At 51.3% G+C, this 229,481-nt stretch overlaps 5 protein-coding genes across 21 annotated transcripts; 3 read left to right on the top strand and 2 right to left on the bottom strand.

The window, feature by feature from the left end:
* Window positions 1–1,186: 1,186 nt before the first annotated feature.
* On the top strand, window positions 1,187–81,478 carry KIAA0232 (KIAA0232 ortholog). 12 transcript variants are annotated; one of them, XM_087864289.1, is made up of 10 exons: window positions 1,188–1,361; window positions 31,990–32,489; window positions 47,915–48,052; window positions 59,572–59,638; window positions 60,711–60,792; window positions 62,835–66,129; window positions 67,516–67,587; window positions 72,096–72,204; window positions 76,783–76,880; window positions 78,988–81,478. In XM_087864289.1, exons 2-10 carry the CDS (start codon window positions 32,259–32,261, stop codon window positions 79,165–79,167), a joined length of 4,272 nt encoding a protein of 1,423 aa, XP_087720415.1. In that variant the 5' UTR covers window positions 1,188–1,361; window positions 31,990–32,258; the 3' UTR covers window positions 79,168–81,478. The 12 variants fall into 12 exon arrangements, with proteins under 12 accessions (XP_087720419.1, XP_087720415.1, XP_087720420.1 ...); XM_087864290.1 differs by lacking the exon at window positions 1,188–1,361 and adding an exon at window positions 1,921–2,219; XM_087864291.1 differs by lacking the exon at window positions 1,188–1,361 and adding an exon at window positions 19,394–22,678.
* A 13,400-nt stretch (window positions 81,479–94,878) lies between these two features.
* On the top strand, window positions 94,879–194,150 carry TBC1D14 (TBC1 domain family member 14). 6 transcript variants are annotated; one of them, XM_045789515.2, is made up of 14 exons: window positions 94,879–94,917; window positions 104,588–105,326; window positions 138,008–138,128; window positions 163,463–163,581; window positions 165,541–165,623; window positions 166,827–166,944; window positions 168,904–169,010; window positions 172,293–172,373; window positions 173,231–173,325; window positions 176,100–176,171; window positions 176,823–176,951; window positions 180,021–180,130; window positions 187,835–188,093; window positions 191,458–194,149. In XM_045789515.2, exons 2-14 carry the CDS (start codon window positions 104,605–104,607, stop codon window positions 191,521–191,523), a joined length of 2,082 nt encoding a protein of 693 aa, XP_045645471.1. In that variant the 5' UTR covers window positions 94,879–94,917; window positions 104,588–104,604; the 3' UTR covers window positions 191,524–194,149. The 6 variants fall into 6 exon arrangements, with proteins under 6 accessions (XP_045645471.1, XP_045645475.1, XP_087720427.1 ...); XM_045789519.2 differs by lacking the exon at window positions 94,879–94,917 and adding an exon at window positions 95,300–95,433; XM_045789518.2 differs by lacking the exon at window positions 94,879–94,917 and adding an exon at window positions 102,601–102,689.
* Window positions 194,151–198,664: 4,514 nt separating this feature from the next.
* CFAP184 (cilia and flagella associated protein 184) lies at window positions 198,665–201,299 on the bottom strand. Its single transcript, XM_087864304.1, has 2 exons — window positions 200,914–201,299; window positions 198,665–200,850 (listed from the first exon to the last, which is right to left on the bottom strand). The coding sequence occupies exons 1-2, from the start codon at window positions 201,277–201,279 to the stop codon at window positions 199,543–199,545; spliced, it is 1,674 nt and encodes a 557-aa protein (XP_087720430.1). The 5' UTR covers window positions 201,280–201,299; the 3' UTR covers window positions 198,665–199,542.
* A 498-nt stretch (window positions 201,300–201,797) lies between these two features.
* Window positions 201,798–216,202, top strand: TADA2B (transcriptional adaptor 2B). The gene is made up of 2 exons (XM_045789522.2): window positions 201,798–202,134; window positions 213,731–216,202. The coding sequence occupies exons 1-2, from the start codon at window positions 201,865–201,867 to the stop codon at window positions 214,721–214,723; spliced, it is 1,263 nt and encodes a 420-aa protein (XP_045645478.1). The 5' UTR covers window positions 201,798–201,864; the 3' UTR covers window positions 214,724–216,202.
* Window positions 216,203–218,043: 1,841 nt separating this feature from the next.
* Window positions 218,044–226,008, bottom strand: GRPEL1 (GrpE like 1, mitochondrial). The gene is made up of 4 exons (XM_045789524.2): window positions 225,899–226,008; window positions 223,158–223,320; window positions 221,881–221,962; window positions 218,044–219,249 (listed from the first exon to the last, which is right to left on the bottom strand). Exons 1-4 carry the CDS (start codon window positions 225,997–225,999, stop codon window positions 218,903–218,905), a joined length of 693 nt encoding a protein of 230 aa, XP_045645480.2. The 5' UTR covers window positions 226,000–226,008; the 3' UTR covers window positions 218,044–218,902.
* Between the last annotated feature and the right edge of the window lie 3,473 nt (window positions 226,009–229,481).

Genomic DNA, 229,481 nt, shown 5'->3' on the forward strand with positions numbered 1-229,481 from the left:
CCAGACTTCAGAGCAGAGCCTGGATATCAAATCCTGCCTCCTCCAAGAGGCAGTGTGTTTCCGGAGAGTCAGAAGCCGCCCCCCCCCCCCCCACCCGCTAGCAGCAAGGCTTAGGAATAATCACTTTCTCTGAGCCTCAGCTCCCTGACCTGTGAAATGGGGATGATAATATCCAGGATTCTTCTGAAGAGCAAAAGAAATGTTTGCAGAAAACCACTTTGTAGGTAGTATGTAAATGATGTTCTCCATGGTCCTCGTCCCTCCAGCACCCGGCACAGTGCCCAGTTGGCCCCTTCCCGGTCTGTACTTCCGCTTCTGCTTGAGCCCGTGAGCCGGTTGCGTTGCAAGTTCTGAACAGAAAAGCTCAGTGCCTGGCACCTAGTGGGTGCCCAATAGATACATCAACGGAGCAACGCCCCCAGGCAGCCCACTCCCCTCTGAACGGGTTTCCTCTTCGTAAGTAGGTAATCTCCCGGGCTTCATCCCCTCTGGTGCCTGTCATACTTAATTATTTGCTTTTTAAGGACAGGACTGGGAATCACATTTAAGGAAGGTGGGTGTGAAGAGAGACGTTGATTAAAAGGTTAGTGCACATTTTTGGTTCCCACTTTCGAATGTTCCAGAATTTATTTTTGCCTACTTAATAAAAAGAGCCATGTCACATTTCTTTAGCTTGTCTTCTGGGTTTCTTTAAAAAAAAAAAAAAATTAAAGTCTTTATTTTAAACCGCCCACTCCAGCCATCCCAGGACGCGGTTAGGAGGGGGCGCAGACAGGTGGAGCTTGCACCCGGAAAGGCGGGGGCTGCACCGGGCGGCGGGTAGGGCGGCTCAGGGCGAGGCGCGCGGCCCCAGAGGCGTCTAGGGTCCGGGGAGGGCCAGCCGCGGAGTTCAGGGGCTCTCGCCCAGAGCCGCCCCGCGTGCCCCTCCGCAGGGGGGCGTCTCCCCTCCGACGGCCCGCACGGGGGGTGGGCTCCTACCCACAGCCCTCCACCTCTCGCCCGCAGCCAGCGCCCACGCCCGGCCGCAGGGCTCTGCCAGGCCCGGTGCCCTCGGCCCGCCCACGGGGCTGGCCGGCCGGAGGGGCGGGGCCGGGCGGGGCGGGCCGGCGCTGATGTAATCCGGCGACTGGGCGGAAGGATATGGAGCGCGCCCGGTTGGCGGGGCGCTGAGGCCAGTTGCCGGGTAACGGAGCGGAGCGGCCGCGGCGCGCCGCCTCCCGCCCTCCGCCGAGTGGCGCCGGAGCCGCCGCCGCTTTACGTAAGGCGCAGGCCAGGGCCGCCGGCGCTCGGCAGCCGCTCGGAGCCCTCGCCGCGAGAGGAGGCGCCCCCGCCGGCCGCCGCGCCGCCCGGCCGCTCGGCAGGTACCGCGGGCCGGGGTCGGGGCGGGTGGGCGCGGGCCGCGCCGGCCGCTGCGGCAGAGGAGCCCGGGGCCGGCCTGAGGGAGGCCGGGCTGCCCCGGCGGGCCCGTGGGCTCCACGGGCACCCCGGCCGGGCCCGGGACGTGCGGCGGGCCGCGGGCCCGGAGACCCCCCGCCCCGGCCCCCGCGGCCGCGCGCCGGGCGCCGGGCGCGCTGGGGCCGGACGATGAGTCCGCACAATGGGCCGGTGCCGCCGCGCTGGGAGCGGCTCGCGGCAGGGAGGCGAGGCGGGGCGCGGACGCGGGGCCCGGGGCGCAGAGCCCGGGGGCGGGCGGGCTGGCGGCGGGGCTCCCCTGCGGCCGGCGGGTGGGCGCTCGCCGCGCTGCCCTCGGCCCGCGCGTGCCTCCGCCCCTCCCCTCCAGCATTGTCCTTTGGGGGCCCGGGCGGGGAGACCGCCGGCGGGGGAGGGGCCGCGCGGGGCGGGGCGGGCGCTGACTGACGGGCGCGCGGGCCTGTGGCGCGGGGCGGGCGGGGCGCGGGGTCCGGCGAAGGTTAGGGCCGCCCGCGGGAGCTGCGGGCCCCCGGAGTCGCCCGCTCCGGCGGGATGCGGGGCTCGCGCAGCCGCGGCGGCCTTGCGGAGCTCCCCGCGCCTCCGGGCTCGGGACTCGGGGTTGTCGCGTGAGAAATGCCGCCTGCCTCCCGAGGGTGTAGCGTGCCGCGGGCAGTGCGCAGGTGACAGGGCCTGCCGAGCTTCGGGAGCAGACCCCCAGTCGTGGCGGAACCCAGTTTTGATTTCTCTTTTCGCCTCCTTTCAGTTTGGGGCCTCTGTGGGCGAGGTGTAGAGACTTAACCTAGTAGAAGGTATGGGAGATTAAGCGGGGAGGGGACGTGCGGTTCCTTGGAATGATTTAATTGTGATTCTTGCTAGTAATTACCTGGGTTGGATACTTGGGTTCATTGTCCCAAGTTTCTAAGAATGGGTTTTACATCTTTGGGCCTTTGCTTGTTTAAAAAAAGAAAAGAAAAAACCGAAAAAAAAAAACCCGGTGGTAGAAGATGGGTGAGGGGGTGAAGGGGTGGGGGCAGGCAGTTTTGATAATAGGAGGTGATGTTGTGGGTAAAACTGTACAGTCAGAGCCCCAAGCTAGATTTCTCATGTGCAGTGTGAGACCCATGCCAGAACTCCTTGACCATTTCGTAGACTGCATTTAAAGCGGGGGAAATCTACCGGTCTACATCCTGAAGGTCAAATATTCTGTCATGGGTTGTTTTGGATTGATCCATTCTTAAATGGATCTCAGTATTTCTTTGTGACAAAAGCCATTTCCAAAACTGCCTTTGCATACCTTTAGGTAAGCTCTTTGCAATCATGACTTATTGTATATACTAAATTGAATTGCTGTACTTGCTAAACAGTGACTTTTTAATTATTTTGAAAGTAGTTTACTGCCTGTTTGGGCACATTTATCGGTTTTCATGTTTGCCAGTTTGGCTGCTGGGACATTGAATGGAGGGGAGAATACTACTCTTAAGTATTTAAATCCATAGGAAGTGGAATTAGAGGGGTTTTTGTTTTTTAAAGATAAGTACAGGTCTTTACCATGGCATAAACATAAAGCAAATATGTAATTATTTTAACAGTAATTAGCTTATTTGTTACACAAGTTGCCAACATTTCGGAAAATTACATAGATTTTTAGCATTTCTTTAGTGGTATTATATTTAGCATTGCTCTAGTGGTATACCTTTACAGTAGCACCCTTCAAAAGCAGTAGGACTGTTTTATATTTTGCATAGCATGCCTGCCTTTTCTCCCTGTTTTAGCAGCCTTTGACTTGGAGCAGTTAATGGTCTCTGAGTCAGTTTTCTGGTCTATAGAATGGAAGGAATGACGATACCTGTCCCACAGGGTGGTTGGGGTAATCAGGTGAGGGGAAATGAGAAATAATTCTGTCAACAGCCCTCTCCTTTTATTTTATTTATTTATTTATTTTTAAAGATTTTATTTATTTATTTGACGGGGGGGGGGGGGAGAGAGAGAGAGAGAACAAGCAGGGGGAATGGCAAGCAGAGGGAGAGGGAGAAGCAGCCTCCTGTGGAGCAAAGAGCCCAATGCGGGGCTTGATCCCAGGACTCTGATCTGGACTGAAGGCAGCCAACTAACCTGAGCCACCCAGACAACCCCAGCCCTCTCCTTTAAAAAATATTAGATTAGAGCTAGTTTGCGAAGTGGCAGATTCCTCTCTTGGCTGATGCTCTCTCTTTAGACTCCTCCCCACCCCTTCCTGTGCACACTTTGCCTGGCTGCCAGAGTCCTGTGTCCTAAACACAGATCACGTCTTGCCAGTCTCTGGCTCCGAAATCTAAGACTGCCTGTTGTTTGGAGCCTAGATTCCAGACCCATCAGCATCACATTCAAGGCCCCTCATTCTGGCCCGAGTCCTCTCCGAACTTTACCTGTCCTCTCTGTTACCTTTCCACACTGTCCCACTGAATGGGACTATGCTCGGTTCTCTAAATGGGCCCAGCTACTTCCTTCTTTGCTTATGTCCTTTTCTCTGATTGCAATGCTCTCACGCCTGCCCTCTCCGGTTTTTAAAAGTCCACACCCGATTTTACGTCCTCTGGAGCCCTTTCGAAACTCTGTCAATGTGAATTATTCATTCCTGCAGTCATAACCCTATATTTTGCTTTCATCATTGCCTATATCACCTTGCATTGTGTATGTGAAACTCTGGCTGTGGTGGCCATACCATTATTTTACCCCCAACACCTTGCTCAGGTGCTTAAACATTAGTGTTCAAATGTTTGCTAAATTAAAGTCAAAGTCTGTCATTCACCTTATGTGGTATATTATTATTATTAAGTATTTTAATAACAAACATAAGAGTACCAACCACAATATTCGAAATGCAGTTTTACTACATTAAAGATATTTAATACTTAGAATATTTCTTTTCCATTATATTTGATGTCTCACGTAATACCAGGTGGGATTTTTATACAAAGTAGAAACAACCACCTCTCTCATCTGTGTCTAAACTTCCAGGGTCCTTGAGCCTGCACTGACTGAGAAGTCCTCTCTTGGGTTGAGGGAACCAGAGCACAAGTTTTAAAATATTTTTAAAAAATATTTTATTTATTTATTTGAGAGAGAGCAGGAGTGGGGAGAGAGAAGCAGACTCCTGGCTTAGCAGGGAGCCTGACTTGGGGCTCGATCCTAGGACCTTGAGATCATGAGTTGAGCCAAAGGGAGACGCTTAACTGTCTGAACTACCCAGGCGCCCCCAAATATTTCTTACCTTTGAAATAAAATTGCACTCCCAGCAAGTTAGAGCTTTTTTTTTTTTTTTTTTAAGAGTTTTTGTTTAAAGCTTTTTTTTTTGGACATTTGTTAGACATATAAAAAGTAACTTGCTTTTTGGGAGGCTTATTTAAAGCACATAAAGTCTGGCTGTGCAAGACTTGGGTTGTTGGTGTCTTGGCTCACCGGTGTCACCCTGGGCAAGTCGGTTAAATCTCTCTTGGACCTCGGTGTCTTGATTCTGTGCAATGAGAACAATCTTCTCTGTGCTATTTTTGCTTTGCGGCGTCACCTAAAGTGGCTACACTTCGTGTGCGGCACGGCCTTGTTCAGATAGAAGCTAATAGGATGTTTTCGCCGCACAGTTGTCCTTTTGGTTACCGGTCCCTAGGCTGGAGGTCCCTAGACTTGTGAGTCTTCCCTGGCCTGACCAGGTTTTTACCAGGTCTGCCCCCCACGTCTCTTTTCCATCAGCCTTTTTCTCAGCGGTTTCCCTAGCCAGCCCTTCCAGTCCTCTTGTAGATTGTTTCTATAGGTCTGCTGATGGCCTCCCTTTCTCTGGTCTCGCTGGTCCTTCTATGTTCTGTTACCAGAATTGCTCAGTGGGTAAAGCAAATCCCATCATCTCTGCCCCCAGTATGCACTGAGGAGGTTCTTGGCATTCCCTGCCCATGCCACCACACCTGAGGGATATGGCCTAGTTCTGTTGGTAGGCTTACTCCTACAAAGATTTTCACCTGGGAGACACTACCACCAGTTGGGACTTAGTGATAAAGATACCACTCTAAGACCAATGTCACCTGGCCTCGTAGAACTCTTAGCCGCATCTCTACTGGGCCTCTCTCGCCACCTCGTATTTCAGCACTAGGCCTCTGGCCACTTTTGTGCTTGTTTGTCCAGTTCCTTTACTCTGGAATGTGTTTTATGCCTTTCTCTTCCTATCAAAATCCTTAATACTGGGAGCTTGGCTTAAATGCTTCTGCTTCTATGAAAGAAACTTCTCCCCTGATTTTCAGAATTAACTTTTCATCATTCTTCTCCCACACAGTGCTTGACTGATGCCTCCACTCAGTTATTTTTCCTTATGACTTTTTAGTGTAGTTTTTATGTGGGGGCCTTTCCTGGATTATAAACTTCCCGAGGGAAGAGCAGAAACCTTATCCATTGCTGATGACTTCTAGTGTGCAGTGTGGTCTTTTTATGTGGTACTTACTCATTAAATGGTTGACTGAATTAAGTCAGTCGCCCTGCAGTCTCTTGATTTTAGCGGAGGGGGAGTAGGTTTGGAATGGTTCTCTGTGAGAGCTTCATGCATACATGTGACACAGAACAGGACCCAGCACATAATAAGTGTTCAGTAAGCAGCAGCTGTTAGCCATTATTTTAAGCCGGTGTAGAAAACACCAGTGGTTGGGTAAGTTGATTGTATATGCTGGTTTACTGTAGCAGTGTTGACGGATTATTTCTGGGGTGTCCTTCTAAGTGTGTGTGTAAAGAAAAATCCTCTGGGTTTTCCACCTGCAACCCTGTTCTTTCATTAGTTTGATAATAAGCAGAAAAGTGAGTACTTGGTTGGAGAGGGCTCTTGCACAAGCAGATTAGTGACAGTGGTCCTAAATTATTCTGAAGACACACAGACCTATCTGTAGGTGAGCCAGGTTTTTTGCACATGGCTTAAGAAAGTCAGTGGAAAATGGGAATTGTCAAATTTCACACTGTATGTTATTTTTCAGTAAAGCAGATGTTTTCATTTTAATCTTCTGTGTCTTGTAATTATTAAATGATAGACTCTATTTAGAATTTGGAGTGACTGTTGAAATTCTGGTTTTGGTATTATCGCCAAAGCATTCTGGGTCACTAGGCTTTTCCATAGCTCTGTGTCTCTTCCTCTGTCTGGTCATCACTGTTAACGCCTGGCTGGAAAGGGAGAAACTAGGTGAGGAAAACCGGGTATGATTTTGAAACTTTTTTTTTTCTTAAAGATTTTTAAATTTATTTTTGAGAGAGGGAGAGAGAGAACAAGCCTGGGGAAGGGGCAGAGAGGAAGAAGCAGACTCACCGCTGGGCTGGGAGCCTGATGTGGGGCTCCAACCCAGGACCCTGGGATCATGGCCTGAGCTGAAGACAAATGCTTAATCGATGTCCTGGAAATCTATATATTCCTGATAAATCTCTCTTAAAACCTGCCGCAAAGAACTGTGGATCATAGGGCTGTCCCAGGGGATGGACTAGTATCTGTCTTAGAAATAATGGCGATAGGACAGTTATTTTAATATTACAATATGCTTGAGAATGTGCTACTTTTGTTTCTAGCTAGAGTGGTAAAGAAATGGGAGTTCTGTGAATACAGACACTGTGTGCGTGCGTGTGTGTGTGCGCGTGTGTGTGTGCGCGCGTGCATTTGCTCCTCTCGTGACTGGAAGCGAGCCGGGCTCTGTCTGCAGTCTTCATGGTGCCCGGCTCAGGGGAGTGGTTGCTCAGTACGTAGTGAAATGAGTCCATCACCTGTGGAGATAAATAAGTGTAAGGAAATGTGCCTTGGTGCGTTTTCAAATTTATTTTTCAAATTAATTTTTTGGTGATGTGGTTGTTACCTTAGTTAATTCGGGGAGGTGAAAAATGAGGAGGGACTTATTTTCCTTTTCAGCCAGGAGTTAGTTTCTAGCTCAATTACATTTTCCAGAGTACCTTTGGAACCTTAATAGCCAGCACATAACTATTTCAAAATTGTTTGCCCAGTTTGGGGATTTATTCAAGCCCTTAATTTACTTTTATTTATTTATTTATTCAGTTACTAGCTTTTTCTTAGGTGTCTGATTAACATTTTGCTTCTTAGCGTCTTCTGTGAAGATTTTAACAGAGAGAAAGCAAAATGGAAGAGACGCTTTTTAAATTCTTTTTTTGGTGGTGATTTGCTGCTGCTTCCTTTGGTTACCAGCAGAAATAATTGAGTACTGATTGCATTGTTTTTTCTTTTTTTGCTATTACCAGCAAAGGGGTTTCTTGCTTTTATAAATTTAAAAGCTTTATTTAAAACTGTTTGTTAGGGGCACCTGGGTAGCGCAGTCATTAAGCGTCTGCCTTCGGCTCAGGGCATGATCCCAGAGTCCTGGGATCAAGCCCCACATCAGGCTCTTCTGCCGGAAGCCTGCTTCTCCCTCTCCCACTCCCCCTGCTTGTGTTCCCTCTCTCGCTGGCTGTCTCTCTCTGTCAAATGAATAAATAAAATCTTTAAAAAAATAAAAAATAAAACTGTTAAAGTAGGGGCGCCTGGCGGGCTCAGTCAGAAGAGCAGGCGGCTCTGATCACGTGGATGTGAGTTCAAGCCCCATGCTGGGGTAGAGATTACTTCAGTAAATAAATATTTTTTAAAAAATTAAAAAACTGTTAACATATATTTTGTATGATTCATCAAAACATTGTTCTAAATCATAATAACTGTTCTAAAACCTGTTTATTTTTTTAAAATTACATGTTAAATCTAAGAAAGCAGATTATAAGATGAAAAGTAAGTCTCCTCTTGCTCCCCTTCCTGTACGGAAAAAAACACTGATAAATTTCTTGGATGTCCTAGGCAAAAAATATGCCAGTGCTTCTGAAAAATGGAGTCACTGTCAAGAGTGTTCTATGTTTAAGCAAACCCTGACCTTGCATCTTGGAGTGCTTTCCCTATCAGCATGTACAGATCTTTATGTACAGATCGACTTCACTGTGGTTTTTTACGTGCCTAGTATTCCATCGTATGAATGTGCCAGAATTTATTGAGCTAGTTGATGGGACAGGCTTCCGTGTTTCTGTGAACACTTTTTTTTTTTTAAAGATTTTATCTATTTATTTGTCAGAGACAGAGAGCACATGTGCACGCACAAGCGTGGGGGCGGGGAGGGCAGAGGGAGAAGCAGGCTCCCCGCTGAGTGGAAAGCCTGATGTGGGACTTGATCCCAGGACGCTGGGATCATGACCTGAGCTGAAGGCAGATGCTTAACCAACTGAGCCACCCAGGTGTCCCTGTACATCTTTTTTTTTAAGGAGATTTTTTTTTTTAAGACTTTATTTGTCAGAGAGCACAAGCAGGGGGAGCTGCCTTGATACTCTTAATAATTTTGATCAAGGGGCCTACATTTTCACTTTGCACTGGACCCTACCAGTTATGTCAGTCCTGTAAAGGCTTTTTTTTTTTTTAAATGGAGGGTGTGTGTGGAGGGGGAGCAGAGGGAGAGGGAGAGAGAATCGTAAGCAGACTCCATACCCAGTGTGGAGCCTGATGTGGGGCTTGATCTCACAACCCTGAGATCATGACCTGAGCTGAAATCAAGAGTCAAATGCTTGACCGACTGAGCCACTCCAGCGCCCCTGTCCCCTAAACACTTTATAAAAGAAGCATCCCTCATCCTCATGCCTCCTAATCCTGCTCCCTGTGAGTGACCACCACTAACAATTTAGTTTTTCAACTTGGAGACTTCTGGAACGCTTATATAAGTGCACATACATCATTCTTGAGTCTTCTTAGAAACTACTAATTAAGTCTGTGCAAAGTCCGTGTGTATTTTCTTGAGAAACCGCTAATGATCTAGAACACTACAAACTTAAAAACCTTTAAAGGAGCTGTAAAAACAGCAGTAGGAGGTGGGTACTGAACTGCAGTTTTAGATTTTGTATTGGTGTGTTTTTTTAAAGCGTGCTTTCCTTGAAACTTTAGGGAAACAGTTTAAGTTTCAGACTGTTAAGATACCTATCTCTGGGATTTCATTTTCTCAAACCTAGTAAAATGAATCCTAAGCCCACCACAGGCAAGTCAGGAATGAAAAATAAAGTTTAACCATCAGTTAGGCTCAATTGAACAGGGGATCACTGGTGGGTATATAGGATTATTGGGGGCTTTATTTAGTTAAAAGTGGTCAGAATTCTTGGTGGAAGGGCAGGAGTCTTAGAAATGGCTACGGAGAGTGGGTGAGGAGGAGAAGGGGTAAGGAGGAGAGGGGGCCCACACTTGTTCTGCAGCTCCTAGCTAGCAGGCCTGGCATCAGGGACCTCAGTTAATTCCTGTATCCTCCTGACAACCCTGGAGACACGTGCTGTTATCTCCATTTTATAAAGGGTCCAGCTGTGGTTTAGAGGCCTCAAGAAGCTTCCATGAGGTTACAAATAATAATAATCTTTTTACTCGATTATGTTTGGAGTGATGATATTTCGGATCTATTGAGTTAAATACAGTATATTACTAAAATTAATTTTACCCATTTCCTTTTGAATCTGGCTATTGGAAAATTTGAAATTGCATACTGGTGACTTGCATCTTGCTATTGGATGGTGCTAATGGAGGAAGCAGGTGTTGGTGGAGAAGTCTGAGGACGGCCTGGAGAGCCGGCAGAGGAGGGGAGCTGGAGAACAGAGAGGGGTGATAATAGTTGTGGCCTATGGGCAAGTGAGCCACACTAAAATTTCTCTAGAACTTGTGGAAAAGAATCAGAGAGCAGCTAGGTCTGGCCACTGTGCAGTAGATGGGCTTGGCTCTTTAGACAGGAATGGATCTTGGAGACCGTCTGGAGGATCAGGATCTTTCCCTATAATTTCTTTTGTTTTTGGTTTTATTTTAAAGTGAGTTTCAGGGGCACCTGGGTGGCTCAGTCGTGTTAAGCGTCTGCCTTCGGCTCAGGGTGTGATCCCACGGTCCTGAGATCGAGCCCCGCATCGGGCTCCCTGCTCTGCTGGGAGCCTGCTTCTTCCTCTCCCACTCCCCCTGCTTGTGTTCCCTCTCTCGCTGGCTGTCTCTCTCTCTGTGAAATAAATAAATAAAATCTTTAAAAAAAATAGAGTTTCATCAGGACGCGATGCAGCCTGCTGAGTGAGAGCTTTGATGTAACGTGGCCTTTGCAGAAGAACGGCAGTTGGAGAAAGAGCACACATAGGAGCTTTGACGCAATTAATGCAGGCAGCTAACTCTAGTGACCGCAAAACCTTGGTCTCAGGCTCTTTCCCGCCTTGCAACCTTTGCTTGATGCAACTTCCATAAGAACGTCTTACCTTCCTTCTAATTCTGAGCTCCGCAGAGGACTTCTTAACACTCCCTTAGGCCCCGGGAGTGGACTCAGCCACCCTGAGGGAGGGCTTTGTTGCCATCGGTCTTGTCATTCAGTTCCCTTAGCCCTCAGGACCTTGTGCCCAGGTTGCCCCTGCCCTGAGCGTCTCCCAGAGACCTGGAGCTGGGCCCGGGTGTAGGCCCTCCGCTGACCCCAGCTGGTCCGAGGACCTTGCAGGCGCCGCTGGCGGGCTGCTGCTTCCTGCACTGTGGCCATATTGCTCCAGTATCAGGCAAAGATTTCTTCCCTTACACGGAATACTTTTTTCCCCTGCATTTCATTCTCCCATTTCCAAACACACACATGCACATTTAGGAACAGTGTCTATAACCATTTTTCCCCTAGTCGTGGGGTAGAGACTGTCACGGAAATTGCAGCTCCTCGAGTAGACTTACCCGGGTGTTGCCAGGGCAGGCAAAGGAGTACCTTGAAAAGGATCGGGTAGCACCCTGCAGTCCGCTGTTGGCTAAAGTGGGGTCGGAGCTGCTCTCACTTTCCCTCTGGCTCAGGGTTCAGGTGTGTCAGCTTCTCAAAGTGTCTCTAGGTCTCTGCAGATGGTGAACAGTCATGGCCAAACCAAAAGCTTTGATGAAGAAGGATATGCTGAATGCAAAGTAAAAGGCTTTGCTTTGATCTTCAAAATTGGATGACAGCAAGGCTGCAAGTTGGATGAGGGGCGGACGGTGTGGTGGAAGCAGCCGCAGCTTCGCAGCTGGACCGCGGTGGCCCTGGTCTGCTCCTGCCGCAGGACCCTGGCGACGTTAAGTGTCTTAATCCGTAAAATGCAGAGGTTTGCTTTAGCTCGTGTTTTCCATGCTGCGAAAGCCGCGTCGAACACAGAGCAGGTGCTCAAAGGGTTATTGACTGACAAATGAGTGAAAGGGTTCAGGCATGAGGCCGGGTGGGTGGGGAGATGGGAGTTGGGCAGTTCCCACGCTCCTCACCTGTGCCACCGTAACCTGTTTCAGGCGTAGTATTGGGGTTTGCCTCTGAGAAATGTTGAAACAGCCCTAGATTAGGCCATGTGTCTGAGTATAAAATCAGCACGCTCCTGACGCTGACACCTGCCCGTTCCTTTCTCCTCACGGTCACGTACCATATGCTTCTCAGGAGGTGGAAGCCGCAGAAGCGGAGGGGTGCCTTGGGCCGGGTGTGAGGTTGGAAGAGCTGCAGGAGCTTCCCAGGGCTGCTGTAAGGAAGTGCCTCGGCCTGGGCGGAGGGCAGATTTATCCTTACAGGTCTGGAGGCTGCAAGTCTGAAAGGCAGGTGTCAGGAGGCTGGGTTCCATTTGGAGCTTCTGTCGAAGGACCTGTTCTGTGCCTCTCTCTCAGCTTCTGGGGTTCCTCAGCTTGTGTACACCTCACTCCCATCTCTGCCTCTGTCTGCGTGTGGCCTCCTCTGTGGGTCTCTGTCCCTGTTTCCCTCATCTTGTAAGGGCATCAGTCATTGGGCTAGGGGCTGAACAGAGCTGGATTGACCAGTGGTTATGAGAGGGTGGAAAGGACCTACTAATTGGAAGTGACTGTGGTTCCTAGGACTTTGATTAGCGTATACATGTTCCTAAACCTGGAACATAGTGTTTCTACGGCGGGGAAATGTGACTTCTGGTTTATCTGCAGAGCAAATGGATGGCGTGGGCCATTGAGGATGATTTTTTCGAGCATGCGTTGAAATCACATTCTCCTAGCTTTAAAATTACTAGAGAACATGCCACCATTGCCCCCCAGATTAAGCTGCTTTGTCACCCCCACTGTGTCTTGTATATTCACCAAATGGTGGTGGTTTCTGATATTTAAATACAATTAAGGGTCACTTGAATCTGATGGGGCAGTCAGTTCCTCAGTGAGTGTCACAAGTTGGGGTCTTTGGGAAGTGGTTTCTCTGGAAAGCAGCTGAAGACAGTTCAGCATGCCGATGTTGATTAAGAAGTACCCATGGGGGCGGTGCCTGGGTGGTGCTGTCGGTAAGTGTCTGACTCTTGGTTTTGGCTGGGGTTGTGAGACTGAGCTCCATGTCGGGCTCTGTGCTTAAGACTCTCTCTCCTTCTGCCCCCCCCATATTGTCTCTCTCTCTCTCAAAAAAGGTCCCTGGAACAATAGCTTGGTCTTAAAATTTTGGGACCTATTTCATGTGAATTTAAAATTCTTGGTTCATTTAATCTTACCTTCTTTCCCCCTCTGTTTGAATTTGTCCTGCTTTGATGATTTGAAGGATCCTAAGGGGGATCCGTGGTCAAATGGGACTACCTGAGCAGAATGTAACTCCTGGACAGCTGGAGTTAGGTACAGACATTGCTGCTCAAGTCCCCCCCTTTCGGGCCAGAAGGACCCTTTGGGTAGGGGCAAGTTGTTACCAGACAGTCTGTAGCGGTGAGGAGCTTCACTCTGGAGTTAGCTTAGCCTGCTTTCAGATCCCCACTCTTCTCTTTTTTTGCTGTTTGGAGAAATGAAGTTTCTGTTCTGAGTCTCTGTGTCATCATCTGTACAAGGAATAATAATGGTGTCGGCCTCACGGGGTGTTGGAATGCAGTGAGCACGCATGTACAACCACTTTGGTGGTAAATTCCATCAACACAAGCTGCTTCTGCTGTCGCTGGAGGACAACCACATTTACGTTATAAGAAAGGAAGTACCTTCGTTCACTAGCTCTAGACATAGGTGACTGAGCCCCTATAGCTATGATCTTAGCAAACTGCAAGTAGAAGGAAATGTTTGTAGCCAGTAAAGGATGTCTACAGAAAACCTACAGAGAACATCAGTTTTAGTGAGGAAGTGTGGAAACATTTCCTGTATAGTCGGGTACAGGACAAAGGACCCCCTGCTGATGCCACTTCTCTTCATTGTCCTGCCAAAGGCCGCACACCCAGAGAACAGCATTGACCTGCTGAAGGATTGCAGTGCTAGAAACAGAAAATTGTCATCTGCAGATGATGATTCTGTATAAAACCTGGGAGAGTCTGTGACCTAGTATCTAGGAATAAATGTGTGTGCTGAGCATGAAAACTTATTTGAAAGATCTAGCCGGAGACCTAAATAAATGGAGAAATGGTCCTTGTTCATAAATGGGAAGACTCTATGGTGTAAAGTAGACTGTTTTCCTCAAATTGATCAATATATTTAATGCATCTCCCATTAAAATCCCAGCAGGGTTTCACACAGATGTGGTGGCTGATCCTAAAATTGTGAGAACGAACAAAAGGCCAAGCACAGGGAAGACCCTCCTGAGGAAAAAATCTCGATACTTCGTGTGAAAGTCTGGTAGTTCAGCCAGCGTGGTGTTGGCGTGGGGATGAGTATGTTGAGCATGGAAAAGAGCCCCAGACAGACGTGTGGTTATGTGGAGCTTGGGTCCGGGAGAGAAGTGCAGTTACAGGTGGGGATAGAGGGCTGATCCATTCATGACACTGGCACAGCTAGTTTTCCGTGTAGAAAAACATGCAGTTAGGTGCCTGCTTCACTAATTCTAGATAGAGGTAACTCGTAAATGGATTAAGAACTTGAATGTTTTATTAGATTTTACAGGGTTGCACTGTAGTGACCAAACCCCTGAGTCTCAGTGGCTTAAGCACCAAACAGTTCTTCGTGGCTCACATCAATACATTGGCGGCCACGAGTTTGTTGCTATGGTGCCCTTCCAGATGTCTTCTCATCCTGAGACCCATGCTGAGGAAGCGGTCCCATCTGGAACACGTTCTTCCTGTGATAGCAGAAGAGGTCTAATCACATGATCACTTTTAAAGCTGGTTGGACATGCGTAGGTCATGTCCACTGCGGTTCAGTGGCCACACCAGTCACAGGGGGCAGTGCAGGGACATGTCCTCAGCCTACAGGGAGGCACTGCCAGTCCGTCCCATGGTGACGACGGTGGGGACTTGCTGTGTAACGGGTTGTTTGAGGGGAAATGAAGGCCTGGATGGAAACTAATTCAGTTTGCTACAGTATGAGAAGAAAAACTTGAATACTTTTAGAAGAACAGACAAGCCTCTTTCTGACCTTAAGATAGGGAAAGAGGTCTAAGGACTGTGTTCTCAAACTTTAAAGTACATTTGGGGGCACCTGCCTGTCTCAGTCTGTACAGCATGTGACTCTTGTCATCAGGGTGGTGAGTTCAAGCCCCGCTTTGGGCCTAGAGTTACTTAAAAAGGAAAAAAAAGTACGTTTGTCACCTGCGGAACTTGGTAAAATGGAGATTCTGCTTCAGTGGGTCTGAGTAAGCTCTGACATAAAAGCTGCCACCACAGCGACCATCTTCCCTCTTAAGCCCTCTCCTCACTTGCTCTTGTAGTAAAGGTCTCAGAGCCGGGGGTGGGGGGTGGGGTGGGGGCGGAGAATTGGTTTGTAGGTAGTGACTTCTGCATAAATTACACAGGTCTTCGACCTTGTTTGTGAGGGGTTGAAACATGAATGTTCAGGGATCTATAACACAACTCGGGGCCCAAATCACTCCTGTAGTTCTGGTTACTGGCCGTTAGGTAACCCCTGAAAGATGCATCTGGATAAGATTACCCTTATTTATCAAAGATTTCTAGGGATTATTATCTTTTTTTCCAGAGTTGTCTGATTTCATATTCATGGGAGTAGAATACTTATTACTAACCCCCAAATTAAATATTTCATGTGATGGAGAACTTGACCAGAATCTATAAGAAAAGCATAATCAACTTTATATTTAACAGGAGTCATTTAAAAGCTGGCTTTTATGTTCAGTGTTTGGGTACTTAACTGATTTGTTAATATCCTTTTCCCAGTTATGTATGTATATTTTTGTTGTGTATGTGAGTGCCTATGTCTGCTACTTTTTACGTTTACCTTTGTAATATTTATCATTTGAGCATAGAAGTGAAATTTTAAAGAGTTTTGACCTCTATAGAGCTCTACAGATGGTCATGCCAGTCTATTTTTTGAGGAGAAGGTTTTTGTTTTTGTTTTTAAGATTTTAAAATTTTGGGGCGCCTGGGTGGCTCAGTTGGTTGAGGGTCTGCCTTCAGCTTGGGTCATAGTCCCAGGTCCTGGGATTGAACCCTGCTTCGGGCTTCCTGCTCAGTGAAGAGCCTGCTTCTCCCTCTCCCTCTGCTGCTCCCCCTGCTTGCGCTTTCTCTCGCTCCCTGTCAAATAAATGAATACAATCTAAAAAAAAAGATTTTAAAATTTTATTTATTTGGGGGAGGTTTGTGGAGAGAGACCAGCAGACTCCTCACTGAGCATGGAGCCCAGCATGGGGCTCAGTCTCATGACCCTGAGATCATGACTTGAGCTGAAACCTTGAGTTGGATGCTTAACCGAATGAGCCACCCAGGTGCCCTCAGAAGAGTTTTTTTTTTTTTTTAAAGATTTATTTATTTCATCTGTGAGAAGGAGCGAGTGAACATGAGCCAGCACGAGTGGGAGGGGCAGAGGGAGAGGAGAGAATCCCAAGCGCACTCCCCACCGAGCGTGGAGCCTGAGGCTGGGCTTGATTCCACACCCCTGAGATCATCACCTGAGCTGAAAGCAAGAGTCAGACTTAACCGACTGCGCCACCCAGGCGCCCTGAGAAGGCTTTTATTTATTTATTTAATTTTTTATAAAGATTTTATTTATTTGAAAGAAAGAGAACACAAGCAGGCGGAGGGGCAGAGGGAGAGGGAGAAGCAGACTCACCGCTGAGCAAGGAACCTGACTCGGGACTCAATCCCAGGACCCTGGGATCATGACCTGAGCCACCCAGGTGCCCTTGAGAAGGATTTTAATTAGTGTAAAATTCCAATCCAAAATCTTTCACCTTTGTGTCATACTTTGCTGGGTATTTTATTTCATTTTTTGAAACTGTTTATTTTATTGTTAAGGAATCCATTTATATGACTGTCCTGAAGCCCAGACTGTGTTAACAGTCATGAGTCCTGGAGGTAACTACACCCGACTCTGAACTTTCTGGTTGTAAGCACTGTCTTCTCTAATTCATCTGAAACCCAGACTCATGAGGCCTCAATCCCTGCCTCCCTGTTCCTGGAAGATGCTAAAGCCAACTGTGTAGGAGTCTTTTTCGGAGAAGACAAACCCTCTCCTTGACTTTATGAGGCAGATAACAACCCCAAACCACGGGCAGGTTGGGACCTGTGCAGGCCGCTGGGTATTTTAAAGATTTTATTTGTTTATTTTTAGAGAGCTCGAGAGTGTGTGGGCATGGGGGAGGTGGGGAGGGACAGAGGGAGAGAGGGTCCCAAGCAGACTCTGCGCTGAGTCTGGGGTTCGATTTCACGGCCTCAAGATCATGACCTGAGTAGAAATCGAGATGTGGATACCTCACCAACTGTGCCCCCTGGGTATCCCGGCCTCTGGCTATTTTAAATACATTTTTGATAATATTGCTTTGTTAATATTGCATTGTCTTTAAAGTATTTATATTTCGGGTCTTGAGAGATACCACTGAGGTAGGGAGAATTCCATAGATAAACAGTCCTATTAATGCCACTCTACTTGGCCTCTAAGAGTAGTGGGGCTTCTCAGCATGTTTCCCAGATTCAGGGAAGCCTCAAAGTACACTTAAAATTGGCAGCATTTCTAAATCTTTTAGCAGCTGTACTTGACCCCAGCAAATGTTTATGAACTGCAGGCACTTGTCAGTTAGCTTGCCCTTCCAGCAGCCCCTGGATCATGCCCTCTGAGCGCCATACTTGGCCTTCCAGTGTTGTAGAGCTACTGGCCAGTTGAGTTCCCTCCTTGTGGCTCTGCCATTAGCATCCTATTAGATCTTTGTTTTTGGAGCCACTAAAAAACAGCTTGGTGGTATTGTGCAGTGAACATAAACCCAGGATCGCTTCAATGGCTGTAAGCACCTGCGTTGCTGCTGTGCCTGTAATGTGAGCTGGCAGGTAAGTGGTGCACGTTGAACGCAGGCACAGCTCCTGAAGTGTATGTGTTCCAAGATCATAAATGAGGCCTGAAGCATGCCTAGGGGAAAGGGGGAGATCTGGGAGTTTCTGACCCCATGTCAAAAGGAGTTGTGATTGATTTACTGTATAGCACCATATGATTTATGCAGATTTTTCAAAGGAAAATAAAGGAGATGGTATCATCAGTTTAACCTTTCAACCCTTGGAAATTGAGGATATAAGGACCCTAGATGATCTAGGTCTTCGTTATAACTTGGCCCGTAGGGAAAATGTTAAGTCTTTCTTAAAAGGTTATATTTCGCAAAGTATGTTCTCAGGAACTTAAAAAGAGGTCTATAATTAAATAAGTATGGAAAATGCTATCTACTTTGTTTCCTTCCTGGAGGTTCCAGATGCACATTACCATATTAAAAGTTTTAAGATGTCCTAAAATAAATAAGCCTACTTTTGTTTCAGCTCTGGTATTTCCCTAATTTATGCAAGAGGAAGAATTTCTACAGCAAAAATAATAATTTTTTTTTTTTTAAAGATTTTATTTATCGACAGAGAGAGAGAGACAGCCAGAGAGAGAGGGAACACAAGCAGGGGGAGTGGGAGAGGAAGAAGCAGGCTCGTAGCGGAAGAGCCTGATGTGGGGCTGGATCCCACAACGCCGGGATCACACCCTGAGCCGAAGGCAGACGCTCAACTGTTGTGCCACCCAGGCGCCCCAAAAAATAATAAATTTTTATATCACCTGGAATAAATACACTTTAGGGGAACTGTAACAGGTTATACTTTAAATGATGATACTATTCATTTAAATAGCTTCCTAGGGACTCTTAACTACGTAGTTATCCTAAGAGTCACAGCTAAAGACTTGATTTGATCTTTGAAGCATATAATTAATGGATGAAAAATACACATACTTTGAACCTATTCTGAGTTCTCAAATGTTTATCTTTTTGCAAAGTCAAAAAGAGAATTTTATTCTGATCCTTTAAAGTTTCTAACTAGTAGGATATGTATCAGATAATCATATAAAATTTTTATATTGAATTAGGTATCTCTTATTGAGAGATACCAAATCTTATCAAAATCTCGCTCACTACCCAGTTTCATTTTGGAGAACTGTAATACGTAGCTTATGGCTTTATATTAGTGTTTTTAAAAATGGCACTGTTTTACCAGTGAGCCTCAGAATTTCAGGCCATTTTTCCCCCACCTAGTGTAACTCAGAGGACAGATCACTTGGTAATTTTAAGGTCAGTAGTTGAAAGCTGTAGAATTTTTAAGAAATTTTTTTAGAGGGGCGCCTGGGTGGCTCGGCCGTTAAGCATCTGCCTTCAGCTCAGGTCATGATCCCAGCGTTCCGGGCCTATATCGGGCTCCCTGCTCGGCGGGAAGCCTGCTTCTCCCTCTCCCGCTCCACTCCCTCTGCTTGTGTTCCCTCTCTCACTCCCTCCCTCTCTGTCAAATAAATAAATAAAATCTTTAAAAAAAAAATTTTTTTTTAGAGAGGGAGTGAGGAACCCGATGACACAGGGCTTGATCTCATGACTCTTGACATCAAGACTTGAAAGCTTAATTGACTGAGCCACCCAGGCACCCCGGAAGCTGTAGAACTTTTATGCGCAGACATTGGACAAGCGACAGTATCACTTTGAAAAACTATTTTTATACACCATGATCTAGTATCTTATTTGATAAATGCTTTATCCATGATTAAATGGGTTTCATCATGTTAGAGGCTTTGCATTTTGAAAATTCTAAACATCTTCTTGTTTAAATTTTTTTTTTCTAAATAAACTTGGTTAGTGTTTTTGAAAAATTTTCTTAGAGTTGAAGGTCCGTTTTGTTTCTCCTGGTAGAAGTTTTTAAATTTCTGAAATCTAGTTTCATCACTTTACAACAATTTTTCTAAAAGCTTTTAGGATTTCATAATAATAAACTTTGTTTTAATGTTTGGATTTTGTTTGGTAGCTGTTTCATTGTTTGCAGGAGGACTCTCTCAGATGTCAGTGTATACATTTAATGCCTTCCCTCTGACCCAGAGGGCTTTCCACATGGTTTTTCATCCTGTAAACGGCCTGACATGTGGTTTGCCCCTTCCAGGGAGAAAGGACATTTTTGTAAGTCTCCAATAAGGACTTTTTTGAAGGCATAAAAACTGACATTTTGTAGCCCTGCTAATGAATTCTGATGTCTAATAGCTCTAGGTGAATGATAAACACTGATTATTGTAATGTGATAACCTGCAAAGAGATTTCAGTCTGGGAAAATCAGCCTGGCTTTTTAAATCAGAAATATTAACAGATGAGAATGAATCATCAAATAACTGGCAATGGAGTAAAAGTTAGAAATACAACAATGTTACTTCGCATAAGCAGTTTATCTCCCTCTGGTTAGGCCCGTTACAGCTCTGAGAACTTAGAGGCTGACCTAGACTTTCGGTTCTGTAAGCACTCGCCCCCAGCACCCAGCAGGGGAGAATTTATCCAGGCCGGACTGAAAGCTCTTCCCTTTTGTTTAGTCTCATTACACACTTGATCTCGTTCCCATTTGTTTTTGCTCTAGGGGAGGTCTCTCCTGTACTTCTGATTCTCCGTAGAACCAGGTCCTTTCACCTGTCATCATGGTCTAGTTGGTTCTTCCTTTTCCTTGTCTTTTCAACTTAGGGATTAACCGGGTCTGTTAATGTGTCTTCAGTTTAGTAAGACCTTAGCTAGTTCCTGTTACTGTCAAGTAATAACTCTTAAATCTATAAGAACGACCCTACACTCATGAAAAGAATTCATTTTAAGTGTTACTGGAGAATATACAGTAATCAGTTCATACAGTAAAAATGGAATTTAATCCTTAACGCAGTTCTTCTATTTTGGTGGAAGGCAGTCATGTCCATGCTAGTCTTACTGATTATATTGTCTTAAACAGAAGCCTTATTCATTTCCTAGGACTTCTCACGTTTCTAGATGGGGAAGCGACTGTAGGTCTGACTCTCCGTATCTAGATGGTTTTTCAGATACAGAGGTTAAACGGGTTTATGGGACCAGCTTTTAGCCTGCCATTTCTTGAGTGATAAGAGTTCTCGTTTAGGCTGTAGATTCTCTATGGATTTTCTCTCCTGGCCTTAGATTCGCCCCGAAGGCATGCTGCCTACCACAGAACATGAGCCATCCCTTACGTTCCAAATGCACTGAGATGATGTGTATGTGTGTAACTAGCTCGTTGGAAATGTGCACTCTCGGATTTGCCAGGCAGATATTTAGGATCTTTGTGAAAAGTAGTAGAATCTAAAAGCTAGAGTCTTAGTAGGTCAAACATTACCTTCTTTATTGTTTTTTTTTTCTATTTATATTTTGTATATCCTTTACCCTTCCCCTTCAAAGGCTTTTGTGTGTGTGTGAAAATTGTATTGATACTGAAATTGAGGAATTATGAAAAGACAGTTTCAGGTAATTCAGGCCTTGAATATTGAGGACTTGGTCATATTTATTGTGAAATTTGTAGTGAGGAAGACCAGGTAAAAATATGTAGTCATTGTGAAGGCATAAATTGCAAAAGTACCACACTAGAACAAAGGGAAGGTGAAAGCCAATGGGTTTGAGTAGGAAGAAGAAGTTGATTACCTAAGGGTGAAGCCCAAAGCCCATTAACGTAGGATGGTAAATACAGAAGGAACAAACCTGAAGGTCATTGAGTTTATATCGCTAACAGCATGCCCGGTGCCTGGCACACAGGAAGCCTCCAGCACGTGTGTGGGTGGTGGAAGAATGAGCTGGGGCTCCTAGGCTAGAGTTGTTCCCCACCTGGCGGCTGAGAACTTGACCGGGGCTCAGTGTTTTCCCACACACGCTAGTGTTATGAATATTGTATTTCCCAAGGCTGATTTTCAGAATTTCTTCCCCCATTTAGATTTGGAAAGTGTTAATTTGACACAGTTTTGCTCACCTGCCAAAGCCTAAGCATGGGGCTAATTAGCATGTGGAATATGTCACAGTTTGGCCTTGGAGAACTTTCAGCCTTGCTTGTGAAGGAGCCCACATGCAGGGGGCAGTTGGGAGAATAGTATGGATGCATATCATTGAAAGCAGAGAGCAGGGAGGACAGTGAGTGCCCTCAGTGGTACAGGAAGAGAGCAGTGTGGCTGTAGGTAGTTAGGGATGGCTTCTTAGAGGAGCTGGAGGCATTGGCTCGTTGCTATTCAGGTGTTAATGTTTCAGCAGTGAAGCCTTCCTCAGCAAGTTACTTTAGTCTCTTTTTGTGGGTTTTTTGTTTTGTTTTGTGTTTGCAGTGTTTTAATTCATCTGCCTCGAATAGTCCACTCTAGTTGACCAGAATGCTGGTTTCAATAGTGTTAGACGTTAAGAGTTGTTTCCTATCAAGAGTCCCACATTTTGCCCCTTAGAGTAGTCGTTAGGGCTCTTGACACCTGTTCCTGCTCCTCCGTCTTCCTGGCATGGGAGAGGAGTGTTCCCCCCACCCCTACTTGGAGTGAGGCCATGAAACTTGCTTTGACTGGGGAGATGTGGGGCCACTTCCAGGAGGAAGTTTCTGAAGCGCTGGTGCATGCCTTGATGCAGATTTTCTTTGCCCCTGGTTCCTGGGCTAGTAGGGTTTAAGGTTGGCGACCATGCTGTCATGCTGTGTGCTGAGTCCCAGAGCGGTTGTGTGTGACTATGCTGAGCACTTCTGCCAGTCCGGGAGGGACATGGCTACTGGGATTTGGGGATTGTTGGTTTTTAAGCATAATCCACCCTATTTTGACTTAATAACTTTTCGTCCTGAATTTTGAACCTTGAAATTTGGCCCCGGTCCTGGTTATTCTGTTTTCTTTTTTGCTTTGTCAGTGAGCTTCAGGGTTCTCGCTGTTCTGTATACAGTTTGACGTTGTCACCGAACCTTCCATGATTACTTTCTACTGTAATGACATTTGACCTGATGAAATTTGAGACCTATCAAACACAAAGGCAGATGTTTTCCACTTCCCTCAGACCGGTCCTCTGGCACATTGTGCTGTCTCAGAATGGCTGTGCTTAGCATCCCATCTTCGGGTATGAGGAGGATTGTCTCGTATAGTCCACAGGTACGTGGAGGAGGGTACATGGATTCTATTGAGCCAGGGACTCTTTGTTTGGTCTAACATAGGAGAGAATCAAAGCTGGTATTGTTCAGTAGAACTTCTGCAGTGACAGAAATGTCCTATATTTGTACAATAGCCACTAGCTGTATGTGGCTTTGAGCTCTTGAAATGTGGCTGGTGTGGCAGATTTTTAATTAAAATGTAAATAGCCACATTTGACTGGTGGCTGCCATATTGGACCCTAGCACAGCACTGGGAAGATATAATGTTAGGTGAAAAACAGAGAATACAAAAGTATGTATTATTTAACCTGTTGAAATAAAACATTTTAAGTTCTATACAAAAGGGAAAAAACACTGAAAATGACCACATAGAAATACTGTGAATTATATTAGGGTGGAGAAATTGTGTGTGGGTGTCCTTCTGTTTTCATATTTAGAAAAATACGTTAACAAGCTTTTGTAATGCAAGTAGATGTGGTCCAGTTGAGCAGAAAAGCAGAAGTGCTTGGAGAATAAAAGAGTGGGTCTATGGCTTGAGCAGATTTCCCTCCACAAGATCCGCACTTTGCATTTTGCCCAGAGAAGTGCGCTTTGGAACTGTTGACCGTGCTCTTCATGATCAGTTGGGCTGTCGCACAAGACATCGAGAACATTCCACACATGAGAGCTATCTGTGCACCATGTCAGAAAGAGATGATGATTTTGAAATAATTTTTAGGTGTTTTCAGCAAATCTAAACATATATGCACTATATTAAGAAGAAGGGAAACACTTGAACATTTAAATTCAGCTGGTCACTTGTCTGCTCTGCTTGAGCTCTAAAGAAACTGGACTGCAGAATGTCTGTTTCTTAGAGCTTACAGGAATCAGTGCTGCGTGCACCCTAGATGACTCTCTAGACACACAGACGGGGCCGTAATCGGACTGACTTCTAGGAATGTGTGTGGTGTTACAAAGAGTACAGAAAGACAGCATTATATTTCTTGGAACATTGTTACACAAGGGGAGAAATTTTGGAAGATCAGTGAACCTCCTTCAAAGTGCCCCTTTATCCCACCGCAGAAAGAGTCTTCATTATTAAATTACTCATTTGAAACTTGTGGCCTTACCATTTCTCAATTACTTGTTGAAAAAGTACTCTTGTAATAACTTAAGTACTAGATCTGTTTTCTTTTTTCTTAGTGGACAGATCATTCGGGACTACTTATATGACTCTGAAAACATATAGACTAGATAAATAATTAAATGCTTTTATTTTTGTTTTATTTTTAAATTAATATATAATGTATTATTTGTTTCAGGGGTACAAGTCTGTGATTCATCAGTCTTACACAACACCCAGTGCTCACCACAGCACATACTCTCCCAATGTCCATCACCCAGTCACCTATTCCCCCACCTTCTCCCCTCAATGCTTTTATTTTTATAATTTATTTTAAAATTTAAAATTTGTTATCCTAGTCCCACGTCTAATCCTAAACGTCCCAGGCCCCAGGGCCCTGACTCCTGGAGACCCAGGGTGGTATGAGACCTGGGGGTATCTTGAGAGTGAGCAGGGCATTATGGGTATTCCCCCCAGCACTTTCACTTCCAGGCTTAGATTAATATTAGACCCTGGAGGCTTTGATCGATCCCCAGGCCTACACAGAGTTGCCCCAATCTTGGGGGAAGATTTTCATTTACCACCAGGGCTATTTTTAATCCTTGATTAGAAATAGAAATTTCTAGAAATTGTACCCGGGCCGCAGAAAAAGCCCAGGGTGTGCTGAGCTCCTCTGGGTGTGTGCTGTTTGGGGATAGTGTGGCTTCTCTGTGCAGAGACCACTCTGCAGGTGTGTACATTTCAAAACAAATAGAATACTGGGCAGCAAAGGGGACCATTGTATTTTTGTGTTCATCCTCTGCACCTTAACCATTTTGAGTTCTTTGCAGTGTCACATTTGAATTTGTAGCAGAGAACGAACATGTTAACAAGAGGAAAGGCTTTGATGTGACTAGAAACTAGGTTCTTATAAATGAAGGAAATTTCATAGCTTTTGGTTTTAAGGACAGTAAGGAAATAGAGTATTTTTTGTTCTGAAGGAGCAGTATATTTTACACAAATACTACTCTTCACATTATCTGAATCAGTGAAGGCACGTGTGAGATGAAGCCGGTATAAACAATTTGAGGGGGTAATTTGTAACAGTACCTTCCATTGTGTGACAGTTTATGAAATGCAAAGGCCACAGAAACACAGATATACTTCTCCTTTGTTCATTGCAATAACCTTGTGAGAGATTGAGGTGTAGAGAGAGCGTGTATTTATTATTCTGTTTTACAGATGAGAAAACAAAGACCCCAAGCAGTTATGGGCACAAAACCAGCTATTAAGTAGCAGAGGTGATATTGAGTACAAAAACCTAGATGTTATGACTGCTAGGCTCATGTACTTTCCACTCTTCTGTGCTACCTTCAAGAATTAAAGAAGACATAAGTGGTACAGAAACTTCCATGGGCATTTAATTATAGCTATGTGTATTTTTTGCATCCATAAGGAAACCATTTAAAGTTTGATGTAAAAAAGACAAAAAGTCTAAAATAAGTATATTATTGTGGGACCTTTTTTTTTTCCCCCAAGATTTTGTTAGAGAGTGAGTGCGTGAGTTGGGGGTGGCGGGCAGAGGAACAGGGAGAAACCACCCCCACTGAGCAGGGAGCCTAACGTGGGCCTGGGTCCCACGACTCTGGGATCATGACCTAAGCCGAAGGCAGATGCTTAACCAACGGAGCCATCCAGGCACCCCTATTGTGGGACCTTTAAATGATCATTTATGCAGCCCAGTCTTTAGTAGCATGATTTGGGTTAGTTCTGCTTTGGAGAAAGATACTCAAGATGATCTGAAGGTCCTCTTTTCTCTGTAAACCTCTGGAGAATCAGATGTTGAAAAAATGAAGTGAAGCAAAACAAAAAGCCTTTGAGTTTATGCAGTGGTGCTTTGTCTTTAAAACGCTTTTGGAGGCATACCTGGGTGACCCAGTGAGTTAAGCATCTGACTTGGACTCAGGTCATGATCTCAGGGTGCTGAGATCGAGCCCCTCATCAGGCTCCCTGCCCACTGGGGAGCCTGCTTCTCCCTCTGCCCCTCTTCCCGCTTGTTGTCGTGTCTCTCTCTCTCTCAAATAAAAATTTAAAAATCTTAAACTTTTGGAGAACCTGGGTTTTTGGGGCGCCTGGGTGGCTCAGTCAGTTAAACATCTGCCTTAAGTGTCTGCTTTCAGCTCAGGTCTTGATCCCAGAGTCCTGGGATCGAGCCCCACGTTGGGCTCCCCGCTTAGCAGGGAGCCTGCTTCTCCCTCTCCCCTCGCTGGCGCGTGCTGTCTCTCTCTTAAATAAAATAAATAAAACCTTTAAAAAAAAAACTTTTGGAGAATTTAGTTAAACTGAAATGAAATCTAACTTGATACTGACGAAATTTCACATTTGGAATGAGCATAACAGTTTGAAATTCGGGGTGCTTGCCAGCTGTGTCCTTGAACTTGTCAGGTAGACATTAAATGGCTTTTGCCTAGGTTTGTCAGACCCTTCCACTGTTCTGACCATGTGATAGATCGTACCCAAAATAAGTTTTAATTTGAACCAGCATACCTAAGAGACTCCTTTCGGTTCAGAACTGTAAATAGAGTCTCTCACCCGGTCAAATGTTCACCCCTCTATCGAAGTCTTGCTGCTTAGGGAGAAGCAGCTTAGTTATGGCCCAGTACTCCGTACCTGGGTCATCTGCTAACAGTTTGACATTCAAAATATGGAGACTGGACACTGGCTCCGAGAACATTTAGACCTGCCGTTACGGTACAGGAAGAGCCATCTTGTACTGTTCCTGTCTCAGACCCTGTTACTAGGATCCACTCAGTTACCGCACGGACAACTGCCAAGTAGTCTGAGGGTACCAGACTTCCCAGCCTCTGCTCTTTTCTGTGGTCCTCTGCAGTCTGAACTATAGAGTAAAAAAAAAGATCGTAACCGCTAGTGACTTCAGGGATATGGCCCGTTGTTTAAAAATGATAGCTCTTAAACAAGTTCGAGGAAGAGTTCTATTAGGGGTAAAAATGCAAGGGCTGGTTTTAACCGCTTTGATGAGATCTTGGGAGTTCACTATACTTTTGCTTTCTGGCTTTGTATGCTGATTTTTTTTCTCACCCACTTCTTGAATCCTCACACTTGGCTGAAGAAATGTGAATTCTCTTAATGACAACAGAGAATCCTATGGTTGGGTTGAAACTTTTTTTTTTTTTTTTTTTTTTTAAGAGAGAGAGAGATGGGGAGATGCAAGGGACAGAGGGAGAGAGAGAATCTCAAGCATGTTCCATGCCTATCATGGAGCCTGACACGGGGCTCGATCTCACAACCCTGAGATCATGACCTGAACCGAAATCAAGAGTTGGACGCTCAACTGACTGAGCCACTCAAGCGCCCCTGATTAGTTTATAATTTAGTTCCATGTGGTCAGAGAATATATTTTGTATGATTTGAATCCTTTTAAGTTTGTTGCAAACTTCTTTATAGCCCAGAATACAGTCTTCTGTCCGATTGATGATAATGTTGCTCTGGTTTTTAAATCCTTATTGATTTTCCGTTTACATCTTTCAGTGATTGAGAGAGAAATTTTGAAATCTAGTACAATCATGGATTTGTTTATTTCTCCTTGAAATTCTATCAGTTTCCACGTATTTGGAATCTCTGCTACCAGGTGTATGATAAATAGGACTGTCACATCCTCTTGGTAATGGACCCCTTTTTCATTATGAAATGACTTTTATCTCTGTTAACACCTTGTTCTGAAATCTGTCATATATTAATGTAGACATTCCACCTTGTACTTTAAAAATTTTATTTATTTTAGAGAGAGGGATTGAGAGAGGGCGAGCAAGAGGAGGGGAGAGGGAGAGAGAATCCTCAAGCAGACACCCTCCTGAGTGTGTAGCCCATCACGGAGCCCAATCCCAGGACCCCAAGATCACAACCTGAGCCAAAATCAAGAGTCAGCTGCCCAACCGACTGAGCCACCCGGGGCCCCTCCATCTTGCTTTATGTTGGTGTTGGCATGGTGTATTGTTTCCCATTTTTTTGCTTTGAATCTATCTGTGCCTTTATATTTAATGTGGGTATTTTTCAGTGGAATATTATTCAGCCATCAGAACGATTACCCAACATTTGCAGCAACATGGATGGGACTGGAGGAGATTATGCTAAGTGAAATAAGTCAAGCAGAGAAAGACAACTATCATATGGTTTCACTCATTTGTGGAACATAAGAAATAGCAGGGAGATCGGTAGGAGAAGGAAGGGAAGAATGAACCGGGGGGGTAAACAGAAGGGGGAATTAACCACGAGAGACTAGGGACTATGGACAAACTGAGGGTTTCAGAGGGGAGGAGAGTGGGGGATTGGGCTAGGCTGGTGATGGGTATTAAGGAGGGCACGTATTGCATGGAGCACTTTGTGTTATAGGCAAACAATGAATCATGGAACACTACATCAAAAACTAATGATGTACTGTATGGTGACTAACATAATAAAAAATTAAAAAAAAATAATGTGGGTATTTTTATAAGCAGCATGTATCTGGGTCTTACAGTTTTAAAATCCAGTCTGACCATCTCTATTTTTTAATTGGTTGGTTTGATTGTTTACATTTATTATGATTATTAACAGCTGTCATATCACAGTCTGTGTCCAAATGGCATTCTACCATTGCAGGTAATATGGAAGGAGCACGTAGTAGTATTATATTTTCCCCCTCTGGCCTTCACTTTTTGTTGCCCTCCATTTTGCTTCTACGGATGTTGCCAACCTCACAATAAATTGTTACTGTTTTTGTTTCAGTAGTGGAATTATCTTTGAAAGATACTGAAATAATAAGAAAAATGTGGTTATACTGTTTCTGGTGCTCTTTGTTCCTTTGAGTGGATGGACCTTTTATTCTGGTGTCATTTTCCTTCTGCCTGGAAGAATTTGCTGTAATGTTTCTGACCGCCGTCTTCTGCTGGTGCTGGAATCTTCCAGCTTTTGCATTTCTGAAAAAGTCTTTGTTTCACTTTTGTTTTGAAAGAGTTTGTGATGAGTATAGAATTCTGCATTGATGGGTTTTTCTTCCAGTCCTTAAATGTTTTTGCCTGGTTATCTTATCCTTTGCATGTTTCGGACAAGAAACTTGGTGTTCTTATTCATCCTTTTCTCTGTTCTGCCTAATGTTCCTTTTCTCCCTGGTGGCTTTGAGCTTCCTCTCTTTGGATGGTTTTGTTGCAGGAAACCTAGGTGTCAATTTCTTCCTATTTCTTGTGTTTAGAGTTCAGTGAACTTCTTGGATCTGTGTGTTTAGCTCTCATCAATTTTGGGAAAATGTTGGTCATTATTTCTTTGTCCCTTTCTCTTTCTCCTCCAACTAAACATATGTTAGATTTCTTAAAATTGTCACACGGCTTGCTGAAGCTGTGTCAATGTATTCCTTTCTCTCTGTGTTTCATTTTGTATGGTTTCTTTTGCAGTTTAAGACTCTGGAATCTTGGGGCACCTGGGTAGCGCAGTCGTTAAAGCGTCTGCCTTCGGCTCAGGGCGTGATCCCGGTGTTCCGGGATCGAGTCCCACATCGGGCTCCTCCACTGGGAGCCTGCTTCTTCCTCTCTCACTCGCCTGCTGTGTTCCCTCTCTCGCTGGCTGTCTCTCTGTCACATAAATAAATAAAATCTTTAAAAAAAAAAAAAAAGACTCTGGAATCTTTCCTTCTGAGGTGGCTGACCTGCCATTATCCCATGCTGCCAGCTTTTCCTCTCTGACGTAGTTTTCATCTGTAGATGTTTGACTTTCAATCTTTATATTTTCTGTTCTCTACTCACCACATACATGGCCTTTCGTCATAATAACTGCTTCAGAGTCCTTTCTGCTAAATCTCACTTTTATATCAATTCTGAGTTGGTTTCGGTGAATTTATTTTTCTCTTAATTTTCTACTTCCTTTTTGCCTGCTTCTTTGCATGTTTGCTAATTTCTTATTAGGTGCCAACCATTGTAAATTTTACTTTTTTTAAAAAAAGATTTTGTTTATTTGAGAGAGAGAGCACGAGCAGGGAAAGGAGTAGAGGGGGAAGGAGAAGGAGGGGGAAAAAATCTCCGGTAGACTCCACGCTGAGCATGGAGCCCGATGTGGGGCTTGATCCCATAACCCTGATATCAGGACCTAAGCCAAAACCAAGAGGAGGATGCTCAACTGACTGAGCCATCCAGGCGCCCCTAAATTTTACTTTGTTAGGTGCTAGGTATTTTTTGTGTTCCTGTACATTTCTTGAGGTTTGTTCTGGGACCACAGTGAAATTAGAAATAGTTTGGTCCTTTCCTGTCTTCCTTTTAGGATGTGTTCTGTCTAGGGCTCGTTGCTTCCCCATACTAAGTCAGGAGCCTTCTCAGTACCCAGTGTCCCTGAATTAGGAAGTTTTCAGGTCTGGCTGGTGGGAAACAGCCCTGTTCCTGGCCCTGCTGAGCATCAGGTCCTGTTTCCTCCTGGTCTTCATGATGGTCCTTCCTGCACTCCGGAGTTCCTCACATGCATGCCTGTTAATACTCTGCTGAATTCTTGAGGGCTACGTCTGCCCGTCTCTGATGCTGTTTGTTCTGAGCTCAGGCTGCCTTAGATCTTTTACCCAGCTCCTTCAGCTGTTGCTTTATCTGCTCTCTGTCTTGGTTGGTCTTCGTGGAATGAGCACCAGCTTGTCACCTTGCTTTAGCGGATATCCCCAGAATTCAGTGTATTGTTTAATTGCTGATCTGTCTGGCATTCTAAGATCCAAACATACTAAAGAATTAATGAAAAATGTTTTAATTTTGAGAGTTAGCCGGAAAGTTTCATCAGGTTAAAATTATAGAAAAATGTTTGCTTTATCTGTTTTCCATGACTCAAACTTTTTTTTTTTCCCCAAGGTTTTATTTATTTATAGGACAGAGCAAGCACAAGCAGGGGGAGTGACAGGCAAGGGAGAGGGAGAAACAGATTCCCCACTAAGCAAGGAGCCTGATGCAGGACATGATCCCAGGACCCTGTGATCATGACCTGAGCCAAAGGCAGACGCTTAATCGGCTGAGCCACCCAAGGTGTCTCCAAAATCACTTTTCAAAAAAAAGATTATTTATTTTTTTAGAGAGTGCATGAGCAGGGTGAGCAGCAGAGGGAAAGGGTAGGGATCTCAAGCAGACTCCCTGCTGAGCGGGGACCTGACATGGGGCTGTATCTCATGACCTTGAGACCATGACCTGAGCCCAAATCAGGAGTTGGATGCTTAACCGACTGAGCCACCCAGGCACCCCTAAAGTCACTTTTGGTAACCCTCTTATTGTCTGCTAAAATTCATTCAAAAGCTGAGCCGATACGATTTACCTGTTAATGTGGTAGATTTCATCTTCTGGTGGCATGAGTGATTTAATAAGGCCGTTAGATTAGTTTGACATATTGAAAGTAGGTTAACTTAAGGGAAAAAGCTATGAAGAGCATGGCATCTTTGACCCAAATAAGCAAACTGTCAACTGAGATGTAGGAGAATAAACCACGTCTAACCCTCAGCCTGGCATAGCTATGAACCAAATCCATGTTTTACCTTAACTTTATGAAATAAGTATCGAGCGGCCATGCAAATCTTTTAGCCATACGAGATGATTGATTACCTTTATGAAACCTTCAATTTAAAGGACTGATTTTTTTTTTTTTAAGATTGTATTTATTTGACAGAGAGAGACAGCCAGCGAGAGAGGGAACAAAAGCAGGGGGAGTGGGAGAGGAGGAAGCAGGCTCCCCGCAGAGGAGCCTGATGGGAGACTCGATCCCAGAACACTGGGATCACGCCCTGAGCCGAAGGCAGATGCTTAACGACCGAGCCACCCAGGCGCCCCCTAAAGGACTGATTTTTAACCATTGTTTAATTGAAATTACTATTCAGCTGCTTCTGTTACACTCAAAAATGAACTAGTGATTTGTTACCACACAAATTCTTTCAGCGTTATGGATGGACAGAATTTTATTAGTCCAGTCTCTTGAGATAGCAAAATAAACATTGCTATGATTGAACACAAGCACAACAATGTAAATTTTGGAGTTTTCCTTTCTTTTAAATGATATTAAACTTAAAATTTTGAAATGTCACTTGTTTTAAAATGTCAAACATTACAGCAAAAAATCTGTGTTCTAAGACACCAAAGTTCAATAAACAGTTCATTTGGATTTTTTTTTTTTTCAAAAGATCAGTAATTTATATAATGCGTACCTTTTTCTCTCTCTCATTTTTGTAGGTTCTGCCGGAGACTTCCATTTGGCCTCAATGTGAAAGTAAAGTAGAAAAATCACATCTACTTGTGTGTTGCTATCAGGATGTTGATTCATTGGTCCTGCCTGAAGAGGGAAATTCTGTTCTAATGGCTGACTGCCAGCGAAAATAGATGCTTATCCTAGATGTCAAGCATCTCTCCTTTTTACTGGAGTGAAAATCCCCTCCAGATACCAACAGAACATCAAGTGCAGAAAATGCTTCGCATTTTAAGGATGTCAGCGACCTGAATTCATGCGCCCTGTCTGTACAGTTGCTGTGGGTGGTTTACCATCTGAAAGCTCCTCAGGCTCTTCTCCAGGCCCCATATCTGTTTCTGAAATGTCTCTGCTTCATGCTCTGGGCCCAGTGCAGACCTGGCTGGGGCAGGAGCTGGAGAAATGTGGCATCGATGCCATGATTTATACCCGCTACGTCCTCAGTCTTCTGCTGCACGACAGCTACGACTACGACCTGCAGGAACAGGTACCTCCCTCTTGTCATGTTTTGTGACAATTCCTGGTCGTGTCTGCGTGTTTGCATTTCTCTTCCTAGAGCGCCTTCTTGCTCCAGGATGGGCTTGTCGGTGCACCGGCCACACACTCCTAACCTGCCAGGCGGGGGTGGGTGAGGGAGCCGTCCCAGCACGGCGATTATTTCCGCTGCTTTCTCCATGCGGAGACTTTCTCCATGTGGACCGCACCCTGGCTCAGATCTGGGTGCTGTCGGGGAGGGTCTGGTGACTGCCGCCCTGAAGGAGCACTGCTTTCTGCCGTTGGGAGCCTCACATGTGACCGCCGGGCCTTATAATCATCGTGTCTGTGATGCTTCTTAACATCCCAGGGTTGAGTGTTTCATTTTCATGTTAAATTGCTGGTTAACCATAGTGTGTGTTGTTGTGCAAACCAGTGGGCTTAGAAACTGAGTAAAGCATGTAACGTTGCTATAAGTCATTGAAGGTCACCCCGTGTAAACTGGCCGTTACACGTTTTTTTTGTTTTGGTGCTGAGTTGGAAGTGAGAAAGTAAGCAAATCTAGGTTCTTGAGGGAAAAGCCCCAGTTCTAGTCCCACCCTCCAAGAGGTGCTCCTGGAAGTGAGGCCTGCCAGAAGGGCAGCGCGGTCGCCACCAGGGACCACAGGGCTCTGGGGGACTTGTGTGCAGAGTTCACTTGAAACCGAGTGTTTGCGGCTGTTGTTGTTTTAAACCTTTGTCACTAACACGAAAGCAGGAATAAGGTTTCACTGACAGAACAAAGTGGCTTCACCCTTCTAAGCCACAGAAAAGCCTCCAAGTACTATAAATACCGCATTTCCCCACTGTGTTTAACGTTGGTCGCTCATCAGCTGTAGAGCGTGTGTTTTCTTACTGCTGGTGTTCCTTATCCTTTCTAGCCGGACACAGCTGTATTTTCCTTGCTTCCAGGTTGCTGACTGCCTTGGCTTCTGAGAATTAGGTTAGCATTTTCAGGGGGTTGAGTTAGAACCTAATAGTCAGAAAATGTGTCATGTTTAATCACTATTTTGTATCATTTCCTTACTAAGGCTCTGTTATTTTCTGTCATCTTCCCAGCAAATGTAAAATACATGTTTTTAGGGGCAAATAAAATGTTAAATCTACAAACATGGAAGAATTTTTATTTCCAGGAATGAGGAAGATACTTCTCTTAACTCAAAAATCGTGTACTCTTAGGATTGTGTGTTAACAGTGTCCACCCCGAATATTTTATCAACACCGGTAAGTTTATTAGCACCAGGCATTTATGTCCTGCGTGCTGTAGGGCACTGAGGAGGGAACAAAACACAGGCCTCCTCTCTGGATTGGAGTTGACACCTGTCTCATGAGACATGTCTGTGATTCTTCTGGTTCCTTTCTTAGGAGGGCCTAGGGGTCAGGGGCAAGGCAGCTCTCCGTGCCCAACTGCCCAGCTGGGTCCTCCTTCCAGAGTGCCACTTCATCTTTAGGAAGCAGCACAGAGAAAGGTTAGCGAAAGCAGAACATGTCTGGAGTTGCGAGGAGAATCCAAAGGGAAATAAAGGCTCCTAAAATACCCTTCCCCTCAGCCCAGTGCCAAGTCCCATGCTGATGGGGAAGGTCAAATCGAAAATAATACTTGTTTTAGTAAGAGGTGGCCTAGGAGGTCAGTTAGCCCCAGTGTTACTTTCCCATGACTCCGGGGGAGGATGCGCTCACTGTATCCCTGGAATGAGAGTTTGGGCGCAGAGCCGAGGGCAGTCTCCCTAGCAGGAGGAAGGGGAGTGAGGGCCCTTGCCCACCTTCTGTGATTCAGACGCTGGCTCACGGTCCTGCTTGCGGGTCAGTTGTAGTTCTTGATCCATGGGTCAGATTGTGGTGGCCTAGCTCCTCAGCTGGAGGCCAGATGACTCCACTTTTGGGGGTCTGTTTCCTTGAGTCTTTGCGCACCCTCCGTCTGTGAATAAGTCTGATCTTGAATTGAACATCGCCAGGTTTAAGGCTATTGCTGCAGCTACGAGCCTTATCTGCCTCGTTTAATCCCTCATTTTTCCTAATCTTGGTCAAAATAAACCCACCAAGAGCTCCTGAGTTCTAAAAAACAGATTCTGCACAGGACTTTCATCTCGGCTGCCCAGGATGATTGGGTAGGAAGAAAGGCTGACCCGCCGCGGCCCCGTGAGGCGGAATAACCAGCAGAGTTGAGCGCAGGCCTCTGCTTTGAGCAGGGTTATAAATGCAGCGGTGGCACTGCTGGGTTCCTGAGCGGCCCTGGAGAGCAGCAGCTCTGACGCATGGACGCTGGGGATGCCCCACAGTCACTGTGTCCACGAATTCTTCTTTCTCTTTTGCCTTCCTCATGATTACCATGCTCAGGTAAGGACACTCTCAGCTACTCAGGAGCTCGCTACCTGTCACTCTCAGATGTTGGTGAACACCCTGGTTCTAACCTGCCCTGCAGAGCCCTGGTGGCTCCACCCTGCGAGTCCTCCTCAGTCGCCCCCCATGGACCCGCAGTGTCTGCTTACAAACTAGATGTTTCTGCTGGAGAGCTTTTCTTCACCATTATCGGAAGATATTATCCTTCCCAGTAGATGATAAGGTCTTTGAGCACAGAAATCAGATTTTCACCTTTTTTTTTTTTTTTTTCAAGATTCTATTTATTTGAGATAGAGAGCGGGGGAGGAGGGAGAGGGGCCTAGGGAGAGGGAGAAGCAGACTCCCTGCTGAGCAGAGAGCCTGGTGCGTGCAGGGCTGGATCCCAGGACCCTGAGATCATGATCTGAGCCGAAGCCAGGCGCTTCACCGACTGAGCCCCCCAGGTGCCCCCAGATACTCATCATCTTAAACATTTTTGACTTCTTGTGAAATAATTCCAAACATCAGAATGACAAGAACAGGATGAGGAACTCTTGTGTACTCTTTACTCAGTTACCTGTTGTTCGTATTTTCCTGCTTTTGCTTTATTTCTCTCCTCTTGTTTTGATCCTTACCCTAAGTAAATCGGCATGCTTCTTAAGATTGGACTTTCTCTTAGATAGCCGTGATAGTTATAAAATTCAGGAAAATTAACACTAGCGCATTAGTATGTAACATACATCAGTGTTCCTGTTTTGTCCACTGTCCCAGTAATATCCTGCATCACAGCTTTCCCTTTGTCCAGCATCCTGGTGGAGACCACGCACGGACTTCACTGGTTGCTCCTCTTGACTCCTTTAGTCTGGAATAGTTCCGTGCCTTTCCTTTGTGGCTCATGACGTTGACATTTTTGAAGATTACAGGCCAGCTGTTTTGCGGCATATCCTTTGACTTCCGGTTCTTCTGATGTTTGCTCCATTTAGAGTCAGCTTATGTGTGGATGGCAGTGACGTTCCCTTCTTTCCCCTGCACCACAGCAGACACCCACGACGTCAGTCTGCTTCATGGTGGCAGTGCTGGCTTTGGTGATGTCTGCCGGGTTCCTCCGGTGCAAAGCTGAGCACTCGTCTCTGTGTAATCATCAGGTGACCCATGCGGAGAGATTGGCACTTCTGCTGTGCCTAGATGATTCTGCCAGAATCACCTGTAACTCTGCTGGCTGCAAAGTGGGGATTTTTCTAGCTCCATTGTCCTTTCTGCATGTAGGAGTTGGCATTCTACTGTAATGCCTTTATCTTTTTTAGAATCAGTAGCCCAGTCATGTAGAGAGCACCACAGCACGCCCAGGGCCGCGCCAGGCCTGTGCGGTAGGGACTGAGTCAGCCTTCATACCGTACCTTGAAGGGGAGTATTGTTCTGTTTCCACTCATGTGGAAATGGACTTTCAGAGGTTTGGTGATCTGTGGAAGGCCACACAGTAACGAGTCAGGACGGAAACGGGTGTCTGTCAGACCCAAATCATGTGACCATTTTTATATTAGAGAGTTTTGTTGTTTCTGTTTGTTTTCATACATAACAAACTATAATTGAATGAAAACACTTTATTGTAAAGGCAAGCTTTAGAAACTGGGTGGAATTGGTTTAATGTTTTTTAATGTACTCGTGGTTTGTAGAGGTAGGGAAAAATTCATTTGTTTTAGTTCACATTTGAATTATGAGTTGAGTCCCTGCAAAATCAGAGTGAGTGCCGTGGCAGCAGGCATTGCCAGGAAACTCAGAGCATCAAGTCTCTAACTGTTAAAATAGATTTGAGTTAAGTTGTTTCCAATAAATAAATAAATAAATAAATAAATAAATAAATATAAAAAAATAAAATAAAAAAAAGTAGGCTCTACGCCCAGTGCGGAGCCCAATGCGAGCTTGAAGCCGTGACCCTTAGTTGAGGACCTGAGCTGAAACCCAGAGTTGCACGTCTAGCTGACTGAGCCATGCAGTTGGCCCTCAAAAATATTTTATAGTCTTACTTAAAATTGGCTAAAAGGGAAGCTTACAGTAAAACTGTAATTTAAATGTGGGAGTTTACTTTTCTTGCCATGAGGTTGTGCTAGGTTGATGGTCAACAGCAAGTTCCCCATAATCTTTCATGAATAGGAAGAGTTATTTTAGGAAGATAGGACTCCCTTTCACTACCCCATTCTTAGAACCCCACATGTTCTTAATTTTCTTCTATAAATTAGTAAATTCAAACTACCATGCAAGAGTTTATTAAAACATTTTTAATGTCTTTATATGTTAATGTTCTCAGCATCATGAAATCTGTATCAGGAGCGTGTGATGGTGGCGGAAAGCCCAGCTTGGTCTCGCTTACGCGAAGTGGTGGTAAAGTCAAGCACGCACACACCACGCAGAGGGGGCCAGCCGCAGGTGCGCACTCACGCTCCCGGCCCCGCGCCTCGCCGGCAGCCTCGTGCTCCCCACCGCGTGGGTGAGGTTCACACACACACGGTGGCGAAGGTGCTTGCTTGGGATTGCACAGCCAGTTTGGGAGCCTTTATTGATTTAAAAGCTTGAAATGTCCCGGGGCGCCCAGCCGGCTCAGTCAGTGGAGCCTGCGACCCTTGATCTCAGGGTTGTAGGTTTGAGTCCCATGGTGGCTGTAGAGATTACTTAAAAAAACAAACAAACAAACAAAAAAAAAAACCCCACAAAAACCTTGAAATATCCAGAGGCTAGGGGTGGCCTCAGTGGCAGCTTAACCCAGGGCCTTCCATAGAATCTTTGCCCCCCCCCACCCAAGCTTGCCTTATCTATTGCCTTTACTCTCAAGCACATCCCTGCCCCCCCTAGCCCCGGACTCCACTCTCATTTGTACCAGTCCAGCAGTGAGAGCAGGGGCTCCTGGTTAGGGCAGCTTGGTCATGGCACGATTCCGACCCAACTCCTAGGATGAGGGGACTTTGGCTGCGCTACAAGCACCTGGAGCCATAGGGACTAAGAATTGGAGAAGATGGCGCCCACAGGTAGTCTGGGGTGATTAGGGTGCTGAGCTGTCAAAAAGCAGTCCTCCGGGTGCCTGGGTGGCACAGTCAGTTAAGTGTCCAGTTCTTGATTTCAGCTCAGGTCTTGATCTCAGGATTGTGAGTGCCAAGCAGTACCTTTGTTAGCAAACCTGCACTGATACATAATCACCTGAAGTCCATAGCTTATGTTAGGATTCACTCTCTGTGTTGAGCATTCTCTGGATTTGGGCAGATGCAGGGGAATGACATGTATCCATCATCACGTTATCCTACAGAGTAGTTTCCCTACCCCAGACATCCTCCGTGCTCCACCTGTTCATCCCTCTCTCCTCCAAGCCCTGGCAGCCATTGATCTCGTTACTGCCTCCATAGCTTCGCCTTTTCCAGACTGTTACAGAATTGGGATCACACAGTATGTGGCTTTCTCAGACTGGCTTTTTTCACCTACTAATCTGCATTTAAGTTTCCTTCAGGTCTTTTTGTGGCTGGGTAGCTCATTGCTTTGTGACACTGAGTAATACTCCATCATCTGGATAAGTCACGGTTTGTGTACTGAAAGACATCGTTCATGTCGTAGCCTACGTCAGAATTTCCTCCCTTTGAAAGGCTGTATAATATTCCATTGTAGGAAAATGCCGCACATTTTGTGTATCCACCTGTCAGTGGACGCTTGGGTTTTTTCCATGTTGTAGCTATTGTGAATGACACTGCCATGAATATGAAACAGTATTTCTTTGAGACCCTGCTTTCAATTTTGGGGTGGGAGGGTGGTATGTACTCAGAAGTGGAATTGCTGGGTCATATGGTAACTGTGTAAACAACATTTTTTTTAAAGATTTAATTTATTTGAGAGAGAGAGAGAGCATGAGAGGGGGTAGGGGCAGAGGGAAAGGATGAAGTGCACTCCTGCTGAGCAGGGAGCCTGACATGAGATCGTGACCTGAGCTGAAGGCAGACGCTTAACTGACTAAGCCACCCAAGTGCCCTCCTTTTTTAAATTTTTGGAGGAACCTCCAGCAGCTACACCATTTTACATTCCCACCAACCGTGCACAGGGGTCCAATTTCTCTGTAGAATCACTCACACTTTTGTTATTTTCTGGTTTTTGATAGTAGCTATCCTGATGGGTGTGAGGTGGTATCTCATTGTGGTTTGATTCACATTTTCCCTGACTGATGATCAGTGATGTTGAACATCTTTTCTTGTGCTCACTGGCCATCAGGGGGTCTTCTCTGGAAGACCGTCTGTTCTTGTCCTTTGCCCTTTTTTTTTTTTTTAAAGATTTTATTTATTTATTCGACAGAGATAGAGACAGCCAGCAAGAGAGGGAACACAAGCAGGGGGAGTGGGAGAGGAAAAAGCAGGCTCATAGCGGAGGAGCCTGATGTGGAGCTCGATCCCATAACGCCGGGATCACGCCCTGAGCCGAAGGCAGACGCTTAACCGCTGTGCCACCCAGGCGCTCCGTCCTTTGCCCATTTTTGAATCAGGCTATTTCTTGGTGCTATTGAATGTTGGGAGTTCTCCATATGTTTTAGTGTTAACCCCCCATCAGAGACATGGTTGGAAATATTTTCTCCCATCCTGTGGGCTCTCTTTTTACTCTGTAGAGAGTGTCTTTGATGTACAAAATTTGAAAATTTTCATTAAGTCCAATTTGTCCATTTTTCTTCTGTTGCCTGTGCCTTTGGTGTCCTGTCCAAGATATCACTGCCAAAACTAATGTTGTGAAGCTTTACCCTATGTTTCTTCCCAGAGTTTTACATATCAGCCTTTGATCCACTTCCGGTTAAATTTTGTATATGGTGTGAGGTATGGATCTAATGTCATTCTTTTGCAGGTGGATATCCAGTCTTCCCAGCACCATTTGTTGAAAAGACTGTCCTTTTCCCGTGAGTGGTCGTGGCACCCTTGTTGAAAATCATTGGACCACATGCGCGAGGGTCTATTTCTGGTCTCTCTGTTGTATTCATTTGGACTAGTGTCTGTCTTTCTGCGAGTAGTGCACTGTTTTGATTAGTGTAGCTTTTGTTGCAGTTTCTTTAAATCTCGTAATTGAGTTGTATTTTCTAGCTCAGAGTCCATCATTCTAGAAGTGTAGTTGCATTATTGTATTATTTGTATTGCTGGAGGCTATGTAAGAATAATCCCAGTGCTGATTGCTGAGTGGGTCTGATGACTTCTGCACTGGGCACAGCTCATTTACTCCTGGAACTACTTGGTAACATGCTCTTGCAGTCTGTCACCATTTTTGAGTGTATCTCTACCTGGGGAAGCTGGCATCTGCAGGGTTCGCCTGTAAGATCATTGTCCTCTTTAACAATAACTACCACAAAATCTGACCTGTCCTGGGTTCCTCAGGTGTCTCACTGCATTTGCTGTATTTCAACATACATTTACTCAGTAGACCCTGATTAAGTAAACCTTACACATGGGGAATATGACAATACAGTCAGAGAAGGAGTTAGCACTGTGGATGGGCACACAAATTCATGTCCATAGACTCCCTAAGATACCATAATAAAAATGTGGGTTTTTTGGGAGGGGATAGAATCTTTAAATAGGATAGAGAAAAGGTTTTTAATCTAAATAATTGCATTTTTTAAAATAATTGCATTTTTCAAATGCTCATGTCTGCTTTTTTACTCACTACGTGGATGCCTATGACATGCCAGATGCTGTGACAGGCACCAGGAATACAGGTCCTCAAGAGACAGCCGCTAGTTTCAGGGTCTGTGAAACACTCCCACTGTAGAGCTGGGGACACTGTGAATGGGGGACAGTGGCAGTGGGAATGACAGAGGAGAGACCAGTTGAGCAGTTGGAGGAGGAAGGGAGAGTGCATGCGAGGTCACAGAGACAGGAAGGCCCTGTGTTGTGAGGCAGAGAAGAGCAGGGCAGGGGGTGGGAGTGGGGGGTGAGGCTGGGAGGGTGAGCAGACCGATTCTGACCCTGATGAACCTGGTGTGCTGTGTTGGGGGTTGCGCTTCAGCCCCGGGGACAGACCCGCTGCACTGCAGGATGGCATCTGTGCTGCTAGGTAGACGCAGTGGGCAGCTGAGGGCAGGGAGGCCCGTGAGGAATTGTCACTGTTGACTAACAGCCTAGCTGGAATTCACCTGAAACTGTGCTTGAGTTTTAGAGGCAAGACGCCATTCTTTTGAGCAATGAGAAGTGGATTTATTACTTAGGCCCTTCCTCAAATTGTGGCTATATCTTTTATTCACAGGCAACCAAAAATTTAGCCTAAATTGGCTTACGGGGGAAAAAGTCTCCCATAACTGAATTCCCAGAAGTAGGGCTGCCCCGAACCTGGTTCACTTCAGAGCTTTCCTGGTGTCATTAGAGTTTCTGCCCTGCCTCTCTGCCTGCCTCGCTTTGGCAGCTTGGTTTTGTAGCCAGCTCTCAGGGACATGGAGGGCCAATAAAAATGTGCACGGTTCTGGCAGCCAGAGGATGTGTCCCCCCCCCCCCTTTCTTTTTTTGCTCATTTTCAAGTGCCCATGTCTGATTGGTCCCATGCCTGTGTGAGCCAATCTTTGTGACCGAAAGGGTAAAACACACTGATTTGTATTCAGCTAGTTAGGGTCTAAAGATGGGGTGGCACTAGTTCCATTCAGACACTTGATGGCTTTGGTTTTTCAGGGCGCTGTTAACAGGAAGGTGTGGGAGGCAGGGGTGGGTGCCGAGCAGCTAACAGCAGACGTCATTATCCCAGCTGTATTTCAGAATGGCGTGTTCTTCTTCTTCCTCCAGTTCCTAGCGTTTCCTTTTTGACAGAAGGCAGCAAGAGAAAGTCAATCAAAACTCTAGCCTTATGTCACCTCACAGTAGTGTCTGGAAAAGTACTTGGTAATAGATTTTTATGCTGAGAATGTTCTTTCGCCATATCTTCTTTTGGTACTTGGTAATTTTTTCTGTATTTAAGATTACGACTCTGAGAAATCATCCTTGATTTTACTGAGTTTATGGAGTAGATACTTGGCACATGGCCAGTATTTTTTGTTTGTGCCTAAGTGGACTTGTACTGAGTATAGCATAGGGGACTAAAAACATTATAAAAGAGAAGTCTCTTGAACCGTCTTTTTGTGCTGTGTTCTTTTAAAAGCTGATTATTAGCTCAGTGCTATTGTTTAAATAAGTCCTAATACATTCACACACTACATGAAACCAGACGAAAAAAAAGGGACCTCTCAAATACAGTAAGTGGAGAAACCAGAATGCACAGAAATGTATCTGCTATGGTTTGTTCATGTAGCTTTTGCTACACACTTGATAACGTTGCTGAATGAAGTCAGCCTAAAATTACAAGGCAAAACAGCACGTATCTGCAAAATTTATAAAGTCACCCTAACAGCTAACATTGTTTGACTGACAAATAATGGCAGGCTGCTTTGTACATTCTCATTCTGTCAGAAGTGAAAACAAGGGGCACTCTCCCTGCTCCGGCCCAGCTTGGTGGTGGGATGTTGTCCAGGGTCCCACTGTGGTGCCAGCTGTGGTTTCCCACTTGACACAGTGCAGAGCGATCGTCTGTATCTTCACATCTGTGTAACTGTTCAACTGAGAAGCTTCTACGTAACTTTCACTTGGGGGTGACTACTCTGCACAATAATGACATGTGAAAAGGCACACACTGAGAGAAGAATCTAACAGTTTTATAAATGTCCTCTAGACAAATAGCATGTTTAATTAAACTCATGCCTGTGGGTTAATACCAGTATTCGGCAGATCTGTTTGTGTGAAAAGACATTTTCAAAGACGAAATACACCAAGTCTTGCTATAGATCAGCAATAACAGGCAGCTAGGTAAGGAAAAGAAAAGCCCTTCAACTTGGAAAGGAAGAACTACAGTATCTCTGGTTCGCAGATGACACAGTCTTGTATATAGAAAATCTTAGGAATGAAATTAAGGAAATTCCATTTACAACAGTATCAAAAAGGATAAAATGCTTCGGAATAAATTTAATAATAAAAGAAGCGCAGGACTTGCACACTGAAAACGTCACCGAGAGAAATGAATGTAGACCTCATAAATGGAACGGCCTCCTATGTTCATGATCAGAAGACTCTGTGTCAGTAAGACAGCAGTGCCCTGCCCACTGATGTGCACACAGCGCGGCCCTGTCAGAGGCCCCACTGCCCGCGTTGGCAAGAAATTGGCAAGCTGATCCTAAAATCCATAGAGACCTTTAAAGGGGCTCAGAATAGCCGGAAAAAAAAAAAAAAAGAAAGAAAGAAAAAGAAAAAAAATCTTGAAAGAAGAACAAAGTTGGAGGACTCACACTTCTCAATTTTGGGACTTACTACAAGGCTCCGGTAATCAAGACTGCTTGATACTGGCATACATATGCTATAGGAAATGAAACTGAGCGTTCAGAAATGAACCTGTATATTTATGGTGAGGACCCTGCTTCTCCCTCTGCCTGCTGCTCCCCCCAACTAGTGCTCTCTCTCTTTCTCTCTCTCTGACAACAAATATTTTAAAAATATAAATAGATAACAAAACAAAATAAAATAAAACCTATTCATCACTCCCATTCAAGGGGGAGACCATTCAAGGGGGAAAGAATAGTCTTTTCAACAAAAGGTGCAGAGACAACAGAGTAGCCACCTGTAAAGGAAGTTGGACTCCTACTTCATGGCACAGGCAAATGTTAACTCCAGCTGGTTTCTAGACCTAAATGAAAGGAGCTAAACTATAAAGCTCTTGGAAGAAAATGTAGGAGTGAATCTTCATAGCTTGGAGGAGGCAGTGATTTCTTAGGACACCAAAAACAAGCAGCCAAAGACCTCAATAGATGAGACTTTATCACAATGAAAAACTTCGTCTCAGAGGACATCAGGAAAGTGAAAAAAACCTATAGAATTGGAGAAAATGTTTGCGAATCCTGTATTTAATGAGAGACGTGTGTTCAGAATAAATCATTTTAAAATGGGCCAAGTGTTCGAATAGGCCGTTCGTGTATCTTCTCTAGACAAACGACAGTGAGCACACGAAAGGATGCTACCCTTCGTTAGTCGTTAGGGAGATGAAGGGCATGATGAGACTGCTCCTTGCGCTGGGATGGCTAAGATAAAACCCCGGCGAGGACGAGTGTCAGTGAGGACGTGGAGCCCTGCGACGTCGCTGGTGTGCTGGTGAGATACAGCTGCCCTGCGACGTCGCTGGTGTGCTGGTGAGATACAGCTGCCCTGAAAGTAGCCTGTCAGCTCTTCAGAAGGTCGAACACGGAGATGCCGTGTGACCCAGCAGTTCTAATTCTAGGTGTATAATCGGGAGAACAGAAGATACACGACCATACCAAAGCTTGTATGTGAGTGTTCGTGACAGCCAACAGGTAAAACAGTCCAAATGCCCACTAACGCGTTCACAGAGGAAATGCGGTGGGATATTATTCAGTCAGAAAAGGGAGTGGAGCATGAAGACGGGCCATAACCTGTATGAAGGATGAGCCTTCAAAACCTCGCACTGAGGGTAAGAAGCCAGACACAAAAGGAAGTCTGTCATATCATTCCAGTTATATGAAGTTTCCAGAATAGGCAGATCCATAGAGACAGCAAGTCAGTGGTTTCCAGTGGCTTAGGAGAGAGCAAAGTAGTAATGGGAAGGGACTGCTAACGGTACAAGGTTTCATTTGGGAGTGATGAATAGGTTTTATTTTATTTTGTTTTGTTTTTGTATCTATTTATATTTTTAAAATATTTGTTGTCAGAGAGAGAGAGCACTAGTTGGGGGGAGCAGCAGGCAGAGGGGGAAGCAGGGTCCTCACTGAGCAGGGAGCACAATGCAGGACTCAATCCCAGGACCCTGAGATCATGACCTAAACCGAAGGCAGATGCCCAACTAACCGAGCCACCCAGGCACCCCTCTTCACTCTTTAAGACTCCACTTCAGTGACCCTTCCTTCTGTAGGAAGCCTTTGCTTACCAGCCAGGCCAAGAAAAGAATGTGCACCCTTTTAGGCTTCCTCAGTGCTTTCTATAGACCTTTCTAGTAGCAACAACCGTTCCCAGTTGTCTGCCTTCGTGCCTGTGTTTTGCATCACACTGTGCGCCTCTGGCAGGCGGGCCTCTGCTGCGCTCATTCTTAGTGCCCCGGAGAGGACACTCAGTCATTGCTGGAGGAATGGGTGAGTCTGCATTCACAGGTAAACCTAGGATGCCAAGTAGGAGGCGAGAAACCCCTGCCAGATACCTGTCCTGCGTGAAGAGCAGCAGGAGCTCTTTCGAGTTTCTCCGCTCTTGACAATTTTCCATCAAAAAACCGTAACAACAGCAACTTTTTTTTTTTAAGATTTTATTTATTTGAGAGAGCAAGAGTGAGCGAGAGAGCACAAGCAGTGGGGTGGCAGAGGGAGAGGGAAGAGCAGACTGCCCACTGAGCAGGGAGCCTGATGCAGAGCCCAGTCCCAGGTTACTGGGATCATGTCCTGAGCCGAAGGCAGACGCTTCACCCACTGAGCCACCCAGGCGTCCCAGCAACTTTTGACTATTAAAGAATATGACCTGATTATAAGAAAAATCAGAAAATAAACTTAGTGTCCTTCTCCTGCTCACCAAGAGATAAGCTCCTCAGTGACCTCTTAGTTCATTTCTATGAGACCTTTTAGTGCATATTAATGTGTGTATGTGTGCGTGTGCACACGTGTTCACACAAAATGAGATTGTTCTGTTGGATAGACTGTTTCTCTTACGAATACTGTGGATGGCTTTCTTTGTCAATAAATATGCTTCATAATCTCCTCAATGGCTACAGTATCTCATGGCCTGGATGAAGTATACCTTATTTAGCCAAGTCTTCCTTACGTGGCGTTTAAGTTGTTCCTGCACGTTTGCCTTGGTTGACAGCACTGTGATCAACATCACAGTAGCGAAGTCTGTGCACACAGTGGTGATTATTTTGTTAGGATAAATTCTCAGAAATAGAATTATTAAATGGAAAGTATATGTCCATGGGGTGCCTGGGTGGCTCCGTCGTTAAGTGTCTGCCTTCAGCTCAGGGCGTGATCCCAGAGTTCTGGGATCGAGCCCCGCATCAGGCTCCTCCGCTGGGAGCCTGCTTCTTCCTCTCCCACTCCCCCTGCTTGTGTTCCCTCTCTCGCTGGCTGTCTCTCTGTCAAATAAATAAATAAAATCTTAAAAAAAAAAGAAAGTATATGCCCATGCTACTAGAAAGGTCTATAGAAAGCACTGAGGAAGCCTAAAAAGGTGCACATTCTTTTCTTGGCCTGGCTGGTAAGCAAAGGCTTCCTACAGAAGGAAGGGTCACTGAAGTGGAGTCTTAAAGAGTGAAGAGGGGTGCCTGGGTGGCTCGGTTGATATGTATTGTCACACTGCCTCCAGAAAGAGCACCTGTCCATGTGAACTGAGTTTTGAAAGTCCCTTCTGTCTGTATAGTAAAACTTCATTAGGACCTTTGAATGCGTGTTACCTCTGGTGAGCTATAATGTAGCTTCGGTGGAGAAACATGTTTCTAATCTCTGATGGGAGGGAGAGCCAGTCTCAGCAGCTCAAACAAAAAAGAGTCTTGTGTTCCATCATTACACAAATAACCTTTCTACTTCCTTTTATATACTATGAACAATAGAATTACAGCATTTCTTTCTGCCTTTGGAAGCTTCGGGTCTATGTTGTTATGGTTCTGTCCGCTGCTCCTGTTAGAGGACAAACCCTATCTCCAGAAGATATCACTGATAAGGAATGTCAGGTTTCAGGTGTAGTCCAGCCAAAACCGTCAGATAAGTGGAAATATACTGATAGTACTTACTTGGCCATTAAGTACATTTTCCCTTGGAAAATTGGAATTGGTACCATGTAGCCAGAAAATATGTTTTTCAGGTTCATGAGATCTGCAAACATGCCCAAGAAATTAAGAAAAAGTATCCTAATTATGATGGGTGTAGAGGGAGGGACTGTTCTCCCACTCTTGTCTGGTAGCGTAAAAGTAATTTTTATGTATTGGATCAAAGTAAAAATTGGGTTAGACAGTTGATGGTGTATGATTTGATCTTTTAAAATCTTTTGAGTTTCTTATTATGCTTTTCCTTCTTTATCTCTTCTTATTCATATATTCTTAACCATGTCCTGAGGGCCTGCCGTAGGCCACATCATCTTCTAGGTCATTTTTAAAATTTTGCCATTGTCTGTCTTTCTGATCTTTTTTTTTCTTATTGTCTGTCCACTGGTTTTAGTCATAATTTGTCAAATGGAAGACTTTTTATTTATTTTTAAGTGGTGGGCTTTTTAAAAGGAAAACAAAGTAGCAAAGTGATTAAAAATATTAAAGTCCAAGTTTAGGGAAATAGTATAAACTTACATCTTAGAATATTCTATAACCAAAGAATTTATGGTAATGTCGAGGTGATGCTTACAATTTAGTAAGTTAAGTCAAATACAGTATTCTATAACTAGCATGAATTCAAATCTGTGAGTTTTAAAGCATACAGAAAAGACCACATGAAGCAGAACAAATTATTCTAGTTTTCACTGGGTGGTAGGATCATGGATGATTTTGCTTTCTTCCCACTTTTCACATTTTCTTCAGATTTTTATTATGGGCCCATGTAACCAAGGGGAAAAATAAACTTATAATGCCAACATAAAATATTTTATATCTGTTGTTTTTTAGATTACAAGGTAAAGAAATAGGGATTGAACCATTTAACTGTTAAATGTTAAAATCTGATAGTAATATAAACACTCATTATCCAAGAGTGAGAAGCACAGAAGACATTTGATTGTGTATGTAGTTTAGAATTTGCTTATTTATGAAGTTTTTGCATTTACATACAAATGTCTGAGTTTATTAGCATTTACTGAATGTCAGTGGATCATATTCCTTAAGGTCATAAATAAATCATAAATAATATAATGAGAATCTGGGTAATAGATACCTAACGAATGACTATTCCAAAGTGCTCAGGGTGACCATGTTCTGTGGTCTCTGAACTTATAGCGATGAATGTACTTGGGAATGTGTGTGAGCGTGTGGGAAGTAACAGTGTTGAAAACTTGCTGTTTAGTCTTGTTCACCGAACTCTGTCTAATCTTATTTTAGGAGAATGACATCTTCCTGGGCTGGGAAAAAGGAGCTTACAAGAAATGGGGAAAGAGTAAGAAAAAGTGCTCAGATCTGACTCTAGAAGAAATGAAAAAACAGGCTGCTGTCCAGTGTCTTCGCTCTGCTTCTGATGAAGTAGGTTCACATTTGATTTCTAATACTTAAGAGACGAAGAAAGAGGTGGGTTTTTTTTAAAAGTACACAAATAGAGCATCTTGACTGAAGAAACTTAGAAAAATAGCACTGTAATGTGAACAGTATCACTTTTTCCTCTAGGGCATCTTAATGCATAAATGAAGTTGTATTAAAATATATTCCTTTAAAGTACTATTACAATTAGAGTACACACCAAATTATATATCCTTTCTTCCCCGTTAAACATGTTCCATCTTTTTATTACGTTATCTGTTCTTTGTAGCAGCTAAGTTCTGTTTCATCAGATAATATTCCAACAGCAATATAACACACTCTTTATTGCTGGATATTTACTTAGCTTTTTTTTTTTTTTTTTAAATAGTAATGTCTGTGCTCAGACTCATGACTCCTGAGATCCAGAGTCACGTGCTCTACTGACTGAGCCGGCCAGGCCCCCCGTTCAGCTGGCTCTTTATTGTCTGTTACCCTCTCCAGTATGTTTGCATGTGTGGCTTTTCCATATTCTAGATTATTTCTTTTGGATCCATTCCTAGAAGTGGGATGATAGCGGTTTAGTATTTTAAGGCCACTACATTTGCTTATGATTCATAATTTTTTGTTTGTTTTTAGAATATAAGATATTTTTTTTAAAGTAAGTTCTTCACCCAACATGGGGCTTGAACTCATGACCCTGAAATCAAGAGTTGCATGCTGTACGGACTGAGCCAGCCAGGCACCCTGTATAAGATTATTTTATTATATTAATGTTTTAATACTTCATAAAAAAAGTATTTGTCATGTCCTTTAGTATCCTGAAAGAACAAAATGGTTTTAGAATATAATCATCCATTTAAATTAACACTATGCAATTCTTTTTTCTTTAAAGATTTTATTTATTTATTTGACAGCGAGAGAGCACAAGCATGGGGTAGTGGCAGAGGCAGAGGGAGAAGCAGGCTCTCTGCTGAGCAGGGAGCCTGATGTGGGGATGGGATCGTGACCTGAGCTGAAGGCAGATGCTTAACCGCCTGAGCCACCCAGGTGCCCCAATACTATGCAGTTCTTATTACTTACTGTAAGATATATGCTTGGAGATCCTGCTACTTAGAAAAAAAAATTTTTTTTTGCTTTCACCAGTTATTTGAGATGATATGGTTTAAGTACCTTTTATAAAGCAGAGTTGAATTGAAAGAGTTCTGTCCTCCAGAAACTTCTTAATTTAAATGGGTGATTATATTCTAAAACCATTTTCTTTCAGAATGCTAAGGGACATGACAAATATTTTATGTGAGTATGAGAAGATGAATAAACCAATCCTAGGAGTGTCTACTGGCTGATGTTGGGATAACCAGGTTTGCCACACTGGGTAATCTGTAGAGGTGTCTTCTTCATGACTCTCGCCGAGCACACCCGCCTCCTGAGGCTTGTGCAGTGCGTCCCGCTCAGCTCGGTCTTGTTCTGCTCGTGCATGCCTCACATCCTCCATTGCAGTTGTTCGTTTCTGTCTTCCCTCCGTGCCTGTGCTCCTTGGGGACCAAGACTGGGAGCTCCCTGTGTGCTCGTCTCCTGGTGCCTGACAGCATGAGTGCTGTCTTGGGGGAGGCGCCGACTTTCTCTTGAATGGAATTGTGCACTCAGGTGTCCAGGAGTCTTCCCTTGTCGCCCCGACCCTTCCTGTTCTCCCCCACTGGGTTCCTCTCCCCATCCCTTTGATTTTTGACTTTTGATCTCACAAAATTGCTGCATCCTAGACTGTGGGATAGGGATTTGGAAGTTAACGTTCATGTGGCTGTCTTCAGAACTGTTTCATTGCGAGTGGGAACATCAGGAACCTAGTTTAAGAAACAGTGGGAATAGACGTAGGGCTATCTCACTGGAACCAGGTCTGGACATGCAGGGCGTGAAGAGCGGCCTCAACCGGGAACAAAGTGATTGGCAGCCAAAGTCGTTTTCTCCTATGATGCACAATCTCTCATTTGCTTCTGGGTCATTCTGCCTCTCTCTGAAGTCTGACTTTCTCTGCGTCAGCCAGCAGCCACCGTGGTGAGAAAACCACCCTGCCAGCCCCTGCCCAGCACCACTGCTGAAGGCTAGTATCCAGCACCCTTCAGCTAGGGAGAAATGTAGTTGGCTGGGCTTGGGCAGAAGTCCCCCTGACTGGGTGAGCTGCAAGGAGGGGCCCGCGTTGCCTGGGGGTTCGCTCCTGGAGCAGGGGCGGTGCTGAGAGGAAGGGGGTGGTTGGATAGTTCGCAAAAGGTATTTTCTACCTGACATTGAAGGGAAAGTAATTTGGAGTTGAAAATGGCGGGTGGTTTTTTAAAGGAGAGGTCAGTTCAGGTAAATTCTTTGAGTAAAATCCAAAGAAGCTGCTGAGTCATGCTTGGAAGGAAAATGTAAGTCAGGAGTTTCAGTCTGGGAGAGGATCTTATTTCTGCTTTGGACCAAAGTTGCTGAGAAATGACTCTTGCCTTCGACTTAACGGTGAAGGGAAGTCGAATGGAAAATCAGGGCGCCCGACATGAGCCGTGGAAGTGAGGTGTACAGGCACCTTCTCCTGACCTAACACAAGACCCTGCTCCCCTGCCTTGGGGTGCTCACGTCTGGGTCATCGTAGCTGAGCGTGATGGTGCCGGAAAGGACTTGGTGTGAAGGAGGGACAGTGCAGGTGAAGGAGAGTGGTTCTTTCCATTGTTGCTTTGGAAGAAATGCTTTCCTTTGCCGGGAAGTCAAAGGTGGGAGTTTTGTTTTTAAGCCCAGTGAAGTCTTCTTGTCCAATTTATTCTTCTCATTTTACAAAAAAGTGTTGCATTTCTTTTTCTTAATGATGGCTTTTAATATTACCAAACGAAAATGAGCTGAGTAAGTGAATGAGCGAGGCACGTACCAGGAGCTGGGTTGCACTTGGGGAATGAAGGAAGAGGAAGTAGGAAGTTCTCAAGCCCCATTGCCTTTTTCAGAGCGCCTGCGTGCGCATCCACACACGGACTCCTGAAGCCGGCTCTCCAGATCTTGGGGAGTCAATGGAAAGAACTTGAAAAAAATCCCTCTTTCCTATGGCCTGTAACAATAGAAAGGAATCACCGTGGATGTTCATAAACTGTAGGCTGTATGTCCCCAGGCTTTTCTTTTTAGATTCTGTCTGGCAGCTTCAGTGAAAATACAGGTATGAAGAGGGTCTACATAGGAAATTAGAATGCAAAAGTTTTGTTTTCTGTATTGGCCACAGTGAACGTTCGCATATGGGTATGATGTTCATTTCCTAAATATTACGGATAGTAACATACGTGGTACTGTGCTTTGCTTTCCCACCCGGTCACTGGCAACTGACCAGAATCAACAGCCACGAACAAGTTTACAGTCCATTGAAAATGTTAATGACGTAACTGCAAGACAGCAACATAAATGAGGCTGTCATTACATTAGGTAGGTAGCTAGGGGTGATGTTACGCACTGCCCACAAATTCTTCCCTCGCGACTCTCGTGTGTGCGTGTGCGTGACTATTACAGGCTCCGCGTTAGGTGTTCCTGTAAAAGCATCCATAGCACCACTCTTCACTGCGTCGTGCTTTCAGGAGGATGGCAGACTTCCCCGACTCCACTTTTATATGCTTGTGAGGTGACGCTAGGTCTCCTCCCGCCCTGTTCCTGCAGCAAGTTGTACCCCACATTACAGCACATCTCTTTGACCTGCTTAGCCCACTATTTTTCCTAAGAGACGTCACCAAAACAGTAGGAAACTCCGTTATGTCAGATTTAATTTTAGACATTGAAGGAAGTTTGGCAGCACCTGCAAAGACTTGGGGCAGTTGGTATTGATTCCCCCAGGTGGTCATGACCTTCGTGGGCTTTGCTGCTGGTGAAGTCCCGCTGAAGCTGCCGCTGCTGATTCCCTTCCTTTGCACCTGCAAGTGACTAGCGCTTCTCTGGGCTCTTTCTCTAGCATGTTTGCATCTGCTTTGGTTGCCGTCCTACCAGGGCCTGTAAAGGGGATGGTGCCCCTCATGCTGCCCCCAGATGGCTGGTTTCATTAAGGGACGCTCTCCTGAGCTATTTCTGTCATCAGCGGACATGGCATGTGCCTGATGTCAACTATATCCAGACCTCTTGCCCCATTTTAAAAACCATGAAACGGTGTTGGAGTTTGCCGGCTCTTATTTTTTGGAATCCTCGAGTTTCCTTGGTTCTGTTTTCTCAGTCCCCAGTGATGGAGCTTTTTATATTGTTTGTTTTTGTTTTCATGTTAATAATGAGTTATGTTTCTGTTTCTTTCCGCGGAGCTCCTGAACGGCATCAGAGCTAGTATTTTGCCACCCATTTTGGGCATCACTGGAAGATGAACCGCAGCGGGCCCTGTTTGGGGAGTAAGTCAGGCTCACAGTGATGACTCAGTGAGGTTTTGGAAGTAGTACTGCTGCTCACCCTGGGCAGCTGCTCGGCCTGAGCCCGTCGCGGGGCCTCACAGAGGGATTGGTGCCCCGGGTACTGCGGGGGCTTTTTGCAGTCACTCCTATTCCCACAGTGACCGAAGCCCGCCAGTAAAAGCACGTAGTGTGCATCTTCGTATTTGCGTATGTGTTGTTTATATGCTGTGCGGGGCTGCACGTACAAAAACTGTGTTTCGTGGCAGTCTGTTGTTGAAGTTAATTGTGACAATATATATCGCGTCTTTGCACACTGACTTTTGAACGTATCTCATTCTGGATGATAATAAGAGCATCAAAACAATGAGAAGTAACATTTGTGGAACGCTTAAAATGTATGAGATTCTGAACATTGCAAGAGGTGAGGCTGTGCTCCCCCTGTAGGCCAGACCCCTGAGAAGCAAGTCAGTGGTCGCTAAAGCTGAGGAGGCTCACGGTGGCTGTGCAGCCAGCCCGGCCTCGGCCTCATCTCAGTGTCGATGGAGGGGAGGCAGTCAACGACATCTGTAGGCCTTTGGGGGGATTTTGGCTTTTCTTCTGGGAAGCAGTGAAGTGTTGCTAGTGTAACCTGACTTCAGTGGTGATAGGACCCTGCGGGCCACCGCTGCACTAAGATGGGACAGGATGGGGCAGGGGCAGGCTCTGAGAAAGTGGTGGTCCAGAAGGTAGAGTACAGTGAGAACTAGTGGGATTCAAATACATTTTGAGGGTAGAGCTGCTGACAGGACTCGATTTGGGGTGGAGAGAAGGGAGGAGATGGGGAGGACAGCTAGGGTTTTTGATCTGAACAACTGCAAGAATGCAGTTTTCGGGACGTCTGGGTGGGGTGGCTCTGTTGGTTGAGCATCTGACTCTTGATTTTGGCTCAGGTCATGATCTGAGGGTTATAACATCAAGCCCCGCCTCCGGCTCCACGCTTAGCGCAGAGTCTGCTTGGGATCCTCTCCCTGTGCTGCTCCCCCTGCTCACACTCTCTCTCGCAAATCCCTTTTTTTTTTTTTTTTTTTAAGAGATTGAATTTATTTGTCAGAGAGTAAGCACACAAGCAGGGAGAGGGCAGTGGGAGAGGGAGAAGCTGAGCAGGGAGCCTGACACGGGGCTTGATCCCAGGACTCCGAGATCATGACCTGAGCCAAAGGCAGGCTCTTAACTGACTGAGCCACCCAGGTGCCCTTCAAATCTTTTTAAAAAAAAAATGCAGTTTTCATTTCTGAGGAAAGGAAATTAAGGAAGAAGCACTAATCTGTGGGTGGAGGTATGAATAGAGCTTTGAACGGGAGCCGCTGGGAAGAGGGCCACGTGGAGACTAGGAAAGGATGTCTGGGTGTGTCTGGGGGCTGTGTGGTTCTGGGACGAGGTGGGATAATAGACCATTGGCTTGTTTGTATATCTTGCCAAGACCCGGAGATCTCAGGTCTCCAGGGCCAGGGAGGAAGCTGACTAAGTACGATGGTAGGGAGCGGTGAGGCCCGCCAGGCACAGGCCCATCTCAGCGCTAGCTGGTTGTGGCCATGGCAGGTGCAGGCCTGGTTGGGGCCAGATCTTCTGATCTCTCTTTAGAAAAGGTGGGAAATTGTGGTTTTTACAAGAAATTCCTGAATATCAAATGTCGAGAAGTGAGGATACGAGAAAGGACAGAAACGGGAGCTGCTACTATGAAATCTGCAGTTGTGGGCGCAGGAGGGTGAACCAGCGGCCCGCGGGCGGGGGGCTGTGCTGGGGGGTGGTGCGCCTCACCCCCTGCCACAGACCAGGCAGAGCACAGTTACCTTTTTCTAAGCCTTCGTTAATCACGTTATTTGATCATTACTTGTAATAGACGCTGACATCCTCTACTGTTTATGACAAATTATAATTGTTTTCTGTCCATCATTCTAAGAAGACATGGATCTTGTCTTCCCTGGCAAGTAGTAGGCATCCGATGGTATTTATCCAGTGGATATTTCTCTCCTCCTCTCTACCTTATTCTAGAGAGCAGGTATAAATAAGAGCTGAAGGCAGCCAGTGGGTAGATTTTTGTAGATCTTCCTGTGGTCGAGGATGGGAATCACGACCCTCATGCAGGCGCCTTGGCAGAAACTGCTTTTTGTTTGGATTTTTAATATTTTTTTTAATCTTTGAATGGCTGTAGGCCAGAGATATTTTGTTCTTTCTGCAGATCACGTGCTTCATCCTCCACTTCCTGTTGCATTGTAGCTGACCACATCACATATTTCTATTACTTCCCTGGCCACTGAAGGCATGAGCTTATGAACCCTGTTTTAGATTCTCAGTTGTCTCACTTGGTGCTCTTTTGTTTATTGGCTTAATGTTAACTTAGTTCTAAATTTTAAAAAGGCTTTTAAAATGGAAGTGATCCTTTATAGTTTATTGTCACCAGTAATCGCCCTCAGTATTTAGTTGGGCTACTTCCCACTAATTTTCCAACTCTGCTTTAGAAATTCAAGTCTGAGGGGTGCCTGGGTGGCTCAGTCAGTTAAGCGTCTAACTCCTGATTTCAGCTCAGGTCAAGATCTCTGGGCCGTGAGACTGAGCTCTGCATCCGTCTCTGCTCTGGGCTCTGCTCTGGGTGTGGAGCCTCTTTAAAATTCTCCCTCTCCCTCTGCCCCCCCCCCCAGCTTGTGAGTGCACTCTGTCACTGTCTCTCTAAAAAAATAAATAAATAAAAATAAAGATCTGAGATCTGAAAAATTGTAAAAGAGCTCCATCCGTTGCAGGGTAGGAGTATTTGGAAGTGTGTACCGTGCTTATTGCTGCATGACAAAGTACCCCCCAACTTCATCACTGACACCAGTAGCTGTTTTCATTTGCTCACAGTTGTGTGGGTCATGTAGGGCTCAGCTGGGAGGTTCTGCTGCTGGTCTTGTGTGGGGTCTCATGCTCTTGCAATCAGATGGCAACCAGGACTGGGAGATCCAGGATCGCTCTCCTCATTTGTCTCGTGTCTCTGCGGGGATTACTAGCTGTGACCTCCTCATGGCTAGTACAGGCCTCTGTACAGGCAGGTGGAGCCCGGAGGTAGCTTTCCAAGAGCACGTGCATCACATTTGCTGGTGTCTCTCTGTGGGTGGGGCCTATGCTGGGCTGAGTGCCAGGTGACATGGCTCGTCGGGGGCCCCAAAGTGCTTAGGCTTTCCCCATCCTGGTGGGTACTTCTGGAGCGATGGAACCAGGCAGGACACCAAGCACCCGAGATGGTATGGGATGCCTTAATGGAAATTGCAGGCGAAAAGTCAACAGATTGGTGAATGAATCCCTGTCCCTTTCTTCTGTCCTGCTGCCGTGGTGCTGAAGGTCAGGGCTGCCCTGAAGAAGAGACGTTCAGGGGACAAAATGATCTCTTCAGTTCTAAAGTAGTAGAAATGAAAAAGCTCAGCAGAAGGGTTGGAAGGAGGAGCGGAGGGACTCCCCCAGGAAGTAGAACAGGAGCACTGCAGGAGAGAAGTTGGGGGGCTGGTGTAGGAAGTGCAGCAGCCACCCGCAGGAGACACATCAGCCCTGGTGTCACCATTTTCGGGTGTGGAAAGCCAGGCGGTGATCCGTGAATGATTTAGGTTAGGTCACGTGGTAAGCCCTGGAATGACGTTCAAACCCAGGTCTTTTTGAATCCCGCATTGCTGCCTGTGAATGGAACGGGCAGTTTGGGGTCCTTGAATGTCCTATTGGTTAGTGACCACAGGGTTGGGGTGGGAGGGCAATCCAGCGGTTGGGGAGTGACCAGTTCAAATGATCTCTGCATAGAAGATGAACCTTTGAGGTGGATAGAATAGCAACAGGAACCTTAGAACGTGGAGAGGAGAGTTGACGGGGGACTGAGTGCGATTGCCTTTGTTTCCCTTCCATTGAGAAGGATGGGCACTGTGGAGAGGGTGGAGGAGGACTAAACGTGTTGTGGGAAGGGAGCACATAAAACATTTCCTGAAAGCAGTGGGACAGAAGCTGCCGCATCTGCCGGAGGCTCGGGCTCCATGGGCACGTCTGTGTTTTCAGCTCCACCCGCAGCCTCGGCGAGAGAGCATGGCTGTGCCACGGACTCCAGGCAGAACCCAGGGGACTTGGGGTGATCTGGGTCAGGTTAATTATCTTTCTTACTCCTGCAACCTCTGACTCAAAGCAGAGCAGAATTTAAATGCATTTTAGAAGAGGTGAATCTGTTAATGAGATTCTGGAAAATGGAAAACATACACAAAATCTAGAAACGGCACCAACATTTAGGTGACTGATGTGACAGGCACTCCGATGGCGCCTCACATGTGCGTCATCCTAGTTTGCCCTTGTGAATCTTGATGGAAAGTGTTCTCAGCGTCCTGCAGCCCGCTGTCCAGTGAGTATGTGGCAGGGTGGGGATTCAGATACATGCCCCTCGGCCATTTCCTCTGAGCAGCAGGCATTGTTACAGTGTCTACTGCAGGAGGACAGGGCCCTGTCTCTCCATGGGTCACGCCTGGCCCAGGGGTGCTCATGACCATTTGTTGACCGAGTGAGTGCTACACCAGTGAATGCTCATGCATTCAGAAACTGGCCAGTCTCCACGTGTGCTTCCCCAGTTTCCGGATTTGGAGGCAGTTGCTTGAATTGTACCGTGCTCTTACTATTTGGGGGGGCTGGCGGCATTTTTACATGTTATTTGACGCTGGGCAGTGACTGTAGGTGATACCGTTCAAAAAAGCAATTCATGGGGGCGCCTGGGTGGCACAGCGGTTAAGCGTCTGCCTTCGGCTCAGGGCGTGATCCCAGCGTTCTGGGATCGAGCCCCACATCAGGCTCCTCTGCTATGAGCCTGCTTCTTCCTCTCCCACTCCCCTGCTGTGTTCCCTCTCTCGCTGGCTGTCTCTGTCTCTGTTGAATAAATAAATAAAATCTTTAAAAAAAAAAAAAAAAAGCAATTCATGAGTTCAGTTGTAAAATGGTAGCAAAATGTTAGCAGTATTTTCACCTATAGCATCTTCTCCCTTACAGTTGTCACTGTTACTGTATTCCTTTTTTATTTAAAAATTTTTATTTATGAGAGAGAGGAGCAGAGGGAGAGGGACAAGCAGACGCGGTGCTTGATCTCACGACCCTGAGATTACAATCCGAGCTGAAACCGAGAGTCAAATGCTTAACCGACGGAGCCGCCCAGATGCCCCTAATTTATTTTTTAAGATATGGTAGGCTCTCAGTATTCTTGAGTGTCCTCGGGATATGATATACTATGGAAATATGAAGCTAATAGTTTATATCATAATTGGGAAAGTCAATGGAATTTCTCATTAACAGCACCAAATTAACAGTGCAGAATGCCTGCTGGGAGATGACCGGGTACAGTGCTGCTTTGGGTACCCCTTTTTGTGTCTCAGTTTACAGTTACCACCCTGCAGTCTAATGATTATGTGTAATCTAAGTAGGATGCTGTGCGAGTCAGGGAAGGAAGATGGAAGCCTAGTGGGGAGAGCCTGCCCTTAGGTACAGAGCTAAGGAGTAAGCTCGCTGTTCCGTTGCCCTTTATATACGAGAGCAAATATGTATACTTCTCAGCTGCGTTAGTGCCGAGAACAGCTCCACTGTACAGATGTGTGGACATAATATCCGAGGCAGAGCGTGAAACACAATACCTCATCCCTCGGTTCCCAGGCTTGTTCCCCGTAGACTGTGAAGTGGCCAGCCGCCGTAGGGTCCTGGCCGGAGTTGGACAGGCGAGCCCGAGAGGCTCGGGTTTGTGCACTGGAGCCTGGCACCGGGTTTAGAAGCACAGTGACATAGGCTTGCTGTACAGAACAGCACGCAGCAGGCAGTGTGTCAGCTGATACCAGTGTTAGGTTCGTGGTCTGGAGGAAATGCAATAAAACAGCCCCACCGAGCACCCCTTGAACGTTATGGTAAGCGGAGGCTTTCTGATGGGATTGTGGCGGCCGAGCAGTGTCTATGACTAACATTTGCTACAGGTTTTCCGAGTGGTTTCAAGGGAAGGACAGCTCTTTTGTGGCCTGTCTCCCTGTCGCCCTCGGGCCTGTCTGCCCACTAAAAGCTGTGATCTGCCGTGGATAGCGGGTGGATAGCGGGTAACTGTTGGTGTCTGCAGTTAACCATTTTCACTGTGCTCTGTTTCTTGCTGTTCAAACTGGAGCTGTGCGGTTTCTTGTTTAGGATATCTATAATACTTGTGCTGAGTCATTTTGAGTTCAGTGAATGGGGAAAAGTTCTATTTTTAGCCCCTCAAGGCCCCATGAGGGCAGCGGGTTGGGCAGAGTCACGCGCACCTGTCCGGGTCGGCCCCCCCAAGAGAGACTCACTTCTAACTTAAACAGGACTTTTGAGCACTGAATAAAGGTCCTCAGAAGTACGTTTGCTCTTCTCGTACCCTGTGAAGGATTTTTCTTTCTTCCCTGAGAAAGAGAAAATTGTTAAAGTTGAAAAGTCTACATGATGAAGGATTATTTGTGCCTGTTTCTAGCATTCTCCTTTAAACTTTGGCTCTTCTGGTTATCCTCCCTGTTTCAGGCTCCTGCATGTGCTGTCCTTAGCTGCCCCCCTCTGTGTGGAGCCTAATGCCCTGCTCGTGACCTTTCAGAAAAAACAAAGCTTCTGCACTCGCTCTCGGCCGGGGTGCCATGCACTGCTCTTTCTGTTGCCGTCATCAGTGTTCACTTCAAAAAAGAAAACACTGGCCTTCTTTTTTCTAGACTGTGAGCTCCTAGAGGAGCCACATGAGATTGTTGCGATTTTTTTTTTCGCCCTCTGTTCTGAGTCTGGTACAAGACCTTGCTCACGTAGATATCAAATACTGTTTTCAATGGCGACTGACTTTTAGCCGCATGATGGGCTTGTAGGTGTGTCGGCTGCACCGCGAGTGAGATGCTACCCCCCTGGGAGGACTGGCCATCCTGGGAGGAGCATTAATATTTTCACATTTATCAGTGAGTGCCATTGACGGTACTGGATCGTAAATATGTGTGCTAGGTCAGGTCGGCAGACCTGCAGTGTTTCAGCTCTTGTGTGGTGTAAATATTGCTAACAAATTGCATTTGGAACATGGGAAATTGGTAAAAACCTTTATATTAAAATAAGAGTGTACAGGGGCCTGGCAGTAAACTAATGTGTATTTTTGTTCTTTCACAGAGCTCTGGGATCGAGACTTTAGTGGAGGAGCTCTGCTCCAGACTCAAAGACCTTCAGAGTAAGCAAGGTGTGTGCACAGCCTCCAGAAGACGGTCTGCGCACAGTGGGCTATGGGCGCCAAGGGATTTGACTCAGGAGACGCTAGACTTGGCCAGAGACAGACAACAAGAAGCAAGTCTTTGTGTTCAGTGTGTCGCCATGCCAGTATCATGCTGTGTCTTCAGCTGTTAGTGGCTTCTGGGTCACCCCTAGCAGTCACTTGTAGATAGATCCCTGCTCTTAAAGGAATAACTTAATTCACAGGTGCCCTCATGGGGGGGAGGGGTATGTTATATTTTCTCTTTCCCATCCTTGCCCCCCCTGTCGGAATCTGCCTGTTGACACCAAGGCCTCCAAAAGTGTCAGCTCTATTTCAGGTTCGAAAGGGACTTCTGCCTTGACTCTCAGGTTTTTTGGAAAGGCAGTCTTGGGGTTCATTAACGTCCTTTTGACTCCTGAAGCCTCCCAGCTTTCTTGTGGTAACTTTTCTGCAAGCCCTTGCAGTGGAAGCTACATAGTAAGGTCAAGGGTCTTGGTTTCCTTGTCATCTTCATGGCCATTTTTGCTGCCCACCAAGCCTTGAGCCTTCCCGAAGAGTTTGTTTTTAACCGAACGCAGTCCCATGAGCTAAGCTGAGACTTCAGCCCTTCGCTTCTGTCTAGTTGACACCCAGCCCTTGCTCACCTGGATGTTGTAACAGAGAGCTGGTTGTAATGGGTTTTCTTTACAGATAGTATCCATCAAGATGGGTCAGGACAGAGTCCATCGGTGCAGGATTTTGTGAGGATCTCAACAGATGTTCTCTGCTGGTGAAATTAATAGAGGATTCCAGTCAATCAGGTGCCTCTACAGCACTTGATCAGAGATGAGGCAAACAGCGCTCCCCTCCCAGTCCACCGTTAGTGTGGTTAAGCTAGAGAATTCCCTCCGGGGCTGTGAAGAAAGAGATTGTTATTAAAAAGACAGATGGGTATAGAGTTCCTTTTAAGCCATAAAGCCTATATAAGTTCTGATTAAAGTAACTTGAGAAACTTTAAAAAACAGGAGCATTTATTAAGTAGATATAAGACCTATCTTTCTGAATTTTTGTTTCGTAACAGAAGAGAAGATTCACAAAAAGTTAGAGGGGTCTCCCTCTCCAGAGGCAGAATTATCCCCTACAGCAAAGGATCAAGTGGAAATGTATGTAAGATTGTATTCAGTAATGAAGTGTGCATTTGTTAAAATCAGACTAATTACTGCTATGTGGTTTACAGTTTTTGTTCATTGTATTTAGTTTCATATTTTATAATTCAGGAAACACTTGTTGAGCACTTACTGTGGAGTTTGACACAGAATTCAGACATGAATAAGATGGTCCTATCCTTATCCTACATACTGACTCAGTATTCGTGAAATGAATGAATGGAGCACGCAGGGTTATTATTTACAGTCTGTTCGCGTGCCGTCACACCGGTCCTTGGAGACAGCTGTGAGAAAGTATGCTCATCCTTGTTTTACTTCCAAGGAGACGAAGTTTCTCCTGCTGATTACAAAGAAATATGGACAAGTCATTGACCTTGGCAAGCTTGTTTCCTGAAGATGCTCTTTGTTCTTTCTTTGTAAATGGTTAGTAAAATCGGCTGCACCATAAGCGGAACTTTCTTATTATACATTTTATTTGAATCTTCTGAACTTCTTGAACTTAAGGTGAAAATAGCCTTCATTTGCTGGTGCGGACCTATGCCAGCCAGTGCGGTCTCCGTGAGCCGTGGGTGTGGCTCTCGAGCACTCGGCATGTGGCTACTTGAGATGTGCTGTAAACGTAAAGTTCTCACCAGATTTCAAAGACTTGGTATAAAAATATAAAATACTGCATTAATATTTTTAAATATCAATTACATGCTGAAATGATAATGTTATGGATGTATTTGGTTAAGTAAAATATATTATTGAATTCAGTTTCACTTTTTCTTCTTACACTTTTAATGTGACTCCTGGGACATTAAAAATTACCTGTGAGGCTCACCATGTGTTTCTGTTAGCTCTGGTAGAGGCTGAAAAGGAGAATCAAGGATAGGCCCTTTGAAAACATGGCCTTTTATACTTCATGTGTGACCTTGACTGTTGCCTCCAGAGGGACAGTCCCCTTGATAGGCAACCTGACTCGAGGTTCTTGCTTTGGCAATCTGTCTTGCTCTGAAATCTGCAATGGCTACCAGCTTCTGGGCAGATTGGAAACAACTTCTTGTTTTCAAGCCTTTTAAAGGCAGCCTCCCCGACTTTTCCTACCCTGCATTTCCCGCAGTCGCTGGTCTCGTCGGGTCTTGTGTCCGCGCACAGGTGCCCGTGCCTCACAAGTAGTGGTCCCTAAACTGCTCCGTTTCGAGAGCATCAAGGCTCTGCTGTGGTCCACTTGTTCTCATGGTTCTCGGCTGCACCAGCGTCCTCTTTTTTTGACCGCTCGAGCACCCTGCATAATCCCCGGTTTCCGAGGGCCTGCGTGGTGCCGGGCATTTCTCCTGAGAATGCGTGGTGACAACAACCACGTTGTGTCCTGACTCCTCTTGTACATTAATTCCTGTACTCCTCATAGCTCTGTGAGGCGGATAGTAGTATTCCCTGCATCTCGCAGGCCATGGAGAGGTCATGTCATGGGCCTGAGGTCACACAGCTGGTCAGGGCCAAGTCAGGGTTCACAGTCGGGGAGTGCTGCTTCAGAGCTCACGCTCTCTGCCTCTCAGCTCCCTGTTTCCCATTCCCCCGACGGCCTTGCGAGGTAAGTCCTGTCCTCACCAGCTTACAGCTGAGAGTGTGGACCAAGACATCAGATAATGAGCTGAAAGTCACATGCATAGTGACGTGAGCTGAGGTTCAAATGCAGATTTCTTCTCAAGATGATGTTCTTTCCACCATATTGTATTTGTCCTTTGTAACTCCTTAATTAAAATGACAACTTTAAAGATAAAAACCGTCCTCTTGCCTATTTGCTAAATATTTCTAAATGAGTGTTCACCTCAGTGCTGAACATAAAGGTGCTTGATACATGGGACTAAACACAAAGCGTATTTCACTGTAGTATTCTTTTTTTTCTTTTTCTTTTTTTTTAAGTTTTAGTTCGTGGATGACGTAAATGTTGACCATTAAAGTGAGATACCCTGTCGCTCCACCTGGGGGGGAATGTCGTTTTGCTGTATCTCGCACATCTCAGTGCCTGCTTTTGAACTCTGTCCTCTGTTTTTCAGGTACTATGAAGCATTTCCCCCACTGTCTGAGAAACCAGTTTGCCTGCAGGAGATCATGACCGTGTGGAACAAGTCTAAAGTCTGTTCTTACTCTAGCTCTTCTTCGTCATCCACAGCCCCGCCAGCTAGCACAGACACATCCTCCCCCAAGGACTGCAACAGCGAAGGCGAAGTCATCAAGGAAAGAAGCAGCCAGGCGCCCACCACTGTACACGCGAAAACCCAGAGCAGAAGTAAAAGTGAGAAGGAGAACAAATTCAGTAACGGCACAATGGAAGAAAAGCCTGCTTCGTACAAAAAGCTGATCCGACATAAACCTGAAGGAAAGACTCGCCCTCGCTCGTGGTCTTCCGGCTCGAGTGAGGCAGGCTCCAGTTCAAGCGGTCATCAGGGAGAATTAAAAGCATCCGTGAAGTGCGTGAAAGTCAGACACAAGACAAGAGAAATTCGAAACAAGAAAGGGCGGAACGGGCCAAGCAGGCTCTCGCTGAAGCCCGGCGACAAGGCCGAGAGGGGTGTGCACGCGGGGGGCGGCAGCAGCAGCAGCAGCAGCGGGGGTGGGGGCGCCATCAAGCCACTGTGCCGGCGCGGGAAGAGGCCCTTGAAGGACCCGGGGAGAAGAGACGCTGGGAGTGCCGAGGGAAGAGACCTGTCCCTGGAGAGCAGAAACGACAGAGAATATAAAGAGGAACCACTGTGGTACACTGAACCGATTGCTGAGTATTTCGTTCCCTTGAGCAGAAAAAGTAAACTAGAGACCACATACCGAAACCAACAGGATACGAGCGATCTGACGTCAGAGGCAGTGGAAGAGTTGTCAGAATCCGTGCACGGTCTTTGTATCAGCAACAATAATATTCATAAAACATACCTCGCAGCAGGTACTTTCATTGATGGTCATTTTGTAGAAATGCCTGCGGTTATCAATGAGGATATTGACCTCACTGGGACCTCATTCTGTTCTCTCCCGGAGGACAAGTATCTGGATGATATTCATCTGTCAGAATTAACACACTTCTATGAAGTGGATATTGATCAATCCATGTTGGATCCTGGTGCCTCAGAAACAATGCAAGGAGAAAGTCGGATTTTGAATATGATTCGACAAAAAAGCAAAGAGAAAACAGATTTTGAGGCAGAATGTTGCATAGTGTTAGATGGAATGGAGTTGCAAGGGGAACGTGCAATATGGACAGAGTCCACCAGCTCTGTGGGTGCCGAGGGCTTCTTCCTGCAAGACCTGGGCAATCTGGCTCAGTTCTGGGAGTGCTGTTCATCCAGCTCGGGCGATGCCGACGGGGAGAGTTTCGGAGGAGATTCTCCAATTAGACTCTCTCCGATCTTGGACAGCACAGCGCTCAGTCCACATTTGCTTGCTGGCAATCAGGAGCTCTTTTCAGATATTAATGAAGGATCTGGCATAAACTCGTGTTTTTCAGTGTTTGAAGTGCAATGCAGTAATTCTGTTCTACCATTTTCGTTTGAAACTCTCAACTTGGGAAATGAAAATACAGATTCTAGTGCTAATATGCTTGGGAAAACCCAGTCTAGATTGCTAATATGGACCAAAAATAGTGCCTTTGAAGAAAATGAACACTGTTCTAATCTTTCAACAAGAACTTGTAGCCCATGGTCCCATTCAGAAGAAACACGTTCAGACAATGAGACATTAAATATTCAGTTTGAAGAGTCCACGCAGTTTAATGCAGAAGATATTAATTATGTAGTTCCTAGAGTCTCGTCAAATTATGTAGATGAAGAACTTCTAGATTTTTTGCAAGATGAAACTTGCCAGCAAAACAGTAGAACGTTAGGAGAAATTCCCACCTTAGTTTTCAAAAAAAAATCAAAACTAGAATCTGTCTGTGGTATTCAGCTCGAACAAAAGACGGAACACAAAACCTTGGAAACTGCACGAGGGTGTGGCGACAACGGTGCACGTGGTGGCGGCTACAGCTCAGGGGTTATTAAAGACATTTGGACAAAGATGGCAGACGGGGGATCGGTAGCGACCGCAGACATCGAAAGAATCGATGAGGAGTTGTTCCCGACGGACGTCAGTAACTACTGCTGCTGCCTGGAGGCCGAGGCTGAGGCCGAGAGCCTCCGGGAGCCCCACAAGGCCGTGCAGAGGTCCGAGTACCGTCTGTGGGAGGGGCAGAAGGAGAGCCTGGAGAAGAGAACCTTCGTTTCTGGGGAGCTGTCGAAAGTGGACGGCGGCGACTATACTACGCCCTCCAAACCTTGGGATGTGGCCCAAGACAAAGAGAACACATTCATTCTCGGGGGAGTTTACGGAGAGCTCAAAACCTTCAGTAGCGATGGGGAGTGGGCAGTGGTGCCGCCCAGTCACACCAAGGGAAGTCTGCTACAGTGTGCGGCTTCCGACGTCGTGACCATAGCTGGTACGGACGTCTTCATGACCCCAGGAAACAGTTTCGCTCCCGGTCACAGGCAGTTATGGAAGCCCTTCATGTCATTCGAGCAGAACGATCAGCCGAGGAGTGGGGAAAATGGATTAAATAAGGGATTTTCTTTTATCTTCCATGAAGACTTACTAGGAGCTTGTGGTAACTTTCAGGTTGAAGATCCTGGGCTTGAATATTCCTTCTCTTCCTTTGACTTAAGCAATCCGTTCTCACAAGTTCTCCATGTAGAGTGTTCATTTGAACCCGAAGGGATTGCCTCTTTCAGTCCTAGTTTTAAACCGAAATCAATCCTCTGCTCTGATTCAGACAGCGAAGTTTTTCACCCCAGGATATGTGGTGTCGACCGAACACAATACCGGGCTATTCGGATCTCTCCTAGGACTCACTTCCGCCCAATTTCTGCATCCGAGCTGTCCCCAGGAGGGGGAAGTGAGTCCGAATTTGAGTCTGAGAAAGATGAAGCAAATATTCCCATTCCTTCTCAAGTTGATGCATTTGAAGACCCACAGGCAGATCTCCAACCACTGGAAGAAGATGCTGAGAAAGAAGGCCATTACTATGGAAAATCAGAGCTTGAGTCTGGAAAATTCCTTCCCAGATTAAAAAAATCTGGCATGGAAAAGAGTGCGCAGACATCGCTGGATTCTCAGGAGGAATCGGCTGGGGTTCTGCCAGTGGGGACACAGAGTCAGTGTTTAGAATGTAGCATGAATGAATCTCTGGAAATTGCTTTAGAAAGCTCAGAAGCAAATTGTAAAATAATGGCACAATGCGAGGAAGAGATTAATAATTTTTGCAGTTGCAAAGCAGGTTGTCAGTTCCCTGCTTACGAAGATAATCCAGTTTCTTCGGGACAGCTGGAAGAGGTAGGTGGTTGTCTGTGCGAGCTGGTGCTTGATAGAAGTTGTTGGTCGGACTTGAACACAGGAGCAGCTGAATCAGGCAGTGAAAGAGTGGGTGAAATTATTGGGAAATTAGCTTCAGCGTCTTGAAACTTACATCCTTATGATTTTACATAAGGACCTAAAATGGGTTTGATATTTATAAATTGGAAGTAGACCTAGACCTCTTCTGCAGAGAAAAGACATTTTAAAACCATGAGATAGACGGTTTTGTCTTAATACGCACGTACTGTGCTGCGAACCGGATACGCGGGCATTGTGGCCTTCGAAGCTGCTGGATCATGAAGTGGCTGTTCAATCCGCGGAAGGCCCCATGCTCTTTGGAAGCAGAAGCAGCGGGTCTCTTGAGGTAGCAAGGCAATCTCATGGTCCCCGAAACACTGATTGGTTTACAACGTAGGTTTTCCGTGTAGAGTTCTCTAAAACAGATGGTGGTACGTGTAAAAACCCACAATCCCAATGCAACAAAAGAGCTGCTACACAGCCTACGTAGATGGACCTTGCTTTATACCAAGTGCGTATTCCTAAAGCTGTGTGACGTACACGCTAGAGTGAGGCTAATAGTAGTTTTGTGATTGGGAGTCATCGTACCCTTGGACTATTTCTAAGAAGTGCTTTGAGGTTAAATTGAGTGTGCAAGAAGTATCACTGAAGGTAATAACCTGTTTCACAGAAAAGCCCAGCGATCTGCCTATTTCTCAGCTGTCACTTGATCAGTGGTGCCTGGCCTTTGTCCAGAAGCAGCTTAGTAAAAAGACGGTTGGAGGTGCTCAGAAGTCATGCCACTTGTGGCCGGAGAACGGCTGAATGTCCTCCCTCCCCTCTGGCCCGGTGCACGCTGCACCCACCTCTGCTACCGCTAAATCCTGCCTAGACGGCGAGGCTCTCTTCAGACCCCCCGCCCTTTCTGACCCGTGTCCTAATTCCTCCTCTCTCCCTTTCCCCACCCCACCCACATCAGAACGAATGCCTCCCTTCTCTTTTCATGCACTGTGCCTCTTTTCCTGTTGCCGTTTCCACGTTTCATGAGTCATTATGTACTTTCTCTGGTTAGGTTATAAGCTCCTAATGGAAGTGGACTGTGCCTTCCTCGCTTACGGGGCCAGTGCCTGGAGGGATCTGAGTGCGTGTGGTGGGAGGAGGCCCCACTGCCCGCTCGAGGGTCACTTCTCTGAGTAGCCCGCCCAGAGACCCCACAGGAGGCATGCATTGAGTCCCACTGAAACACTGAAACCGAGCTGCCAAGAATGAAAGCCAGTAATGTTGTTAGCCTCTTTACCTGTTTGTTTATTGCCACACTTTTTGTCCTTGAATATTCCTTTATGTACTTCGTATTTCACCTGGTTCCAGATTGGGAAGAAAGAAAAAGAGGGAAGAAGCGAGATTCTGCGTCATACCACTGCCATGTTGCTTCGCTTTCTAGTATGTTGATGGATTTATGTGTTACCAGAATTCTGGGTTGTCTCAGAAGGTCTCAGCCACGAGTAGAGTCCTCAGGGACATTGTGGGGTTGTCTGCTAGCATCGGCATGGCCGCTCCGATCAGCCCCGATCAGCCCCGATCAGCCCCAATGTCTGGGCGGCGGTGCTACGGTAGAGAGCCAGGGTGGAGCCCACGTCCTAGATGGATCTGAGGTATGGAAAGGTTGAGAGAGTGACCTGAAGGGACAGTGTGGGGGCCAGTCTGGGACTAGAGTATATGCCTTCCTACTCTCATGCTGCCTGGGCAGTCTAGGGGAACTCCTACAAGGGTCGTCTTCCCCCTTTTCCTGAGAGAGGGCAGTCTGGGAGCCCTGTTGTAAGGGCCACTATTGACAGGCCACCTGGTTCAGAGCAAGTGGACTAAACGGTGGGAATTCTAGGGGCACCTGGTGGGTTCAGTCTCCAGAGCATTGACTCTTGATTTCTGGGTTGTGAGTTCACAAGCCCCATGTTAGGCATAGAGTTTACTTGAAAAGAAAAGAAAACACTTAAAGTGTAGGGATTTTAGTAGAATTGGTGTCCAGAAGCATGGATTCTTTTCAAAAGCTTAGTTTAGTCAGTTCAGCAGACATTTTTTGAATACCCATTACATGCCTATCACGAAGGTAGGTGTCCTGTATGAACAGGTCACCATCCTGGCACTGGAAGAAATCAGTCTAGTTACAAAGACCACTTTGGAAGTAGATAAGTTACTTTAACTGAAATAACGTCATTTATTCACATGGCTCAAATTCAGAAGTTACGAAAGGGTGTGTTTATACAGCGAACGGGTGCTCCCAGCAGCAGCTGCGAGCCTGCATCCTGCCGTGCCTTTCCAGGGTGTTCGTGCACGTAGAAGCGAGGACATGTTCACATGCGTTTCCTCTTCATTTTTCTCTTTTCACAGAAGTGGCACTTTATTATCATCACCCTTCCTTTTTGATTTCCTGCATCCTATTCCATTGTACGGACAGATGTACTATGATTTAGCTAGCCAGTTCCTTACGTTTTAGGGCATCCGGGCAAATATAATTGTAGGGAACGGGAGGTGGCGTGGTGGAGGTGAGTCCAGAGGAAGCCTTCCCTGCAGTGAGTTGAGGGAGTCTTTTTGCACACCTGAGCATCCCAAGGCGGAAGGGAGAGGAGGCGGGGCACTCGAGACAGAAGGAACAGCATCAGCAAAGGCGAGGAGGCAGCGGCCAGCAGTTAGTTCCTGGCTTCTGAAATATAAAATGGAAGGTGAGGAGCAGCAGAGCGTGCCTCGGGTGTCCATTTGTTGCATTAGTTTGTGGCGTAGGTGTTCTCCTCATCATTGACTTACTGCTGACCTAGTGTCGCGTGTCTGGAGCACAGAAGAGCAGCAGAGGCTTGGGCTGCCTTCAGGAGTTTGCGGTCCAGTCTGGAGAGGAGGCCGTTTTGCCCACAGTCAGTGTGCGGTGGCATCAGAAGGCTCTGATGAGTGGAATGGGGGTGGGGGGCATCCTTGAGGTGTGGCACCTGCCCCCCCCCGTGCCAGGCGCTGTTCCCACTCTGCTGTGTCACTGTTATTCCACTGAATGCCCACAGTGACCTTCCGAGATGGATTTCCCTCCCCCTCCCCGTGACTGCAAAGGCCACATAGGCCCAGAGGGCTGGAGTCCCTGTTCCTGAGAGCCCAGCATCAGGGACAGAGCCTGAGTTCTTTCCGCTGCCGTGCCACGCAGGGTCTCTTGGTCTCAGTAGGCTCTGCAGCTTTTCATCTACACGGGCTTTCTTTTCCTTTTGTGACCCAGTTGGGTGGGAACTGACCATGGCTGAGGGCCACTTTTCTGCGCTCTTCCCAGAATACAACTCAAAGAGGAACACCAGTGACCTTTGTCTTCCCAAACCCGGGAGCACTTAGTAAGAGTTTGCGGAGGTGCCTCTACCCCAGCTTCTGGCTTCTAAAGACTTTCTGAGTATTCCATCTTTTGCTAAAAACACTTCTGGTCAGGCTTTCTGGCTTAAATTTATGTCTTCTCTGTTTTTTCACGGTTTCATTCGTTCTTCAAATATTGTTTGGGAGCCCGCTCTGTCTGGGCGCTGGTCTGGGTGCAGGGGACAGGCACAGAGCCCCGCCCCGGCCGGGTCACATTCACCAACGGCATGCGATCCATTATTCGGTATGCTGGTGTCCCGGCGCCATGGAGGGGGCGAAGAGCTGGCTCAGGGCTGCAGCACAACGGGGTGCTTGGAGGACTTGCTGCAAGAAGCAGGGGCTCGGTCAGGCTTCTCAGCGAAGGTGCCATCTGAAGACAGGCTTGCAGGTGAGAAAGCAAGCTGAACACCTGGGGGGTGGAGAGGGAGAGCCACGCTGTGGCAGAGGTGTCTGGCTCACCCACCATTGTGCCCTCGTTGGGTTTCCCACCCTCTGTTCTCCGTCAGCCAGAAGTTGAATCCGAGCATCCCACAGAGGTCACGTAAGCAAAGCTTGGTCATCTTTGCTGTGCAGCCTAGAAGTTGGAGATTGCGGAATGGAATGATGTCACGAGATAACGCAGGTTCATCCAGTGTGTAGCTTAGAACAGGACAAAGAATTCTCTGCCTGTGGACTGGACTTTCAAGGGGAGGATGCAGAAGAAATGCTAAAACCGTAGCAGAATCTGGCATGACTTCAGCGGTGTTAATTAAGCCTGAGGTGGGGGCGACGGGGTAGAGGATGGTAGGCCAGATAATCCTGGGACCTGTGCCGGAGCCTTCAGGCCAGCAGACAGCACGCATCCGCTTTGTGCAGGCCCTGTGCCCGGAGGTGCACAGATAAAGAAGACATGGGCCCTGCCTGTAAGAAGCTTACTGCCTCTCCTGCTCCAGTCTCATCTAGACTCCTCTCTGTCCATGCCGACTCCTCCAGCCTGCTCTCCTGGCTGTTTCCCACCCTCCGCGCTGAGTTCTCTCTCCCTTCCTTTCTTACCCTTGCCCCACTTCCACGGTCTCGGGACAGGGTCACACAAATAAATGCTGATCGCTCACAACTGCCCAGGACGTTTTCTTTTGCAGGGAGAAACTTGCTGCCTCCAAATCCATCTGCCTTCAGTCGTGCCTTGGGGACAAGGGCAACTGTTCTGTCCAGGGAGCCTTCTTGTTCCTCCCAAATAGCACTAAATTGTCATCTCACAGTGTAGGTGCGCCTTGGAGAGAAGGAAAGGCCTTTCTGGAAAGGTCTAGGGGTTCTGTGAATTATGTGCCAGATGCAATTAATTCCCTTGAACTAGCTGTGGACCTTGGCTGTTGTGGCTTCATTTGCATGAAGCCGAGCCTTGTCCTGCTTATGTAACAGTGGGGTGCTGACTACTGTTGTTGGAGTAAGCTGGGGGAGAACATGGTGAAGGGTAACTGGCCACTCTGGGTACACAGTACAGTTTTCCTTCGTGTCTAATTTAAGAGTATTTCTTTCTGCAAAGTTATGTCAAGTGAAAAATGAAGGTTTGAGGTGTTTCCCATTAGTTAAATCATAAAAAACACATTATTGAATCAAACAGTCCTTGACCCATAAGAAATTTACATGTAGGAGAAGAACAAAGTCTGTCAGAGGATTGGCGGCTGCTGGTTGCCAAGACCGCTCAGGTTTGAAGCTTGAACACATGGTGAAATGTCTTCTGAAGCGGTGGGCGATGCAGTGTCCACAGGCCATATTTGGATTGAGTCCCAACGTCCCCTGGTTCTCAGCAAAGCACGTAGTTGAGTTAAAAAGACATGTAGGTTGGTAACCCTGCCTACACAGTTTTCCTTAGTCCCGTGCCATCGTTTTTCACTCCCTCGTGCCCGAGTGTGTGAAGGGGAAGAGGGTCCTCTCTCTTCTCTGGAGCGTCTCACACCCGTGGAGACTTAGGGCAACCCCGTTATTTCTCTGCACTTCCCGAATCTAGAAATTTGCCTTGCCTGGGCATATGAATGGGGGATATTTTGCCTTGTAAGGGTTTTGTTGTGTTTTTTAAAAACATCTTCATTCCACTTCAAATATAAGTCCTTTTTAAGAAAAACTTACTTTATATGTTATGAACACTTTGGCTTCTTTTTTCTTGTTAAGATTTTATTTGAGAGAGCGAGCGAGCAGGAGAGTGGGGTAGGGGCAGAGGGATAAGCAGACTCCCCACTGAGCAGGGACCCAGATGCAGGGCTCAATCCTAGGACTCTGGGATAGTGACCTGAGCCACCCAGGCATCCCAACACATTGGCTTTTTAAATTCACCTTGTTGGGGTGCCTGGCTGGCTCAGTGGAGCATGCGACTCTTGATCTCAGGGTTGTGAGTTTGAGCCCCACATTGGGATGTGGAGATTACTTAAAAGTAGCATCTTAAAAAAACAAAATAAATTCACCTGTCTAGAACAGTATTAAAAACAAAAAGTCATCAATTTAAAAATCCTGGATTTGTAGTTCCTAGTTAATAATGTTTGAATTTTCTTTATTCTGAAAGTTTGTAAACTTTTTCTGTATTTGTTTAACCTAAACAGTTTCCCATATTGAACACTGATGTTCAAGGAATGAACAGGAGTCAAGAAAAGCAGACCTGGTGGGAAAAAGCCTTGTACTCTCCTCTCTTTCCTGCGTCAGAGTGTGAAGGTAAGGAGCCTGTGTTAGGTCATTGGTTCATCCACTCATTCGGATTTCTGTTGCATTAGGAGCGGTACATTCTTTCACTATGAACAGCAGTCCAGAAAAGCATTTACCAAGAGGCTTTTGTGTAGCCAGCATTTGTCAGGCACTGGGGACACAGAGATGAGGGAGAACTGGAGCCCGCCCTGGAGGTGGGAGGAGGCATGGACATGCATAAAAGCAGGACCGGCCTTTGCCGAGACCTGTTCAGGGTCACGGGGGGTTGTGAGGGGAGTGGGGCTGGGCGTAATCGGCTGTGAGGGGGGATCTTCAGGAAGCTGCCTAGGCAGGGAAGGTGGGGAAGGGCAGACCCCGTGAAAGAAACTGCTTGCACAAGGGTAGGAGGGTCTCTGGCAAGTGGGCCCAGCTGGGTTGTAGCTAAGGCCAGAAAGGCAGACAGGGAAGAAGCCTAGCGGGAGGTTTGGAGCGCTGCTGAGATAGGTCGAGTTTAACACACAGGAAGGGAAGGCCATTGAGAAGATGGAGAATTGGAGGGTGTCAGGTCCTGCGTGTGTTGTAGGACAGTTCTAGCAGCAGAGTGGAGAAGGGGTCGAATAGCTTGAGGGTACCAGCTGGGGTTCTGGGCCCCTGCTGCGGACTGTCTGGGAGACCCAGGGTCAAGGTCTGGCCTCAGGCCCTGCGGGGGGAGTACAGGAGAGAGCAGCACAGAGAGGTCTCATAGAGGACGCTGGGGCCTCAGGAGTGGCTTTCCGTGAGGCAGCAGGAGGGGTTGAGGGGAACTGGCAGGGCGTAGACGGAGCAGTAGCACATTTGGTGATGGTGATTCAGGTCTGTGAGCCTCCCGGGAGGACATGCCCATCAGCTATGAAATCTCTGGAAGTCTGGGGAGGAGTGAGGGCTGCAGAAGACGTGGCGCCGGCTCCTGGGCTGCCGTGGGCTGTGGCATCTGACAGTCTCCGCCGTTAGAGCCGGAAGGGGCACGTACACCACACGTTCACGTGTCTGTCTGTCTCCGGTTCGTTTGTAATGAACGTGGAGCCAGGGGTGCCGCTCGCCTCCCACCGCGCCTGGCACGCTCCAGTGCTCAGGACACCGGCCTCCCTCCGCAGCCCGGCCTTCACCGACTGGGGGGGACGGCGGGGCTGTTCGCTTCTCTCTCTGCCGTGAGCCCGAGAGCTCGCCTTCCTCCCTCCCAGAGGTTCGCTGGGTCAGAGAGAGCATAGAGCGGAGTCTCCACTTTTAGCGTCTTGGCTTAGTTCACCGCGTTTATTAAAGAGCTGTCATTCCACCGTTAGCTGATGTCTGGGTCGCCTTTTATTGTTACAGAGTGCTCCCAGTCTTTCCTCTTACATAGGCCCCATCGTAGCCTTATGAGATGTCAGCCTTAGTTTTCAGGTGAGGAAGCTCTAAGACTCAGGTTTGACAGTTTGTCCAGAGTCATGCATTAGCCATCAAGCTCAGGCTTGCGTCCAGGCTGTCTTCCTGGCTATCTTCCTGTGGTCCAGAAGCTTCACTCTCTACAGTAGCTGTCTGCACTTGGTGCCCAGGGAGGCACTGGGGTGAAGGGAGCACAAATCTGGCCTTGACATAGACCCATTCTGTGCACCGGTGAGTGTCCAGTCACCTTTGAGCTCACAGGAGTACCAGTAGGGGAGGCCGGGTGCTCCAGAGGGGTGCAGCCAGAGGGAGAGGAGGGATGTGGCAGCAGGCAGCACCGGGGGGTCAAGAAGATGGGTTTAGAATGATTTTCACATACTGAGTTCACGCTGCGTTAGTGTGTCAAGCGCCGTCTCGGCAGCCTTAGTCTAGTTTTCTACCATTAGTTAGTAAGGAGTCAGTCCCAACTCTTAGCTTGGGTCCTTGGTTATCTGTACAATCCCGGGTCGGTGCTATAAGGGATGGTTAGTGCACGGTGCTTTTTTTTATTGTGAAGTGGCAAATAGAGAAATTCTCAGTGGGTAGATAATGGTAAACCGGGCTTTGGAATGACCTTCAACTCACAAGTGTGCATTAAATCCCTGCACGGTTGCCTTGTGATGGGGATGTGACGAGTGGGGGCGTGCAGTCTCAGGAGCAGGTTGGCCGGGAAAGTGGGTAGCCTCTTGCCCCCTCAGCAGGAGTGGCTGGAGTCTCCGGTCTCCACCGCGGAAACTCCCAGTGTGGCTGATGGGTAATAACAGGCCGTGCTGCTCCGAGTCAGGGGCTGACCTGGAAGCTTTTGGCCTCCCTGGGAAGGAGGAGGGCCGTCCCTTTTTGCAGTAAGGCAGGAGACGGAGGCTCAGAGTGAGGCGGCTTGGCCGGGCGCCCTGCAGCAGGGGAGCCCATCGGCCCGGAAGCCCCAGCCCCGCACTCTGCCACCTGCCGGCCTTGCTGTGCCTACGTAGACGCGGCTGCGAGCCAGGTGTTGCTTACGTTCCTGCCATGTGCCAGGCCCTCGGAACAGTCCTGATCAGCTGGTGTCCCAGCACAACCGGAGGGAGTGAAGACACAAGCCCTGGGACAGCTGGGGCTACCTGCAGTGGGAGGTGCCCAAGCAGCAGCCCTGGCTGGTACGGGAGCAGGATGTGTTTGGTGTACCCCAGTGTGTTCGGCGAAGGGGAGCGGTGCGAGCCTGCGGTGGGGGCGAGGTCCGCCGGAAGCAAGCCGGAGCGCGAGGGCCTTGCACACCCCGTGCCACGACAGGTCTGTCCTGAGTGGCGGTCTCAGAGCTCACGAGCTGGATTCCGGACGTTTGGAAGGCTCATTCCTTCTAAGTGCGCGGGTGTTATTTTAGTCTTACGGAGAAAGCCCTGCAGGGAAACCGTAGAGATAACAGTTAAGGGCTCGGGACATAAAATGGAGCTGGAGTCTCGGGCCTCCGTTGCCAGCTGGTAGACCTGGGGCAGTGACCAGACCTCCTGTGTCTCCATTGTATTTGTAACGAGAGGCTGAGGTAGTGCCTCCCCGAGGGGTACTTACGACGAGCAACACATAGCGCAGGCCGGGTACGCAGGAGCTGCCCACGGGCGGATCACAGAGACCGTCGTCAGCAGTCACCCCTGCCTTCTCCTAATGCCTGTGGTGTCACAGACCCCTTTTGGACACAGAGACTCCTGAAAGCAGAGCGGGAAAGTGCGGGAGTCAGGAGGAGGGCTGGATCCGGCTCCACACCGGGCCATGTCCTGATCCAGGAAGCAGTTACCGTGCCGTGGTATCTAGCTGGGGGGCGAGTGGGGCCCTGCGAGCTTGCTCAGGCCAGCCGAGCCGGAGGTGGCCGCCCCGAGTGGGGCAGTAGCAAGCGTGCCAGCGCTGTACTTGGGGCTGCCCGCACGGCAGCTCTTTTAACTTGCACGTGAGGGCAGATGGTGACCCTGTTTTCGAGATGGGGGAGCTGGGGCTCAGAGAGGGTCAGTCATCGGCCGAGTTACGTCACAGGTGAGTGGCAGAACCAGGGATCCACTCACATCCTTTCTTGAACCTGAGCTGGTAACTTCGAGGTCCTGGGACAGGCAGAGAGAGCTAAAGGTCCTGGAGAATATGGTGTGGCCAGCACCTGATGGTAAGAGGGCACAGCGGTCACTGAGCATCGGTCCTGTCCTCCCCGGTGTCGCACATGGGTAGTGTGTCATCTCACTGAACACCGCGTGTAACTGGACCGCAGGTGACGGGATACACATGCTCCGTTGGGGGCACACAGTGATTCAAAGCCCGGGTCCACATCGGGCCTCCTGGCCGTCTCCTCTCTGGGCGCTGTGTCCCCGCCGCTGCGTGGGGGCTGCTCTAGGAAGGCGGGTGGGGGCGGCCGTGGCTGTGCAGCAGGAGCCCCGGGGCGCTTTTCCGAGCGGCTGGCACCTGGACCCTGGCCCAGACCGGCTCAGGCGGGATCTCGCGTGGGGGCCTGGGCTCGCAGCCTTGGCTTCAAGCTCCCAGGGCTGAGAACCTTTGCACTAAATGGTTTATTTGATTCCTTCTAATTCCAGCTTCCAGTTCCATCCCCCTCTGTGGGCTGCTTACCTACTCAAATCACTAGCCTCCTTTCTCTTCCCTGTTCTGCAGATGTGGGAAAGATGTACTTTAGTGTGGTGCTGACTTGAGAGGGGACAAACAAGGTTGTTACCCTGTTTTGTCTTCCCCACTGCACTTCCTCCTGTCTGGAATCCCTTTGTCCATTTGTGAGATGAGCACACACACGGTGCGTCGTCTGTCTCCGTACTCCGTGTGCTCCTGAGAGCTTGGGCCTTTTTGGTCTCTGTCCTGTGTTCCCGGGGCTTACCCCATTACAGGCGTGAATATGTGTGTTGAATGAATGTCTCACGCTGGGATGACAGGCACGTCTGGTTCTGCCAGCCCGTTTTTTTAAAAACTCGATAAACAGTTTGTTAGAAGAATCTTTAAATTGGCGTAGCATTTTGCTCGTGCGTACCTGGCTGGCTGGTGGTGACCGTGTCTGCTTTTAGTGACTACTAAAACTCTCCAAAGGGTTGGTAGACCTAACTGATCTGACTTCAGCAAAAAAATGAAACAAAAATGTATGTTTCATAACCGTGTCTTAATGAAATTTCCCCCCCTTTCCCTCTTTTCCCTTCTCCATTCAAAATGATTAAGAATGTTATACAAATGCCAAGGGAGAGAATGGTATAGAAGAGTGTCCAGATGGTAAAGACATACCCAGTAACGAAGAGCGTCTGTTAGATTTTAATAGGGTAAGTGGACTGTCCTCCTCCTTACTAACTTACTAACAGCCACACACCCCCTTGCCACTCAGGCTGGAGCCTGGGAGCCCTGGGAGCTCCCCCCACCCGCCATCCCAGGTCACCCAGCTCCGTGGCCTTCAGTCCCTGCCTGCATCACCTCCCACCTCGTCCGCTTACTACCAAAGCTGCCCTCACCCCCACCCTCGCTCCCCCCAAACTGTCCTTCCCAGTGCTGCCACAGGGAATTTCTGCATACCACTTGGACATCGTCACTCCCCCAGAAGCCCCTGGGTAGGCAACCCCAGGGAGCCCTTCCGGTGTGCTGCACGGATGGACCCCACCTTCCTGTGTCCTCACCACGCCCAGTGTGGCCCTCTGCTCCCAGCCCTGGTCCGCGGCTGCTTTCGGTTTCTGCACCACCGCCTCCCCACCAGGCCTGTGAGCTCCCATTAGGCAGGAAGGTGGATGAATCCAAGGAAACGTGTCTCTCTTCTCTGTGTCAGCTCAGGTCCTATGAGGACTTATCCTCCCGGAGCACCCTGGGGTGTTGGCACCCACGGTCCTGTGTTTCCCACCTCGGTGAATGTGCCCCCCGACAACCCCTGCTGCCATACCCACGCTTGGGAGCTGCTGTCTGGCCCCTGTCCCCTTCACACGCAGTCTGTCTGCCGGCCCTGACCGCCCCGCCTGTCAGCTGTCGTCCCTCCTCCCTCCTCCCGCACCTTGTCCAGGCTGAGCCTCCCCTCGCTGGTCCTCATAACGCCTGAGGGGTGCCATCACTGTCCAGTCTGCACAGACTCAGGACCTCCTGTCTGAGGCCGTACAGCCCCGCCGCAAAGTGCAGACCTGAGCCGTGAGCCTCAGCTGGGACTCAGCGACTCACGCTCCTAACCGTGACGGCCTTCTGTCACTATGCCTCGCCCGGAGGGGCCTGTGTGCTCTGCCCTCGCGTGCCTCTGGCCTCACATGCTGTCTTCTCCCCTCCTTCCTTGTGGCTGTCTTCTGCTTCTGACTCAGGGGTCCCAGCCAGGGACGGTGCTGCCATTTGGAAATGGGGGGTGGTGTTACTATGACCGGGGGGTGCTGGTTCCTCTGAGGATGGGGGGGTGTTCCTAGTTTCTATGATGGGGGTGTTGCAAGTTCCTGTGACTGGGGGGTGGGAGTGCTGCTAGTTACTATGACCGGGGGGGGGGCGTTGCTAGTTCCTGTGACTGGGGGTGTGCTGGTTACTATGGGGGGTGGGGACGTTGCTCATTACTGTGGCTGGGGGGTGGGGAATGTCGCTGGTTACTATAACTGGCCGGTGGGGGTGGCCTGTTTCTGGTCACTGTGAGGGAAGGGGGCTTTGCTGATCACTTCAGGGGCGGAGGGAGCGTTATAGTTGCTATGGGGGGGGGGTGCTACTCTGACTGGGTTCGGGGAGCAGGGGTAGTTACTGTGACTAGGGAGGGGCTACCATTTGCATTCAGTGTCCTGGGGGACAGAGATGCTGACCATCTGGTGTGTGGGGGACAATCCCACACAATGAAGAGTTTTTAGAACTCCGGCTCCGAAGCCCGGCCCCCAGGCTCCCAGGCAAGCTCTGGCTGTTACTTGCCCAAGGCTTGCTTTTCAGCTTCAGGTGAGGACACTTCCCAGAACTGCCCTCGCCGCCGCAGCCATCTGAAGTGCGTGTCCCGTCTGCGTCTCCCCCGTCGGCCACATGGCCTGGTTTCCACCGCTGCGTGCAGCTGTGGGTCGGCCTGGTGTGGGCTCTCCCAGAAGGTGAGCCTGGGGACGACGTGGCCTTGCCAGCCTCCCGGTGGGTTCCCGGTGCTCATCCTGGTCCACAGCCGTGGCCGGCCGGCCCTCAGACATGGGTTTGGGGCCGCCCTCACACGTGGAACGTTTTGTCCCAGGGACTCAACATATGGAATGAGGGTTCTGGACCCTTTATGGATCATGGAGGAGAGGTTGTTGGTTTTGCTTTGAAGCACTGCAGCTCTTCGTATCTTTCGCTCTCCCCGGAAAGCCAGCGATTTGCTGTCTGACCTCTGTATATCAGGAGTGTTTCATGTAGCCCTTTCGGAAAAAAGGGTGGCTTTTGATCTGTTGAAAACTGTTCCTTTAATCCCAGGTGTCTTCTGTTTATGAAGCAAGGTGTGCAGGAGAGAGAGATGCCGGCGCCAAATCCAGCAGCTTCCGCAGAAAGATCTACTTCAGCGCCAGCTCTGGCTCGGAGGGCTCCGGCTCGGAGGGCGGAGGCGAGTGGGCGGACCCTGGCGAAGAAGAGCTCTTTTCTCGAACTCATCTCTAATCCTGCAGAGTAGTACAGATTATTTTTTGAGAGCGATATGTGATGGCAAATTACCCTTTTGTGAGGCCTGTTAATCTAACGCAACAACTTAGGTTTCTTCTTCAATCAACTGATTCAGATCAGCGATTCTCTTTCTCTTCTTGCTTATTTTAGAGTTGAGGACAGCTATCCTGTTGAAGATTTTTTGTTTTCCAAGCTGTTGAATTCTTGGCTATTTGAAATAGACTAGATTGTGTTGTCGAATCAAGAATGGGTGTGCATGTGCTTGTCTAGAAGCATCCCTGCTTTCCGCATCTTGACTGCAGTTGCTGTCTGTCCTTCCAGCTGCAGCCCGGTCACTGTCACCTTAGCACCGCGGTGTCCGCAACCACTTCCGCTCTCCAGAGACTTGAGCTTTGGAGCCTTTAGGCTTTGTGCTCTCAGGACTGGGATATAAATATCTACCCCTGCAATGGACCGGGGCCTTTCTCAAGGCAGGAGGGAAGCATGGGTGACTCATCCACGGTCTTCATTCAGTCAGATCTCATGTACATTTGACGTAGGAACCACAAGGGTGTGCTTTTAGAGACTTACAAAATACTGTGTTTTCTCTCTTAGGATTCTCCCCCCTCAAGTATCATGGAAGATACTATGGTTTGTGACTTTCTTGCTAACTGGAGGAGCCAAGGCTTTGGGGTGTGGGGTAGCAGAGGAGGCAGAGTGGGGCCAGAGCGTACCCCCAGCCTGTTCTTACGTGTGGTTACTTTTCTGCCAGAACACCCGTTCAGGGTTAGTCGTTTGCAAATTAGGATTTTCTGGTGACCTCCATTGACTCGAAGCTTCCAGAACTCAAAATTACAAACATTTGCCATGCAGGAAAGGCCAGCTCGTCACCCCAAAGACGCCCTGGCCGCTGCAGCTGGCTGCTGTCGTGGCCGTGATCTAGTGGGGCTTAGATCTCAGTTTGTGTTTGAGAGAATGTTCTGGGCAAGTTCCGTGTGGTGGGTTGGGGGCGGGCAGAGACGTCATTTCTCCCAGACCTTTGTGATGGCTTCACGGGACTTGCTTCCCGCTTTCCGTGGGGGCCCAGCAGTCAGTCCGTCTCCTGCAAGTCCTGTCTGCTCAGGATGGCCGCCTCCTCGAGTTTTCACACCAGCGGGCAGCAGGTGAAACTACAAGGAGCAGAGTTTGTAAAACCAAATTGTTTTTCTATTTAAAAACAAACAAAACCTAATATGTAAAAATCAGCGTAGCATGTCTGTAACACCAGGAACGGCAGAGAAGTCTGACGTGGACGAGACGGCTTCACCAGGAAGCCTGGCAGGCAGTGTGCACGTACAGTTCGCTAGCTGGGAGCTGGAGTGGCTGAGAAATCTCTGGTTTGCTTCGAGCCCCGGGTGTGGTTGCCTGTCTCGTAACTGAGAACACAGACAACTCCAAGGCTGTGGAGTCGCCCCGGGTTCTGTGTGTCCTCACTGTGAGAAACCTGGTGGACGGCTGGCTTGGATCTCAGCCCATGTCAGGGTTGGTTCTTACACAGCACATCTGATGACACTTTAAAGTGTGTGTGTGTGCGCGCGCGTGTGTGTGTGCGTGTGTGCGTGCGTGTGTGGGCGCGTGTGTGCAGGTGAGTGTGTGTGTAGGGTTTTTGTTGCTGTTATTTATTTACAGACTTTATAAGGTTTTATGTATTTTTCTTTCTTCCGGAGCTTCCTAAAAAGTGATTAGCATCTGCACTGAAATATAATTTAACAGCAAAGGCAAAAAAGAATTGGAAGTTGTAAATTCCTAAAATCACTACAGTGACGATCATTCTAGAAATCGTTGCTTATGTAGCAGAGACCAAATAAATATATTTCAGATACAACCTTTAGCTCAGTTGATTTTGGACAGCTGCTTTTTATCAAGACAGGGCTCCAGGTGGCACAGGTGCCGACTTCCTCACGCACAGGCAGGAAGACATTGCACCTTCCACGGGGGAATGGGGATGGATTATAAATGGGCAAGGGGATTAACAGATTATGTATTTATTTGTTTTCATAGCTAAGTGGCTGAAGCCCAGAGGCTTTCAGCAACAGAGTTGAAAGTGTGGTTTTTAGTTTTGTGAATGGATGATCACAAAGAAAAAGCATTTTTTAAAAAGTTGGCAAAACGCTGAAACGCACTGTGGTATGAAGCGCATTGCATATCCATAGCACTGAAGTATCTGTTTTCCATTCCTGGGCTGAGATTTTTTTCCCCGTGGTTGTATTGTTCTGATTTCACGTACACCAGAGTAACTGATTTTTTGTTTTCTTGTGGAGTTAACACCAAATAAAAATTTTGAAAAGCAGTTGGTTGTCTTTGTTTATCATAGCAAAGAATCTCTTAGAAAGATCCCCAGCTTTGTCTTAATGACCTGGGTCAGGAGAAGATAGAAAGTGCCCAGGTCACATCATTCCAGAGGAAGGGGATTCAGGTTAAAATGCTGATGTGCTGCTTTGCTGGAAAAGGAGGAGGGGGCCCTCCTGGTAAACGAGTCACTCTCCCACCCCACTCCCACTCTTGTCCCAGCTCCTGCCTGAATCCCACGAAGAACACAGCATTTTCGTCCATAGGTGTAGTCAAAACTTCATCTTTTTGTTCTGGGGGGAAAAAGTTTCCATGTTAACACAATCACTGTTCATTGTAGAAGAAATCGGTGTGTTTTCTTAAAGTGTAGGGGAAAAGCCGGTAGCTGCTCCGTTGGCCGTGCTGGACGGCGGGGCGTCTGACTGGCAGGGTGCGTGCTGCGGCGCGCGGGGCTGTGCCTGCTCCGGGCTGTGCGGGGTGGCGGAAGCGGCTTCACGTGGCTGTGGTCGTAGGCGTACCTCAGGCTTTTTGTTTTGTTTTTAAGATCTATTTATTAGAGAGAGCACAAGTGGGGGTTAGAGGCAGACTCCTCGCTGAGCAGGGAGCCCGACGTGGGGCTCGAACCCAGAACGCTGGGATCGTGACCTGAGCGGAAGGCAGACGCTTCACTGACTGAGCCCCCCAGGCGCCCGTATTGCTCTGTTCTAGAGATTTAGTGGCTTCCTCACTGATGAGCATGTAGAATGTTCCTTTCCTGTGTACGCGGTATTCTGGTTGGCACCTCTGCGGACCCCTGTAAACATGGGAGTCCCTGTACAGTCGCTCCTGAGAGACTCTGGCCTGTGGGACGCCTGCTGCGCCCGATGTCCCAGCATCACACGGACCAGGAGGTCCTTCGGGGCCTCCGCTGGAAGCCGGGCGGCCTTTCTCTCCCCGTCTGTACGCTGTGCCTCAGCTTGGGTTATTTGAGGCGAGTACTTTTTCCGGTTAGCTTTGTCTTTCTTTCTTTTTTTTTTTTTTTTTAAGATTTTTGTTTATTTATTTGACAGAGATAGAGACAGCGAGAGAGGGAACACAAGCAGGGGGAGTGGGAGAGGAAGAAGCAGGCTCATAGCAGAAGAGCCTGACGTGGGGCTTGATCCCGTAACGCCGGGATCACACCCTGAGCCGAAGGCGGACGCTTAACCGCTGTGCCACCCAGGCGCCCCAGCTTTGTCTTTCATCTGGGGCAGAGGACAAGTGGATTCCATACAGAAGCATTTCAGTGTTGCTTTATTCTTTTTTTTTTTTTTTAATGCTTTCTGGGGTGTGTGGGCATGTTTTTAAATGCTTTCTTCACTTTAAAAGAATATAAAGCTATATTTCGTGTTTTTCTAGAACCCGTATGCTTTACGTAGAGTTGATTTTTTTTTTTTTTTTTAAGTAAGCTCTACACCAGTGTGGGCCTCGAACTCACGGCCCTGAGATCAAGAGTCCCCTGCTCGTCAGACTGAGCCAGCCAGATGCCCCTGTCGAGGTGGTCTTTGAAGCATGATATTATATACACGGAGTGAAGCTTAAGCATTCGGCCTCCCTTTTTACCAGCTAGGAGACCAGCTACCCCAACTCCGTTTGTTAAATCCCTGACTAGGTGTGGCCTAGTCCTCCTGGGTGCGGCGGCCGTGCCCGGTTGGACGGGAGGCTCCCCTCCCGCAAGCACCTGAGGCAGGTCTGGAGGGTGTTCGTACAGCGAGGTGGTCCTCCGTCCCGGTGCGATAGGTCATCCACGGGAGGTGTGCCCTGTGGCCACCTTTGACCGTGGTCAGCCTGCTTCCGCCGTGCCCACACCCCCAAGAACAGGGTGCGTGTCCGGGGCTAGACCGTTGCTCTGTTCACATGGTCACCTGGAGACTGGGCTCTGTCCCCAGGAATTGTGACTTCACAGGTAAGTGCTTCTCAACCAAAGGGGTATAAAGCCCTCCATTTTTTTTTTTTTTTTTTTTAAGATTTCATTTCTTTATCTTGGGGAGGGGAAAACCAGAGGGGCACAATCTCCAGCAGACCCCCCTCCGAGCACAAAGTCCGACGTGGGGCTCCGTGTCCAACCTGAGATCGTGACCTGAGCCGGATGCTCAGCCCGCTGAGCCACCCAGATGCCCCTAAAGCCCTCTCTCTAAGTGAGAGTGTCCAGCCACTGCTGTCGTCAGGCTGCCCGGGGGCTGTGTCTGCACAGCCGTCTGGGAGCCGAAGGGAGGGCCCAGCCCCGGGTTTCTCTGGAAAGCAGCCGGTGGCCGGTTGGCATCACAGGTGGGGCACTGTTGCGAGCATGGAGGCCACGAAAGGCGCTCCTGCTTGAGAGCCCGCCACTGGCCTTGCGTCACTGGTGTGGGGAAAGAGGATCGCCGGGAACCGTTGCCTCACTTGACTGAACTAGCAGTGACTGGCAGTGACCTCACCACCTAACACTGGGGATGGCGTCCACGTGTCTGCTAGTAACAGGAACAGTGGACACGCTTCCAGGCATTAGGTCGTGTTAACGGACAACCCTGTGAGGTGGGTGCGTTTGCCCCATTTTACAGGTGAGAAGACTGAGGCACCTGAGGTCCCGCACCTGCTCCAAGGGGGAGCGAAGATGGGAAGTCCGCGTAAGCGGGGATCCTAACACTACCTCCCGTAGGGTAGGTTTGTACAGACAAAATAGCACAGTCATGCGGCCAGAATGCAGAGTTAGACGTGGTCCCGTTCTGGGGGTGTCCTGGGGGTGTGACCAGGAAAAAAGCAAAGCGGAAGTGCAAAGGGGAAGCTGCTGCACCCCAGTCGGTAACTCTCAGAAGAAAATCACGTCTGCAGGCTGCCCCTTCCTTCCCTCTTCTCCCCCCACGGTGGGGGGTGCTAAAGGTGGGAGGGTAGCAAAGCCCTTCAAGGCCCTCGCTTCAGAGTCAGGCCCTGCAGAGGCCAGTGCTGCTGGGTGCTGACCACGGCCATGTGGCTGGCTCAGTCCTACCCTCACCTTGACGGGAGGTCACACTGTCCTCCTTCAGACCAGAAACCAGCTCCCCTGGCCGGCTCCAGCTCCAGCTCCAGGTGGTGTCTGAGCCGAGTCTGGGGTAAGGGGCACAGGCACGTGGCCTGCTGCAGCTCGGACACCGGGCCTGCCACTTCGTGTCACAGTCCAGGGGACCTCTCGGGCCCTGTTTGGGAGGTGGCCTGCCACCTGGCAGGTCCTGGCCTCCCCCAAACCCAGCCTGCAGTCACACATGGGGACGACAGCCCTCCGCTTCCAGACGAGGGGGGTTAGGTGAGCTGGTCATCAGGGATCCCACAGCCCTGTGACCCTGGGTGTGCATTTCAGGCCAGGAGGCTGGCAACAGGCAGGTAAAGCTTTCTCCTCACTGGCCCACGGACAAGCTCCAGAGCCCCCCTCCGGCTTCTCTCCCCCGGGCACGTGCTGCTCTCTGTCCCCAAACACCCCTGGTCCTGGGCCAGTCCTGGAGGCCAGGGCCAGACCCTGACGGGCTCCTGCTCTGACCCTGCTGCTGCCTCAGCCACGGCCCGCCATCTCAGGGCCCTTCCAAGCCATCCGGTCTTGTCCGTTGCCCCGGCTTGTGCCGAAGGTCCCAGGCCCCAGGCCAAGTCTGCTGCTGACTTGTCACTCCCAGGTCTGGGGCCCACCTTCCCACGATTGTGGCTTCTACTCCCTCCTTCAGACCCCCAGCAGGGGGAAGAGCCCGCACAGGAACTTTGGCCCCGCTGTGGGTCTGGCCTGCTGCGAGAGGCCGCTGGCCCAGCCTGGCGCTAGCTTCATGGCATGTTCTCCCTTTGCTCAAGAGGACACAGCATTGAAGGAGCCCCAGCCTGAGAGCCCTAAACCCCAGGGCTCCCGGGGTCACTGAGGGCCTTGAGCAAGTCCTGGCTGCCTTCTGGGCTTGACTGTAGCTCTCCTCCCCGGCCTGGGGCCCCAATTCCTGCTGGTCACAAATGTCAAACATGCCCACGGCATCCTCCCACAAACCGCAAGCTGCAAGCCAGCGATAACGGACAGCCCAGCCCCCAGCCCAGCCCCGTGGCTCCCCTGCTAGGCCGCCTGCCATGCCTGAGCTCTCAGGCCTCACTCCAGCCCAGTGATCACCGACCTGGGAACCACTTGGAGACGTTAGGGGCCCCCAGCTGCCAGAGCTCAGCGGTGGCAGACCTGACCTGGCCCTTACCTCCGCTCGCTCTGCGCTCGTGCTACTGCTCCGTCCCCGACGCCCGTGCCTGTCTGGCCCCACCCTTGGAAGCTACATTTGCCCGGCAGGCAGCTCCCCCACCGCATAAGGCCCTAGCCAAGGCCCTAGCCAGGATGCCCAGCGAGCCTCTTCCCACTGGGCTCCTCCCTCCCCGCCTCTCCAATGTGCCCAGACTCCCACCCCCCACCTGCGCTTCCCCTTCCTGAGTGGGGGAGGAAATGAGAGACCCGGGCCTCTGGGTGACTTCCTCATGCTGAACCTGGGTCCCCCACTCGCACATGCTTCCCCAGGCTTAACGCCACCTCGTGTGACACGGTTATCGGTTATCTGGACGAGGCTGGCTGGCAGGCAGCGGGGCCTCCCTGCCTCCTGATCTGCGATGCCTCGACCTTCCTGGGTCCTCACAGCGGAAATGGCGACTGCGAGTTGAGGTCTTTTTGGGGCTGGGGTATCTTCATGTTGGCATTAAGCTGCTAATAAGGAGGAAAAGACGTCTCTGGGCCTTGGTCATAAATAAGATTTGGAAACATTCATTCAACAGACAGGTGTCCACATGCTGCTGTGTGCAAGGCCCTAACCCTGAGGCTGGTAATAAATTTTACTTTTCTAAATCAGCAAACCCGCAGCCCTGGCTCTCTGGTAAGAAAGCTCTCACGACGTCCTCTTTCATCTCCTAGATAAACTGAGAGGGTCTCCAGCCCGCCTGAGCCATGACCATTCTCGAGGGGTCTGAAGGAAGGCGTGAGGACGCCTCCACGTCCAGGCAGCCCTCTATGTCAGACACTGGGGCTACCGGAAGACCGAAGGCTAGGGGGGCAGGGTGACGCGGGTGAGGCCCTGCTCTGCCCTGACCAGCTGGGCGGCCTGGCCAAGGTCACGTGGCATTTGGGCAGGGCACGAAGAGGAGGGAGGCAGGGCACGGGGAGGAGGGAGGCACTGCCCTTGATTCCGCACACTCAGAGGGGGCGTGGCCCTTCCTGCAGAACAAGAAACACATTTCATCCCAGGGAGACCTCAGGACCTCCGTCTCCAGCCATCACTCTGCTCACAACAACGTGCTCCCTGGCTTTCCGGCCTGGCCGCAGATCCCAGGAAGCTGGGGAAGCCGCTGCCTGGGCACAGCCTCCCTGGGGCTGGGAACCGGTGGGAGTGTGCAGTGGGGAGGGTCGGCCTCCCAGCTCTAGGGAGGGAGGCTGCGTGGGGCGGCTGGGGGAGCCCAGGGCTGGGGCCGGGCCGCCTGGCTCTGCAGGAGTCACGACTTCTGCCATGTGGCCTTCTGCCAGCCATTCACCCTCTCGAGCCTCCGTTTCCTCCTCTGAACAACTGGCAAAGTGAGGCCGACCGCCAGGCTGAGCAGGAATAATGTGCCCGCACGTATGGGGTGGTGGATAGGGGCTGATTCCCTCCGTGGTGGCCACCCAAGTCAATGGGTCAGACCGTCCCAGACTCTCGGCTTAGTTTGTCAGCATCTGACCGGCAGCGTCCTAGTGGGTATGGCCTGAGTGGGGACTGTCATTCCGGAAGAGAGGGAAGTAGGGAGGTGGGAGGCGTCAGCTTGTGAGGGCCTTGAAGGGCTCTCGAAACAGGTTCACCCTGGAGGTAGCAGGGAGCGTGGAGGGGTGTGAACAGGGGCACCACTTGTGTCGAGGGCACAGCAGTGGTCTCTGAGTTTGGGAAGGAATTTCAGAATCAGCTGACGCACCCTCTACTCTTCTAGAACTTTATAGCTTTTCAAAGAGGCTCGCCGTGGCATTTCCTCCCTTCCCTGGAGTTGGATGAGCTCAGCGTACTTCTGTGAATGGAGCTCCGGGCAGGTGGCCATGCCTGAGCTCGGCCAGGTGCTAATGCTGAGCTTGGGGTCTCAGGCATCCGACCCGTCTCCTCGTCTGGAGAAAGTCAGAGATCATGCAACCCTCCTCCCGCATGGCGGTGAGTTTGGCTCGTCCACTCTGGGTGGAAGAGCCCTTTGTGAACCGTGTGTGGGGAAGAGTTAAAGTGATAACTGCATTACGCTAAACGTCACGGGTCTCACCGTCCTGCGGCCCCGACGGCGATACCGAGCCAGCAAGGTGACCCCGCTCAAGGTGAGGCAAGCTGTCCCCTCCTGATGGAACACGGAGGAAGTACACATTCGGACTCCGGGAGCCACACCGAGATGGGTCCCTGCCTCTAACCCCAACTCAGAGCTTCCTAAGGGACCCACTTCAGAGCACTTGGCCACGTGTCCCCTGGGGGCAAAATTGTCCTTGGCTGAGAACCACTGCTTGAGTTTACAGGGAATGGGGGGCAGGGAGGGGGGAGCTCGAGCAAGTGTGTGGCCTTTGGAACTTGGTTTGAACACGAGAAAAAGACGTTTTATTTTTTTTATTTTTTAAAGATTTTATCTTATTTTTGTTTGAGAGAGAGAGAGCGAGAGAGCAAGCGGTGGGGAGGGGCAGAGGGAGAGAGAGAGAGAGAAGCAGACTCCCCACGGAGCAGGGAGCCTGACATGGGCCTCCATCCCAGGACCCTGAGATCAGAACCTGAGCCAAAAGCAGACGCTTCACCGACTGAGCCGCCCAGGGGCCCCCGAAAGACATTTGTAAAGGTAATTGGGAAATACTGAGGAATTCTTGTTAACCGTGTCAGGTACGCCCACAGTATGGTACTTACGCTTCAGAAAAGATAGCGCGGTGACCCAGACAGGCCCAGCACGGCCCCCGAAGTGCTCCCTGTCCCTTCACTGGCCTCCCCCATTGTCTACGTAGGGACTGAAACAGAAAGCCCGGACGACTGCCGGAGATGGGCATGGGGCAGGCTGCGATGCGAGCTGCACTTGAAAGAGTGCAGGACAAACGGACACAGCGGTGCGTGCGGGGAGCAGCAGGACCCTGGCCCCCGCCTCTCCCCTGTGCTCTACTTTGTGTAGATTTGACATTTTCCATCACTAAAATTGTTTGAAAGATGAGAGCCGATAAGCCAGAAGTGGGAAAAGTGAGGTTTTCGCTCAGCAGTGGAGCCTAATTCTGAAGAGCCCAGGTGGGGTCAGAAGGGACAGAGGCGGCAGACGGTGAGGCGCGCCTGCACCCCCCACCCCTGCCTGCACGGCCTGGCCCCTCGCCCTCCGCTGGGAGCGGCCCCCCTCTCCTAGCCGCAGACCCCGCGGACAGCCATCTGCCCTGGGGAGGGGCACCCGCAGCGTTCTCATCCCGCTGCTTTGGGCCGTATGAAATCTCCGTCCCTCCGAGCTCTAGAACTCTACGCAGGTCGCCCCAGGCCTTGCTGAGCTTCGCTGCCCAGGGCAGGCAGATGCGGTGGAGACAGGGGTCTTCCCACCCCCTCAGACCTGGGACTTCCCACCAGACGTGTTAAACGCACTGCCCCCATCACCACTCAGGTGCCGTGAGCTGCACACCTGGGATGGGGCCCAGGCCTTGGTCTCGGTCTCCTGGCTCCAAGCCCGGGCCCCTTTCGTCACCCTGTGTGGTCTCCCTGCATGAGCCCCGGCGGGGCTGGACGGGGCCTCTTGGGCTTCTTCTATGTTTTCGGTTCAGACATCCATTTGGAGCCCTGCTGGGGAGCTGAGGAAGCTGGGTGGCCTCTGTGTCCCCCAGAATACCGGCCTAAGTGCCTGCGCCCTGGAACCACCCACTCACCTCCTCTGAGTGATGCTGATGTGTCCCCTCCTACACGCACGCCCCCACCTGCTCCTTCCTGATCCCACTCAGCCCCCCTCTCTCCACGGGCCGCATCTCCCCAAGTCCTCCCAAGAGCCCAAGGACCTGGCGATCGATAGGCATCTCCATTTTACAGGTGAGCAAACTAAGGCTCAGAGGGGGGTGAGTCGTGTGGGTGGGGCCTCCCCCCCAGGGACAGGAGGGGAATCCACCATATGGTACAGTGGCCCAGAGCAGGGCTCTGGCACTAGAGGGCCTGGGTTCAAATCCTGCCTGTGTACTTAGCTGCAGTGGGGCCTTGGGCGGAAGGTCCCCCTCTCTGAGCCTCAGTTTCCTCTCTGCGACACCGGCAGGTGCCAGGATGAAGGGAGTGGCCACATTGCAGGAGTCAGTAAGGCTTTGCTGTTTGCCCTCCTTGGTGTGGGTCCTGGGCTGCCTGCTAGGAACCCGAGGACTGTACAGAGACCCTACAAGGCAAAAGGGTATCTGGGAGGGTGGCCCAGGGATCAACGCAGGCATAAACGGGGTGGGGATGGTGTGGGTCGGGCAGCACCTGGGGTAATGTTGGGAGCCACTCGATGGAGGGACCAGGAATCCGAGCAAGAAGGGAGTCTGGGGGTTCCAGCTAGAGGGCAGAGCAGGGCAAAGTCTCATCTGTGAGGACAACCCCAGGTAGTCCTGTGGCCCAGGGACAGAGCCTCACATGTGGCCAGGAGGGTCCTCGTATGTGGGAAGGAGCTGCCCCTCTCCACCCCCCTCTGCCCTCTGCCCCTTCCTTGTGCAGCCGCCACGTGGGACCTGACCCCACAGCTTCTAAACCAGGCTTTGCTTTCCGATGGTGACAGCACAGGCAACTGGGTGATGCCTTTACAAAACAAGGCTATTTGGAAAATGGCACTGTGGTGTGCAGGGACGTGGAGCCCTGCCCCCAGGCACTCTGTTTCCTTCATACCTAGAGCCTTCAAGGCCTCCGGCCCCTCTTAAGATTCAGTAAGCCAGAGGCCACAGTCCCCTGGGTCTCCCCTCTCTGCCGGCAAGGCCATGCCTTCCCTAATTCGGAGGGTCTGTTGGTTTCATTATAACTCACTTTTTCCAGCCAGTGACTTGGCATGCTGTGGGAATGAATGACCTTTGATTTGGGGCCAGATCCACCTGGGTTCCAGTGTTCCCAGTGAAACGGGGCAACGGTAGAGCCTCCTAGGGTCACTAGGGCAGCTAGAGACGCTGTGACAGAGGGTGGGCCGCACAGACCGAAGTCACGTGGCTCTGTTGTGCGGCCTGGCTGTGCACGGACTCCCTAATGTCTTGGAGCACGAGCACGGAACGGTGCTTGCTTTGCTTAAAGGCTTTGGTAAGAGGGACGCCAGGCACGGAGCCCTCATCTGACAGTTTACCGTGCTTCTCGAAGTCTGCCGGTTACCCATCAGTGAGCATCCTAGCCCATCTGTATTATAAACGGAGCATATACTTGTCATGGGGAAATCCGAAAGTTTCAAAATATATAGGGACAGAAGACAATCAAGCATGTTCCGAGACTCATTTCAGCATTTCTACCTGTTCATGCCTGTGGATGGTGCATATTCCATATTCTTTGCTTACATTTTATTTAAAATTCTGAAGCATTTTTTCTGTGCTATAATAAACATTTCTTAATGTCTGCGTATAAGTCTCTCTGTTTAATGTCTCCTATGATCAGCCATCTACAGTATGTCCATTTCATTATTGCACGTAACACCATGAACATCTTTTTACAATAGTCATTGCCTGAATTCTGGGGTAACATTCTAAGGATAGCTCCTTCCAAGGGTCTTGATAGACCGAAAAGATTCTGCGTGTTACACTTTTTTCTTTGGCTTCCTCCTCTGCTGGGGCCCCGCCTTCTCCCGTTCAGGAAAGTGTTCTCCTAGGAGATCTGCCTCCCTGCATTCAGCAAGTTCAACTGAGTGCAGGTAGGAAACAGGTAAGTGCACCTGTTAAAACTGGGAGTAGAATGCCAGCTGAGAGCTGCATCTTGCAGCCAAGTGCAGGGGCTTCTGAGGCTTCCTGGTTGTCCTGACCCTCTTCCATCTCTGTGTCTCTGGCTAGCTTCTCTGTGCTGAGGCTGTGGGAAGGCTGACCTCCAGCTCCCCCAGCTATCGCTGCCTGTGTTTGTATTTTCTTATTTTTTATTTTTATCATATCGCTCAATTTCCAGAAGCAACTAGAGAACCCGAATTCCAGGCATTGTTTCCAAAAAGTGAGCGCTCCCATGTCAGCGGTGAAGGGGTAAGCCTCCGAGGAGTGAAGGCAGAAAGGATAAGTTTTCTGATGGGTTTCTGAAAACGCTTGGGCTGATGGGACGCGCTTTTGAAATAAACGGGGGATGTGTGATCTGCCTCTGCCTCGCGGGGATGGTCTGGCCCTGGTGGGCTCTGAACAGAGGCTGCGGGCGAGGAGGGCGGGAGGGAGGATGGCGAGCGGAGAACACGCCATGAGCCCCGGACCGGGCAGCCTCGCTGCCCAGCGCCTGTCCCCTCACCTGCAAAATGTGAGTCACTGTGCAAGTGGGACAGCTTGTGGGGCTCGACTGTGGTCACGGGGTGTAGGAGCCAGGACGGCACAGGGCGCCTGGGACGGCTCCAGGTACAGGTGCAGCTATGAGCAAACTTGATTCATCCATTCAACAGACGTTCATGGGGAGCTCACACTGGGGGGCTGGGAATGAGTTGGGGGGCAAACCGTGTGTTTGGGAGACTAGATCCCCATATCTCCTGAGAGGAGATGCAAAGGGGTTTTGCAGGGCAAGCGGCCTCTGGCCTCATCCTGTGCCCACCTCCTCCCCCACCTGCCCTTTGGGCCTCAGTTTCCCCTCTGAGGGAGGGTGGGCTTGAGGATCTGTAAGGGTCCTGATGCTTGCTTATGACCCTTCTGGGGTCTGCATCGGGTCAGTGAATCATTTTCCTTGCAAGGAGGTGGGGCTGAATTTGTGAGGTGACATGTCCATCTGCCCCTCGAGACTGGGGATCTGCAAGGGTGGGACTCGTGGGCCGTCAGTCACTCGGTGTGGCCAGGGTCCAGCATGGGCTGGCATGGTTTCCATGGGCATCAGGCACCTGCTCCAGCTTAGTTAAGCCCAGGGAGGCTCGGAGGTCAGGCCCGAAGTCTGCGGGGGCCCACACCCCCTCACCTCGGCGGGTTGACCAACAAACACTCTCTTCGTCATATTGCTGGGGCGGTGCCAAGAGCTCCCCAAACACGCCAGACCCGTACCAAGCCAGACCGTTTTTGATATTTCACCGTCACTGCCACTCACTTTGTCTCTAATCCTCGCATAACGTGGGAGGGGGAGGCGCTAGGAGTCTTGTAGACGCGGAAAGGCTCCTGGACACAGCCAAGGACGGTCAGCCAGTCCTGGGCCCGGAACTGAGCCGAGGGAGCTGACGGCTCGTGCTTGTCTACCTCAAGCAACAGCTTTGCAGCCCTCGAAGGAACAACCGGGCTCAGAATCATTCTGGGGATCTCAGGGTTCGGTCTGCATGAGGCTGGATGGCTTTCCCACAGCATGCGACAGAGCTGGGGCCGGGCAAGCACCGCCCTAACACGGTTGTCTCCATGTTACAGAGGGGCGCTGGGAGGCGCCGAGGGTCTCACAGGTGACAGGCGTGCAGACGCCCACATAGCTTTTCTCCGTCCTTGCATATTTAACTGTTAGGCTCACTGAGGGTGTAAGTGACTGATGGGCCCCAGGGAGGGGCTCTGGGCTGGGGCAGGGAGCTGGGGGGGGGGGTGGCAGGATGGGGAGAGGGTGTGGAGAAGGCAGAGAGGGCGCCACTTGTACATCTGCGGGCCAGACTTTTTTTTTTTTTTTTTTTTTGGTTCTGGATTCAGAACAATGGTTCCTAGTCATTGTGGGGTTTTATTTTATTTTATTTATTTATTTTTAAAGATTTTATTTATTTATTCGACAGAGATAGAGACAGCCAGCGAGAGAGGGAACACAAGCAGGGGGAGTGGGAGAGGAAGAAGCAGGCTCATAGCGGAGGAGCCTGATGTGGGGCTCGATCCCATAACGCCGGGATCACGCCCTGAGCTGAAGGCAGACGCTTAACCACTGCGCCACCCAGGCGCCCCCATTGTGGGGTTTTAAAACCCTAAGCCTCAGAGTGAGGGCGGGAGGGGATCTGGGGGAGTTGCAAGAAGCGCTGTAAAGACGGACGTACTAATCCTATTTATTACATTGCTAATTAAGTCTGGCCCGAAGCCAGTCTGTACTTTTAGTGTTTTCTTAAAATAAGCAGGGGAAGGCGGGTTGGGGTTTGAAGGAGACCCAGCATTTTTCCTTAAAACCACCCAGAAATGGAAGCATTTGTAAAACTTCTGTTATGCACCAAGCACTGTAAGGGGTGTTAAAGTATTCTCATAAGAGATTGCCTTTTAAAAATTTCTCACCCCTCCTGCCGTCATAACTAATAGGTGCTAAGAGGTTTGGTGTTTTTTTTTTTTTTAACATTTTATTTATTAATTTTTAAAGATTTTATTTATTTATTTAACAGACAGCACAAGTAGGGGGAGCAGGAGAAGGAGAAGCAGGCTCCCCACTGAGCACGGAGCCCAATGCAGAACTCCATCCCAGGACCCTGGGCAGACGTTTAAGGGACTGAACCACCCAGGCGCCCATGAGAGTTTTTAGACCTAGGACGCAGGCAGGAGAAACAAGCCAGGGGTTCCTTGCCCCAACACTAACGACCGTGGCTCGGGCAAATGCATCTTCCACTGCATGCTTCCAGATACTCCGTGAAGGAGACATTACCCTTCCGTCCCTGCCTGCTTTGCCAGTTCAAATCCTCCTTCAGATTCAGCTGATGTTTCCCTTCTGGTAATTCTGCCAGCGACAGCCCTGAGGGCGGACTCCAGGCCTCCTGGGTCCCAGCCACTGAAGTCTTCCCTCTGTTCTTGATAGCTCCAGAATTTAACAATTTCAGCAAATATGTAAGTGCCAACTACGTGCCAGGCCCAGGGAACACAGTAGTGCACAAGATAAACCCGCTTTGGTCCCAGGAGCCTAGATCCTCGAAGGAGGGCTTCGCCTGGTCTTGGAGAGCGGTTCCAGGCGAAGCACCCGGCTTCCGACCCCTCTCTGCTCCGGTCCCGTGATGGGACCCGGGGCCAGCGACCTCATCTGCCACTCTGCATGACGGCTTTTACCACAGACCCGGCTCAAACTGTATCCCCCTCCAGAGGCCGGGATTTAATAGGCCTGGGAGTGGCAAGGGCGTCGGAATTTTCAAAATCCTCAGGGACACTAAAGCGCAGCCAAGTGTGGGAACTACGGCGCTCGGCACCGTGTAACAGCTCGACTAAGAAGAACTATCAGAATTGCCCGTTTTACAGATCAAGAGACTAAGGCCGGCCCGGGATGACGCCGAACCCATGTTCCCCATGCACGCCCGTCCGCGCCGCACACCTGCCCAGGGCCAGGGGCGCCCATCGATGCGCTCCGCCGCTCGGCTCCCCAGGCCTGGTCCCTGCCCGCTCGTGCCCCTTCCCCCTCCCGGCCGCTTCCCACTTCCAAGATGGCCGCGGGTGGAGCCGACCAGGTACGGAGGCCACTGGCGGGTGTCCACGGGGGCTGGGCGGACTCGAAGATCCCCTCAGCCCGCCCCTCGCGGCTCCACTGGGCCCTCGGGAGAGAAAAGGGCCAGCGACGCCGCTCCGGGGCCCGAGCCCGGCGGGCGAGCGGCCGAGGAGTGGCAGCGGGGCGAGCGTCGAGCTCGAGGAGCCGCGGCGGCGCGGCGGGGGGCGGCAGCCGGGCGGAAGAGCGGCGGCGGCCGGCAGGGGGCGGGGCAAGGGCGCGCGGGGCGGGGTGGGCAGGGGGCGGGACAGGGGCGCGCGGGGCGGGGGCGGGGGCAGGGCGCGCGGGGCGGGGCGAGGGCGCGCGGGGCGGGGCGAGGGCGCGCGCCGCTGTTGGCCGCGGGCAGCTCGCGCGCACCTGCCTGCCCGGCCCACCGCCTGCGGCGCGCCCAGCGTCCTCGCCGCGCAAGTTGCGGGTCCCGGGGGGCCTGGGCTGCGGGCCCGCGGGCCCAGGGGATGGCGTCGGAGCCACGCTGACTCCGGTACTGAGGGCCTCCGGCGGGGGTCGGGCCGCGAGGAAGGGAGGGGGGTCGGGGCGCGCCGGGCCGCTGCCACCTGCTGCTGCGTCGGCGGGAGAAGGAGGCGGGCCGGGCCGGGGCGAGCGGGTTCGGCGCCGGCCTGGGCGCCCCCTCGCCGCGCGGCCGCCGCTTCCCCCCACACGGGGGGAGCGCGCGGGGCCCGGGTGACATCGCGGGGCCCGGCGGCGCCCGGCTCGTTCGCCCCTGAGAAAGACGCGCGCGCTGACACGCTTCTTTTCCGGAACTTGACGAAAAGTTTTGTCCCTCAGGAGCGCGGGGCTCCCCAGCCCGAGAGGAACTGGCTCGGCGGGCGCAGCTGGCCCTCCGGGGTCTCTGACCCACCTCCCCCGGGAGACCCCTCCGCTTTGGGGTCCCGGCCACCGGGACCCTCTCCACCCCGGGATCACCTCCATCTTGGCACCCCCCCCCCAAAGATTCCTGTCTATGTCGGGGCCTCTGACCCCTGGCCCCTCCTACCTCGGGAACCATGGAAACCCAGGACCCACCTTGTTGGGGGCCACCAGCGTTTGGGATCCCCGACTCCTGGGACTTCCCTCCACCGTGGAGCTCCACTGTCGCTAGACCGCAGGACCCCACATTCTCAGACCTCCTGTCTCGGGGCCAGGGACTCCGCTGGCCTCAGAGACTCCCTTTCCGGGGCCACAGACCGCCCTCTGTGCAGGAGAGACGGGGCCTGGGAGCCTTCCCGCTGGGCAGGCTGAGAGGCCGGAGCTGGTGTGTGTGTGTGGGGGTGCTCCACAGGCGGCCCTCCCTGGGCACGGAGCTGCCAGGAGGAAGCTTCGAGGGTGAGGCCGTGATGTGGAAGCCTCAGGAAGCAGCAGGACTGGCCCCTCAGATTCCAGGCCTCGGCTGGAGTAGTGGGCATTTAGTGGCCAGAGCCCTACCGGGCCAAAAAACCGCCCCTTTTTTTGTTTTGAAATTGCACAGCACCGTGTTCTCTGGTTCAAAATTGGAAGCTTTGCTTTGGAAAGTTCTATGTGCAGGAGGCTCCTGGGCATCCACTTACTTTATTTCCTGAGGAGGAAATAAAGTTGAGGGTGGCATCTTTGGAACCCTATCAGTAGGATGTTAGCACTTCCTTGTTGTCTTGACATCCTTTATTTTCTAATTTTTTAAGATTTATGTATTTATTTATTTATTTGGAAGAGAGACAGAGGGAGATGGAGAGTGTGGGACAGAGCATGCTCATGGACCTGAGCAGGGGCTGGGCAGAGGGAGAGAGAGAATCTCAAGCGGACTCGCCACTGAGTGCGGAGCCAGGTGGGGCTCGATACCGGGACCCTGAGATCATGACCTGATCCGAAACTAAGAGTCAGGTGCTCAACCAGCTGAGCCACCCAGGCACCCCCCCCCCCATCCCTCCCTTGGCTTCCTTTACAGATGGGTTGCGTCTGCACACTCTTAGGTGCTTTGCCTGGACCCAGCTAGTCTTACAGCAGTCTTGGAACACTGCCTCTTGCCCAGTTTATCTGGCCAGTACCAACCCATTCCCCAAGTGTGGGAATGACTTCTTCCTGACTTCTTAACCCCAAACCACCCAGGCTGTCTTCGTTGTCGTATATATTTGGTCCCTGTAGTTTGTGGGCACCACCTGATCCCCAGCCCTAATGAGAACGTGGCTCAGGGTTATTGAGTGAATATACCCTTTGGGAAACATTAAAGGAGGTAACGTAATTGGTCCAGGGTCACCCAGCTGGCAAGACGCACATGTGAGATTCAGACTGTGCCAGGTCACTAGGCCAGGTTCAGCTCACCTTAGTGTCCAACACGGTCCCGACAGGTCCTGCTCAGCCCTTTGCTTTGTGCTGAGCTGAGCTCACTTCCTCCTTGTGAAACAGTTTTCACAGTGTGCCCCCAGCCCACCCCCACATTCAGCCTCAGTGCTGCCTTGCCTGGCCTCTGTTGATTTCGCCATTCCTCTCCATTGCTTCGCCAGCCCTGCGGCCCACTGCCCCACTCCCCTCTGTCCAGTGGGCGAAATTCTGTCTTTTCGTGCCTGCACTTCCTCTCCTCTGTGCTCTGTTGAAGTCCTCTCTAACAGTGAGGACCTGCTTATCAGAGCAGCTTGTTTTAGAATCTGTCTCCCCTGTGGGTCAAAGCTTCTGACCATCACGTCCCCAGCCTCCACACAGGGGATGCCTGCCCAGCATATGTGGGTGCTCGTGGAGCTTGGGGACCTTGGGGAAGATTTGCCATCAAAATAGACATTTATACATAACATGTAGGGAAGATTTTAGGAAAATGAGTGGGTGTCATCTGTTAATGTTTGTTTTAGGACGGTTATGAAATTTCTAGGGCCTGAATTGTTAAAGAGTTCTAGATTGCCAAGCTGGAAGGACCTCAGGTAGATCGGCTGGGCTCATCACCTCATTTTACAGATGGGAAGTTGAGGCCCAGAGCTTAGGGCCACGGAGCAGGTGTGAGGAGAGATGTTAGTGACAGGGAGAAACCATACGGTGAGGCTTGCAGGCACAAAGTGGCTGAGTCTGGGCTTTGTTTATGCAAATGAATTGCTAAAATAGTGGGCCTGAGCCGGCTGGCCCTATCTAGTGCCCAGGAAGAAGTAACACCAGCCAACATCTTCTGAGGTTTAACTCGTGCCAGGCATGATTCTGAAGGCTTTATTTGCCTAAGAAGATAGGGTCTATTATTGTTCCCCTTTTACTACATGGAAATGTGGTCACAGGGGAGTTAAACTACTGCAAGGTCACACAGCTTGCACGTGGAGGAGTCAGGATTTGAACTTCAGGCAGTCTTCCTCCAGATCCTGCATTCTTTTTCCCCCTTGTGCATTTCATTTTTAAAAACCTTTCCCCTGACTTCTAACTACAGAGACGTGTAAAAATTGTTAAGCATTTAGTTTATTGATTATTACAAAGCTTAGGGTCTGTTTTCTTAAGCATTCCAGCAAGCTGGTGTGGGCTTTGATGTCAGACCTGGTTTGAATCCAGTTTCTGCTGCTCTGTGACCTTAGATGACTTAGCCTCTGTTTCTTCACTGAGCTCGGCAGGCTTGTGGTGAGTAGAGCATGGGATGGTACCTAGCAGGTTTGGTTCCTGGTGAATGTTTAATAAATGGTTTTCTCTTATTAATAATTAAGATTATAAGTTGTGCTGGTTTTGGTAAGCAGTCTGAATGTCCTCCTCAGCTGTCAGTTGCCTGTCAGTCACTTTATAGGTACTTATGATGAGTCACTTTGGTAAGTCACTATATGTAGCCGAAACATTTTGGGGTAGTGGGTCCCACCCCCACTGCCTGTGCATTGAAAGTCCTTAATTTAAAATGTCCCACCTGTGCCTTTTTTTTTTTTTTTAATTTAACATAACCCCTTTTGGGCAGTGAAAGTTACATGTCTTTTCCTTAGGGTTGTGAATGAGCCTTTGGGGATCTTCACCAGCTTAAGCCTAATTTCTGCCTGGCTTGCTGATGGGCCAAAACTCATTTAAACAATATTCTGTTATGTTCAAGTCACCTGAAAGTTGCCGTTCATCTTCCAAAGGAGTATATTAGAACTTCTAAGAAATTCTTTTTTGGGATTGTTTTTATCCTGAAGAATAACCCATTTAAAAATCAAATTACTTTTGTGGTTGACCTTTCATTCTTCATAATGCAAATTGACCCATTATTTTTTGCAGCGGGAAGAGTAAGCACGCGGGAGTCCTCCCCAGGCCGGCCCCACCTCTGGAGCCTCGTCTCCCTGTCTGTGAGGTGGTAATGAGGGCACCGGGAGCTCCGGGGGTTGTTGTGAAGGTTACGAAGATGGTGGGTGTGAACTTGGAACACCGGGCCCAACATAACGCACGCCTGGTGAGCAGAGGCAGCTGCTCACGTTAATTGTCAATGCCGAGGCCCCGAGTTCCGGAACACCCTGTGCCTTTCTTTCCAGGGTCCTTTTTGTCTAAGCCATGGCATTAAAAAGAGAAAGCAACTCAGAGTGGTTGGTGCTTGTGGAGCCCTCTACAAAGCAAGCTAACTCACGTGGGAGAAGCTATGTGGATCGGGGGTGGGGGGGTCTCCTGGGTGGTAGACCTCATTTCAGAGGCTTAACTAGCCTGTTTCTCCTGACTGGTCCTGCCCTTCAGGGTCAAGGTGAAGGCCTGGGGGGGGGGGGGCACCAGTCCTACCAGAAGGCTGGTGTTTCACCAGAATTCTCCTCAGGAAGCATGAAGGACCCCAAGGGGCCTAGTGTGGAATGACGTGGGTGTTGGAGAGAGAAGAACAAGTGGGGCCTTGCCTGTATGATCACGGGCAGGTCACTGCATCTGGCTCAGCCCAGCTTTGTTCCCATCTGGGAAATGGCAGAAGACAGTCTGCTTTTTCACAGGAGGGATGAGGATTTAGGGAGGTTCTCAATGTCTGTGTTAGGGCTGCTTGAGTAGCAAAGCTCACCGAGGGGCCTTGGAGTCACGGACTTGGGTTCAAACCCCCACCGCTGCCACATAAAAGTGGAGCCATTGGGTAAGCCATGGGTCTCAGTGTCCTCCTCTGTGCAATGGGGATAACACCTAGTACATAGGGCTGTGCGGGCTGTAAAGCAGAATGGCATGTTAGGAGCTTAGAGCAGGGCCTGGTACTCATTAAATTGTAGTTTTATGGTGATTCAGCCTGGTGTTGGTGTTGCAGACCTGGTCCCGCCCTCTTGAAACTTTGGCTTTGTAACAGATGGGTTCTGAGGCCGTGGCTGACAGAAAGGAGCAGTGTCTGTCTTCTCTTAAGATTAAGGGTACGGGGAGCGGGGAGGGCACCTGGAGGCTCAGTTGTTGAAGCATCTGACTCTTGGTTTCAGTTCAGGTCGTGATCTCAGGGTCGTGGGATCAAGCCCCGCGTTGGGCTCCGTGCTCAGCCTGGAGTCGGCTTGAGAGTCTCTCCCTGCGTTTGCATGCATGCTCTCTCTGTCTCTGTCTCTAAAATAAATAAATCTGTGAAAAATGAAAACATGAGAAGATTAAGTGTACAGAAATCAGTGGTGGAGCCCGGCTGATGGGACGCTTGGCAGCAAAGGCAAGTATACCCTCCTTGGAGGATCCGGGAGAGCCGCGGTGTCCCTGGCGCTGATGGGGATGTGTGAGGAAGCAGCCCCCTGCAGCATCCAGAGAGGAGCCCAGACGGGGAGGAAGTGCCCGTGGACAGGAAGCAGCCACAGGAAGATGAGGGCCAGAGGATGTCTGCATGGGTGGGCAGCAGCATTGCTCCCTGAAGCCGCCCATGAGTTTAGGTTTTCCTGCCGGGGACATAACTAAATCATTCGGGTTTGGCCTCATAAGCTGCTTGTTGATGAAACTTGGTCAAGACCTTGTCCCACTGCTTTTGAAAGAGAAGAAAATTAAACTGTTGTTCAAGATGGACTCGTTTTCCACAGGCTCATTCAGAGTCCCTAGCAGAGCTGCTGTGGGCTTTCTGACTTGTCTTGGAGGCCTAGCCCTGGCGGGGTGAGGGGTGTGCCAGTCTCTCGGGGCGCTTACCCTCTCCCCTCGCTGCAGAACACGGTTTCGTGACTGGTAAATGAAATGCAGATTGTCTTGCTTCCTGGAGTGAAAACAGCCGTCCTCTGATCTGTATTGACGTCTCGTGTTTTTCCCTTGTCTGGGAGGTGATGACTGGTCATCCTCAAACTTGTATGCATGCCTCGCATGGCTGACCATGTGGGCCTGGAGGAGGTGGAGGGCCTGTGAGGGCTGCCGTGGCCACTGCTGGGGGCGGGGGGTGGTTGTCTCAAGCTTTGGGAAGCAAGCGTAGAGGGGGGATGTCTCTTACTTTCCTGGACCCTCGCGCATTGACCATTCCTCCCCAAGTAGTGCGGTGGCCGATGGGGCACAGGATGGTCAGCCCGGACTTGTTGCCAGGAACTCGAGGGGAGGGAGTTTCTTCCTCATCTCGTTATGTCCACGGCTCACCTTGTTCTTGAAGCAGAACCCACTCGCCGCACGTGTTTCTTGGTTGGACTGTCCCCGAAACCTGCCCTCTTAGAACCTAGTTGTTAGTAATAATTAACTCAACAAATAGATTTTTGAGTCTTTAATCCATGCCAGGCATTTGGCCAGGCAGGGGTATCTGGAACCTGTTAGCCCGTTGCCGTCCCGTAGCTTAGGAACCAGCGGAGGGACGGGGGCAGCTGCGCAGACAGTTGTCTTAGAGGCGCGGCCAAAAGGAGCCTCAGAGGAAGGAGGACCTGCAGCTTCCCGGGAGAGTAGGGGAAGGCTTCTCAGAGGAGGTGGCCTTGGGACTGTGCTGTGTCTCCTTGTGGCACCTGCTGCCTGATCCCTAGGGGCTCTGGGTGCCCTGCTGGGGAGGACACCCAGGCCGTGGGGTTTGGAGAGAGGCGAGGGTGACAGCACGAGGCTGCTGAGGCCAGTAAGGCCGGGTCGGGAGGGCCCTGTGCCAGATCAGGGAATTTAAGCTGATCCTGTCTTTAGAAAACGTGTGACTTGGAGGCAGGCCATCTGCAGCTGGCCTCCTGGCCGGCTTCCAGCGTCCACCCTGCAGCCTCTTTCAGAAGCGAGCGCGTTGTGCCTGCAGCCTCCCCCTCCAGGGCACCGTCGGAAGGCAGGTGCTCTGGCGTGTGGCTTCTGGTTTCATGGGGCTGGTGGCCCCAGGCGGAAGGGTTTGAGGACAGGTGGCCTTGGCCCGTGTGGGGTTGGTGTGAGAGCATGTTGCAAGCAGAAGGACATTTTTGCTTTTAGGTTTATTTCCCCAAAGGCTGACAACCTTGTGTGTGAGGTTTAAGGAACTTCACTTGGACTCGGAGCCAGCAGAGGCATCAAAGGTCATTCGGCTCCCTAGAAGAGGCCCTTGTCCTGCTGGCCCGGCCCCCTCACAGAGGAAGGAGGCGTAGGGAAGAGGCCACGGCCAGGCGGCTTTGGACCCTGTCGGACCTGCTTCGCCGCCCTCGTGCTGTGACAGTGGCGATTCTGAGAAGGGTCCTTGTGTCCACTCGGTGCAGCCTTTGTGCTCTGTGTGTTTGAGTGTCAGCTGCAGTGTGAAGGCATTTTTTGCAGGTACTCAGCTCTTCGTGTGGCTGAAGTAGAGGAAGTTCACGTTGACTGGGCACGCACTGTGGTCAGACGGGGGTGTGCCGGCACTCTCAGCGAGCCTTCTCCTTTCACGTATCCCCCGACCAGCCGTGACTTTGGTGGTGTGGCCCACTTTCCTGCTGGCCAGGGGGGAAGTTGAGGCTCAGGAAGGTTACACTTCTTCCCATGGTAAGCGGCGGAACCCGAATGTCAGCCGGGCAGGTCACTGGCTTTCAGCTCTGTTTGCCGTGAGGATGTCCTCTTGTATTTCTGGCTTTTTGCCAGTTTGACCTGTCAGACTATTGATGGTGTTTTGATGATTCTAATAACTCTTGACATTGCGAGAGATTAGCTCTTCACTATGTGCTAGAAATGTTTCTTGCTGTATTTTCTTTTTAATTAAAATAAATGTAGAAGTCTCAAGTTTATGTACATTGGAATCTCCGTGTGTCTTCCTGTTGTGAATCCTGTTGTTTCACGGCATGGCTGAGTTCAGGGATGTCCTGGGCAGGGGCTTTGACATAGTTGGCGGTGGCCTTGCCTGGAGGAGCTCAGGGCTGAGGACTCGGGGTGGGGGCTCCAGCCCAGGAAATCGAGGGCAGGATGGACTGTGGCCTGAAAGTGTGTTCATGGGGGCTGAGGTGCTGCCCACGTTGTTTGGAGGGTGAGCTGAGGTTTTGCTTAGTAGGTTAGAGAAGCACTTGATGGAATAGGTTTATAATTTTGTTTTTGTATTAGATCCTTATTTTGTGTTTTTGTTTTGGTGTAGTGCAGTGTGGTTCCGCCTTCTAAGAAAAATCGTAAAACATCATGGTTGAATCAGTTAGTACAATATCATGATTAAATAATTCTTCCTCACTGGGTCGTATTCAAGTTTTTATATACAGTTCTGTCTATTTCTGAATTCTGCATTTTGATTCATTCCTTCATTTTTTTATTTTTTATTTTATTTATTTTATTTTATTTTTATTATTTATTTTTAAAAGATTTTATTTATGTATTTGTGAGAGAGAGAGGCCGAGAGAGGGCACAAGCAGGGGGAGTGACAAGCAGAGGGAGAAGCAGGCTCCCTTCTGATCATGGAGCCCAGTGTGGAACTCGATCCCAGAACCCTGGGATCATGACCTGAGCAGAAGGCAGACGCCTAACCAACTGAGCCACCCAGGTGCCCCTTTATTTTTCCTTTATTGACTATCTGTTTTCCCTGACCCAGCCTTCTACCTGGGTCTTTATAACTGCACACCAAGCTATTCATCCACTAGGTATGGCCTATATTTTGGGGTCGGTCCCATAGATCCCAGCTGTACTGCCAAATAACGTTACGATCTTGGACCCATTTCTTAACCTGTCTACGCCTTGGTTTCCTCCATGGTAATGGGGATAACACGTCCTACCTTGTGGACATGTGGAGGGCCGTGGCTGACTTGGATGTACTGGAGTCCTCTCAAGGTGCACGGCATACACAGTGTAACTTGTTTCCTGTCTTGATGATGACATCTTGATTTTAAAGCTCTCTTGGAACAAGTAGAACTCCACTTATGTATGGGTTATGAATTCACGCACTTTTGACGGAGGTGTTCTGTTCATTTATTTTATTTTTTAAGCAGTCTCCACGCCCAGCACGGAGCCCAGTGTGGGACTCGAATTCACGACCATGAGATCAAGACCTGAGCTGAGATCAGGAGTTGGCCGCTCAACCGACTGGGCCACTCCGGCGCCCCTTCTGTTTATCATTTTTCAAAAAACATGAAAAACAAACAACCCTCTCTCTGCCTGGCCCTGTCCTCACACCTCTGAGCTGGCCTGAGGGTCAGACCTGTGACTGGTGGGGTGCCGGTGATGATGAGCAGGGGGATTGTTTAAGTAATTTTACCCCTGCTGTAACCTTTGTTCGGCTTATTTTATGTCGTGGTAATATGTGCTAAAACTCTAGCTTCTGCTTCTGAAGTAAAACTTGGATATATGGGACTTTTTTCAAGGATTTGTTCCTAAAAAGGGCATCAGAACATTTGAGCCGTACAGCAGAGGAGTGTGTCTTAGGCTTTTATAGCCACTGTCTTAATTTCCATTTTTGTGTTTTTTTCTAGTTTCTCCTTGGACCAAGATGACTGATGGAAACCTCTCCACCTCTACAAATGGCGTAGCCTTGATGGGCATTCTGGATGGTCGGCCGGGAAACCACATTCAGAACCTGCAGCACTTGAGTCTCAAGACACCCAGATCCCTCTCGTTGCAAGAGTATGGGCCCAAGCTGAAACTTGGTCCTTTAGAAGATCGGCACAGCCTTAAGTCCGTGGACTCGGGCATTCCTACCCTTGAGATCAGTAACCCGGAACCTGTCCCCTGCAGCGTGGTCCACGTGAAGAGGAAGCCGTCGGAGTCGGAGATCGTCCCCGAGCGAGCTTGCCAGAGCGCGTGCCCACTGCCGTCCTACACGCCCCCAGCTCCCAGCAGCGCCGAGTGGGAGCAGAGCGTGCGGAAGTCGTCCACATTCCCCAGGACGGGCTATGACTCGGTGAAGCTCTATAGCCCCACCTCCAAAGCCCTGAACCGCAGCGACGATGTCTCCGTTTGCAGCGTGTCCAGTCTCGGCACAGAGCTGTCAACCACACTGTCCGTCAGCAATGAGGACATCTTGGACCTCGTGGTCACGAGCAGCTCCAGTGCAATCGTGACCCTGGAGAGTGACGATGACCCACAGTTTACTGATGTCACCCTGAGCTCTGTCAAGGAGACTCGTGAGCTGCGCCAGCAGGACTGTGTGGATGGAACTGAGGATGGGAGTAAACTGAAAATTTTGGGACCACTTAGTAGCTTCTTCACCAGGTAACACCGTCTTTGTCTCTCCGAGAGTTAGGTTATCTGGACCGGCTGCCCTATTCTCCTCCGAAATGTGCTTTGTGCTTCCTGCCTTTCTAAGCAGGCCCTGAGTCATACAGGTGACTGTATCTTCTCCCCGTAGCCCGCAGTCCTGTGCAGTTGTGGGTAGGCCTGGTCCGGAGGTGATTCTGCTGTTCGAGCCCTCACCGCTCGCTGTCACCTCTGTGTCCTTCCCTGGCTCGCTCGCACACTTTGTTGTCATTTCCTGGCCTCCAGCCTGCTGTGGCAGACCCACAAGTGGCCACTGCTAACAGATCGGCAGCCTTACTTGGTCAGCTTTGTCCTCTGAAGGGCCCTTTATGCTCATCACTTGAGCTGCTTGGGCCAAGCAGAGGGTTAGGAACCCACGTTCCATCCCCGGCCCCCACTGGCATAATGCAGGGCTGGTGTTGCCAGGCAGCCCTGGCCCTGTGTTTCCGCAGGGCTGTGCACTGGACGCATGTTCCGACGCTGGCCCTGTGGCCGCTGCTTCCCCCTTAGGCTGGGACCAGGCCACTTGGTTGCCAAACCAGGGCCTGTGGGGCCCGTGTGTCTTCCCTCGAGCCCTGGAGGTACAGCTCCCACAGGACCTGCCTCTTACCTGTGCTCTAACGTTTTCATTCAGCAAGTGTGTGTGTCCCTGGCTCTGCTCTTGGCAGGGAGTACGGGAGTAGTATGACCATCAGAGTGTTACAGGTAATGACTTGGGTTGGGCTCACAGGCCGGGGGTGGTAGGTGGGGACACATCAGTCAGTCATATAAGCAGTTGTGGACCTCTGGGCCGTGCAGTGCTGCGAGAAGCAGCACAAGGGCCGTGAGAGGGTGTGCAAGGGAATGGTGACCTGTCCCTAGCTGCTCGTCGGGGGACTCATTGCTGTGGTCGACTCAGTTTTCCCCTCGTGTGTTGTAGCAAAGCCCATGTAAGGCACTTTGTGGTACTGGTGTCCCCTTCTTTCTTTTTACAGATTTATTTATTTGAGAGAGAGAGAGAGCAGAGGGGAGGGGAGGGGAGGGGCAGAGGGACGAGGAGAATCTCCAGCAGACTCCCTGTTGAGCGTGGAGCCAGGCCCGGGGTTCGAGCCCACAACCCTGAGCTGAAATCAAGAGTCAGACACGTAGCTGACTGAGCCAGCCAGACACCCCTGGGTGTCCCTTTGAGGTGGTGTGCCGTGCTGGCTAGGGTCAGCTGGAGACCTCTGTGGCTGTGGGCACGAAGGTTAACTCACCGCAGCCCCAGCTGCTTTGTCATCTGAATGTGGAGCTCGTCTCGAGTGAGCCCAAGACAGTTTTGAGTGAAAAGATGTGCGGTGCAGGCTGTGGCTTGTGGGCACCCCTCCTCTCTGATGTGCCGACAGCCAGGCGGCAAGCTGCTCTCGTCCCAGAACTCCCTAACCCAGGACCGCCGTCCACGGGAGGAGCCCAGGAGCTCTGGGGGAGACAGTCACTGTCCCTTCTGAGGCCATAGCCCCAAAATAGGTGGTTGCGGTTCCGATTTGTGTGGCCGAACTGTTCTCTTAGATCAGTGTTTTCAGCATTTCTTATGTGTACCTGTTACACACGGGGTCCTCAGGATCCATCCCGGAGCCCCAGAATCATAATCTCAGGGTAAGGGCTTGGGAGCCAGGCTTTGGGAACCATGTGGGGGTTCTGGGCAAATTAGGAAATGTGATTTGGAATGGGGGAAGCAGCCTAGAGGAAAGAGCTGAGCTTTGAATTGAACAGACCTGCACCTGCATCCTGGCTGTGTGACCTTGAACAAGTTACTTCACCTCTCTGAGTTCATTTTCTCATCTCTGAAATTGCATTGAGTAAGTGCCCACCCAGCACAAGGTGCCTGTTACGTTGTTGATATACACGGTCCTCTTACAAGACCTACTTCGTGTGGTGGTCTCGGGGATGAAATGGGGTCACGTGTGTAAATCAGGATCGGCCCAGACAGAACAAGCTGTCAGGTCTCAGTCACCGTGACCATCATGGCAGCACCTTGCTCTGTCTGCTGCCTTGTCTCACCATGGGGGAGCCTCTTCCCCCTTTGAAAGGGAACACCACTAATTACTGTGCATCATTGCTAAAGCCCCTGTTTTTTTAATTGAAGTGTAGTTGATGTACGCTCTTTTGGTAGTTTTCAGGTGTAAGACGGAGTGATTGAACTCTTAGGTCTGTGAGTAAACGATCTTCGAGGTGGTTCTCAGCACCACCTGTCACCGTACAAAGTTGTTACCTGTTGTTGACTACTTTACATTCTCTGTGTTGTACGCCGTGATTTTTTGTCTTATTTATTTTATAACTGGAAGTTTGTACCTTTTAGTCCCCCTCTCCTACTTGGCCCAGGCTTCTCTTCCTTCCCACCAGGTTGCTCTTCATATCTCAGTCTGTTACTGTGTTGTTTTGTCTTTTAGAGTCTACACATAAGTGAAATAGTAAAGCTGCTGTTTCTTGATAATCTTTCATAGCTTTGTGCCACAGAAATTAAATGTTTCCTCTTTGTTTTATTCTCTGGTTCTTGTCTCCTTACCCCTTTTATAAAACATTAAAATTAAAAAAAAAATCTTATGTATTTAAATAATCTCAGTACCCAACATGGGGCTCAAACTCCCGACCCTGAGGCTGACAGTCGCATGCTCCACTGACTGAGCCAGTGAGACACCCCCTCCCTTGCCTTCTAATGACAGCGACTTTATTGTGAGCCGTCATTAAGCAGTTTTGGAAAGCAGGTGGAATGTTAATGACAAACAGGTCAAAATATATGATCTCATGGGCTGAGTGTAGTGAGCTTTTTGTCCTAGAGTCTTAAAGTGTTAGAGGAGAGTTTCAGTCTAGCATTCCTTTGAGGGGGAAAAGGGTTCTGTGGCAAGAATGTTTGGAACCCACTACACATTTTACAGGTGAGTTACACAGCGGGCCTGGCTCACAGTAAGGCCTGTATGAGTTTTGTCAAGGGCAGGGCTGGGGCTGGAGCTGGGCCTCTGGGGTTTCCAGCCCAGGCTTCTGAGTCCTCCTGTTTCTCTACTTTATCCCCTGCGCCTAGGCGTCTTCCTTTACCCTAGTGCCCATCTGTTCTCCTTGTCCTCACTGAGTCAATTTCTAGGAAATTGTAGGAGGAAGTGGGGGCAGTAGTGGAAGGCTGGTCTCGGAGAATGGGCCTCAGAGAAGGGGTTGGACACGGTCATGGACCTAACTTGTGGCCCGAGGGGGTGGACCGGTTGGTGGCCCTGACTGCTTGATGAGTGTAGCCTGGGTGAGACAGGAGCAGAGAAGTGAGAGGATGGCTGGCTGGGCCCGACCACTGCCCCCTGGAAGCTGCGGACCCAGCTCCTCTATCCCTTTGACCTGCTCTTCATCCGGGCTCTCAGAAGCCCTGTGGTGCGGATTCTACCCTGAGCCGAGAGGTAGTCCTGGTCCTTAAGGAGCTCACAGCTGGTGGGGGAGACAGAGCAGGCGTGGCACGGGTGGGGGGCATGAGTGCTGTCAGAGTGTGAGTGTGTGAGGGTGCTGATGCCAGGGCTGGGTTCAGTGTGAGCTCTCCTATTTAAAAGCTGTGTGACCTTGGGCAAGTTCTTTTGCTCTTCTCTAAGTGTTAAATGGGGCATAAAACTGCATAAGGTTAGAGAGCAAATAGGTAAGCACACAAGTAGTAAGTAGTAGCTATATGTGATGCTAATATTAATGTTACCGCTTCTAAGAAATACATTGTTCTGAAGTTTTCTCTAGTTCTTGTCCTAATGCGGTGCTTACTCCGATCAAAAGTTATTACTGAAAAAGTTAATCAGGATTTCTGCACTATTGACATTTTGGGACGGATAAATGTTTGTGGTGGGGCCGTCCTGTGCCTTGAAGGCTGTCCAGCAGCCTCCCTGGCCTGTCCCCCCCAGATGGCGGGAGCCCTTCCCAGTGACAGCGCCAGGCATCACCTTCTGTCCTGGGCAGGGAGGGCTGGGCGGGCTAGGCAGAATCACCCAGCTTTTGAGAGCCACCCTGCTGGCAGAGTGTAAATGTTGGTGTCTGTTCCCTGAAGGAAATTTACTAATGTAATGTAATTTGAGCAGGATCCTCCTGGTGTTTGGAGACAGGGACTGTGTTAAGGGATTCTGTTCCAGCCGTGTAGTTGAACAGTGTTCATGTAAACACTTGGGCAGCAAAGATGAGAGGAATCCAGTAACACACATGTTTTCCACAGGAGACGGCTTGTTTCTGTGATGCCAAGGGTTTCAGGCTGCTAATCTGCACGGGCCTGGAAGGTAATGATCAGCTTTGACCACCTACGGCTTCTTTTAGCGCCCGTCATGCTGCTCTCAGCAGAGATGGTCTGGGTGTCCCTGCCGAGGGGCGAGGCTTGAGCTGCAGTGGAAGCAGGGAAGGGCCTTGCGGAGGGGAGCTGTGGGGCGGCTGGGAGGCCTCTGGCTGTCTGCTGTGCTGATGCATTTCTCTGGTCTGCTTCCCCACTTGGCTGAGAGCCCCTGGGGCACAGTCTGTGTGGAGCTCACCCCAGCGGCCATGAGCTGTCACACAGAGAGGAGCGTGCCGGGGGAACTGGAGCTGCTCGGACCCAGGTTCGAACCTCGGCTCTGCCATTTTTGACCTGTGTGACCTCAAGAACCCTCCTTTCTGTCTGCGGTCCCCTGTGTGTACTGGGTGGCGGGGGTTCATTGCACCTCTTGGGAGGAGTGGATAGTCTTAAGGGAGACGGTGTGGAGGAGTTGTGGGCAGAGCACATCCCCAGTGGGCAGCTTGGCTTTCTGGCCCTGCTGTCTGCTTTTGTTGGGGATTCCCATAAGATTCCACAGTTTTTAGGGGTCTCTATAAGGAAAAGTGTGAAACCACTGCTTTGAGAAAAACAGATCTTTAAGGCATTTGACTTGGTGTGGATGCGCTCAACTGCGGCTCGTAGGCTCTGGGGAGTCCGTAGCTTGGAAGGCGCCGTGAGCAGCGTGGAGGAAGGAGTGGGCTCCTTTCTTTCTCTTTTTCTCTTTTATTTATATATTTATTTGTTTATTTATTTATTTATTTATTTTTTTAAAAAAGATTTTATTTATTTATTTGACAGAGATAGCTAGCGAGAGAGGGAACACAAGCAGGGGGAGTGGGAGAGGAAGAAGCAGGCTCCCAGCAGAGGAGCCCGATGTGGGGCTCGATCCCAGAACGCTGGGATCACGCCCCGAGCCGAAGACAGACGCTTAAAGACTGCGCCACCCAGGCACCCTTCCTTTTCTCTTTTTTTAAAGAAACTATTTTTTTTTAAGGGAGGGGGAGGGAGGGGGTGGGAGAAGGGGCAGAAGGAGGGAGAATCTTAAGCAGGCTCCATGCCCAGCAGATCCCGACCGAGCCAGCTGGGCGCCCCTGCACTGCCTCTGGGAACACGCGTGCCGTGATCGGATGGTGGGGGGGTGGGACCGGGAGAGCAAGAGGAGACACGCCGTGGTCAGGGCAGGGTCTGCAGGCTGGAGCAGACGGGGGCACTGCGCACGGCTCTCCCTTGGGGCGCGGAAGTTCCTCAGTGGGCAGAGGGCATCGTGTGTGAGCAGCTGGAGAATGCTCTCCCCTCACACTGTTGGAGTTAGCCAAGCGCTCCCATGTGCGGGGCGAGGCTGCGGTCAGCTCGAGTCCGAGCCCATCCTGGGGTGGGGTAGGTGGAGCAGAATCAGCGGCAGGCCTGGGCGTCCAGGAGCGTGAGAGGCAGAGAAGAGTTTAGCCAGGAGCCTAGGAGGGCGGTTGCCGTTACGGTGACTGCACATCTGTGAGGTGTCTCAATTATTTAGGGTACTGTCCTTTGTGCGTGGAGGGTTTTCACTGGCACACAGTTAGCCTCGGTCCTCTGACCCTGTTTGGATCAGCCCGCTCCTGGGGTTTCCGTGCCTCTGTGGACTTCTCGTGCCAGGTAGGTCTTCGGCAGCTCAGCCCTGCGGCATGGAATGCCCACCTTTCTTTTCCGACCGCTGACAACGCTAAGCTGCTACCAACTCTTGTTTCAGCACCTGCAAGGTCCTCAGTGTCCTGACTCCAGCCGAATTCATTTCGAGGGGGTTCTTCCAGTGTGGGGAGGGTGCGGCGCATGGCGCGGGAGCCACAGGCGGCCGGTGTCTGTGCGGGGCCCGCGCTGCTGCAGGAACCGATCGGAGAGCCAGGCGGGCAGCGGCACAGCGTGCTCACCGAGAGCCGCCGAGCTCAGGGTGTGCTGCCTGCCCGTGCTTTGTTTGCTGTGCCTGCTTTGTTTCCTTCGGGCAGCAGACCACACACGCAGTTTCTTGAGTATCGGCACTGTGCTGTGCATTGTGCTAGGCCCTTAAATATGCTTCTCATCATGCATTTTATCAAGAAGCATTTACTGAGGGGCACCTGGGCGGCTCAGTTGGTGAAGCGTCTGCCTTTGGCTCAGGTCATGATCCCAGGGTGCTGGGATTGAGTCCTGCATTGGGCTCCCTGCTCAGTGGGGAGTCTGCTTCTCCCTCTGCCGGCTGCTCCCCCTGCTTGTGCACTTGCTCGCTCTCTCTTTCACAAATGAATAAATAATATTTTAAGAAAGGAAATATTTACCGAGCATCTGCCATTTGCCAAGGCACTGTGCTAGGTGCTTGAGATTCATTTGTGGACGAGACAAAGACCCTTGTCCTTGAGGAGCTTCTATTCTAGTGGGAGGAGGCAGATGATACCCACAGTAAGTAAGTGGAGCACAGATGTCGGCGGTGATCGGTGCCGTGGGGAAAACGAGGCAGCAGAGGCAGGAGGAGAGACTGGCCAGGGCGGGCTGTAAAACAAGCTGGTCAGCGGGGCCCCCCAGGTGTACTTAAGCAGAGACGAAGGAGGTGGGAAAGTTGACCCCGCAGACAGCTGGCAGAGCAGAGACAGGCAGGGAAGGGCTGGGGTAGGCCTGGTGACTAGAGAAGAGGACAGAGGCCTGGGACGGACCGAGTGAGCCATGGGGGGGGTGGAGATGAGGTCAGTGGGACCAGGTCCTGTGGGGCCTGCGGGCCCTTGTAGGGCTGCTTTGAGCCACAATGGGGGGAGCAGCTGCAGAACTTAGAGCAGAGGAGTCGTACTAGTTGTCTACTAGTTTGCTACATGGCAGATGACGAGTAACCAAATAGCGGATTAAAACATCAGTGGCCCATCATCACATGGCTGGGTTCTCTCTCGGGGTCTTACGAGGATGAAACCCAGGTGCTGACCGGCTGAGAGGAAGGAGCTGTCGGCTTCCTGGCTCGGTCAGGTCATTGGCAGAGTTCAGTTCCCTGTGGTTTTAGGACTGAGTCTTTGGTTCCTTGATGGCCGTCTGCTGGGGGCGGCTTCTTGTTGCTAGATGCTTCTCCTATTCCTTGCCATGTGTCCCCGCAGTGTTCAAAGCCAGCAGCAGAAAATCCGCCTTGTGTATAGTCCTTCTCACGCTTTGAATCTCTTTTGCCAGGGAGAGCCCCAGCTGGCTTTAAGGGCTCACTGATGAGGTTAGGCCAACCAAGAATAACCTGCCTTGAAACGATCTGTGCCATACGACACAACCTGAGCATGGGGACGACTGTCCCCACATAGTCATAGTTTATACCCACACTCAAGGGGCGCTGGGGAGGTGGGGGCAGTGTGGAGTGAGTTTGAGAAAGAGCAAGAGGAGGGAAGTTGCTATCAGCAAAGGCAGTTGGGAGCAAACAAATGGGGTGATAGCTGGAGGAAGAAGTGGTATGAGGTTTCTTTTTCCTAAGACTGGAGAAATAGGTGTTTTTGTTTACTGTTAAGAACAACCTAGTAAAAGAGCAAAAGCAGACATAACCAGAGAGAGGAGGACTTGCAGAGCCATGGCCTTCAGCGGCATCTGAAGGCGTGGGATCTGGGGCCCACGCGGACAAACCGGCTTTGGCTGCGTGGAATCCTCTAGATTGAGAAGCAGTAAAGCAGAGGATGTGGGCGCAGAGGCTGGAGGACAGACGTGGCCGTGGGGGTCTGTGGGAGTCCTCACTGTCTTTATTTAGTGTGAGTGGATTACTCTGTTGTTTTCAGTGCTGCGTCATTGTTTTTCTGTGTGTGAATATAGATTTTTAATTTCAGTATATTTCTTTTTTTAATAGACTTTTTTGGAGCAGTTTTTTTTTTTTTTTAAAGATTTTATTTATTTATTTGGCAGAGATAGAGACAGCCAGCGAGAGAGGGAACACAAGCAGGGGGAGTGGGAGAGGAAGAAGCAGGCTCATAGCAGAAGAGCCTGATGTGGGGCTCGATCCCATAACGCCGGGATCACGCCCTGAGCCGAAGGCAGACGCCTAACCGCTGTGCCACCCAGGCGCCCCCGGAGCAGTTTTATATGACAGCAAAATCACACAGAAAGTGCAGAGTTGGGGTGTGTTGCTGGCTCAGGCAGTGGGGCATGCAATTCTTGATCTCAGGGTCGAGAGTTCAAGCGCCAGGTTGGGCATGGAGCCTACTTAAGAAAAAGAGTGTGCAGAGTTCTTCCCATAGAATCCCCAGCTGCCAGTGGAGGCACAGCCTCCCGCGTATCAACATCCTGACCAGAGAGGTACCTCGTGTCAGTCAGTGGACCTGCGCGGACACATCGTCATCACCCTGAGTCCACAGTTTGCGGCAAGGTCATTGTCACTGTGCGTTCCGTGCAGAGTGACCCTATCCGTCGTTCTGCTGTCACACAAGGAGCTGCACTGCCCTACACAGCCTCCTCCACGCTCCACCTGCTCTCCTCCCTCCCCACACACCCCTGGCAAGCACCCATCTTCTTCCTCCATGGTTTTGTCTTTTCCAGACTGTCATGTAGCTCGAATCCTAACAGTGCGGCCTTTTCACACTGGCTTCTTGGCTTAGTAATGTGCATTTGAGGTTCCTCCCTGTCTTTTCATGCCTTGATGAAGCGCATTTCTTTTTAGCACTCAATAATATCTCATTGTCTGGAACGGACCATTTATTTTTTCATTCATCTACGGAAGGACATCTTGGTTGCGTCCAAGATTTAGCAGTTATGGATGAAGTGGCTGTAAAAATCTGTGCGGGTTTTTGTGTCGACATGAGTTTTCAACTCCTTTGGGTAAACACCAGGGAGCCTGATGCTGGATCGAATGTCAGAGTATGTTTAATTTCAGAAGAAGCTGCCAAACTGCCTTGTAGAGCAGCCATCCAGTTTTGCATGCCCACCCGCAGTGAGTGAGAGCCCCTGCAGGCTCTGGGACTGCGGTTTTCTTGTGAAGTAGGAAGCAGGGTCCTCTGCTGACAGCGAGACCCGGGGATGGGCCCCTGAGTGGAGGAGGTGGTGTGATGAAGGAAGAAGGTGCGAAAGTCATAATGGGGAGTGTGATTGCGGGGGAGGGTTGCAGGATCTGGCTCTGTGGTTGGAGAGCAGGCAGTGTGCCTGTTGGGCGTACATGTGCTGGGCACAGGCGTGTGTGTGCGCGCATGTATGTGTGTGCGCACGCGTGCGTGCCATGGTTGTAACTGTGCTGAGTGAGTAGGGTGAAAGGAGGGACAGGCAGGATGGTGTAAGCTGGGTAAGGGCTGGGGAGGTCAGGAGGGTGAGCGGCTGCAGAAGGAGGAAGGACCAGTGGGGACCTTGGTGGGTGGAGGAATTGGAGGAGCCAGGCAGGACGATCAAGGCCTGAGGGTAGTGGGGTACCTTCATGGTGTGGATAAACGGGCTTCGGTCGCACAGCTAGTTGGCCGTGGAGCTTGGAGGGGTCAGCCCCCACCTCGACCCCTGCCCTGGTCTGTCTGATGGTAAAGCTCTACCCTGAACAATCACATGGTATTCCAGCCGCATCTGGTGAATCCTCCAGGGAGGGTTGAAGAAAGGAGGCAAAGCGCCTTCATTTGACCCCTTTCTGGTACTGGGTCGGGGGAGGGAGGCGGCAGTTCCATCCCAGGGGCATTGTCATTTCTGGGGCTGCTTCGGTGGGCTGGCCACGGGTACGAGAAACTCCCGTTGATGAACAGCACCTCGTCCTGAGGGAGAGGTTGGCATGGGGTGCCCTGCTCTGGGCACTGTGCCTTGGCGTGGACGCAACCTCATGTGATCCTCTGGAGCGGCCCAGGCCACGATGGCAAGTGGGGAAGGAAATGCCAAGGGGAAATGTCCAGGAGGAACGTGGACCATCATCATGCAGGGCGTGGGCCGTCACTTCCTCTTCTTCAGTCCTTGGCCTTCTCCGGGGGACCCCATCCTCCTTCCAGCTGGCTGCTCGCGGCCCATGTTCCTTTGGCATTCCCCACCAGGCACCAGCCTGGACAGCCTCCCTGCCTGGGGCCACGGCTGCACACAGTGGGGCTCTCTCACTCAGGAACACCTTCTCCATGCTTCTCTGAGGATCTGCATCCTTGCATCGTTTCTACAAATGCTTACGCACTGTCAGAAGGGTTCCCTCCAGCCTCACGCGCCTCTGTGTGTCCCAGAGTGCCCTTGTTCCCACCAGAGGGGGCACAGAGAAGATGTTGGGTGTGGGTTTATGTGTGTCCCAGAAGCTGCCCAGGTGCTGTGGCTTTGGCTGCCGTCCTTCTGATGGGCCCGATTTCCCGGGTGTTCAGGTCCTTGGTCCCTCCTGCATCTGCACTCCCAGAGCGTTTGTTGGGACCAGAGCCCCTTGAGCCCCAGTGTGGGGTGCATGCAGGTGAAGACCTGGGTGCTCAGGGAGGTCCCAGCAGCTGCCGTTGCCCGGGCTGTCGTGGGCTGCAGCCCTGTGTGGGAAGGGCCGTGGAGGCCGCAGTGAAGCCTCCCAGATGTCACAGGGATGGATATCATCCCAGCTCTGCCACTTAACTCCCCCCGCACTGGCAGCAAGTTACTGTGTCCCACATGTCAAACGGAGAATGGGGCAGGTGGTCTTCTCCAGCAGGAGGAACCTTCCCGAATCAGCGGCTCATCTGCTTGCAGCACTCCTTTCCTCTTCCCCCAGGCTCGGCGACCCCCTTCTGGAGCAGGTTGCACTTCTGCCCCTCACTGCTGCCCATACTGCATGAGAGGAGCCCACTGAAGATTGCCCCAAGAGTGGAGTCCCTGGCTCCCAGCCCAAGCAGCCACCATTGTTCGGTGCCATCGGTGGGTCCCCTCCCAGCCTGGGTGCCCCTTGAGGGCCTGAGTTTTACCCATCCCGTGCGGGCACCTCGTTGGAACTCAGTAAACATTTGTCAGATGGTTGAGTTGAGATATCTTCCGTGTCCTCAGCGAACACCTCCCCAGGCTTCCGACAACCCCATTCCCCAAATGAAAGTAACAGGTGCCATTTGTAGTCCACTGCGGGTGCACGGTTACAAAGATGCTCCATGTCAGGTGTTAGGTGCCAGGGAGAAATAAGCCGCAGGGTGTCAGGAGAGGAACGAGGGATGGGGGCCCCAAGCTCGTTGAGAAGCAGAAACCAGCAGACTCAGGTCCCACGGTGCCTTGCGTGCCCTTCGGCCTCGCCTCTTTTGTCCTCTGGGGTCTTACGTTAGAGGCGGGTGCTGCCTGAGCTGTCCGGTATGTCAGCCACTAGGCACACACAGCAGTTTAGACGATGAAAGTCAGCAGTCTGACTCCTCAGCTGCACAAGCCACATTCTGGGGCTCGGTGGACAGCCCACATTTGTGCTTTTCCGTCCCTGTGGGAAGCTCCATTGTTGGGCGCTAGTCTGGATGGTCTAGGTGCTGATCTGGGACTTTACCTTTAGCCTTTGTTCTCGTCGACGCAAAGAAAGCAGCACACGATGCGGTTGGGGAAGAAGCGAATCCAAATGGAGCTGAGGGAAGCCTGCAGAAAGCACCATTGGCTAGGACCCCCGGGGGAGGGCAGGAGGCTGAGGCAAGGTGGCCTGTTCTCTCCTCTGGCTGGGGGCAGCAGCTGCCTTGCACGGTGTTGAGAATCTCACTCGAGGTCCTGTCTTGACAGTGCCTCTGAGCTCTAGGGCACATTTTAGCATCCGGGGCGCTGCACACAGTGGAGGTGGAAAGGCTTGCACCCCTGAGGCGTCCCGTGGTGCCTCCATCCCGGAGACCAAGACCCCGCAGGGCATTCAGAGAGTGCAGTCGTAGAGCCGGAGGCGTGAGTTTCTGTTCTGCCCATCTGGTGGGTAGCTGGGCACCTGGCTCCGTTTCCCTGGACCTCGGTTTCTTATCTCCAAAATGGCAGTACCAAGGCCGAGCGTACAGAGTGCTTGGCACAGTGATCGCTGTGTTTGCGCCTCACCAGAATTTGTTAGGGATCTGTCTGCCTTATTACTTGAATGAATGAGTGAGTGAATGCTAGTAAGTGCCAACCTGCCCAGGAGAGGAGCAGCAGAAGAGGAGACGCGAGAAACAAAGGATTGAATCAGTCCTGAAGGCTGAACGGGATTGACTTCCTTTGCGTGTTTGATGACTTGGGTAAGAGCTGGCCACCAGCCCGGCTTTCCCGTGATCCTGCCAGTTCGCTGCTAGATGTTGAACTTAAGGGAACGAGAACATGTTCTGTGTCCCAGTGGGTCTGATGATCTGTTGTCCTTCCCTTGGGTGGGTTAGGAAACTTCTGTTTGAGGAAAGAAACCTTTAAAGTTCAGCCACTTTTCGTTGGGTGTGGACCTGGAAATTCCCGTTTGTCTCCGGTGGGGCGGGCAGGCACCTGCTGTGGAGCGTTGGAGGCAGTCAGGAGGGGCGTGAGCCGAACCGAGAAGGAACTTCTTCGTCCTCCACGTCTGTTTACACACGTCCCGTTCGGGAGCCAGATCGTGTTCCTGATAAACCTCGCAGGCTACACTGATTTCTCTGTAGTGTTTCTGCCCTGGCTTCTGGGAGGTGCGGATGTCCTTAGAAATCCCACACCCGTGAGGGGCCTGAATGGCGCCTTCGGTTAAGCGTCCGACTCAGGTCATGATCTCGGGGCTGTGAGTTCGAGCCTCATGTCAGGCTCTGTGCTTAGCACAGTCTGCTTGTCACTCACTCTCTGTCTCTCAAGTAAAATCTTTTTAAAAAAAGGAATTTCACACCTGTAAGCAAGATAGTTTTGGGGAGTGGGGGAAAGGAGAATGTATTTGTTTGGTGCAAGATTCATTCGGCTTTCTGAGTGTATGCACTCCGTGCACTGGCACTCTTTGGAAATCGTACACTGGGTCTTTATGGGAACTCCCAGATTTCTGTGTCTAGATACTTTGCCAGTCTGCCTTCTATCTGTCCCTGGTGAGGTTATGGCCAGCCTGGGAGGGGTGATGCAGTAGGAAGTGCAGGACACCGTGGGAGATTAGCAGTCTGTGAGGTTTGGAGAAACCCACAGGCCTCCCCATTCCTACAAAGCAGGTCTCTCGCCACCGACTGCTTCCTGCACGCGCGTTGACCTCCCTTTGCCCAGCGGGTGTGGAATCTGTTCTACTTAGAAAACGTTCACTGAGTAACAGAACAATTAAAGCTATCTTGTTCTATTTTCTACCTATCAGCGCCTGTTCTAAAGTGTTTATGGATATATTTTATTTGTAGGACACTGAATATTTGGCAGTGGGAACATGAAATTCTCCTGTGCCTTCTGTGTTTTTCGTGTGCACACACAGATTGCCACATCAAATCCGCTCGTTCCTGTTGATGTGAAGTGAGCTGCGTTTGTAACCGAGAGTTGTTGTGATTTCAGTTTTGCTGATTCTTTGTTGTGAGTAGTTGTGGTTTATCTCAGGATTCCTGTAAGGTTCTGTAAATGGAAGAGTGATGAGTCATCCAGATTTGCCTAATAGCCGTTTGGGGCCTGCAACGGTCCAGTTTTCCTGTTAAGTCCCCTTTGCTTCCAGCCAGAGGCTTTTCCAGTCCAGGCTCTGTGTATACGGTGTTACGGGAATAGCACATGTCTGCAGGACTTGGGAAACTAGGTTTGGATCTCAGTCCTCATTTCTTTTAGGTTTCAGATTTGGGTGTGAGACCTATTTCCCACCAGGAGGGGAGATACGGGGAAAGTGGTGCAGAGGTGGAGGGGGCCTGGCCTGGGGAGGGAGAAGCGGCCGAGAGGCCCAGTGTACAGGGACACTGGCTGCTGGGTCAGCCCTCGTCCTAGCACCTGAGGAGTCTTTACCCCAGAATAAGCAGGTTTTATTCGTTTTAGAAGTTCCTTTGAAAACAGGTATTTTTATTTTTAAAGCAGAAGAAATAGAGTGGTGGTCAGAGTCCGTGGGGATGACACGAACGTGTGTTTACTTGTGCCAGTGTTAGCTGTGGTAACACACTTGAAGTCTCTGCGGCGGCACAGGCGCGATGGAAGTGTGTGTGCAGCTCCCACTCTCCCAAAGTCTTTCTGTCTCGTGGCTCTGGTGATTGCACCCTGAGTTCCGCGGCTCCTCTGTATCAAGACACGAAGGGGAGCGCTCCGGTAGGGGTTGGGGGGGCGGATTTGGGGCCCGGCTGGCAGTTGGAACTTGGTCCCATGGCCAAGTCCACCTGGAAGGGAGGTTGGGAAATGGGACCAGTGCCCAGCACAGTGAGGAAGTGGGTTTGGCAACAGCTGGGAGCCTGGGCCACTTTCAGGATCATTTTTTTTTTTTTTTTTTTGACCCCCGTTCACCTCTCTCCTTTTTCATGAGGATTAAATGCCTGGACTTGATGAGTTGAATGCATTGTTATTCTCTTGCCTAAACGGTAGTTCCCACCACTTGTGGGAGAAATTCCAAAGTACTTGGTGTGGCATAAGGAGCACTCTGGACCCACCCCTGCCCACCTCTCAGACCTCTAGCTCCCATTTTGTGCTGTAGCCATACCTAGAGTTCTCTGAACCAGCTGTGTCTTGTCTCTGCACCCTGGCCCATTCTGTTCCCTCTGCCTGGCAAACTCCTGTTTGTCCTTTAGGATTCCACTTAAGTGACACCTCCTCTAGGAGGCCTTCTCTGATCGCCGCAACCCCCGCCAGGGCCTTCATTAGGATCCCACAGCCCCCGGACTTCTGCGACAGCATTGACACCCTTCCTACCCCTCAGCCGTGAGCTTCTTGGAGGCAAGGGCCATCTTATTCCTTGTTTTCCTAGCCGGTGCAGACAGTAGATGTTCAGTAAATAATCTGAAGTGAATGATAGGGAGACAATACATTTAAGAAGTAGTAAATCTGGTATACTTCTTAAACCGAAATATCTTCCTTTTCGGTTTTATTATTGTTCTAGATACAGGGAGAAGACTCTCCCCAGCCATTTGGTCTCCCATGTCAGGTCAACGGCTTGTGTAGGTTGCATTAGCTCGCAGCATCCATACCTGTGGCGTCTGCAAAGCTGGAAGGTTCTTCTGAGAGATTTTTGGTGTTTTGTTTTTTGGGTTTTTTTTTTTTTAAGGACTATAAACTTTTTTTTTTTTTAACATGTTTTCTTTTTCTTTCTTTTCTTTTCTTTTTTTTTTTTTAATATTTTCTTTATTTATTTGACAGAGAGAGAGAGACAGCTTGCGAGAGAGGGAACACAGGCAGGGGGAGTGGGAGAGGAAAAAGCAGGCTCTCAGCGGAACAGGGAGCCCGATGCGGAGCTCGATCTCAGGACCTTGGGATCAGGCCTGGAGCCGAAGGCAGACGCTTAAGGACTGAGCCACACAGGCGCCCCTTAAGATGTTTTCTTAAAGCTTCTCTTTGTTTAGAAATACACAATACACAGGAAAATTCTGGTTTATGTTCATCATTCTATTTTTGCCCTTTCTACTTTTATACCTATTACCAATTTTTCCCTCCTAATGTATTTTCTTAAAGACTTTTTATGAATCTTGAACCTAAAAATGTGTGCTGTTCTACAGTTTGGTTTCCTCCTTTTTACTTCTAGAAGACATTTCCCCATGTAATTAGAAATTGTTCACACATTTATTAATGTTTTTGTGGTATTGTGTCCTGTGAATCATTTACTGGTCCAACAATAAGGAAATGGATTTTGTTCCTGCTTTTGGATGATAACATTACCTGTGTGCGTGTCAGCGTGTGTTATCTGCTATTTCCATGATTTCCTGGGACAGAATCCCAGAAGTGCTCCCTGTTTCCACGACCACCGCCCCGACCCCTGGTCTGCCCTCTCCTGTGGTCATGGATGGTGAACCCCCTGGAGCTCTCTGACCATGGTGCAATTTTACTGGCAATGAAAATCCAGCCTCTGTTTTATGAATGAGGATGGTCTCAAAGAGGGCTGAGGGACGGTTAGAATCTGTCATGGCTCTGGCCGCAGGTCAATGTGAATTGGTGTTGGGGAAGATTTGTCCTCCTGGGGACTCCGGTCTACAGAATAAAGAGATGCCTGTGGTTTTCTCCTCTCCTCCTCCTGCACCCTTGCTTGGGCTCATGAGACTGACCCTGAGCCCAGCACTGCTGGCCCACACTTCCCTGCCTTTGCCTGAGATGCCTCCCTCCCCTCTGCCCCATGTCGTCTTGGCCCATTTCTGCACATGTTAAACGCCCGGTCTCACTGACGTCTCTTCTCTGAAGCCTTCCTGGCATCTCCAGGACAGAGGGCACCTCCTTCAGGGTCACGCTCTCTGGGCCTACTCTCCTGTGGCTCTGCTGAAGTCTAGTTTTGTATGTCTTGGGGTGACCGTGAGCCCCTCAAGGACAGAGTCTGAGTGTGAGTCATCCCTGATCCCCAGCTCATGCCCCGCTCGTGTTCCTGATTGGCACTGGAACATTAGCAGAACGTGGCATGGCTCTGTGCACTTGTGCAGTATGCACTCTTATTCCTGGACCCGCATGTAAGAGTCCACACGGGGAGGGCCTGCTTTGTGCCGTGCTCTGGGCATTTTCCATATTTGAGAAGACAGGGATCTGCTGGCTTCTGGGAGCACGGCCTAGATTTGCTGCAGTGGAGGGAGAGGGCACACTCCTGGGTTAGGAATTTCCCCACTGCCTGGATCAGTGGAAAGAGGAGACTGGAAGATACTAGAAGAGCTCACACGGTGAGGCAGGTGCTCACAGTGTGGTTTTGCTTTAGTGAGTACGTACAATTGTTGGAGTAGTTTAAAGCAAAATCTAAAAGGTAGTAATTCACTGTTCACGGAAGCTGCCGGAAAGGAGTTAATCTCAAATTCGTACAGATTAAAGTAGCAACTAAAGAAACAAGGAAGGGAAACATTTATTAGTTAAAGAGCAAAGTTCTTGGCACTTTTTCTGCACAATATAATTGTCCTGAAAACTGAAAAAAGAAATTAGTGTCCAGGCCCCACCCTTGGAGATGAGTTTTAGTTTATTTGGGGGAAGACTTGGGCATTAGGAATTTTTTAAAAGCTCCCCAGGTCGTTCTAGCGTGCAGCAGGGTTGAGAACCACCAGCGAAAGGTACAGATCTAAGGCCAAATCCGAGCCCTTTGATTTACCTCGTGACCTTAGGCAAGGGGATAGCTCTGAATTTCCCTGTCTTTAAGATAAGGAAAATCCTGTGTGAGCCCCTCGAGGAAGAGGGCCTGTGTCTGGTCATCAGGGACAGCATTCCGTGTACTTGGTGCCCAGGACATAGTTGGTGCTCAATATGTATTTGTTGAATGAAAAAAATAGTGTGTATGAATGGGATTAGGATGAAATGAGGTGAGACACTTGGCTCTGTGCGGTGAATGAACTCCCCTTAGTGCATTAGTAAGTGCGCTGTCCGGTCCCAAACCCGGTAACCGAGGGGGGACAGCTGAGCGGTGGTTCCTTTCTTACCCAAAGTCAGACAGCTTGCCATGAAGCTGCCCTTTGAGCCCTGGTCTGCCTGACACTAAATCCCACGAGTATAACCTGCACCTTAGGTCAGATCTTACTCCTTAGGGTTCCTAAAATGGAAAGGACGCAGCCGTTCATCCCATCTCTCAACCGTCTCGAGGTCCCAGGCGGCTCCTGTTTCGTGAGCTAACAGGCTGTCGTTAACTCGCAACTCTTTTTTCCTTATTAAAACTAAATTTGTATTTTTCTCCCTATAGGCATTTTCACCCTGCCTTTTGTCTCCTAAGCTGATGTTAGAGAACACGTCCCCGTGTAACCGCGGCTTCTGTGTTTGACTGTCGGAGAGCCGTTGAAGGAGGTCTCAAGGAGGTCGCGGTGGCGCAGGAGAGCACCGGGTGTTGGTTTGGCCTTGGTGACTTAGCAGTGAGAGGCACACACTCGGGTGGCGGCCAGGATTAGTTAATGAGTTACCGGTGGGGCCAGCTATCCAGATTTTATGCCAGGCCCTGGGGATACAAAGGCCAAGGAGGCCGTGCCTTCCCCGCCGCCCAGCCCAGTGGGAGGTGATGACTAAAATAGGGTTCCCCAGTCCTCTGGCCAAGATGAGTGTAAGGGTGCTCTGGGAGCACAGAGGAGGGCTGCGGTGGGGAGGGGTGCATCAGCCCACGAGGCCGGGAGGAGTGGTTGAGCGGAGCTGGTGGTGACCAAAGTGTACAAAGGAAGCACACTCACGCGCTGGTCCCTAGAAGGTCAAGCCACACCCCAGAAGTCTCCGTCCGGGCCTTCCCTGTCAGGACCTCACTCCCCAAGAGCGACCACTGTTCAAACTTCTGTCACCGTAGGTCAGTGTTTGTGTGTTTTAACTTGAGGTAGCTGGAGTCATACAGCATGTACTTTTGTGTCTGGCTGGCTTTGCTCACCTTCCGGGGACATTCACCTGGCTGGTCCTCGATGGCAGTGCTCATTTACTTTCATTGTACGTGTTTCGGGAGTACACATGCACCAGTCTATGTTCTCCACTGGGACACGTGACTTGTCTTGGTTCTGATGGCTCGGGAGAGCGCTGATCACACTACTCTTGCACGCGCGTTGTGGTGCACAGACCCCAGAGGGGGAGCGTTGCTTAGCCGGCTCTAGTCGACGCTGCCGGGTGGTTTCCGGGGCGCTCGGGCGACACAGGTTGTGCAGGGATTCTGCGTGCGGTTCGTCCTCTCCAAAATTCGTTAGCTTTTGTTTTTCTTTCTGCCATTCCGGTGATAGATAGGGTAAAGGGTATTTGGTTTTCGTTTGCATTTCCCTGATGACTAATGATTTGGTGCATTTTTTTAAAATTTTTTTGACCATTTGGAATCTGGTGGAGTATCCACGGTGGCCTCACTGACTCGTAGGCACACTTTGTTCAGGAGAAGAGACCTTTGTGAGGTGGACGTGTTGCAAATAGAGTCGCCACTGAGGCTTATCTTTTCATTGTCTTAATATTTTTGTTTCCTTAACGAACAGAAGTTCTTAATTGTAATGAATATTAGTTTTTTAGAATCTTTTCTTTTTTGTGGTTAGTGCCTTTTGTGTCCTGTTTAAGAAATTCTTCGTTCTCTTTTTCGGAACTTTGTTTTGCCAACTATATCCGTGATCCATCGGAATTAATTTTCTGTATAGTGTGAGGTAGTGGTTAATGTTTATTTACTGTAAAGATCAGCCTGCTCACTGCATCTTTGAAATAAATCAGGTGACCATATATGTTCTATTTTTCACGAATCATAGTTTATATAATAGGTTTTGATATCTCATAGAGTAAGCCCTTCTACTTCTTTGTTCTTTAGGATTATTTTGACTATTCTAGGTACTTTTCATGTCCATATAAATTTTCAAATCAGCTTGGCAGTTACCACAAGAAAATCTGTGGTTTTTTGCAATTACATTGGCTCTGTTGATCATTTTTTATTATATGAAGACTTCTGATCTCTGAATATGGTATTTTCTTCCATTTATTTAGGTTTTCTTTAATTTCTCCCCAATACTTTATAGTTTCTTTATGTAAAGGTCTTCTGTGTTTTTCATTAAATTTATTCCAAGGTAATTGTTAATTTCTGATGGTTTTACAGATGCCATTCTATAAATGTTTGCTGGAAATGCAGTTAATTTTGTGTATAGAACTTGAATCCTGTGATCTTGCTAAATTCAGTTGTTCTAATTATCTGTGGATTCTTTTGGATTTTCTTTATAGAAGATATGTTGTCTGTGGATGAGCTTTACTTCTTCCAGTTCTTACACCTTTCATTTCGTTTTCTCGCCTTATTGCGTAGCCGGAAACTCCCAGACAATGCTGCACTGAAGTGGTGTTGGCAGAAATCCTTGTCTGGGTCCCAGTCTCTGGGAGAGCTTGTACCGTTTCCTCATTGAGTGTGGTGTTTGCTGTGGGATCCCTCTTATGAGACACCTTACTTTTTATTAGATATCTTTTATCAGATTAAGAAATATCCCTTTGATTCCTGGTTTTATGATTTAAAAATAATCATGACTGTGTTGCATTTTATCAAATGCTTTTTTTCCTGCATCTATTGATGATTATATGTGTTTTCTCTTTTATTTTGCGTAGTAAATAACACCGTATTTTTCTAATGTTAAGTAAGCAACTTTGTATTCTTGGAAAAACTCCCAACTCATTTGTGATATATCATCCTTTTAGACCTATTATTGGATTTGGTTTGCTAATATTTTATGAATTTTCTATCTGTATTCATAAGTGTGTGGCCTGTAATTTTCCTTCCTTTTAATGTCTTCATCAGGTTTTGGTATCAGGATTATGCTGGCTTTCTAAAATGGGTTGAGTGTTCTGCTTTCTGTTTCTCAAAGTTTCTATAAGATTTTTCTCTGGTGGTTGAATGAACCTACCAATATGTTACAACTTATAGAACCGTACACCAAATAACTCAATTTTATTGTATATGAATTTTATTTATTTATGTTTGTATTTTAAAAATTTTTTAAAGTAGGCTCCATGCCCAGCATGGAGCCTAATGTGGGGCTCGAAATCACAACCCTGAGATCAAGACCTGAGCTGAGATCAAGAGTCAGACGCTTAACTGACTGAGCCACTCAGACTCCCCTATTGTGCATGATCCTTAAAAAATTATAAAAAAGGCTTCACAGGGGAATTTTTAAAATACAGACACACACACGCACACAATGTCAAATGATCCTTGTAGGGGCATCAAAAAGTCCTAGTTGAATACATATTTTCTTGGTGAATAATGCCTGTAAATGTTTTTATCAAATGACCTAATACATTTCCTTGGTTTGTTCTCTGAAAGAGTTTGTCTATTTCTTCCTTAAAGATTTGGAAGAATTCACCAGTGAGGCCATTTGGACCTGAGTATTCTTTGTGGGTTTTTAAAATATATTTTTGGATTTTTTTTGCTGAGGTATAATGGATAAAACCTGAATACTGCAGGTTGAGGAAGAATTTGGAGGGACGCAGGCACGTGAAGCTGCAGGTGACCAGCACAGCGTGTCTGAGAGGGTGATGGTGAGGGGGGCGAGGGGTGGGACGGCCTGCCTGCTGCATCCCTGCAGCCGCTGCCTGCTGCCCGCGTGCTCAGGAACTCCGAGCCCCACTCCCCTGCTCGGAGCGCTGCTGTGTCAGATCAGGACTCTTCGGGCAGGAGGAACCGACAAGAAGTTTTAAGCCGGATAGCAGGAATTTAGAGTGCATACATCGGGTCGGTACAGGCCTTCTCTAAGCCGAGTGAACATCAGAGCCACCTGGAGGGCTCATTCAGAGCCTGCTGGCCTTACCCCCTAGTTTGATTCAGTTGGTCTGGCCAGGGCTCAAGAATTTGTGTTTCTTGCCCCTTCCCAGGTGATGCAGCCTCTAGTCCAGATACCCCACTTTGGGATCCGTGGTGCCAGAGGACATTCATTAGTCAGCACCTGTCCGCCAGCAGCTGCGCTGGGGCCGGCCTGCTGTTCACCAGTCCCAGAGCCCGTTCCTGTGCTGTCTCTCATGTTTGATTGTCTTTTTTTTCTTTTGGATTGCAGAAGTAATACATGCTCATTTGCTTTATTTTGTTTTGTTTTTTAGCAGTATGGAAATTTGTAAAGTAAAAGTAGAATTTCTCTCTTCGGCCCTCACCATCTCCTCCTGCCAGAGATGGCCACCTACTGACTTTCCGCACTCGGACGTTTCCTGTGCCGTTGTGAACACACAAACACACAGAGCACCCTGGCTTGGGCGTGTGGAGGATTGTTTTACCACAGGCTGATTGTTGACATGACTGAATTGTGCCCTAGTGACGCCCTAGGGAGAGCCGACCTAGAGGAATTTCTTGTGGGTTTACGTTAGGTCATTTTTGTTGAACTTGAAGTTGTTAGTTAGATCTTGTCCTTTTTTAATACTTAACGGTACTTGAAGTCATAAAGGTGGGAGAATCCTCGAGTGATGGTTCTAATGCAAGTTTTTGCCAGGGATTTATGTGACAGTGTTTGGGACTCACCTACATACCCGATTGCTTCTTCACACAGTGCGATGTCTGGCACACAGGAGGCGTGTGCCAGCTGGGATTTTCATTTATTCCTCAGTCAGGAGTGCCTGTAGGTTTCGTGGCTAGGTAGCCCACCCTGGCTGCCAAGGCATGGCTCAGGGTCCCTGCAGAGATGTGAGGGAAGAGCTGTGCTTGGAACCCGGGAACCCGGTCACACAGGTTTTGCTTCCCAGACTGCCCGCCCTCCTCCCTGCCTGTGACTAGTTAGGAGTCGGAACCCTGCCCGCCCCACCCCCTGCCTTTCCAGCTGGTCCGCCCTGTCCCGTGTGCCTTCACCTTCCAGACTGTGGAGCAGGGCCCCGAAGGGTGCCCATGGTGCCTCCCCGGGACTGTGGTCCCGGCTCCAGGAATGTGGCCCAGGGAGGGTCCGCGCTTCTGCGGCTGGCCTTTCAGAGCTGCGTGGCTGTGGTAGACACCATGGCGGTCTCCCCGGCGCTCCTGTTCATGGACAGGTTGGTGGTTGCAGTCTTGCCTTTGTTGCTTTAGTAATTGGAGGCCTACCTGGAGCTTGGTTTTTGCCGTGTGTGTAGGTTTTCGTATGATGTAGCCATCCCCCGTCCCCCTGGGGCAGAGTTGTTTCTTTGGGTACTGCTCAGTTTAAACGGGGTGTGGTCCCTTGTCTCCAGCGCGGGTCCTTGCGTGCCAGAGCATTCGGGGCCTGCGTGCGGTTACAGGTGGTGTCTGACGCTCACTGCACTCCCTTGTGCTGTTACCTCTATTTTTAGGGATCGGGTTTTAAGCATCAGCTACTACTTGGGTAACATTTTCTGAAGGAAGAGAGACGCCAAGTGTTTCTAGCTCTTGGGTACTTTTAATTGTGTGTGGAGCTAGGAATTTTGAGCCCACTGTTTGTTCACAGCAGTAACACCTCAGTGTGTCTTACCTCCTGTTTCCTGCAGGGGAGGGGGTTTTGTCACGCAGGAGGCTGGCTTTGTAGAATGCGGTTTTGTGTTTTGTGTTTCTGTGCCAGTTGAGTGGGCTGGCCTCTTCCCCTGGGGTTTTCAGAGCAGAGTCAGAGGCCCCGTGTATCGTATGTGGCAGTGGAGTGTGCCAGTTTTTGAGGGGTGGAGATCTGGAAGAAATACCTAAGAAATAGACCTTAGAGGAATCATTCAAGATTTTTGCCTTCTCTCCTCCCCAGAGGAGGGCCAGGATTTATATGTCCCTTCAGAGCAAATTCCTGGACCTTACCGAGACTCCGTCTCCCATCTCTGCCTTGTCGACTCTAATACCTCTCTGGCAGGGCTCACCCCTGGGTGTGCTTCCCTGTGACATGCCAGCAAGGGCTTCTGTGCTAAGTTCCACCTCTCACGTGGAGTACATGTGACGTGCCTGGTGTAGTACGAGGCCCCTGACAGTTGCTCTGTGAAAGGTCAGTGTGGCTCAGAAAATGGTGGAGAAGATGCCCATCTGTTCTCCTGGGAACTGAATGCTACATGTGTTAGAGTATTTCTGATGACTTTGAAATGAGTTTAGGAATGTCTCATTCGTCAGTGAGACAAAGGAGGGAAAGAACCAGAAGCCCCAGGGATTATTACTGAATTATAAGCAAGAGTTCAAATGTACAGTCTTGAAGGAGGAGGACGTTGGAGGTTTATTTTCCAAGATTCTGAGAGGAGTTTTGAGAAATCCGACGAGTGTCTGTGGCTTGTGGAACCTGCTCTGCTGGGTCAGGGAGGGCGGCGTCCTTCCACCCCAGCTCCCTCTGCCTTCTCGGCCGGTGCCGCCAGCTGCCAGGTAGCCTCGCATCCTCGGGTCCACATCTTGGTTCTGCGTTGCTTAGCTGTGTGTCTCTGGGCGGGACTCCCCAACCTCTCTGAATCCTGGCTTCCTCTATTTTAAATGGACAGGAATAATTCTTATGTGATAGTTCTGGAAATTCCTCCAAAAAACATGCATTCAATACATGTGTTTTCCTATATGCCAGGAACTGTTCTAGACCCTCGAGGTACTACAGTAAATAGAAGAGACAGAATTCACACGTCATGGGCTTTACATTCTGGTGATGAAGGCACAGAAAGTAACAAGTTGGTCATTTTCAACTTGAGTGCACTGGAGCGCGTGTGCTCTGTAGGGCGCTTGCTCTAAGTGCTTACCCTTGACCTACACTGGTGCAGGGACCCAGACCCAGCACCTGATCGTTTGTTGTCAGCGAGCATTTTAGATTGCGCCTGGAATCACCCTATTTTGACTTCAGTCATGTCTGGAAGTGAAGTTAGTGGGAGCGGGGCTGAAAGTAACAACCTCAACCCCACAGCCTCTAAGAAGAAAGGGGGCCCATCCTCGGACTCTACTGTCTCTTGTCGAAAGACGGAGAGATAGAACTTTGGGTGGAAGTCCTTGCTGGAGTGTCCTCACATGGAAGCACGTGGTTTGGTTTCAAAAGTCAAAACACGACTGTGTTGGAATTGTGATGTTAGTGATGCTTAGCCTTCAGGACTCCTTACTTGTGCTTAATTTTGTGTTCATAATTAAACGTTATTTTCTACTTTAAGAGGATTCCCCGGGGCGCCTGGGGGCTCAGTTGGTGAAGCGGCTGCCTTCGGCTCAGGTCCTGATTTCGGGATCCTGGGATGGAGCCCCTCATCTGGCTCCCTGTTCAGCAGGAGCCTGCTTCTCCCTCTCCCTCTGCCTGCTGCTCACCCAGCTTGTGCTCTCTCGCTTGTGCTCTCAGTTGCAAATAAATAAATAAAGTCTTAAAAAAAAAAAAAAGAGGATTCCCCAAAGTGAATAAGCTTCAAGGCCCCCTAAAACTCGGATCTGGCCGTGCAGCCAGCTGGGGGGCACGCTGCACTGGCAGCTACACTGAAGCGGGGGCAGCGGAGGGACCAGGTGGAGCGTGGCCCACCCGGGAGCTGCGGCTTAGCTCCAGCTCGTGGTCGTGCAGGAGCACATGCCCATGGGGCCAGGTCTTGCCGCCCTTCAGGAGAAGCCAGAGAGCCAGGTTTCTCTGTGATTTCTGGATCAACACAAAATGTTGACAAATATTTCAAACTGGAAAACACTGTGTAGGCAGAAAACACAGGCTACCGGCGTGTCCTCTCTCCTGGTGGTTTTTGTGCCCTTTCGCGTCAGCCTCGCAGTAGCCCCAGGAAGATTGTCCTCTCCGTTGACAGATGAAGAACAGGAGGCCCAGGGCCGCGGCTGCTTCCGTGGGGGTGGGGGTGGGATGGGAAGCCCTGATCGGAACGCTGCAGGTTCAGATCGAGGGGCCGCTCACTAGGAAGACCGCCCTTCTGTCCTGCGTGAAGCTGCATGTGGTTATGGCACTGTGAGGGGACTGCAAGGAGCCTGGGGCCACTTGGTCATCGTTGCCTTTTTACCATTCTTTCATGCGCTCCCCCCCCCCCCCCCCCCGTCCTTGCAGCCCTGCTCATAGGTGGTTTGGGAGGGGGCGGGAACATGTGTGCGCTGCCCGGTCAACCGCAGTGCTGGCTCTGTGCTCTTCTGGAGGCTGGCGGCCCACCGATCTCATCTGTCCAGGAGGAGGGGGCACTGCTGGGGAGGCCTGCAGGGGCCTGGGGTTGAGTCCCTGGTGGGCGATCTTGGGAACTTGCATAGCTTGTAGGCAATTTTCCTTGGCGCGCTGTCCCGGGTCTCACGCTCCTGCTGCCAGTTCAGTGGCCTGAAGCACCCTGTGGGTGGCCCTCTCCGCAGCAGAGCTGTTGTGGAAGCCACAGGGGGCTGAGCACCCGGATGCCTTCACAGGTGCGGCTTTCCATAGCTTTTCACTTCCTCTCTCCCAAGAGGTTTTATTTTTTTATACCAGTAGAGCTGAACATTTTCATTTTCTCTTCAGCTTTTTGCTTGTATAAGGCACTTTCCACCTGACACAGCAGAGATTCCTGGAGCTCGCCACCTAGCGTTGTTAGGGGCATCTAGAAAAGTCGGGCATTGTTTTGGGGTTTGATGAAGTCTTACACTGATTTGAAAGATGAGGGTGGGAGTGGTGCAGAAGCACTTTATTTATTTATTTGTAATTTATTTGAGAGAGCGGGAGCAGGGGAGGGACAGACAGGGAGAGAGACTCTGAAGCAGACTCTGAACTGAGCACGGACCCTGACGCAGGGCTCAGTCTCTCGATCCCGAGCTCATGACCTGAGCCAAAACCAAGAGTCAGATGCTCAACTGACTGTACCTCCCAGGCGTCCCAATTTATTTTTTTAAGTAATCTCTACACCCAGAGTGGGACTCACACTCACAACCCTGAGATCAAAAGTCACACACTCCACTGACTGAGCCTTCCAGGCACCCCTCACTTCATTTCTTATTGGCAGAAATTCCTAATTTAGCAATGGCTTTTTTGTTTATTAACTTTTTTCAATAGGTGATACAGTTGCATGGTACAAAATCCATAAAGTCCAATAGAGCATATGGTGAGAAATTTCCTGTGCCCTGTGTCCCCTGGTAGCCTGTTGCGGAAGCAGTGCACACCGTTTCTGCCTCCTCCCAGGGGTAGTCTGTGCTTTATACTCTACGCGCCTCGCTTTTCTCCTTTAACAACATGTAGCTCATAGTCTTTTGAGAAAGTGCCCGACCCGTCTTAATGCTACATATGGAGGTGTCATGAACCCTTGCATTGTTTTCAGTCTTTTTGTGACATTTTTTTAATTTTAATTTATATATTTCTTTTTTAAAGATGTATTTTTTTATTTGAGAGAGAGTGAGAAAGAGAATATGAGTAGGGTGAGGGACAGAGGGAAAAGACTCCTACTGAGCAGGGAGCCTGACATGGGGCTTGATCCCAGGACCCTGAGTTCATGACCTGAGCAGAAGGCAGATGGCTAACCGACTGAGCCACCCAGGCACCCCCTTTTGTGACATTTTGTTCCAGCTGGCATATTTGGGCAGGATGACGTGCACGTGTTTCGTGCGTTCAGCAGCACATGTGGCTGGTGGCCCCGTCCTGGGTGGCGCAGGCCTGACCCTTTTGTCCGAGGTGAGGGGTGTTGAGGTGTCCGGGTTGTATGTTTCCTCACTCCCTCAGCCCCACTTGGCCCCTTGTCAGCCTTCTCTGTATTTCCTGCCTATGGGGGTGCACTGGACAAGCCTGTGGCTTACAGTGTGGAGGAGGTGGGGGAAAGGGAGCTGTGGTCAGGGTCGCAAACCCGTGCTCGACTGTTCTTGGTGAGGACTGGGTCCTGAGGGCCATTTAGTCCGGTTAAATGTGTCCGTGCCTGATCTTGCTGCTGATTGTGATGAGGCACTTTACTTGTGGCCTGGCGCCCCACAGCTCGCGGGAGAGCTGGTGGGCAGAAATGAACATGCCATTATTTTTAGCATTACTTTGTCACTGGTGTCCCATATCTCTTCCTCTAAGTTGTTACCTATTGAAATGAAGAGAATTATTTTGCAAGCCAGGGGTAAGGGCCCCAGTGAAACCCTGACTCCCTTTTCCTGCCCGAGGGTCTTTGGCCCCCACAGGATGTGAGGATTATTCTTTATCCTTGTAGTTGGGTGTGGCTTAGTTCTCAGCCACCCCAAAGTGTATTTCCGGGGGCCTCTTCAGCATTGTTGTAAAATTCACCCAGATAGGCCTAATCAACAGATCCCTGATGGGGGCCAGCGCCTGCTGGGTCACCTTCCTTCAGCCCACCATTCCCATAAGCCTGACCGCTGCCCCCTAGGTCCCTCTGATGCCTTCAGGGTGCAGAGCGCCGGCTCAGCTGAAGGGGATTGAGTGGAGGACAGGGCTGTCAGTCCCCTAGTGGAGAAGCCCTCACATGGTGATGGGGACAACAGCGACTGTTCCGTGAACAGAGTGCGCACGTGAGGCAGCAGGGCAGGCCTGCGAGGTCCATCGCCTCCTTTGCTCCTCGAAACGTGCCTGTGATCAGGAGCACATTGTGGGTGGGGGACGGCACGTGTGGTGGTACCACAAACGGGGAAGCCATTGAAGGGATTTGGGGGACAGGGCTGGTGGGCTCCATCTGTGCTTTCAGAAGACGGTCCTGCCCGCTGTGTGGAGGAGATTTCTGGGGTGTCGTGGCAGATGCAGGGGAGTTCTGCAGGGGTCCAGGGCTTGATGGGTCATGGTCCTGTGCCTGAGGGACTCCTGAAGAAAGGTGGGGTAGGCACACGTGGGGTGGGACAAGCTGTCTGCAGGCCCGATGTGCGTAGGTCCCAAAAAGACACAAGGAAGAGGGCTGGGGAGTGGGGCCAGACCCTTGCCAAATCAGGTGAGAGCTTTGGAGCCAACCTGAGGAGAGATGGAAGGTTTCTGAGCAAATAAGACAGCCTCTTTTGTTGTTCCATATAGTCAAGGCCCTCAGAACAATTCCCTGGATGAATGTGACCTGGTGGGTTGTCGAGAGAGCCTCATGCCTGCGGGGTGCTCCTGGGGGAAGGCTCATGAAGGATTGTAACGCCATCGTCCGCCTCTTAGGGGACGTCTTTGGAAGAGTCCTTAGGAGCTTCCCTTCATTACTAGCCCTGCCAGCTGCGGGAGGGTGGATCTGAGCGGGCATCACGGAAGGAGGGGGATAGGCAGGAGGAAAGCCATGCCCACTCCCAGGTGAGGTGCGTGTAGATCAGAGGTGCCAGGTGGGTTTGCTTGCTGGTGTGGCTGGGTGGGGCTGAAGTCCCGTACCGCCGCCTCATAGCTCTGCACCTGCGTCCCCTGCGAACACATGTGGTGGCTACTCCATTTGCCAGCAAACAGGTATGGAGCACCTGCTGCATGCTGGGTAGGATTCTGGGGATGCAGAGGGGACTCTGCTCTGCCCTCCTGGCAACCCCACCCCAAGGGAGAGGTGTACGGAGAGGAGAGGGGACAGTGTCCCTCCAACAAGCACAAACTAACACGGTGGGTGTTGTGGAAATAGCTGCTGTGGGAATTGAGGCCCAGGGGTCGGATGATGGCAGCCCGTCAGGGAAGGCTTTGCAGAACCAGGGCAGATGTGAGGACTTCCCGAAGCTGGTGGTGGGACAGGTGGATTTGAAATAGTTGATGAAGGGGCGCCTGGGTGGCTCAGTCGTTAAGCATCTGCCTTCGGCTCAGGGTGTGATCTGGGATCGAGCCCCACATCGGGCTCCCTGCTCCGCTAGGAGTCTGCTTCTTCCTCTCCCACTCCCCCTGCTTGTGTTCCCTCTCTAGCGGGCTGTGGCTGTCTCTCTCTGTCAAATAAATAAATGAAATCTTAAAAAAAAAAATAGTTGATGAAACAGGAAGCTTGAATCAAGCAATCCCCCTCTTCTGCCCCCTGGTGAAGTGTCACAGATGGTGGCGATGGCGGGGGTGTGCTAACTCGCTGGGGCCCAGGGCTCGTGAAGGGACAGCCCGAGGGATCCATGGCTGTGTCTTCCCTCTGGGCTCTCCCAGACTGGGGAGAGCAGAACCACTGTGTGACTCTCATCCAGGATGACCCCAAGGGTGCCTCCTGGTCGGGAAGACAGCACAGGGGTTAAAGGGAGCAGTCAGGGCTCCTGGGCTCTCCCTGCCCTATCTATGCGCCTGGCCCGGGAATGGGGTTTGGGCACGTGACGGGCGGAGGCAGGTGCTTGGCTCCACCTGGCCTCCTGGGCTCAGCGGCCAGCTCCATGCCAGGCTTCCAATGACCCACCGACCTGAAAGGGAAGCCAGAGGCTGGAACCTTCTTCTGGCCGTCTCCATGTTCCCTGTGCTGATGACACAAAGAACTGAAGCTCAGGAGGGATTTCCTGCCCATTCAGAGCCCCTCGGCCTCTCATTCACAAGAAATAATACAACCAAGGAGACCTTTCATGAACCTTTCAGAAGTTGTGGCCTATCCGCCTGGGTGGCTCAGTGGTTAAGCGTCTGCCTGCGGCTCAGGGCGTGATCCCAGAGTTCTGGGATTGAGCCCCACATCAGGCTCCTCCGTTGGGAGCCTGCTTCTTCCTCTCCCATTGTCCCTGCCTGTGTTCCCTCTCTCGCTGTTTCTCTCTCTGTCAAATAAATAAATAAAATCCTTAAAAAAAAAAAAAGTTGTGGCCTATCATGTATCATGATTTTTGATAAGTTCTCTCTGTACTACATTTGTACAGACTTACAGAGCCTTAGCAGGGGATGGAGAAAGCAAAGTTTCTGTTCCTCCTGCTGCTTCTCCTGCTGACCATCTCTGCGACTAGCACCACAGTTCCAGTCCGTCTCCTGGATCACCCATCACCCAGTCGCTTCTGTGCAGTTCTCTACCCTGGTCCTTACTCCTCCAGACCCTCAGCGGCCCACCAGCATCTCTCCAGAATAGGGTCGGGGTGGATGCCTCACTCCTGGCCCCTCCCCTTCCAGGTGCATTTGGGTTCCTCACCTTTTGTCCCTTGTGCCTTGGTCTCTTCTCCAGAGGCAATGCCTCTTTAGCGAAATGCAGACCGTTAGTGAACCAAGTTCTGGCTGCTCAAGCTCTTAGTGCCCTTCTGGGCGCCTGGGGTTTTAGTTCGGTTTGAATTGCATGTCTTCCACCAATGGCTAAGCGTTAGATGTTAAACAGGTTGGGCCTGGGGACAACTCGGAGTTTATTTCTTACAAAGGTTAGTATAGAATTGCCTTGGCCTGTGAAGTGCTTTCTGAAATAGGTTCTATCATAACCACAACAGAAAAGCAAGAAAGAGTACGTGAAACCGTTTGTTTCCTTTTTGGGAAGTTTTTATAACTTTATTTTGATATGATTTCAAATTTATTGAAAAGTTGCAAGAAAAACACAAGGAACTTCCATGTATCCTTTACCAAGATTCACTGTTCCTGTCTTCATGTGTTGTTGTTGTTTTTCCTCAAGATTTTATTTATTTATTTGAGGGAGAGAGAGCATAAGCAGGGGGAGAGGGAGAAGCAGACTCCCCGCTGAGTAGGGAGCCCGACCCAGGGCTCGATCCCAGGACCCAGAGATCATAACCTGAGCCAAAGGCAGTTGCTTAACCAACCGAGCCACCCAGGTGTCGCTCATTTCCGGTGTTTTATCTGTTCTGTGACTGTGGTATATACGCCATATAAGCAGGTAAGTATTTTTTGGAAGCATTAGCAGAACCAGTTGGAGGTTCTAGTACATTCCTTAAGAACAAGGGCATTGTCTTACATAACCACTCTGCAGTTACCAAGATGAGGAAATTGAACATTAATCTTGGGCTGTTTCCTAGTCCATGGTCTGTATTCACATTTTGTCAGTTGTTTCAGGAATCTTCTCTGATCGTCCGTCCGTCGCCAACACTGGCAAGGTGGGCCGTTGTCAGCGCCCCAGGGCAGGAGGCACGTGCCGGCTTCTCTGTGCTGGGAACGTGGGCTCTGAGCACCTGCCCAACGAGTTGCCTTTGTATGAACAAGGGATTTGCGGGAGATGCTTTCAAACTGGGTGGAAGCCCTCTTGCTCGTGCTGCTTTCGGCTGCCAGGCTGAGCGCCCACGGGTCCTTTCCCATCAGCGTGAGTCTCCCCATGTTTGTTAGGCTGCATTCTGAAGCTTTCCCTCCTCCTCCGCTTCTTGCTGTTTGCTCGAATCTATATGGGCTCCTGGATTTTTGTTTTATTCAGTGGATTATAATCCCTTGCCCTCATTTTTTATTTCAATGGTGAGATTGTTCCAGATTCAGCCAGTGGGAGTCCTTGTTTCAAGCTGGCTGCTGTTGGCTTTAGACGTGTCCCTGTATTTCTTGAGCACTTTCTTACTTTCTAGCACAGGAGGTGCTGCAAGCTCATGTTACACTTTCCCGTGAGCCCTGGAAACCACTGGTTTTTAGTGAAAGCACCAGCACGTGCATTCCAAAATGGAGTCTGTCGTGTATTACCGTCCGGAATTTGTGTTCTTTGGGACTTTTGTTCACATGTTGTTGGGAGGGAAGACCTCATGACTATGGCCTGAGTGGCTTTCTTTTCATGATACCTGGAGACTCTTTATAAACAGGTAATGCAGATTTACCTTAGAGATAACTGAGCTAGAGGTTGATTATTAAAGCAACTCTTATTTTTTTTTAAAAAAATTTATTTATGTATTTATTTAAAGAGCACATGAGAGTGGGGAGAGGGGGAAAGGGAGAGAATCTCGAGCAGGCTCTACACTGTGCGCAAAGCCTGACGCGGGACTCGATCTCCCGACCCTGAGATCATGACCAGAGCCAGAACCAAGAGTCGGACGCTCAGCCGACAGAGCCCCTGGCGCCCAGCAGCTGTTATTTTTTAAGCACTGACTGTACCTGTCATTTTAATTCCTGCAAAGATCCTTGTTAAACACAAGGAAATGGAGGCTCAGAGAGGTGAATATACTGGTCAGAGTCACACAGCTAGTGAGTAGTTGGGTCAAGGTTTCAATTCAGTTCGGTCTGACTTTAAAGCTCACTTTTTCTGAAATATTTTGTTGTGATATAAGGTATTTCCTTACTCTGAATTGTAGAATTTATATATGTCACAGTTGAACAACAAAAAGCTTATTAGTGGTTTTAGGGGCTTTTTCCCTGCTGCATAATTCTGTGCTGTGATGACAAGTCTGCAGAACTCAGCTTGTGGCTTGTCACGCTGTTCTCTCAGAGGAGCGTCGGCGTGCTTTCGTTAGAGTGACTCGGCAGTCCTGGTGTTTCTGAATACCCAGAAGTTCCCTAACCCTCTTATTTTCTTCCTATAGGAATTTGCTTGCTAGAAAACAGAATGCAAGACTTGACAAACAAAATGACTTGGGATGGAAGTTATTTGGAAAAGTACCACTTCGAGAGAATGCTCAGAAAGATTCAAAGAAAATACAAAAGGTATACGAGATACAAAAACCCACACATATGCTGTGCAGCACATATCCATGAACCTTGCAGAAATGACCTTTCTGGAGGCTTTGAAACTGGAAAACTTTGTGTCGATCTGCGTTCCTCAAATTTAAGTCTGTCTTCAGAAAGGTGATGCCTCGAACCTTTTCCATTCCTTGTAGCTTACCGCATGCGTGCAGGAGAGAGCTGGCTTTCGCTCTTCATAACGTCACTTGATCGGTTTGGCCGGTAATAGTTGCAAATGTGTTTATTGTCAGATTTTTATTAATTGTGTTCCTTATTAAAGCACTCGCCCTCTCCGGTCCCATGGGTTTCTTGGAGCTTAATCCTTCCAGTGCTGATTTGGCCAGGAATGCAGGGCCATTGTTCACCCCGACTATAGTCTGACCCCCTTCCCCTTGCTGGCTCGGGAGCTGTCCCCCTTGTCCGAGCAGGGGGGGAGGGCGTGGGGTTCCGGGGTCTGGCCAGGCCCGTGGTATCTCATCACCGGAATGCCAGCAGCCGGAGGCATGTGCTCATCTTTTCAAAGACGGCTCACGCACAGACTCCGTGAAGCCAGGGGTATCTGTGGCCGTGGAAGCCCTGCCTGTTGCCGTCTGCATCCTCCCCTGGGCTCTGAGTCCCAGCCATCCCCACAGACTACTGTTTGCCCAGTGCCGTGACACTGCCCCCCAGCAGGCCGACTCTTCCAACCTTAGTTTTGTATTCATTGACAATTGCTCAGTGAATACTTTTGAGGACCTGCTAAGCGCCAGGCCTCGTGTGTGGCGCTGGGCTTAGAGAACTGACCACAGCACCTTGCTCCAGAGTGCCCCTCTGGTAAGGAGAGGACTGCAGGGCAGGTGGGGAAAGGAGCACTACAGGTGTGTGTGTGGGCGGGGCATGGCCTGCTGGGCCAGGCTGCACACAGGGTTGTGTTCAAAGGTGTGGCAGGGTTAATAACATGGGGGATCCTGAAGCGAGTGATTACTCTGCGCTGGTTTCAGATGAGTCAGCACTTGGGTTTCTAGTTCATTTAAAGCTTGTACCAGCCTTCTGAAGAAGGTACTATTATTGTCCTTATTTATGAAAGAAGTACTTAAGACACAGGCTGAGGGACTTGTGCAGAGCTGGACCCTACCCCAAGGCCCTCACTGCCGGTCTGCAAGGAGAGGGCGGGAGAAAGTGGGGGCAGCCTGTACTGAGGGGCTTTGCGCGGCATGAGCCCAGGGAGCAGTGAGTGGGGCTGTCCCTGCGGCCTGTGCGATGTGCTGGGCCTGGAACCTGTCTCTGACCCAAAGGCTCGGGGGAGCCCCTGGAGGGTTTTACTTACCTAAGGAGTGATAGGTCCCCCTGGCAGGAATGTGGCTCTTGGACTAGTCCAGAGGAGTAAAGTGGGGTCAGGCCCGGTGCTGTGGGTGTTGCGGGTTGCAGGAGTGGCCCCTCTGAGTACCAAACATGTTGGGTAGAGGGGTGCAGCATGTGCGGGGAGGCGGTGAGCACATGCTGGGGCTCTGGCTTGAGCAGCATGGGGGATCTCCACGCATTTCCTGTGTTTCTGCCTCTGTAAACTGAAGGCATTCCGAACGTTGTCTGACACTCCCTGTAGAAGTTGTCTGGGGCCAGGACACTCACAAAGTGTGTTGGTGTTGGGATTCATTTTTATAGATTGTTATATTTTGAATTGGAATCGCTTATTGTGTGGGCTTAGTACGATAGCATACAATTAAAAGGTGATGCGTTTGTATGCAAAGCTCAGCTATAAATTTCTTAGAAACTAAATAGCCAAGCTGAATTTTTAAAGAAATCCACACTTTGAAAAAAGTAACCATTATACTTAAACAGATTTTCCCATGACTCTTAATAGCACTTGCATCGTGCTTGACTTTCTTTGTTATCTTTGTTGTACGTTTTTTTTTTTAAGGTGAATATGGATTATGTTCTTGAACCTGAAGGATTTTTGTGAACTGAGACGACTAGGTCCACTAATTATGTGGTAGCACAATACTGCAGAGAAGAGGACCATCTGGCTTCAACCATTAATAATAAAGCATGTAATTGTACCTGCCTGAGTCATACGATCCTGCCCACGTCCTGTTCGCTCATGCTTTGTGTCTCTGGCCCTCCATCCCATGCCTCCCTCCCTGGGCTGGCAAGGCCTCTGAGGGATCCAGGGCCAGGGACCTGACACTGTGAGGAAGCTCCTGGGCATCAGGCCGGAGCTGGCTGCGGCCACAGATCTCAGCTCACCCCCTTTAGAGAGCCCAGAGCCAGGGCTGACTGTCGGGGCCCGTGATCCAAATGGTGCCAACCACTCCAGCTACAGCTGAAGCATAAGGAAGGGTTTAGGAAACTAGTTCCTTTTCCCGTTCTCTTCGGAATTTTTTTTTTTTAATCACATAGTGATGTAAAAGCGTGGACTTTGGAGTCAGACTGCCAGAGTTTGTATCCCAGCTCTTCTGTAGCTCGGCTGTGTGGGCAAGTCACATGACCTTCCTGAGCTTCGTTTCCCTCCTCTCTAGAATTTTGAGAATCGAAGTACCAGCCTTGGAAGAGTGGGGATTAAATGTGCGAATGTACGTCATGTGCTCGGAACAGTGCTGAATGCCATAAGTGCCGGAAAGTGCTGTTATTATTGTCCCTTTCTTGTGACACAGAAGAAACAGAACGCAGTATGAGAGAATGAGCCTGAGGCCTCCACAAATCCCTTCCCTTGCATGTTCAACACACACCGCACCATGCTGAGGCCAGGCCTTGTGGTTGGGTCGGTACGCCTCAAGGAGCCCGTGGCGGAGCCCAGGGGACAGGTGCGCACCCCAGCCAAGGTCTTTGGACTTGCAGACTTGTATTTGATTTCCAGCTTCACCTTTCCTTATCTGTATAACCTTGGGCCAGTTACTCCTTGGCAAAAAGGGCATTATGAGTCCGACTTACTGGATTGTTATACATTAAGAGATCACTTATGTGAAATTTTTTTTTTTTTTTAAGATTTTATTTATTTATTCGACAGAGAGAGAGACAGCCAGTGAGAGAGGGAACACAAGCAGGGGGAGTGGGAGAGGAAGAAGCAAGCTCATAGCGGAGGAGCCTGATGTGGGGCTCGATCCCAGAACGCCGGGATCACGCCCTGAGCCGAAGGCAGACGCTTAACCACTGTGCCACCCAGGCGCCCCTATGTGAAATATTTTTGTCCTGAGTTTAGCACAGCCTGTGGCCCAGAGTTAGTATTCAAGAAGGGGCAGTCATGACTTTTAATTAAGAAATAGCTTCAACACGTGGCAGGTGCTACCTCTGGTTTGCCCAGGGCACCTTGGGCCCCATATGACATCCTTATAACTGGGCAGATTTTCTTCATTTGAGCCTTACGTGTACGTGGCCACCATTTTTAGGAAATGTTGCAATGTTACTTTCAGTTATCTTTTCAAATTTCATAAAAGCTTTGAAAAGTAATTTTCTCTTAGCTTACATTATTTCAGAGATTTTCTAAAGAGGGGAAACAAAAATGACTGAGGAGAGCTATGAGAATGACACTAAAGCAGTGGTTCTCAAAGTAGGGTCCCTGGACTAATCCTGTCGCCATCTGGGTGTTTGTTAGAAACACAGGTTCTCAGGCCTCACCTCAGGCCCACTGAAGAAGCTGTGGGGCTGGGGGCACCACAAGTTGTGTCCTAGCAAATGCTCCCGGTACCGGTCATGTGCGTTCACATTGCAGAAACACTGCTGTTGGAGAAGGGGGTGCTGGATATCGGGAGGCAAATAGCTGACTTTGCCCACAGCAGATTAAATAAGTGGTCCCAAGTACACCAGATACACGTTGTGGCAGTTGCTGGTGAACTGGAGAGGCCCCTGAGAATAAAGATGGAGAGAGCGTATGGGAAGACCTCTGTCTTCGGGGCTCTGTCATTGAGTTTGTACGGGGCGGGGCTCTGGCCGGATTGGGGGGTCAAGGCCGTGCCCCCTTTGCCTTGTGAAGAAAGAGGAACCTTCCTTCTTGGATTCCACTGTCCTTTGTTCCCACATTTGAGCCACTGTGGGGGTCCGTCCTGGTATTACAGTGAAGGACAAGACGTACATGGCCCCTGCCTTCGTTGGACCTTACCGTAGATCGGAGACAGACAGATTTAAGCACAGTAACTCTACCGGTAATCGCAGCTGTGATAAGCCTGGTGAAGGGAAGTGGCGTGCGGCCATCGTAGAGTCTCTGCACCACTGGTTTTTCAAGTGACCTCCGGTCCCAGGTCCAAGGGTCATTCCTCGGCCGTGTCTTATCAACCTCTCCTCTGCTCCTTGCGAGCCTTTCTGACCTTGACTTCCAGGTCACCACACTCTCCTCTGTGGGGTGCCCTCTAGATTTTAGAGTGCCCCTCAGGTGCTTCTCTGTTTGAGGTCACCCCCTAGGAGAACCTCAGCTGGACTTGAGGCTCCACTGGCCGCCCCCACATTGGTTCCTAGCCAGGACCTCATCCCTGAACCGTAGACTTCGGCTGGGGGCTCCCCTGGGTGTCCGCCAGCCACTTCCTGTCTGACTCTTACTTTCTTTTTTTCCGTACATTGGGCCTGTTCCCTTTGCCTCTTTCCCCATTTTGGAAAGCGCTAGACTTAGCCTTCTTTTTCAGGTCTGAAACTTGAAAGTTGTTCTTGACTTCTCACATCCGCCTTGCAGGCCGGCTGGCGTCTTGTTTATGTTTGCGGCTGTCCCTGACTTTGATATGCAGCCAGGTTTGAGAAGCAGTGACTCGCTGGGGAATTTCGATGCTCTGGTGGAGCTGTGTGGACGAAATCTTAGGAAAAGATCTCACTGCCGTCGCCTGGCGTGAGGCAGTTGTGGTTTACTGTCCCTCAGGTGCTCGGACTATTGGAAGCGGGGAGTGGATTTGTAAAGATAAATTAGCAGTACTTACTACCCCGGTTATATTAATTGGTAGGAGACGTACAAGACGTTAGCAAATTAAGAAAAAGAAAATGCCTGGTGTCTTACTGCCCCCAGATAACCGCTGTTTGCATTTTGGTATTGTTCCTTTCAATAATTTTCTCTTGCAGTGTCTTTTTATTTTTATTTTTTGAAGAAAAGACCACTTAAAAAGTAAGAGTTGATCTTTGTAATTTGAGGAGATGTCGGAGGAGCTCAGGGCTGCAGACATTCGGGGATGCTTCAGAGCAGTTTGTGACTCTTTTAGACATAACTCTGGGTGCATAGACTTGAGGGATTCAGGCAGCATCCTGTTTGAGCTCCAGGGCAGCTACTGATGAGCAGGGACCACCATAGGGAGTACGGGCTTGCGGGCTTCCGTGTCCAGGATAAAGCATGCCACGTGGGCAAAGAAGCTTTTGGGTTTGTATAACCTGGAACGTCTTGGACGGCCTTCTGGAATTTCCAGTCAGCTCTTAGATGTGAAAGAGAGAATCCCCGAAGAAGGCAAATCCAGAACAGCTTACAGTGGTATTTATCCTCCTCACCTCTGGGTTCTGTGAAGTCTGGGTAGTCCGAAAAGCATAAATCATCGCAAACTGCAGAAAAGACAAGCCTGGATGGTCAGTGCACATGACTGGTGACGGGCCTGCAGGTAATTCTAAAACAACAATGAGAAAATCTCCTTCATCTTCATCATCTCTTATGCCTTTGGAAAATAGGTGTGATCCAGTTTACAGAACAGAGCAGGTCCCCGTTCTGGGTAGGGGATAAGCATACCTGTCTCTCCTGATGAATACAGCTATAAAACTGAAACAGAATACATAGAGTAGCTTTTTGAGCATTCTGAAAAGGATACAATAGCAGGTGCACTGGGGGAAAAGATCACAATTCAAAATACCACTGAGTTGATGGACTTTACCATTTTTCCCCTCTGATATTCCCCAGGCCAAACTCAAGGTATCCTAAACCCCAGAGATGGGTGTTAGAGAGCACTAGGAAAGCCTTTCTAGTTCTGGATGAGGAGTGGTACTCATATTCAGAGAGAATGCAGAAACTCTCCTTTTCATTTTTTCTTGCCTCTGTTTTCTCACACCCCAGCCCCCATGCAGTCTCCTGGCAGTAGAAACAGGCTGGCAGGAGCCTGAAACTCTCAGGAAGGGGAACTGCTTGGGGAGGGGGGGTTGTTCCCAAGAAAGTGGGGCAGACCCCTGATGCCCTATTCTCTCTCCTCCTACCACTTGGCCCAAGGTTGTGGGAGGTGTGTGTCTGGCTAGAGAACCAGAAAAGGGATAACCCAGGGAATCTACAAGTTCTGGAGACATTGTGGAGGGGAGGAGTTCAGGAAAGTGACCTTTAAGGTTATTATGAACTCCTGGGCTACCTCTCAAGTTGTGGATACATGGATCTGACCTTAACTAGCAATGGTAGACTTGAGAACTGGACTCCGGACATAGCCCAGCACCCAGATCCTATGCTGGCCTCTGGGCGGCGCACATGGGGGTATAGTCAACAGGTGCTGGGAAGGCTTTGAAAAGTCAACTGACTTTGGAGCCATAACCCTCAGAAGGCTAGTTGGAATATGGGGCTGGAATCCAACCAAGTCAATTGCCTATTAAAATGAAAATACCAACATTCTCCAAAGGGTTTGGACAAGACCCTGAGTCTTGTAACACAACAGTCAAGATGTCTAGGATGCCATTCAGACATACTAGGAAAATCTCAACTCCCATGGGAAAAGGCAGTTAACAGACACCAATACCAAGATAACACAGGTGTTAGAATTATCCAGCAAAGACTCTAAAGCAGCCATCATAAAAATGCTCCAATAACTAAGGGAAACGTTCTTGAAATAGGAAGGTAGAAAGTATCAGTAAAGAATTAGAAAATATAAAGAGGAACTACATGACTACATGGAACTTTCTTTCTTTCTTTTTTTTTTTTTGAGAGGAGAGAGAGAATCTTAAGCAGGCTCCACGCCCAGCCCAGAGCCCGATGCAGGACTTGATCTCACAACCCGGAGATCATGACCTGAGTTGAAATCAGGAGTCAGACACTTAACCAACTGAGCCACCCAGGTGCCCCTACACAGAACTTTTTAATGAAAAAAAGCAGTAACAATAAAAAGCTAACTGGATAGGCTCAGTAGCAAAATGAAGATGATAGCAGGAAAAGTATGTAAACTTTGACATAGGTCCGTAGAAACCATTCCATCTGAACAGTGCATAGAAAAAAGATTGGAGAAAAAAATGAACAGAGCCTTAGGGACATGTGGGGCAGTACTAACAGGTTGAATATTTGTACTCTTGGGTTTTCAGAAGGAGAGGAGAAAGATGGGGTGCAGAAGAAAATACTGGACTAAATAACATCTGACTGCATCCTAAATCTTACAAAAGATCTAAACCTACAGATTTGGGGAGAGGGGGCTCAGTGAGCTCCAGATGGAGGAAGCCACAGAGGCCCATGCCCAGACACCTCATAATCCAACTGCTGAAAATAAAGACAAAAAGTATCTTACAAGCAGCCAGAGAAAACGCATTATTTATTGGGGGACAACAATTTGAATGACTGATTTTTCGCATCAGAAACCTATTTATAAAGTACTGGAAGAAAAGAACCATCAGTCCCAAATTCTGTGTCGGGCGCAAATACCCTGCAGGGGTGAAGGCGAAATACTGCGCCCTCGGATGAAGGAGAAGTCGGGGAGTTTGTTGCCGGCAGATCTAACTAAGTGAGTTGCTAAAGGAAGTTTTTCAGATGGAAGGGTCATTACACCTGAAGGAGACTTGGAACGTTTGGAAGGAAGAGGAGAACCGTGAGGGTCTAGTTAGGTACAATAGACCCCTATTCTCTTAGTGAGCTCTTTAAAACATGTTCAATTGATAGCAAAGACTGGAACGTCGTCTGGGTTTTCAGTGTCTGTAGATGTCACATAAAGGGATGGTGGTAAGAGTGTAAAAAAATTAAATATGCATTATAATCCCTAGATCAACTGCCAAATTATATAGAGTAAAACACAGCAAATCAAAACGAAATTCTAAGTTCAAAAAATGAAATCAAGGAAAGAAATAGAGGAAGGAAAAACATAAAACAGACAAGATAATAAACTGAAACATATCAGTAATTATATTAATATAAATGGTCTGAACACACCAGTTGTGTGTCTGAGTGTCTAATCCTGACAGATCATCAGAATGGGTGAAAAAATTAAAAAGACCCAAATATTTGTCATCTAAAAGAAGCTCACTTCATATGAAAATGTGTAGGTTGAAATGAAAGGATGGGAAAAGATATACCATGAAAACACTAATCAGAACAAAGATGGAGTAGATAGAGTAGCATAAGAAAAAGATTTCGGAGCAAGGGACGTTCCCAGGAGTGAGGAGGGACGTTACCAATGAAGACAGAATGACTCTGAACGTGTGTGCACCCCCACACCCACAGGAGCTGCAGCATGCATGAGGCAGAGACAGGCAGAAACAGGTGTACGTACAGTTATTACCGGAATGTCGACTGTAGACAGTGAGCCATAGACCACTGACAGAATCAGCCAGGACACAGAAGGACTGACCATCGGCCGGCTGGACTGACTGGCGTTTGGAGAACACTCCGGGCTCCCATGAGAGCACAGCACGCATTCTTGACAACGTGCATGCCACATTTACCAAGATAGACCATAACCTGTGTTATAAAAGAAACCGTGAAGTTGAAAGGATTAAAATGCTACAAAATAGGTTCTCTGACCACAGTGGAATTAGATCATAAAGCCGTGACACAAAGATAGCAAGAACTTTCCCCAGAACTTGGAAATGAAATAAGTAACACACTTCTGAATAAATCATGGGACAATGAGGAGGTCACAAAGAAAGTTAGAAAATATTTTGGACTGAACGAAAATAGAACATACCGAAATTTGTGGGCTATAATGCTTAGAAGGAAATTTATAGCATTAAAATGCTTCTATTAGAAAAGAACAAAGGTCTCCAATCAATAATCTGATTTTCTACTTTACCATAAAAGAAGCAAATAAACCCAAAGCAAACCAAATGGGGGAAATAATAAACATAAGGGCAGAAATCAATGAAACTAAAAATGAAAAAATAATAGTGAAACCAAAAGCTAGTTCTTTGAAATGATGAAGAAAATTGATCAAACTCTAGCAAAACTGACAAAAAGAGAGACGAACCAAGTTATCAATAAGACGAGTGAAAAAGGGGTTACCACCACAGACCCTGCAGAAATTAAAATGATAATGAGGATGTCATGAATAACTCCACATTCATAAGTTTGATAATTTAGATGAAATGCTCCATTTCTTTGAAAATTACAAATCACCAAAACTCATCCAAGATGAATAGATGACCTGAATTATCCCCTAATTATTAAAGAAATGGAAATCTCCAAGCCCAGGGAGTGTCATTGGTGAGTTCTGCCAGTATTTAAAGAAAAATAACAGCAATTTTAGAGGAGACACTACCCCCTGACGCATTTTATGAGGCTTGTATTACCTCAATACCAAAACCAGACAAGTGCAGTACAAAAAAAAGCCAATCGCAGACCACTATCCCTTATGAAGACACACGTAATCCCCAATAGAGTATTAGCAAGTCGAATCCACTAGTACTTAAAAGAAAAAACAAGGCGATACACCACAACTAAGTGGCATTTTGGCCAGGAATGCAAGGCTGGTTTAGCATTTGAAAATCAGTTGGTGTAACCCCCCATGTTGAAAATCTTGGGTGAGTCTCAGGTATTATCTGAGTGTAGGAATCTAGTCTCAAAAAGTTGACAGGCTATACGATTCCATATATGTGACGCGCCGGAAAAGACAGAGCTGTAGTGCCAGGGATGGCGTAGGGTGTGAGGGGCAGGGAGGAGGTTTGGGGGGTGGGAGAACGGCTCTGCACCTTGGTTGTGATGGTGGTGGCTGGAAGAAGGTCGTAGAACTTTCTGTTCTGTGGTGATGGTGGCTGTTAAAAGTCGTAGAACTATGTACATCAAAAAAGCTATTTTAATGTAAAAAAATAACAATGAATCCATCAGGGCACCTTTGACCCATGTTTCCATTTCTAGGGATTCATCCTAGAGATGAATCAGCATGTAAGTAAAATGATGGCTGCTAAGGGTATTGATTGCAGCACCGAAGGGTGGAAGCAAGCTAAATGCCTGGCAGTAGGGAGTTGGTTAAATCCCTAAGTGCAATAAAGTGCAGATCTTAAAAAAGCCAAGTGAATAACCATTCTGTGAGTGTGCTCTACACGTATAAAGATACATGCATATCTTTGTAGATGCAGAGACTCTATCTGGAAAGTCACTTACACAACTGATCATGATAGAATTGCTTGGGAGAGGGGGATGAACTGGGTATGTGGGAGATAGGGAGGAGGGCGACCTACTGTCCCTGTATACCCTTCCATACCTTTTAAATTTTGTTCTGTGTGCATGTCTACTCTAAAAAAGATATTTTTTGAAGATTTTATTTATTTATTTATTTATTTATTTATTTATTTATTTATTTATTTATTTATGAGAGAGAGCACGCATGTGCACAGAAGCAGGGAGAGGGGCAGAAGCAGAGGGAGAAGCAGGCTCCCCACCGAGCAAGAGCCCGATGCGGGGCTCGATCCCAGGACCCCAGGATCATGACCCGAGCTGAAGGCAGACGCTCAACCAACTGAGCCACCCAGGCGTCCCAGTCTAAAAAATATTTAAAAAAAATTTTTTTAAAGATTTTATTTATTTATGTGACAGAGAGACAGCCAGCGAGAGAGGGAACACAGCAGGGGGAGTGGGAGAGGAAGAAGCAGGCTCCCAGCGGAGGAGCCCGATGTGGGACTCGATCCCGGAACGCCGGGATCACGCCCTGAGCTGAAGGCAGATGCTTAACGACTGCGCTACCCAGGCGCCCCCCAGTCTAAAAAATATTTTTAAAAACTGTGCACAGGGGCACCTGCCTGACTGGCTCTGTTGGTGGAGCAGGCAACTCTTGATCTTGAGGTTGTACGTTCGAGCCCTATGTTGGGTGTAGAGATTACTTAAAAATTTAAAAATCTTTTTAAAAAAAGAAACAGTTAAAACAATATAAAAAATGTGTGTGGAATGATAGAGAAACAATTTGAGGAGTTTGGGGCACAGGATAGCAAGATGAAGCCAAAGGTGAATGGATGTCCCAAAATACGACCCAGGAGGTCTCATGTAACTCCAGAGGCACACTACAGATTTGACACTGAGCTTCCCAGTGGCCAGAGCAAAGAGGGATACGTTAAACAGCTGTGGCAATCCCTTGTCGGAAGCTGAACCTGTTCTAGAAGTTTGGGCTTGTCGAAGTGCTAGGTGGCATGTTTGTACGCAACAGGGACCTTTTGGTGGAGTCTCAGGAGATGATCACACAGAGTGTCCAGTTCCCCTTAATTTGGGCTTTTGGAGAAGTGGTAGGTTAATTATTTGTCAAACTTGTACATGATGCCTTTCTGGACAAGAAGGGAGAGAGGAAGTGATGGGAAGTTTCTGTAGGGGAAATGGCAAGGTCATTGAATATGACCTCTGTGTTTATTCTTTGGGTAGATTGTCTCCCACTGTTGTGGTAATGGTTAATTTATTCTGAGAAGTATAGCTCTTGTACTTCAAGTGCCTTTCAATGATATAAACTGAAATTCCAGCACATAGTGCCTCTTATGGTTTGCTTATTTTTCCTAATGTGAAAGTGATAAATTCCCCGTCGGTCTGCCCATGTGGCTCCCAGGAAGAGAGAGGGATTTGGGAACAGGAGCCCATGTGTTAGTTCTCCTGCAGATCTTCCCGGGGGCCTCTCACAGGGCAGGGGTCAGAGGTCTGGGGTTTGGGAAGGCAGGGAGACCACGAGAGGACTCTGACTCAGGGGCCGAGTCTGGTCTTGGTTCTGCCGTCCACAGTCAGTTGTGTGGCCCTGGGCCAGCGACTGCCTGCCCGAACTTGTTCCCCACTCTGCAAAGATCACGTGCAGCTTGCCCGTGCTTGAGGGGCCAAGTAGGATGAAAGCACTCCCGGGGCAGTAGATGGTGTCCAGGGGGAGCTCAGTAAAGGTCAGTGGCTCCTCCTGTTCTGGTCTAAGCTCATGGCTACACCTTCGTTCTCATGGGTGGATTAAAAACAAACAAACAAAAAAACCCAGCTTTGCTGCAGGAATGTTCAGTGTGGTTTGGAAATTGCAGTTCACTAAATCGGCCTTGGATTCCATCTGAAATGGCTTAAAAGAAATTTTTTTTTTCCAAATTATAAAAATAACTCATGAAAAAAGACCCAAATGATCCATGTAGGTAGGGTAAGTCAGGAATGCCCTCTTCACCCCGGGACTTCCCAGCCCCTCCTGGTGGGAGTCTCTGACAGGTTAGTACCCACCCTCCCAGAGTACGTACATGCGCGTTTCATCCACGTAAGTACAGTTGTTACAGAATCACAGGCCGTGTGAGTTGTGCACGTTCTCTGTGGTATGCACACGCCAGGTCCTCAGGAAACTGGAACGAATAAACAGCAAAGTTGCGGTAGGCTGTGCTGAGCCAGAGAGCGCCGCCCGTGTTCTGAAGCCGGTTTCCCACCGACCGTGGGCTCTGGCAGTGGCGTCTGCCGTCTGGGGGCCCATCCTGTCCCTGGAACCAGGAAGATGCATTTCATGGTACCAGCTGAACAGAGGAGGCTTCCTAGGAAGACCCAGACGGATGGCCCTTGGGAGCTTTCAAGTGCTTTTGCCTTTCTCTGGACAGTTAGTGTGCCGACACGAAAACAGTGACAGCTGAAGAACATCGCTCTTCTGTTGATCTAATTCCCAGTGGAAGACAGATTTTCAAGTATTTTGTAATCTCTCAAACACTGTTGGAGCAGCTGGGGAGACACTTCCTTTGACTTCTTCCGGTGGCCTTGGGGCCCAGGTCTGGCTGGCTTGTCTTATGCGTCCAGGGTAGGGTGCAGGGCCCAGTGCACAGTAGTCCGCCCCAGGAGGCCTCAACCGCAGGCGCAGGGGCGGGAGGTTTTCCTTTCGCCCCTTCTAGGTTCTTTGGCCCGTCTAACAATGAAACAGAAGACAGATTAACAGGAGAAAAACTGATTTTGTATGTATGGGAGACTCGAAGTGACCAAGCAGGCAGCTTCTATACCTTTTAGACAAAGAAACGGTAAAATTGTGAAGAATCGACAAGGTGAGGGGGTCTGGACTTGGGGGAGTAAATCAGTGACGACGTAGTAAGGTTTGCTTACACAGCCTTCTTGGCCCTGAATTCCCTGTGTCTGGTGGCAAGGACGCCTCTGTCCCTCCTGGTGCGGGAAGGGTACCTTTCACACGGGAGACTTATTCCTGCTTTCAGGGGGCAGAGGACGGTCACTGTGTCCTCGCACTTGCTGTCTGTCGAGAAACTCTAATTCAGAACGGTCCGTGTGCCAAAGTGGCGTGTTTGGGGCGGCGTATTCTGCGCTCCTTCATGGACGGCTGCGTAGGACTCTGAGAAACCTCAGATCGGAGGAGAGTGAGGCACCTTCCACACCTCCCTGTAAGTTACTGTCTGACTGGAACTCAGAGTGTTACTTTTAAAAAACATCTCGTCAGCGATGACATGGAAGCACTTTGGATGGGGCCTTTGCATCGGCACTAGAACCTGCCAGTGGCGTTCCCGGAAGTAATCGGCAGGTGCCGCGCTTGTGCCGGGTCTCACGCCTGGGTCTGACTGTGACTGTGGCTTTAGGCCCGTGAAGGGAGTGCCGGTGAAGGGAACCGAATTCTTAGTTCAGAGGCAGCCCATCAGAGAAGTTGGCAGTTAAGAGGCTCTGGAGTCAGACGGCCTGGGTTCAGATCCTGCCCTGCCACCTACCATCTGCTGTTTATCCGAGGAGGCCACTCAGAGCCTCAGGTGCTGTGTTTGGGGACAAAGAAGTAGGGGAGGGGGCCTCAGGCATTGCCTGTGTTAGCGTCCCAGGGCCGCTGTAACAGCGCAACAAACTTGGGGGCTGAGAACAGCAGACATTTATTCTCCTGCAGCTTTGGAGGTCAGAAGTCCAAAATGCATCTTCCAGGCTACGATTGAGGTGTTGGCCAGGCTGGTCTTTCTAGAGGCTCTAGGGGGAAACTCTTCTTTCCCTTCCAGCTTCTGGAGGCCAGTGGCATTCTGTGGTGTGTGGCCGCCTTACTCCAACCTCTGTCTCCGTGGGCTTTCCCTTCCGTCCTCACATCCTCCTCTGTGTCCCCCTTTCAAGGATACCTGTGGTTATTTTGGGCCCACACAGATAATCCGGGACAGTCTCGCCATCTCAAGGTCCATAACCTTAATCATACCCGCAGAGCCCGTTCTGCCATAGCAGGTAGTGTTCAGAGGTGCTGGGGAGTCCAGCCCTGCTTTATGTGGGGGCCATAGCTCAGCCTAACACCGTCCCTACCTCGTTGATCGTTAGGATTGAAGGAGACTCACTGGGTCTCAGCTCAGTGCTCCCTCTGAGATGGTGTTCGGAGAGCTCTTCCCTGCCCTCCCTGTCTGAATGACCTCCCAGCACAACCCCTTCGGTCATCGCAGTCACAGGACTCTGCTGTGTCCCATCTTAAGTTCTTGCCCAGTTGTTCTTTGCTGCCTGCCTCTCAACCCCAGCTGGACTGCACACTCTGAGAGCAAGGTCTACTGCTCGTTTGCTCAACCCTTGCTTCGTCTCCAGGGCCTGGAGCAGTGCCAAGATTTAGTGGGTAGTTAATACATATCTGTTAAGTGGATGAATGAGTGTCAAAATTCAAAACATACCACTTTGTAGGCATTTTTCTTCCTATTTTTATGACAACATAGGCATTTTCCCATATCCTTAAATATTCTTCCACGATCTCATTTTTACTCACTAAGTAGTGGCCTCCTGCGTAACGTGATTTACTTAACCAATCCCCAGGCCTGGGAAGTTGTTCCTTCGGTAACCTTTGATCCTTGCGAGATCCAGCAGTCTTGAGCAAGGTTGGGTTTGTCAGCGTCTCTGCTGCGATGCTGCATTGAACATAGGATCAGTCTTACCTCCTTGACCTCAAAGGGTGAAGTCAACGATGTTTTAGATTAATTAAATAAGCCAAGCCGCTGTGCTGGTGGAGATCCAGGAAGCCTGGGAATGAGCTCTGGTTAGCGCCGAAAACGTCGGGAGGAAGAGTTCTTGAGGTGGATGAAGGTGAATATGAGATCTGAAGCCACACTGAGATGGGGAAAAGGCTCTGTTAACCACAGATTTTTGCTTTAAGTTTCAAAATTTAGTAAAAGTTAACCTGTTATCACATGGTATGATATATAGTTAAAACTTTGTAAGTGGTCCTCAATTCTAAAATAATGCACTAGAAACCTGTTAAAGTAACTTGCCGGCTCCAATCTGCCAGAAGAGATGTGTTTTGGTAAGCATATCTTAATGCATATTTAACACATGCTTAACGCGTATCTCGCTCATATTTAAATTTGGTGAGACTGTGGGCTGAGGTTGGCTGATTTCTAAAGTGTATGCGGCCCTAGGTGTTGTACGAGGCATGGAGAGCTGAGAACCCCCTCGTCTGTGAGAAAGGAGCTATACAGGTTTAGCCCCCTCTGGCTCCAGGAACTGCTTCCAGAAAGCCAGCAGTAAGTCTGCAGGCTGGTCAGCTGCCTCCTGGGGCTCTGGAAATCTGGGAGGTTTCTCGGGCGCCGCTGTAGTAGAGCAGTTGTCTGCTTGCTGGGCTCTGAGTGAGGCAGGGCAGGGACTGTGTCTGTCTTTGCTCCTCCTGCTGAGCACCAGAAGTGCATGGGTGGAGGGATGGATGACGGGAGGGAGGGAAGGGAAACGACTGATGACACAGGTGCTCCGTGTCTCCTCTGTACCATGTATTTTGTTTGCTTTCAGTGGTGAAGAGACCACCAGAGCCCCCGCTCTTAGAAGTTTTGTGGTCCCCTGAGGGAAATACATTTTTTTTTTTAAGGTTTTATTTATTTGAGACAGAGAGAGAGCACAAGCAGTGGGAGAGGCAGAGGCAGAGGGAGAGGGAGAAGCAGGCTCCTGCTGAGCTGGGACCGTGACATGGGGCTCGATCCCAGGACCTGGAGATCGTAACCTGAGCTGAAGGCAGATGCTTAACCATCTGAGGGACCCCGGCGCCCCTAGGGAAATACATCTGCAATAAACCTGTAATTACAAGTTTGATTAGTGCTGTGAGCACACGGAAGCTGATGCTGGAGAGGATGACGGGGCCTTGTTCTGGCTCCGGCAGGCAGGCAGGGGATGCTTCTGTGCCGGTGGCTGTTTATGACGAGATCTGAAGGATGTCACCAGCCATCACAGAGTCGCTGTCACTTGTGAAGACAAACTCAAGACCTACAGAAGGGTTCCAGGAATAATTCAGTAAGCACACCGTATATGCTGTGCTGAGATGGAACAATTGTTGACATTAAGATTGATTTTATCGTGCCTCTATTTTTTAAAAATGGAATCCTTTGAAAGTAAATTGCAGGTATTGTGACATCTTATCCCTAAATACGTCAGCATACAGGTCTTCAGAGTGGGCATTCTCGTACATCAGTGTGAGGCAGTTATCCCACCCCGGGGGAATGAATACCATTTGACCATGACCATGTTCACGATCAGACCACGTTCTGTTTCTCCCCAGTGGCACCAGACTGTTCTTTATGAACCAGAATGCAGTCAGGCTTGTGTATTGTCCTTAGTTATTTGTCCCTTTATTCTCTTGGTATAAAACAGTTATTCTGCCAGTTTTTTGTGACATTTACCTTTCCTTCCTTCCTCCCTTCCTCCCTTCCTTCCTTTCTCTCTTTCTTTCTCGGACCATGGGTCAAAGATTCATTTAACATATTGAGAAGTTGAGTGGGATGGTAAAATTGATTGTAAGGGCATTTGAGGAACTGGATAGGTATTTATTGGCATAAAAACAAGAAAAGAATTAGAATAAGATTGTTAGGTTAGATTTAAACCAACAGACTGGTGGGGACAAGAAAATACAACCTCTGGAGTTGTTTTTTTCCATTGGACATCAATGTACAAACTAGTGTGTCTATCACATTTTCTGGCCTCTAATAAAGTAATAAATAGCACGGACACATCCTCCTGGAGGACTGAATAAACTTCTGGTGGATGTGTTAAAAGGTATGAATTGAAAGGACACCCCACCCCTCAATGTTTTGTCTCCCAAATTCTGAGTAATTTCTCTAAAGGCTTTCCCTAGCCCTTCCATCCAGAATCAACCTCTCCTCCTTTATCCTTCTATTACTTTTTGAAACAGCTTTATTGAAGTATAATTACCATAAAATTCCTAATTTTCCATGTTCAGTGATTTTTAGGAAATTTATGCAGTTGTGCAACTATCAGCACACTCAAGTATTAGGATGCTTTCCTCACCCCAGAAAGTTCCCTAGGCCTGTTGGCAGTGGGTCTCCACTTCCTCCTCAAGCTCCAGGCAAACACTAATTTGCTTTCTCTCTAGAGATTTGCCTTTTAAATAAATTTCATGGAAACGGAGTCTTGCAGATTCTCTTTGGTGGGGGTCTTTCACTTCCGGTCATGTTTTGGGGTTCGCCTGCATAGTAGCTTGTGTCCACAGTGCCTTTCTATCCATCCGGTGTCTGCAGTTAATGTGCATTCACGTTATGAATATTTGCATCAAGTCTCTGCGGACAAACGTTTTATTTTTCTTGGGCAGGTTCCCAGGGTGTGGTCGGTTTAGTGACCTGTGTGTCGCACTGCCTTCAGAGCTGGCCGCACCTGCCAGAGGCCGATGGCAACTCCAGCTTCTGCACACACTCCCCCTTCCTCCTCCTCCTCCTCTGTCTTGGAGTACGGTCGGGTGGCTGGCATAGGCTTCTTCCAGGGGAAGAAGTTTCTGGAGGCGATTTGGGAATGCTGTTCTCCAGAAAATCAGCTGGGGAAAGCCTGGTCCTCCTGGTCCTCCTAGTCCTCCTATTCCGGGGACTTGGAATTTACATCCCGGGGGAGCCTTGCGTTGTCTCAGACTGAGTTTGCTCGGCCCTTGGACGTTGGACCCACGGGCTGCCCGGAGAGAATTTTGTCCCTGCGCAGATGTTAACGATTGGTGTAAATCGAGGTATACTTTACAAACAGTGGAATGCTCTCATCTGAAACGCACTGCGCGGTTGGCTTCGAGGAGGGCGTGCGGAGATGTCCGCGGTGTCACCGCACTCGCATTCTAGCGCCCCTTCCAGCCAGCCCCCCGGGAGCAGTCGTTAGGCCTCTGTCAGGGTGGGTTTGGGTGGAACGCATCTCACTGCCGAAGAAAGATGAGCAACCGTGTAGAGCATAAACATTGCTCACAGCCCGTGTCCCAGAGCTCAGTCGTGTGAACACTCTGTGTAGCTCCTTTGGTCATACGTGGTTCTCACTTAAAGAGCGCTACGGAGCAGAGCTTTGCCGCGAGTTGGGTGTCCCGCCGCTTGCTCTGTGGAGCGTGCATTTCCCAGCGCTGCTGCTGAGCAGGGGACGCGGCAGAAGCCGTTCCTCCGAGCGAGCCTCCCGGCGTGGGGCGTGCACCCGGTGGGGGGCGGAGGGAGCCGGGAGCCCGCCCCGCCCCTCCGCCCGCGAGCCAGGCCTGACGCGCCGACACGGAGCGCGCGATCGAATCGGCGGCGCGACATCTGCGCGCCACTGAGCGGTCTGCCGCCCCCGCCCCCGCCCGCCGAGCCGCCGCCGAGCCGCCGCCCGAGGTCCCCAGAGCCGCCCGCCGGAGCCCGCCCGGGCATGGAGCCGCCGGCCGCGCGCCCCTGAGCCCGGCGGCGTTCATGGTGAGTGCGGCCGGCCCGGGCGCCTGCATGGGTGCGTGTGTGTGTTGCACACGACTGCTCCAGTGAGCCGAAGCTTGCACGCGGCCGCTGAGCTCCCCGTGCGCCTCCCTGCAGGCTTTGTGTGTGCGGTTCGGCGAGATTTTCTCCCGGGAGTCGGCATCAGTGGGGGCAAGCCGTCGCGACCTCATTGTTGTCATCCCGCAGGGGACTGCAGTTCTGATCCGGGCCACCCGGCACCCCTCTCCCGGGCCAGGGGGGCCTGGCCGGTGATCTGGGGGAGGCCTTTGTGCAGGGAGCAGGGGGGTGGGCCACCTGCACCCCGTTTGGTCAGATGGCAGCAGTGGTCAGGCTTGGTAGAACCCACAGTTCATCTTCAGCACGTTGCATTCCCCAGACCGCCTATTAACTTCTGTGTTCTGCGTGTTTTGTGAGGAGCACCACAATTAGAAGAGGTTCCCGGCAGTTGCTTTCCCAAATGCCATTTCCGGTAAGGTGGAGAATGCTCTCTGGGAACAGCCCTGCCGGGGAGCAGCCTGGGAGGTTCTCAGGGGGCCTTCTTACTGTGAGGTCAGGCCGCGGTGACCACCAGGATGGTCTCCTGGAAGGCTGAGCACTTGGGAGACCTGGACAGGCCATTCTTCCCAGCCGAAAATGTCCAAACACACCAGAGCCCCTCTGCCCCAGAACTGCGTGTTACCGATGGTAAAGTGTGAAACCAGCTGTGGCCTTCCAGGCACTTCACTGTTGTGTGGTTTTCCCCATGGCCCTGTTGAGTACCCCTCCTAGTGGGAAATACTGAGAAGGGTAATTTTTTAGTAACATGACAATGGAAGTAATTCCCAGCCATTTTCTGGGTACCTGCAGTGGCTGCCTTACAGTCATCCATTCTCACTCACAGGAAGGGCGAGGGAATGCTGTCAAGGTCACGCTGCTGCTGGTCCTTGAGGAGGTTTGAGGTTGAGACCCAGGCCTGCTGCCGCCCTGGCGCTTCCCTGCAGGCTGCCTGGGCCTCTGCCTGTGCAGGTGTGGTGCAGTGCACAGTGGCTCAGGTGGGTCGTCTGGGGGCCACGTGTGATGACGCACCATGCTTTGTTGCCCACGTACCTCCGGCACTAGCTGTCTTGTCGGGAAAGGCTCATCTTGCCACTGTATACAGTTGAGTCAAGGACTGAAGCACAGGTCTTGGCTGATGGCCTGTTCTCTGTTGACTGAGTCGTCCAGGAGTCTTCCAGGCATTTCCGGCCACACTCTGCCAGCGCTGTGGCTAGCGTTGACGACCCCTCCTGCCATCCTGCCAGGAATGCTGTCTTTCCATTGTTTGAGAAGCTTGATCTTTTCTTTGGCCTTTTAAATGTCTGTCGAGGCCATCTTTTGTTTTTCCTTTTTAGTGGCAAGTTAGACACTTACTTCAGGAGTCTGTCACCCTTATCCTCGCCCTCAGCGCTGTTCACATCAGACACAGGATGTGGATCCTGCCATGGGGTGCATCTCACGGGCTCGCCATGCATCTCACAGTGTACTTTCCAGCTCTGCTCCAGGTTCAGCTCCGCTGTCTCGGGGCTTGTTCCAGCAGCTCAAGGCAGCTTGCTGTTGGGACTTTGATTCAGCGTCATTCCCCACGTAGCGCGCTCACCCTGACCCACACATGAGCCTGCTCGCGTGTGTCTCTTGGCTGCTGCTTGTGCCATCAGGATGCCACTCCTGCATCCTGCCCAGATCTTGCCTGTCCTCTGTCCACTGTTGGGGAACGTTTTATGAGATGCTGTAGACATCCGGTCCTCAAGGCTTGCTCTCTTGTGGCATGTTTCATGATCTGCTCTCATGGGCTCTGCTGGCATCTTACTGCCCCTCCCAGAGCCCTTCAAGTCTCAGGTCTGGATCTCCTCAAGTGCCAGACCCTGTGTGGTCCCTTCACAGATGAGGTCCCTTGTCCTTTTTCTCCTGCCTGCTAAATGTGTTTTGCTCACGGTCCCTACGTGGAGTTGGGACCCTGCTCCGCTGTCCTGGCTTTTTCCCTGACCCTTTGCTGGGTCATCAGATCACCCCTCAGCTCAGCCCCTGGTTCGGTGGGGCAGGCTTGTTTGCTGCTCTTGCAGGTGTTGGTCTGGTTTTCCCAGCAGGATACGTGGTCAAGTCCTCAGGCCAGGGACTGTGAGCTACTATGCTGACAAATGAGTGGCCTGTAAACTTTTTTGACCCCCACCCCACCTTAGACAATTTAAGTTGAGGCTCTGGTCGCAGATGTGACTAGGTATAGAACTGAAGGAAACTGTCCTTACTATGTGGACTCTGCATTTTTTAAAATTGTTTGATTTTGAAGAAAACGTTGCCATGACTGCTTAAACTGATTTATCGCTGGGACTTTGAGGAGCCCTTTTGTCCATCCCCTCTGGGGCTGGGCGGGATGGTTTGTACTGAGCGGCCTGCAGGCTTGTCGACACTTGACCCCGTAAGGGTCCCAAGAAGAGAAGAAACTCTGTGAGGATAGATTGGCCTGAGGCTGGTCGTGGCACACAGAAGGGGCTTAGGTTTTGGTGGCAGCCCTGGAACGTGCCTCGCCTCACCTCCTCCCAGGAGGCTTCACAGTTGATGCCTTTCCAGAGATGAGGAAGCAGGCCGAGTGAGGAGCGAGAGGCCTTGCCCCCAGTCAGAGCCAGGCTTACAGCTCACTGTTTGCTTCCAGAGATCTGGCTCTTACCCCATCACATGTCACCCCTAACGCAGATAAGTCACGGCAGAAAGTCGTTTCTCCAGGGATGTTTTATTTGCAGCCCTCCCCCCTCATCCCCTCAAAGGATCCTTAGAGTGAACAGTTGTCTTTTTCTTCTTCTTCTTCTTTTTTTTTTCTGATTGAACATGATCTTATTGCTTGAGTGCGTAGACAAATTCATGCAACCAGGGCAGAGACTGTGGGTGACTCGTATTTCCAGCTGAGGGGAGGGGACTCGCTTGGTCTTATGAATATCGAGCCAACCAGTAAACGGGGTTCTGGGTCAGAATGAGCTGGAATTAGCATCCTTACCCTTTCTGTTCCTCTCAGGATGCTTTCAAACAGCAACAGCTTTCTTAATTAAATGGTAGGGATCCTCAGGAAGATGGGGGGCAAGTCCTTTGGACTTCAGAGTTCTCCCGGTTCTCTTTGCCTGTCACAGAACGCACTTGGGCAAGGCCACGTGAGCCCCCGGAATCACACCAGATCCTGAGGGAGTCAGGCCCTCCTCGGCCAGTGTGTACCTGTTCCTTCGTATCCTCAGCCAGGTGGGGACGCTGGGCAGTGAGGCAGGGCCGATGGGGTCGGGCCCTTCTCGTGAGCGGGCGTGCGGCCTGTGGTGGTGATGGTGGAAGAGGGAAGAGGGCCGTGAGTCCTTTATGGTTTCTAAAGTCGTTTTGTCTCATTGGGAAAATGAACTGTTGACACCTCCGTGTGAACGTCTGGAAGAACTAGGTGTGGAGCCAGGCCTGTGACTGTTTCCAAGGCCGTTTATACCTGCAGTGCTGTTTGGAGTTCTGGAAAGGCTTTCCCTGCGATTTCAAGTTTGGGCAGGACAGGCCGCCTCTTTTTTTTCTTTTTAAATCATGCAGTGCTCTGTGTGATTAAAACAGGAGTATTTGCCTTACATCTGCCCTTAATTCAGTATTACAGGTTTCTGTCATGGTTGAAAGCTTTCTTTAGACAGAATGTGAATGAATTACTTCTGCATCCCATCTGTGAGCGGCTCTCATGCATTCTGGAGAGTGCTGGGAAGTGTGGCTGCAGAGCCCAGTGCTTGGCTTCTGATCCCCACTCCTGCGCTCCCCACTGGGCCAGTCCCTGCCCTCTCTGGGCCTGTGACCTGTGACATGGGGACAGTGGCAGCTCCTGGCACAGAGGGCTGGCGGGAAGGGGAAGTTAGGCTGACTCGTGTGTGTCAAGTCCCCCGCCAGGCGTCGGGCTCGTTCGCGGCACTGTTTGCGCTTGTCGCAGACCTTCTGAGTGTTCACTGGAGAGATCTGATGTTTTTTGGTTATGAATCAAGGCATTTGGTTAATTTTACTCCTTTTTGTATTTGTGCTGTTTGCAGACTTTGCAGAGCTCCTTGACTATTTGGCCCTAGAGCTTGCTTGCTTGCTTGCCTTTTTTCTTTATACGCTTGTTTCAGGTCTGACGGTAATGGCATTCGGCAACCAGGGCTACGCTTTATCAAGAACTTCCTGTGCACCGAGCCTCTCCCTGTTCCTTGGATGGTCCCCTCTGGTTGGTACGGCTTCCATTCCCCTTCTGCACATGTGGACATGAAGCTCAGGGATTCTAAGTACGTGTTTTGCTCGAGGTCACAGTTGGTTCTTGGTGGATCTGAATTTGCTCCCATACCCATCTGGCTCCAGGGGCCACACTTCACCCGTGTGGGACTGGGCCTCTTTTCCCTCTAAAACTGCACACCTGTTTGAGTGTATTCACAAAGAGATTGGCTGGTGCTGAGTGGCGGAGTGGCCAACCCCAGCCCCTTGCTGGCTGCATACTTGGGGGTAAGTCACTTCACCCTGAGCTGCCCTATCTGTAAAATGGGGTGAGATTTGACATGGAGATTGTTACGGAGATAGAAGGAGACGGTGTGTGTAAAGCACACAAAAGCAAATGGAAATGGGTGTCTGCATTCTGGGACATTTAACTTGGGGCTCGTCCTCTTTGGCCTTGGCGTGTAGTTCCCTAGGCCAAGGGCAGCAGACGAGCAGCCCCTTACGGGGCATATTCATCCCTAATTCTTGTTCAAATGCAACATGCCTTAGAATCTTTCTCAACACACAGCTTTTGGCAGATTGTTTATAAAATCCAACACTTTGACATCCTGGTGCTAGATGTGAAGCTTCCGGTGGCTTGATGCCGTGTTAAGTCACAGCTGAGTGCCCAAAACAGTGTGTGCTCAGATGTTGACTCGATGACAAACAGAGGCTGTTTTCTCAGTTTAGGGTAAGTAGAAGTCATTTTAGTATTTTAATGGAACCGTTTTAAGTCCGCGTAGACCGCGACGGCATCTAATCTCATACATCCAGATGCACAGAAACTGCCCCCCCCACCTGCTTCTTGTGCACCCCTTCTCACAACCTGTGTGAGGAAATAAATACGCGTTTCTTTTTAGAAGCTTCTATAGGCTCTTCTGGCTGAGAGAATAATTGCTGGCCAAATAATGTTACTAGTAACACTCCCCTGGCAGCGAGTGTCCACTAATTCATTTAGCAATTAATTGCTTTCCACTCATGGTATTGCTTCTGTTGTTATCTGGAATGGTTATTTAAATCTTGGGTTAACTATTCATTTGCTTGGCCTGTCTCACCAATTAGATTGTCTTCTCTTAAGCGGGAGGGTCCTGAGAGCCTCGTCTATAATAGGCAATAAGAAAGTATTGGTTCTTTTTTTCTTTTTGGCAGAGGGCTAACCGTGTGTACACACACACACACGCACACACACACGCACACACATGCTGTTTCAGAAGCTAGGCTCTTTGGTGCCAACTTGCTTGACTCTCCTGAACTCTTCTGGTCGGGCATTTGGAATGTAGGTCACCAGGTGTGACCAGGCTTTTGTGGCTGCAGTCCATGGGACACATTAGTTACCCAGTGCTAGTGAGGAGGCTCGGGGCACAAATATTTATGTAACAACTTGCAGTGATGGCTTCATACAAAGGTGTTAAAAAAATTTTTTTATGCTTCTCCTTTTAAGAATGAAATGGCATTTGCAACAAGTGGATGGACCTGGAGCCTGGAGTGTGTTCTGCTAAGTGAAATAAATCAGACCGAGAAAGACAAATACCATCTGATTTCACATATATGTGGAATGTAAAAAACAAAGCAAAAGAATAAACAAAAAGCAGAATCAGACCCACAAATACAGAGAACACACTGATGGTTGCCAGAGGAGAGCTGGGGGCGAAGGGACTAAATGGGTGAAGGGTAGAGGGAGACACAGGCTTCCAGGTACAGACTAAGTCGTGGGAACAAAAGGCCTGGCACAGGGAACACCGTCAGTGATGGTGTAAGAGCGTTCACGGTGCTGGGTGGCAGCCACACTCGTGGTGGGCACAGGTCACACAGAGAAGCTGAGTCACTGTGTCCACACCTCAAACTAAGGTAACGTCGTGCCATCTGTACTTCAATAAAAAAAATATATCTATGAAAAGAAACTTTTAATCATCTCTGCAAAAACTGTTTAAACTTTTCCTCATTTCAGAAACTATTTGAAGGGCTAACAAAAATACATAAAATGCCATGACATAAAAGGAATAGGGTTTGAAATTTTGGTTGGAGGTGAGTATATGAGATGAAGCCCACTGGGTCAGATGAACGCTAGAGTGAGCCTCCCAGTGGCCCCTGCAATAACGAGTACAAGCCGACATTGTCCAGAAGCCAGAAAACACCTCTTACATAACCGGAGAACCACAGAAAGCCTGAGGTGGGGCTGCTGGGATGGTGGTCCTCAGTGACCCCCCTCCCCCGCCCCAGCAGCAGGGGAGGCCGCAGTCTTCACTGCAGAGCTCTGCGACCCCTTTAGTTGGCAGTGTTTCCTTCTGAAAAGGAAATAGTTTCAATGTGCTATCCTGACTTAAAAGACTTCATTACAAAACAGCTTTCTTGCACTCAGAGGGGCTTCATGATATCAGAACTGGGCAGGCCCAGAGTTATCCCTTGTTTCTTTGTCCCAGGAATATGAAGACAAGGCTGGACGACCTAGCAAGCCACCCTCTCCTAAGCAGAATGTGAGGAAGAATCTCGATTTCGAGCCACTGTCCACCACCGCACTCATCCTGGAAGACAGACCAGCGTGAGTCTTAAAAAGAATCTCTGGAAAGTTTGCTCAAGTAGATAAGTTCAATTTGCTGATGACCTTTGTGTTAGAAAAGAGCTCGGGTCACCAGAGGGAAGAAGAGTAAATCCTAGCACATGTTAAAATCCTCAGTTCCTCTTTATTCCCTATGTTAACATGTGTTCAATAATAGTAAAATAATAGTAATAATAAACTGATTTGCAAAACCATCCTTTAACACAGAAGTTTTGACCAAGGTTTTCCATTCAGGTGGTTTTTCATTTTAATTTAGCATTTAGAAATACTTAAGTAGCCACTGTAAATTATGGGCTGGTTCCTAACGGCAAGAAACACAGGCAAGTGTCCTGCAAAGGGGGTGTTGCGGGGGCATCACAGCCTCTTAGGGGACTGTCGGTGCGTGGGCTGAGTGATCTTACCAGGCCCGCCTCTCCCCGGACCCCTAGTGTCCATCGGTGGAGGAGATGGGCTTTGATGACTGGTTTACACATCACGTTTGGAGGCATCAGTGGGGTAAAGGGACTGCTGTGTTGTCCCAGGCCACGCATTGTTTCTCTCTGAGTATGGAGCTTCCATGAGCACTGTGTTTGAATAGAAAGATCCCACAGCTGTGAAAAGAGGGACAAAGAGAGCTTGTTAAAACAGTGGTTCCTTAGGTCCCTGCCCACCCTGAAATTTAAAACTGATGAAATGTAAAGAAGAGGGGCGCCTGGTTGGCTCAGTCATTAAGCGTCTGCCTTCAGCTTAGGTCATGATCCCAGCGTTCTGGGATCGAGCCCCTCATCGGGCTCCCTGCTAGGCGGGAAGCCAGCTTCTCTCTCTCCCACTCCCCCTGTTTGTGTTCCCTCTCTCGCTGCCTCTCTCTCTGTCACATAAATAAATTTAAAAAAAAAAAATCTAAAGAAGAAATGGGTTGTCTTCCCTTTTTTTTTTTTTTTTTAAGATTTTATTTCTTTATTTAGAGAGCGCACACATGTGAGTGGGGGAAGAGAAGGGGAGAGAGAATCCCAAGCGGACTCCATGCCAAGCGCGGAGCCCGATGTGGGGCTCGTTCTCATGACCCCAAGATCATGACCTTGAGCTGAAATCAAGAGTCGGACACCTAACTAACAGAGCCACCCAGAAATGGGTCTTCTGATGTGAATTCTTGGTCCTTGGGAATTGCGGGTGTGTGGTGAATGGGGAGAGAGTCCCTGCAGTGCAGGATTAAGAAGGTGGGTAGGGACTCCGAAAGAGCCCACTGGGGACCACCCTCCCAGCGCTGTCAGAAACAGGGCCTGTGGGAGGAGGCGCCGTGCCCTCCGGCAGAAAGGCGGGCGGTCATTCAGAAGATGCCAGAAGGGGGGCTGCGCCGTGTGAGGAGCTCAGCGGCCTGGCCTGCCGCCTCCCGGTTGTCGAGTGCCCGCAGACTCACCAGCACGCTTCGGAAAGAGCCTGTGCGTTTGAGGTTTTTACCCAGGGTTGAAGTTGCATACTCCATTTGGGGGCTCAGAGCTGTGATGCACATTTGTATATAAGAGAAACAAAACAGGTGAGCCGGTAGCTGAGACATGAAGCTCACGCCCTTGAGAAGCCGGCCGGGGAGCGGACGCTTGCCCTTGGGGTCCCTGCCCCACCGTAACTGGGACAGCTGTGCGTGTGCTGCGTCCGCTCCCTGTCGCTCTGGAGACTGAGGTGAGAGATACCAGAAGACGAAGTGTTTATGGAACTATGGGCAGTCGTTCCGTTCTTTCTACTAATCTTTGTACTTCAGATTTTTTTAAATAAGGAGCTTGTTTTACTTCTGTAGGCAAATATTTTTAGTTTATGAAATTGCTGTGTCTTGGGTCATCTTAACAAATGCAGTTTTTTGATATTTTGAGTTTTTCATTTTTTTTAGTAAATAATTCTTCAAGTTTTGTTTTTCAAAGACTTTTATTTGACGTTTATAATGGTGAAAATCCTCTATTTTCTATCAAGAAATCTCCCAGCGAAGCCAGCCGAAGAAGCCCAGAAGCACAGGCAGCAGTACGAAGAAATGGTGGTCCAGGCCAAGAAACGAGGTAACGCGGTGCGCACGTGTTGCGTCTGTAGGCCACCGCGGGATGCCGTGTCTTCCTGGAGATTTTCTTTGTACCTCTTTGGAGCCTTAGAACCTGAACTTGGCGAATGCCTAAATATTGTGAAATTTATAATTTTCCATCAAAAGCGTATGTTCCTACTATCTGTTGTTCCTGGTAGCTTTCTTCAAGGTGGTAACACTTCGAATTTACCCAAGAAAAGAGACCACTTAGGACAGAAGTGCTAGGCTGGGGAAATTGTCAGCCCGTGGTGATGGGCAAACTTCCTCCCCTCTCTGGGCCCCGCTTTCCTCATCTACAAGAAGATGTGACTGGATTTGAATTTGGTAAAATCTGTGCAGCACTTAAAATCCCTAGGACGCCAGCGTGTTTAGGAAGCATACGTAATAAACCCAGCGTGGCCCATCCCACTGTTAACTCCGCGTAAACAGGCAGGGCATTCTGACACCTGCTACAGCGTGGACAGACCTTGAGGGCATTTCGCTCAGCGAAATAAGCTACCCAGAGGACACACACCGTGTGATTTTACTGACATGAAGCCCCCAGAACAGTGAGGACTGTAGAGCTGGAGAGTAGGGTGGCGAGCCCCTTCAGTCGGGGAAGGTGAGAACGTTCTGGGTGGTGCTGACGGCTGCACAACTGTGTGAACACGTACTCGGTGCCACTGGTTGTGCCCTTAGAATGGTTAGCATGCCACGTTTTGTTTTAGGTGTCTTACCCCAGTGAAAAAGTACTGAAGGCCTGTGTAGATGAAGATGTGTGGTATTTCTCAGAGTTGCTCCTCACACGCTGGGACTTGTGCCTGAGCTGTGGGCGGTGAGGCTAGAGGTTCAGTTGGGAAGGGGACGGGCAGGGGGCACAGGGGGTGTCTGGTGGTTGGCAGTGTTCTGGGTTTGGCTGGGGGGTGGTTTCGTGGGTTTCTGTCTTGTGCTAGTTGAACCGTGTTCTTAACTGTGTACTCTGCTGTGCGTTCTGCTGAAAAGCTTGCCGAGAGGAGGACAAGGCCTAAGCATTCTGCGCCCCGTGAGGCCTGAAACGGGTGTTGGGAGGGAAGCTTCACGGCCCCACTTCGGTGGAGTTCTCTGGGTGGTTTCGCAGCATGACTCTGAGCAGAGTCACCCCACGTGAGAGCAGCGGGCGTCCGTTAACAGGCGCTCTCTCCTTGCTTGTGATCGTGGTGTGCAGAGCTGAAGGAGGCCCAGCGGAGGAGAAGGCAGCTGGAGGAGAGGTGCCGACTGGAGGAGAGCATTGGCAATGCCGTCCTTACCTGGAACAACGAGATTTTGCCTAACTGGGAAACAATGTAAGCTGTGGTGTGGTGGGCACTGCTGACAGCCAGGCGTTTCCCTCTAGAATCTACCGCTAGCAGTGGTGTTAACTGCAGCTCCCATCACAGTCTTGGGTGAATTTACCCCCTACGTTTACGTGGCGTGGGGTCTCCCTCCCCACCTCGGTTCAGCCCTGCCATTCCTTAACTGGACGCCGTGACAGCCCGCTTCAGACCCCCAGATTGTCTTTGCTCAGTAGCCTGAGGGATCTTCTAAAGCCCAGGTCTGTGTTCCCCCCAGTGTAGGATGCCCGTGGCTTCCTGCTACTCTGTATACGATTTGAATTACTTTGCTTAGCTGATGGGATCTTTTGTGAGATAATCCACCCCTTCCTCTCTGGGCTCACCTTCCAGCTCTCCTTCCTCGATGACCCCTCTCCTTATGGAGCCTCAGGACCTTTGCATGTTCCATCCCCTCTGCTTAGAAGTCTCTTGCCCTATAACCCCTCATCCAGCTAACTCTTCGTCCTTTAAAGCTCAGACTTCCTGGCGGAAGACTTTCCTGCCCAGGTGACTGTGGTACCCAGAGCCCTGGGTACACCCCACGCATCTGCTCCAGTGTATGTTGTTCTCTGTCTGAGGATGGGGATCAGGTCTTGGATAACACCCCCAATGGCCGGTACCCAGCAGAGTCTGGCAGCTGCTGTCGTCTTACAGCCAAGAGGCAGCTGTAGATCTTTTCTTGCTGTACGTTCAGATGGGGAAGGGAAGTGTGTGGACAGCTGTCCCAGTCCCAGGGCCACGCGCAGAGGCGGGTGGCTCCTTCTGGGCCTCAGCCTGTTCGCGGGCACTGCCAGGGAGCGTGGTTGCGAGTCTCCCTTCAGGCTTGTCCCTTTCCACTTGAACCGGATGTCAGGATGTTGGGGACTTGCTTCTGGCACTTGCCTGGGTGTTACTCGCTCTCGCTCAGCCCTGCTGAGGCTGCCTGCTAGGAAAACAAGCTATTCCCCGAGCCCACTTTTCTAGGCAGTGTCTTTAATAGGCTGAACACTCTCAGGAAATACTTTTCTCAAAGGGGACCCAGTAACAGGATGGAGATGATGCTCAACCCCTGGGCTGTCTCCCTTTGTGGCTGCGGAACCCCCCCCCCCCCCCAGTGCCTCCTGCCCTTACTGGTGCTTGATAAGATCTCAACGCGTGCACTCACACAGCAGCCCCCATTTAGCGCACCTGCCGGGCGCCTCTCTGCTCTGTCCCACTTGACCTTCACAGTGCCCTTCCAGGGGAGGGTTTCAGCAGCTGGATGGCAGAGAGGAGAAGTAATCTGCCCTGGGTTCCGCGGGCAAGGGTGGAATCGGGATGCAGACCTGGTTTCTGTCGCAGCAGCCCACGGTCTACCCCCTGCGCTGCGTTGAGAAGCACCAGGGGACCCCTGGCACCTTTACGTTTGTCCCGGGTGTTGGCGGTGCGTGTGCATCGTGGCCCGCAGACCTCCACAACTGCGTGGTTCAGCGTTCTGAGTTAGCCGCGTCTCCTCTGCCGCTGGGGCTGGGCAGCTCACTACCCGAGTGACTGGCCTGTGTGCGTAGTGCGGTGGCCGGCTGCTGGGCTCTCGGGGCTCACCGCAGCTCCGCAGCACTGCCCCCCTGGCACCCTGCGCCATGCCCAGCTGTCTGCGGTTCCTGCAGCGGCCCGGCTACTTCTTGTTCCGTGCCTTCTGCTCAGAAAGGCCTTCCTGTCCTTTACCTGCTTCAGCTGCTGCCGGTCACTCGGGATTCAGCTCCAGAACAGCGCCCTCCCTGCTCACGCATTGTCCCTGTCACAGTCGTTGTTGACCTCCTGGCCTCTGGAACGCTGGGCTGCAGCTCCCTGAGGGGAGGGGCTGTGCATGCGACTCTGTACCCCCGCTCTTCTGGTCCGGGGCTGGGCACCCAGGTGGCCGATGTTTCTTCATTGAGAACAAACTCGTAAATCCATGCTTCCGTTTTTGTCCAGGTGGTGCTCTAGAAAAGTTCGAGATCTGTGGTGGCAGGGAATCCCTCCCAGTGTGAGAGGCAAAGTCTGGAGCTTAGCCATCGGCAACGAGTTAAACATCACCCATGGTGAGTAACTTGCCTGATCCTAGGCCTGGAGAGCGTACCCTCTCCCCCGGCCACCTTCCACCCCCAGTCCTCTGGCTTCTCCTGTCCCCTTTGCCCCAAGAGGAAGAAAGGTAGCCATCGCCATGTCTTCTGAGAGGCCCGGTGACTGTGTCCTCCAGGAGGGAGAGACGGCAGGGAGGCCGGGTCACTCCTACGTGCTTCAGTGAGCTGGTGGTTCCGAGCAGATGCCTACCTTCTTCCTGATAACTGTCCTCTTCCCTGGCTAGACAAGGTGGCACGTACAGGTTTCAAAGCAGCGGCGGGCTGGGTTCTCTGAGTGCTGTGGGAAGCAAGCGTCGATGGGGGCGTGGCAGTGGAAGGGAGGCGCGTGTTCTGTCCGCGGAGGCGCCCTGGGTGGGGTACTGTTGGGGTGTTTTTGCAGCATTTTGTCCCAGGCAGCTTATATATGAGCACCTTAGAAGGACAGCTGCCGTGCCAGGCCTGGGGTCCCTGAGTCCTGGTAGCCGAAGGCCAGAGGGGAGGTAGAGACGTGCACTCCGCTTTCTTCGGGCTCTTTGTCTCGCCGGATGCCCCTTGCGGCGTGCGGATGATCGTCCCCCAGCAGCCTGCGCCCCGAACTGGCTTCCTGCTCCGTGCCCAGCACCCCACGAGGCTGCGCATCCAGAGGGAGGTGGACACTTTCCTCCCTGGCTGCAGGCTCGGCTCTGAGGCAGGAGCCTCTCCTGCTGTCCTTTGTGTTCGTGCCCAGCGAGTGCTCGTGCGGTTGATGGTGGCACTTTTCACCCCGTGGAGGCATTCGAGTGGAAAACAAATTGATTTATATCTTCTCTATGTAGCTAGGGTTCATATTTTTTTTTATCTTAGAAGACTTGGATCGTATCCCACGGAGATAGCCTTGTCCAGGCAGGCGTTCTCCGTCTTGAGTGAGGTCAGCGGGCCATGTGGATGGTTACTGGTTTCTGTTTCTAGTGACCTCCTCCAGGCTCCATTTCTGGCTCATTTTAGCTTTTTTACCTGAGAGGATCGTATGTAACGTTTAACTTGTAGGAATTGTTTGTAGAGGTTTGGAGAAATTGCTGAGTATTTACCTCAGTCCTTGTTCTTGAAAATTTTCTAAACTCTATCAACAGCTGAACATAGTGCAGAGTCCTCGTGTGTGTGTGTGTGTGTGTGTGTGTGTGTGTGTGTGTGTGTGTGTGTGTGTGTAACTGTGTGTGAGTGTGTGTGTGGTTCTCATTGATGCCCGGGTTGATTTTAGGGAAGTTAGAATCTTCTGTGGACCTTATCAGAGTAGATGGGGCTAAACAGCTAGTTAATCAATTATGTATCTTGAAAGTTTGTCTAAATGCTGATACTGGTTCATTTTGTTTCATTGCATCTTTCTCGCGATTGGCTGCCTGGTGTCCATTGCTGCCCCCAAACCATGTGCCCTGGATGCTGCGGTCCCACCTGTCCTGCTCTCCGCTCTGTCACCTGGGCCTGGCCCAGCTCTCTGCACATGGCAGGCTCTCAAGGAGTATTCGTTGAATGAATGCGTGCCACCTTCTTGGGTTCTCCTTAATCTCAGTGTTACTGAGTAGTTAAGCCAATTTAAGAACGCAGATAATCGTGAATTCTGGTTGTTGAGGCCTGGCATTGCACTCGGTTCTTTACTCACATGTCTTCTCTAACATCGACAACCCTCCTGAGAAGGTTAGGGACCGTGTGGTGCATGCTGGAGTCAGGATTCTCTTCTACCCCTGGCTGAGTCGGAGCCCTGCGTTCCAACTTGGAAAGCCCTGGACATGTGCTCTTTAAGGTTGTGCTTGTGAGATTGGAAACTTCTAGGAAGTCAGTGTCGTACTATTATTAAACCTTCACTCTTAGGGAAGTCGGCTTTGGGCTTTGAACCTGGGTCTGGGAGGAAGGTGTGTTGCTGTCCCCCTCATCGCTGCAGACACGGCGGTAAAGCCACAGATGTACTTTTAGGGCTCCGACACTGACTCATTCTGCCCTGAGGCTGTGGGCGTCTGTGCTTGAACCGTCACATACCTCTTCTGGCATGTGGTTCCCAGGGGTCAGGGGCCATGCAGTGGTTTCCTTCCGTCTTCTGCTAAAATGATTAAAGCCAAGCCCACCTCCTGGAAAACCGCGAGCAGGCAGGTTCCCCAGACCCTCCCATCTGGGGATAATAGTGTGAAGTTACATTTCATAGTTGTACCCTCTTCTGCCCTGACCGACCAGCATGCAGTGAGTCAGATCGTTAACAAGGCCGGATACAGGTTATTAGTCAAGGTTTCACTTGCTGGGTCACAATACTGTTAATACAACTTGGCTTATATTTTAATAAACAGCACACACTGGAAGACAGAGGTGCTCTGCTTTGTTTTCCAAAACTAATGGTGGGAAAAATAAAGTGACAGAAATTCTCTGGGGAGCTGCAGTTAAAGTCTCAGTGATCCCCGGATGTGGATGAGGGACCCGGGGCTGGGGTGAGCGGCCCGGGGAGCCTGCGAGGCCTCTGCGGGTAGAGCCCTCACTTTGGTTCCTTCAGGAACGGGGCGTGGATATACCTGCAGAGGGCTGTCTGTGATAGCAAAATCTGTGAGCCCGAGATATTATTTCACTGTTCCTAAGCTGCTCAAAGAGCAGATTTACTGAAAAAGAAAGTTGTAAGGATGGGAAGATTTGGAGCCTGCCGTATGGGGGCTCATTCTGGGAATCGGCTGCCAGCAAGAGTCCTGGTGTCGCCAAGCCTCTGGCCATCGTGCTCGGCCCCTCCCTGCTTCCGCAGCGCGATGAGGAAGGCGGGGCCGTGGCGGTGGCAGCCACGTCTGGTCTTCAGCCGAAACCACATGGGTTTCTGCTGGTCTCTGCTTCCCTCCGTCGGTCAGATGTTCGTGGATTGTATTGATGGGTGTCAGTCCAGAGCCATGTGCTCTGGGCGCATAAGTGAGTGAGAGACCTTTGTGGTCTCACCCCTGACGAGCTCTCAGTCCAGTAGAGGCAGTAAACTCAGAAACAAGTCCGAACAGAAGCGTCGTAGGGGCGGGTTGTGTAATTTAAGTACATACCCAGCATTGTGGTAATATTTTGTGAATTCTTCCTTAATACCTGGTGATGTCTTTAGGCAGCAGGAGGACCTTCAGGCCGCGCTGGGGGGAATTGTGTGTGTGGGCCCCTAAGTGCGCGGTCTGAGGTTGAACTGTAAGTATTGGGATGAGGCGATCGTGTGCTCTCTGCATCTTTTGAGGACACATACTCCCATGTGCCGTGATACTTACCCTGAGACTTTTCTTCCAGAGCTCTTTGACATCTGTCTTGCCCGAGCCAAGGAGAGGTGGCGGTCCTTTAGCACGGGAGGCTCTGAAGCAGAGAACGAAGGTATACACCGTGCGAAACGCGGGGGGCTGCTTGGGTCCGTCGTGTCATTATTAACTACACAACCAACTTTCCTTAGCTGAAGTAGTGGTTAGTGCAAATTTATAAAAAGCCTCATGGGTAAAGGGATTTGGGCGGGGGTTAGAGCAAGCGAGTTGAAGAACACCAGTTCCTGAGACACGTTTGTGTGGAGACAGGAGGGCCGATCGTAACCGGTGTGGTTTCACTAGTCCCGGGATTGTAGCAGCCTGGCTCCCGGGACAGGTCGAGTGCTGGCTCAGACAGGAGTTTGGGAACGACTCCAGAGGGACAGGAACACCGCACATTTGCTAGATGATGCTTTTAGAATGCCCCACAGTGCGCAAGAATGATTCCTGCTGGTGCTCAAGGAGCGTCTCGTTTACCGATCTTTGTTTATCCTGTCTGTGTGGTATCGGAATTCAGAAATACAAAACCTGTTATTCGTAAATAGTTGTCAGAAGTAGTGCGCAGGAGTGGCCCCTGCGGTCAGGGCCACACATCCTGAGTTCACACCAGTGATGTTCTGGAGCCAAGGCGGGTGCGTTTTGGGTATATTCCCTTCCTTGTCCTTCCTTCCACTGACTGTTGTTGCCGTCAGGAAATATCAGGTGAAATATCAGGTGAGATTCTGATTCCGGACTCCGGGAAATCCCTAATGAGATCCAGCCTCAGCTGGTGCTGCGAGCTGTTGCTCGCCAGATGCTCACGGTGGACCGTGTTGGCTCCCGCCATAATCAGGCCCGAGAACAACGTCCCGTGTCCATCCCTGCCACCCTTCAGAGCCTGTGGTTGCACATGTCTGCCTCTGACACGTGTCATGATTCTTCGTCTTTTGATAGATGCCGGGTTTTCAGCCGCAGACAGAGAAGCCAGCTTGGAGCTGATTAAACTGGACATTTCTAGAACGTTTCCTAATCTCTGCATTTTCCAGCAAGTAGGTGGTGGTAATTTGTTGCTTTAAGTATGTTTTGTCTAAACGTCATAGATGCCAAACTGCACGTATTTGTAATCAAGTTTGAAAAGCACTAGGGGTTTGGGGGTAGGGTGGGGGAGGGCAGGCTATGTCATCACATTTAGACCTTTACAGATGAGGGTAATTCATCCTTCTGCTTTCAAAGGCAGCCCTGGCTCCTTTTATGATGCATGGACACAAGCCTTGGTAGGTCTGGCCCAGGAAGGGCCTCGTGTGCTGCTCCACCTGACAGAGCTTCCCTGGCCGTGGCTCGGTTTTCAGGGCTGCACGCACAGCACTCCCTCAGAAGACGGGCTGGGGAGCCTGGGGTGCCGGTGGGGGCGTGCGGAAGGCCTCGGCAGCTGTAGCTGTGGCGAGCGTGGGTTTCTAAGCAGATGTCCCAGGAGAGAACGGGGACTCCCCTGGGGGCAGAACCAGCCACGGAAGATGGGATGGAGTAGCCACTTTTGGATGGCAGTAAAGAGAAACGTGGCCTCTCCTGTGGGCCTCTGAGCTAGCCCAGGCCGGCAGTGGGTTTGGGAGTCATCGGGATGGAGGGGTGTGAAGAGCTCTTCTACTGACAGCAGACGTTTCCCTGGGGGTCTTGTTTGACCCCTCCCATATCCAGTATGTAATGGTTTTTGGCAGTTCCTGCTTCTCAGATGTCCTTGAATCTGTCCTTGCCTTGTTTCCGTCTTCTTGTGGATCGCTGTGCCAGCCTCCACACATGTCCCCAGCCTCCTCTTTGTGCTCACCTTGGCGCTTGCCAAGCAGCCTTGGAATCCCCGACCTTGGAATCAGGCCCGTGTTTCTGGTATCACGCCATGCACACATTGGATAACCAGTAAAGGGTAGTGGAATGAACCGGAACACAGAGTTCACCAGCCACGTGGAAGGAGCCAGGCATGCAGATGCACATGTTAGACACACATGGGCTCTGCGGAAATGCCGGTGTGCCCCAGCACAGAGGAGCTGCGGCCATTCTGCTGGGAGTCCCGCATGGGGGCAGGGGATGTCTGGAATGGGGTTGCGGAGGAAGGGGCCCTCAGGCTGCGCTTGGACTAGGTTTGAATGACAGTCTGAGCAGATGATGGGAAAGACATTCCAGGTGGAAGGACTAGAACAGAAGCATCAGAGGGTGGGGGGTGCAGGGGATCCCCGCCTTCCCTCTGGAGGAACGAACAGAGAGCGTGGAGTTGAGTGCAGTGGCCCCCCCTTACCAACTCACCACCATGGCCGCACCAGGAACCTGTGCGGTTTAGCCGTGCTCTGGAGGAAGGAGAGTGTCAGGTCCGTGTTGCCGACAAAGGGAGTCGGGGAACCAAAACGGGGCCCAAGAGGGTGCTGGCATCCTTCCGACGCTGAGGACCAACGTTCCTAGACCGGGGACCCAGAGTGATCTCTGTGCAGTATCTCATGGGGACTCCGCCTCGGTGACTTTGAGATTCACCGGGCAGTTATCCTGGTGCAGGGGGGTGTGTTCAGAAGAAGACGAGGGGCTTTTGGGGTCTCTTTTGGGTGCGGTTGGGGGTAGATGGCAGAGAACTTGGCTTTTCTCTCTTGCTCTGGGTTCCTTTGGGTGCGTCCTTCAGTCTGTGGCGCCCTGAGCTCTGAATTCGTAAGTGGGTATTACCAAAAAACAAAGTGCAGTGGGAAGGGAGAGTGTGGGGAGATGTCCAAAGCAAGGGCATGTGGAATGGGGGCTGCCATCCGCCAGCACTGTCTTTTCCTCAGAGAAAGGAGGGTGGCGGCTGTTCTTCAGAGAATAGCAGGGTGGAGAATCTTTTAAGTTAAAAGCATTTACCTTTAAGAGAAGTTCAGCATAGCTCTCTTGTCTTTCTCATTCGGTGACGGTCCACAGCAGTGTCCAGGTGGGCATTTGGCACTCTGCCCCTGAGCTCCCTGCCCGTCCCCCCTTCTCCTCCCCTCTTGGCACTGGATGCCGTCCGTTTTTACCTTCCCATTGTGGGCTTTCCTTCTTTGGTCCCTCTGATTTAGGAGTGTCCCTTCTTTGACCTAACTTCTCGTATATGCCAGAATGTGATGATCTGGGCCCTGGCGTCCTTTTGTCACCTGTGGAGTGACGTTCTCGTCACACACCCTGTACACTTTTTATTCCTGAAGTTGATGGTCGCTGCGTGGGAGCTGTGGACGGCCACTGTGGGATCTGGACCCAGCTGGTCCTTTCACAGTGTCTTCAGACACACTGACATTGCGGGAGGCACCTGTGTTTTCTTAGAAAACCGGAAATTCCAGCACAGGTCTCAGGGACGGCAGGCCTGGAGAATGTTAATCAAATGGTCGCTCTCAGGACTCGACGTTTGCAGGGTAGTTCTTAAACCTGCCATTGCTGAAACACACAAAAGAAACAGACGATGATTGTCGGGAGGGGAGGCAGGCGGGTCACCTGCTCTGAAGAGCCCTGGGGTAGTGGGCTTGCCTGTCGAGCTAGGGAGGGGAGACACAGTTACACAACCAGAGCCAGACTAAGGATGCTTTCCTTCTGAGCGAGGTGTTCATGCCTGACCCATCAGCTTTTTTCCAAGCAGCTTTGTCAGTTGAGCTGCAGGCTGGTTAACCGTCCATTGGTCGCTAACTCGTTGAATCATGCAGGACGCATAGAGCTGCGAGCATAATGCTTGGCGACTAGTTCGTCCTCCGAGAGCAGCTGGTGTGACTGGCGGCGGCGGCAGATGGCATTCTGAGTACTAACCAGACTTACGCACGTGTTGTTTTTGGTGTGTTGATCCTTTTAGGGTGGTCCATATCATGACATGTTGCACAGTATTTTGGGCGCTTATACTTGTTACCGTCCGGATGTGGGTTATGTAAGTGAACCTTTTCAATATTTTATAATGTTATCGTCTAAAAAGAAAGTCAGACTATTGCCCAGCACCACTTAGCTGCAGATGTCAGGTTGAGTGCCTTCAATTTTTTTTTTGCCGTCGGGGGGGATGGAGAGCTTCGTGGTCAGTGAATTGCCTCCGCTTTCTTGTAAAGGGATTGAGCTGACACGGCCTCTCTGTGGCACTAATTACATAATTGGATTTGATTTTCATTTTTTGCATGTGATTTTTTTTTCTTAGCATTAAATCAGAAAAGCCGTTAAGCAGTAACCATTGACACACAGTGCTGCTCTTTCCGCGGCTCAGCAGCTGTGTGTGTGCGTGACGAGCTCTCAGGCAGTCAGACCCCCATTTCCACCGCACCGGACACTGTCCGTTCTGGAGGGCAGGCCGTCAAAGGCCAGATGCGTTTATGGTTTTCCACTGGCCGGAGGCGGAGGCTGAGGGAGCGCAGGCCGGGGCGGGGCGGGGGGGGCAGGTGGGAGCCGTGGAGGCGCTCGGTTCAGCCGTGGGGGGTGGGTGGCCGTGTGGGACCTCCTAGCTCGAGGGCGTTTGGGCTCCTCTTTCTCCGCGAGAGAGCAGTTGCGACCGTGGTGGCCACCGTGAGTTTAATACCCTTCTGTCCTTCCTCAGGTGCAGGGCATGTCCTTCATAGCGGCCGTGCTCATCCTGAACCTGGACTCTGCAGACGCCTTCATTGCTTTCTCTAATCTTTTGAATAAACCCTGTCAAATGGCGTTTTTCCGAGTGGACCATGGCCTTGTGAGTACCCCCAGTCCGTGTGTCCGCACACAGCCAGGACTGCTGATCATTCTGTCTTTTCAGAGGGAAAGAAATTTGTTTTCCAGACACACGGCTAATAGCCCTTTGTATGTATTTCTGAAAATACCTTCTCTAACTGAGAGAGGCGGGGCGGCTCCTGCCCGAATGTGCACACTTCGTGTCGCAGCTGCAGCTCAGGGGCGCGCTCCTCATTTGGGTCCTTCAAGGAGAGCGTGGCATCGCTCGCCTCCATTGCTGCTTGCTGCCAGCCCGGGGCTCTGCTTCCTGCGGTGCGCCCCCCCACGGGACAGGGGACGCGGTGACGACCAGCGCCTTCACTGACGAAGGTAGTGGTGTGTTCAGTACGTGGTATAGACACAGAGCGGGTGGAAGGAGCTGACGGGTGCCCCGGGGAGGACCCTCACGTGCTCCCGGAGGTGGGTCTTCTGCGGGGCGCAGATGAAGAGCCAAGGCCCAGAAATGACGTGACCCATCGAGGTACGCAGCTGGTGAGTGGAAGAGCTGGGAGCTGGACCGCTCTGCTTCCTAAGCCGGTGGGCTCTCTACAGCCCAGGAGAGCCACCCACGCAGGGCACCCGTTGGCTGGATTTGCTGATGATTTGCTGATAAGTGGCAGCAGTACTTTAAGACAATCTCGGGCATATTTCTTCTGGAATATCTCAAGGACTCTGGAGTATTTCGTGCTCAGGCAGTACTTAACATTTTGTAAAAAAGTAGTATTTCAACACTGCTGTGAAAGTGGAGGCTGTTAGGGGAGTTACAGATTGGCAGAGGCCTTTTGGAGGACAATCTGGTTTTAACTCTCAGTAGTGGTACATGGCACAGCTTTGTGATTCTGCTCATGCGAACCCACCGTACATTATGCAGAGAGATGGTGGTTACACAGTTATTCATAACTAATGATTTAAAATGGTTTTTCATCGTGAAAATGAAAACATTTTAAAATGCAGGTTTAGGGGGAGGCAGATGGTCACTTAAGATCTGGGAGTAGAAACAACAGATGTTGGCAGGATGCGGAGAAAGGGGACCCCTCTTACACTGCTGGTGGGAATGCGAGCTGGTGCGGCCGCTCTGGAAGACAGTGTGGAGGTGCCTCAAGGTACTGAAAGTAGAGCTACCCCGTGACCCAGGGATCGCACTACTGGGTGTCTACCCAGAGAATGCGACCGCACTGATTCCAAAGGATGTTCATGGCATCACCGTTTACAACCGCCGGATTGTGGAAGCAGCCCAAGTGTCCGTCCACTGATGAATGGATAAAGAAGATAACAGGGTGTATGTGTGTGTGTGTGTGTATGCATGTACACACACACACGTACACACACACGTGCATACACAGATGTACACACATACAGTGGAGTACTACTCAGCCATAATAAAGAGCGAAATCTTGCCATTTGCAACAACATGGACGGAGCTAAGGAGTGTTACGCTAAGTGAAATAAGTCAGTCAGAGAAAGACAAAGACCATATGATTTTTCTCCTGTGTGGACTTTAAGAGACGAACAAAGGGGGAAAAAGAGACAAATCAAAACACAGACTCCTAATTCTAGAGAATGAACCGGTGATTGCCCCGGGGGAGGTGGGCAGGGGGCTGGGGGAGCGGGTGGCGGGTTAGGAGCACACAACACTGAGCCATGTGTGGGACCGTCGAGTCACTCGCGGTATTGTACGTCTGAAAATCAGGTATCGCTGTATGTTAACATACTGCGTTGAAATAAGAAAAAATAAGACCTGGCAGCATATCCGGTGCAGTATCGAGGTTTGCAGAGCATTTATTATGGAAAAGTAAGATTAAAATGATTTTTTTTCAAAAGCATCTGAGACACCATGAGCCATAATAGCTGCCATATTTAACGGTAGAAGGAAATGAACAGTATTTACGGACAATCTTTTGTTTCCGTACTTAAGTTTTCTACAGGGAACATTTACAGACTTGCAGTCAGGAAAATACTTGTATATAATAAAATGATTTGTATCTCAGTATCTCTTAATTGTGAAGATAAGGCCCCACGTTTCTCTTTAGACACATATGATAAACTGTGCTTATGAATTCCCACGTATATTTTTAAGGAAGGATCATAGAATCGTAGTGTGGAACAGGACCTTCTTGACAGCAGGGACTCCCAGCGGTAGTGCTGAGGATGTGGGGGGCCGATAGCCGCAGAGGCGGCCAGCACCATCCCCGGCCTCTGTCCGTTGCATGCCAGGAGCACCTCCCCGCTAGCGTGTCAGTCAGAAATGTCCTCCGACATTGTCAGGTGTACCCCCGGGAGGCAGAGTCCTCCCCGCACTCTTGTTGGGACCCACTGGTTTATAGTACATCCCTTCGTTGAGTCAGAGAGTTGCCATTTGCCCACATGCATCCAGGTGGTGAATGGCCCAGAAGTGGGGCGCCGCTCAGACGCAGGTCATTGCCAGCCCCGCCCTAGCTGTTCTTCTGTTCCAGCAGCGCTCCCCTTCTCAGTGTGTGCTGTTTTCTTACAAACCCTCTAGGAGTTGAAAAGCATGTGCCAGTAAAATACAGGCTCTGACTGCTTGCTTTTCCTTAACGTTTTCTCCCTTTGCTGCATTAAAAGGGCTGTGTTGTTAAGCCAGAGTGGTTTTACCTGTGCCACACACGTCAATATTATGCTCCCTCGGGACGTGCCAGGGCTGGGCGCGAGGAGGCCATGCTTCCTCGGGTTCCTTTAGGCAGTTCATCCTTCCTGGTTCTTGGAGAAGAGCCAGCCCACAAACACCCAGCCTTTGCAGCGGGCCAGGCATGGTTCACGTCCAGCCTTGCCGCACACCAGCGGGCCTCTGCCGACTTCCGTGTGAGTTCAGGAAATACGGCAGTGGAGCTGGTGACGTTGTTGTGAAGAGTAGAAAAGGGGCTTAAGTAGAAACTGCCTGAGCCCAGCGAGGAGTGCCGGTCTAGACGTGTTAGCAACCGCGGAAGACGACCATTGTCCTGTCCTGAAAGTGTCCCTCTGTGGCCTTTCTTCTGTACAATGGAAACCTGTGCTGATAATTGGTTTATTGGTATATCTCACATTATCTCCCCAGATGTTGACCTATTTTGCTGCATTTGAGGTATTCTTTGAAGAAAATTTGCCGAAATTATTTGCTCATTTCAAGAAAAACAACTTAACTCCAGACATCTACCTAATTGATTGGTAAGACTGAATTTTCTATGTGTTTTCTCCTCTCCCTGCCTGTTTCTCGCCATCCTCACTGCTGGCTTCTTTCTGGGCTCGGCCGAACTCCCTCCCACGTGTGTTTTATCGTCTCGCCGCTGCCCTGCATTTGAGGTGCCCTTGCCTTCCAGGCGCCTGCATCTGCCGGGCTCTGTGAGGTCTGCCTTATTCCTGTCTGTGACTCTACTGTCCTCGATTCCCTCAAGGAGAGAAACGGTGTTGTGGACCTATTTGTTTTCGGCATGCCGTCTGTCCGTTCACTAAGCGCAATGTCACTGAGCACCAGGTCGGTGCTGGGCTGTCTGCCGAGAGCTCGTGATGAGCGGGGAGCAGGGCACGGTGCGTGCGTGTCCGGAGCTCTGTCCAGAGGGAAGAGCCGCGTCCACGGACAGCTCTGCAGCGTGTTGCACGTGTTGTCTCTTAGGAAGGGAAGATGGACAGAGCCCTGGACCCCGGCTCATGGGTCAGAGGACACAGAGGTGACCCGTGAGTTTGAGCCGAGGCATGACGTGAGCCTGTGGTGGCCCAGAATTAGCAGGGCTGTAGCGGTCGGTTGGGCAATGCTGGAGCCTAAGTGAAGGGGTGAGGGGTCGTGTGGGACTCAGGTCCCATGCCAGGGAGCTTGGGCAGGACTGCAGGGGCCAGAGGGAACAGTGCAGGCTTCTGCTCGGGGTGAGGAGGGAGGCGGGTTATCTCCAGAAGTGAGCTCTAGGTTCCTGGGGAGCCAGCGGAGCCTGGAGGCAGGGATGCATGGAGGCCACCGGACCAGGACTCGAACCGAGGCCCGGGGGCTGGTGGACAGCAGGAAGCTGAGAGGCCGAGGGAGAGGAAAGCTGCAGGCGTCTGAGGGAGTCTGCGGGTGTGTGAGGGAGTCCGAGAGTCGTCTGCACGCGTGTCCAGCTAGTGGGGCACGCAGGGACCCCCAGCTGGGTCAGGTTTGGCAGCGTGCTTGATAGAGTTGGTTTCGGACGCTGATTTGGAGGCTCCTGCTGGACGTCTAAGTAGACCTACAGATAAGGGGCTCTAGAGAGTTCTGGGTGCAGCAGTAGGCCCTGCAAATCGTCGTGCAGAAGCGGATGTGGTCGCCTGAGGAAGGGGTGGGATGTCACCCCCGAGAACACCCGTGTTTGGGGGCAGATGTGTGGAACAATGGTGGGAGGACTGTGGTTCTGGAACCCTCAGGCCTGGTCCTGTCTCTCCTGCTACTTGCTTCGTGACCTCGGTGATGGGCATTAACCCTCTCTAAGCACGTTTTCTCCTCTGTCACCTGCAGTGATGAACCTTGTAGGGCCTTACAAGGTGATGCCCCGGTCCCCGCCACCTGGCTTACAGAGGGGCTCTGCAGGAAAAAAGGTGTCACTGGGCTGGAAGGCCCGTTTGGGCTTCAACACAGTGCTGGCCGTGACTGCGCGGAGGAGGGTGTTTGGAGAGGGTCAGACTGCACCAGTGTCTTCAGCTCCTGCCTCACCTGTGTTAGGCCTCCAACTCCGATTCTTAGGATTTCGGCCTAAAAATGAAGTTGGAAAACCCTGTCTGGAATAGTATCTTTCAAACTCTTTCACCCCGACTCGAAAAAGGAAAGGAATTTTATGTCGTGATGTGATGTATGGCCACATGTACAGAACCTTCCTCTGTGTACTGGACCGAAGCAAGCTTCAGACCATACCCAGCCCTTGCTTTGTGGTGAAGCATTCCAAAATTTCCCGTTCTGTTTACTTAAGAAAAACCGCTGGTGGTCATCGACCCTGATTTCACAGGGCAGTAACCTTGACTGGGTCACGAGGGGCAGCACCAACAGCACCATCCTCGAGGGGCAGCACCAAAAGCACCATCCTCGAGAACCTGCGCCAACAGCACCATCCTCGAGGACCTGCGCCAACAGCACCATCCTCGAGGACCTGCGCCAACAGCACCATCCTCGAGGACCTGCTCGTCTTGTTCTTGTCTGGAGGCCATTACCATCCAGACAGGGGCAGAGGCCAAGAGCACCTGTGTTCACTGACTACAGTGCTGCTAACACAGGATCTCCCATAACCTCAGAACACCGCCTGGAGTGAACTGTGACTCCTCTGTCTCATAGATGGGGAAACTGAGGCTCAGAGAGGCAGAGTGGCTTGCCCGAGGTCATGTGGCTAGCTGGCACTCACGTTCATGTTGGCTGCTTTAGACCTAGTGTGCTTTCCCACGGAGCCCTCCTGAGGGATTTGGTGGTGAGGCAGCATAACCCGAGAGCTGGGTCCCAGAGCTCGGGCTCTAGGGATCGCGTCTACACGCTGCTGATGCTCCTGGGAGTGGGAACCCCGGACCAGATTCGTCCATGTGAAAACCGAAGGAGAATCTGGGGTGTCTGCGTGAGAAGGAAGCTCCATGGTTTGTGATGGGTTGTGGCTGGCGCCTGCTGCCTCATCAGTGCTGCCCACCCTGCTTTGGGGAGGCCTGTGCTCTGCTGGTCTCTGGAGTGAGGACCGAGGAGAACGTTGTCTCTGTTTGCAGTTGCAGCGGAGGGCCGGCGAAGAGGTGGAGTCGGGCCCAGCAAAGCCGCGTGCCCTGATGCACTCCTTGCAGCCCATGTCTCTGAATGCCGTGGTTCTTGGGGGGTGCGCCCAAGGAACAGCTCCGGTGGGAAGCAGGATAGGCGGCGAGGAGGAAGCCAGGGAAAGAACAGGCCATGCTCAGGACTTGCCCCGGAAGCTGACCTCTCAGAGACACTCACGGCCGGTTTTGTCTTCACAGAGGAGGCCACCGAGGGCCCTGCGCAGTCACAGCCGGGGCGAGCAGCCTGGGCTGATCGGACACCAGAGCCTTTGCTTTATCACGGCGCGGCACCGGCTTCCCCGAAGCCACATCCACACCCTGAGCAGGGCTCCGCCTCGGAATGGCTGGCAGTGGGCGGGCCTGCACGGGCACGTGTTCAAGAGACACAGGAGATCCTAGGCTTCCGGTTACTAGCTGCCTGAGGACGAGACCTCTCACTCCTACGCCTGTCTGAGGGTTGACGGGCCCCTGTGGCTTGGCTGGCAGAGTGGCCCGGGTGAGCTACGTGGGCACAAACACAATGATCTCTCCTTTCCTGCCATGCAGTCCACCCACTGAAGGCCGGCTGGGGATTGCTCCTGCTTCCTCCCAGCACAGTTCCTCTGCCCTGTGGAGTATGACAGGATAGCTTTATCGGCCCTTACCTAGCACCGCTGGGGAATGATTCCTGCAGAACACTCTCGGTCCTCCCCTCCACCCCTGCAGTGTATGTGTCCCTCCGTCACAGCACTGTGCCGCTCCGAGGGCATCTCTGTTTCTTGCGTTCCGCTCACAGACTGAGCTTTGTCAGGCACCTCTGTGTCCCTGGTGTCCCGCCCCGTGTGCGGCTCCGAGTCCTAGATCAGGGAACGTGTCTGTTCCCGAGGGGCCCCTTCCAGAACCCAGCCCGGGGCCTGCTCGGGTGCTTGGTCCTCTGTGCGGGCTGGGAACGTTGGTACAGAGACTTCACAGCAGAGAATCAGATTGACCTGCTGGTGCTGCCTTTCTGGAAACGGGGTCTTCCCTGGTGTGGCGTGTCACTCTTCCCTGTGCACGTGGAGACACGAGGGTCAGAGCATGGTCTCGCCAGTGGTGTACGTCTCCCTGCAGAGTTTCGAGGGTTCAGTCAGGTATGGTGTTTTGTGGGAGGATTGACACATAGTCATTGAACTGCTCGAACTTTTTCCGGCTGCTTCGAATGGTAGAATTATCTGGAGGTGTGAACGGGTTCTGTAGTAAACGGTCTTGGGTTAGTAAAAGAACCCAGCAGTACATTCCGTCACGAAGAGTGTTTGTTGAAGTGATGTCTGGGGGTCCTTGGCCATCCCATGTTACGCTGAATCTCTGCCCTGAAGGAGAGGTTCGGGGTGAAGTTGTGGTTGGCAGCTTTCAGTTTCTGTTGCATCTGGATTGCTCTCATTTCATTTGTAGGTTTTAACGTTGGGGTGACAGGTCTGCCTGTGAGCTCCTCAGGAGCTCGGCCCGTCTTGCCGAGCTCCCAAGCGCCCGGGCTAGCGGCTGGTGCGCCCTGGGGCCGTCATCATGGTGGGGGGGGGGCGTTGCAGGCTCGCAGTGGAAACCCGCTCGCAGGAAGGGTCTGCTCGTTCGCCTGGCTGCACACGGCATCTACACGGCTGTGCCGGGACCCCGGCGCCGAACCTCCTGCAGGCTGGCCTGGCGAGAGGGTGCTCTGCGGGCAGGGGGGTCCGGCTGCTTCCAGGACTGGGGCAGGGGCTGGACTCGGTATCGGAGTCTTCAGTAACTACCTCCCAGTCTTTTTTGTTTGTTTGTTTAAAGATTTTATTTGAAGAGAGCGAGCAGGCACAAGTTGGGGACGGGGGCAGAGGCAGAGGGAGAAGCAGGCTGCCCGTGGAACAGGGAGCCCGACATGGGGCTCGGTCCCAGCACCTGAAATCAGGAGCTGAGCCGAAGGCAGACGCTTCACCGACCGAGCCCCCGGGCGCCCCACCACCTCCCGGTCTTCGGTGAACGCAGCTCGCGTTTGGAATTAATGTTCTCTGCAGGCCTCACGCAATCTAATCCTCTTACTTAGCGTCTGTTCTGACTGCTTGTCTCCATTTGTTAGGAGCACGGGGAGCACGTGGTGAGGTGGGGGCCTCGGGGGCACTTCCTAAGCCAGCTCTGGGTGGGGGGGGGCAGAGGCTCACAACCCTGGGACAATGTGGGCACGGCTGGGAGTCGATGGTGTCAGGCCTGAAAGGCCCAGTCTCTTTTCTGGCTTCTCCACGGGGGGCTGCAGGATGGTGCCCCCGCCTCAGGCTCGCACCCACTTCCGGCAGCCTCCCTTTGTCTGCAGTTTCCTGTCTGTAAAGTGGAGATGATTGGACGTCCTGTGGAGCTGCGGCGGGGAGAACTTGCGAGCCAGGTAGATGGTATAAAGCCGTACTCAGCACGAAGCCAGCACTCCCCGTCAGCTCTGATACCTGCTCAGGGAGGGGACCAGGGAAGGGCTGGATTCTGAGAATGAGCCTTTGCCTCCGTGAAGACTTTGGGAGCCGTGGAACCCCCTTCTCCCCCTTCCTGTACCCTCTCACTTTCCCGCAAGCTCAGACAAGCAGTCGGAACAGACATTGCGGATCAGGATGCTTTCTGGCAGTTGGGAGGGCTTGGCAGGAGGAATCCAACCTGTTCCTGCCACACACGTCGTGGGGGAAGCTGCCTACAGGCGTGTTGGATGTCTTCTGTAAGCCCACAGCCACTTCTCACTTCTGCAACACAGAAATACAGTATTTGCATTCGTTGAATTTGTACCTGAAGTTACCATTTTTGACATAAAGTGCAATAACATGCAGCGGTCCAGGGAAGAAGCAGCTTTGAATTCTCTCTTGCTGCCACGGGGAGAAGCCTGCAGCATCCTGGGCACGCCTCGGACCCCTGCCTCTCCTGCACTCATGGGTCCGAGCCCGAGGAAGCCGAGTGCTCGGGGTGCGGTGGGGGCACTTGAACGGCTGGAGTTGGGAGGGGCCAGGGGGCTGTGAGCAGACAGCTCCTCTCTTGCTGCTCTGGCGGGACTGTCCCCATCCCCGTCCCAGGGCTGCCACGGGGCCAGGGCAGAGCCCGGTGGCCGGGGAGCTGGTGCGCTCTTCAGCTGCGTGAGTGGTGCCCGAGTGAGCTCCTCCTGGGAGGAAATCCGGGCAAGAGAGGTTCAGTGTCCTCTTCAGAGTGGGGCTTTGACTCTAAGTGGGGTTTAAAACGCAGGCAAGCATCTGAAAGTGTGGACTCAGAAGTGGACTCCAGTGACGGGGGACGTGAGGAGGGGCACGAGGTCCCTCTCGGTGCGGTGCTGCTTGCAGGAGGGGTGGGAGGAGGGGGAGCGGACCCAGATGTCTGCCCCAGAGCAGGAGGGGACACAGCGATGTGACCCTTGGGGGGTGAGGGGCTGTGCCCCGGTTGCTGGAAGCCTGCGGAATCTACAGGCTCAGAGGGGACAGCGAGGAGGTGGAGGGCAGGGCCCCGGGCGGCCATCCCAGGGCTTAGTGTGCTGGACGGGCTGCCTTGTGCCGCGACTGTGCTGTCTCAGGGACACCGCCTCCCACGGCGGTCCTGGCTGTGGAATCCGGTGTGCTCCCGGCGTGCCCGGAGGGTGGGGGGCGCAGAGCACATAGTAGGCCCTTAGTCAAAGCTCAGCTGTTTCTGTGACATAGGGGCTTCCTTGTGATGCTCGTCTCCCTATTTCATTGTCCAAGTTGATCCGTGTGCCCTCCTGAAGTCTCTCATTAGACTTTGAAAGCCTTGTGTGGCTTGGGGTCTTAATTAGCACGCGTGTTCGGTCTGTGCCCTTGGCTGCATGACATGTCCCTCTGGGTCCCAGAGGCAAGCCTGTTGCTGGGGCAGAGATGCTGCCAGGTGAGAGTTTGGAGTTCAGGAAAGCCTGTGCACGGAGCCTCAGGAGCACGTTGGCCAGGATGGCGTGGGCTCTCTGGCGGCATCTCCTCCAGGAGGCTGGGAGGCCTGCTGTTGAAGGCTAGATGACATTCCCCCTGACCAGGCCAGCCCCGTAGTCGGGGTGCGGCACCTGAGTCCGGTGCCCGCACAGGGTCTCTGGAGCTGGGGCGGGCACGAAGGCAGTCGTGAAACTGTGAACGGGTGATTTTCCAAGAGGGAGGGGGGTGTCCCCCGGCACCTGAGAGTCCCCACTTCTAGTGAGCACTGCCGCTGGTGAGGAGGTGGGAACCACCCACGTCTAGGACCCTGGAGCAGATGGGCAGTGCAGCCACCCGTGGGCTTTCTCAGCAGAGATGGCCAGGTGCTGTGCGGGGTGCTGAGGTGGAGGCCGTTGGTCAGGGTCCCTGCTCCTGGGCATCTCCGTGGGGAGAACCGAAGCAGACATGTGTTCCGATAAGCACCAGGGTCAGAGGGGGCATCTGGCCAGTCCTCAGGGTCAGCGGACACCCTGGGGATGGCACCCGGGCTGTGTCTCCGAGCCGAGGAAGGAGGCTGGGTTCGCAGAGAATCCGTTTGGCCTACGTCCCAACCCGGCTTCACCTCGCTTTATGACACAGGCACCTTCCAGAGTGCAAATGCTCACACTTGATAAGACAGCTGGTCACCCAAGACGGTGTGTGTTTGGTGCTTTGGATGGTGATCGTCACAGTAGTTTAAGATCGTGCGTGTCTGTGTTTTACTTGCCATCTGGTTGTTGGCTTTAAGCAGAAGATCAGTTTCTTATCGTCTACACTCTGCTTCATTTGGAAAGCTTTGCTTTGTTCCTTGCAGACCCCGAGTGGGAGAAAAGTATAGTGTTCTTCGGAAGTGGGGAGACATGTGACATACACTGATTGTATTCTCTTGACTGTTTCTGCTCCCCTCAGACTCTAAGCTCGTCCACCTTATTAACCCTGTGTCCAGCCCTCCGACAGAGCAGGCGCGTACTGGATCGTCGGAAATATCTGTCGCGTGGGGATGCAATCGGCATCCGCGATCCAGAAATTGTACGGTGTTTGGGATTCTGCGTGAAAGCCAAGAATGCTTTCTTACGAAATTGTCCTTCAGAATGAATGCAGGCCTCGTGCCGCTCCCCGCCCCCCACCATGTGTCTTAAGTATGAAAGCGACTAACTCAGGGAGCATTTTTAGTGGATTAGACCTGAATTCAGAGCTGTTTCTTTGTGCCATCCAAAACCTGAAAAACTCAAAACTTTTTCCCCAGGATCTTTACCTTGTATAGTAAATCTTTGCCCCTGGACCTGGCCTGTCGTATCTGGGATGTGTTCTGTCGTGACGGGGAAGGGTTCCTGTTCCGGACGGCCCTGGGCATCCTGAAGCTGTTCGAGGACATCCTGACGAAGATGGACTTCATTCACATAGCCCAGTTCCTGACGAGGCTCCCAGACGACCTGCCCTCGGAGGAAGTGTTTGCCTCCATAGCTACGATTCAGATGCAGAGTCGAAACAGGAAGTGGGCTCAGGTAAATGGCTCTTTTGTTCTCTTTTTTCCTGCAGAGTAGCCTGGCTCAGTAGCCTGAGCGAAGAAGTCCTTGCTCCCAAGTGCCTGTCGAGCAAACGGCCCTCTCTAAATACAGTCCTTCTTGGACTGGACACCAGGAGCCTGGGTTTGCGGCTCGGCTCTGCCACGCGGGGTCTTGGACAGTCCTTCTGAGCGTCTGTTAGAGGGAGGGTGGGTAACAGAAGCCCCCCACCCATCCGGCGGTGACATCGGGAGGTCAGCATTTCTCGCCAGCACTGTGCTGACCACACCTTAGAAGGCATTTTGTAAACCAAGCACCCCTCCGCCGCGTGTGCCCCCGGGCAGGGTGGTGGGATTGTCCCCCATCACTGGTAAACAGAGGAGACCCACAGAGCTCACTGGAGGACAGGAGGGCTGAGGGATGGCTCCCCTGGGATGGGTCACGCTGGCCCCCTGGTGGCTGAGTCTTGGGAGCAGCTGATTGACGGTGTGGGAGCAAGTCCAGCCTGGGCCTCCTCCATCTACATTTCTCTCACCCCTTTTGGGTGTCCTGCCTGGGGCTTGGCCCCTGTGGGATTGGCCGGTGTTAGCTGGCTTCAAGTTTGTATGGTATGAGAAAGGAAAAATAAAGCCTTGCTTCTTGACCCTATATCGGCTCAAAGCTTGTCCGGGCAGCATGTCGTGGCTGGAGACTCTCTGTGGAGGCTTGTACTCTCCTGTGACCTTTGCTATTAGGGGGGGATTTCAAATACGTACTAAAATAGAGTCAGCTAGATAACGGGCCCCGTGTCCTTGTCAGCTCTCCAGGCGTTTTCCAGTTTCATACGGTCTCAGGTGTCAGCGGCTTCGTAGTCTGGATAGGGTCACGCTGCCGTTAGTCGAAAGATCTTTTTAGTCCTTTTTTAATATATAGGTTACCCCACCTCTCCTTTTATCCCTTGTTCTCTGTTTACTGAAGAAATGAGCTCGTGTGTCCTGCAGCGTCTCCCAGAGTCTGGGTCTTGCTGGTTACGTCCTGGTGGTGGTGTTCAGCGTGGTCCCCAAACCCTGTGTTTCCTGTAAGGTGACTGTTCGGTCTGAAGATTACTTCACGGGCCATCAGGCTGTATCTCTCTAGCAGCATGTTTATTTTTATAACAGTGACAGCTTTGTGGAGATGTAATTCACATGCCATAAAATTCTCCCTTTTGAAAATGTACAGTTCAGTGCATTTATTAACCAGACAGAAGTTCCCTCTCACCTGGGTCCTTCATCCTGGCCCTTCCTGTCCCTCCTGTCCTGTTACATGCTGCTGTCGTTGGCTGGCGGGCTCCCTCTCTGTGCAGGTCTCTGGGGAAGAAGCACGGCTGCAGTGTGGGACCTTGGGTGATACTGGGAGGGAGGGCAGGGGCACTGTTTTGTGCTTGGGTGATATGATCTGCATTTCTGAAATATTAAATACGTTTTATTGTAAAAAGGAATGACGTCCTTGCACACACAACAACATGCATGAACATCCCGTGAGAACATCCCGTGAAGGGACAGAGCTGGACACTAGAGACCACACGCTGTGTGATTCCGTTTGTAGGCAAGTGCAGAACAGCGTCCTCTGTGGAGACAGGAAGTCCGCGAGTAGTCGCCCGGCAGGGGCGGGGCGGGCAGGGTGGGAGCCGGAGGATGCGGGGTTCTTTGAAACGGACCGTGGTAATGTCGCACACATCGATGAATACACTAAAACTCTTGAACTGTACGCTCTAAATGGACACGTTATATGGTAAGGAATCACATCTCAGTAAAACTTAGCACGCTCCGCTCGTGTGTGCAGGACTGGCTGTATAGTTATCAGGGATCTGACGAGAGGGAAAAAGAGCCTTTCTCTGGTTAAGAAGTCAGTGGAAACCTGGGACCACTGGTCAGCATTGCTAAGAGTTTCAAGAAGGTGACCGCAGAGCGTGCAGCTGCGTAGGCCCCCGTGGGTAGAGACCCTGTGCGACGGCCTGGGTGGCGTGCCTGTGAAGCCGGCCTGTGCGGGACGGTGTGCTGTGGTCTCCGTGGTTCACTTGCTTGCAGGGTTTCTGAAGTCGCTGCAGAAAGCCAAGGCCTTTCCTGATGGCCTTTGTCCCACACGTAGCTCGGTCACTACCTGACTTTGCACATGCAGTCGCGGGTCTGCCGATCTGCTGCTCCTTGTCACTGGTCTTCACGCCATGCGCGTCCCCCACGCAGGCACGCAGAGGGCAGGGGTAAACCCAGGTCTGTTTCCCTTTTCTTGTTTCAGGGACAAGGTAAAATGTTTGCTTAAAACTAGGTCAGCGGTTGTCGGATAGTAGGGCATTTTATAATCCCGGGATCACGATGGGAGTCAGCCTGGTGGTGGGGGTGGGGGGGCATCATGGGATTTATTTCGTGTTAGGCTCCATGGGAATTGTGGTCTATACACATTCCACTTACATGCTCCGCTTTAGGTCAGGACCCTGGAGAGCTTTACAGACAAGTGAATGAGTGTGTGTGCCTGGCAGTCCCATCAACTTAGAGGTAGAGAGGGGGACTTCCTTCTGTGCAATTCATCTGAAACTACATAAAGTGTTTCTGCTTCACCCCTGGTCATTTGTGATTCGGTTAAACTGACATAGCGCCTGACCCGAGTCGATTAGCCCCTGGTTTTGAATTCCCGGCAATCGAGGTCCGATTGCATATGAGCTGTTTGAAGAGCCGCTCCTGCTCCTGTGAGTGTCTGTTGCTCAGGTGCCTGACCATGGGGCTTCAACTTTCCTGCCCTTGTTGTCTGACTAACAGCTGCTGCGCGTGAGGTCCCCGGAGAGGTGCCCCACGTGGGCGGTCAGTAAACGGAGCCTCTGTTGGCGGCACTGCTGGTACTGAGCGGGCAGAGTGGGATGTAGTCTTTAAAAATGACGGTGGTCGGTAGGAGCCGGGCGAGCGCAGAGCTGGGAGTGCGGTCACTTTGGGAAAGCCCAGGAGGGCGTTAGCCTTGCAGGGGCACCTGGTTCGCTGGGGAAGAGGGAGGCAGGCAACAGAGGGGCTGCACGGAAAGGCTCAGGGGCACTTGTTAGCGTCCAGGACTGGAGAGCCTGGCTTGGGTGGTGGCGAGCGCCGGGCTCGAGCCACAGTTTAGCCGAGTCCTGACGGTGGTGCTGTGGCTGGGGGGACGTGGTTGGAGGACTTCAGGCCAGAGACGGCACAGTTGAGTTCCGCGTTAGGAGGAGGGCTCTGGCTGCGGGTGCAGGGGGTAGAACGGGAGTGGTGGAGGTGGGGGCAGGGGGCAGAGATACCAGCCGGGAGGCCGCGAGGCCTGTCGCCACACCTGGCAGGGCCTGTGTTCAGTGTGTTTGCAGATCACCCACGGACGTCTCCCCTGTGATTCCCAGGTGCTGACTGCCTTGCAGAAGGACAGCCGCGACACGGAGAAAGGAAGCCCGTCTCTCAGACACTGAGCGGCCGGCAGAATCGCGCTCGGCCCCCGAGCAGATCTCCCGGTGGCACCCGCGTTGTTTCAGACGGGCTCACTGACAGCCGAGAAGAACGGGCTCTTTCCGTGTTTGATCCTAACACTGACGTTGGCCTTAAAACAAACAACTTTTAAAGAACTAAACCGAGGCTTCGCCTTGAGTGGCGCAGTGGAGCGATGAGCTAGTGTCGGCCACGGCCGGGACTGCGCGTTCCGCATGGTGTAACAATAAGGCAGTGGCCGACCCCCCACCTCATTTCACAAAAGTTAATTAAATTGTCATGCTTTTATGTCAGCTGATGAAAAGTACATCACGGTCTTCCTTAGCCAAGGCGCGTGACAAATGCTACTTAGGAGGCCTTGAGGCGTTACTGGCTCATTGACCTGCTTGAGCGAGGAAGGAGTTGTTGGTTCAGTTCACCACGAGAACCGTTCCAGGGCCGGGGTCCTGTTTTAAAGCCCACCTACCACAGATAGCATGAAAGGATAGCTCACCCAGCGTGCCCGTGGGCTCCCTGGGATTTGACCTGACGTTCAGGTTGGCCTTTCTCCACTGTCGGCTTGACAGAATCAGAGCGCGAGAGCTGAAAACGGCGGCTTGGGTTCCAGGGAACCCCTGCTGTCCCGAGATTGCTCCCCCCATCTCCTGAGCAGGAGGAGCTGCTCACACAGGAGGCCCGAGACGGGAGACAGGCTTCAGCCCCCCACACCTTCTGCGCGCAGAGGCTGGGGTGGCGGGGGGAGCCTGCGCCTTGCTCTCCCAGAATGCCGCTCTTTCGTCTGTCACCCGAGCGGCAGGATCGGTCCTGAGTAGCAGCGGTTCCCTCCTCGCGCCTTTGGTTTAAAGAGAGACCGTTGAGCGGGCGGAGGAGTGGCCGCACGCGGACGGCCTTGTCGGGGCTCCCAGCGTTTGTCCCTTCGGCCTCTCCCCGTTTAGCTGGGTTTCCCCCAAGTTCATCAGCAACTTTCTTGTTCAGACTTTTCCTTGACTGACTTTAAGCATTTTGTTACAAGCGCTGTGGTCATGCACATTCGAAGCCGTGAGCGGTTTTCACGCAGAGGAGCCCGGACGACGGGCAGGCCTGTGGAGACCGGTCCCCACGCGCTGATCCGGCCGATGTGCTCGGGAGACCCGGTCGGAGGGCGCTCTGCTGCCCCCTCAGCCACACTCCCCAGGGGGACGTCCCCCAGCTGCCCTCGGTGCTGACTTGGGGAGCGCCCCAGGCTCCGAGAGAGCCGGCTTTCCACGAGGCGGGGCAGGGGCGGTGGCCTCCCTGCGGCCTCGCTTTCCTGGGCCTTCTGCGGCGGCACAGGCAGGGGCAGGGGGCCACGCCGAGGCCGTGTGTCCCATTTCCTGGACTTGCTTTGTCCCCCTGTCTTCTTAACTGAATTCTCCGGGGAGGTTGGGGAGCATCTCGGACCCACTCTCTGCCTCAGCCTGGAAGTGCTGACCCGGCTGCCCTCTCGGAGGAGGCGTCCCATCTTCGCGAGGGCTCGCGCTTCCAGACGCAGCCAGCCCGCTGACCCCCGGGGCCCGGCCCTCTGCCCACACGTGCCGAGTGTCATTCCTGGACATGGGCTTTCTGTTCTGAAAGGTGTATGTATTTTCTTACTGCACATACAGATGTTCCTCAGCCGGGACGGGAAGGGCCGCTGCTGCAGGACGCGTCCGCGGCTCGTCCCGCGCGTTCGAACCCCAGCCCTTAACACTTCGTCGGGCAGTCTGACATCCGTCTCTTGGGACTTCCATCACCACGTATGCATTAAGTTTTTTAACGGGATTCCGTGCCGATCCGGAATACTTACCAAATCTCTAGCTCACAGGAGGTTTCCATGACCTGTTCAGGGACCGCCCGGGGTCTTGCCGGTTGGCTGTGTCCACCCCAGAGGCTGGGAGCTCGGGCCGCGTGGCCGCTTTCCGTGGGGTCGGGCTGCTCTGTCGGACCCCATCGTTTAGAAAAACGGGGGAGCCGACTGAAAGGCCACACCCCTGCAAGTCTGCACTTTCGGGCCCCGAGCCGTGGGTTGTCCGGGTCTAAGACTTGGGGTTCGGGACCTTGTGCATCTGGCACTTTAGAGTCGAGAGCCGCATCCCCAGCAGTCCCTGAAAGCCCATCTAGAAACAATGTTCACTTTAAAAGGTACTTTTTAACTGCTCAGTTTTTGACTATTTTGAATAGTTTGCTGATAGAAATTTCCTGATAATACTTGCTACATATCATGTTTTAATTGCTTGTACAGTTAACCTTTAATTTTATTTAGTAAAGTCTATTGAATTAGGACTTTTCGAATTGTAAATATGTGGTTTTATTAAATAAAGTCATTAAAATTGTTACTTAGTTCACTGCAGTTGGTTTAAAATTGAAGCTCTCACCTCCAAGTACGGCGAAATTTGACCTTGAGCTTCGCGTCATTGATTCTTTTTAAGATTTTTTTGCGAGAGAGCGCGTGCGAGAGAACACAAAGGGGGTGACAGGCGGAGCCCGATGCGGGGCGCGACCCCAGGACCCTGGGACCCTGGCCTGAGCCGAGGGCCGCCGCCTCACCGACCGAGCCGGCCCGGCGCCCGGCGTCGCGTTCGTTTAAAACCCACTTACTGTGCTCGGTTAGATAAAGGTGGTGGTTATGTTAATTTGGTCCAGGGGTGTGGGAGTTTGGTGTGCCCCTCTCAAGCCAAAGGGGCCCCTCAGACTCGCTGACCCTTTCCTGCCCCCGATCCCACAGCGAGCACGTGCTCACCCTGCGCCAGCGGCGGGGCTGCACACCCACCTGGGCTCCTGCTCAGAGCCTGGTCGGCCAGGTGCCGCCGTGCAACCCCCCACCAGCCCGCGGGTGACCGCGGTGCGCCTCCGTTCCCAGCTCCAGGGCGGAGGTCAGCCCTGCCGCCCCACCATGGGGCAGTGAGCGTGACACGGTCCGAGAGGTCACTTGGTGCCAGTCAGAGCAAGTGCTTACGTGTGCGCTCACGTATGTCACCCGTGCTTGTGGTGCCAGCCGTTCGGCCGAGGGCAGGAGGCCCAGCCAGAAGGTGGGGAACCCTCCCGGTCCCCCAGGAGAGTCCCTATGTGCCCTGCACAGCACGCCTGAGCAGACAGTGCTGCCCCTCCTGTGTCAGCGAGGCCGACGGCCCGTGCTGGGCCACTCCGTACCCTCCGCCCCGTCACTGGTCTCCCCACTTCTCTTCCGCAGAAACCGCACGGCTCCGGTCAGGGCGTTCGCTCCCGTGTCTTCGGCCCCCAGCACGAGGCTCCCATCTTTCTCACCAGGGGATCCGTGGCTGCTGTGGTCCACTGTTAACCTTTCCTGCCCCTGGCACAGGCCAGGGGCGGGAGGGTATTGTGGCCGAGGGTGGCCGTGCTGGACGGCAGTCGTGTCCCAGGGCTTGCTGTCTGCCGCACCTGCCCCGGGCCCCAGGCTGAGTTCTGTGAATGGCCTCGTTTCTCCGCAGCAGCTCTGTCACTGTCCCCATTCCAAAGGTGTGACACAGAAAGCCGATCTGCTTGGGCTCCTGCAGCCAGTTAGCGGGGCTGGGGTTTAGACTCCGTCTCTGAGGCTCCTGAGCCCTTGCTTAACCTCCTCCCCAGGGAACAGGTTTGCGCTGGGGCCTTTGGAAGCCTTCCTCCTCTCGCTCTGGCCTCGACTCCAAGTGCGGGGTTTGGGGTGAGGCCTGGATTCACTCACCCGAATGCCTCCTGTGCTCAAGGAACCAGCCTGCTGGCAATGAGACAGCAACGCCTGACGGCCGGCTCGGGAACGACCTTGGGGATCCACCAGCCTTGGGGGTGAAAGTTGTGGACTGCTTTCCCAAGAGAAGCCGGGGGGCCGACTGTTTAAAAACCACCACCCAAAATGTGGAGCCTGCCACCAAGGCCCAGAGAGGGAGTGAGGTTCTGCACCAGTACAAAGATTGAGCTGGACCTTGAGAAGAGCCACTGGTTATCGGGAGGGGCGTGGCCAGCAGAGGGAAGCCTCAGAGCCAAGGCGAGTCCTTAGCCCCCCACGCAGGAGCTCACCGTCCCCGGGTACTTCTGAGAGGCCTGGAGCTCCGGGCTGGCTCGGGAGCTCAGGCTTCTCTGTGAGCCCCGCATCACCTGCAGCCAGCTGGCTCTAGAAGGTTCCTGCTCCATGGGGCACGGCCATGCCAAGGCCCCTGCTCCCAGAATGCCTAAGCCTGTGGGAGGGGCAGTGGCCTTCTCCCCGGACAGCACGAGTTACCCCCGCTCCGGCCTGACCCCGGTCTCTTGGTTCCTAGACATTGTTCCTGCAGCTTCTTGACCCCACTCCCGAGCTCCTGGTAGAAGCTGATCCAGCCAAAAACAGCTCCCGTGTCAGGTGTTATTTAAGAGGTCAGAACAGGAGTATTTAGAGTCTCTGAGCCTCATGTTTCTTTTCTGTACCCAGAGCTTAAAAAGGGTGCCAGTATCCATCCGCTGGCTTGTGAGGGTGAAAATAGGATGCTGGATTAATTGTGTCATTTAAAGAAACATCACCAGAGAGAGCTCGAATCGTGCTCCTGACACACAAACTTTTAGTATCTGAACTCCTGGGGGAATTTAGGGATTTTAAAAATCAGTATTTTCCCCTTACTTATTAAAACTGCATGTTCGTTGTACACAATTTGGAAATACAAGAAATAAAAATCCTAATTTCAGTACCTGGGGAGAGATACTTTTTTCATATAACGACTTATGTAATTTTACCCCATTTTACAAGGGAGAGCGCTGAGGGTTAGAGAGGTGGAGTGTCTGTCCCAGGTCACGACCAAAATCAGAATTCAGGCCAGCCTGAGTCCAAAGCCCTTATCTGCGCGTGTCCCTATTTGACCGTCTTCCTCCTAGACGCACTTTGTGCTCAGCCCTGGCGTCCTTTCGGTGAAATGTTAGAAGCTTGCATCAGGTAAAAAGCTGGGGCACGTGTAACTGTATTCATTCAAACCCCCACCTGTGTAGACAGGGTTCCGGCAGGCACGCGGACAAGCTAGAGGCGCGGACCAGGAGCGGTGCTCTGCCCGCGGCCCCCGCTCTCGCCAGCGGCTCAGCTCAGCCACAGGCCCCGGAGCCCTTCCCAGTCACGCCCCTTGCATGGCTTGTCCTTCTCACATGAACGTGGCCTCCACGTTATAACCCAAGTTGCAGATCGGGGTACATTAACTCTGCTGCGGTTTTATCAGACAGGAATACCCGGCCAAGTGCAGAAGTCTACATTATGGCTGCAGACCCGCCTCCGAAGAAAAGAAAGCACGTCTCTCCATTACGTCATTTTAAAATCTCAAAAGCCGTAAGCCCCAGGAACGCCGCGCACCTCCCAATGAAGTGTTTCCTTTCCGATGCCTTGGGCTCTAGCAGGGAGTGCCCGAGCCCTCCTGCCCACCGCGCAAGCCGCCTGTGACACCGAAGGGGACACTTCCAACTCGGACCCATTTCAAAAGAAGTTGTGTTGTGTAACACCTCAGACTGTATTGTGCCTGCATTTTGCAGGCCCTCCTTTTTGCCAAGATCTTTGAAAGCCTTTGATGTCAGACGTCTCTAGTCCAGCCGCCCTCCCTTCCCTTTATCTTCCTAGAGGGAGGCAGCCTCCCCGGAGGCGGTCCCTGCGGGAATGGGCCGTCATTTTCCTCATCGGTTCTACTTCTGGAAACCTCCTCTTGCTGCCTGTGCTTCTTTTCGAGTCTGATACAGGACTCAGCGCGTCTGCCTATCCTAGGCATTTGAGCAACACTTCTTGCCAGAAAACGAGAATGCCATGATGGTGACGTGTTAGTAACCCAACAACCCATAGAGCCTCGGTTATGGGCTAGGTGGGCATCGTGCTGTTTCCGAGGATGACGGTCCTTACCTCCCGGGCCTCTGTCTCCCTGGGGTCCAGAGAGCTAAGCACACAGTCACAGAGCAGGGGGTCAGAGGCTGGGATGGGGCCCGTCAGTGAGACTGGGGGGTCTGTGGCATTCTTCCTCAGAGGTGAGCTGAAGAAACACTTCGTGAATGGGTTGCTATTTCATGATCAAGAGCTCTCCCGTAATTGAATTAGAAGGAACCTCATTGTGAAGTAATCAACAGATTATTTCTCTTCTAATGAATTGTAACATCTCTAGCAGGAGAGAATGTAATTTGGTAACTTTGCAGCTGAAAGCAATGCCAGCTGCCTGTCTCTGTATCCCGCGCCCTCAAGAGGCCGGTCTGCCCGGTTCGGGGCTGATGGGGGAGTGCTCGGTGCGGCCAGCGGGTCCAAGTCCGTTGAAAATACCTCCTCAGCCGCTAGTGAGCCGGAGGGACAGACACTCTGGCAAGGACAGCTGCCTGCTTGGGGGAGGCACGGAGCATGGTGCCAGTTCACTCTGAACCACCAAAGACCCCAGTGGGCCTGTGCAGCTCTCAGCACGAGGCACAAAGAAAACCAGGTTCTGCTTGCTGCCATTTACTGCTTCTCTGTGGCCTCGGTGAGCGGGGTGGAGGGAATAGGTGTAGAGGCTAGAACGGAAGAGGAAACAGGAAGTCAATGCTTTTTACTCCCCTCATTGTTACCTTTGTGTGGTTTGAAACGTATGTTCCTATAAAAGAGTGTATCCAAGCTGTAGAAGTTAGAAAAGGAATTGTCATCAACCTTTATTGGCTTCAAAGGGAACACACCTTAGAAAACAATCGCACCCCCAAAAGTAAAGGTCATTGGGATCTTCTCACCACGAATGGAGTCATCTGCCTGGAGGGGGTTTCTACCTTTCTTTACAGGCATTCGGCACCCAAAACTAGCTCATCCTCACGACCTCCTTCAGTCTAGGGGTGGGAGAGTACCCTGACCCCAAATCTGCACATCTCAAAATTCAATTTAAAAGGAAGAGGAGGTAAAACCAGGCCCCTAGCTCCAGAAGTGCCAAAAACTGGAAATGGAGTCACTGGTTCTGGATGAAAGAGCTAGACCCACCAGGCGTTTCTTACATCAGCACAAGGACTACTAGACACTTTAGTATGTGGTGCAGGTAAAATCAGGTGCATGGTGACTGTCCTCTTGCCAAGATCCAAAAATATCTTGCTGAGAACAAAAGGCCACTCGCATATTTTGCACCTGGCCAAACAGCACTGTACAATCATTTTGTCTTCGCTGGAAAACAAAATTTCATGGTTTTGTATAGATAAATGCGGTTTTAAAAAAAGATTTTATTTATTCATTTGCGAGAGAGACACAGCACAAGCAGTGGGAGAGGCAAGAGCAGACTCCCTGCTGAGCCGGGAGCCGGATGCGGGGCTCGATCCCAGAACCCTGTGGGTCGTGACCCGGCCGGAAGGCGGATGCTTCACCATCTGAGCCGCCAGGCGCCCCAGTGCGTTTCTTTAGAGGGTCCCAGAAAATGTTTCGTTAGAATGTCAGACTGTTGAGCCAGAAGCAAACGTTAACGGTCTGACCGAGCCTTCTCTCATGGAAAAAGGAAAGAGGACAGAACCTCAGCCCCTTTTCCTCCTTATCATTTCTCCCGTTGCCCTCGGCTTATTTACCGGCCAGACGGCAGTGCTACTTACTGACAAAACAAGTTTGGACTCACTGAAGGAAATGGGTGAGCTTTGAGTTGAGGATGTGACTCAGAACCACACAGTTGAATACGTTCAAAGGGGATTTAATAATGAGCTGAATGCACAGGACATTTCTTGGTCCCCCGCCCGTTTGTTGAACCCTCTGAGGTATGAAGAGGCTCAGTGTTCCTCAGGGTCGGGTCACTGAAATTATGGAATCGCTCAGATGCAACAAGGCTTCTGACGCCTCTAATCTATTAACCCGCCAGGGCTGTTTCTCTGGACCTATTTTACTTCGCCCCGTGTAGAACTGATGGCGAACCCAGTTCTGCTCAGGACTAATTCAGGAGCTGAAAATGATGAGATTAATACAGAATACAGCTTCATCCCCGATATCGCAGGCCTTTTAAAGAACGGCCGCAAGTGGAGAATAAAAGTTAACGAAGGACACAAGTGGCTGAGGTTGAAGACGTTCCACTGCCCCTTCCCGTCGTGGGTGTTTGTTAGGACGGGAGGAAGGCTTTGGCTTCCCTGATCTTCTGCTTCACGCCTCTGCAGGACACGGTAAGCCCGGCGTGGTGGCGCTTCAGGGACTCTATGTGCTGCTTGAGCGCTTCCGTCCTGTCCACCTTCTCTTCCATGTCCCGAAGGAGTAGCTCCTTGCCTAGAAGCCCAGACCTCTGATTCAGCTTGACGTTGTCAGCCCGCAGTCTGTCCCGGGCCTGCTTAGTCCTGGTCAAGATGTCCCTCCTCAGGGCCACCTGAGCCTCAATTTCCAAAAGCCGGGTCTTTTTGCACACGTTTTCTATGTCCACAAAGTGTAACTTCTCCTTCACGTGGGTTATTATTTGCACGTTGTTGGTCACCTTGTTGTGCAGTTTTAAGAGTTTCTCGTTTCGCTCCTCCACTTTTTCATTGAAGGTCTGGTTCTCAATCTTCAGCTGTTCAAAGTCGATGAGCAGCAGCCCCTCCGTCAGGTCCTCCTGGGCCCTCATCCGAGTTTCAAAATGCACCAGGCTCTGCTTTAGTTGCACGTTCTCTAGCCTCACGGCGCTCATCTCCTTCTCCTTCTTATCCTCCAGCGCCTGGATCTGCTCCACCTCTCGCAGAGCGGCCTGGCGACCGCCGCGCATCCAACAGCTGCCCATGGCCTGCATCACCACCTGCTTCTTGAGTGCCTGGAAGTCTGCCCATTCCTTCTCCACCCGGGAGAGTACCTGCCGGCACTGCTTCTTGAGCTGCGCCAGCTCCTGGTGATACCAGTGCAGGTCGTCCGCCTCTTGCTTCCTCAGCTCCTCCAGCAAGGCCAGGTACTGGAGGTAGGCCTGCTCTTTCTCTGGGGCCTCGGGCTCCATGCCCCTGTCGGGCACGTTGGCGGCATCCAGGCCCTTTTTCTTGCGCAGCGCCTCTGAGATCTGGTGCTGCAGGTAGACGTTGTAGCGCTGGTAGGTACCGCGTTCTGCCACCAGTGCCCGGTGCTGTTCCAGGAGCTCAGCGCGCAGCTGCTGCTCCTGCAGCCTCTGCATCTCCTCGGTCCATTCGTCGTCCTCCTCGTCCAGTCTCTGACCTTCCTCCTTTTCCTTGCCTTTCACCGGGCTTCCTTGCACACCTCTCTCCTTTATTTCCTCGCTCTCCTTCTCCTCCTCCCCCTTCTCTTTCCCCTCTTCCCGCTCAGCTTCCCGGGCTGGCGCAGCCTCTTCCTGGCCGGTGGTGGACAGCCGCGCAGAGACCGCCGAGGGGGCTTCCTTCCTCCTCCGCTTGACCGCCGCTGCCGCGGCCTCCTCCTCCACCTTCTCCTCTTCCTCCCTCTCCTCCTCCTCCCTCTCCTCCTCCTCCCTCTCCTCCTCCTCCTCCTCCTCCCTCTCCTCCTCCGCCTCCTGCTCCTCCGCCTCCTTCCTCTCCTCCTCCGCCCTCTCCTCGGGTTCCGCGGACCCGCCTTCGGGCCACGGCTGGGCTGTCTCCTCAGGCGCGGCGTCGGCCGGCTCCCCGGGTCCCGCCTTGTCCACAGCCTCCGTGGCCGCCGGCGCTTCCGGGGGCTCGGCGGGCTCGGCAGGCTCGGCGGGCTCGTCCTCGGCGGAGCCTGCCTCCGAAGCCTCTACGGTCCCCGGCTCCGGCTCCGGCGGTTCGGCCGGGGAGTGGGGGCCAGAGATGGCCTTGATCCCAGACAGCTTGGAGGACAGGTTCGCCATATCTCCGTCTTCCCCCTCGGGGTCCCCACGGTGCTCGGAGCTGCCGTCCATCTCCCCCCAGCTCTGTCGGCGCGGCGGATCCCAGACGCTGGCTGTTGGGTTTCCAGGGGCAACCAGGGGCGCGCGCGGTGGGCCCGGCGATTGGCCAAGAGGCAGGCAGACGCCCGGCCCCTTCTCCCCGCCTCCGGAGAGAGAAGGCCAATGGGGAGCCGCGAGCGGGAGACGGGCGGCATTGATTGGACGGGGCCGCAGGCTCGCGCCGCGCGGCCTTCCCGCCCATTTCCCGGCGCCCGGCCTGGGGCGGGGTGGCGGGGAGGCGCTAGGAGGGGCGGGCGGCCGGCGCGAGGGACGCGCAGGCGCAGCGCGGCGGGCCGGGCCCCCGCGAGGTGGCGCGCGCGGAGCGCCTGCGCGGTGCGGCCGGCTGCGGCGGCGGCGGCGGCGGCAGCGGCGGCGGCCGGGCCGGGCCCGAGGGCGCCTGCGTGCTGAGGCGGGACGCGGCCCGGCTGGCCGGCTCCGGCGGCGCCTGGGCGGGGCGGCGCGGTGGCGGCGGGCGCGGGCGGCGGTTGCTCGAGCGCGGCGGCCGGCGCGGGCGGCGGCGCGCTGACGGCGGCGGGCGCGGGCGGCGGGCGGGGGAAGATGGCGGAGCTCGGTAAGAAGTACTGCGTGTACTGCCTGGCCGAGGTGAGCCCGCTGCGCTTCCGCTGCACCGAGTGCCAGGACATCGAGCTGTGCCCCGAGTGCTTCTCGGCGGGAGCCGAGATCGGCCACCACCGTCGCTACCACGGCTACCAGCTGGTGGACGGCGGGCGCTTCACGCTGTGGGGGCCCGAGGCCGAGGGCGGCTGGACCAGCCGCGAGGAGCAGCTGCTGCTGGATGCCATCGAGCAGTTCGGCTTCGGAAACTGGGTGAGCGGCCGGCACGACGCGCACCTGCTCGTTCCGTGCCCGCGCCGGCGGGGAGGCGGGCGCGGTCGGCGCGCCGGTTGGGCTCAGAGAGGTGGAGCGACATGCCCAAGGGCACACAGCCAGGAAGTAGTACCAAGGTGGGGGTTTGGGCTGTGGCTTTGCCACCGCAGGGCCCTGTTCCCGACCTTAGGACAGTTGCATGGGTGTTTGCCGAGTGCAGGCGCTTTGGGCAAGACCGCGCTGTACGGAGTCGCGTTGCTGGACGGGGAGAAGGTCCGCAGACTTGACAGAGCGGGAGGCGCCCTGAGGAAGGACTTGGTTCTGCCAGGAGCACAGTGGTGGTTGCAGGCCCCGCAGGCTTCACACACGCCCTCCGGCTGCTCTCCCGTCTCCGTGCACTTGCTTTGTACGCGGCCCGGTTGGCGCTGAGCTGTTGTCAGGGCGTGTGCCCTGGGTCCCCTGGCAGGGGCTTGTTTATCCTGGGGTCCCCGCAAGGCCCAGGACGCTGTGTGAGGAGTGCTCGGTAGGTACTGAACAAAGGAGCACAGACCCAGAGGCGTTTGTCCTGGGCTTTTGCTCTTATCAGAAGGGTTGTGTGGAGACTGCTGAGTGGAGCAGGTGGGAGCCGGGCTCCTTTCGGCGAGGGGGATAGTGTCCTGGGCTGCTGCAGGGAGACATGGGTGCCCTTTTCTGGGCAGGCTCTGGGGCGCTCTCTTTCCAGTCAGGAACAGGAAGCTTTCATCTGTGTTAGGAAGGGAACATCTCTGGCTGGATTCCTGGCTGTTGCTGCCAAGAGCTTGTGTCCACCTGCAGGCATTATGAAAAGCAGGGGGGGGCATGACCCCAGCTCCCCCATCTTTCCAGACCCTTCCGCATGAGGTCCTCCTACTTCCCTGAACCAGTATTTCATCTTGCTGCCATTTCTCCATCAGTGCACCCCTCCTCCTGGGCTTCTCCCCTCATTCCCAAACCTGGCCTGCTTTCCTTCCCATGAAGTGGGCCAGCCTTCAGGGACTAACACCCATGCCGCATCCTGGGGAATCCTTATGTTTAGAGATGCACAGCTCCGCAGGGTCTCACCTAAGCGCCCACGTGGCGATCACCGTCGTCTGAAAATCTCATTTTGTCTTGAAGTGCATCGATGCGCACCGAGCCTCAGCTCTGCGCACCTTGTACGATGCTGAAGGACTCTGCAGGAAAGGAGGGCCTCGTCTCTGTCTTCAAGGGGCTTAAAGTATTCTCATCGTTTGAGCCCAGGCCAGGACCTCTTTCTTCCCTAAGTTCTAGCCTTCGACGGTGAGCTGCTGGTGGACCTCCTCGCTGCTTATCTCATGGACATCCTGAGCCTCTATGACCCAGATCTCTTACCACCTCACGCGGTTACAGCCCTCCTCAGGTCCTTCTGGTAGGCCCCGTCCGGCAGGAGTGCCGTCGCCAGCCTACTTTCAGAATCTCACCACTGGTCACAACCGTAGTTCAGGCTGGTGTTTATCTCTTGCCTTGACCGCTTCTGGGGCCTTCCAGCTGGTCTTCCCACTTCATTCTTGTGCCCTCCAGCCCATTCCCTGTGCCACAGAGTGATCTTTGAAGACATGCCGCGTCCCATCAGCCTTCGGTGGCTTCCAGGCCTACTTAGATTAAATTTCATGGCCCACAGTGATCTCAGCTGCTACCCCCTTCATTGTTTTTTATTTCTACTGTTTAGAGCGGTCTTCCTCCAGGTCATGGCTCGTGACTGGCCTTTCTGCTCCATATCAGTGCCTCCATGAGACTCCCCCCTCTCCACTCCATTCTCAGTCGCTTATCGCCACAGCCGTTGCTAAAAATAGTTGAGGTGGGCCCAGAGCTTTGCTGAGTGCCAGGCACTGTGCTGGGCAGTTTGTTTCTTGTGACCTCTTCCCAGCAGCCCTGTGCAGCAGGCTTTGAACTGAATAGTTTGGCGTCAGAATCTGTGCTTCCAGCTGCACTGCTCACCAGTCTCCACTGCCTTCTCTGCGACACCGTGGGGAACACACGAGGACTAGGCCACTTAGAGTGTATCGCAGGAAGCACGAGGCAGGAAGGGGGCCTTCTCTAAAGCAGTGCTTTTGGAACTGAGTGTGCCCAGGAATCACCTGGGGAGCTTGTTCAAATGCAGCCAGCAATCTCAGCTGTTAGAGGAGACAGAGCTGGAGGAGGAGGGGCTTGGGCCTGGGTGCTGAGGGTCCTCTTCCTGCTGAACCCGTGGGGGGTGCTGGGGGGGAGGGCAGAGACCAGAGATTCTGCATGCCAACCACGCCTGGAGCGCTGCCAGGCTGTGGGCGTTAGTAGCTCTCTAGCTGTGCGCTCTTGGGCCACCTGCTCTATCCACTAGACTTCCCCATGCTTCACCCGAGGCTCTCGGCAGCCCTGAGACGTGCGGATCCCTTCTCAGTGGATTTCCAGCTGCGTGCACGGAAGCGGTCTGCCCCACGCATGCCCCGTTTAGCCTGTGCCAGTTCTGAGTGGGGCTCCTTCCTACGTACCTCGTCTCGCGCTCTTCAGCACAGCGCTGGGGCTGGGTCTGTAGTTTACAGCTGCAGCACGGTGTCTCGGAGAAGTTAAAATGCTTGTCCAGGATGCCTTGGACTGATTCTAGCGTCTCGGTGTAAGAGCATTAACTGCTGCGGGTCAGAGGCTGGGAGCTTACTGCCGCAGCTAAAGGTGTGGCTGGCCTGGAAGGGCTTTTCAGGGGGCAGAGTCTTGACCTTCTTTAGGGGGAGGTCGGTCCGTGCCTGGGACGGGAAGGGGGGAGATGACCAGGGGAGGCGAGAGCTAGGTTTCGTGGGCTGGGGTGCAGTGTGGAGGAGGCCTCGCTCGAATCGATGACAGTGACGTAGACGAAGGTGAGCCCGTTTGCTCTCATTTTTGAGATGACACACGTAACCTGTCACCCCTGGGTGGCACTGCTTTGTGTAGGATTCATGGGGTGGGTCGATTTCGGCAGACCTGGGCGAGAGGCTGCTGCTGAGGTCCGGCGCCATTTGCTCCCATTCGTCCTGGGGCTGAGGCCCAGGGACCGACGGGGCCGGGCATGGCTGAGGGATGCTCGCTGTGAGACCAGGAGGGTGTGGGGGCGAGCTGTGTAGCTATGCTCTGACACCGTGCCCCTGCCTTTGAGGGTGGCTGGGGAGATGCCTGGGAGTAGGACAGCGGGGAAGGGTTGGCAGGTGGGCAGTGAGCCGGAGTCACGTCACCATGGGTATCGAGAGCCTCGAAGCAGCGGGTTTTGTGGTGGGTGCTACTCGTGTTTGGAGTTAGAAGATACAGATCTTGCTGGAAACCGCTGTGGTTGGTGAAGGGACGTGGCAGAGCGGGAAGTTGACCCAGGTCCTCTGACTCCATGTCCAGAACCATCTGTCTCACTGGTTCACTGAGTGCAGGCAGAATCCCCGTCGCGGTCCTGGATTCCCAGGGGCCACCCAGATCTGCTGAGCTGGCATCTGTATGGGTGAGGTCTGGAAACAGGTGTTGATAGAGTTCCGGTACGGCCCATGGAACCATGTTTGGGAACCATGGGCATGTTCACTTCTTACCGAGGCAGAAGGCCCTTCTGTGTGTTGGTAGGAACGAGTAAGCCCATCCTTTGAGCATCCTGACAGGGGTTCTTAATTGCCATTAAGGATGGGGGCCTGGGTGGAGAAAGCAGCTAGAAGTAGTAGGGTTCTGCAGGGCAGTGGTTTTCAAAGTGTGGCTGATTCAGAACACCCTGGAGGGCTTGTTAGAACACGCATCGTGCCCATCCCCCCGCCCGGCTCTGCATCAGTAAATCTGGTCTGGCTCTGCATGAGAATTTGCATTTCCAGGGACCCTACTTTCCGACCATCGATGTAGAGTAAGCCATGCCACTTTTTATCATAGTAAAATACACATAACATTTATCATTTTAACCATTTTTTTAAGTGAGCTCAGTGCCCAATGTGGGGCTCGAATTGATGACCCCGAGATCAAGAGTCACATGCTTTACCAACTGAGCCAGCCGGGCGCCCCCTGTTTTAGCCATTTTTAAGTGTCCAGCTCAGTGACATTAAGTATGTCTATACTGTTGGGCCACCGTCACCACCGTCCATCTCTAGAACTTTCTCATCATCACAGACAGACGCTGTACCTGTTACACAGCGTCTCCCCACTTCCCCGTCCCCAGCCCTGGGCACCCGCCATCCTGCTTTCTGTCTCTGTGAATCTGACTACTCTTGGGAGCTCCTGTAGAGAAATCCTCAATGTTTGCACTTTGGTGATGAGTTCATTTCACTCCGCTTAGCGCCCTCAAGGTTCATTCATGTAGCGGTGTCAGTGTCCTGCCTGTCAGGCTGAATACCGTCCCGCCGTTCGTCCGTCAGGCCGCTCCCACCTTTGGCTGTTGGCCTGCCGCAGCTAACTTCACTGTGCGAACGTGTGTTGGAGTCCGCGCTTGCTGGCCTTCTAGATCGATACCTAGAGGTGGCAGGGCAGGGTCACCTGGTTACTGTTCAGAGGCCGTGTCCTGCTGTTACGCATTTTGTGAAGCGCGCTCTCGGGTTTATTTGACCCGAAAGGCTTCCGTTCCCTTGGGCCAGTCACAGCTGTGTGAGCTGGTGAGTTCTACTGAGTTTAGAGAGGAGGACAGAGAACCTGGAACTGAGGCTTGCAGAACTTTCCATGTAAACAAATCCAATGAACAGGAGCAGTGGCCGAGGGAAATAGGGTCCCTGGAATGGCTGGTGACCTGTAAGGACAGATGACAAGCTGCTGTTAGTCCTCGGCCTGTGATGTGGGAGGTGGCACCCACCACCAGTGTGTCTGTGGAATAGGCTCTTGTGGGCTGGGGGCTGCACGGGGAGGGCAGGGTTCGCCCCAGACCAGCGGGGGCCCAGTCCTTCCACGAGGCAGGCGGCTGTTCCGTTCCCGCTGAGGATGACTGAACGAGGCTAGAGCGGGCAGGCCCGAGCCACATCTGAAGCCTTGTGGGGTCAGCTGGGAGAGGGGGCCCAGGTGACCAGGCCGGCGATTGGTCAGGCAACACTGGGCCCCGTGGGGGCATGTCCCCAGCTCAGGAGGGACAGGCAGGCGTCCCGCTGTGCTCCCCGCACAGACAGGCATGAGCGTGCTTCCCAGCCCAGAGTGTGGGAGTGCGGGAGGCCAGCCACCGGGCTCTGGGGCCGTTGCTGGATCTCCTGCTGCCATCGTCCCTCCTCTTTTCTCTGGGCCTGAGGTCACAGCACATTCCTTGGCTCTTTGTTCTTTCCTGGCCCGTGCAGCCCTTTGCTCTCTCCTGCTGCCTTGGGCGGGGGGGGGGGGGGGGGTCTGCCCCCTTGTCCCCAGCTGCTCCCTGGGTCTCTGCTTCCAAGGCGGCTCTGCCCGGAGAACGTGCTCCCCTGGGGTGCCGCAGGTTTGCATGCTAGGCCTTCTGGCTGCTTCTGTCCCTTTGAAGCTCCTTGCCTTGAAGAAGAAGGAAGCCCCGCCTCCAAGTCTGGCTCCCAGGCACTGGGGAGGGAAGGCCGCCCCAGCCTCTGCCTGCCGCCTCCAGGGCAGGTGCTGCTGGTGGAGGAGGGGCCCAGGGGCCTCCGTGCTCTCCGGGAAGCTGAAGGTGGCCGGAGTTCTGGGGAAGGAGCTGGTTTGTACGTGAAGACTGAATGTCACTCTGCTCCAGAGGAGACGGCTAGCACAGCACCCCGTGTGCCCCAGAGGTTAGAGGTGGAGTGGCTGAGCGCCAGGCGTGGTGGTTCTGGGAGCGCGCAGGCCCCGTGGTCTGGCCTTGCTCTACCTTTTTAAAGGACCAGGAAGCATTTGATTGCAGAGGTCTCCCTGCGGTGTGCACCGTGTCACTGCCCCCGAGGGCGCCGTGGTGACAGGCCCCCAGGTCCCCCTGCTCCGGAGCGAGACTGTCTGCTACGGAAGCCCTGGGGGGAGTGTCACCTGAGTTTTCGGACTGCTCACCCGAGCAGCGGGGGCGGGGACCACCGGCCCAGCCCGTGGGGCTCCTGGGGGACCAGGCCAGATGCTACATGCAGAAGCACGTACCTGTCACTGCGATGAATTTTATTTCATCCTGACAAAGCCCTGGAAGGCGAGGGATTACAGGCCCAGAAGCAGAAGGTGAGAGGTTAAGGATCACAGACCATAGGTGTTTGAGCCAGAACCTGCCCCCAGCCCCCCCAGGGGGGGTTACCACAGGCTTCGGGGGGCGGGGGTGACCTGGGCGTGGGGGGTGAAGAACGTGCCGTGGGAGTGACGCTCACAGCTTTCCCACAGTGGCGATCATGGGCGCGTGTCGCCTCTTCTGCTGTGACCGGTCGCGGTGTAGGGAGTAGTAGCGCCTGCGTGGTTCAGATGAGCCGGAGGCACAGAGAGGTGAAGTCATTTGTCCGGGGTCCTCAGCCGCTAGGGGTAGAGCCGCGACTGGAGCCTAAGCCTGTGTGCACAGAGAAACTGCGTGTCCGGCAGGGGTTCTGGGGTGCCTGCCGGGGTTCTGGGGTGCCAGCCAGGTTCCGGGGCAACCCCGGGACGGGTCATGTGGGGCCCGGCGGGGATCTGAGAGGGCCGCAGAAAGCACACAGCGTCATGGACCCCGCAGGTTAGTTTCTCCCACACGCTCAGACTTCGGAGACTAGTGCTATTGAAAACAGTATCTCAAAGGCTCACACAGAGTTGCTAACTTGAGTCTGCCAAATGAGGATATTAAAAAAACAAAAGATCCAATTAATGATCTCTCACCATTTCACAGAAGGATTATCTCAGTACTGCCCAAGTAACAATGACGTCATCTGGGAATGAAGGGCTGTCCTTTAAGTGGAAAAGTTTAGCTCTGAGGGAAACCCTTACGTCGTCACTAGGTTTTAAGTTTCCCCTCGATGACGGGCCAGTCCAGTGTGAGCGGAAGTGGACTCGCTGATAGGCGCCTCCGACAGTTTATTGTCGGTGGTTGTGACCCCAAGGGGTTTGCACTTGTTGGGAGGACATGCGGGCAGAGCAGGGGGTGCGCAGACACTGCGGGGAAGGGGGAGGCAGCTGTGGGTGTGCGCACAGGCCCTGGCACCGAGGGTGGAGCTAGCCTACACATATGGCGGGCGACTTCTCTGGACTGTCCTCTCCTTTCTGTCCCTGCTCAGGTGCTGGAGGCCGCTCCAGTGAGCCATGAACAGGCCGGAAGGAGACCAGACCGGCTAGAGAAGCCCAGGGAGTCCTGACTCACGGGGATGCTTAGGGGATGCTTACTTCCTGTCCCGGAGAGCCAGCATCCTGGCGGGAGTCTAGCGACGTTGGCCAGTAGACCTGCCGCCCGTTCAGGGTCCTAGAGGCATGTTTGCCTTCATCTCTCAGAGGACTCTAAGGAAGCAGCATACCTATCCTTATCTTTTTCCAAGGGTGGGTGTTTTTTTTTTTTTTTTTTTTTTTAGTGAGGATAAAGGACAGAACTTGGAATTCTGTTTCCGCAGACTGTGGTCTACTCACCCATGTGCTGCTCTGTGTTGGGGAAGACTAGCTGCGGGCTACAATTGTGTTCCTTGTTTAATTGTAGTTGTGCTTGAGTTGTCCTTGTCTCTCCAGATCTGTCCCCCCAAACCCACTTTTGTTGCTTCTGCCTGCCCACCCGTCTATCTGCCCATCCATGTGTCCGTCCATCCATCCATCATCTAGATTAAGCAGAAACTTTGCCCTTGAACACGTGCTGTGCTGCTGTTGTATGTGACACCGGGGCTGTGACAGGACACTTGTGCCCCTCGCGGGCGGTCGGCAGGTCTCGCGTGACTGCTGACGCGTGCAGATGGGAGAAGACAGTGGCAGGCAGGACGCAGGCGTGTGGTGGGGCACTGCAGCTCTCGCTATTTTTAATCATCTTTTAAAATCTGTTCCTCACTGTCATTTAGCGCCATTGAACCTGTCTGTTTTCTGAGCTGTGTTGTTGCTTTCGTTCACACCATTCCATGTGATCTTCCTCTTATTTCGAAGTCTGAAAAATTAGAATTTTGTGTGTTTTCCTGGGCCTTTCTCAATGGTCCTGAAACGAAGATGGTGGCCTAGGGGCAATTCTCTTTCCGCGGCAGCTGCCAGCCAGTGTCTGTCCTGGCTGTGGCCTTTCAGCCGTCACTGGGCAGCGGGTAGGGTTGATGGGTGACAGAGATTCCTGGGTTCCTGGCGATGAGGTGCTAGCCACTCTGATTTGATTTGTGGCTTCATAGATACTCATAAACTGGGTCCATTCAGAGCCAGAGTCCCCCTCTTTACGTGAAGAGGGTCTGGGCCACCAAAGTGCCAGCACACGCGCACGGCTGGCCTGCTCCCTGGCTGGGCGGGGGGCCCGGGCTGTGGGCATGCGGCGGGAGAGACGTCTCGGGGGCCAAGCCACGGTCACCAGTCAGCCTGCCTCCATGTGGCCCTGGAAGGGGGGATGTTTGCAGAGCAGGACATTGCCCTTGTCCCCTGCCTGTGACCCAGAGCTACACTGCACCCACCGTGGCCAGGGAGCTTTCCCATGGGGCGGAGGAGTCCTCTCGTGAGTACTCTGTATTTTCTTTTCCAGTATTTGAATGTAAATCTTAGACTCTAAGCAAACCATTATGAGGCAGAATTTAACTTTACTTTTTAGGAGCGCCTAAGCGGGCTGTCGGTGAACTGTCCAGCTTTTGATTCCGGCTCAGGTTGTCGTTATCTCAGGGTCGTGAGATTGAGCCCCAGGTCGGGCTCTATACTCAGCGTGAAGTTATCTTGAGATTCTCTCTCTCTCCCCCTCTGCCCCTCCCCCACACCTGTCTCAAAAAAGAAGAATTTAACTTTAAAAAAAAAAAAAACTTTCATTTACCCAAAAAAGTGAAAAAATAGCATGCAGATTCCCATATATATTCATCTCACAAGCCTCCCGAAATGTTAGCATCTTGCATAGGTACAGTTGGTTCCAGAAAGCGGGATGTTGACATTGATTCAGAGCCATTCACTCATGCACAGACCGGCCTGGGGTCCCACCCAGGAAACCCCAGAGATGATGCTGACGCGTCTCTCCCAGTCACGGTTCTTTCCTTGTCTTGTGGCTGTGACGCGCTGGAGGGATGCTGGCTGGAGCTTCGTAGAATGTTCTGTAATTCGGGTTTGGCTGCCGTGCTCTGGTGCTGAGGCTGAGGCGCCCGGTCCTGGGCCCGCAGCCGTGAGCAGCATGGGACGGGGTCACTTTTCTGACACTTCCTCCCATTGCGGGATTCCTCCTCACGACTTAGAGTTGGACACGACATTCACGAGGATGTAAGCAGGTGTGCAGTGGAGCGGCCCCTCCCCGCTCAGCACTGCCGCCCTGGGTGGCCTCTAGTGTCCTGATGTGGCACAAGCAGACCGTGTCTGCCTTCCGGCCCTTTGCACAACAGCAGCAGCGTGGACACACTCTTCTGTGGCGCTTCCAGCTTCCTGGGGTCCCGTGTGGCCCTGCTCTGGCCCAGGGCTGAGGCTCGCTGCGGTTTCCGTGCCCTGCTCTCGCTCCCACAGTATCAAAGTTGATGGCAAGAACCTCCAGCAAATGACACACCTTGGTTTGGTCAGATATGACTTGACTTTACTACTCAGAATCCTTCTGGTTTTCAGGATCTAAGTTTTCCCCAAAACGTGCTGCTCTGAGCATCCAGTAATTTCTGAAAGGCAGATTGCTGAGGTTCGGGTGAGCGGACTTGCCGGGGGCAGCCGGCACTCCTGCACACTGGCTGGGTGCCGTGCTCTGCAGGTCTTCTCGTGGGGCTGGGGCCGGGGCGAGCCTGGACGTGCAGCCCAGCCCCCCGAGCCTCTGGTGAAGGGACACCCCAGGTCCCTCACCCGGGAGGCTCCTTGGATGCTTGACCTGACTCTGGTGGCTGCAGGCTTGTGCAGAAGCTGCGGTGAGGCGGGGAGAAGCCGCCGGGCAGGGCTTGGCCGTGCCTCTGGCTGCACGGCCGGGCCCTGGAAGCTCTGACCGGGCGCGTGTGGGTATTTCCGCTGACTGGACACCCTTGTGAGGATGTCCACTGCTCCTGGACGGGCACGTGTCAGGGGTGGTATTTTTCCAGGCTCGCTCATCAGGGTGAAGAATGCCCCCGGCCTGCTGGCCCCTCACGTGTGCGCCAAGCCTGTGCACGCTCTGTCAGTAGAGCTCGCAGCAAGCGTGGGCTGGGCGGCGGGCTGACTCCTGTCTCCTTACTGGTAAGAACCCGAGGCCCACAGATGGGAAGTGACCAGCTTGGGTCACACAGTGGCCGTAGATGCTGGGGATGGTTGTGACTTGGTTTTTTTGTTTTTTTGGGGGGTGGGGGGAGGTAAATGCTCCCTGGGAAAATATAATAGATTTGATGCAAATGGTAATGTTTTAAAGAAGTTAATCACCTACACAGTTCTTTCCCATACAACCAGAATCTGGTGTTTGCTCTAATCTTCCCTTTTGTCTTTGGTTCTCAGAGAGGGTCCTCCCCCGTTAGGCCTCTGCACTGCCCCGTCCCCTTGCACTGGAGCCCTGCCCTCAGCACTCAGTACCCCCTGGCAGGAGTGCCTGAGGCCAGGCCCCATGTAGGGTCTGTCCCCTCCCAGGAGCCTCGCTCCCATGGCCCCAGATGTGTCCTCAGTCCTCAGTCCTCGTGGATTGGCTGGTTTCTTGGAGTCCAGTTTGGCCTTGGGGGGTGCAGAAACCAATGCGATCTTGGGGGGGGGTGAGCGTATGAGAGCGCAGAGTGGCTGGTGTGGGGCCCTGGCGGCTGCCAGAGCCGCAGAGCTGAGCGCAGGGTGAGTGGGGGCTGGAGGCAGGGGCTGAGCGCTGCCGGTGAATGAGTGCGCACTTTGGGCAGCTACTTTGTGAAGTGGCTTTAGCGGTTGACTGAGGAAGAGGCCTCTTGGCAGAAGGAAAAGATTGGGGGAGTTGTATAATTTCCTCCCGTTAATAACCCTTGTGTTCATGGGTCACGTTCTGTAGGAGTGAGTGCTCGCAGCCGGTGGCAGACTTTGGCGACTTAACCATGGAGGCTGTCCTCAGTGATGGCCCCCACCCCTTTACAAGCCACACCTGGCCCCTGCACCATCACCTGGGAAGGGGACAAGCTGCCACCCCCTATGCCCCCAGGGCTCTGCCCCTTTCCATTCCTAGAGGCAGGCAGCACCGTAGAACAGGGTCCCTTCTGTGTCAGGAGCCTAGATGGGGAGCCCTGGTAACCCTGGGAAGAGGCCGGGCAGCTGGGGTGCACCGTGGCCCCAGTCCCCCCCTCCCCCGCCCCCAGAGTGCAGGGTTTGTGCTGGGGCCTCGCGGCCAGTACAGGTGGGCTCTGCCAGTCCTTTGTAAGGACCCAGGAGAGCAGAGTCCAGATGCGAAACGTGGGTTCCGGTGTCAGCGCCCCTTCTGACCCCGGCTGTGGGCCGGGGCAGGCGGCGCCTCCCGGGATCATCTCGGTGCACCTGTCGTCCCCGACAGCTCCCGTCTAGTGTCCACAACCGCATGGTGAGCCCAGCTCCAAAGAACACGCCGTCCAGCGCCCTTTGGGAGGGGGGATGACGTGCACTGGAAGCAGTCCAGGCAGACCTCGGCGAAATGGGCAGCGAGCCTCGCGCGCGCCCCGAGCGCGCCGCTGACTTTCGGAGTAACCTGTGACCCCTGTCGTTGTAGGAAGACATGGCCGCTCACGTGGGAGCTTCCCGCACGCCGCAGGAGGTGATGGAGCATTACGTAAGCATGTACATCCACGGAAACCTGGGGAGAGCCTGCATCCCCGACACCATCCCCAACCGGGTGACCGACCACACGTGCCCCGGCGGAGGGCCCCTGTCCCCCAGCCTCACCACCCCCTTGCCTCCCTTAGACATCTCGGTGGCCGAGCAGCAGCAGCTGGGCTACATGCCGCTGCGCGACGACTACGAGATCGAGTACGACCAGGACGCCGAGACGCTCATCAGCGGGCTCTCGGTCAACTACGACGACGAGGACGTGGAGATCGAGCTGAAGCGCGCGCACGTGGACATGTACGTGCGCAAGCTCAGGGAGAGGCAGCGGCGCAAGAACATCGCGCGCGACTACAACCTGGTGCCCGCCTTCCTGGGCAAGGACAGGAAGGACAAGGAGCGGCCAGCCAAGCGCAAGGTCACCAAGGAGGAGAAGGAGCTGCGGCTGAAGCTGCGGCCGCTCTACCAGTTCATGTCGTGCAAGGAGTTCGACGACCTGTTCGAGGGCATGCACAAGGAGAAGATGCTGCGGGCCAAGATCCGCGAGCTGCAGCGCTACCGGCGCAACGGCATCACCAAGCTGGAGGAGTCGGCCGAGTACGAGGCGGCGCGGCACAAGCGCGAGAAGCGGAAGGAGAACAAGAGCGCGGCCGGCGCCAAGAGGGGCAAGGAGGACGGCAAGGACGGCGAGTTCGCGGCCATCGAGCACCTGCCGGGCTTCGAGCTGCTGTCGGACCGCGAGAAGGTGCTCTGCAGCTCCTTGAACCTGAGCCCCGCGCGCTACGTGACCGTGAAGACCATCATCATCAAAGACCACCTCCAGAAACGGCAGGGCATCCCCTCCAAAAGTCGCCTTCCTAGTTACTTGGACAAAGTCCTAAAGAAAAGGATTTTAAATTTCCTCACGGAGAGTGGGTGGATATCCAGGGATGCGTCCTGAAGGCGCGGCTGTGCGCGGGCGGTGCTCACGGCGCTGGCGAGCCCGAAGGACCTGGGGTGAGGGCGGGGAGGAGCTCCTCCCCCTCCCCCCTCCCCCCTCCGTTGTTGCTCTTTTTTAAGCAAATTGAGTTCCTTTCTTTTAGGCTATAAATTCTTTTCATGGTCCTCTGAAAGAAGCAATAGTAACGATTTTATGTCGGATCATGGGGGAAGCCGATCTATGTATATTTTAACTTCGTCCTAAAGTCATACTTACGATGACGATTTGCCTTTACATGTTCAGTTTGGGGACTATTATGAGATTGGGTCATTTCCTTTTGTGTCTTCCCTTTGGTACGCAACTCTTGGGCTGTGGGTAAAAGGAGCAGCTTTCTGCTGGGCCCGCCAGCCGCCAGCCTGACCCTGTGACGTGACCTCTGGCTGGCCGCCGGGGAGCCCTTTGGGGGGGGCCCACTGCCACCCCCGCGGACACCCCAGCACAGCCCCAGCACGCGGCACTTTAGGTGGGGGCCAGGGTGGGGCAGGTGGGAGGGGAGGCGGGGGAACCCCAGGATGTTTTGTTGGGGGCTTCAGAGGAAGAGTCGGGTGGAACAGTGTCCAAATGAGCTTCCTCTGGACTCCTGGCAGTGCGGAGTCAGAGCTTGTGTTCCCGAGCCCAGGCACCTGCCCCTTGCCTCAGTTACCGGGGGACGGACGACCGCTGGGCGGGCTCCCTGGTGTGCGGAGGGGGCTCCCAGGGAGCTGGGAGGAACAGCATGGGTGCCAGAACTCAGCTTTCCAGGGGGCTGCTGCTTGCTGCTCGTCGTACTTGCAGCGCTAAGCACCCCATTTACTTGGAAGAACTTGTTTTAGAAAGTGGAGGGCTCTGAGTTCTGGACTCCACTTCCTCCAGGATTTTCATGGTGGTTGCAATAACCTTTTTACTGAAACTCTGACCTTGACCTTGCTAGCCTGGCTAAGCATCTTACTTCAGGTGGTGTCCAGTGCTCTGCATACCAGGCTGGACAGGGCTGCTCCCACAGCAGGCTCCGGCAGAGCAGAGGGAGCCTTCGGGGTGAGGCCCTTCGTGGCTTCTCTGGGTCCCGGTCTTGGACCACTCCGCTCCTGCCCAGCCCTGCTGTCTCTGCAGGGGCCCCTCTCCCGTGGATGCACACGGTACCTTCCTTCTGGAACTTGAGTCATTTGTCTTCCTGTTGCTCAGGGTTGGTTCTCCTGTCTAAGGCCCTGCTTTAGAGTCCAGCACTCCATTCTTCCTGGAGCTTATCCTGCCCCTCCTGCCCCCATAGCTACCAAGAGACTGCTTACCTCCCAGAATGTTTGGGCTTGAAGTTACATTAAAGTGAAGTTATTTGAAAGACAAAAGAAAAAAAAGACCCTCATCATTTCCAAGGACTTAATTACGGTGCCTTCTCCTTTCTTTTTACATCCTTCTGTCCCCCAGGGTGAATTTTTCAGCATTAAATAAAACATTTCAAATACATTGTACGTGGCTTTAGTTGTCAAGTACGGTGCATGCTGGCAGAGCACGCTCCGTGAGCCAAGCCCAGGACTTTTGTGACCGCAGGAGGAGACAGCGAGCAGAGCAGGGCTGGTACTCACGAGGCCCCCTCCACATTGTCCCCCCTGCAGGCTCACTGCATGGGTCTGGTCTTCCACTGAGCAGGGATGGGGACGGTGCCTCTCACCTGCACTTCCTGGACCAGCAGCTTCTCTGCCCAGGGAACCATGTGGAACTGCAGACCTCAGGAGTGGGGCGCTGCAGCCATTAGCTGGGCCTCCCAAGTGGCCCGGCAGGACACAAGCTGGTTAGGCAGCGCTGGCTGCGGCGTCTCCCGTCTTTGGCATTCACTCATTTTCTGCATCTTCCTGGTTTGGTGAGGTTCTAGATTTGGTATTATTTTTATATGAAGCTGGAGAAGCAAAAGATCCCTGTCCATGTGTGGCCCAGGCCAACCGAGGGCTGTCCAATGAAAAATTCTGCGCTTAAGCACGTTTTCAGTATGTGTATCTTTTTTGGTGGTACGAAGAATTTATTTAAGGCTTGGCTGTTTTAAAACCGTGACTGTGTAACTTATGTTAAAGCAGTAGCAGGCTGTCCCACGGAAGAGGTCACTTTATTGTCGGTTGCCTCCTACCCCATCCCCGCCAGCTGTGCCGCCAGCTCAGGGCCCTTAAGCTTCTAGATGTAAAATTCGTCCCCCTCATCCCATGAAATCAGGGTTTTTCCAAATTTAAACCCACTTTGAGTTCAAAAGGTTAATTAATTCAGCCATTCAAAATAACAGCGTGAGCATCCTTGCATGGTGAGGACGGGGACAGCAAGCCCGGGACACATTATCTGAGCTCAGCACTTCGGCGTCAAACCAGTTTTTCCTCCAAAGTAAAGGAGGAGTTAAACTGGCTGTTAAGCAGAAGCCCCCTCACACCTGCCCTCCTTCCCCGCCAGCGGCAGATCACCTGGGAAAGTGTGTTTTACACAAATCCCGGCCACGAAGGCCCCTTGTAAGCAGACAGCGTCGGGCCCACAGTCCCGCACACCCTCGGCCCTGGATGGGAACACTCAGCAGGTCAGTCACAGCCTGTCCCCGTGCCCCCCACCCCCCCCCACAGCCTCCCGGCGGCCCTGCCCCAGCTGATGAGGGAGGAGGGGCTGCACACGCATAGAAATTCCTTTGAAAATTACTTATGCAGCTTTTGCCTTAGGAGTTCCAGGAAGGTGAAGCGAGATCCTCGCAGAGCTCTGACCCCAGTGGGTTTTCTCAGGGCACTACACTGCCTGCGGTTCTGGGGCAAGTTTTTGACCAAGGAACTTAACATGCTTAATGGAAAAGAGGAAAATACTTTGAAATAGTATAAATTTTTAATTATGGGAATACTACCTACATCTTTCAAAATTACAAGCGAAGTAAACTGCCCCACCTTATGCGACAGATGAATTTAACAGCGTTGACCTTCAATCCTAGAAACACCTCTCCACAGCAGACCGCAAGGCTGGATGTCCTCTGGTTTGTAACAGATGCTCTCTTGACTCTGAATGAGGACTGGAGGGGCCTACGGTGCGGTGCAGACTGTGGGTGATCTTACTGCGGCTCTGAGTGCGTGCAGGCCCCTCCCTAGGGCTGTGGGCAGGGACATCTGTCCCCAGCAGAGGCGCGGTTCCTCCTCTCCCCTCCCACGGGGAAGCTGACATGTGTGCGCATGTGTAAGCGTGTAAGCGTCAAGCACACGGCTTCAGGATTTGAGCCGAGAACGGGAAAGCTAAGTCATGCTTAGTGTAGGTGGACCTCTTCCACCAAAGTACACAAAATAGTTTCCAGAAAGTAGGAAAATAAACATATTAGGGCTTTAATCCTCTTAAATAAAATTTAAAAATTAAACATTAACATTTAAAATGTACGAAGCATGCAATCCTTGGATTTTGAGCAAGTCCATCTTACTAGGAAAAATACCTTCAGGCCATCATCAGTAACTAGCTATTAGTGAGCTGAGCATTTCTACAAATGGATGAACAGGGCGAAAGTGATTGGTTTTTTGTCAAATTCAGTAACAGGGAAAACTGAGGTGGTGAGACCTGGCCAGATGCATGTGCTCACTTCCCATCTCTGGAAGAAAGCCGGAAGTCGGGCACTTTCGCAGCCAGATGGTAACGAATTATAAATGGACTCATGTATGCTCTTCAGCAAGGGCGCGGTGAAACCTACTCTGAGCAGGAGGGACACGCGTAAGCTCTCGCCCTCCCTTCACTGGACGAAGGGACGGGCTGAGCACGCAGGACCCCGTGTGCCACAGTGGGCCGCAGGACCCGGCGAGCCCGGGTGGCAGCCAGCCCAACAGTGGGGTTCCCGAAGACACCTGACTCATCTGTGGTACTTGGGCGTCGCCAGGCTTTGAGCACCTAGAGTGTGATTCGAGACTCTCTAGGGTCCAGTCGTGTCCCGCCGGCCTGTTCTCTAAGCGTGTGGAGCGATTAAGGTATATTAAAAATCAACGAACAGACTCCCGAATTAAAGTTCATTCACGCGTCAGCGCAACCGGCTTAATTTTCTGTTTAGCCACTGGTTACTAAAGCTTTCCAACAAGGACTGGGAAGGGTCAGAAGTATTCAGAGAGCGGATGAACCAGCCTTTCAAGAGTTACAGCGAGTGATTACAGAGAACCCAGTGAAGCCCTTGCGAGGCCGCTAAGCCTCCTTCACCACCCCCACCAGGGCGGGCCTCAGGGTGCGCCCGTGCAGCTTGTACCCCACTTTGCTGACCAGCGCCACCGTGCCAGGCTCCTTCCCCTCCACTGGCGTGTGGAACAAGGCCTCATGCTCGTAGGGGTCGAACCTGGCCCCCACGGGGTTCAGCCGCAGCAAGCCGTGCTTTGTGAACACCTTCTGGATCTGGACCTCAGTCATTACGAGCCCCTCGTAGAGGTTCTTCAGGTGAGGGTTGTCATCTTTAACCTCCTCCTTTGGGACGCTCTGCGTCGCCTTCTCCAAGATGTCCGCGACCTCCAGCAAGTCCTTACAGAAGCCCTGGATGCCTGAACGGAGCGAAGGACACCATCATGTGCACCCCCAGCGCCGGCGGGGCACCCGAGAGCTGTAACCCCGCCAGCCTCATGCACAGACTCCCGAACGAGAACCCTTCAAACCGTTCACGTGTCCTCAAGTTTCCATGGCGTGGTAAAAAAATGAAAAAAAAAAAAAAACCCCACAAAATCCAAAAAAACAACTTCTGGGTTTAGACAAGAGCCGGTTTGCTCCCAAGGTGCAGAACCACCTCCCCCTCGTTCCTGCCGCAGGCTAAGGAACCGTGCCGTCGCCACAGAACAGAACGCCTCACCCCCCAGAACGTTCTGCTGAGGGAGGGGCTGCCCCGCCAGCACGGTGGGGTCAAAGATGCCAAGACACACCCAAGCCTTAACCCTAATCTAACAAAATCACGTAGGAGAAAAGTCACTCTAAATTCGAGGCAGTATATTACATCAAATCGTGGTTTCAAGAAAATGCCTCAGATGCTGAATGGAAGTCAGGGGTGACTGGAGCACCCAGGTGGGCATCTGCTTCCACCCAGGCCCTGGACACAAAGGCACCAGCCCCACCCCCACCCCCTGCCGCCCCCGCCTTTGTAGGAGGTAGCGTCTGTGGGCGACTTTTGTCACAATACTTCTCCCTCCTGCTGGAAAAATGAAATGGAAAACTTTCTACCTTTCTGATAAAAACATGGGTGTCTATGACGGATAAAGCTTGTGCCAATTCCTGGGGGACAGTCTGCCCTCATGGAGAGTATGGTCTGAGACAGGCATCAAACAATCACCCGAGTGCAAACACGATTACAATCCCGCCTCCAGGAAGGCGCGCTCCTCAGAGCTGAGGAGAGATCACACTAAGGGACTGCATTTAGACAGGACAGTCAGAGGACAGGTCTGTGAACCACGGCCTGAAGAATCACCCAAACATTCGAGGACTGAAGGGCGGCCGATGCACAGGGAAGAGGCAGACCCAGAGAAGCTGAAGGTTCCAGATGGGGCAGCCCAACAGGCGGATGGCGTGGGCACACTGTGCGGGGCGCGGGGCGGAGACGCTGCGCTTCTAGCTGCAGACCACCCCGACAAGGCAAAGAGCTCAGTAAAGGGAGTCAAAGGAGTTTCTTGTTTTCTCAGTGCGTATAAAACTTATGTTTGCACTGTAGTACGAAGCGTGCAGTAGTATGTATAAAAAAATATACCTTAAAAAAATACATTTTGCTAAAAAATGCTAACCATCCTTTGAGCTTTCAGCGAGGTGTGATCACAGCCCATAGCAAATACATTAATAATGAAGCGTTGGAACTACTGTGAAAATTGCCGAAATGTGACAGAGACACGAAGTGAGCAGATGCTGGTGAAAAAATACTTGCTCAATGCAGGATTTGCCAAACCTTCAATCAGTGAAAACTGCATCATCCGTGAAGCACAGTAAAGTGAGGAATGGCTGTATTTTAAAATCGCTTTGGCCTGGGGTGTGGCGGTGCGAGCGCCAAAGCTGGCTGGGATCAGGCGGAAGTGGACAGACGGGAGGCCAGCCGCTCAGCGCTCGCGAGACGGGGGCATGTGGGACAAGCGACAGGAAAAGAACTTCAGATTCCTGCCCCAAATAAGCACCGGGAAAGATCACAGTGTTAAGTTTTAAAATGAGGAAGAACAGCACAGATAAAAGGGAAAATGTAAAATACCCGTGAGACATCCAGGTGAAAAGGCTGGGTAAACGACAGGACACATGGGACTGGAACTCAGAAGAACTGAGCCACAAAGAACGTGTGTGCAGGCCCGCAGGAGGGCAAGTCTCCGGGGAGCATGTCGAGAGGAGGCCTAACCCCAATCCCTGAAGGACCCTGGAGACATCTGGAGGCCAGGCAGATCAGAAGCCAACCAAGAGCATTACCAGAAAGAGGCATAAGCACTATTTCAAGAGGAGACCTCTTATCCGCTGCGTGTGGCAGTACGAGACTGGCTCTTGGTTTCCACTTGGCTGTGGACCTGCCATCTGTCCCTTGGGCAAAGTACCTATTGTCTCACTGTGAGCCTGAGGTGGTTCTTCCAGAAGGTGGGGGGGATGGTGCTCGCGGGTCTGTACAGACGGTGCCGCTAGTACTCAGACCATACCTGCCGTGTCACGGACACCAGCACGGCCGCGGCATCGGGAGCACTGGCCTCCGCACGGCTACCGTGACTTCCCAGCTTTGTGATGAGTGGCAAGTCACTTAAGCCTCAATGATCTCAAATGTAAAATGGGAAGGACGGCGACAAAAATATCCAAATGCTGACAATGCAGACAGCGTCTTAGACCTTCTGCCCGTGTGACCTCTGAGGCAGCTACGGAACGCCCACCTGTGAGGCTGACCCCGGGAACTCCCTGCAGCCTCAGACGGCCTCAGGCTAACCGAGGTCTGCGTGGGGAAGAGCAACACACACTCTCCTCGCCGAAGGAGTCACCCCTGCAATTCTAAATGCAGGTCACAGCTGCCACTTTGGCTCCTTGCAGACTCCTCTCCACGGGAGGGAACACACCCAGCGGCCTCCCCACCTCCTCAGCCTGGGGCATCCTGCTGTTCCACACTCCCCGGGCGCCCCACCCACCTTCCCCTGCCCTGTATTTTTCTAGGATCAATATCAGATAGTGTCTAAAGTTACCATATAATTTTGCCTCCTCCACCAATTTTTGGCTCCTCTGCCTCAAGTTCTCGGTGTCTGCCAAAGCTCGCTTATATTTTTCCTAAAAAAAGGGTAAAGAGGAAATGTACATGAATAAAGCATGGAACGAATTCCTAAGAAAGCAAATCTGATGTGAACAAATTCCAAGTCAAGGTACGAGTAACATGTGTTATGATGTCTGCCGTCTTCGACCACAGGCAGCGCAGCGTACTGAGCAGGAAGAAGTTACATCCGTGTCACTATTTCCAAGGAATAAGAGGTCAAGGGGTCACGTAGCCCCCAGTGACCAGCTGGACAAGGATGAGGGAAAACTTTCTCATGGTTCTGATGCTCTCACTGCCCCTCAAGGACGGACCGCTCACTCCGACAGAATTTCCAACTTCAGGGAATCCTAGAATGCTGGCTGGGGTGGACGCACTCAAAGCCCACAGCTCCAGGAGCGGCTTAGGAGAACCTCCAGCCCACTGAGGGGAGAAAACCCCATCCTCTGGTCTTTCAACTGCGATCCAGTGGCCCCATCCCAACACTGATTGGGTGACAATCACCAAATGCTGGTGACCTCTCCATTTCTCACCAATTTTCCTGTCATGCCACTCATCTCCTAAGCACTTCTAGCTCCGGGGCCACTGCCCTTCACCTTGTCCTCCAGTTACAGGTGATTCTAGTGCAGTGGTTTAGGGTTAAGACTCCCGAGGCTCAAACCCGGGCTCTGCCGCTCAGTAGCTAAGCCACCTGGGGAACGTAACCTGACCTTTCTGTTGAGGCTCTAACGGTTATTCACAGAGTATTGTGAGGATTAATGTAAGTAAGGTGGTTAGAACAGAGCCAACATACAGTGCTTGATACGATCATTTTTAAATCTTAACCTGATTTGTGCCACCTATGCCTCTTCCCGTAGAGTAATAATGTGTCCTCCTAACTAGTTCACTAAACTCCTCCCTCCCTCTGAGAGCACCACATAACCACACCCCTGGCCCCAGCCCTTGTCTTCCCGTCAGACCCAGCTGAAGTGCCACAGCGAGTGTTCTTCACTTGAAAGACCCCTCAAGTCTTAATTCAGCATAATCTGTGCAGCATGTGAAGATGATTCTCATGACAGAACCAGTGCCACAGAGGATTCCAGTTCTAGTCCCTTCCTCAGCAGGAATTTGCTGCAGGACCTGACTGTAGTTCTCAGACAAATGACCAAACTCATCTGGCCAGAGGTCCTGAGTTCAACAGATCACATTTCCCCACAACAGCCTGGGTGACCTTACCACAGTCTCCTTCAGCTGCTCTTCCAGCTTGACCTTCTCGTCCAGGAGTATCTTCTCTGGAGAGGGAGTATCTGGCTTCTGTTCATTTTGACCCACGTCCTCTTCCAAGTTCTGGCCATTGTTCTTCTGTTTCATAGCAGTGCACAGCAGCCGAGGAGATGGCCTAAACAAGTCCACAACACTGTGAGTGAAGACTGGGCTTTGTGCTTAAAAGTCAGATGTATAATTTTAGAAATCTGAGATCATTTAAAACTATTTGCTACTGACCTGTGAGGGAGAAAGAATTTATCTTCGATCTAATAAAGGCAAATGGTATATTACGTACAGAAGCTGCTAACTTACATAAAATCTTCTGTAACGTGTCTAAACTAGCACGTCAATGTACCAAGGCCACGGAACTAACCTCTTCTTTCCAGTCCAAACACCTCCTTCTGAGATATGGTCATCCAGACCCATCACATATTGATGGAGTAGCTACTATTAGAGGTGAGCTCCAGTACTGATGTTGATGACAAGGATGGACTAGGCAGAGATCCTGCCCTTAGGGTACTTACTGTCAAAAAAGACATCTACAGACAAAGTACTATAATTTTGGGTTTAAAAGTGATAAAAGAGAAACTGTGCTTTAGGAGACTCAGAGTAGAACGTTTCTAGCTTTGGGGAAATGGAAGACCATGAAAAGCTTTGAACAGAGGGGCTCTGAAGGATAGATAAGAGTTATACATAAGGAGTCAGCACTGGAGGTAGGAAAGCAGGGGATATATAGAGGGACGAAGAGCTCCAGACCTAAAACTGGAAGTGACTCAAGACATTATCCAGTCTGATCCCCACATGAAAAAGGTTAAGTGATAAGCCCAAGGTCATAAAGTTATTAATGAATGACAGAATGGTCTTAAACTCAGGCTTCTTCACCAGGACCAATTTCTCCTCCAAGCTTAAAACTCAGATTTCTGGGGCGCCTGGGTGGCACAGCAGTTAAGCGTCTGCCTTCGGCTCAGGGTGTGATCCCGGCGTTATGGGATCGAGCCCCACATCAAGCTCCTCTGCTATGAGCCTGCTTCTTCCTCTCCCACTCCCCCTGCTTGTGTTCTGTCTCTCGCTGGCTGTCTCTATCTCTGTTGAATAAATAAATAAAATCTTAAAAAAAAAAAAACAAAAAACTCAGATTTCTTCTAAGAGCTCTTAATTGCACCACATTTCAATCTGAAAATAAACTACAGGCGATTTTCTTCCGAGATTAAAGGAAACTGCCTCGAAGAAGAGGAAGCTATCAGTACACAGAATATGTGTATAAGGATGTTTATGGCAGCACCGTACAGCAACAAGCGGGGGACACTGCTGAATACACTGTCACTTCCACAATCTGGAATAGTCTGGGGCTGCGAAAAAGAATGTCAAACTCTCACCTCTGGGATATACTACAGGTGTACTACGTGGTAAGAAATGCAATTTAGAGAAACAGGCAAAACATGAAGCCCTTTCTGTAAGGACAAACCAGAAATCCTGTGTATGTATACCTGTGTCTAAGGCCTGGAGAAGAGGGGAAGGATCCATTAGTCTGAGGAGTGCGGTAACCTTTCTATCATATTTTATTTCTGTGATTTAAAAAAGCTAACAGCCTAACAACTGAGTATGTTGTTGTGAGGCCTGTCTTATTTCTCAGCTGTGCTGATCCCTGGGTGTGATGGTCACAGCCTTTCCACAGACCTATTCCTGTGGCTCAGCCCACAGAGGGGCTGGGAGCAGTGTGGTAGGGGACACAACAGGGCGGAGTCAGAGAGGGAGACTGAATCGGAGAAGAATTATGACTGCGACTCAGCTCTGACTCCCCCCTAAGAGCCCCTTTCCACAATAAACTAGTTCTCAAGGGCTGAAATTAATGCTACCTTGGTAATCGCCTTCCTGGCAATTAATTCAGATAGAAAACCACAAGCTATGTGAGCAAAAAAAGAAAAAACCTTTTCCCTCAGGGAATCGGGTGGTCACTGCTCTTTGTTCCCATATTTCGTTTTATATAATTTACGAGACTAGCAATCACATCGTAATCCCCTCCCGTTGTAGGTGATCCTCGCCCCACCCGCCGGGTCTCCCCGTCCACGTGAGCAAGCTCCTTCAAGGAAAGTCCAGCTCTGGCTCCGCCCAGCTTCTATCCAATGTTTGGCCCAGAGCAGCTCCTCCAGTAAGTACTTTGGTTCTGAGCCGTTCCCTCAGCAAAGGAGATGCTAAAGACTTGCCAAATTACCTTATGAGCTAGGACCTTGCAACAGCAGAGGCCGCAGATTAACAAACGCGGTGAGGGCCCGGACTCCTGCGAGCCTCCCCGTGGACGCACTGCACTGGTCTACCTAAATCCCGCTCTCGCGGCGGGACGGGTTTCGCCGGCTTCGGACCTGACACGCGGGAAGGAACCGGGGCCGAGGGGAACGAGCCCGAGGGCCCCGCGGACCCGGCCTGGCGCTGCCCAGGCACGCGCGCCTGCTGCCGCGCGCGACCTGGCGGTAGACGGGCCGCCGGGTCCCGGGCGCGAGCGCGCGTGGGGCCAGTATGCGGGGCCGGTCAGCTCCGGCCGAGGGGCAGGCCCCGGGCGGGGGGTCCACGCGCCGCGTCGGCGAACCGCGGGCCCACGACGACCCTCTCCCGGGTCGGAGCCGCGAAGAGTCCGCGGTGCGGCCTCGGCCTGAATAGAAGCCGCACTGAGGACAGCGTCCTTCTTCAGCCACAGGCGGCCGGGCGCCCCTTACCTGAGAGACAGCGCCAAAGCCGGGAGGCTGTGCCGCACGAGCCTCACACACCTAGCCGCCATGACTACCGCCGCCGCCGGCACTGCGCACGCACCGGGCATGCGCGGAGACAGCCGACCCGCCCCCCTCGGGGGCGTTGCCACTCGCGCAGACTCTGTGCCTCCTTCTCCGCCCAACCATTTCCCTTCAGCCAGTCCGTAACCGCTTCTCCTCTGATGGACAGACAATAGTAACCAATAATTGTGGGCCGCTTCAGAGCCCTCTCTCGCCACGCCCCCACCTCGCGCTTCCCCTCCTGGTGGGCGGGGTCTGAGGCCTCCGGAGGCTCAGAAGGTGAGGAGGTGAAAGGTGAAGGGAAACGTGGGAGGAGGAGCTCGCGGGCGGGGCGCGGTCCAGGGTAGAACCAATGGGGAAGAAGCGTAGGGGGGCGGGGCGCCGGAAGTGCGGCGCTCCTCCCGCGAGACTTGCGTCTGACCGATCCTTCCGCGCTTCCACCGCGGGTCGCTCTGGGAGTGGTTCGGCTAGCAGGTTGTTCGTCGTGGGGTGTTGCGGGCTCCCTGGACGCCCGGCGCTGTCGGACGCCGTTTGCCGGGCCCCGTCCACGGTGGGGACGGAGGGGGGGGCCCGGCGCTGTCCTGGAGCCCTGTTAGAGCAGGTGCCGGAATCCAGGGGTCAGATGTGTCCGCGTGGACGCTGGAGAATGGATGGAAACACGGGCGGATGCTGGCTTCTCAGCTTCACTTCTCTCAGAATAAAACACAAATCGTGACGATGAGAAGAGCACTTAGGATTATTTGGGGACACAGCTTAAGCTTATATATCCAAACGTTTTCATTAATCTGGCAAAGGCCATTGCTACTTTATCACCTGCCCTGAAGGCGAGGTGCTGGGAGGGGAGGTGCCGCTTTTCTTACTCCCCTGGCTGCTATCCCTCCAGCCAGGGGCCTCCAGGAGCTCTGAAGTGGCTCCTGCTCCAGCACTCCTGGCCCGCAGTCCAGTCTGCCAAGAGGGGGAGGCTGGAGCCCGTGGTCTCCCTCACGGTGGAGGGCTGCCTGCACGTCACGTTTGTGAGGACCAAATCTCTATTCTTTGCTCTCATTGAAAGTACTGGTAATGTTGAACGAACATCTACACTGTCCCAGAGTCTGTGACACCTGCAGGGGGAGGCAAACAGCCAAATCCAGAATGTGGGGTGTTCTGTGGGAAAATGACCCAGTTTATTTATTAAGGGGCTGGAGAAAAAGAAAGGAAGTAGGACTATTTGACAATTAAAGCTTAAAAGACATAATTAAATGGATGTGGACCTTATTGGATCATGATAGAACAATCCAACTGTACAAAAGACGTTTGTGACACGGTGAGGGGAAATTTGATTATAAACAGTATTATTAAGGAGTTGTTGACACTCTAGGGAGAGTGAATGGCCTGGTGGTGGTTAGGTCAAAATGCCCCACTTGTTTAGAGATGCAAACAGAAGTATTTACATTGCCACAGTGTTTGGAATTTGCTTTATAAATACTCTTGTAAAAAAAAAACAAGGATAGGAGAAACTCAGTGACAAAGTGTTGATAATGGTTAGGCTGGATGGTGAATACCATCCAAGTTACAATGCCTCTTTTGTATATTTGAAATGCTCTGTAATAAAATGTAACACAATGTCATGTTTCTCACTGGCTGTGACATTGGTCAAGCCACAATCCTTGATCTGCTCACCTGTAGAACAGGGATCATATATTTTTTTAAAGGTTTTTTATTTTTTTATTTGAGAGAGAGCACACCCAAGCAGGGGGAGCGGCAGAGGGAGAGGGAGAAACAGGCTCCCTGCTGAGCAGGGAGCCCGATGTGAGGCAGGGCTCGATCCCAGGACCCTGGGATCATGACCTGAGCCAAAGGGAGACGCTTAACCAACTGAGCCGCCCAGGCGCCCAAAAACTGGGATCATATTTATTGTGAAGTTTAAAAAAAATATTCCCTAACTCCTTTGGGCTCAGAGGAGATCAGATGGGCATCCCAAATAGCTTACAGTGCAGTATGAGGACGAATAACAGAGAGTAATAGCCACTGGGTCACGAGACAGAGACAAGCATGGTTGTCACAATGCAGTGCCACACTAGGGGCACTGAACCTCCAGTTGGTCCAGGCTTGCCAGGAAGCCATACCCTGGATCTGTGTCCTACCCCTTGCAATCTCTCTGAGCAGGGATCTGCCTGTGCTGCCACCTAGTGGCAACCTTGGGACTGCTCCAAAAAACTGCTGGTGCGTCACATACCAAAGTGTCATTTTGCCACTGCTCTTGGGAGCCTGCTCAGGTGGTTAGTTCACTGAGGTCTTCATCAACTCAGTGCAAGTCTTCTCCACGTGAAGAGGAAGCTGCTTGTATGGGAAGGCTCCTGGATCAGCCCACAGCACTCGCTTTTAGCCAAGGGCATGGGTGGCCCAGGCAGGGATGCGGGAAAAGTAAGCTGAACAGCGCATGGTACCCCCAACAAGGAGGGGATGACATTTAAGAAGGTGTCCTCAGGTGACGGTTGTGCAGATGGCTCAACAGCATGTGGGCCATGTGCTGGTGGGTGCCAGGCTCTGGGCAGATGTCCTTTTGGATCAGCACTCAATACGGTGATGAAGGGACAGAGCCCAGCCAGGTTAGGTGACTTGTTCAAGGTTACGAAGGCAGAAGAAGGGAGAGCTTTTGCATATTTTCCTCCACTGATCTCCACTTCCACGTGACGGTCAGAGGTGGAGCCAGAACATGAATCCGTCCACCCAGAGTGTTGTCTGCCGCCACAAACTGCATTGTTGTCATTATTATTGTTCCCTCAGCAGGGACATGGATTTTCCTCCTTTAATCCAACTCTGAAATAAGCCAATTAAAAAAATGGGAGGGGCACCTGGGTGGCTCAGTCAGTTAAACGTCTGACTCTTGATTTCAGCTCAGGTCATGATCTCAGGGTTGTGCGATCGTGCCCTGCATTGGCCTCCTCACTGAGTGTGGAATCTGCTTAAGATTCTCTCTCTCCTTCTCCCTCTGCCCTTCTCCTACTTTCTCTCTCCCTCTCCCTCTCTCCGAAAAAAAAAAAAAAAAGGCATAATGGGTGTGGTAGACAGAATTCTAAAGATGGGCTCCAAGATACCCATCCAGTCCAACACAAAGCCCAGTGCTGCTCTGAAGGGAACTGGCCAAGCCAGTTGGCCTTCATGGAGATTTTCCGGTGGGCTTGACCTTGGTGAGTGGCATCAGAGAGCTTCAAAGTGTGAGAACATGTCGATGGCCACTGCTTCTTTGGAGATGGAAGGGTCGTCTGAAAGAGAATGCTGTGTGCGGCCTCTGGGAGAAGAGTGCGGCCCTCAGCTGATGGTCAGCAAGGAAATGAAGATCTCTGACCTGCTGTTGCCAGGAACTGGACTCCACCAGCAACCTGAAGGAGCCCGCCAGGAGCCCAGCCTTCTGGCACCTGCTGCTGTGAGGCCCAGAGGGCCCTAAGCCACCGGATAATCCCGAGAGGTGGGCATGCCTTTATTGGCTTTATTGGGTCGTGTTTTGGATCTGAGCACATGGAATGAATTAATCATAAGTCTTGCTCCC

The sequence above is a fragment of the Ursus americanus genome, chromosome 8, assembly GCF_024610735.1.
Source record: "Ursus americanus isolate L20-20 chromosome 8, mUrsAme1.1.p, whole genome shotgun sequence".
Taxonomy (NCBI): Eukaryota; Metazoa; Chordata; class Mammalia; order Carnivora; family Ursidae; genus Ursus; species Ursus americanus.

What these genes read in the sequence shown, in the direction of transcription:
- KIAA0232 (XM_087864289.1), top strand. Translation starts at nt 32,259, where the DNA reads ATGCGCCCTGTCTGTACAGTTGCTGTGGGTGGTTTACCATCTGAAAGC. An exon ending in ACTACGACCTGCAGGAACAG is followed by an intron (nt 32,490 to 47,914) that starts GTACCTCCCTCT and finishes ATCTTATTTTAG; the next exon opens with GAGAATGACATCTTCCTGGG. An exon ending in GCAAAGGATCAAGTGGAAAT is followed by an intron (nt 60,793 to 62,834) that starts GTATGTAAGATT and finishes TCTGTTTTTCAG; the next exon opens with GTACTATGAAGCATTTCCCC.
- TBC1D14 (XM_045789515.2), top strand. Translation starts at nt 104,605, where the DNA reads ATGACTGATGGAAACCTCTCCACCTCTACAAATGGCGTAGCCTTGATG. An exon ending in ATCTCTGCATTTTCCAGCAA is followed by an intron (nt 173,326 to 176,099) that starts GTAGGTGGTGGT and finishes TGATCCTTTTAG; the next exon opens with GGTGGTCCATATCATGACAT. An exon ending in GAAACAGGAAGTGGGCTCAG is followed by an intron (nt 188,094 to 191,457) that starts GTAAATGGCTCT and finishes TGTGATTCCCAG; the next exon opens with GTGCTGACTGCCTTGCAGAA.
- CFAP184 (XM_087864304.1), bottom strand. Translation starts at nt 201,279, where the DNA reads ATGGACGGCAGCTCCGAGCACCGTGGGGACCCCGAGGGGGAAGACGGA. An exon ending in AGGAGGCGGAGGAGCAGGAG is followed by an intron (nt 200,851 to 200,913) that starts GCGGAGGAGGAG and finishes AGGGAGGAGGAG; the next exon opens with GAGAGGGAGGAAGAGGAGAA.
- TADA2B (XM_045789522.2), top strand. Translation starts at nt 201,865, where the DNA reads ATGGCGGAGCTCGGTAAGAAGTACTGCGTGTACTGCCTGGCCGAGGTG. An exon ending in AGTTCGGCTTCGGAAACTGG is followed by an intron (nt 202,135 to 213,730) that starts GTGAGCGGCCGG and finishes CTGTCGTTGTAG; the next exon opens with GAAGACATGGCCGCTCACGT.
- GRPEL1 (XM_045789524.2), bottom strand. Translation starts at nt 225,999, where the DNA reads ATGCCCGGTGCGTGCGCAGTGCCGGCGGCGGCGGTAGTCATGGCGGCT. An exon ending in AGCAGCTGAAGGAGACTGTG is followed by an intron (nt 221,963 to 223,157) that starts GTAAGGTCACCC and finishes CCCTTTTTTTAG; the next exon opens with GAAAAATATAAGCGAGCTTT. An exon ending in GGAGGAGGCAAAATTATATG is followed by an intron (nt 219,250 to 221,880) that starts GTAACTTTAGAC and finishes CGCTCCGTTCAG; the next exon opens with GCATCCAGGGCTTCTGTAAG.